The sequence below is a fragment of the Phaenicophaeus curvirostris genome, chromosome Z (assembly GCF_032191515.1).
Source record: "Phaenicophaeus curvirostris isolate KB17595 chromosome Z, BPBGC_Pcur_1.0, whole genome shotgun sequence".
In the NCBI taxonomy this organism is placed as follows: Eukaryota; Metazoa; Chordata; class Aves; order Cuculiformes; family Cuculidae; genus Phaenicophaeus; species Phaenicophaeus curvirostris.
This window is the reverse complement of record NC_091431.1, coordinates 57,403,961-57,628,021: the sequence shown is the minus strand read 5'-3', so window position 1 is coordinate 57,628,021 and position 224,061 is coordinate 57,403,961. Positions and strand designations below refer to the sequence as shown.

The 224,061-nt window shown below is 40.6% G+C and overlaps 6 protein-coding genes across 8 annotated transcripts; 1 reads left to right on the top strand and 5 right to left on the bottom strand.

Moving 5' to 3' along the window:
- Window positions 1–13,543: 13,543 nt before the first annotated feature.
- On the bottom strand, window positions 13,544–15,136 carry MCIDAS (multiciliate differentiation and DNA synthesis associated cell cycle protein). Its single transcript, XM_069880263.1, has 3 exons — window positions 14,927–15,136; window positions 14,696–14,806; window positions 13,544–13,987 (listed from the first exon to the last, which is right to left on the bottom strand). The coding sequence occupies exons 1-3, from the start codon at window positions 15,134–15,136 to the stop codon at window positions 13,544–13,546; spliced, it is 765 nt and encodes a 254-aa protein (XP_069736364.1).
- A 5,539-nt stretch (window positions 15,137–20,675) lies between these two features.
- Window positions 20,676–21,838, bottom strand: CCNO (cyclin O). Its single transcript, XM_069880591.1, has 3 exons — window positions 21,596–21,838; window positions 21,288–21,473; window positions 20,676–21,203 (listed from the first exon to the last, which is right to left on the bottom strand). Exons 1-3 carry the CDS (start codon window positions 21,836–21,838, stop codon window positions 20,715–20,717), a joined length of 918 nt encoding a protein of 305 aa, XP_069736692.1. The 3' UTR covers window positions 20,676–20,714.
- Window positions 21,839–24,428: 2,590 nt separating this feature from the next.
- On the bottom strand, window positions 24,429–49,287 carry DHX29 (DExH-box helicase 29). The gene is made up of 27 exons (XM_069879888.1): window positions 49,116–49,287; window positions 45,592–45,665; window positions 44,683–44,796; window positions 43,999–44,128; window positions 43,034–43,173; window positions 42,349–42,474; window positions 41,775–41,901; window positions 41,326–41,487; window positions 40,708–40,873; window positions 39,614–39,737; window positions 38,670–39,266; window positions 37,722–37,865; window positions 37,452–37,628; window positions 36,730–36,870; window positions 35,368–35,512; window positions 35,036–35,156; window positions 34,054–34,138; window positions 33,408–33,496; window positions 32,702–32,830; window positions 31,834–31,909; window positions 30,925–31,149; window positions 29,997–30,133; window positions 29,279–29,372; window positions 28,224–28,526; window positions 26,747–26,878; window positions 25,720–25,816; window positions 24,429–24,963 (listed from the first exon to the last, which is right to left on the bottom strand). The coding sequence occupies exons 1-27, from the start codon at window positions 49,285–49,287 to the stop codon at window positions 24,908–24,910; spliced, it is 4,083 nt and encodes a 1,360-aa protein (XP_069735989.1). The 3' UTR covers window positions 24,429–24,907.
- Window positions 49,288–49,732: 445 nt separating this feature from the next.
- MTREX (Mtr4 exosome RNA helicase) lies at window positions 49,733–91,285 on the top strand. The gene is made up of 27 exons (XM_069879780.1): window positions 49,733–49,868; window positions 50,087–50,218; window positions 51,804–51,870; window positions 53,984–54,046; window positions 54,549–54,661; window positions 55,503–55,677; window positions 55,897–55,987; window positions 56,346–56,470; window positions 57,396–57,494; window positions 58,236–58,338; window positions 58,477–58,608; window positions 59,792–59,871; window positions 61,178–61,288; window positions 62,345–62,446; window positions 63,426–63,551; window positions 74,512–74,662; window positions 76,353–76,525; window positions 76,838–76,906; window positions 81,038–81,166; window positions 81,975–82,085; window positions 82,404–82,592; window positions 84,124–84,287; window positions 85,220–85,325; window positions 86,516–86,572; window positions 86,983–87,145; window positions 90,599–90,703; window positions 91,034–91,285. Exons 1-27 carry the CDS (start codon window positions 49,759–49,761, stop codon window positions 91,084–91,086), a joined length of 3,099 nt encoding a protein of 1,032 aa, XP_069735881.1. The 5' UTR covers window positions 49,733–49,758; the 3' UTR covers window positions 91,087–91,285.
- Window positions 91,013–156,737, bottom strand: PLPP1 (phospholipid phosphatase 1). Of its 2 annotated transcripts, none has more exons than XM_069879795.1 (6): window positions 156,518–156,737; window positions 127,523–127,674; window positions 123,586–123,866; window positions 106,680–106,737; window positions 93,697–93,873; window positions 91,013–91,620 (listed from the first exon to the last, which is right to left on the bottom strand). In XM_069879795.1, exons 1-6 carry the CDS (start codon window positions 156,573–156,575, stop codon window positions 91,495–91,497), a joined length of 852 nt encoding a protein of 283 aa, XP_069735896.1. In that variant the 5' UTR covers window positions 156,576–156,737; the 3' UTR covers window positions 91,013–91,494. The 2 variants fall into 2 exon arrangements, with proteins under 2 accessions (XP_069735896.1, XP_069735895.1); XM_069879794.1 differs by lacking the exon at window positions 127,523–127,674 and adding an exon at window positions 139,989–140,143 and having other exon boundaries at window positions 156,518–156,723.
- A 24,959-nt stretch (window positions 156,738–181,696) lies between these two features.
- On the bottom strand, window positions 181,697–223,168 carry SLC38A9 (solute carrier family 38 member 9). 2 transcript variants are annotated; one of them, XM_069879787.1, is made up of 14 exons: window positions 223,017–223,168; window positions 215,087–215,219; window positions 214,379–214,500; window positions 214,170–214,233; window positions 213,962–214,055; window positions 212,990–213,160; window positions 210,554–210,613; window positions 208,114–208,311; window positions 205,170–205,277; window positions 203,648–203,754; window positions 196,190–196,303; window positions 194,775–194,923; window positions 184,619–184,708; window positions 181,697–182,751 (listed from the first exon to the last, which is right to left on the bottom strand). In XM_069879787.1, the coding sequence occupies exons 1-14, from the start codon at window positions 223,136–223,138 to the stop codon at window positions 182,586–182,588; spliced, it is 1,698 nt and encodes a 565-aa protein (XP_069735888.1). In that variant the 5' UTR covers window positions 223,139–223,168; the 3' UTR covers window positions 181,697–182,585. The 2 variants fall into 2 exon arrangements, with proteins under 2 accessions (XP_069735888.1, XP_069735889.1); XM_069879788.1 differs by lacking the exons at window positions 215,087–215,219; window positions 223,017–223,168 and having other exon boundaries at window positions 181,699–182,751; window positions 214,404–214,500.
- Between the last annotated feature and the right edge of the window lie 893 nt (window positions 223,169–224,061).

Sequence of the window (224,061 nt, the reverse complement as noted above, 5' to 3'; positions counted from 1 at the left end):
ATGCTAGCTCACATCAAGTTCTGGCAAGCAGAAAGATGACAAGAGCTGGGCATAGAAAATTGTCTTAAACGCAGTAGATCACAGGTTGTCTCCATATCAGTGAAAGACACAGGTAAACAGAACTGCTGTTTAGATGAGTCTCCAGAAAACTTTTGCTTAAATCAAAGATCTAGTTAGAGAAACCTTCCTAGATAAGGAACACAGAGACTATGACATCGAGGGCATGTTGGACTCAATACTTTTAAAGACAGCACTTACTCACTGCCTGTGATACCTAGCTGGATAATGAATTATGTTAAGAAAAAAATGACCCTTTTGGGAGTGTGAGGGATCTGAATAAGATATACGGCTTCTTTTTGTTGTTGTTGCTCTTTGAAATAGGTGGTAAAAATTTGTTGAACATTTTCTGGTGAAAAATCATTTCTGTTTTGCAGTTGTAAAGTGATGAGAAGTTTCTCGGAGTTGAGGCTTCTAACTTCCTGCTGAAGAGAAAATTACATTCCAGCTTTGTCAGATGCTCACATCTTAATCTTTCTTCCTATACTACTTCACTGTTCTTTCTATCTTTTCAGCCAATATCCCAGAAACATCCCAGTCTTGCACAGGCAGCAATTGTCTACTACTATTGCCAGTCACTTAGAGAAGCCCTATGCTTTTCCTTGTACCACTTGTGAGAACTGTTCCCCTAACCCACTCAGAAATGTTCTCACAGTGGTACAGGGAAAATTATGGGGCCTAATACAATGGTATTAGACAGTTGTTCCCATTTATAAAAGGCAACTTTGACCCACAATTATTTCTGGCTGCAATGAAAAACGGAGAAACGATGGGGAATCAGGAAAGGGGAAGGATTCAGTTCAACTGGCTGTTCTCTTCACAACTTTTCACAATGCCATGATCAATCGTTTATACTCCAGAAAGAAGTGCTGTTGACCAGGTAACTGCAATATTCTGGCAGTGAACACGCAGCTTCATTTTAGCTGTATAAAGCACAGGTTGTTAAGATGTCTTTCGGAGGATGAGGGGAAAGAAGTTCCTGCTTCTTTGCTCGGGTTTACCTTAAGGCCATGTGCTTAATATCTCTGTCTGGCAGTCTACTCATCAGGCACCTTCCATAACGTTTAGCTTGCCAACAGAGTAGAAGTGGTTGTGAGCTCTCAAAATGACCTCTGCTCCCTTTCAACTGAACCTCAGACACTAAGGAAAACTACATCTCCTATGCAAGGGCAATGAGCGAGAACACAAAATAACCCTAAACTCATTCCTAATGTTCCTAAACTCATTCCGCATTCTGCTGCCGCAAGTCTGTTGCGTTATCTGGACAGATTGACACATGGAAGATGGAGTACCATCTTTATATTCTTCTGGCTTTTGTCCATTTGTGCCATGCCTTCCCCAGTACTTGAATTATTTTATTTCCTATGTTAAATTTAGCGATAGTGATGAGCCTGCTAAGTTTCTATCTTCAGTGTATACTCCCTTTTTCTGTTGATGCTAAGAATCCACTTTGGCATGCCACTGCCACAAAGACCATCAAACTGAAGGCTTCTAACACATTGGAATCCCATGCTAGCTTTGGGGTCTGCACATAACATCTAACTACATTTTGTTTACCTAGGCTAAACTCCAGCCCAACAGCAGAACCTCTGGGTTTGATGCCAGCTGCCAACTGTGTGCCTAAACAATATTTCGTCCTGGAATCCCAAGTCCAGATTAACAAGCTGCCAAAATGCTACTCAGATGTGGTTCTTTACAAAGCTTCTCTAGCAACTTCTATTGTTAGCATGCTAGTTATTACTACATTACTAGTACCAAAGCGCTGTAAGTTAGTGTAAAATTAAGTAGTGCAAAAAGTAATTATGGCTTTGAATAACCTTGAATTGCAACCATATGCAAGGCTTCAGGCACCTCTTGTAAATGGTTACTCTCTGGTGGTCTTGGAGATGGAGCAAGATTTCTAACATTCTTTCCTGGATAAGGGCAATCAAATATACCCCTTGAAAAGCAGCTGTCACGACTCTTTGCAAAAATCAAATAATTGCTGACAGGTTCATCTCCCTCAGCTGTGAGTTTCTGAAATTCTGTTGCGTATCCATACCATTCCCCATGCAAAGGAGTCTCTTGTTTCTCTTCAAAAAACTAATATTCAGGGAATTGAGTCAGACTATATTTTCAGTATAGTTAAACCTGGAAACTAAGTTTTCATTAACTGAAATTGCATTTCATTGATTAATTGGGTGGGTTGTTTTTTTTCTGTTGGGTATGACAGTCTTTGAAAACAGGTCACTATTTACAATCAGATAATATCACTCATTGTTGAGACACTGACTTCAGCAAACTAGTGGTTTAGTAATGTCATTTCTTGATTACGTAGGTTAATTCATATCCTAAGACTGTGTCTTTGCAGTTAAGCACTTTAAAAACTTAATATGTTCAAGATTGCTCTGCATGGTCACCCCAGAACATCCTGGAGTACATGTTGACCATTGCTGTGGTCATATAAATACATATTTGATACCTCTAATTGGATTTCTAAAGAATACTTTATAGAGGTGCTGGGTACATACCTCTTTCCAGCTATGCAGCCATCCCTAGAAAACCAACCAACTGTGAAAGAAATAACAGGTAGGAGTTTTCTTCTAAGAGAAGAAAGAACCACATCTGGGTTTTTAGAAAGCTGAGCAGGGGTGCATCACAGCTTAAATAGTGACTTTGTAACACTCTACCTCTACCACAAAAAATGGTGCAAAATATCCCAAGAGTGCAAACAACTGTAGGAAGCCAAATAGAAATGTTTCAAGAAACCTCCTTTCTCTGTTTATTTCCACCTGAGATCCACCTGAGTCAGGGAATTGCAAAGCTACTTCTTCGCTGAGGAGCAGTGAAAGCCATTTCACGCTGTTGGAGCAGAACAATATAGACTGTCTTCAAGAGAAATCTCTTTTCAGTTGTGTAGTCTTTTCAGGCATTTAGCATCAGTCTATATTAATGAACAGTCCTATGAACTCTTCTCAGATTAATTTGAAATCAGAAGTTACAACACCTAAAGCAGAGAACTAATCTGCTTTTCTTGAGCAAGGGTGCATTTTTCTGTAAGTGATATAATGGCTTTTACTGTGTCCCTCATGATTGCTACTTCATACAGCAACGAAATACTGAAATGCAAAACAGGAGAGTCATGATCTCTAGAAAAGTCACTTTTAAAAAAGAAACAAACCCTTCCCTTCTCTTAAACTTCCCAATTCAAATAATTAAAAAAATAACATATTCTCAAATCCTGTGAAATCTTACCACAGGAACCACACAGGCAGAGTCATCACATCTATTGCATGATTAGGCCTAAGTAGAGCAGTTCTGCTAAAGTCACTGGGCCAATTTGAGTAATTAAGTGTATGTATCAATGTTCCTAGACCTCAGGCCTCTGAGTCCTCCCATGTGCTCCAGCAGCAGGTCAGCTGTTGTCCTTGGGAGCTGGCACAGGGTTCGGTAAAACGTTTCGATACCTAAAAATCAGAGGGGATGCAACCAAACACATTGGCAGTGGATCCAGATGCCTATGGCAAAAAGCATTAGTTAAGAAAACACCTGTGTTGAATGCAATGTTTTGGTAATGCCTTTTAACTCCGAGAAAGGAAACTAGAGCTTGGAGAGAAGAGGTGCCTTCATACACCAGCAGTTACGTGCTGTTCTACCCACGTCTGGAGCAGCACCCCTTTCACAGCCTGACCCAGGATGCTGTGAGGACCTGCCAGTCCTGCACAGCCGAACACCAACACAGCTGAACGGGTACGGACCACTTCTGCCAGCTCGGAGCAGAGGTAGAACCAGTGCTTGACTTTCTGCCCCTTGCAGAGTACATACACTATTACACATTTAGGTTACCTACACAGAGCCAGAGCAAAGAGAAGGAAGAGCATCATGGAGTCAATATAAAGCCATGAAAACCTCCACACTAAGTTGCCTAAGGGGTGCATTAAGCACAGAGAGGCTGCCCCAGCACGAAAGTATCCACATTGAAGCAGCCACCTCTAAATACACAAGATCAAGACCCTTCCCTGAGGCCTCTTACAGCTCTTCCTTGCAAAATCTGAGAAAGACTTGTTAAGTTCTGTTTTAGCAAAGCTAAAGCTGGTACTGCTTTCCACTGCCTACCTTTTAGACAGGGACCTCATAGTTAAAGCACTTCCCAGCAAAGTCGTAAGTCCAGGAGTCCTGCATCCGAAACTGAGGTATTGTGATGCCTCTGCCCCCACTGGGTGGCTACTTCCCTGCATAATATTGATGCTTGGGTACTGATTGTTGGGCATGTGCTTATGTTTTGGAGCATGAATTGCTACGATCAGATCTCTTTCCCAGTGGATTTGTGAAAGCACATGTGAGCAGTCACTGCCTCTGTTTATTGTAGTGGAAATAAATCTTTTGTACTACTGATTGCCTTCTCATTTGCTTTTAAGTTCTGCCTCCACCTTTCTTACCTTGACTGTAAATACTACTGCTATATTTCTTGCTTGCGTGTCATCTTTTTTTGCTACTTATTTTTGATTCCAAAATTATAATATTTTCTTGTTGAAAAATCTTGAATATGAGCATTAAAAGCCAGAGAATTCTTCAGTACTTTTCTCCGTATCCTGGTTTGTTTCACTCCTGTTTCTCACTGAAGAGTTTCTCCTTGCTGTCAACATCACTTGTGTATTTACTGAAATGTAAACATAATTGACCACAATCATCATCTTGAAATTGCAACTCACTTGCTAATTTGCACTGTACTGAATGCTAGTAAAACTCTCCCTTGGTTACACAGGCATATTTACTTTGTGATAAAGAATACTCGGAAGTGTTCTCTTTAAACAAAGTGATTTGATTAGGTTAAGGGGCAGTTTTCAAAAGCACCCAAACACCTAATACTTATTTGATTCACTAATTCTTTCCATACATCACTTAAGGCTTGAAAGAAGAAGCATGCTGTGATAGAACAAACCTGACTCGTTTATCTGGAAGAAGAACATAGGCAATTCCACAGATGTCAATAGTTGAACAACTTCACACCTCCTTCTATAGCAGCAGAGGGGTGAGGACATAGAACAACAAGCAGACAAAATTCAGGACTAAAACCATTTCTGGTTCCTCTCTAGATGGCTCTTATAGCTAACGGCAAAAATTCAGATCTGATATCAGTTTGATAGCCTTTGTTTATTTTGCTAAAGTTAGACCAATGTGGCTTTTTGCTTGTTGGAGGTATGCAGAAGAGAAGAAAGTTCTACATGAATGTTCACAGTGGCAAAGGTGCAGCTCAGTTTTGCAGTTCCTTGCAGCTTCATGCACTACAATGAACTATTTTCGCTCCTGAGAACATCATTTTGGCTGTTCTGATACTGCTTGATAACGTCCTGGGAGATAACATCACCAGTGCAACAGCTATGATATTGTTTTGCTGTCACTACTGCATTACTGTGACCAGTAGAAGTAACACACAACATATGAGAGTCCCTCGTCATCTACAAGATGTGCTCGAGCTTGCATTGAGTGGCTTTACCTCTGGCTGCAGTAGTAAGGAGAGTGGCATGGCATGAGTGTCTCTAGGAAATGAAACAGCTGATGCAAATATTGTTCGAAAAGTCGGATTTGTTACCTGGCATGCAAATAACCAATCTCACATAACAAGTTAAGGCATTGATTTTATTACAGACTTGCACAAGTCTTGGTGCTGGGTGAATTTTCCACAGATCTTAGCACACTTGACAGGAACGTCTGTACTCAATTTATTAAAAAAAGTTACAGAGTGTATACATGCCAAGTGCTTGCCTCTACAAATTATTGGTTAGTGATTATACAAAGTTACAGGTGATTTTATCATGCATGTTCAGTGAGTAGGGGATCTGCTTCTATTGGGGGCGTTTCTTATGTTCCTTTGCCAAGCTGGCAGATCTGATAACATGGCTTGATTAATGTCATCCTCCCCTAATGCAGATGTCCAGGATGTTCTATATCAGATCTTCTGGGCCCTTTATTCTCTAATTAGTACAAGGCCCAGATGTGCAGGACATATTTTACCAGGTTCTCTGAGTGCTTTGTTCTTTTAATTAGCACAAAGTTTGCTATACAGTTTGATTTAATATTAACAAATATTAGTCTGTTGTGTTGTTTGCTTACCATGATGTTTAGAGCAGCACCCTCTTCTGCAACACCAAAATAACAGGGTCCACTCTGTACATGCTTGAGCAGAGAGTAACAGAACAAACTCTAGCCCACATGTCTGAACCAAATGCCCACAAGCCATTGAAGTAAATTAGATTATATCCTGGAGGTCATCTTCGGTTTTATTTCATCTGAAAGGAATCCAGCTCACAAGTTTCGAGACAAGTGTTCAGTACAAAACCAAGGTGGCAAAAATTGGGATCAAGAACCAGACTTGCTTTCAAACACATATTCTTCACCTGGACTAAAGTGATGATGTTGCTGTAGCCCTGATAGAGCTGAATATGGTCGCTGAAGAGCTTTTGGAGTGTTGTTTCCTGCACAGCCACCTATCTTCCTTCCACAGAGAGGTACCCTGCAGAGTGAAACAGAGGGAGCAGCACAGCAGGCAAAACGGGCTCTAGCTTTATTCCCGATTTTTCTACTGGTGCAAATTAGACCTTCATGCAGAAAACCACTGAGCGTCAGTGTGTATGAAACCATCACTTCCTTCATATGCCAAAGTCAACAAAAAATCTCTCTCATCAAGTTTCATTTTATTCCTCTAAGTGATTTTGATACAGTCACTCCTAGAAAAAAAAATCAGAAAAAATAAGATAAAAATTACAAGAAACAAATGCCCACTGTAGCTGTCTCCAGCAACTCAAAGAAAATTGTTTCATCAGTATAACCAAGGAAAACAGCTTGATGTACTCGAAAAGTTCATGCCTTCCCATCCTGCATGGCCTGATTCAAACCCCACAGAAGAGAGCTGACATCTCTTTTAGTTGTTTTGAGGGGACTGTGGCAAATGTGAACAATACAAGAAGAATACTAGAGTACTTCCAAAGAGACTTCACTGGACTGTAGAGATTTCCAAGGTAATAACAACTAATTAGGAAATGAGCAATTGAGATATTAATTATTTCTATAATCTTCAAGCTTAACCTCAGATTCTGAATGTGTGTTAATGTTTGTTAAAGAATTTGTGTGGGATATCAGAACTTGCTCATTCACATGATAGTTGGGAAAACCAGTCCAAATATTCACATCTTTAATTCTTCCACCCCAGCTGTTTCTTAAACTCTTCTGTGAGGCTGGCTGGGGTCAGTGGACTGGCTCCTTGCACTGACATCTTAGCCACGTTGAAGGTTCTAAACATGTTCAGAGGGGTTCACCACCAAGTAATTGAAAGAAAATGAGAAGAATGCTTAAAAACTGTGAAGAGAAAAGATGCACTAGGATGGAAAATCACATTTAATACAATTAACTATATTACAGGCTTTGTTTTCATGTCTCTCAACACTTTTGAATTACCAGTGTAGTACCAGGCAACTAAACAAGCAGACTTTAAGAAGGGAGAAAGAAGAGGAAGCATATGTTACTGAGCATTTTCTTATCTGAATTTAATGTGTGCACTGACCTGTAGTAAAACTGTTCCATGTATTTTGCAACTGGGGATTTCATGAAACAAATTAAAGCTTCGCTCATAGGACTGTTTGCCTCTAATTCAATGTCAGCACATAAAACTGCATCTCTCTATCTGAACTACTGTGTAGATACCCATCACCACCATAATGTAGGGGCTCTCATAAAAAAATTACATTTACCTTCTTATCCGCTCCCTTCTCATTGAAAAGAGACAAGTTTATGGCCATTACCCTTGTCAGAGCACATCTGGGAGCAAGTCTGAATAAAGAGATGGGTTCCATGCTTAGCTCTGAAAGTCACACGGGTAGTGCTTGTGTTTTAGTACCTAAACTGTGAACTAATTTACTTCCATTATCAGTTTTGCCCTCTTAGACTTGGCAGTTTCCTTATTCCTTGGCAAAGCCACTTTCATGGGAAAATACAGTTGCAGACAGGGAAACAAGACGTTGCATAATGAAGATTTTTTTCTAATTAGGCTTTCTAAGGCAGGAAAAGACAGTGAGTGAGCTACACATTCAATGGAAATTCCGTGCAGAGACTCACTGTGCAGGGATATTCAGTGGTTGCTTTCCGGTCAAATTGAATCATTTTCAAAACTGCAGTAAATGAGGCTATAGTTAGAAACACAGGGCCAGATACCAGATGTATGCTGAGGAGCAGTTGCTTTGAGTTTTTTCAGTGTGCCCACGATCCTTCAAGGGCAGTTTGCAATCTGACTGCAACCCATTTTAAGGTGGAGAAGGGAGAACCTGTACATGGATAAGGCCGTGACTCACTCACCCATTTTCCCAACACTTTTGTTCCCTGTCAGAGACTAAGTCCATGGTTTTGAAGTTTTCATGGTTTTTGTTTTGTGAAATCTCAAGGGTACAAATCAAAACAGGACAGAGCAGTTCTAAATTTTAATCCAGTTTTTCTTTGCATTTTTTAAGTGTTTATATTTTATCCAGGAAGAAAACCTTACACAAATGAAATGAACTTTACCTATTAGATAACTCCACACATGCCAGAGGCTGCATTTTAAACTTGATAACTTTTATCAAGTGTTTGTCCTTTGTTATTTGTTCAATTGCGTTCATAAGCTCTTAGGGTCTGTGTTGTAGCCATTGACTGAAAAAGGAGTAACAATATACTGAGGTGTGTCTTTGGTACAATAAACAGGTTAATCTGGCTAAGTCTTTCCTTAACATGGGAAGAGTTTGGGGCTATAGTGTAATTTTTTATCATTTTATTTGAACAGCTGTTGAATAAATTGTAAAGAATGTTTTGTACTGAGGTTTAGTTTTAGCATGTTAAATGTATTTTCTTATAGTAAAAAAATCACCATACATAATGTTAATGATTATAAATATATGTGAACAGATCTTTGACCACATTTCAGTAGTTTTTTGCAATTACTGGAAGTGTGGTGACAGTAGTGGAAATGGTTCCCTGTGTCTGCTCCACCTGAGCTAAAAGGTGAATCACACGGACTAAATTCAAGTAATCAGATGTACAGAGGCTAGGATATGCCAGAGTACCTGCTAAACAAATATAAACGGTGATAGTCCTTCTAGTTCTGGGCATTTACAAAAATAAACAAATGCTTTCAGCCAGCCTTTTTCCTGGTGATATATTCATGTGCTCAACATTTTTTTTTCTAAACCAAGGTTGTGTAAGAGTTCATACAAAAGTAACAGGATAGTGTTTATAAATACTTTCTGCAGGTTCATAGTTCTTCTTGTAGGTGCTGATTTTGGCCTTAACCCAAAACCCCAAAGTGAGAAGTAAAAAGATTTAATTTTGACAATGCAGAATCCATTGCAGACGGGGAATTCTACTCATGGCAAATGTTTAGTGTAAAACAAATACTTAGCTACAGATGTTGATTCCACCTGCTCTGAGTTTTAATCAAGTTTAAAAGGGATTTTTCTGTGTTATGTGGAGAATTGAACATATAATTCTGTTTAATGATTTCTAAATGTAGCACTGAACTTCAGAGGCTAAGACTAACATTAAATTGTGCCCTGCCTCAGTTTTAATACCATACAATCCATACTGGAAACACCAGAAAGCTTTACAGCTCACAGATATTCACCCATTTTTTCATTTCCCTTCTTTGTCGGGTTTTGTTTGGTTTGGCTGTTTGTTTTTCTTTCTACAACAGTTGACTCTACCATCAAGCTGGCCTGGTAGGTTTTGAAGGTGGGAGGCAGGAACTGAACACTGGGTTGTAGTGTCTTGTGGGAGACTAAACCCGTGCAGGCACCCCGGGCAAGATCACAAACAATCAATATGATTGGAAATCAAGTCGTTTATTAGCAAGCAAGCAAGCCTTTTGTACTTTTCTGCTATCTTGTCTAATGTTTACATAATGCTTGGCTGAAGCCCGAAGTTTCCCGTAGTAGTTTTTGTATAAGTTATCTTGCATGTAGACTGCCTTCTTGTTCTCACACTGTAGCTGCTTCTTGACCTTGATGTATTCCAAATTTCTCCCTAACAACCTGATAAGGCCACAACATTAGACCAGCATATATTCCTGCAGTGTCTGACCTACTGCTTCTGGCCCTGGTGTGCGAACACAACACAATGAGATGACTGAGAAGTGGGCAAAACAGTCTGCCTGGGACTAACTACTAGCACAAAGGGACCGAAAGCCTAGAAATAAAGGGAAACATTTTCTTACAATGTTTCCACGATGACTGTAATTGTGAATTTTTTAGTGGTAGTATAAAGCCACCTGTCTGGTATCTTTTGTTCAGAAAGTTACTCCTTAAAATGCAATTTATTATTCACAAGGCTATGAACCCAAAGGTCACTGCTAACCAATTCGGAATATAGCTCAACAGAAATTTTAAAAAAGAACAAACAACAAACCTGTAAGAGATTCCTTTTAAATATCTTTATTTTTTACGAGAGAACTGAATGTGATCATGAACAAAAATGCCTTTTTCTGGAAGAGCTCAGCAATTTGAATTAAGGTTTTAATATGCAGAGCCTGACCAGCTACTAAATCTTCCTGAACAACAACAAAAATATTGAAGTCCACAGTTCAGCTTGCAACACGCTTCCTTTCCTTCCACACATGCCTCTCCTTACTCCCATCTCCCACATCCGCTGATTACAGCCCTCTAAGAAGCAGGATACATTCAGGGCAGAGAAGAGATAATACAGCAGGGTCGATACGAATACCAGGGCATAGGAGATCGGGACCCTGGCTCTTTTTCTAGGATTCCTTTTTAATCAAGCTGTACCTTGAGGTCTGGTGTCTTTTTTTGATTAACACCTAAATATTTTATCCAATAAAAAGCCCACATGCCCAGAGCATGGCTTATGTGGAATTGGCTTAGTTATATTCAAAACATGATTGCTAAACCCTTCCCCTAGCATCCTTCCTGAATTAAAAGGTATTTTTCTGATTCACCTCAAAGTGTCCGTGTTGTCTATGTCCACAACCACCCACCGTGTGGCCTGGCACCAGTAGAGCAGGGGAAGGCAGAGAAATCTTACTTAGGAGCAGGAACAAGGGTCGTGAAATGTCATTGCATTGCTTTATTTTATTTCTGCTGGGGGCTTGGCCGGCTGCCCTGACCCATTGCATGGGCCACCCATGGGCCACTGAGATTTTCTCAGTGAACATCGACCACAGACCAACATGTTCATCAATCTGACACACTTGCATGCCCAAGGGCTCTGCCCTGTGCCAGCGGCACAAATCCTACCCCATACACCAAGCATAAAGCCCCATCTGCTTAGACTTGAGGCTTCCTAGTGGTGGACTTGCAGCTTCCCCAGGGATCAGTTTCTGACACGGCAACCAGGGAGAATGAGCATGCATCAAGGGGTCAGGCTTGTCTCATGTAATCCCACCAGCTCCTGTCTGACGTAAGGACAAAGGGCACTGGGAGCCCTTTTAGGACATTCTTGATGAAAGCAGTCAGTGGGCTGCCTTAATCTGTGCAAGGGATTTGTCCACTTTTTTATGAAGCTCCTGTGCAGAGGTGGATGGCTAAGTGTGACTTTAAAGTACACCTTTGCTTTGTACACCTTTAAAGTACACCTTAAAGGAGATGCTTATAGTGCACCACTAGACCTACATAACTGCCTTTAGAGCACAGCACTGTGAACATACCATGCTGCATACCAAGCACATTTTCCTTTTGCAATTTATTTGTCTGTATGTCTGACGATTCTCTTCTGAGCCTCGGTGAGAAGCATCTTGGTCTGATTAGTCAATTTTCAATGTTGCAAATTAATGGGTTAAAATTAAAGAAAATTTTAAAGACATCTGTGATAACTTCCTGTTACTTTTAGATCACAATTTAAAATTATTCGAGGATACTTTTAACACAGAAACACTATGAGCAACAGTAATCAGTGGAAACTCTACAGCAGATTAACTTCAAAGTAAGTGGATAAAGATATATTTGCAATTCTGAAAAGACTTGAAGTAGAAGCAAGAACACTAATGACAATCCAACAAGGTGATTATTTATTGTTGCATGCTATGAGAAGTTTACAGTTTTCACGTGTCACTTTATTTCTGAGACATTAACACAATTATGAACATTACAGAGTTCTACGTGCTATACAGTTTGTGTTTAACTTCATAAAACGTATGGAGAGGAACTGTAGGTATCTATACAAGCTGCCTTATGTTATTGGCTTACTCCCTAATGATCTTAGTGCTGCTGGGCAGGTTTTGTCTCTCCTGGCCACTGTGGAACCAGAGCTTTCACACAGCATTTGGGTCAAGGTGGCAGTGGTCTTCTCCTGAAATATGAATTGCTCCGGAGTCATCCCGGGGCTGAGCCCTAAGCATCCCAGGCTTCAGCACCTCCCCTGCTAGAAAATGTCAGTGTCACAGACACAAAGGACCGCAAATACTGCAGGATCACTTTTGCAGTCTTCTAAAACCCTGTAACTACAGTCACGCTGGCGACAAGAACCATTCTCCTTCCTAATGTAGTCTGTTCTTGCCAAAAGCAAAGTACTACATGTAGGGTTGCAGCTCCCCTAGGAAACTTGCACTGAGATGATGGTGTGGTGCTGTCACCTTGTCACACGAGCCTGTTACTGTTGGATCACTGTTAACGCACTCAGATCCATGCAATAATACTGGAAAACACGACTAATGAAAAGCAGAAAAGCTTATAACTTCACAGACAGAAAACTTCTGTCCCGAGTGGAGTACGGTGCCTTCATTCACTTATGTGCTGCAGGAAAAGATATTTCAGGTGCTATTTCATGCACACTGTCAGTGGTTCAGCTGTCAAACCCGTGCATGCAAGTGAGATGTATCCGTTCAGAACAACTGAACGTTATTCAGTCTCCTCTTTACCTGTGATAACACCACTGAATGTTAACAGCAGAATGCTTTATTCTTAAATTTTCTTCTTGAGCACATCAAGCAAAGTAAACTTTGCGTAGACGCTCAGCTTTCTGTTACCTTTGCTCTCGTAAAAGCAAACGCACATACCTGACACAAACCACACCGTTTACATTAAATCGGTATAAGTCAACGGCAACGTTAAGCGCTATTTAATCATCACGCCGAGTGCAAACTGACACTTCCAGCTGCACACTTAAGCGCGACTTGTAAACACAATGGATGTAAAATTCCCAGGTGGTGAAGGTGCACCGTGTTCCAGCCCCTTGGAAGGGTCTCTCCATTCCCACACCAGTTCTCCGCAGTCGCTGTCCTCGAAGTTACAAATTTTTCTGCTCAGCCGAAGTAAAACCCCCGGTCTAGAGCCGGGCAGATCTCCACACAGTCCGCACACTCGTTACACTCGTTAGCGGAGCCCCGGGTGCGCGGTGCCGGCTCGGGAACCGGCGGGGCTCGGCGCGGGGGGCCCCGTCCCGCCCCGCAGCCCCCGGCGCCGCAGGGCAGCGCCAACCCCCCTGCTCCGGGAGAGCGAGGGAGGCGGCTCTGCGGGGCCCGGGCGGTGCGGGGGCCTCAGCGCGGCACCCAGCGGAACCGGTACCCGTCGCCGGTGCGCAGGGTGAAGGCGCTGCCCTGCGGGAAGGCGAGGGTGCGGATGCCGCCCGGCTCCCCCAGCGCGGCCCGCAGGACGCCGCCTCCCTCCGGCTCCGAGGGGGCCGGGTCGGCGCGGCCGCTGCGCTCCCCGCGGAAAGCGCCGTGCAGGCGCGGGGCGGCCCGCGGGCGCTTGGCCGAGGGGCTCCCCCCCGGGCTGCCCCCCGGGCCGCCCCCCAGGCTCTGCAGGGCGGCTCGGCAGCGCTCCGACACCTCCCGCAGCATCGCATCCACGCACGGCGGCTCCGGCCGCCCGACACCGCCACACGCCCCGGCCGGGACGCCCTCGGCAGCGGGAGGCTGAGGAGGAGGAAGAGGAGGAGGACGAAGGGCCTCTCTGTTGGCGTCCTGCGGGAGCATCAGCGTCTGCCGGGGGGAGAGAGCGTGACTTCCGCGCGTGTCCACGCCGCGCATCCCCGCACCGCCCTGTCCCGCACCGCTCGTCCCCACATCGCACACCCCCGCAGGGTGGATTCCCTCACCGCGCATCCCCTCACCGCGCATCCCTTTACCACCCTGCCCCGCACCTCGCATCCCTGCAGGGTGCATCCCTTCCTCGCGCATCTCCGCTCCTCGCATCCCCGCACGTCCATCCCCGCATGGCTCATTCCCACAGCGCGCATCCACGCACCATGCGTTCCCGCACCGTACACCCCCGCACCGTGCGTCCCCACATTGCACATTCCCGCAGTGTGCCTCCCTGCTCCGCGCATCCCCACACCGCACATCCCCGCATCACCCTGGTCTGCACCACACATCCCCGCACCGCGCGTCCCCACATCGCGCATCCCCACACGCGCGTCCCCGCACTATGCAACCCCGCACCGCGCGTCCCCGCACCGCACATCCCCGCAGTGTGTGTCCCCGCTCCGCGCCGCTCATCCCCCGTACCACCCCGCGCTGTCCCCCACAGCTTTCCCCCCCACCAGCCCACCCTGCCCCGCCTCACCTCACCTCGCTCAGCCGCACACGTCCCTGCCCGCCCCATCCCGCCCGACAGCCCCGCACCTCCCCGTGGCCGCATCCCCCCGCGCCCCGTCCCGCACCGCCCCCCGGCGCCCCCGGGACCCTCACTTCGAGGACGGCCGCGAGCTGCCTGGCCTGGCTTGCGAGCTCCTTCAGCTGCGCGTTGCTCTCCCGCAGCGCCACCAGCTCCTGCTGCCTCTGCGCGAGGGTCTCCTGCAGCTGCGAGGGACACGCGAGGGACCGGGTGACGGCGCAGGGCCCCGCGGCTGCCCCGTCGCGACGTGAGTGGGAGGTCAGGAACCCGGCGCGGGCCCTTAAGGAGGGTGCGGGGGCCCCTACCTGGCTGTTTGCCTTCAGAGCATCCCCCAGCGCTCTCTGGTGCGTGCCCGCCGCGTCCCACCAGCGCGGGGGGGACGGCAGGCGCTGCGGGGGCAGGTGCGGGGGCAGGTGCGGCCGCGGGCTGCGCTCCAGCTGCGGGCTGCAGGGGCCAAAACTCCCCTCCGCCCCGAGAGAGAAATCAAAGTCAGCGCAGTCCGGCGCTGTCGGCATTGAGGTGGGTGCATCTGGAGGGAAGAGCCACAAGCATTAGGGAAAAAGAGGTTTTCATGTTTGCTGTTCCCCTTGGCCCCAGCACAACATCCCCACTCTGAACATCCCTCTAGAACTTCCCGGCAGGCTTTTACTGCACCGCAGCACCTGTGCAACAGAAACCTGCTTAGATTTAATTTCTGGCTCCCATGGGACAAAGCTCGGTGCCAGCCCGGGTCACTCTAGGAGCCTGTGCAGGGATGTGCTGCCTTGCACTGTCTCAGGGCGGGATAACCATCCAGTGAGTGGGCATCCAAAAAAACCCAAAAGCAAAGCAACAAAAAAAAAAAAAAACAAACCACAAACACCTAACAAAGTGTGACAGGCATGTTTGGATCAGGTAAGGAAAAAAATCTACTTGCCAGACATAAAATCATCAACAGCATCTGTGAACTCCTGGAAATCAAACTCCTGTCCATCCTGGAAGCAGGGATCCTGGGAGGGGTGAAGAAAATGTGCCCTTAATCAGGACCTAGGGCTCAGACCCACCCGCACCCCCTGTAAAGTCAGACTATGTTTATCTCGGCCTTAAATAGGGACTACTGATTCGTTGCACCAGCTTGCCAGAGCCAGAAATAAATACTGCTTTTGATATTCACCCCGGGAGTGACCTTATTGGCCTCTGGATCACCAGACAAACAAATCCACTTCCCCTTCCCCCTCCTCGGTGTCAGGGCCAGACACGAGCGTGTGGCTCGTGGATCCAGGCTCTGACATAGCCCACTGCTGCTCTATTGCCCCAACACTGACCCCTCTGACGGGAGGAGCTCATGGAATTGTAGAATCATAGTATCATAGAATCACCAGGTTGGAAAAGAGCCACCTGATCATTGAGTCCAACCATTCCTGTAAAAAACACTAAACCATGTCCCTCAGCACCTCGTTCACCTATCCCTTAAACACCTCCAGGGAAGGTGACTAGACCACCTCCCTGGGCAGCCTGTGCCAGTGCCCAATGACCCTTTCTGTGAAAAATTTTTTCCTAATTTCCAGCCTAAATCTCCCCTGGCAGAGCTTGAGGCCATTCCCTCTTGTCCTGCCCCTGTCACCTGGGAGAAGAGGCCAGCACCCTCCTCTCCACAACCCCCTTTCAGGTAGTTGTAGAGAGCAATGAGGTCACCCCTCAGCCTCCTCTTCTCCAGGCTAAACAACCCCAGCTCTCTCAGCCGGTCCTCACATGGCCTGTCCTCCTGCCCCTTCCCAAGCTTCATTGCTCTTCTCTGGACTCGCTCCAGAGCCTCAACATCTTTCTTGTGGTGAGGGGCCCAGAACTGAACACAGGATTCGAGGAGCGGTCTCACCAGTGCCGAGTACAGAGGGAGGATAACCTCCCTGGACCTGCTGGTCACGCCGTTTCTGATCCAAGCCAAGATGCCATTGGCCTTCTTGGCCACCTGGGCACACTGCTCGCTCATGTTCAGTCGCTGTCAACCAACACCCCCAGGTCCCTCTCCTCCAGGCAGCTTTCCAGCCAGACTTCTCCTAGTCTGTAGCTCTGCACAGGGTTGTTGTGCCCCAAGTGCAGGACCCGGCACTTGGCCTTGTTAAACCTCATGCCATTGGACTCTGCCCAGGGGTCCAGCCTGTTCAGATCCCTTTGGAGCCTCCCGACCCTCCAGCAGATCGACACTTCCACCCAGCTTAGTGTCATCCGCAAACTTGCTAAGGGTGCACTCGATGCCTTCATCCAGGTCATTGATAAAGACATTGAACAGGGCTGGACCCAGCACTGAGCCCTGGGGAACCCCACTGGTAACTGGCCTCCAGCTGGATTTAACACCATTTACCACCAACTCTCTGGGCCCGGCCAGCCAACCAGTTTTCTACCCAGGAGAGCGTGCGCCTGTCCAGGCCAGAGGCTGAGAGCTCCTGTCCTCCACTGTGCCCATCCCACAGGAGGCTGAGGGGTCTCCTAATGCCCGCCCACTCGTGGATGCCCTGTGCCCGGGGCGGCCAAAGCTGTCCCAGCCAGGGTGTTACCTGCTGCGGAGCCACGGGGCCAGTGGGGGTGCTGGGAAGGACGGGGGTACAGGCTGCCAAATCCTGCCAGTCGATGGTAGTGAGCACTGGGGACAGGGAAAGGCAGCAGTGAGGAGCTCGGGCAGGGACCAGCATTGCCAGAGGGGTTTGGTGACACAAAAACCACGGGTGGCAGGAGCATCCTCAAGGGTCAGAGTCCTGGAGTGCAGGCTGGGGAGCGCAGCATGGAGAGAGGCGACACAGCAGAGGGCACAGTGGGGGCTTTCGGCCGGGGATGCAGGAATTGGGTGGCATGGGGGCATCACTGGGATGCGGGGATGGGGTCACGCGGTTGTCACCGGGATGAGGGATGCAAAGTGGGGAGCATGGGGATGATCCCGGGATGCAGAGATGGGGGACACAGGGGCGTCCGGGAGATGTGGGGATAGGGGGAACGGGGGTGTCACCAGGATGCGGGATGCGGGGATAGGGGGCACAGAGGTGTCCCTGGTATGTGGAGCTCGGGGTCGTCCCCGGGATGCAGGATGGGGAGCATGGAGGTGTCACCGGGATGCGGGGATGGGGAGTTCGGGGCTGTCCCCGGGATGTGCAATGCAGGGATGAGAGGCACGGGGGCGTCTCCGGGATGCGGGAAGAGGAGCACGGGGGTGTCACCGGGATGCGGGATGGGGACTCGGGGGTGTCACCTGGATGCGGGATGGGGACTCGGGGGTGTCACCGGGATGCGGGAAGAGGAGCACGGGGGTGTCACCGGGATGCGGGATGGGGACTCGGGGGTGTCACCTGGATGCGGGATGGGGACTCGGGGGTGTCACCGGGATGCGGGAAGAGGAGCACGGGGGTGTCACCGGGATGCGGGATGGGGACTCGGGGGTGTCACCTGGATGCGGGATGGGGACTCGGGGGTGTCACCTGGATGCGGGATGGGGACTCGGGGGTGTCACCGGGATGCGGGAAGAGGAGCACGGGGGTGTCACTGGGATGCGGGATGGGGACTCGGGGGTGTCACCTGGATGCGGGATGGGGACTCGGGGGTGCCACCGGGATGCGGGATGAGGAGCACGGGGGTGTCACCGGGGTGCGGGATGGGGACTCGGGGGTGTCACTGGGATGCGGGATGAGGAGCACGGGGGTGTCACTGGGATGCGGAGCACGGGGGTGTCACCGGGATGTGGGGATGGGGGCACAGGGGTGTCTCCGGGATGCGGAGATGGGAGACACGGGGGCGTTCCCGGGATGCAGGGATGGGAGGCTCGGGGTCATTCCCGGGATTCGGGATGGGGAACACGGGGGCGTCCCTGGGATGCGCGATGCAGGGATGGGAGGCACGGGGGCGTTCCCGGGATGCGGAACGGGGAGCGCGGGGGTGTCCCCGGGATGGGGCGCTCGGGGCCGCCCCCGGGGCGCGGGGAGGGTCTGGGGCGCCCGGCGGGACTCACCGAGGGCGCCGCGGCGCGGTCGGGGCGGCGGCTCCGGGGGTCCCGGGGGTGTCCCCGCCGCCCCCCCGCCGGGCCGCGCCGGCTTCTTGGGGCCGCGGGCGGGCGGCCCCCGCACGGTGTTGGGGCAGATGGTGCCGAAGGCCCGGCGGCCGCCCCGGTCCATGCTGCCGCCGCCCTGCCCGCCGGTTCCCGGGCCGCGCCGCGCCCTGCGCGCCCGCCGCTCGGACCGCGAGGGGGAGCGGCCGCGGGGGAGCAACGGGGGGGCGCGGGTTAAAAGGAGCCACCGGCCCCGCGGCGTCGCGGCGTTGCCGAGCCCCAGCCCGGCGGAGGAGCGCGGCCCCCGCCCGGAGAGCCGTCCCCGCCGGGGCACCGGGAGGGCTGGCGGAGGATAAACTGACCCTTAGGGACGGGAAGGGGCAGCTGAACACGGGGGAGAACTCCTATAACAGGCTGCGGATGCCCCGTCCCTGGAGATGCTCAAGGGCAGGCTGGACGAGACTTTGAGCAGCCGGATCCAGCGGGAGGTGTCCCTGCCTTCGGGAGCGGAATGGATGATCTTTAATGCCCCTTCCAACCCAAACTATTCTATGATTCTATGATTCTGTGATTCTGTCATTCTGTGAGTCACAGAGCGCTGGAACAGGCTGCCCAGAGCGCTGGTGGAACCTCCTCCTCTGGAGATCTCCAAGACCTTTCCGGACGCGCTGCCGTGCGACCCGCCGCAGGCGAGCCGGCCTGAGCAGGGGGGTTGGACCGGATGGTCTCCAGAGGTCCCTCCCAGCCCTGGCCAGTCTCCGATTCTGTGATTTTCAGCCTCCCCTGCCGGGCACGCAGGTGTTTCCCGCAGCAGCCTGGAGCAGCTTGGCTCGTTCTGCCTGAGCGACTGGGAGCACCGTCCGTGTGCCGCCCACTCCCTCCCGAGAGCAACTTTAGAGGTGTATTTGGTCTTCTAACATCTCAGGGCAATAAAATGGAGAAAATAAAATAATTTACAACATTATGGCTATTTTCTTCCCTTGCATGTTTCCTACGCTACCGTAACATCTTGCACCTTGCTTGACAGCACGCACCCGGATTACAGGCTTGCTCAAAAAATAGCCACCTGCTCTTTTATTATTTAACATTTTGTTTTCCTATGCTCAGGTCAGGGCACCTCATTTTTTCCCCCCTGAGCCGTGACCGGTCACTGCATCTATTCTTTTTTTTTTTTTTTCCTGAGCCATGACCAAGCCAGTGGGTGTCGGTTTGAAATGGGGAATGAATGGCACCATCGGGAATGACCATTTTGTATGGGCTGGAGTTCACTGTTGAGGTGAGATTGTTCTGTGCCAACGTGTTCCCTCTTCCAGCTATGTACACACACCACCAGCAAATAAACGAGCACAGCTGACAAGTAGAAAATTTATTCAACATTTATTTGGTCCTTCCACCATTATCTTTACGGACTGTTCTTCAAATAAATAACACAGTACTTGAGATCCTGTATATTATTTACACGTTGGGCCATGAAGATGACCAAAGGGCTGGAGCACCTCCTGTAAGACGACAGGCTGAGAGAGCTGGGGTGGTTCAGCCTGGAGAAGAGAAAGCTTTGGGGAGACCTTCCGTCAGCCTTCCAGTACTTAAGGGGGGCTACAGGAAAGGTGGGGAGGGGCTCTTTATCAGGGAGTGCAGGGACAGGATGGAGAGTAATGGTTATAATCTGAAAGAGAGTAGATTTAGATTAGATATTAGGAACACATTTTTTACTGTGAGGATGGTGAGGCACTGGCACACGTTGCCCAGGGAAGCTGTGTCTGCCCCATCCCTGGAGGTGGTCAAGGCCAGGCTGGATGGGGCTTTGAGCATCCTGATGCAGTGGGAGGTGTCCCTGCCCGTGGCAGCGGGTGTGGAACCGGATGGGCTTTAAGGTCTCTTCCAACCCAAACCGTTCTATGATTCTATAATTCTAAAAAAACTGCACAGGGAGAGTGCAGGTGACGTGCAGTAACGTCACGCGCAAAACGCCATCTGATTTCCGAAGCTCCGGGCTCGCCGCGGCGCGGCTGACCGCAGCCCCCACCCGCCCCGGGGGCGCCGCAGCACGGCGAGGGGCACAGGGGCCGGGGGCACCGCCGCTGTCACCCGCTGTCCCCCCGCAGCCAGGGGCACTTCTGGGCCAGCTGCGGCGGCAGGAGGAGCGGCAGGGCCCGCCCGTTCAGCGACACCAGGAGCTGCAGCCGGTCCATGCAGTCCCGCAGCAGCCCCTCGGGGTACCCGCTGACCCGCAGGTCCAGGGGCCGGCGGTGCCGCAGCAGCCGGTCCGCCAGCCCCAGGCTGCCGGCGGCCAGCAGGGACGGGGCGTACGCGTGGAAGGCGTAGTCGGCCAGGCTGAGCTCGGCGACGCCCCCCGCCAGGCCCCGGGCGTCCGCGGCCTCCCCCGCGTCGGCGCCCCGCGCCCCCAGCCGCACCTGGCTAAAGTGCTCCAGGAAGAAGCTGACGGTGGGCGCCGCCAGGTCGAATCCCAGGCGGTGCAGGACGATGCGCTCGAGGTTGCGGAGCTGCTGGCCGGTGAAGGCTCCGCCGCAGAGGGCGAGGAGCTGCTTCACGCGGGGAGCGTGCACCTCCACCTGTCGGACGGGGAGGGGGACGCTGCAGCCGGCGAGCGGGCTCCGGGGGGAGCCGCGGGTCAGCCGCGCCCGGGGCCGCCCTACCTGCTTGCAGGCGATGAGCAGCGCCGTCACCCCCAGGAGCTGGAAGCAGTCGGCGGCCACGGGGGTGGTGGAGAGGAAGCGGTCGAGGATGTTGACGGCCAGGCAGAGCGCCTCGAAGGAGAGGCCGAAGTGCCGGTGCACGGGGATGAGCCAGCTGACCAGCTTGCAGCGCGCCTCGGCTGTCACCTGCGGCACCGGGACCGGGGTCGGACGGGGCTGACGCCGGCTGCCCCCTCCCCGCCGCCCCCACCTGCGGCACCGGGGTCGGACGGGGCTGGCACCGGCTGCGCCCTCCCCGCCGCCCCCACCTGCGGCTGCCGTGCGAGCGGCTCCCGCGGCTGGAAGCGGCTCTCCATGCCCTTGCGGGAGCGGTACCAGCTTTCGCCGTAGTCGCGGAAAGCCTGCAGGTCCTGCGGGCTGTGTCCGCCCGGCCCCGCCACCGGTCGCCGCCGCCGCCGCCGCTCCGGTCGCCGCGGGCAGCGGGCGGGGGAGTCGCGGCGGCCGCTGCGGTGCGGAGTGCGGGGTCGCCGCCCGCTTGCCGCCGTCACCATCGCGGGGCCGGGGCGGCCGCGGGACCCGGCGGCGGGTTTTTGAGCGGCAGGGCGGCCCCGACGCCGCCACCGCCCCCCCCACCGCGCCCCGCCGGCCGCCGTGTCTCCAAAACAAAACCCGCAACGAAAGGCAGCGAGTGACCCCAGCGCCTGGCTCTGCTCCAAGGCTTTTCCACCGGGTAAAGCGGCCGCCGGAGCGCGACCTCCCGGGAACAGCGCCGAGCACGGCTCCCTCGCCCCTAGCACAGCGGGAGCCGCCGCCCTGCCGCTACTAAAAACGCACGTTTCCCCAGCTCCCAGTCTTAACTCGGAACCCAACGAGCTTTAACAGATGCATATAAGTAATATTCACTTGACGTCACCGGGGAATACAGCACAAACACACCGGGGGAGATGCTGGGAACGCGGGGCTCCTCTGCGCGGTTCGGGTCTCAGTTCCCCCAGCCACGGGCTCCTTGGACACGGGGGGGGCGCTGTTTTAAACAGCCGAACGGAGGGAAATGGATTCGTTCCTCCACGGCGGCTGCTAGTTTGTGTAAGTAGAGCTGAGGCCAGACATGACTGTTTTATCAGAGATAATTTGGTTACATGATGCGCTGATCAAGTCTGCTATAGGTGAGGAAAGAACGGCAGAAGGAAAAAGGAAAACTTCTCCTCCATGAAGCAGCAGCGAGACATCAACAGGAAACAGAAAGGAGCTTCAAGAAGTCTACAACCCGACTAGCAAAATAGATTCTTGGGCTTGCATGGCAGAAGCGGGAAATCTTCTCAAAGGAGAGGACAGACAACAGAGGATACACTGCCTTTATAACCACACACACCCCTTAACAGTCTGTTGTGACTATGGCAAGAAAGATCCATTGATCACAGTCTTGCGTGTGATCAATGCTTTTAGAAAAATAACACAAAGGTGTTAACAGAAGTATTTATTAAATAAATGCAGCAAAAGACAAAGTTCATCTACAGCAAAAGAAAAAAAAAGCACAGGCACAAAAGTTGCTCACATACACTGCAGAAGCAGAAAGCCACTGTAGTCTTCGTTGGTTTTGGTTGGTGTTGGTTTTTGTTTTTTTTTTTTAAGATAACTGTGCTTATCTGTACACCACAGTGCTACCTGTTTTGCAGAAAAGCATTACTCACTCAGGAGCATGTGCAATTTCTTAGTTATTACAATAAATCCCCTTAATAGTAACAAATGAAAGAAGCTATTTCTTTAAAAGATTACAAAGCAGGGCATGCTGGAGGAACACAAAGAATGCATCCACATATCAGCACAGAAATAGAACAAAATCTCTTGTATTCACCACAGTTAAATAAGGGAGAACTCAAGGACAATTAACACTTTCACCTGGATTTAGCTACTTAAAACCAATAACTGATACAATAAACTTAAATCCAAAAGGAAGAAGAGCTTGTTAGTTGCTGAAATACTGAAATGCATTTCTAATTCATGTTTCCAAAGGACACAAATAAAAGACCTCAACTAGAACAAAATCTAGAGAACTGTTCAACATGCAGATTTAATTTTTATCTTCAAGGAATGTAGTTTGCAGGTTTTTATTTCTGTCTCTGACACGAAAGATGGTTGTGTCTAGGAATACAAACCCAGAAGTGAGGTCTGAACATCATAATTTAACTCTTCAAGTGCTTCCTTGTGTAAATGGTGTATACTTTGGAATTTAAAAAAACTAAACCACTTCCTGGTTCTTAGATTAGCAGTAGTTTATCAAAATCCATAAAAGGACAACAGATGCAATCACTTTTCCCTCAGTTCTTAGCAAACTTCCAGAATTGAACGTAGGGTAAACATGCACAAGCTGGATTACACTTTCAGTTCTCCTAGCTCAGTCATACCAGTTCTGCTGCTATGGTAATACTGGATAGCTCCATGTATTTTACATTTCCTTCAGTGCCCCCTCCTGTACGCTGTTAACCCTTGCAGTAGAAAAAAGCACATATTTTTCAGACTAAAAAAAAACTTACCTCTTCACTGTAGAGAGTTCCTACTTGACTGCATTTAATGGCAAACTCTACCCTTCATTCCTGAAAGGTGAGTTGGTGTCCTAAAATTTTGCTTCATCACTGTAAATGGTGTGGATATGTGGAATGTAAGAGCACCCGTATTAAGTTATCTGGTTAAGGAGTATTCCGTACCAAAGACGTAAGAAAGAAAAACACACAGACACACAAACATGAAGGAGCCAGTTATAAGAGAATAACAAAGACCATAAGGCTTCAGCCACAGATTGATGAGCCATTTAAGGAACAACTCTGGCACGGCCTTGAAGAGGGCCAAACTGAACTTTGATCAGTAAAGGGAGAAAAACATGATCATGACTGTCACTTGAGCGGGCTTGCAGGACTGTGCAAAAAACTGAAGATATGGAAGGGACAGCAAATGTATTACAGTAGCAGGGAGAGACAAAAGTCATGGTGAACAGAGAGGAAATGGTGCGAGAAGAGGCAGAGGATGAGGAAGAGCTGCTGGTCAGTACACTTGTCTAGCTGAGCACCTGTTCATTGCAATCCATATTACCTTCCTATGAAGCATCTTCTGAATGTAAACCATACAGAAAAATAAAGACATCTATAAGATGTATTGCTTTAATACTGTAAATTTGTAGATAAAAAGAAATGCCACTTAGGAAACCCACGTAAGAAGCATCTGTCTTTTGTTTGCACACATATAATGGAATTCTACTCAGCTTTGAGATTCAGGACCCAATCTTTAATCATTTCATCGGCATCACCAGTGAGAGCATGATTAGTACAATAAACAAAAAAAATTAATTGGCCACAGCCACTCCTATATTGAAAAGAGACTGCTTCCATCCATCATTGGTATAGTCAGACAAATGGCACCAAATGTATTGTAAAGGCTAAACACATTCAATGTTCATCTTTAAAAATTATACTGAGAACAGTAAATTTTATGCAAAATCATGCAGCTTTTCCAAATCATGGCTCGTATCAACACTAATTATTATAAAACACTTTCAACACATTAGTGTTGGAGTGCATATATCCCCTGCCATTACTTAGGCTCTAATTTATTATCAATTTCTGGTTTCAGTTGCCATTCTCTGTTTTTATCAGTTCTTTGATGATGTGCAAGACCTCGTCATCTAGGAAAGAAAACAAACAGTGAGTGGAAAAGAGTGAGCTTAAAAATTTGATTCCCACACCCCAAGAAAATTAGAAAAGAAGTCTAGCTGTCAGCAACTTAAAATCTTAACATTTTGGACTGTGTCAGACTCTAAAGCAAGACAAGTGATTTCCATTTGCAAATGGGCAAACAGTATGTCCACAGTGCATCCTTTATAAAATTACTCAATGAACTGGTTGTGGCCACTTCAGTTTCTCACAAAAGGGACTGAGAAAGCGATGGTTAACTACGCTAACATATAGGAACTACCTTTCTTCTTCCCCACCTACAATATTCTTTTGACCATCTAGTGTTCAAAGTTCAAATGGTGCTCCTCTTTCCTTTACTTTGGAGGCTAACATGCAGTTCCCCATCATTAGCCTAAACTGCGAAACAACTTTCATAACACTTAAAATTCATCTGTGTCTGAAGTTCATCACACACAACTGCACTTCTACTGGAGACGCGTACTGCACCATTTCTACTGCTATCTTAAATACTGTTATCAGGTATATCTTTAAAACAGCAGTTGTGCAGATCCTTACACATCTGGGCTGAGCCACGCAACACATGTAGGATTAGTAATGTTTTTTTTTGATGGCTCTTAAGGTAATGGAATGATATGCAAGTCACACTAACCCTACTGCGTGAGGATACAGCGTACTAAAGCTTCTTCAGATTTACCACAAGATCCATTTAATAAATAGTAATGTCAGCAATGCAGTAATGAAGTTACCTTGAAGTGACATTTTAGGATTTTCAAGCTTCTTCCTCAAAACAGACTCTATGAGAACTCTCAGCTGTTTGAAAATTACTGCTATCTTTACAGGAGCCTGTAAAGAATAGAGAAGACAAATATTTGCAATGCTCACTCAGGTATTTTATACCAAAACAGATTCAAAGATTACCTTACATATAAATACATGTTCATAACAAGATCCCTGCAAATACAACACATATACACAATTTTAAGCATATGGATAGCGTACTCATGAAACGACTGGGCTTATTCTGTGCTCTCATCTTTAAAAACCCGTTTACAGCATCACAGCCTAAAGAGCCGCAGCTCAGAAGGATAACAGAGTACGTTCCCACATGTATCATGAACAACCAGTACACGGTGAAATTGTTAATTTACCAGTATCCTACTTGCTCTAATTGCTTTTTCCCAAAGTATAAAAGTACAATTTAATTTTCATACCTGAAGAAAAACACCTACACATTTCCCTCTCAGAGGGTCTGCCTGGACTCCTAAGAAAGCAAAACCCCTCCTAAGTCTTGCTAGGAATTTGGATACCTACAGCTGAACCCCCTTTCATGAATATTTCATTTTACCCCTTCCTCCCTCCCCGCTCCATTCTATTTAATTTACATGCTGCCTGTGGTACAATAAGTATCTGTTACGGAAAAAAACCCACAAGAACCAACATATTCTGCTTAGCATCTCAGTAGAATAGCACACATCTGCTTTCAGTACCAACTCTATAAAATAAGGATTAGACTGTATCTATTTCCAACATCTTTTCTGAAAGAATATTCACTTTCTTCATGAAGACAGGGGGAACTATTTGGTTGGGGTTTTTGTTTGTTTTTTTTTTTTTTTTTTACAACTGATTACAAGTTTCCCATCATTTCCTTTGTTTTTCTCCTCCTTTTGTCCCTCTTGTCTTTGTCCCACACAGTGTTCTGAATCAGACTTCCACATCAGCAGCATAACACAAAAGCCCATGGAACCGCAAAAGGCAGTTATCACTCCAGCACACCTGAAAGTGGATCCAGCTGTCAACTGTCAGGAGACGCTCCCGATGCTGGACTTCTATATCCCCACCAAAAAGCAAAATGGGAAAGGGGGATATTAAAGTAGTCTCTCTCAAGTACACTTTAGTGTACCTCACCTGCATATAAACAAACACAAGCATTAAAAACAACAAAGAAACCCCAAACCACATAATGTACAACACCAAATTTGATTGACACTTTTAAAACTAAGAAATACACTTTTTTCCTTTTATGATCCAATCGACACAGGTCATCGTACGCAGAATAATTGATGGCAGCTTGGTCTGCCCTAGACCACACAAAATACATGGCCTCTAAGTAAATTACAGGCTTATATACTACCAGGAAATTAATTAAACCAACAACTTTCTTGTTAAAAGCCAAACAGAAACCTGATGTTAGCCTAGTGCTAAAAGGCATGTAAAACTCTCCCATTACATTCTTAGCAGCAGCCGGCTTGTCACTCTATCCAGAGATGCACATGCACACAAGCATAAACGAGGGCACATGTGTAGATAAATACATAGAGTAAACTCTAAGGCTTAGCATATGCTAACTCTGGCTTTGGAGACTTTTGCCGACAAAGACTGAATGGAACGTGAAGCAGCTGTACTGCGAAGAAGGAAACTAGAGTGCATCTCCCCATATAAATGCAGGCCGACTGTTCCACTGCTCATGGAATAACTTGGCTACTTCAGCTGCTGTCTTGCCTTTTACACTACAAGGTCGTTGGGGTCAGGAAATATTTTCAGCTTTCCAAAAAATAGTGCTGCGTCATATGCATTAAGAAGTCTAATGCATGTAATTTCCTACTCCTCTACAGGAAAGTAGGCCATTGAGCAACTGCTGTCAAGGTTTTGTTGTAACAGAAGTTTAAATAACTAAACACCCAGACTTAGCAAACAGCTGATAAATTTTTCAGTTGGGAAGGGGAATTAAGTGATGAAAAGAAAAAATGGAATTCACTTCGGAAGCTCAGCAGTCAATTAGAATTGGCTACTTCATTTCAAGTTATTACTGGGGATAGGAAAGGCCTGTACCGAGTTACAAAACTTTAGAGTCTGCTTAGAATAGTAAAAAAGAATAAGTGTACTTTGAAGTGTTACCACATATTACTTCTTAAAGTGATCATATCAAAATCAACATCACCGTATTAAAAAAGTTAATGATGCTATTAAATTAAACGACATGAGAAAGGTACTTCCATTTATAGTGACCAGTTTCACCATGAACAACAGATTTATTCATGATGTTCAGCCTTGACTTCCTTTTCTTCAGCACTTAGTTAACTAATTTTTATGGGCTTTAGAACCACTAGATTCTAAAGACTCTTAACATGAACAAGACATTGACATTCAGGTATACTTTATACTTTTACACTGGTGTATGTTATTTAATATTAGAACCACAATTCCACCTTTTTTATACAAACTATCAGCTACCTTCATGGTTTTCACTTACCTTCTCCTGGTAAAGAAGCCATCCATATGTCTGCAAGTCTCGATTTACAGAGGATGGATGCACTTGTGCTTTCCCCTGAGCAGTTTCTACCATGCAAGCCAGCTTCTCTGTAATATCTACAGACTTTGTATATATTATTTTTCCTATGTTGTCATACAGCCCTGCAGTCAACACAGCTTTAAGAAGAGCTATTTCATGGAGAGAAAGGGATTGTGTGGCTCCATTTCCATCCAACCCACACTGTGTTGTAGATGCTGTGAACCCCGCTGCTCTGACCACCCTTATAAGTTCTTGCTTTACATCCTGAAATTAGAAAAGTTTTAGAAAAACTCTGATTTCAAAAAGGTACATACTCCATTAGCAGGCAATGAAAATCCATCCCAAATATTTAAGTCTTCCCTGGGAAAAGCTCTTACTAGAAAAACACTTGGAATACTGGTTGTTTCTATGAGAAAAACATTGTCTGGAACAAAGGATTAGATGTATTGTACTACGTAATCTGCAAATACAAAATCTCTGACTTGTAGTTAAAATAGAAAGGTACATTTGCATCTAATATCCACTTACACTTATGAGAGCTCAGTCACCCAAACTTATATAGGAAAGACCAATTAAAACATTTTTTCACCAAAAATGAATGGCCATTTGTGGCTCATCTTTCAAAATCACAGAATCACAGAATAACCAGGTTGGAAGAGACCCACCGGATCATCGAGTCCAACCGCTCCTATCAAAAAATAACTGTTAGCAAACCTGTTCTTTGATATTAAGAACAACATAAGTATTTTAATTCATAAGTTTTGATTCTCTGGTAGAAGGAAGGAGCAGCTTCTTCATTGGCAAAGATGTACACCAAAGCGTGCATATCAAAACTCAAATGCAGACACAGCTGCCCTGACTGAGGGTATGCATTTCATTAAGCCCCAGCATTCTGCTTGTTTTTTCCTTGTCGAAACGGTAACTGTGATATATCACCTCTTTAAAAAGGCATGACACTTTCAGAGGGAAATTTTAACAAATTCCTTTTGAGTGTAGAGCATAATTATTTGGTTTACCTCTAGAGTTAAAAGTGAAGTCCTATTAAGGAAATTTCTTCTGCAATATGTCATTTCAGCACGGTACCCCCCTTCTTGTCGTGCCCTCTTCCAGCTAAGGACAAAAATAAAACAAATTGTCTTATCACAGCAAAGAGAATCACATCAAGAGTATAACAATATAAAATTGGTAGTAAGTTAAAAGGCAATACTGTTTTGGTCAGCATTCTCCTCAAATAAGTGGCATTAATGAAGATGAATGCACTCTAGAGAATATATGCCTGTAACATAGTTTTGACAGATAGACAAAAATACAAGCTTTTTTCTCTCAAAAATTACACGCTTCTATCTGTCTTGACAGTTGGAAAAAAAATAAGGTGTGGTTTGAGATGTAGCAATAATATCCTAAAAAGTAACACACGTGTATGCCATTTGAAAACAGTTATTTGTAGTCCCTTAAATACAAAATATACAAGTCAGTATACCACCAACAGCAAACAAAATACTTTAAGCACTATGATAAACAAGACAGCACACCTCTGTGTGTGTGCAAACACAGGTATAAGGAGTTAAAGGATCAGGTACTAAGCAAGCAATCCTTTTGTGTTAGTATTTCGCAATTTGAAGAGAAAGATTTCAGGTGCAAGCAATTCAAAAGAAAATTAAGGATTCTTTATAGAACCACATCACTTAAGTGTTATCTGCATCTAGTTATAAGCACAGGAGAATTACAGTTTACCCCAGGTAAGCGTTGTAAATTGTTATATGGTCTGAAACCGCCATTGCTAGAGATGACTTTGCAAGATCTGCTTCATCTTTTCGACCAATTGGTGTAGTAAATGGAGATTTTTCTGTCATAACAGCAGCCAGAGTTGCCTGCAATAAGTAAAGTATATAGCACTTCTAAGCATTTAATTATAAGCTTATAGGTTTATCATACAAATAGTTTTTCTTTTACAGTAATATTTAATGATACTTTAATCTTCTACTAAGCCTCAAGGAAAACTTATCAGAAGAATTTCCTATGTAGAATTCAGAATTTAAAGATGTTGTTTATGTAATGCCTTATATAGACTGATAAAAAATATTAAATCTCAAAACTCACATGGAATGGTTTGTCAAGTGACAGAGCAATATGTGATACAATACAGTGAAGGTCAGATTATACTGCTTAGGTTATACCACGTTAAACAGGGATACAGAGAGAACAAAGAACTTTCAGTTTTCAGCAACTAATGTACCCATGTTTCCTCCTAATTTTTGGTAAATTAAACTGATTATGTGAAAGTGTGAACTATGCCACAGTCTTCATACAGTAAGTTAACACATCAATTAATTTGCAGTAACTTTACATCAGCATGTTCTTGGCTGATAAATTGCAGGGTAATCCAGATAGGTTTAATTCACACATAAAACAGCTCTTTTAGCAAGTGTCATACTCCCTGGGCTTGTAACAGGCAGAACTGAAGACCAAGTCTGACTATCCCCTTGTGACTAGTACCTAGGAGTTTCGAAGCATAGAAGCATTTAGGTCAGAAAAGACTTAAGGTGACCCCACCTTAAAATAAGAATTTCAACTTCTTTCATCATCCTTTAAAAATACTATGTTACAAGAAAGCAGATTAATTGTAAAGAGTTAACCATTCCTATAATTTTTTTTCACTCACCACAGGATCCAAGCAGCCAAATATAGCACCAAATATAAGCATTTTGCCAATCTTTACATTGACAGGAAGGGCTGCAAGGTGTTGGCCCAGTGGAGTCAGCTTAGGCTCATTTAACAGACAAGCCCCAATCTTCCTCAAGAGGTTCATTGCATTACCAATTACTTGCTGCTGTGGTGGGTCTAATGCTCTAGAAAGGAAATCTTCAGGAGAGCCAAGACTGCATTTCTGTGGAGTAAACAGGCATATATTTCAATATAAAGATTTATTATAACAAACTTTTATAGTAGCTACACGGGAAACTGGAACACTCTTATTGAAATCCACATTACCTCACCTCTAAACCAGCCTCTTGGTTCCCAAAACGAAGACAAAACCCATGTTAGTTTAACAAAACTTCCTATTTGGAAGGACTCTGCAAGGCATGCCCACTTGGACAAGCTTGTTACCAATGGTCACAGATGGGCAGAAGACTCTCAAACCTGACGACATGTAGTTCAACCTCACACTAATCTGCCAGGCTGCTAGTGATCTTGCGCATATCCTGCTCATTAAGGATAGGAGGAGAGGGAATGGAATTACTTCCTTAAGCAGAAATTAGTCTGAAGGCTCTTTAATGAAGTTTGAATTGTCACTCTGAGGTAAACTGGAACAGTATAGCATGCTATTCTCATTCAGCAGTACGCTCTGAATTCTCCATAGCATACGGATACTGGGTTCCCCACCCTGCTCTGGTGCGAGAAGCCCCAGTAACTACACTGGACTAGTCCTGTGCTAATAAACCTTATTTAGGTAGGAAGGTCAGTAATTATAAAGTCTAAATCTCATGACGGCATGAAGGTGTAATTCCTCCAAAGGCACATGTAATATTTTTGGCTAAGAAGGTCAGTAATTCTGACACTAAAACCATACCATAATATGAAGGCATAATTCCTCCAAAGGCACACGGAGTATTTCTGGAACAGAATATTCCATGAAACTTTCAAACCTGCAACATCATAAAAACAGAATCACAGATATTCAATTCAATCTTTGAATTCAACTTACAAAGTCAGGTTTCACACATTCATTCTTTGCAGATGTTCTTTTCAGGGGCAAGGGAGGGGTGAGGCATGTGTTTTAATAGTGCATGGGTAAGCAAAACGGTTTATCATTTGAATTAAGGCATGTACGGTAGCTTGGAAAGCAACAACTGATTTTCCGAACAAATTTTTAAAGTGTATAGCTCTCAAACTGGAAGTTTTGCATATGGCTAAAACGCACATTTTGCTGGTTATCTTAACTGCTTCTCAGCTGAAAGTTGCTTCAAACTTCCAGACAAGCTAGAAAAAGTTTATTCCACTGTAGTACCAGAAACTACTTCTGCAGTCCTGTATAATGTTATTTTCCCCATGTCTTAACCACAGAGATTCCACTTCAGAAACCTATAGGTTTGTCCAATAAAAAATTCAAGGTTCAGGAGGTGGCATGTGCGCTGGATGCAGGGCAGTAAATATAGTGGAAAACAGATCTTCTACAATTCTTTGGTGCTCCACTTTTTCTTTAATTATGATTTTTTTTCATATATTTACTTTATAGAGATGCTATGAATAAAATTAACTTTTCTAAAAATCATGAAATGAAGTATTACAACACTAGTCAGCCAATATTCAAATTATCTGTATTTTTTTTACAGTTTCATCTTTTCAGTTTGCAGTAAGTAAAGTGAAGATTTCTTGGTTTTGCATAGTAAAAAAGGACAGAGATATTTGTGACTTAAATCTTGCTAAGTTTACAGTACCTGTTTCTTGTGTACATTCGGAAGCAAAATCCATCCCTTACACGCCCAGCTCTTCCTTGTCGCTGCAGAGCACTGGCTTTACTAACAAAGGTCTCCTCCAGGGAACTCATCTGGCTACTTTCATGATACCTTAAAAATTGCAAAGCAAGTGCACATTCAGATTTCAGAAACAAAATTTTGATGTATGCTCAACTTAAATGCCAGGATACTTACAGTGTAGCCACACAGTATCTATTTGAAAAGATTGTACTTAGTTTTGATAACTAAGCATAGCTGGGGAAAACAGTACATCATAGAAACTTGGATACAACTCAGTAATTGAAGTACTAAAATTGGAAAGCAAAAGAACTATTATATTATTTCACCTCCCTGACAATTCAGATTTGTTCCAGTACATTTAGTAGGGGGTTGGTTTCAGATTTAAAATGGGCAAAAAAACCTGAGACAGTATAAAAAAAGACCTACTTTGTTTTTAAGGCAGTACTTAATCATGACTCTTCATATTGATGAACAACTCTTGCCGTTCCTTACACCAACTGAAAATCCCAAACTTGTACCTAAACTGCAAGCTGTTCAATGAGCTCAGCACTCTCTCTGTCCAAAACAGGACAAAATTCTGTTTAACAAGGATACTAAAAAATTCTTGCAGTACTAACCTCCAAATATATCCAGTAGTCACAGTATGATTGATGAAAATCAAACTCACCTATTTTCTTTTGTTCTCCCAGTATCAATTACAAAGACAACATCTGGTATTGTAATACCTGTCTCCGCTATATTGGTTGCCAAAACAATCTGAAAAGAAGTAACATAATATAAGTAGAAGAATTACAGAATGTTTAACAGTCTTCATTCTTTTAGCAAGTATTACAGAACAAGTCTAGTTAAAGTTTTTTTTTTCCTTAAGTCATCTGACAACAGCTACACAGCTTGGAAAATGGCTTAGTCTTTCTCAATTACTGAGCAATCAAAAGTTAAGTGAGAACTTTGCATTCACTTTTTGCTTTATAATTACTACTTAGTACCTGCCAAAATTGGCAGTAAGTAAAATACTATTTTCTTAGACAAAAGCTATAGTTACTGGTTACAAATAGTTAAAATATAGGAAAACAACAATTAATGAAGCTCTTAACAAAATATTAGGCTTAAAATATTGTCTGATTGCTGTCAAGTAAGCAGCAAGCTAGCTTCTACCTGCTATAGAGCACCAAATCAGAAGAAATAGGTTTTTGCAGCAAGACAATTCCAGGAACAACTGGAATGCAGGTTGTTGTGTAATTCTGTATGATTCAATTTTAAAATAATCCAGACTTGCATCCACGGAAAGTTGCTCCTTTCTAAATACAACATACCTTCCTAACACCAAGAGGAGGTATTGTGAATGCAGCTGCTTGATCTTGAGTTGAAAGGACAGAATGCAAAGCTATCAGTCTGTGCCTAGAACAAGAAATTACACTAATCAACATACGCTTATCAAATTAAGACACAGTAAAAAACTGAGACCAGAACTATGACAAAAGCTTGGAGAAAGCAACTACAATGGACACTTGATAGAATAAAACTTTGTATTATTAGGTATGAAAGCCTGCTTCAGTGTTTTATTACAATATCAAGAAAGGATAATTAGTTCATAGGGCTGTTCTCCTATTTGGCAATAACACAAAAATATCCTACTGCTGCAGAACTCTAGGTTAATTTACAACAAAAGCCTAGCAAAAACAGGGAAATGGATGTCCACAAACCTGAGTTGTTTACATTGTGCTTCCAAGACAAGGATCACTACTGAAATTTTGCACAGAACTATAAACACGTGCTACATTCAGCCTAAGTAATAAAGGCCTTCGTAGATGAGACAGTCACTGCAATTTGTACTTTTTTCCTTTCTTTTCTGGATCTTGACATCTCAGACATCTATGAATCTTTAGAATTTGACCGTAAATATTCTTTTTATGCCATTATGCTGCTAACTTGTAGTTACCCGCATAATAAATTTCAAACATATCTGTCACTAGAACTTTATGCTGTTTCTCTTGGTGGATTACTCTGAATCTCTTCTCAGGAAGCAGTCACTTCCATGTAAACAGTAAGCCACAGAAAGCTATTATCCCACTTATGACAGCTTCCATATCCTAAGAAGTGGAAAAGTAGTCAAGTGCTTTGTGATTAAGCACTGTCATATTTGCTTGTGTCATTAATAGATAATAGAAGTACGTTTGTTGCACAAACAGCTCAGAGATACAATTCTTGGTTTCCCTCTTCAAAAATGGCAGACCTGAAAACCCAACGATACTCACCAAGTTAAACTATTAACATTATAGATAGTATCTGTGTTACCTATCACGCAAGTTAAATCTTCTGTCAGTTGAAATGAGATCATACAGCTGTTGGATATGGGCAAGGCCTGGTAAAAAGATCAGCACAGCACCCTCGACGTTCTTGAATTGGGGACTTCTATCTGAAAAGTTACATTACAGGCACACAGTTAAAACAAACAGGCATTTGTGAACAGTTTAACTTGAGACAAGGAACTAATTCTGGTCCCTGCAGTAAATACTTTTTAGAACGTATCATGTAAGAATGAAGTAAAGTACTTCATTGTCAGCAGAAAGCACTGGAAAATAAAGGATATCCCCAAGTATATAAGCTTCTTAAGATGTAGACTGTACCTAAGTATGCAAGCAACTCCAAAATAAGTTCGAGGTTGATCTTGTAAGGATTCATATACAAGATAGCCTGCTGTGTACGACTGCTATACTTCGCATAGTAAGGAGCCAAATCAATACCAGATCCAGACTGGGTTGGGACGTACTCCTAAAGAGAGCAGGACAAAAAAACATATTCTCAGCGGAAGAACGTAAGACAGTAGGTCAACTTGTCATTCACTTAATTTAGGTTTCCTAAAACAGAGATTGAGATAACAGACATCTAATTGACTAACTTGACTGACTTGCCACCAGAACTGGTGAGTTAAATCACAGCCACATACATAACCTGTGCACAGTCATCTACTGCTGCTAAACAACTTGCTAGATTTTTTAAAAAGGTAAAAAGTAAAGTCTGTGCAAACAGTACTATAAAGTCCGCTTTACAAATGAAAACAGCTCCCAGGTCTATATCTGGCATCCCCATTGGTATCAATTCAAAATAGGATAACAGGGTGGCTACTCTTCTTTCAAAACTCCCTTTTTTGAGGTATAAGAAATGACTCTCCCATTTCTCCTGCCCCCATCTCACCCTTATCAGCTAATGGTTGCAATGACAGTTAGGAATGGGAACTCCTGCAGTGTTTTAGAGCAGAAGGAAAGGGGGAAGAAGGGAGAGTAAGCAGACCATACAGATGTTTAATTTGTTTATAAACATCTTACAGGTACAGGCCTAGCATAAGGCTAATCAATGCATGTTAAGCAACGCACCTACAGCATCTTGCCATCACATAGCCTTCTGTACTGAAGGTGCAACAGAAATAAACCACAAAGATGAAGAATGATTCAGGAGAGCACTTGGGCTTCACCTAAAGCATGCTGTTGTGATGGGGTAACTACCAGTTTACAGAAAGAAACATGATGAACAGCCTACGTTGCCCAAGGTCAGATGGTTTCTTATGCCCTTCAAGAATTCTTACCCAAAAGCACATACAGCCATCACTGCAGAGTACCTACAGGATTAGCCACAGCCTGTTAAACCAAAAAGCTCTATGCAACTACCTCAGGTAAATCATCTCATTTGGCATGGAAAGTTGGAAGCTCTGAGATGCTTTTCAGCTAAGAAGAATATGACCTTGCCTCTTCTGTTCTTAGGAATCTGCACAAGAGAACTTAGTATGAAATGTCAAAAAATCAAGGCAGCTATAAAGGAGCTGAAGACAAATGTTAAGGGTGCAGTGTTAGTAATACTTGGTTTCCATCTTATCAACCGAAAGAATATTTGATAGTATACAACCCAATCACATCTAATAAGAGAAACTAAAGTTACAAAATAATAGAAAAACTATTCAAGTTTCCAAGCCAAAATAGAAATGCCTGTTTTACCTGACACTTCGTAGAGCCACCTCCTTTGCTAGTAACATTTATTGTCACTTCCTCCTCCTCCTCCAAGAACTTCTGACAGTATTCTGAGTCTTTCTCCAGAACATAGCCAGTTGCCTCAATCACATCTTCAACATGGAAAATCTTTCATGGAAATTTCCAGAAGAAATACAAGGTATGTCAAAAACTAATTGGCACTTTATCATATTTTTAAAGCTTACATACAAAGCTGAACAGGGTATTCCTTTCTCTTTTGATGTTGTAATAGATCTTAATACTTCCTTTGATTTTCAAAAACCTAAACTTAGAGCTGCTACAAGTTTGTTAATGGGCCTCCCCACGTGATCACTAGCATTACCTTTACCACAGACAATACAGCATGCATGAGAAACATAAATCAGAGTAATAACAAAGTTTCATGGGAGAAGGGAGTTTTTTAATGCTTTCATTTCAACTGAGATTGAATAGAGAAAAATCAAAGCGTCACTAATGGATTTTAATCCATAATAAATCCAACACAAAAAGATAGTACAACCTTGTACTTCAAAGCACTGAAGCTATTTTGAATTTTCAAAAAGGAAAAGGGCTACAAGTCCTTGAAACACACATTTAAGGTATGTATTTTTGGTACGAAAAAAGTGGTAGATATTTTTTATAGACACTAACCAGGCAAACACTGGGTACACACACACAAAACGTCTTGCACAAAATTCACATTTACTTACCTCAACAGGGTAACTCCTCCCCGAGATCCTTAAAATGGGACAGTGGGAGAAATAGCTGGAAAACTTCTCACTGTCTACAGTGGCACTCATTAAAATCAGATGCAGGTCTGAACGCTTATGTAAAATTTCCTTCAGAATAACTAGCAAGAAATCAGACTGGACACTTCTTTCATGTACCTAGAATTAGAAAAACATATCTATAGTAAGGCTTTAGCAAAAGCCAAGGCCCAATATAGCTATAGCTTCTGCAGAATAGTAAGAGCTGATAACCTCATCTACGATGACATGAGATATACTTGAAAGAAGACCATCTTCTTGAAGTTTCCGAAGCAAGACACCTGTTGTACAGTACAGCAATCTGGTAGCTTCTCCCGTTCTTGATTCCATACGAATTTGATATCCGCACAAGGAATTCTTTAAAAAAAAGATATGAAAAATATAGGAATAACTTAAAATGGCATACAATCTACAGAAATCAAAAATTAATTGAAATTTAAGCACTATTCGATTCAGACATTGCATAAGCTGCTAATTAAATACTATGGTGAATGAATATCACACTGTTTTCTACATACATACATATTCCTTTGTCAAGAAAGGGAAAATACACTTAAATCTACAACTAAGTTTCCTTAGAGTAGCAGAGATCTAATAAACTGTCTTCTTTTCAGGGTTCTTTGCACTCCCCAAACAAAACTACTTTTGCACAGATAGACTACCAAAAACCATACGGTATACTGGGTTTTGACAAATAACAAAATAATTTATATTGGAAGGGGCCGCTCTCAAGGCCAAATTAGATTGCTCGGAGTCTTACTCACAGGAGTTTTTTCCAGCCCCAGTGACAGAAATGTCAGGGTCTAGGCAATCTGCTGAATATTTGACCACTCCTATTATGAAACACACTTGCACTTCATCACCCTCTACATACTCTAGAAATTGCATATGGATACCCAGAGGTTCACAGGTCACAATTTGGAAAGAAATAGCTGACATACCAAGAAGCCCTTCTCAAGAAAAAGTAACATCTAATTATTTGGCTGCGTAAGAAATAATTTTTCATTTTGCAGAATCATAAAATCACTAGGTTGGAAAAGACCTTTGAGATCATCGAGCCCAACTGCACCTGTCCACTACTAAATCATATCGTATATTTGTACCAACAATTCAGTCCCTCGTATTTGATGAAGATTAGAAAAAGGAATTCAGACATCTTACTTTTCCTCCTGGTCCTGATTCACAGCCTAATTCTTCACAAACTCTGGTTGCCAGACTCACTGCTGAGATTCTTCGGGGCTGTGTGCAAACAATATTACATTTCTTGGATCCTTCATCTAGCAACAAGTCTTCTAACAAGAAATGAGGCACCTGGGTACTCTTCCCACTGCCTGTTTCACCAGCCACAACAACTACTCGATGTTTTTTAAGAGTTTCTACAATTGAGTATCTATGCTTAAACACAGGTAACTCCTGTCTGTCTTTCAGAAGCTTCTGGTATCTGGAGGAACTTTGCAGCTTTTTGAACAAAATCCTGGAAGGTTCCAAATTATCCGTGTCTGAGGTCTCAAGGGAGAGACTACTAAAGTCCTCATCAGAAACTAGGTTTTCCCAGGAATCTTCAGGACCTTCAGATACTTTTGGTTGGTTTTCAGATTGTAGCTGTTGTTGTTGTTTGAGTTTGTTTAATAATCTAGCAATGAAGTTATCACGAGGTTTGTTGGTTTCCATCTTGTTTTCTTCTTCCTTCTTCTTTTCAATGTCACTCCATTCTAACCAGACGTCCCGGTAGGTAGGAGGCAGTAACTGATAAACTGACTTCAGGAGAAAAAAAACAGAAAAAAATCTTTATGTACTACTTAGTAGTATCACTAACATTTTATGTGCAAATGAACTTGAGGAGCAATAGTTAAGACAAAATATGAAATAGGGCTTGCAACCTTTACAACACTGAAAGAACAGTTTTACTATCAAAAAGCTTCCTCCCTGTGTGCTGCAACACATGCACATGATCGCACATATAAGCAAAAGAACATACAATACAAGAAAACAATTTAATGTGAAACACTTCATTAAACTGGTTTCACAATTTAACTGCAACTATTATAGCAAAAGTGCAGGGGTAGGTTCCAAGCTAAGAACTGTAACATTGGTGAAAATCTTACTTGTCCTTTGGTTAAATGGTAGAGTGCCAAAGTAGCAGCTAGATGTTGTGCTTGCATACTATCTTCTGTAACGATTGTAGGACACATGGCCATTACATCATCTGATGATTTGGTAATCCTGACCCTTAAAGATAAATTCATACAAGCATTTATCTTAATTTTTGTTGCCTATATAAATAGCACATCTGTTAATGTTGTTAAAAACATAAGAGTGAAGGTTTGCAGTGAAAATACTTTAAAAAGGTGAGGGTGAAAACTGACCATGATTAGCTCTACGAGTAAGAAAAAAAGAAAAATTTTAAACACAAGAGTATAGCAGTGAAATTAAGCTAAATAAGTTTAACATTACTCAGTAATATTTAGTAAAAAGAAACAGCCAATGAAGTCTGGTATGAATATTTGTTTGCGTGCTTGTAACTACTTAGCATAGATTTGAGATGACAGTGGTCTATGAGAGATGCAAACTTCTGTTTAACAGATGCATGCCAGACTGGGCAGCCAAATTTCTCATTCTTAAGGGGACAGCATATTAGTAGGTTCTAACTTGAGCAAGTTGTCAGCTTCTTTTACTTGGTTCCTTAAAGAAAGGTTACTTGTGTAATGCCATGTCTATTCTATTTGTCCAATACTTTATTAATGCTGCACTGTTTTAGTTACAAATTTACAGCAGTTTTCATACAAATTTAACTTCCATTTTATTTTAAACAATCCCCAAAAGGTTTTTGGTATTCATACACTTAAAACCTATAATTTAATGCATTACTTTGAATAAGAACACAATAACTTAATTGTCCAAATTTATCTCACAGGTTCACTTCAGAACCTTTCATTCAGCAGCAGTACGGAATTAAAATCGAATCCCTTCTTTATGGGACTATTCACTAGCATCTTATCTCTGTGACACTGTCCAATTTCAGCATCACTTTTGCAGAGATATCCAGAGTGGAAAATATCCGTGGTGGACTAAAAAAGAGTTCAGGTTAAGCATGCTATACTAATGTAAATCTCAAAAACCATGATGAGATAGAAGTAGCTAGTATTTTTATTCTTAAAAAAACCAAAAGGAAAATGTACAGTTTAGAGGAAATACATACCTACATTTCCAATATTTTCCAACTGGAACCTTTTCAAAAGCAGGATTTGGGCTCTTGGGAAAATTCTTCCTGCACCAGTCAATCAAAAATTGTTTTGGAGATTTACCAGTCCAACTTCGAGCACTATAGTCAAAATTTCTTACATCTAGAGGTTCTTTCTTTTTCACTATAAGAGCAGAAAGACACATTTTAAGTCTGCTAAGAACGTTTTTATCTTTTTTCAAACGCATTTTTACTAGACAGCACTATTTCCTGAAATGTTCTGCAGAAATACTAGCAATGATATACGAAAAATACCTCTTTTCCCACAAAAACACCTAGCAGGAAATGGATTACAATATTTCATTTGCCATCTTTGATCACCCAATAATTAAAAAACTTCTAGTGAAGTTTGGCTCTCAGAAAATAACATAACAATTTGAAGGTTTGCAGTGAAAATACTTCAACAAAATACAGATCATTTAAAGCCAACTCAGTCAGTGAAGTAGTCTGCCTGCCTTTACCATGATCAGAGCTTGATGACTCAGCACTGCAATGCAATACAACCTAGAAAAACAAGAACTAATACTGGAAATGTGGGGCATGTTTCAAGCTTGTACTGAACCATTCCCAACACACCTTTTTCTTCCTTTGCAGCACCATCAGGTTTTTCAAGCAAGTTCAAATTCAAAGTGGTTTCTTGAGGCTGAGGTGAGGGAGTTTTCTTCTTTTCACTTTGTTGTTGGTTTGAAATCTTTACAGATGGATTAAATACCGGATGTTCTTCAAGTACTGACATTTCTGTCAGAGAGAGAAAATAGCTTACATGCACCACTTGCTGAAAAACCATTCTTTATAAAGAAAAAGATTAATTATATTACTTCATACTACTTCTGTTTTGGGTACTAAGTGAAATGTCACTATCTTTTTAGAATTTGATCTACACAGAAAAGACAGATTCAGGAAAGCCTGCAATTCACATAGTGGTGTAAAAGATGATGAAATCAATTCAGTTTGACTCAGACACCTATTTGCCTAACAAATACACAGGCCACAAAAGGAAACACAGCTAATATGCACAGCTCTACCTTGCTGAATTCTTCTTATTTTCTCCTGTGCTACCTTCTGGCCATGTTTGTCTTTGTCTTGCTTGGAGACGCTTGCTTGTTCTTTTGCTTCTGAAAGCTTGGCAGCCAGAAGTACATACCTGTCATTCTATTTCAAACAGAAATATTAATTACAAGTTGAATATTGTATGCATTTCACTTTTAACGAACTTCATAAAAAAAATGGGGCAGTTTTGTCCCACTCACACAAAGCTCACACAAAGAAGAACAATTAGTTTCCAGGTAACTAACAGTCAAAACCTCTCAGAATTAGATAGTCACATTCCTAATCTCACCAAGATGTGCTTCAAGAATATTTTCTTTCCAGCACAACGCATTCAGTATTCTGAACCAAGTACGTAAAAATAAGAAAGAAAAAACAAAGTAGGAAAGGAGAAGTTTCAACACATTTCCCTCTTGGTAGCCTGCAAATGTAAAAATCAGTAACATAAAAAAGTCTTAAATCCCCAATTTTTAACAAATTGATCTATCACTTGCGGATGTACCAGACACAGTAGTTTTTGAAAGACCTCCATCAAGTCTTATTCTGCCTTACCGGGTCAAACTTTTCTTCATCTGTCTCTTTAACAGACTCATTCTTCTCCTCATCACTTTGTTGCTCAGCATACCGCAAAATCCATTCCTTCATACTCACTTCTTTCTCTTTCCCTCCATTTTTCTCCTAGGAAGAGCAATGAAAATTAAGAATGGTGATAACAGTAAGTGAAAATACCAATGCTTTTCTCTACCAGTACTTAGGAACTACTGCTTCAGATTTTATCTATAAAGTTATATGACATAAACAATGCATAAACCCATGGAGCAAACTTCTCCAATCTGGTTAAAACACTTCACCATATACTTACATAGATCTTAACATTTAAATTATTATAATTGCTGTAAGAAATAAAAAAACCAACCTACTTTAAGATATCTTTTCAATTTCTAGGTCAATGATCACAAATCAAAACACTGCAAGTACACAGACACATAAGTATCTCAAGAATGCCATCTGTAAACAAATAGAATGAACCCATTCCAGGAGAAAATTAAGCTATCTTTTACAACAAAAATGACCTATGAAGAGGCTTCTGGACTTCACATGAAAAAATGTTACCTTCAGTATTAAGGATATGGTATTTTCAGAGGTTTTTCACTTCAGTGTTGGAAGCCAACGCAAATTCTGTATTTTAGAAATCTTTGCCCACTCTTTCTCCCAGTAAATAAATTTCTCAGATTACCTTCTTTGCAGGGCCGTTTTCTTTCTTTTTGTTATCTGCTAAGTGTGGTGGAGGTTCACATTTCATTGGAGAACAAAATTTTGCTCTAGGTTTCTGTTGTTGTTCTTCAAACTGCTGACTAAAACCTTCAGGCAAGGCATCTTCAAAACAAAAAAAACCCCATATAATTAAAAAAACAATCAACAGTAGTTATAGAAAATCTTTTAAAGTTGTGTTTGGAGAAAGCTAGTATAAAACAAAAATAGGATGCCTGAAATAAAATTAGGTGTGAGAATGGATATTAAGGAGATTCGTGTCAGCATGACAGGAAATGGCGACAATTGTGAAGTTGTGAATATTTATCTTCAGGTTTAAGCGTTCGATGAAATTCACGGTTGAACATTTTTGCGGGGTTTAGCTGTATTGGATTGTGCAGACTGCTGTGTTGGGATGGGGTGGGGGGTCTGTGTTTGTGGAGCCTCGGGGAGCAGCTCTTGAGAGGCCCTGGGCGGTCCGGGAGGGGCCGGGTGCACAAAGGGGAAGGGACATTCTCGAAGGTGATTGTAATATTCATGAGGCTAAATGAATATCCATAAGGAAACATTCTCAAAGGTGATTGTAATATTCATGAGGCTAAATGAATACGCAGGAGAACAAATCTATAAAAAGGTGTGGCAAGCGTGGTTTAGCGTGCGTGTTGGTAGAGCAGAAGCTCCCAGCGCACCCAGTGCTCTATAACCCGGCTCCCCATCCCCAGATAATAAAATACTTCACTGCTGAATAGGCCTGGCAGTGCAGTCATTTATAACATTAGGCTTCAGCATTCAGATAAGCCAGCATGAACTGGTTGGACTTTCACAAGAGTAGGAACAAAAGGTCTACAAGACAATACATTTAACTACTACTAAAAAGCATTCCCATATCAGAGCAGGTCCTATCAATCTACAGTTTTTAACAGATGAGAATTCTCCTCTCACCATACTCACCGTCAGGAAGGTTTAAACAAAGCCAGTCAAGTGCAGTGTGAAGATCACCACCATATAAAAGTGTATTTTTCATTGCTTCTTCAATGTGCTCGGTCTTAAAAGAGAACCTTTGTAAGGCCATGTATACATCCTATAAATAAAAAAGTCAGAAAATATTAGGATTTAACCTGGCAATCTAATCTAGGCCCGCAAACTCCTATTTCACACATATCAGGAAAGGGCTTTAAATCGAGGTAAGCAGAAAAAATCAATATATCAGAAGGCTGATTAGAAAATCCTGGTGTGCATACAGACTTTATAATATTTTATTGTAAATACGTATGCATATGTATAAATCAATCTACATCCCAGCCTCTCTACAGAACATATTTTCTAGTTAGAAAGTTAAACCTACAATCTTCCAGCTACATGGAACAAAAAATGTAGGAAAAAAAATATTCAGATTAATTTCTATTCTTCTATCTTGTTTGACGACTCAAATTTTAGTTATCACACCCATAAAGATGCGTGTTACCTAATAAGCATACTTGTCAGTTCCACTAATTATTAATGTAATTACTGGAAAGCAGGTTACACTGGCTTGCACACTCCGGAAATGCAGTAAAACACAATACAAATGACAAAAAACCCGAAACTCTTTATTTTAACTAAACAATGGTTGGAGAACAACACTTTGAACTCTACCTGTAACTTCTTAGCAGTGAGTCTTTTGGAAATCATTCCTTTCTCATCATTTTGTTTCTTATGTTCATTGATTACATCAATAATCCTTTTCTCCAAATTACCATTTATCATTACCTGTACAGAGAAAATGAGTTGATATGCAGTAGAATATTACAATTTTTTGAGACATCAATGCTCTTCAAGGCTAAGGAAATAAAAACGCAGAAAACTCTGCCATTTAAGTCCCAACTTTTCCAGCTTTCCCCAGGTGTGACAAACACTTATCACAAAAGGGACACTTTTTTTTCTTTTTACTTTTGCAAGTTATGAGTTTTACTGGAAACAGAAGAATTCATTCCTTATTACAGAGAAGGCCTATTTACATCCTCAAGGAAATTTAGTATGTCAAGGGAAATACTGTAAGGAAATGGAAGAAATATTTCTGTTGTAAAGGACAAGGTCTTTCTCCTCTGCTTACAAGAACCAGTGTAAAATTACTTAAGCATCAAGACACAACCTGGGACACTCTGCTTCTTATCTGGCCTAAAAATATAATTTCAGTAAAATAATAATTTTAGTATTTTTAACACTAATAGGAAATGCTCCAAGCTTTGGTTGCTACTGAGGTGGTTGTATAAAATCTGCGTTCTTCCACTGACAGGAAGATTAATCCATAAGCACAGCAAGAAGCCCTAGCACAACTGTCCTCCATGCAATGTATCATTTTTTAAGTAAAAATATAGGCCTTCTCCTGCCCTGTTAGTGTAGACCTATTTTTTAAAGCACACTCCAATCCCAAACAAATTAAGCTCAATAAACATGCAGTTTGCCTGCATAACATAACACTGAAGAAAAGCTTAAGAAATATTTACTCAGTTAAGATAATAGTAGGAAAACCAAAGGTGTTTCTTTCCTATAAAAGATACTCACCTTAAGAACAGATTTATCTAGATTTGCAGCAGCACTGGAATCTGATGTTGAACTGAAACTGTAAGTTTTTGGACCTGCAAATTGCAAACAACCATCAACTACATAAGGAGAACACAGGGACCATTATTTAGAGTAGCTACAGCAGACCCAGCATAAAGGTTAGTGCAAATATTGCAGCAGTTTGTCAGAAATGTGCAGTTACACAACATGAATAATCAACAGTACAGAAAGGCCCTTGAACAAGGAATAGTGAAGAAGATATGACTGTTAGCAGACAAAACATAAAATCCCAAGTGTCACATGATACGAACTGAGACTGACTGTGTAAAGTCAGGCTATGTTTATCTCTTTGCCTTAAACATTTTGTCTGAGGACTACCCCTTTGTGGCACCACCTTGTCTGTGGTGCCGGGTTCAGCAAAAAGTCAGCGCAGGACCAGGCACGGCTCTCCCTTGCTTGGCTGAAATCGGGACACGGAACTGGCTTGTGGGGGGGGAGTGGATGCAGCCGCCCCACTCCCCCCACCTCCTGTCCTGGACCCGCGAGACCCAAAGGCTGGGCCCGCAAAAAAGACATGGGCAGATGGGGGTCGGATGGGCCTTATAAAAGGGCTCTCAGGGAGCCACGGGGCAGTGTCACTCTCATCTCCATGCTTGCTCTCACTCTCACACTTCGATCAGACCAGCATGGACCACATGGCCTGGAAAAAGCTGCTGCTGTCACCATGTGTTCCCAAGATCTGCTGCTGCCGTCGATGTGGTGATTTCTTCCCCTCTCTCTCTCTCTCTCTCTCTCTCTTTCTCTCTGCCTCCCACCCATTACCTTATGGTGTGCGTGTAGGATCGGATCTGGGGGACCTGGGCTGTTTTCGGGGATTTATTTCTGTAACTGTGGGTGGTTGCACCCCGCCATGTCTGTGTTGTGCACCCCAGTATACTGGTGTGTTTATGCTTGCCAGAGCCAGAAATAAATACTGCTCTTGATATTACCCTGGGAGTGACCTTATTGGCCTCCGGATCGCCACACAGACAAATGAATCCAATTCCCCCCCAGTCAGGGCCGAACACAAGCGTGTGGCTCATGGGTCCAGGTTGTGACAGACTGTTCACTCTTTCTCTCAACACTGGAACAACGAGTGCTTACCAAATAGCTATGCACTTGAAGGTTTTTATAAAGCGCATAGCTATGTAATAGAACTCTCTGCCACCAAAGCTGTGAGTATTGGACATCTACTGAAGTCCGCAGGCAGATAGGATAGCTTTATAGCAAAGAAATCAGTTTGGAATTGCATTGAAAAAACATTGCATCTGGCTCAGGAAAACCCTAAGCCATGGCTGGTGGAGGATGTAAGAGCACCCTACAGCAGGATCACTGTTTATCTGACCTATTCTTACCTAGCTACCTCATTTTCATAGAATCACTAGGTTGGAAAATACCTTTGAGATCATCAAGTCCAACTGTACCTGTCCACTGGTAAATCATATCCCTAAGGTCTTCATCTACCTGTCTTTTAAACACTTCCAGGGATGGTGATTCAATCACCTCCCTGGACAGCCTGTTCCAGTGCTTCACAACCCTTATGGCAAAGAGGTCTTTCCTAATGTCCAATCTAATCCTCCCCGGTGCAACTTGAAGGCCACTGCCTCTCACTCTATCACCTATCACTTGGAAGAAGCCAACACCAACCTCACTACAACATCCTTTCAGGTAGTTGTAGAGAACAACAAGGTCTCCCCTCAGCCTCCTTTTTTCTAGGCTAAAGAACCGCAGTTCCCTCAGCTGCTCCTTGTCAGACTTGTTCTCCAGCCCCTTCACCAGCTTCATTGCACTTCTCTGAAAACACTCCAGACCCTCAATGTCTTGTAGCGAGGGGCCCAAAACTGGACATAGCATTCGAAGTGGAGCCTCACCAGTGCTGAGTATAGGGTCAGAATCACTTCCCCGGTCCTGCTGGCCATGCCATTTCTGATACAAGCCAAGATGCCACTGGCCTTCTTGGTGACCTGGGTGCACTGCTGGCTCATGTTCAGCCACTGTCGACCAACACCCCCAGGTCTTTCTCTGCCAGGCAGCTTTCCAGCCACTCCTTCCCAAGCCTGTAGTGTCCCCATCTAAGGAGAGGGTACTGGGTGTCAAAGGCCTTTTGTCTGACCTGCTACAGTCACTCTTAAATACCTCTTAAAGCCTTACAGCTTTCTCTATTCTGTGAGGCTGTGCGCTGCCCTGGAGGAAGCAACACTTGCTCCACAAGGCTCTTCGCAGCTCCCAGTGGGCAGGCTGAGCAGCTCATCTGTGCTGTGCTACCTACAAAGAGGCTCTGGAGAAGCTCAGTTTTAGATCAGGACTGGGTGTAGGTAACTGCATGTCGGAATATAGCTGTTACCTCTGGTGAGGAGCTACAAAGATAAGTTAGCATTCACAAGCTAATCACTGACACTTACCAACAGGCTGCGTAAGTACACAGTATTAGACTATACTAACTTACTTTTTACATGCACTGACTTATTTTTCACCACAGCAGACAACCTGGGAGAGATGCAGGATAGTTTCTTAAGAACACCATGGTGTTGGAGGAGGAGAAAAGAGAAATACATTTAGCAGGCCCCTATTTGTGAAAGTAGAGTACAGGAACACATTTGGGAATTTTAAACTAATTGATTGCAAGACTTCATGTTAACAAGATGGAATCTCAAATGGTCTGGCCATTGCATGATTTGACTAAACTGTACAATCTAAGCTGTTATTGATGTTATAAAGTATCTGAGCTATTTCTGGCAAAATGGAATTATTGAAAAGTCTTGCAGAGCTGCAGAACACTGTTTTTTCAGGCTGTACCTCAAACAATCATCTCTCAGCTCATTCAACACTGCTTAAGTACCTCCAGCCCTGGAGCTCAACTGGGCTTTTTTCATGACTGAAAAAATGCCAGTACCAAATCCATATGACGCTGGCTTTGCGCGCATGCTGAACAGCTCATTACGGAAGGAGCACCACACCACCACTCGCTCCACAAGAACTGCTGACCAGCTGACCAGAGACAATTGGCAACCAACTCAACAAACGCCAGCAGGGCTCATCCGCTCAGGTGAGCGGATCTTAGAAAGAGATCTTTCCTAGTGTCCAATCTGAACCTCCTCTGGTGCAACTTGAGGCCATTCCCTCTCATCCTATCACCTGCCACTTGAAGAAGCCAACACTAGGAAAGCAGGCAGCTTGACACTGGGCCTACCCAGCGCCTGCTGCGGGGGCTCTTCAGCGGAGCTGCCAATAGATGCTCAGGGAAAAGGAAAAACAGAACCACCTCGGCAGAAGAATCCAAACTTCAGCTATTCCCAAGCCGTGGGATTTCTCAGTTATACACACTCGGTCTTTATTTCTCTTCTACCCACGAGTCCCCATCTGCACGGACACAGAGGGTCTCCCTCTTCTCCAATAAACCTCAAAGCTTGCATCCTTTCTACTCAAGCAGTAAAGACTCAAGCTCCGCCGCTCCCGCCCCGGCGGCGCCGACCGGGGCTCGGTACCTTGCTTGACACGCAGCTCCTTGGAGGCGGGTGAGGGCCGCGGTGGCGCCACTCGGCCGCCCGCCTCCGGTGCGGCTGCGGCGGCCTCGGCCCGGGCCCGCGCGGCGGCGGTAGCGGCAGAGGCGGTGTGGGCCGCGCTGCCCGCCCGCTGCTTCTTGTTGCGGCCACCCATGGCAGACCGGAACCGGCCCGCGCGCACCGCCCCCGCCGCATCCGGGCACAGAGCGCCGCGTCCCATTGGTCACTGGCTACCGCTTGGCACCGCCCTCCACCTCCCATTGGTTACTGGCTTCCGTCGGCCCCGCCCTCCACCTTCCATTGGTCACTGTCCTGTCTCGGGCCCGCCCTCCACCTCCCATTGGTCACTAGCGCCCGTCAGCACCGCCCTCTGCCTCCCATTGGTCGTCTTCTCCCATTTGGCACCGCCTTCCACTCCCTATTGGTCTCTTTCGCCCTCTCGGCACCGCCCTCCGCCTCCCATTGGCCCGCGGCCCAGGGACCGTCCCTACCTTCCGCCAGCCCCGGCGATCACGTTCCGGGTCGCGGGCGGCCGCGGGTGGTTGTGGGGCGGGTGCACGCGCGAGCGGCGGGTCGGGGCCGGGTTCCCCGTGGTCGGGGCCGGGAAAGAGCGGGGCGGGGGCAGATGGCAGACGCCTTCGGGGACGAGCTGTTCAGCGTGTTCGAGGAGGACTCGGCCGCCTCCGCAGCCAAGAAGAGCAAAGCGGGCGCCGGCGAGGGCGCCAGGAGGCCGGGGTGAGGGCGCGGTGGGGCCCGGGCCGCGGCTGCGCTGCTGGAGCCGTCCCGGGGTGGGGAGTCGCGGCGGTGGAGGCGGGCCGGGACCCTGAAGGAACAGGTTATGGGGTTCTGCCCTAGGTGCGGGGTGGGCGAGACTGCCCCTAGGACACGCGATTTCTTTCCTGAAAATAATCAGAGAGGCAGACTTCGGGGGGTTTTGTCTGTTTATGTTGCAGGAAACGATCAGAGGAAAAATCTTCCGTAGCTGCGACAGGGAAGCCCAAAAGGGAAATTGAGGTTGATAACACCAAAGATGCCGTTTTGGGAAAGAAGCCAAAACTGGAAGATGTTGTATCAGAAGATGCTAAGTAAGTGCCTAACTTGATCGCTAAGGAAATCATACCGAAAGGTATTCATTAGCTATGTGCCAGTTGGGAATAGTTGATGTAAGTAGCTTTGTGATGATTTCATTTAAAGTTGAATTTTCATGTGAAGCTTGTTTTCTATTATTTACGTAAGTGAGGAGGTGTTGGTCATACAGCTTCAGCAGTGATCAGCAGTGGATATATTTAAAATAGCACTGAGGACAGATGGACAACTGCAGGATGAGATGTTTAGGCATTTGTGGTTGCTGCATGTGGGTGAGGTGGTTCTTGCTTAAGGTCATTGTGTTGATTTCAGGTATGTAAAGCAGTGAGGCACATGAGGAGAGACAGGATTGGTGTGTACCATGCGATGGAAAGACACAATTGGCTTGGGATCTAGGAAGAAAAAATTCATCAAGGAGACAGAAACAAGGCTTTTGTTATATGTAAGATTATAAGTCCAGCAAATACTTGGAATCATAAATAACAGGCATGCTTTCAAATTTGAGCAGAATTGCCAGGTGTTTGAGATGGAGAGGGGATGATAATCAGACATGTTGATAGCTACGGAGCTTCCTGAAAGGACGACGAAATGCTCTTTCTGTGTTTTAGGATCTCTATTTCTCTCCTAAGCTTTCCAAAACTTCATGATAGATTCTGTGAAGGGCTTTCAAAACAGATTGAAGGGACCATGAGGCACTTGTTCAGCTTAGTTATCTGAAGCGATGCTTGGGAACTTAGAAGTTTAGATCGGTTCAGAAATTAATGGAATAAAAACTTTTTCGGAGTTGCCAGATGCAGGTATTTACATTCTAGTTCAAGATGTAGAAAACTACTACAGAGATAAAAATCATGTGCTTGCTCTGTTCTTATACTTTTCTCTGGGTGATGCATATGTTACAGAAAATTCTGATCTGGATTGTCATTTCGTCCTAGATAGGCTTTTTTTAAGTTGAAGGTTTTTCTCTGAGAAAGTAATAAGAAGACTTCTCTGAACGCTGTAAGCAAAGGGTACCTGTATAGAAGCAAACAAAAACTAGAGTCAACATTTTAAGTCAGTTGCTGTACTCGTGGTCTCAGTAGAACATACATGTGCCCATAGTAGCTTACTAAGTGTATTCGAACTGTCAGAAAAAAAGGTATTGTATTATGCCTTGAGACACTAGCCCCTTCTTGTGGCCATCAGAGAAGGAACTGGTACAGAAAAGAGGGGTCTCATCTTCAGGCTGCTGTTATTTGATGTCATGACTAAGAGCAGGAATACGAGTATTGAGTTTTGTTGTATATTGGAAAAAAGTCCCCGTTGAATCAGAAAACTTCATATGAACAAATGTGATCCAAATGCTGTCTTGTGGTGCAGGTGTTTAAGATATGACAAATCCCAAAGCAGTAGTTAAAGTAGATTTATGTAGTAGCAAAATTTTAACACTTACAGGTGTTCTTAATACTTGTACTAGTCTCTGCCAACTATCTATTTCAAGTGTGTGCATCTATTTTATAACACTGCAGTTAAAGTAGTGGACAAGTTGAACATTTTCATGTTTATAAAGAGAACAGGTTTTTGCAATCCTAACTCATGTGCTTTTAGTCTGGCAGACCTGATGCCTCAAGTAAAGGTGCAAGCTGTGGAAACTGTTGAAGGTTGTACCCATGAGGTGAGTGCAGTGAAAGTGCATGTGAAAAGTATAGGCTTGTTTCATAGAATTGTATGTATTACTGGTACTATAGTAATATTGCGTCCTGTGCTTGTACTTGTTTTAGAGTTGTAGAATCTTGTAGGTTCTACAAAGATCAAGTCCATCCCTATACCCAACACTTTCAAGTCCACTAAACCACGTCACTAAATGTTATGTCTGTTAAATATTTACAGGGATTGTGACTCAACCACTTCCTTGAGCAGGCTGTTCCAGTGCTTCATAACCCTTATGGTGAAGAAATTTTTTCCTGATCTCCAGTCTAAACATCCCTGGCTCAACTTAAGGCCATTTCAGCTCATCCCATCAGTTGTTACTTGGGAAAAGAAATCAATGCTCACCTCATTACAGCCTCCTTTCAGGCAGTTCTAGAGGATAGTAAGGTCTCCCCTCAGCTTCTTTTTCTCCAGATTAAACAGTCCCAGTTCCCTCAGCCACCCCTTATAGGACTTGTGCTCCATACCATTCAGCAACTTCATTTCCCATCTCTCAACATGCTCCAGCCCCTCAGTGTCTTGTAGCAAGGGGTCCAAAACTGAACACCGCATTCAAGGTGTGGCCTCACCAGCACCAAGTACAGGGGCACAATCCCTTCCCTGCTCCTGCTGGCCACACCATTTGTGATAAAACCGGCAATATGCTATTTGCCTTCTTAGCCACCTGGGCACACTACTGGATCATATTATGTTGTCTGTTGACCTATAGCTCCATGTCCTTTTCTGCAGGGCAGCTTTCCAGCCACACTTCCTCAAGACTGTAGGTTGGGATTGTTGTGACCCAAGTGTAGGACCTGACACTTGACCTTGTTGAACCCTATGCAGTTTACCTGGGCCCATCAATCCAGCCTGTCCAGATCATTTCTACAGAGCCTTCCCTCACGGGGATACTTTATTTCATAATTTATTTAACAGGCTTGTGAAGAGTTTGAGGTCTCTCATTCAGCATGCACAAAATTCACTTAAAAAATGAATAGGATATCTTGTCAGGAGCAGTATGAATGCTACTTGCAGTGAAATGGGTGATTGTAAAACACTCAGTGATAATGGTGTTAGTTTTCCTTATTTGAAAGGTACCGAGCACATTCTGAGTACAGTTAAGGAAGAAAACATACTGGTGGTGGAAATAGATCTATTATCATTGTGCAAACTAGATGTGCATCAGTGCTTTGAAATATTTTGCTATTCTGGTTCAAGAATGAAAGGCTATCCTTTAAGGCTGGTTACTGTTGAAAATTAATATTTTAAGGGAAAAAGAAAAAAGTCTTATGTAAAAGCAAACTAATGAAAAATATGAATTTCCTAAGTGTGTCAATAGACATAAAGACAACTCAAAATATGAAAAATCAGAACTATTAATGCTGACTTTTTTCGATCATGCTTTATGCAAAGATGATTTTCAGAAAGAGATTCTCTTGAGAATTAAATATGTAAATTTTAATTTCCCTGTACCTTTATTCTCATTTGCTTTTCTGTGCTGTCATCTAGAACCACCTGAGGTTGATTAGGGTCACATTAAAGGACCCTGTATAGTTAGATCTTTATATATCATATATGCAGTTGATGATAGAGGCTTTAAGCCCATGCATCTGTGCAATCCGTTATCTTGAGATGTCTGGTAGAGGTTTGGTAGAGACCTTAAATATTTAGTATAAATGCGTGTTAGATATTGGCCCTGAAGAAGAACTTTGTCTATACAAATACTTCTTGGAAAGGGTGCTTTATCAATGTGACCTGAGTGATTGCTTTCAACTTCCATTTGCCAGAAGCCATGACTTTGTCTTGGCCTAAAAAGCTGATATTCCAATATAGGTGAAGCAGAAATAATTCACAAGAGACAGTAGGGGGCAGTACTGGAAAAGTGAGAGAAAGCGTTGTTGATGCTGGAGGACAGAGTTGTTGGTTGAAAACCTCTGAGAGGAAGGAAGCCTTGACACATGAGCTCACAGAAACAACTTAACAGAAGCTCAAATTACTTCTGGTGCACTTTACATCTGCCCCAACCCTTCCTATCATGCAATGTTGCTGGAGTGGAGATAGAGAATTATGCAACTGTTATTATTTTAAATGTTTTATAGGTTGCACTTCCAGCAGATGAAGAGTTCACAGGTCTGAAGCCAAGAACTGGAAAAGCAGCAAAAGTATGTGATAGAGGGCATGTATTTTCCTTTTTGCATATACTTTAGACAGCAGATGAGGGAAAAATTATGTACTTGGAAAAGACTATATTGAAAAGATGGCCTTTCATAAGTAAGATTGGTATTTCTGTATTTTAGATTTGATAGGGTCAAATTATTTGGTTGAATGGAGTTGATGGATTGTAGTGAGTTCAATGCTGTTCTACAACGGAAATTTGGTTGTATGCTGCAGTTTCTCTTCCTAAATTAGGGAAAATTCAATTGGTGCAAGATTTTACTTCAGCATAATAACAAGAGAAAAGCAAAAATCTTAGATGTGGTATTAGATAAAATTATTTAAATACAAAGTCATTGCAAAATATTGGATTAAAGTAATTTGAAGAGTGAGAAATACCTACGGGATTTGGTTTCTGCCTGTAATTTGCACACTCGATCAGTCACAATGTTAATTAAATGTAAGTAACAGCCTGTGTTAAAAATATGGTTTTGTTTTCTTTCTGTTTAGGAATATCCATTTATTCTTGATGCCTTTCAGAGAGAAGCTATTCTTTGTGTGGATAATAACCAGTCTGTGTTAGTGTCAGCTCATACATCAGCTGGTAAAACTGTTTGTGCAGAGTAAGTAATTTTTTCACAGGTTTAATAACAGAATGGTGTGATAGTTGTGGTATCATTTTATTGAGCCATCAGTAGCTCTTGTGTTTCGGTTTCTCAGTACAAAGACCATTAGAGTTAGACCATTAGTACAAAGACCATTTCTCAGACTATTAGAGTTAGAATTGAATTGACTAATCTTCAATATAAAAACTACATTTTTTCAACTTGTTTAGTGGGCAGTGAAAGGCTTAATTTGTATTTAAGCTTACCTTCTATCTTCAAACAGTTTCTGCAGTAGATATTGCATGACTTCATAAAGAAAATGTTTGTTCTCTAGCCCCTGACTATAACTAATACGGAGTTTCTTGTGTGTTTCCATTGGTTTGTCAGAATCACTGGCTTGATTTAATTTGCAATTTGGTATTGTTCAGGAAAAAAATGTTTAAAAGATAGTGGATGTTTTTTGTTGTGGTTTGGTCTGACAGTGGAGTGGCTTTGTTCACCTGAGATAGGAAGTGAAAGGTGCGTGCAGATACAGTAGAGAATGGGTTCAAATCATAGTAGTTTGTCATGTGACAGTGACACTTAGATCTTTAACTTAACTAGATGTGTTCTCATGTCCATAAAAATGTGTTACCTTGTTGTCAATGATGTATTATTCTCCAAGGACATAGATAGTTAAGGCATACATAGTTAAGGTTGCACTGAGCTCTTACAAATTCAGATACAAATGCTTTATATCATTCTGCTGGTGTTCTAAATCTTGTGGTTTATTTTGCTTTATTAAGCAGAAGATTAGAAGTAAGGAGTGTTCTCTGAATGTCTTCCTGACAACTTTAATATGTACAATATTTTAATATAGGTATGCAATTGCCCTGGCTTTGAGGGAGAAACAGCGTGTGATATTTACGAGCCCAATTAAAGCTTTGAGTAATCAGAAGTACCGTGAGATGTATGAAGAATTTCAGGATGTTGGCTTGATGACTGGGGATGTCACCATTAATCCTACAGCTTCTTGTTTGGTAATGACAACTGAGGTATGATCGCACATCAACTCTTGATCTGTCTGTGTTGTCTTCTACTCTTTTTTGACTAGAAGGTTCTGATATTAAAATTTTTGTGCAAAGTAGTGTTTCGTATTGCCATGTAAATGTGAACGAAAAAACTCTGGCAGTTTGTTACTGACACCTCTGTAATGTGTCACTTGATGTTTCGTGTGATGGATGTTACTGCTAATTTCTTTTTTCTTTTTATAGATTTTAAGAAGTATGCTCTACAGAGGTTCTGAGGTTATGCGGGAAGTCGCATGGGTTATTTTTGATGAAATCCACTACATGAGAGATTCAGGTATCCTATATGTACAATTTTTCTTTGCAATAGAAGTTGTTTATTTTTTTCCCCCCAAGAACAATTTTTTTTAAGAATTATATCTTTATTCTCTCTTTCATAATGAATCATCTTTGTGTGCGAATCATTCAGAATTTTTCTACTGAATGTATATAAAATAGGTACTGTGCATTGCAATCTGCATTTTCTTTGTGAAGGCAAAGGCTGCTTGGAAGGCATTTGATATACCCCTTTCGTACAGGGAAGGCTTTTTTTAGTTGTTGTTTTATTTTGTCTTTGAGCATGCTGTTCTTTGGCTTCAGAACTGAAAAATAGGATTTAATGACATAAATTTCCCTTCTGCCATTTCCATTTTCAGAGCGTGGTGTGGTTTGGGAAGAGACAATTATTTTACTCCCTGACAACGTTCATTATGTCTTCCTTTCTGCAACAATTCCAAATGCCCGTCAATTTGCTGAATGGATCTGCCATCTTCACAAACAGGTTGTGTTTCTCATGTGCTGCACTTCCATCCTTGCTGTCTTGTGGCTTAATGTTGTCTCTCTGGTTGATGAGAACTGAACCTTTGAGCATTTCTTTGGTTATCTTATTACCTGTAAGCGATAGTATAGATCACTCCTGATCTTGCTGGTTTTGCCTCTGATTTTTGCAACTATACTAGCTGTTGGTTCTACACAACATTAACGTTATTTGTTTAAAGTCTGTTTTTTAAGAGATGCTTTTGCAGCAAAGAATATTGTGAAGAATTAGTGATGTTAGTGTCCACAAGAGGTCGGTCTTATTTTAAAAATGTCACAGAGATTGACTCTTGTGTTGTTTGTGGTGAAAGGAGGGTACTATAAGAGATTGCTGTTTAAGCTTGGCACAAAACCTTGGTTTTGTTATGGAGAACACCAGACTGTTTTTAAGCAGATATTCATAATATTTAATGGTTTAAAGGAAGTGTTCTACTTTTTTTTTTCTGAACAAGCTTTCTCCATGCTTTAAAACCTTAAACATTTTTAAGTCTACTGTGTGCCTTTTTTAGGTGGTATGAGAAATATTGCAGACTTTTTTAAAATGTAGAAATTAAGAATTTTTGCTTTGATTTTAAAAGGTTTTAGGATTTTGAATCTATGAGATAATATAGCAGGAAATATAACCTGTCCTTACTTTTTGTGTTCATGAGAAAGTAGGCAACTTGTGCTCTTCTAAAAGATTTGCAAACTTTAATTTTCTCAAATGTCATTAGTACAAAATCCATTTTCAGGAAAGAAAATGTATAATATTAGTTTTTGTGAGTCTATCCTTCTGGCTTTTAGAAACATATATTTTAATAGTAATGTATTGGATTTTCCATCAAATGAATGTTTTTACAGTGCAATTGGAAATGTTAAGTATTTATGCATATATTGTTCTTTCTTTATAGCCTTGCCATGTGATTTACACTGACTACAGACCCACTCCACTGCAGCATTATATATTCCCAGCAGGAGGAGATGGACTCCATCTGGTTGTTGATGAAAATGTAAGGGATATTCCATTTGTTTGAAAGATCTTTTCCTCAAACATCAGTCATGACTTGATCTCTTGCAAAATATGCATTGACTGTGCAGAGGATGTTTCTGTTAAAATGAAGTACAAGTGGTAACAGCAGTCTCTGAATTGTTGTAGATTTTTTGAGTCTTACAGAAAGATTGATTTTAGTGTCTAATGTCGCATAGTCAGCTAAGTAAGAGTTTGCTGAGACATCTTAAGTGCCCTCATCCTTGTTTTGATTTCTAAAGTGTGTGCTGCTTTCTGCAGATCTGCAAAGTAGCTGATGCTTCTTGTGCTGTTTCTCACTGAAAAGTCAATGGTTGAGGTGGCAAAATATTTTTGCATCTTTGGGTAATTTGGAAGTAATGACTTGTTTAAAATTCATCATTGGCTTGCACAGCATTAGCTAATGCCATGAAGAGTAGCATGGCACATGAAGCTAGGTCTTCATTGGGCAGTCCATCTTCACGTAGACATTAGTAAATTGTGTCATTCAGCAGGCCTTGTGTGTTTGATGGCAGAACAGTTAGCAATAATTTTGGAGACACTAAAGCAATTCTGAGCTGTGCCACTAACCAAATAAACTTACTTGCTAGATTACGCATTGTTTTTTGTCCTTCTGCCTGTATATACAGGTTAATGGTTCTGGCTATGCAAAGCAATAAGTATTTTTAAGTGGGCTATGTGAAAGTAGTTGCTAACAAACGTTGTGGGTTTTTTTTCTGTCTAGGGAGATTTCAGAGAAGATAATTTTAATACAGCAATGCAAGTGCTTAGAGATGCAGGAGACTTAGCAAAAGGGGACCAGAAGGGCAGGAAAGGAGGAACAAAAGGTGGGTTTGAATACTCTTCTAAAGTAACTTTTTGTATGATACAGCAAAGTTGTATGCAAGTTGCGCTTGTTTATCAGTTATTCCGTAAGATACTTTTTTTGCTAAAATTTCATTTAAATGAATGTAATCTCTCTGCAGGTCCTTCAAATGTTTTTAAGATTGTAAAGATGATCATGGAAAGGAATTTCCAACCTGTGATTATTTTCAGCTTCAGTAAAAAAGACTGTGAAGCCTATGCACTTCAGATGACAAAGTTAGATTTCAATACAGGTACAGATAAATAAAATATAAGTTTTAATCACAATTGCAGTTTGATACGAAATGTTACTGTAGTTGGATAGTTCCATTTCCTTTAGGACTTTTTGCGTAAAAATATGTTGCTTTTTCATTTACTGTGTCAGTACATCAGGCTGTTTTCAGTAGGAAGCTGTTGGTGCACAAAGAGTACTTGGTCATCAGAATGTTGAATTGTCCCTTTATTTTAAATTTTATTTCTTTTTCCAAAATCCTATTAACTTGCATAATAGCACAAGAGTTCCTGGAAGTTTCTGCCTATAATGGGAGAAGACTGATTTCCCAAAATTCTCATGTTCTATTTACTAGAAAAATGAGTATTGTCTCAAAGTCGAAACAATGCTATAACAAACCACTTGACTGTTCTTTATCAACTATTCAATCCAGTTTTCTTTCTTCCCCTCCTCCCTCTTCTCCTCCTAGAAAAGCTCAAAAGATAAACAAAGAAGATTTTTTAAGTTTGAATTAAGACCAAGCTTGTAAAATAAGTTTAAGTTCATCACTTCTCAGCAATGTTAAGAGTTGCAACAAAAATAAGGAATTTGTTATAAACCAACTTATCATTTCATGTTTGTGAGCTGTTTAGTGTTTTTGCTGCTTATTTGCTCCAAACGTCACGTGTTTCGGTTCAATGTTGTGAATTAATGCAACCATTTCTGTCAGAAAATGTAAAGATGGGCACAAGTACAGAAATGCATTTTTGTATGTTATCTTCAGTCATACCTTTGAAATACATATTCTTGAATTTTTCCTACTTAAGCAGAAAGGATGTAAACTTTGAGATTTAACAGAGAAGAGGAAAAGCCTCTGTGTCCATGCAGATAGGGGCTAGTAGGTAGAAGAGAAATGGGGAGAAATGAAGAGAAAGTACATATAACTGAGAAATCCCAAGTGTGGGAATAGCACCAGTTTGGATTATTCTGCCAGGGTTGTTCTGTTTTCCTTTTCTCTGAGCATCTACTTCTGGTTACTGTTAGTGTCCTTCAGGCTCACATTCACATCTTGATCATCTGACCCAATGTGGGTGGTTTGTGTAGACTTCAGTCTTCCACGCTGTTTTTATTGTAAACTTTTCTAAGTATTGGAATGTGGTAATGCTTTATTTACATATGGTATTAGCCTTCTGGATTTTGTAATAACTTCCAAATTGCCTTCTTAGATGAAGAAAAAAAGATGGTTGAAGAAGTGTTCAATAATGCAATTGATTGTCTGTCAGATGAAGACAAAAAGCTTCCTCAGGTGAGTGGAGATTGAGTAGGGGTAACTGCTGCTCTCCTGTTTTCTGCAGCTTGTGAGACTTTGGGTCTCTTGTAGTGGGTGCAGAAATAATTAACTAGTTATACCCATTCATCTCCCTGGGGTTTAGTATCTCTTGCATTGCTCCTTGGCATTGTGAACTAGGACTCAGTTATTAGGGTTCCTTCCAGTTGTGATACCAGCAAATGACACATGCCAAAATTAAACGTGAACTTCCTACTTTGTGGGGTTTTTTTCGAAGTATATTTTTAAGTAAATAAGAAGTCTCATAAGGAGATATATCCAGGTTAAAACTGTCTGTAAGTAGTTCATATGAGGGTGCAGTATTCTAGTTTTTTGTATAGTGACTGTCAAAAATGCAAGTTTCTGAATGAACAGAATAATACAGGATTCAGTACTTTTGTATCAAATACTAAATCTGTAGTTTCTTTCTACTCTCTTCTTTCCTTTGTTTGGGTCACTGTTTGTTAATGCAGTGATCTATATTGTAAGCCTGGCAGTTTCTTCTTGGAAAGAACAACCATTTAATCTTTAGCTATGCCTATTTTCTTCAGATTCCTCATACCTGTTTTGTTTGTGAATTTGAGAAAACCAGAAAATTTGAATCCAATATGTAAGGTGTTATGTGCTGGGTTTTTTTCGGTAGACTCGTAACAGTGGCATTTTATCCAAGTAATCTGTTTTGGTCTCTGTGGGCAAGAGTATCTCAAGAGTGTGTTCTCAGAATTAGGTTTGGGGTGGTAGCCAAGAGGTACAGGTTGTTAATGAGAACCTTTGTTTTAGCTGCATCTCTGTTTTTAATTTGAAGTTTGTTTTCAGTATTTAAAAGTTTAATTCAGTCATTTACAGCCTGAATTTCCTTGTGTGGCTGTCATAGGTGCTGACTTCACTGTTTTACAGCGCAAATCAAGAAGTGAAATCAAAATAAAAAATATCTTATGTATACCAGGATCACTATTTCCACAAACTATTTTAAATTGTTTTGTGGGTTTTTGTGGTTTTTTGTGGTTTTTTCTTTTTTTTTGAGAGAGGCAAATTAAAGTACTAACTGCATGTATAAATTAGGGCATAGCTTCACAGTTGGCCTAACCTGATTTAAGACTAGTCTACTGAAAAGACTGGCCTCTGGCTTTGCCCCTATATCATTCTTAGTTCTAACTGGAAAATAATACTGAAAAGGTACTTACTGCATTTAAACACTAAGAGCAGCATTGAGGTTTTCTGCAATGATTTTATTATTTAGCAACAAATACTAGAATTTGTTTACTGGTGTTCCGTTTCTTCCCAGGTTGAGCATGTACTTCCTCTTCTGAAGCGAGGAATTGGTATCCATCATGGCGGTCTGCTTCCTATCTTAAAAGAAACCGTAGAAATTCTGTTCTCTGAGGGCCTAATAAAGGTATGCATTTAACGTCCATATTCAGGTTTTTCTCTGTTGTGAATTGCAGTATGTTTTAGCACAGAATGTACGCTAGTGTCATAGCAATCTAATGCTTGACTGAGAAAGGTGAAAGACTCGGTGTGCTTGCCAAACTGACAAATGGTTTGTGTTTTGAATGTGGTTATATGCAGGGAGCATAAGGCTTAGTACGTAGCAAAAATATTTTTTGAGCATTGTGTGGACCAGTTAGTAGGCAATTTTAAAAAGAACTACCCATGTATGAAGGGAAAGGCTGCCTTCTGTGGATCTACATTCTGGACTCTACACACAAAGCACCTCTGGAAGCCAGTAGCTCTTCCCGTGGCATGAGTTAATTGGTGTATTTGGTTGCAGCTCCTTTCTTTCAAGAAATGCAAATATTTGCATAAATGCCTCCATCTTTATCTAGGAAAAAAAAAATCTTGAAGGTGTTTTGGTGTTCTTTTTAATCTCTCCAAGGAAAAATTTGTAGTCTTTAATACTTTGCCTTAGAATTCTTATGTTAGTGCACGTGTACAGCTGTAGTTTTAAGCGTTCAAGGTTTTGCTCTGAAGTATTTAAACTTACAATGTCTAACAATTTCTTCAACTGCGCTATGATATGTTTTGCTCCTATAAATGACTGTAGACACTTACCAAGCTGTTTGTTGTTGCTCTAAGGTACACACATTGGAAAAAATCTAACATTAGATGAAAGTTGTGGGGTTCTTTTGGATAGCCAACTGCTATTTTCGTCTTGCAAACTTTGAATGTGGAAATTAACTGTTATTTTTCATTATTAAAATTTACATCACCTTGTGTTTTAGTTTGGATTCTTTCACATTATCCCATCTAGCTAGTTGTCAGTTTTTTTCAGAGGAAGTAAAGGAAAGGGGAAAGAATGTTTTTGATTCAGTTTTTAAATAATGAACATGCCTATGTTGACTGTACTTAAGTAGTAAAATCTGCAGAGGTTTTGTGTAGCAATCTCTGACTGTTTGCACATTCATTTAAGAACCTTTGGTTTTGCTTGCTTAACTATGGTGTGTTTATTTAGGCCTTATTTGCAACGGAGACTTTTGCTATGGGAATTAATATGCCAGCCAGGACTGTGCTATTTACAAGTGCCAGCAAATTTGATGGAAAAGATTTCCGATGGGTAAGTGAAAACCAGGTTCTGTAGAATAAGTGAATTACATTATTTAAACCATATTAGGATTAAATTTGCTTTTGCTATATCCACTAGAGTGTAGTAGAAAATATTTTTCTTTCAAAAAATCCTTCTTTATTCACTATATATTATATTCACTATATTTTATAATTAGTGTACAAATTCCTAAAAGACAAGATTCCTCAAATTATGCATGAGGGCTTTTTTGCTAGATACAGTCAAACAATAGTTAGTGGTGGACACTGGATTACACTAAGACTTCTGCACAACTTGTCCAAAACTGTGAGGCCCAAGTATTTAGCACAGTTTAAGTAGTTTTTGACATCGTCTTAAAGTGAAGCTCAAGAAGCTGCTGGGAATGCAGGTTCCACAGATGACTGAAAAAAGTGGTTTAGAACTTACGGAGTCATAGGGGATGAGCTATAGCTGGCTTTTTATCCATGTCCTAGTTCTCTATAACCTCTTCAGTTTCACAGTTAGGCCTGGCTATGCTGCCCTTGCTAGATGTTACTAATTTAATGTTGCATTTTAATCATTTGAATGAAATGGTACATTATCTGAAGATGGTGAAGATGTATTGTCAGTATGTTGAAGATTTATCATGTTTTAATAATATACAGTATGCCCAGTCACCTTCCATCACGTAAGACAGTAGAAAGATGGTTTTTGTGCTTATTAAAATGATGCACTGTGTTATGGAAATAGCTGTAGCTATGGGAGCTTTATTTAACTTAATGCTGCTGACTTACATTATCCGTAGTCATGGGTTTGTATCTTTGTAGCGTAGTGATCAATTAAGAGTTAAGAATTCAATCTGTGAAAAGTTAATTTCTTAGATAATCTTTGCCAATTTTTATACATCATGGTCATTTACTATATAATTGGAAATAGCACTTTGTACCTTCTTGCTATTTTTCTAATATTTGTTGGGGGGTTTTTTTCTTTTTTCTTTTTTGTGTTATCCCAGATATCTTCAGGTGAATACATTCAAATGTCAGGTCGTGCAGGGCGTCGAGGTATGGATGACAGAGGGATAGTAATTCTTATGGTGGATGAAAAAATGAGTCCAACAATTGGCAAGCAGCTTTTGAAGGTAGGAGGGAAGTTAACTTTTTTTATCCTCCCCACTAAGGTTCTTCTCACTTGAATAATGTAAAATTATAGGCCTATAAAAAAAATTGTGTAGATCATGGAGGTAGGAGGTAATGATTTCTAAAAGGAGTATCGCATTTCACTGAATTCTCATTAATGTAGGAATTTCTATTGCGAAACAAAATCAGAAGACTAGTATCATCCTTCTTAGTATAAAAGAGGCAGGAGAGGTAGAATTATGTCCTGTTTTCTAGTGATACTACCCCCATGGCAGTATTGTGTTTGTTTCTTGCGGACAGCAGTCAGTTCAAGGGTAGTGCTGAACTAGAAAAGGCTTGCTGAGCTTTCACAGGAATTATTAAAGACTTGATTGTGATGTGGAATAAAGATCTGTTAATGGACTCTTCAGTGTAATTGGCAAACCGGACAAAGTCATGCGGATAATGGGGTACATATGATAAATAGGAGTGAGATGACTGTTAGGGAGCTAAAATTAACTATGGAGAAATTGATAGCACTTGTAGGAAACGTTGAAGCTTGGAGAGGCTGAATAAAACACTCTTGTGGTTGAGATGGGCATTAGATTATAAGGCTTCCCCAAACTGTAATGGAAGTTGCTACAGTTTTTTGCAGTAATACCCCTTTACTTTTTTATAATTTGATTGTGAAATACTGCACACTTTCCACTAGTATTTAAATTTCATGGCAGAAATCCCCATGAAGAAGCATAATATTCTTGTGTGTGTGTTGCCTATCTTAGGCTGTATACGTTAATTGCACACACATGTTAAAATTGAAAACTTGGAGAGTTACTCTGCACACTGTTCAAGAGCACGTAGCCTTGGTACGAATAGCAGGTCATTTGTAAAGAGCATTTACGGTTTTATTGGAATTTGTATAAATTGTGGGAATCATCTTAAGTCAGCATCAGGGTATGTTAATAAAATCACGTATTTGTTGCCAAAAAAAATCAGATGCCAATATTTCTCTACTTACTTCTGACAAATGAAGAGTAAGGGGAAAAATATGTGCAAAGCTGCTGTTATGCAGATGTGGATTATTTGTTGTGCATTCTACTCTCTTAGTGCTGCCTGTTAATTCATAATAAAAGTGTCCATTAGATCACTGTTAGGCGCAGGTGGTGTTTACCTTCTTAAAGTCAGAATTTTCATGAAGGCTACATAAGACGTTTTAAAAATATTGGAACTCATTCATGTATGGCAGTACAAGGTTTTGAATTTATTTCTTGGTCTTGATGCAGTTTGTGTTTTCTCGGTGGAGTGGACGTACGTTTATTTGTCCCCATGCATACTTAAGGCATCTCTATGTCTTAGATGTCTGAAGACTAAGTATTTAAACTGGATTTCTGAGTTTTTAAGGCTGTTTAAAGAAAACAAACATATTTTTATGGCATTATAAGCCATATATATATGTGGCTTATAATTTTATGGCACTAAAGGCTTTGTACTTCCATATCCGAAAAATTGATCAGCAAGAGGTACAAAATGAGAGAAGAAAAAACCCCACTTTTTTTTCATGCTTGTAATCTGTGGTTCATAAGGAATATCCACCAAAAGTTAATTTATATGAAAAGTTGTAAATAGCTTAAGAAAAATTGGTGCTTCATTTATTTGTCTTCTGACTTTGACATTACTCTCTTAAGCTCAACCAACGTGTTTGTTTCTAAGTTCAGTAGTTTGAGAACTATAGAACTCAATCTGCATGAAGACAAAAAAGAAAATACTAGATAATTTACATTTTGAAACTATATTTTTCCTAGGTTTGAAGGAAATAATAAAGAATATTTCCTTTATTTAAATTTGATGCCTTTTGATTTTTTTTTTTCATTTTAAATTATAAGAAAACAGAAGGGAAGAATAATGACCATTTTTGCTTTCTATGTAATCTCTTGCTTTTTCATTATCTCTAAATAAATGAATGCATTTCATTAATTTTTCACACTATTTGACATGTGAGCAATGACTGAATTTAATATTTCGTTGAAAAAGTTCAGAAGGGGCTATAATGAAGGTATTTGATGCTTTTGTAGCTTTCGTAACTATTGAGCCAATTCCTGAAAAGGCAGTATAATTAATCTTTGAGATGAGCAGTGCAACAAAAATACCTTTTAGTTTCCTCTTTAAATACAAAAAAACTTGGACAAAACAGTCCAAGAATGTATACAGACTAATATTTCTTCAGTATTCACATCTTGTGTTCATTAAATATGTCTGAATTAGGTTTTCCATACTGACTGGCAATGTTTGTAGTAAAGTCCATGGTCATGTCTTGTGGTTGTATTCTGCTGCCGCATTAAGTATTGTGAATTTGCACCAGGATAAGCTAAAGATTTGTATGGAGAACTTCTGAAGGAATACATGAGCCACGTTGAGAATGATAGCACATTTATATGAGACACTTTTATAATATCTCCTCAACCCTAATGCATGTCTAATCCAAACCATTTCCTGAATATGAGAGTAAAACACAGTGTTATCAGCTGCCTAACACAGCAGCCAGTGAAGTGAGAGCTTTGAGTGTATTTTGGTACTGGCAGTACTGCTTGGCTTTGACACTGTTCATTGTGACACTGTGTACTGCACTTCAGACTTAAATTCAAAGTTCATATCTTAGATGAAGTTCTTACCAGGGATATTTTTAAGTATTTCTTAAACTCAGTAACATACATTTGTCTTTTGCAGTGTAACTAGGGGTTTTTTTGTTTATCCTTAGTATTTGTTTGACCACTGACTATTTAGTAAACTAAGGACTTGCACAAACCTATAAAAATAAATGTTTGCAATACCCTTGGATCACTTTCTGGAGACAGTAAATTATAGGTTTATATTTACATAATATTAAGAAATTTTATGGGATTTGTTTTTGTTTGTTTCCTTAGTTAAAATTTTAGCTACATTGTGTTAGTTTAGATAGGAAGTGAAAAGTTGTTCCTTGACACTAGATGGCCTTTGAAACCAGGACAACATCTCTCTTATTGGAATTTGACCGTGTTACAAGGACATATTCTACAGAGGCGGTTGAGTTACTGAACAGTAGTAATCTGTTATGTCTCTAGAAGACAAGAATCTTAAGCTAATTACATTATGGAAATGATTGTGTAATGAAAGAAAATGTGTTAGTGCAAGTAAGTTTTTAAGCCTTGAATTTGAGTGTATCAACTCTTTGCATTTACTTCTTCACACCAGAAGTTAGATGGACTGCGACGTTGAAAGAAAACATTCATTGAGCCAGATAAAATATGCACTATTATATTTCCCTTGTCATTTGCCTATGGAATGTAAAGTGCCCCAGTGCCAAGCTGTAAGAGATGTTCCCCTAGCTATATCATGTGGCTTCTTGGCAAGGCCTTAATTTGTGGAGTTGGTAGTACGGTGCTAATTTGGCCTGCGTGCTGCTATTGGAAATCCATATGGTCTTTATAGTTTATATTGACTTGGATTGTATTATTGTATGAGGCACATGAATGGAATAATAATTCAGACAGTTTAACACTTATTTTCTTTAGCTTCCTACCTGTTTGCACAGCTCTTCCATAAGACCACTGTACAGGTATTGGAAGGTTTGTTAACTTTTGCAAGGGCAAATCACCATTCCCTTAACTGAGGCAGCTGGTAACACAGCAGTGTGTTGACTACTGCTGAGTGGGGCTCCCACAGCAGCAGGGCAGCCTCTCCGGTGTTCTCCCCTTGCCAGCAGGCTGGGGCTGGGCCAGGTCTTGGGAGGGGACACAGCCAGGACAGCTGACCCAAACTGACCAAAGCGATTTTTCGTACCATATGGTGTCTGCTCAGGGAAAAATAAAAAAACTAAGAGAAAGAAGAAGGAGGTGGGTATTGAGAATCTTCGCTAGCTTCTTAGTGCAGAAACAGAGACCATTTATTTTCTTTCCATTTCAGTTTTCTTTGCGTTTATCGAACTTAGAAGGAGCAAAATTGTTCTCTCAAATAAGTCAGTGTTAACAAGCCAGCTCGAATCCAAAAGAATCATTGCACAGTGTGGTGTTGAACACTTGTTGAATTACCTTTTCCCTTGCCATCCATTTGTGTTCTGTGCAGAGCAATTTGTGTAGCAGTGCTATGATTCTGGTTTTGGGAAGGCTGGTCTTTAAAGTTTCGTGTTAATTTGAAGTACAATATTCATGCTGTGTAGGATGCTTGTAGTCTTAGCTTCTTGCTTGGAGTTTAAATATTGCATTGTTAAATTGAGATGTTTCTTGTATATTTTTCTGTGTTCAGTCCAGAAAGAATAGAAAAGGCTTAGGGGAAGAACGGATCTTGGAGTTACTGTCTCAGAGTAAAACTAAGGATAGTTACAATCATAGGAGCTACTGTGTTAGAGGGGGTAAATGAGTGAAAAGTTCTGTTTGTTTACACAGAACTAACTTCAGTGGGTGGTAGCTGCATGCAAGAGAAATCAAGATACATTTTTTTCCTTTTAAGTCTCTTGTTGCAACTAGAGCATTTGTGGAACCCAAGTGCTAGGTATTTTCATGACCAAAGCCTGCTAAAGCAGTCTTTTGCCACTCACAGAGATTTTTATTTGTGTTGGTGTAACTGTTTTGAGGGCAAAGCAGTGAGCCAAATTAGTGCTTAAAATAGTGGCTTACCATTGTCTGTTAAAAATAACTCTGCAGAAGGAGTTCTTATCAGTTTTGCAGTCATGCTAATGTAGCTCAGGTTAATCCTGTTACCGATATAACTATGCAGTTTTTCTTGATATTTCTGAGAGAGATCTGATTATTCTTATGGTAACTGTCATTAAGGGGTGGAAAAATTTGTGCTGTTAATGTTTCACTAAAGGAATTTCTGTGGTTTACAGATGCATCAAGCGGTCACTTGCATTTTCATTTAATGAGGTTTTTCATAGAAATTTGTAATGATGAGTGTCACAGACAGTCCCTTATTCCTCCTTATAAGGAAAAAAAGTGAGAGACATTTTAAATAACATCAGTGTCTTCTGCTCTTTGCTCTTTTTGTGAAGCAGTTCTTTGTTTCCACTTTGGAATCTTATTCATTCAGGTTATTTCTGGAAACATTGATAAGCAAATGTACTGTCACTGGACCAAATACCATAAAATATGTCCTCTAGGGTATCTGATTTGTATAATTATGAAAGATGCTTTATTGTTGCTTTGCAAGTTGCCTTTTCATCTTTGTTAGATCACAATGTCCCGGTGGTTGATTTCAGGCAGTATTTGCCATCTTCTATTCCTTGTGAAAGCTTTGTAGACATTTCTGTGAGAGGTTGGAGAGCAAGAATGTTAGGTGCAAAATTTGTTTTGCATGGGAGCAGTTTTGAAAATGTCAATATTTTTCTCCCACTATAAGAGAGAACAGAGAGAGTAACCCTTAATGCAGCAATGACAGCTCTCAATTCTCTGGTTAGACCAGGCTTCCAAGTCTTAGCAGAAATAAAGAAAATGTGTAAAAAAAAAAAAACCCATGAATATCGGTTCCAGACTGTAGTCTTCCTGCACCCCAATCTTTGTATCATTCTAGTTTATGCAGGCAAGAAATGGTAGGACTTGTAAACATTGAATGCTCTGTTGGAAGTTTTGATTGTATTAGGCAGAAAGTCCATTCTAAAACTGTGGGACTTTAACACAGCACAGCATCTAGCAGCTGTAATTTTCTGATAGTCCTTGAGTAAATTTTTTCTGTAGTGAATTGTTTATGGTCATGTCCTTGATTTTTAACATTGTCAGCTAAAACCAATCATTCTTTTGCAATCTAAATCCTGGAAGACTTGAAAGCATGGTACTAGTAAGTGTGCACTTGTAACCACTTCACTTCTTGAAAATTTTAAGCCGAAAATAGGTTATTAATTTCTGAGAACTTTAGTTGATGTATTGAGGCTGTTCTCCTGCATCCAGGCAGTTCTCATGCAGAGGGATAAAAAGAGCTTGCAAAACTGTTCTGTTTTTTAAAAAATTTTCAGAAATCAATGTGTTGCTATTGTCCATTGAAGATTTGGGGTGGGGGGACTGCCCTCTTTTAAGGGGTAAGAAGGAGGATTACTTGCAGAAAGGAGGATGAAGAACTGTGATCATAGTTCACCAGCAACAAGGAAGTTATGGACACAACATATGTTTGAAAACAACTTGATGCATGTTCAAGGCAGTCTTTCTCATCAGCTTTTGTTGCAGCTCTGATTTGTTAGGCTTTTGTCTGGTCTTCTGCGTGACTGGTTGTTCTTTCCTTTTAATACGGAGCTTTTCTTCTGGAAACAAGGGAGAGGCTTCCTTGGAGACTGAGAACTTGAGGCGGGTGATGGCATACCCTAGCTTGTTGAAGAGAAGGTTGATGAGGTGTGATGGGAGGATCTATGGGGGAGGGCGAGCTGGATGTCATGCATGTGCTTCACAATATTTTTAGGAAAGTAAGAAAGAAAAATAATCTGTCTGGAAGCTGTTTGGCACAGGGCTTGAGTAGAGAAAGGTATTGCAAGGGGAGCAAACTGTCATGGAGAGGGTAAAATAAAGTGGTTTGCCTCTTATTATGCCTTAGCAGCAATCAAAATACAGGATAGTTGAATACTTCATGCTGTATAGGCTCTTGGAGAGCAAATTAGGAAAGGAAGGCCCCCCCTTATTTTGTTTTCTTGTCGGTAATAGATCCCATCTTGCCCCCTCTTCCCTTACATACTGTATGTATCTGACAGGTGTCTTTAGGTAACCACTAATTGCCTCTTCAATAATCACTCCAATCTTTATAATTTGCCCGAAAAGGCTGATTGTCACTCATGTTTGGTATGTGCTTAATATAGAAGAACAATTGTATTTTGCTACTTGGTTTCCTAAAGCAGTTACAAAATCCGTATGTTGATACTAGGTAAGTGAAGCAAGGGCATCCAGGTGACTGCTGCCTGTTATATACAAACCTGTTGGTTGCCCTTGGTAGTTAGTATACACGCTGCAGAATTCACTTGCTGTGCTAAAGGTGCAATGCGGTAAAGCTACTATAGTTACATTTCATTTGGAGAAGTAACAGTTCCAGTTTTCAGAAAAAAATAAGCTGGTCAGAACTTTTCATTTAAAGTGTAGTTTTGCCTAGAGAACAACATTCTGAACTTCTGAAACTTGGAGAACAATGTATTTATGAGATGAAGGAACAGAACAATTAATTTTTGCCAAAACAGGATTCATATTTTAACTGCTTAATCTTAATAGAACGATCTTATTTTCAAACTGTAAAATGCTGACCATGTGTTTAAAATAAAAAATGCCACATCAGCAGCTGGCTCAAGTGCTGCCTTTCTAATAAGTCTGCTTTATATAATCTTTGAAATAGCTGGATTTTTTTGTTTGTTTTTAAATCACTTCCTTCTTCACAGTTGAACTATGCTGGTTTTTTTTAAAAGTCTCTAATGTGAATCTGTAGGAATTGTTTGGTCTTTCTTGGCATGTTTGGTGCATATATTAGAGTTGTATGAAGTTCATTGTTTTCTCTTCTGATTTTATGAAAGCATTTAAGAGAAAGTGTGACACTGAGGATTTTATTCTTTCGGGTGGTTGACCATCTTGCAAGCACACAGCTAAGTTAATGCCTTAAAGCCATGTAACGTCAGGAATGGAAAGAGGGGTTCATAGTAGGATTGGAGCAATCACAGCAGTGTTTTACCAGATCTTTGCTAGTCTGTAGATATGCCAGTGGCTGTAGCCAGCTGGTTGGGTGTATTCTAGCTGCTTTAGTTGATGCATGTCTAAAGAAGTGGATGTTGCTGTAGGAAACTATCTGACACTGGCATAAATGCTGTGGCGTTTTTTAGCTGGCATTCTCTATTGTAGAGAAGCAAGCTTTTTAGGAAGTGCTAATTCCTTTTTCCTAGAACAACTGATATATTTACAAGCGCTTGGGTTTGTAATCCTTTCATCAGATCTAAGGAAAAAAACTTTACGTTGGTTAGTATCTGTGGCAGAATTTCTCTAATTGTTATTTGATGTATCAGGTGTATTATCTGTAGAAACCTGAGCTTTCCTCTGCATGCTGCAGCCTAGCTGTTGATGTCCTTATTGACACGTTTCTGGCAGCAGAAAGCCATTTGTGGTAACTGCAGAACTGACAGTCTTATTTTAAATACGCCCTTCATGATCTAATTTAAGAGGTATTTCTGTTCTGTGGTGTGTCACTTTTGAGGTGAAAACCTATGTGTGTATTTATGATATACTCACAGATGTAAGCTAGAATGAATGGGTCTCAAGTCATGGAAAGCAAAACTTGAGGCTGTATGATTTATCTCAAACTTGTTTTATATGCATTCGTGTTGGTACTTTCTTAGTATAAATGTATGCTGAAGGCTTCTCTGTAACAGCTGTTTTCTGAGATGAAAAAATCATGCAGTGGGGAGGATTCTGGTTTGTAAGGCAATCTCATAAGGCTCTGTATCTCAGATAAAGCAAATTGGATTACAGTTATTCTTAAATAGCCTACATGTGGAGAACTACATTGTGCCTACATTGTGGGTTCACAAAAGGCAGGTCTTGCCAGACTAACCTGATCGCCTTCTATGACAAAGTGACTCGGCTGCTGGATGAGGGAAAGGCTGTGGATGTGGTCTTCCTGGACTTCAGTAAAGCCTTTGACACAGTTTCTCACAACATTCTGCTTGAGAAGCTGTCAGCCTCTGGCCTGGACAGGCGCACACTCTCCTGGGTGGAAAACTGGTTGGATGGCCGGGCCCAGAGAGTGGTGGTAAATGGTGTTAAATCCAGCTGGAGGCCAGTGACAAGTGGGGTTCCCCAGGGCTCGGTGCTGGGTCCAGCCCTGTTCAATGTCTTTATCAATGACCTGGATGAAGGCATTGAGTGCACCCTTAGCAAGTTTGCGGATGACACTAAGCTGGGTGGAAGTGTCGATCTGCTGGAGGGTAGGGAGGCTCTGCAAAGGGATCTGAACAGGCTGGACCGCTGGGCAGAGTCCAATGGCATGAGGTTTAACAAGGCCAAATGCCGGGTCCTGCACTTGGGGCACAACAACCCTATGCAGTGCTACAGACTAGGAGAAGTCTGGCTAGAAAGCTGCCTGGAGGAGAGGGACCTGGAGGTGTTGGTTGACAACCGACTGAATATGAGCCAGCAGTGTGCCCAGGTGGCCAAGAAGGCCAATGGCATCTTGGCTTGTATCAGAAACGGCGTGACCAGCAGGTCCAGGGAGGTTATTCTCCCTCTGTACTCGGCACTGGTGAGACCGCTCCTCGAATCCTGTGTTCATTTCTGGGCCCCTCACCATAAGAAGGATGTTGAGGCTCTGGAACGAGTCCAGAGAAGAGCAACAAAGCTGGTGAAGGGGCTGGAGAACAGGCCTTATGAGGAGCGGCTGAGAGAGCTGGGGTTGTTTAGCCTGGAGAAGAGTAGGCTGAGGGGTGACCTCATTGCTCTCTACAACTACCTGAAAGGAGGTTGTAGAGAGGAGGGTGCTGGCCTCTTCTCCCAAGTGACAGGGGACAGGACAAGAGGGAATGGCCTCAAGCTCCGCCAGGGGAGGTTTAGGCTAGACGTTAGGAAAAAATTCTTTACAGAAAGGGTCATTGGGCACTGGCAGAGGCTGCCCAGGGAGGTGGTTGATTCACCTTCCCTGGAGGTGTTTAAGGCACGGGTGGATGAGGTGCTGAGGGATATGGTTTAGTGTTTGATGGGAACGGTTGGACTCAATGATCCGGTGGGTCTCTTCCAGCCTGGTGATTCTGTGAACTAATAGATTCAAACAGACGTCAGTGCATTGATGGATATATTATCAAATTTTTGACTATACATTTAGAATTAAAAGAAAAATTTATATATTTTGGTAATGTGTTTTAAAATCCATTAGACCTAGCGATGTAGGAGAGTACTTGATCTGAATTTCAGCATTTGCGTATGTAAACTAATCATAGAGTTGTGATTAATTATAGAATCACAGAATCATGGAATAATTCAGGTTGGAATGGACCTTAAATATCATCTAATTTCACCCCTCCTGCCATGGGTGGGGACATCTCCCACCAGACCAACCTGCTCAAGGCCCATCCAACCTAGCCTTGAACACCTCCAGGAATGGGGCATCCACAGCTTCCCTGGGCAACCTGTTTCAGAGCCTCACCACCCAATTCATCATGAATTTCTTCCTAATGTGTAGTCTAAATCTTCCCCCTTCCAATTTAAAGCCATTTCCCCTTGTCCTGTCATTACATGCCTGTGTAAAACGTAACACCCCAGCTTTCTTGTAGCCCCCTTCAGGTACTGGAGGGTTGCTATAAGGTCTCCTCACAGCCTTCTCTTCTTCAGGCTGAGCAACCCAAACTCTCAGCCTGACCTCACCACAGAGGTGTTCCAGCTTTCTGATCATCTTCATAGCCCTCCCCTGGACCTGTTCTAGCAGTTCTTATGTTGGGGATTGCAGAACTGGACACAGTACTCCAGCTGGGGCAGTACTCCAGAGGGGCAGAATCGTTTCCCTCATCTTGCTGGCCATGCTAAATTATTTTTTTAATGAGGTGTTACTAAAATTAAAGAAGTCACAGACTACCTGTGTTTGAACAGACTTCACAAAGCACCAACGTGATCAGTAAGTCTTAAGAGAAAAAGGTGTCCAAGCAAATTTTTCCAGAGTGTTAAAATAATAGATTGCTTTAAATAGTTAAATAGCTTATTTTAATGATAAAATAATCGAATCAAAACAGACAATAAGAAACACCTACGTTTTTTTTTTATCTCAAGTTTTCATTCAGATCTAATTTATAATATCGTAATATAACTGTAGATAAGATGAGACATAAATACTGTTAGATATTCAGCATAATAAAATTGCTTAGAATATGATGAGGCACTTAATCAAAATTCAAGACAAGTTATACTACCTATCAAAGCAGTTCCTTATATAAACCACTGCATCATGATTTGATATACTCTATATGCTGCAATGATTCTTCTTTTTAACTGGGCAGTGTTCTTGGATCTTTTTCAGGGTTCAGCTGATCCGTTAAACAGTGCATTCCACCTGACATACAACATGGTACTGAACTTGCTTCGAGTAGAGGAAATAAACCCTGAATACATGTTAGAAAAATCCTTCTATCAGTTCCAACATTACAGAACAATTCCTGAAATAGTAGAAAGTAAGTATTACTGTATGTTATACTCTCAGACATCGGTATAAAAGATGCTGCTGCTATGTGATTGGGTGGTTACACTTCAGTATGCTCATAAGAGTTTATGCCCGTGCAGTTCTTGTCTTCCCTGCCAACAGTTGCCACTGTGCAATTTGCTGTTATGTCATAGTTTCAGGAAGAGTAATTATCTCTTGTTCTTTGGACCTGTATTGATATGCACTGTCAATCTATGAAGAGAACTTTCCTTCCTGAGCCAGACAAGAATGTTTGCTACATTGCTAAACTGTAGAATAGGAAGAAGGAAAAACAATTTTAAAATTCCTGTGGCTCGTTAGAGGTGCAGAGAAGAAAAGTCTTACTCCTTTTTGATATGCAGAACTTGGCTAAAAGAAACATTTTAATCTCTCTGTATGATCTCTGAAAAGAACTCAGGTGTGCTGCATTCGGAGTGGTATGGGAAAAATGTTCAGTTAAAATAAAAAACAAAATTCGGAGAGGACTGGGGCATCATTTGCATTCCAATGAGTAACTAAATTTTGAGCTGTGGTCTTTAAATAGTGTGTTTTCATGAGCCAAAGTCAGTTTCCAAAGATCTCAGCCAATGTTTGGGAGTGAGGTCTCTTCCAATATTTGACCCAAAAGAGTCTGAAGAACATGATAGGCAGCTACTTCTTTGCTGCTCATGAATGAACAATTAATCTGGAAATTGAATATTAAGAGAGACTGTGTGTGAGAGACTTTTAGTTTGCAGGTGCAGTATTTAAGACAGTAGTTATACTGTAAATGAAATATTATGTATTTCCTGAGAGCCTGCCTGTTCCAGCTGACATGCCTACATCTTCGTTCTGTCATTCCAGCATTACTGTTTAAATAGAGAATTTGGAGAACACTTTTTTTATTTCTTGGACATTTTTTGTTTCAGCACCACACTGGTTGTTAGAATTTTGTAGTCACTTCAGCTGCAATTAAAAACACAGAGGAGAGAAATTTTTGTTTAGATCAAGGAGGAAGTTCTGTGATAGGTATGGAGTGCTAGGGTTTTTTTTTTTTAAAAAAGAGAGCAGCTAAAAATAGGGAGCACTTCCCTGGGCTGTCTCTGAACTCCCAGTGAAATGGGATTTCTGAGTCACTCATATTCATTCGAATATTATGCAGGAAAGTGAGTTAGTAGAAACAGTATTACCAATGTGAGAGAACAAAGGATGTTGCTTGTGTAATAAAAACTGATTTGCTTAAATAAGGTGTAAAAATGTTGGAGGAAGAAAATACGGATTTCTAACTGATGAGAACAGCCTAAAACAGGTTAGGCTGTAGAAGAACACTTTCTGACGACTTCCTCTCTTGTTGGAAGACATCTGGTAAGATGTCTTTGAGCAATCTCCTTTTCCCAGGAGGGGGTAGGAGATCTGGTAGGCGGTGAATACCTTCCAGAAATCACCGCAGGTTTTTGTTGTCTGTGCAACTTGTTTCCTCAAGCTTCTTTATTAAAAATAAAATAAGTAGTAGTATTATTTAATTTTCTGAAAATAGAATTTAATGGACACATTTATAGATTTCTAGCTTTTTAGATAGTGGGTTATTATAAATGAATGCCAAAGTGTTGACAAAATACCAGTTATGTAAATCTGAAAGTGTAGCATTGATTTCTAAATCTGTGAAATTACTAATTTCCATGAAATTTTTCTTTTTATTACAGGGGTGAATAATCTGGAAGGACAGTACAACAAAATAGCAATTCCAAATGAAGAAAATGTGGTCATATACTATAAAATCCGACAGCAGCTTGCAAAACTGGGTAAAGAGATTGAAGAATACATTCACAAACCAGAGTATTGCTTGCCTTTCCTACAGCCAGGAAGACTGGTAAAGGTAATCTGATTTTTCTTTTGTTTTGCTTTTAGTTCAAATCTCTACCTGTCCATGAGATTTGCAGAGTTCATTTTTCTCTGCCATTTTAACATCTTGAAAAATTACATGCACCACACTAAGCAAAGAATTTTGACTCCCATTATGTTTCTTTGTTGAACATTCAGTTATATAGTAAAAGAAATGCTGTTTTGACAATGTTTTGACAATGAACAGTCCATGACTGTTGTTGTATATATCAAAACTAGGGAAAGATATGCTTGCTAGAATGTGATTGTACGTGGGCTATGTTATAACATCTTGTAAATATTTCAGGTGAAAAATGAAGGTGATGACTTCGGATGGGGAGTGGTTGTTAACTTCTCGAAGAAATCTAATGTCAAGGTAAAATATGCACTCTCTTCATTAGAAAAATATATACCTTGCTGCTTTTTCTGAAAATAAGATAAAACTCTTTTTTTTTGTGGTACTCAAAGGCAAAAAAAAGTAGTTTGCCCTATATTTACAAACCCTCAAGTCCTGGAGTGAAAGTGTAAAGCAAAAAAAAAAGGGAGGTGGGAAAAGCTGTAACTGCTGGGTTGATTTTTTTTTTTTAGCTTTCAGCGTATTCATAGAGGAAATGCTTGTGTCTGGGATACGTAGTTCAAAAGTGCATTTGGCACTACAGATGTTTCAAACTGTTTAGTTTGTTTCTGAGACATCTCTAACAATGCCACTCTAAACCCTTCATGGGAAAGGTATGATGTTATCTGTGCTCAGAAGATCTATAGAAGCTTTAAGTGAGGGTTGAGAGGGTAGGGAGGCTGATGTTTGCCACTGCATAGAGAGTTATCTTGAAGTGGGGTTTGTGTCTTGAGTCCTAAGTTACTGCTTGAGGAATGAGATTGGTTGTTCTCCGAGACATTGTGGTGGAATTCAGAGTTGAGATGTGAGATTACCAAGAGAGCAAAACAATAGAAATGGATTCAGGGAAATGTGGAAGGAAATACAGAGGGCAGTGATGCAACAGGAGCCACATATGTTTTTCCTTCCAGAGGTCAATTTTTATAGTTGGTTTCTGCATAACCCCAGAGGTGATGTTTTGGTCTCCCTTTAAGAAATGTTTTGACAGGCTATTCTGCTGTCTAAATTAAAACCTAAGTTTAAAGTGTAGTTTTCTGTGGTGGTGTTTTTACTGTAATTTTGGCAGGAGAGCATTGGCATTAATTATGAGTTCTAAATGAGAAGTTGTCTTTGTGAAGTTCTGCTGGCGCCTGTCTGTTGTGGCACCTTTTGGTTCTCCTCTAATATGTGTTCATTAAAGAGGAAATAAGAAAAATGTGTGCGTATAGAACTTATTAGAAGAGGTCTTGTTTTCAGTTTTCATCTTCCTTTTGAAAGTCATATTTCTCTTTTCAAGTTGGAAAACTGGACTGCTACTGCTGCTGCTTAAGCTTTTGCTTCTAGACTGCTTTTTTCATAGAGCCACAAGAGCAGTAAAACAGGTTTCCCCCCCACCCCAGCCTTCTGTGTAAAGTTGCTTACCTCTGTGTCACTGGAGGCATTTCTTCTGTCTGTGCACGTTTTATCCATGTATGCATCCATGTATGTTATCCGTGTATGTACCTTCCTGATCTGGCCTGTCTCACAGTTGTATGTAAGTTTGAATGTTAGCTTTGAAGTTATGGTCTGTTCTGCAGGAGATGGCTCTGGCTCCAGCAGCACTTTTTTCATAAAGTCATTCTAGCAGCTGGGTTGAATTTTTCCTTCTGAGTTCTGTGGAAAGAATGACAATAGGTGCTAAAAATTATGGGACAGACTTAAAGCAGTGTAACTTTTAAAATCAGTATGGAAAGACTTGTTTGTATGAGCAGAAGCAAAATAAATTACTTAAAGAATCTGTTAGTTACCCATTTTTGTATGTTCATTAAATGCCTTTTTTCCTGGGATACAGCTGTATACTACCATATTTAATAGTAATGGAGAAATATGTAGTTAGCACTTGAAATAGGTCACTGTTAATGCTGTATCTTTAAACTTTCATTCACGTCTAAGCTGCAGCAGTTCTTTGGATTTGCTTTTAGAAATCGTGTTGAATTTGGTCTATAATACTGGTTTTTCTTTAATGGTAAACATTTTCTCTGCTGTATCATAGATTCTAATGAAGTCCCTTTTTTAGTGAGGAATATATATCATGAAGATTGACATTTAGGGTTACAGTATTTCTGTATTTCAGTAAGTAATTCTTTTTGCTGTAATGTGGCAGCAAAAGCACGAGTCGTTGGCAGTTATGTTAGTTGTTAATTATACTTAGATGTTTTTCCAGCATAATTTCATGATGCATTGTTCCGCAGAGTTGTGATTGCAAATAGCACTTCATCCTGAATTACAGTAGGCAGAAGAATTTATTTCAAGCAGCCGTGCTTGCTAAATAACATACATTAAAGTAGGCACCAAAGTAACTTATTTGCTTTGGAATTCATAACAATCCTCAGATATTTTTGAGTAAGAAGTTGTATTTCCACTAGATTGTGCCAGCAGTATGCTAGTTTTGTCATTGTGCTGTTTATAGTCCATGTTGTCATCTGACCCCTGATTCTAGACATCAAATTTTTGTTAGTGATTCTAGACATTAAATTAACAATTATTGATAATAAAATTTGAGATGCTGCAATTTGGTCTTTCTTATTTAGATGATTATAATCCTTGTTTAGTAAACTTAAATTTACATATTTCTCTGTTCATGTTTGTTTATAATGTTTACTGCATAAACAATGGTTTTAGTGCTGTGTCGTGGTCACTGAATTTTCAGTGAGTCTGATGTTATTGATCCAGCAATCTGAATTTGTTATCTGTGCCGTATGCCTTGGTTTGCAGCTCAGAGAATCGTAGAATCACTAGGTTGGAAAAGACCTTTAGGATCATCGAGTCCAACCATTCCTGTCAACCACTAAACCGTGACCCTGAGCACCTCAAATACAGCAGATATGACTGGCTGTCTTGTTTTGTTTCCACACACACGAAGTAATGGATGTTTCAGGGCAGATCTAAAATCCTTGGAATACATGTAATCATACAATATTCTGCCAAAGGAAGGCATAATTATATACTTAAACCACATGAATGTGGCATGAACCAAAGTATCATTCCAACTTGATACAACAGAGATCTGTGACTAACAAAGTTTTACAGGCTTTTCTAGTCCTCTTTTACTCTTGCATATAAAAACATAGCAGTTCCTGTTCCAGGGTTTAGTGAAACCCACTGAAGGAAACAGTACACGTTCAAAAAGCAGTTCTAGATTAAGTCATGTCTGGTCAGTGTTGTCTAAAAGATATTAGTATATGTAAACTTATGGAGACTAATATTAACAGCAAATGTAATGACAATTTTCCTCCTTTATTAATAGGTTAGCAATACAATTACTGATAGGATTTCCCCCCCGTAAGTTTCTAGACAGCTCCAGTTCTAGTAATTTCTGTAGCATATTTATGCAGCTATGAGTTTAGTCTCCTTTTCATTCAAGTCAGCATTATGATTTCCATGGCTTTGACTGGATTTGGTATATGAGGATGTTAACATTTCGATTCAGAGAACAACACCATGGATCTTGTACATTGCTATGAGTGCTTTCTGCAAATGTAGGACAGAATTCAGAGGAACAGTTTCTTCCCCAGCAAATAATGGCATTTCTTGGAGAAATTACCTACCTTGTAGAACAGAATAACCCTGGTTTTCTGTTTAGTTTACTATGTCAGTTTCTCATAGTACTTCAGAGAATCTCGAAATGCTGGCTGGCTCCACCCTGCTTTGTAGGCACTGAAAGAAAACTCTACATTGTAGATTTGTAATGAAAAATAATGCCCAGCAAAACTGAATTGAGCTAACATGGAATTTTGAAAAGAGTATTCTCTTCCCCTCTCTGTTGTATTTGGAAGCAGAGAAGCTTGCAGACAGTATTTTAAAAGATGGTGTCTGCCTTCAGTGTTAGGCCTATAACTTAGTTCTATTCAAAGTCATAAAAATACTTTCTTGTAGTAGGAGTGTATTTGAGCAACGTTAGTGCATATTTATCCCATCAAATAACTAATGTCAGTTTTTTTCAAATAAAGGTTATAGTTTTGTGAACAATAGTTTTTAACCACCACCGTTGCATGTCTGTATTCTCTGAATTAATGTCCGGTGTTAGGTGTGCAGTTAGGGGTGTATAAAGATGTGTTTGCTTACTTTGAAAAAGCTATGTTTAGAAGAAAAGACAGAAGCAACTAAAGCTGCAGCTAGAGTTTAGGCTACGTTAGTGAGGAAGGGTGGGGAGGGGATAATTTTTGCAAGTGTGTTTTTCTATGTGAGAGATCTCTCAATCAATCCTAATTCAGTAGTTTTTAGAATGTACTGCATCACCGAGCTGATACTTGGTGAAGAGCAGTAGATCATTTCATACCTATAATAGTGAATATAATCATGATTTTTTCCTTCCATTCTTTCTGGTATTATATAATAACTGGTATGGACCTGTTTTTTCTGTGCACTCAACAGCCAAATTCTGGTGAATTGGACCCATTATACGTAGTTGAAGTGCTACTGCACTGCAGCAAAGAGAGTTTGAAAAATTCTGCTACTGAGGCTGCAAAGCCTGCCAGACCTGATGAAAAAGGAGAGATGCAGGTTTGTAACACGTGTTTAATATCAATAATTTCTTATAAATGTTCTCAAAAATGTGATTTACAAAGCATTTGCAAGTTGTGGTAAAAGAGGGATTGATGGGTCAAGGGAGAGACAGTAGCTGTACACCCAACTCAGCTTTCTTAAACGGTTGCTGATTTCACTGAGGAGGAAACTTCCGAGTTTCAAAAACTTTCAGGATACTTGAGTGAATTTGTTACTGTATAAAATCTGCAGACAAACAACTGTCTAGAAGCTATTTTTTTACTCAGATACTTGTGCAGGATTTTTAGGGTAGTGTGCATTTGTTGTACTAGATTTCAGAATTTAGTTACAATTTTTATAATGGCTGAGTAATAAATGCTCTTTGGAAGATACTTTTCTTAGCAGTATCTTCTGTGTCTGGAAATAGAGTGGTTTTTTCACTCTTTTCTGGTTTTCTCACCCTTCAGCTTTGCAAGGCTATCTCATCCTAAATGAATTTTTTTTTTCCATTAAAGCATTTGCATTATTTATAGTTTTCTGTTTGAAACCCTGTGGCAAGACAGATAATAGTCATTTTCATATCAGAGGGAGTTGTTTACTTTGCACATGTAGCCTCTCTCTAGATTTTACTGCACAAACTCATTTTTCTAGTTTACTAATACTAAATCTCATTACTGGCATTTTCCTGTTCCCTGATGTGACCTTACTCAATGCTGTGTCCTTACGTACACAGGGGTTTTTTCCTTTGAAAAGTTTAGCTTTGGAATAGTAATAGTAAAAATATAATTTTTTACTGATTTGTCAGTTATTTCATTGTCATTTATAGGTTGTTCCTGTTTTGGTGCATCTTCTCTCAGCTATCAGCAGTGTCCGACTTTACATACCAAAAGACCTGAGACCTATTGACAACAGGCAAAGTGTGTTAAAATCCATACAAGTAAGTTCTGCTGGGCTGTGTATGTGCTCTGCTGTGATTGTTGATGTACTCCTGAACACAGGACAACTTGTTCTAAAGACATTTGTCTAAAGCTTGTCAATAGCCTTATTCTGAAATGGAGTTGGAAGCTATGGTGTAAGTCCGTTGTTTCTTCTTGTCAACAGTTGTTTGAAACTAATTTCAGAAACTGTTGAAACATCACGTAAGAAACTTGCATTACTGCCTTTCGGCTCCCTATAGCTGGGTGAGCTGATTTGTGAAAGCATAGTTTGTTATTGTTATTAATCTTACCAAAAAGTAAATATTTTTTCTTTTTAGGAAGTACAAAAGCGGTTTCCCGATGGAGTGCCGTTACTGGACCCCATTGATGATATGGGCATCAAAGATCAAGGACTGAAAAAAGTAATCCAGAAAGTAGAGGCATTTGAGCACAGGATGTATTCACATCCTCTTCACAATGATCCCAACTTGGAAACCGTTTACAAACTTTGTGAAAAAAAAGCACAGGTAAATTATAGTATCAGACACTGTACCTGTATTTACCTGAAGAGAGAGACAGTAATAGTTCCCATCTTGCTTGCTTTTCTTTTTGTTTGCAAAGTCCAAATGATCCTTTTTAAATGCAGTGAAATTATTGACTATTGCTAGTAAACTGGTTGAGTTGGTGGTATGCCCTTGATGGATATCAGATAGGAAGTACATCTGGAAAGAAAACTTTTCAAGAAAGGTCATCAGAGAGCAGAAGGTTACTGGAGTCTTTTTTCCCTGAGAAGGCATAGCACAGTACAGTGTAGGTAAGGTCTTCACAGATAGTTAAAACTGGTCATTTTTAATCTTCCTGTGCAGAGCTAAGTTGAATTGATAGGGCTTGGGGAGCATACTGTGTGAACCATTGTGCTGCTGCTTCTTGAGCTGACTCCCAGCTGGAAGCAGTACACTTATTATTTCGTGTAGCATTGTACCCTGCTAAACTTAAACTGGTTGTGCACAAAAACAGCTCTTGTGTTTTCATGCTGCTCCAGAAAACAGGTTCTCCAGGAGTCACTTCAAAGAAGTGAGGTAGTTCCAATATGGGCAGCAGCAAGTTGCATATGGTAAGACCTGATGGGCCAAGCAGAGTTCTGCAAGAGTGTCGGCACTGTACTGCCGGTGTGTTGACAGTGACTGTGATAAGACTCTGGATGAGCTGTAGTTGCAGGAAATAGTGCCTTTGGGCTACATTTGATTGAATAGTTGATTAGCTGAAGCATAGTACAGGTCTCAGAAGGTCATAGAATGTTTTGGACTGGAAGAGACCTTTAAAGGCCATCTAGTCCAATTCTCCTGCCATGAGGAGGGACATCTTCAACTGGATCAGGCTGCTTAGAGCCGCATCTAACCTGGCCTTGAGTGCCCCCAGGGACTGGGCTTCTGCCACCTCTCTGGGAACCTGTTCCTGTGTTTTACTACCATCATCTTAAAAATGTCTTCCTTATATATACTCTAAGTCTACCCTCTTTTAGTTTAAAACCATTACCCCATGTCCTATCACAACAGGCTGTGCTGAAAAGTTTGACTGTATCTTTCTAGTAAACCTCCTTTAATTACTGAAAGGCACAGTAAGGTCTCCCTCGAGCCTTCTCTTCTCCAGGCTGAACAAGCCCAACTTTGTCAACCTGGCTTCATAGGAAAGGTGTTCCGTCCCTTTGATCATTTTTGTGGCCCTCCTGAAAAAGATGAGTGCTCATTTCTCACCAAATATTTCTTCTGTGGTTTTTTGGTCTAGGCTGGTTGGGTTTTTTCCCCTACTATGGGTAAATAGTTTTAACTTCCCAAGCTTACCAGAGTTTCCTTTGGGTAAATGGAACTGATTTTTTTTTAAAAAAAACTTCTTTCAAACTTTCCTGTCAGTGGAGTTCAATGAGTTGGTGTTGATGAGTATGGAGTATGTGTGTATACCGATGTTCTGTGGCCTTTATTTAGCTTAAGCAATGTCTTTAAAACAGTTGCATCTTTTAAAACAGCAACATGTATTTTTTCTCTCCTTCTGACCCCTAAGATTGCTATAGATATTAAAGCAGCAAAGCGAGAACTGAAAAAAGCTAGAACTGTCTTACAAATGGATGAACTCAAATGCCGCAAGCGTGTTTTGAGAAGACTTGGGTTTGCCACATCCTCAGATGTTATTGAGATGAAAGGACGGGTTGCTTGTGAAATCAGCAGGTAATTGGTTTCTGTGCAAGGTGATTATTGTAATGAATACAGACTTTACTGTCCTTGCTGAAATTAGTATGCTGTGTTTATATTTTAAAGTTCTGAGCCAATTAAAAGAAAGATTATTCAGAGACTGCGTGATCTGTGTCATAAAGGGAATATAGTGATTGAAGTAGTAAAGATACCAACTTAAGGACAAAATACAATACATTTTAAAACTAAAATGTCAATGTGAAAGTGCCAAAACACTGGTTGTTCTCTTATAGTGCTGAGGCAGTAACGTGTATTTTCATTTAACATTGTAGATTACATGAGAGGATGGTCTCAGTTTCTATGGTTTCACTTCCCAGGACTCTCAGTACAGAGTCATTCTCAAACAAGGGTGTAACGGTGATTGTCAGCAATTACCAAGTTGCTGACAAGTTTGGAATACAGCTTAATTGCCACCATAGGGCTGTTGAAATACAATTTCTCTTATAGTCCCTTATTCAGTCTTTATTCTACAAGTAAATGGAAGCAAGTTTGTTCCTCTTTCTTCAATATCTTGGAAATATCCAGTTGAATTGTTTTTGGACAGCAGCAGTACCAATTTCAGTTTTTTTCCCTAATTGCTGCACACTGGTTCTTTTCAATCTCTTGATGTCCTGTGTGAAAAAAACTGACTAAGGCAACTGTTAATACTAAGTTTTATGAACTATCAGGAGAGATGCTTAGTAGTTCAGTAAGAGCTTTTAGTTTCCCTAAAATACTGTCTCAATCTTACTAACTGGCATCTCCCTTTAAAAGCTAATATATTAGTATTTGGTGTTCCTATAAGAAAAGCCAAGAAGCTGTTGTTTCTTATCTATATCCAGTTGCTTCACAAAAAGGATTCCCAGCATTTCATTTAAAAATTACGTTTCAGTAAGTTTTCTGCCTAAACTTCCTTGTCTGTCTTTTAGTGCTGATGAACTACTCCTGACAGAAATGATGTTCAATGGTCTCTTCAATGACTTAACTGCAGAACAGGCAACTGCACTACTGAGCTGTTTTGTATTTCAAGAGAATGTGAGTTACGTTTTGGTTAATGATTTCTAGACATCCTTGTCTACCAACAGTATAGTTTATAATTCCAGAAATTGGTCAAAACAGTCCAAGCCATTTTGCATTTTTTATCCTTTCCTAGCGTGTTTGATGTGAACTCCCACTGAACGCTAGGAAGCATTGCAGCTTCAGTGCTAAAGTATCTTTCCTCATGAGTGACGTGCTGAAGGTTGCATAGAACTGCAGTCCTTGTAATGATTCTACAGCTGTTTCCTCCTCATGCAATGAAGTAATATTAGTAGTTTCTCAGGATATGTGCTTGTATTTGTGTATACATGCACATATCCGTGTAATTTTAAATGTAGGATTTTATTTTTTTTTTTAAAAGTGGCTTAACAATATCTGCTCCACACTTCAGGTTGAGGGTATCTTTTAATGCTGCAGTACACCCATGTAATTTGGACAGTATCCTTGACCTGTTGATGAAAATTGCAATACCACATGAAATTGATATGAAAAGAGCTGTTAAATACAGCTGTTAAAAGCATGGGTATTTAACACTAATGACCTTATTCCTTCCCCCCACTATTTTAGCATCATCAAGAAAACACAGCAAAAATACACTTCTATGTGAAATATCACCATAGATAGCTAGCAAGATGTTTCACTCAGGTTCTTTCTAAATGTGGAAAGCACATCAGCAGCAGATGCTAATGAATTACTTTTTAGTAGAAAGGATGGCAAAGTTAGTTGGAATATTGCTGTTTACTCAACGATAGTACTTGAGTCTAAACAGATAGAACATAAAAACATTAATGTATTTGAATAGCCGTACTTCTATACATAACCACTGATGTTTAAGTTATTAAAAGCATTTGCTTTTTATATTTTTGAAGAAAAACTTGTATAAGTTAAAATAGTAAGTGATCAGAACTATGGAACAGCTAAATAGAGGGGATTTTGGAAGTATTCGAAAGCAGGTAGGGTTTTTTTCTTACTGTTGGCAAACTATACAGAAAGGTTTTGTTTTCTGATTTAATTTGAAGAACAAGTACTTGGAGAATTCTGCAAATTTTAGTGGTTGATAACAGGTTTGAAAAATCATTGGAATAATCTAGGATGGTACTGGCACATGTTGAACTTCTATTTTTACATTTGATCTGTAGAGTAAATGTATGGAACTGCATGAGATTATTTAATGTCATCTTTTTCAGTCCAGTGAAATGCCAAAACTGACAGAGCAGTTGGCTGGACCACTTCGGCAGATGCAGGTAATCTGTCCATTCGAACTCTGTCTGAGTTCAGAGTTAATGTTAACCTGAGTAAAGTGTGTGAGTGAAGTATAATGAGTGCATGGGGAAGACTTGATTTTGGATCATCAGTGAATTTGGCTGACACTGCATCTGGTTTTGTAGTGCCTAATAAAGGATTATCTTGTAATTGCAAGAAATCTTTATGCTAATATAGAAAATACCTTTAAAAACTTTATAAGCTTGTTTACTATGCTGTAAGTTGTTAGTGCAGACAGACTCAATGTAAGCAGTGGCTTACTTTCTGATTCTGAATGATTTCACATTTGAAACCACATCTGCGCAGTACCTAATAATATGCAAGCCTTTCTGTTGGTTAAACACTTTATCTGTTTAAGCATATTATAAATATAAAATATTTTCTTTTAAAGGAGTGTGCAAAAAGAATTGCCAAGGTGTCAGCAGAAGCAAAACTGGAAATTGATGAAGAAAATTACTTAAATTCCTTCAGACCCAACCTAATGGATGTTGTGTATACATGGACAAATGGAGCTAACTTTGCTCACATCTGCAAAATGACTGATGTCTTTGAAGGTACGTTAATCAGTTCTTTGTTAGGTGGGGTTAATCTGGTTCGTGAATTTGGAGTACTAGAAACTGCCCTTAAGGAAGCTTACTTAGTTTTCATCATTTTAAAAGTAGGATGAATCAAAGCCCAGATGCTTTGTAAAAAGACAAACTATCTATCTGAAGGTCAACCCAGAATGCAAGCCCTATTTTCATCATTTACCAGCTGCACTGAAAGCTGTGAAGAGCCGTAGGGTGGGTGTGTCAGTCTTACAGGTCTGTGTGTAATGACTGATATTTGAAAATCCTTTTTGAGGTTGCTACTGTCACCATTGTCTTGACTGTTTTAAATGCCGCTCCCTTGTTTGTATGTACACAGTTGCAAACGGGAGCCCTTAGAAAAAAGAATTAATGCACTTCTGTAATCCAGCACATAGGCCCAGGAACTTCTAAAGTAGGTTGCCTGCAAGCAACAGGAATCCTGGCAGTCTTTGATTCTGTGTTGGACAAATTCCTCCTATTGCAGTCTGTCTGTTCAGAATACACAGGACAGTAATATTTTGATTTACCACATTTGGGCTGTGGCTAGTTGGTCAGCTTTGTCCTAATCCAACAGTGCCAGCTCTCTCAAAGTTAGATCTTATGGGCCCATTTTGAGAAGCTCAGGTCATGGCAGTGATTGATGCCTGATTCTTCACATAACTTTTAATGATCTGTGTGTTGTCCAGCAGGAAGGAATGCTCTTCACATGTCCACTGTCATTTACACTTACCTTAAATGCAATGTGGGGTTGCTAAATCCCAGGGGGATTTGTCCTGATTAGCTAAGTTGTTGCAGTGATTTCAAAGAAATTAAAAGCAGAACAAAAAAGCCCCCAAAACAAACAACAAAATACAAACTAGAATTCAGCATCCTTATCTTGATCACAAGTACAAATTTTCATTGTAGTTGTCACTGCTTCCTGTCTTAATTCTGATAGAGGTTGTTAACCATGAGATATAGGAAGATGGCTTATTAAAGCTCTAAAAGGAAGTGTGTTTTCCTCTTTGCCTTTTGAACAATGTAGAATCAGCAGTAATGAGTTGCTGCTGTTACAGGGAGTCCCAACTTCACTGCTGTGCACTGGTTTAGTAAGGAGGCAGAAACTTGCCTGTCTATTAGAGAATGCATTGGAAGCCATCATTTTTTTAAACCTAGTTTTTCATCTCTCACCCTGCAACTTATTAAAAGTGCTTTTCCAAAGAAAGTGCTTTTCATGAGTGAAAGACTTACGTTCAGTTTGTGCTGTCATCAGGCTAACAGACATTGACAGAACTTTTTTAGACAGAAAACTTGAGTTGATGGAATGCTTCCGCTCTCTGAAGCCTGAATATAGATGTTCTGCTATTTTGTTAGTATTGATGGTCAAGTGTCTGAAACCTCTTTTGGGTGCAGTTAGGAGCAGCATGAAAGCTTGTAGTTGTGCTAAATAAATGGTGTCTTTTCAGGTTGTAGCATAAGCCAGAGTGCTCCAAGAACACAGTCTTGCCACAGACTGGGGCAGTGTTGATTTGCTATTGAAAATAAGTTGTCATTAAGCTGAAATTTATTTCTGTTGGGAAGAAGCAAATTAGAGAACCTTTTTAAAGCTGTAAGGAAGAAGGGTAAACTGAGCTAAGTATCCTATTAACCAACTGCATATCAACTGTTTTGTTGTGTAAGCATAGACAATAGTAATTTATTCCAAAAATGCTTTTTTTAATGCACAAAAATAGGCTGCAACAACCCCCGTGGCATTGCCTGTTTACAGTACTCCCTGGAACAGCTGTCAGGGTTGGCCTTGTAAATGGATATGTGCAAGATCTTTGAGAGCTGAGCCTGGGCTGCCCACAGTTCTCTTGCTTTGGCTTAGTGCCCTGTAGAGACTGTGTGGTGTTTTTCACCTGGTGTCATTGCAGTGGGTTTTAGATTGCTGCCCTCACACAAACCATTCTTACTGTAGAAACTGGCATGGCCTACTAGTACCATATGAATGTTTTTTAGGAGTGTTATTTTACTTTTCTTAATTAACATATAACTTCCCCAACAGCTTTGTAGAATATTCTTTTTATATGCACTGTTTTTTCAGGTATTATGCTTAGTCCAGAGCAACTATTTCATGCAATTGAGGTCATCTAGTCCAAGCCCCCTGCAGGGAGTAGGGACATCTCCAACTAGATCTGGTTGCTCAGAGTTGTGTCCAGCTGTCCTCAAATGGCTCCAGGAGTAGAGCATCCACAGCCTCTCTGGGCAACCTGTTCCCAACCTCAATCTACCCTCTTTCAAGATAAAACAATTACCCCTTGTTCTATTGCAACAGCCCCTGCTAAACCATCTGTGTGAGTCTTTCTTATAAGCCCCCTTTCAGTACTGAAGGTCTGTGATGACATCTCCTGGGGCTCTTCTGTTCTCCAGGCTGAACAACCCCAACTCTGTCAGCCTTTCTTCTGCTGAGAGGTGTTCCATCTCTCTGATCATCTTTGCTCTAACATGCCCTTGTCTTTCCTGTGCTGAGGAATATGGAGCTTGATACAGGTAGGGTCTGCAGAGGGGCAGAGTCACCTCTCTGGACCTGCTTGTCACCCTGCTTTTGATGCAGCCCATGATAAGTTGGCTTTCTGGGCTGCAAGTGCACAGTGCAAGGTTATGTTCAGCTTTTCATCCACCAGTAGCCCCAAGTCTTTCTCAGCAGGGCTCTCAATCCATTCATCCCATATCTACCCTAGGACAGTTACTGTGTATGCAGTAATTTTGATTGTAGACCTGAGAAGCTGCTGGAGAAAATGACCAAACAGCACATATACTGTTTCCGTGCTACTAGAAGAGCATAAGCACTAGGGTCATTGCGTGAAACTTGTTACATAAGTTAAATGAGATGAATGCGTAACTCCTGTGGGTATTAGGTTGCAGTGTAGGAACTATGCCAAGACTGAGCTTGTATGCATTGCTGCAAGCATGCAGGGGAGGGATAGAATGTTCCACAGACTCCTCAGTCTGAGAGAGCTAAGGTAGACTGCTCACTGTCTCTGACAACTAAAGACTAAGGGCAGTCAAAAAAAAAACCCCACACCTCCACCCCAAAAACCTCTTTGTGGTGGTTCTTGAAGCAGCAAACTTGTGAATCCCCTAAACCTGTATGGTTTTTGAGGGAAGTCTTAAGTACGTGAAGGAAAAATCCAACAGGAATTACTAAACAGCCCAGAAAGTCCTTAGAGTAGATATTAGAGGCTGTGTAAACAGAAGAAAAAAAGAAGGGAACAAGCTTTTGGAGATGGCTTCAGGAAAATTCCTGATAGAAACAATTGACTAATAAACAAAAACCAAGCTTAAGACATATGGTTGGTTTTAGCATTAGCTTCTAGATAAATGGAATAGGGCTGGAGAAGGAACTACTGCAACTGAATTATTCAGTGGCAGGATGGGCCAGGGAATACAAAGTTCTCCCTCACTCTTTTTATACAGGTAGCATAATTCGTTGCATGAGAAGGCTAGAAGAGTTACTTCGGCAGATGTACCACGCTGCAAAAGCTATTGGAAATACAGAGTTGGAAAATAAGTTTGCAGAGGGTATGTATTTCACTTCTACAGTATAAGAAGTAATTCTAGAAACCATATGAAAGGACACTTGGGAGACGGAGGGCATGGTATGGGTGAATGATTAGGTAATGTGTCTGTTGATGAGATCATGGTAAACCGCATCTCTGATCTCTTCCTACAGAATATCTCTTCTAAAGTTTGACTTAAAAGATGTAGTGTTTTGGTGCATGCTAACTATAACCATGCTTGTGGTAATGACTTTCATTTCTCTACTGCTAAGTATTAGATGCCTGTAGTTACACTTAAAAGACTGTGTCAGTTATGACTGCTAGACATTAATACAGCTTTTCTTTTTAATAGGGATTACAAAAATCAAGAGAGATATTGTGTTCGCTGCAAGCCTTTACCTGTAACAGAAGGTATCATCAAAAAAAAAAAGTATTAGATTCACATTATGGAACAAGTTCATCAGCTTCACATGCTAGTTCCATCTCATTTCATTATTTTTAATGGTGTGTTCTTAAACCACAGTTGTTTCAACAAGGCATATACAAACAGCAGTGTATGTAATATAGCCATTAACATGTTTTCAATAAAAATTTACAATTCAGATAGCCTGTTTCTTTTAAGCAAGAGCTTGAACCAACAGAAATTTAAGGTTTAGATATACAATAACTGTGGTAGATGTTACTATATACAGGTAAAGTGAGCATCCAAGAGCAGCAGCAGCAGTCCCATAAAGGCATTTATTTATATTACATAATTAGACTTGTAAAATTGTTTTCCTTTCAGAGCGCAAGACAGGTGAGGTGGGCAATTCTTCATGGCTGGTGATTGCTGCCAAAGTGATTTCCATTTGTTGGAGTCTCATGTAGGGTTGTATGGGAATCTTCTTTTGGTTGAAATGTACATACTCTCTCTTTGAAGAAGTCAGACACGTACACAACCTAAACAAACAAATTGGTGTTAGGTTTCTACACTTGTACATCTTTGAAACACCGAGTAAATGCTTTTGAAGAAGGTAAACTACACCATCAAAACTAATAAAGAACTTACTTAAACAGATTTTAACATTAGAAATGTACTAGGAAGCCTCAGAATCCTGGCATCTGTTCTAATATCTTTTTCTCTAGCTATTACGCACACAGCCCCAGTGACCACTTGCCTACTGATGGTTTAAGCCAAATTAAAGGCTTATGTGCTCACTGACAGCTCCAACTTCACTATGTGGCACTGCTTCATTATCATAGCCATAGTTTTGAACTATGAAGGGGCAAGATGTGCTTACTGAAGGCCCACATTGCATGTATGGTTATATTTATTCTGTAATTTATTTAGAACAGGACAGGAGAGCTTTTGCTTTAGCTGAGGAAGAGTTCAAAAGTTAGTGAGTGTTTTTCTCTGCATTGTCACTCTCACTTGCATTTCTTTAAAAACTGGTTAAACCAAACTTGGATTCATGTCCTTGGTAAGGTTCACAGCAGTTCTCCCTCCACAGCTCCTGCAGCTGTAAGGCCACATCCATCTATGCTGTCATTTCCTGCATTCCTTTGAACATACCACCTCACTTCCTTCACAGCTACAGCATACAAGACACATGTCTTGATCCAATTCTGCAGCTTGCTCTCTGCCTGTTTCCCCAAGACATACTAGATGATGTACTTGGTACAGCGCTGTGTGTACTGTACATGAGAAACCACCTCTCATCATCCCTTCCCTTCCTACATCCCTTCTTCCCCTCCCACTGCAAACCTCAGAACTGCTAAATGTAGTTTAGGGCAGCAGAAGAAACTGTCTTCCACACTGAGGGCTGGCTGGGACACAGCGTGCTGCTTCAGCTGCACAGCAGGGGAGTTTCAGCTTTCACCGAATGCTGGATTCGGTCAGAGTGCTCCATTTGCAGGTGCTGCCCAGCATGCTCTTACCTCAGGTTTCTGCTGAGGTGAACTCTCTAAAGACACCCTCTCAAACACCCTTCATTAATTGTTTTTTCCTAATGAAAGTGCCTTCAGCTCTTCACTCCCTGATGTTTCTAATTCCCTACACTCCTTTTCTTGGAAAATGAGATCATACAAAAATGAAGGGTATGAGTATGTTTTAGTAAGTGCAGCCGTTTAATAACAGCTAATGCAGGATGGAAGGTTCCCAGACCTGCTCCAAGATTTACTTGTTGCAATCAGTCATCAAAACAAAGCTTTGTCTTGAAATGAACCATACCCTTCTGGTTTTCAGCTGAGAGAGCATTATCTTGGAGGTGGTTCTTCAGGTGAGTCTCAGTTCTTGGTAATTGAATTCTGCAGTTATGACCTTAGTCAGCTCAAGTCTGAATGAGAACTCTCTCTGATCTGTCCCCTCCCATGGATGAATCAACCATGGCACTTCACTTGCAGCCAGCACAGCTGCTGCCACTCAGTCAGCCTGGCCTGCAGCTCCAAGTTTAGATGATTCTGTTCCTTGAAACAGCTTTTCACTCATCAGTACAGCTAAGCTCCACAGGCTGGTTGTTGTAAACACCCTTTTAGCAATCCAAATGCACACAAGAAATGGTGAAGGTTTTGGTTTCCCATCAGACTGAAAAGAAACAGGCTGTAAAACTGGCAGAGGCAGATACTTTCATGCTGTCTTTATCCTTAAAGGCCTTTTTTTGCTTTGCTGACCTTACACAGAGTTCTGTCTCTGCTATTGTACTTGAGAATTAGTATTTGGCTAGGACCAGAAGGTGTATATATGAAGCCCACACAGTTCTACAGTCAACTGTTTCTATCTCCGTTATTAGAAAAGGTCTTGGGCAGGGATAATTTCATGTGGGCTAATAGCTAAAACAGCCACTTATCTCATCATTGGCCCAGAGTCTGCCTCACTCCCTGAAGTGCTGTTGCTACGCCCACTTCCAGGGGTTGTTTCCCCTCTCCAGCAACTTTCAGAGCAGTAGGAAGACAGGTCTACTTTCCCCTGAACACAGCCTGCAATTCCAAGGTGCCACACACTGTATGTACACCCTCCTCACCCCTCAAGTTACTTACAATGAGCACAGCTACCACAGCTCCCTGAATGAGTCCTGTTAAAACATCACTCCAATGATGCTTGTAGTCAGAAACACGTGAGAGACCCACATAGATAGATGCAGCAATGAGACCAAACTGTAGAGTAGGACGTACGAGTCTTGCCCAGTCTCCTTTCATTCTGGCCTGAAGGTAAAGCTAAAAGGAAAAGAAAAATCATTATAAAAGTGCAGTAAACACAGAAGCAGCAATCATTTAAAATTGTGTTGGGTCTGTTCAAAGAGCTGACTTGAAATCCATGTTCAGGGATACAATGTCCACAAATGTTCCATGTGCTATACTCTCAGAAGATGCTAAGGGAGAGTTTGATAATCAATGTTGGTCTCCATGCAATTATATAAAACTGCACAGCCTGCACATGAAGATACTCGCTGTATTTGTACCAGTGTGACAACTGACACCTACCAGAGCCACTAAAAGGCTCAGTAAGAATCCAGTGGAAGTCAAAACAGGATTCTACTCTGGCATTAACTAAAGGTCTTATGCAAAACAAATAGCTGGCAACCACCAATATTCACAGTCCTCTGAACTGGTTGGAGCCATCTTGCTCTGGGCAGGAAGACCATTAACATTTTTACTAAAGTCTACTGTACATAGTGCTGAGAAGTTTTTAACTTTATTCTCAATTCCAGTCACTTTTTAGCGTTATAAACTTCTGGCATAATATACCAGCTGTAGTTAAGCACCAGAATAAACTTGATATAATTGCTGATAACATCTATGATCTCATCCTTCAACTGTCACTGATGTATTTTACTGAGCTTCACCTGTCCCTAAATCCTTATTAGCTGCATATTAACCATGTTACCACTCTGGTAAGCAAGTGGATATGTGCAGTTCCCATGCTTTTTTCTCCCCACACCCCCCAGCTCTCTTTCTGATGTGTATATCCATACTTCTGATTTCTTATCTCAAATACACAGTATTTAACTCTTACTTTCCCATCTAATCCAAACCCTTGCTTTTGTCTCCTCTCTCCTCTGGTCTGTCTAGGATAAACACCTCTTCAGCTGTAAGAGGATTTTCTCCAAATCCATCCTGTAAACATAATTAAATTTATTCTGGAACTTGATCCTGTCACCAAAAAAGTCTCCATACTTACAGCAAAGAACAATAGAGTAGGAAGTTAAATATAACATTTCAAGTATATCTTTTCAGTACCATCTAGGAACTTCAGGTGGAGTACAAAACCTTAATTGACAGTCTTGAAATCTTAGAAGCTAACTAAAACATAGGTTTCAGGCACTAAGACAGCACACTACACTTCTGGTAAGTCCTTCCACTGCCAACTTCAAAAGCCATGGCTACCTTTTAGAAGCACTACATTTACAATGTAAATACAGGCATAGGGCATGCACTGTAGAGGCAAAGGTGCTACTTTCCAAAGTTAAACATTGGGGGAATGTTTGGTTGGTTTTTCTGAGTAACTTGCATCATAATTATGGCATGCTGACTTTTTCAGCTATAAATGGAGCATCAGAAAGATGCTCCATAACTGGTGTTCTTTAATAGCAACATCAAGGTCAATTCCAACTCTGAAGAACCTACAACTAAGCCTAACTAGAAAATATTCCCTGCTCCCCCTCCCTCCCTCCCTTTCCCCCTGCCTCCCTTCCTCCCCTCCCCTCCCCTTCAAATGGTGGGCACTGCATATTTCTGTGGATCTTAATTCCACCACAAGGGAAAATATTGTTTAGCCACTTCAGAAATCAGCTGTCACACAGATCTTCTAACACAAGGTGTTTTAAAGGTCTTGTATTAATCTGGATTCACTGACAGTAGACCAGAACAGGACCCGAGTGCCAAATGGAGCAGAGCGGGTCCAAGGAGCACATGCTGGTAGCCCAAAAAGAGCTGGCAGGTAGTTTGATACTGGCTGTTCTTTCCTCTTTCCCTATTCCCACTGAATTCTGCTTAAGACAGCTAAAAATACTTCGCCGTAAAAAAGTTCTTTCCATGTAAGCGTATCTGGTAGTTGGCAAAGATGTAGAGTCGTCTTAGAAAGAAAAACGGTTATGCAACTGCAGATAGGTAGGAAGCCAGGTTTATTTGAACAGAGGAAGCAAATAAGGCAAGCCTAACAAAAACCAAGCTTGGAAAGATGCTGGCCCACAACACCAAAAGACCAATAACAGTAGTTGAATCTCCCTAACACAGCATGCATTCAAATACACTTTCTGCTTGACAAACAGAAGAACAAGAAACTTGGGTTTACCATCTACATGAAGACATCATTTCATACTAAAAGATCTCAAGTCATAGAGAAGATCTGGAACTGCTTTGTCACCTGCTAAGCACATGCAGGTGGCTACAGGTTTCATCAATTCTAGGTGCTTCTTCACACCACTAGCTCCAGAGTAGCTGTACAGGAAATGACCAAAGCCTCTCTTGCACATTCTAGCCACAGATAGACTTATATTATTTGAAAACCAGGTGTGAGAAATCATATCACAGTGTCTGATCACTGCTGTGTTTAATTTCAGAACTAGCAGCTGTTCTGGTTACAGCTGTTTTTTCTGTTATTTTTCTGCTCAGTTGAGAATAATTGCTTATCAGCCAGCTGCTGTAATGGCAAATTCCATGTTATTTTTAAGCAGGTAACTTCAAACTGACACTGTTTTTAATAGCTCAAGCAGTAATGCTCCCCCACAAAGATTTTTTCCTACTACCATGACTCACTTTTAGAAAGACAAGAGCAACATGTCTGGCTTGAAACAGGCCAGCAGGACTGTGTAGCAAAATAAAGACACTAAAGACAGGAAGAAGCTTTTGCCTTAAAATTCCATTAAATACAAACAAAGGCTGATGCCAAAAGTAAGCCCAAGAGTCCTTTATATAGTATTAGTCCTTATACAGCATTATAGAGAGATGTCCTGGTGTTCGACTGCATTAACACTTCCTACTGTTTTGACCCTGTTGACTAATAGAGGGCAATAGCTTGAGACTGTTTGCAGAACCCCTCCCGATATGCACAGTATGCCTCAGGTTCTTTGCTCCTCTTTGAAGTAATTTACAGCACAGACTTAAAGAAAGAAAACAGAGGCAAATCCCTGCCTGTCTGCCCACTCAAGTTTCTTCGCTAGAGAGAAAAAAGCTTTACAACTAAAACTTGTATTCCACAGAAGCAGCAGGAACTTCCAGAAACACTATCTGGTTAATACTACTATAATGCCCCTTACCAGCATTTCAGTTGTTTCTGAGTTTACCAACACAGCAGGAGCATCCAGAGCTGTTCTGGTAGTGTGTTCCCATCAGTGACAGCTATTTCACCATGCCAGCTTCCCCCGATATCCTGTTTCTGGGCATTTGCCTCATCATTCAGTACTAACGTTCAGCTATGATCTGTTTCTCTTCACTCCTCAGTCCTGCTGTTTCTCATGATTGTGCTTTTGAAAGCACACAAATAGATTTCATAGAAATGTCCTTGTAATGAGATTAAATAATCTCCAACTTTCTTCCCTACTAGCTAAGTCTTACTTTATAATGAAAATATGTTCCCTACATCATACACATACTGAACACAAGCTTCTCCTTAATCTATGGTCTAATACTTCATTTCTAAAAATACACACAGGAATGAAGAGAAACTTACAGCCACTTTGTGGCTTTTTACAAGAAGCCACAGACATGAATGGAAGGGTCTCTGCAACTGAAGAATTATTTGCTACTTGTAATCTTTCTAGCATAGCCTTCAAGTATTTGCTCTTCCATCAAAGCAGTATTAACACACATGCCTGCCCACCTAATTTTCAAGTACAGTGACTTACTTCCTAGATGGACTTTTGGGGGTGTAACCACGCAGCTTCAAATGAAAATTTCCTAACAGATAATACAGCACATCCCTACCTTAAGGGCACAAAATTTTTATATCTGCCAAAATCTACTCACGCCACTAACCAAGGTCATATTTCAGATGTTTATTTTCAATACATAAAACTCCTCAGCATTTTTCATTCAATACATTCTCAGCTTTTTTCCAAAATCCTATTACACAAATTCTGCACTGCAAGATGTTTTGCCTAATAAGGTATCAGAAATTCCCCTGCACTTCCATCTTCCTTCAAGAAAGGAAGTCAAAAGGGTACCTATGGTACCTATTTTTCCCTCTTATTTATGCCTCCTCAATCCTAATATACTCATAACATCGTGAACTAATAGCAAAACAGAGAATGTCATTGTTCTAGAAAGAAAACTCCTCTGTGACATGAGGAAGAACACCTCTGAGTGTGTCTAAGTGCAGGTAGCAACAGTTCTGAAGGAGAAAAAGAGATGCAGAAATTAAGTTTTCTGCTTATGAAATAAGCCCTACTTTGAGAGACCATAGTAGTCAATACAAGTTTGAAGACAAAGCAAGTAAATGGCATTTACTTTATTTTGCTTAGCATTTACCACCAGTCATGCCTACTTTTAGTTTCATGATACCTGCCTGCATGTTAAGAAAAAGCCCTAGTGCATTACTGCTTTGGTCTGAACAGACAAAGATGCAGTAACAGGATGGGGGTAATAGTTTTAAACTGAAAGAAGGAAGATTTAGATTAGATACCAGGAAGACATTTTTTACTCTAAGGGTGGTGAGGCACTAGAACAGGTTGTCCAGAGAAGTTGTGGATGCCTCATCCCTGGAGATGTTCAAGGCCAGGTCAGATGGGTCTTTGAGCAACCTGACCTAGAAGGAAGTGTCCCTGACCATGGCAGGAGGGCTGGTATTAGGTGATCTTTAAGGTCCCTTCCAACTCCAACTAGTATTTGGATCCATTATTGACTACGGTTAGAAAAGCTTATACTTCAAAGTACATCTGCTAAACCAAAAAGTCTCAGGATCCACAAATAGTAATCAATGCTGTGGAACTCTACCATATGAATTTTCTCCCAGCTAAGAAGCTCCGAAACAGCAATGCATAAGACATTTCAAGCCTGCACACACGTGTATGTGGTTGGCTTTGGGATTTCTGGGGTGGAGGGATGGGATATGGAGGTACTATGTTTTGATTGTTTTCTTAATGAGGCAGGGGTGGAAGGAAGAAGAGAAAGCACAGGAAGCACCGGCATTTGAGTGTCTTCTGGAAAAACAGCTTCAGTGTAAACAGTATGATAAAAGATGGGGCAAAATTTTCCAGGAGACCTGGGGTTAGAAATAAAGGCTAAGAATTCATGCGAACTTATAAGATACAAGAATTCCATTTATATGGACATCCTAAGAACAACTCTACAGGACACAATCCACCAGACCCTAAGACTCAAGTCGTCCACTAGGAAGCCGAGTAGATGTGCAGAGCACCAAAGTAACTATCCTCCCTTCAACTCCATCCGTAAATAAGCATCATTGCCTTTCTGTGATGAGAGAAGACTCCAGTAACCACAGCATTACACAACTCTACAAGACACAGTTTGCACCTGAGTATCTTCTACAGAAGCAGTTATTCAAACAAGATCCTCTAAGAGAATGAAAGAATGGAAACATTCATCCTGGATTCTTGCATAATGCTATGAAGTAAGAGAATATGAACAGATAGATGGATGATCTGCCATCTCCCTGTTTCAGTGCCAGCATTACAGTCCAAGATACCTCTATCCTGCTCACACTAGGAAACAGGGGAGAAAAAAAAAATCCTCTATCAGAGATCTTCCAAGCTTTCTACTTCTGTGAAGGTTTGCAAAATAGCTCTTCCCTTTCTGCATGTTACTGGAAGCTTCAGACATTCCTTTGTATAAAAGCTATTATTCAAATAGCATAAAAGCTAGTAATCTTATTTCAGCTTGCACAAACTCTGGATTTCAAGGAAGTGTAACAAATCTAAAAATTGCAATTCTGAGCACAAAACAATAGCCAAGAACCAGAAGGTGTGCTTAGAAATAATTCGTCATATAAAATCTTGTGTTTAAACATTATATGCAAATGCAGCAGCTTGTTTGATACATGTAAGCATTGTATCAATGAATAAACAGACATCTAGGCATCAAACAAGACACTGCCTGCAAACCAGAAATCAACATTTTGTTTCATATGAAGTTTGATGTTTCTATTGATAATGGTTATCCCATAGAATTTTAAACACAACAGAAAACTGTACTACATAATAAAAGCACTACAGAGATGAAGCAGCGTTCATGAGCTGAAGTTCTTAAAAGGAAGGAAAAGAGCAACTTAAATTTCAAAATTTATTCTGCCTTTTTAATGGTAGCTTCTCCTTTTCTTAAGAAATACGTATTTATGATTCTTGGTATATCTGCAATATAATCTGTTCTTTATTTTTATTTTAGTTGGGCAGAAAAAGGGAAAAGTTAATTTTTCCTCCGCAAATGAAGACAAAGGATGTAGGCCTGCATCTGTGTCAAGGTGGAGGTATATCAAGGCTGTTGTTCAAGACAGCCTTTTACTCTAACCGTGTATTCCTCCTGACTCCCCTGTGCCAGCTCTGATGTTGGAACAGCCCTGTGGTGAGCTGGTACAGGGAATTCATCACTGGACAGCTGAATTAAGGGGGGGGCAGGAAGACTAACCAGATTAGGGAGAAAAGGCAGAATATGCACAAGTTTGACCTCTTTAAGAGAGCTGCCTACTTTGCAATGGGAAAAAAATCCCGTCTGTCACTAGTAATAGCCCAACTTTCAATTCAACATCAAAAATACAATCAATCTATTCTGCACAGACATTTCCCACTGGATAAGTAATTTTTTTTCTGTTTTTTTTTTATGCCTGTAGCCTCAACTTGGCTGTACACTGCAGAAATAATTGCTTATTGACATCATTTTACCATAAAGCAGGATAAACAATAACATTTTATCCCATTGCCAATGCTAACATTTGGCTCTTTTCTGATGAGAAAAAACTAAATGTGTTCCTTCTACTTGGAGTAAGCATTTTTGTTTTGTCTACAAAGTTATAGAACCCTTTGCTAGCACTACAAGCGATATCTTTCAGCTCAGTGCTGCAGGTGCGAGTTCACAATAATCTCATCACTACTGAGAGCCATAACTCCCAAGCAAACTATGGAGAATTCGGTTTGCTTACTATTAAAATGTCTAAATACTGATATTAAGAGAACACTAGGAATACATAACAAGTGCCTCCATATTGAGCCTCACAGCACAACCAGTTACCCTTTATTTTTTGTCTGCTTCAAGTACGATGCTTGGTACTGCCCACAGCTACAGCCAGAAACAAATTTCAGTAACAATTGTCTTTTCATTAGTTTTTGAAAACTATGCAGTCCTAACTTTCAAGTGGGCAGGAAAGCATTAGGGACTGTTCTGTAGCTCTAGTCAGTAGCACCAGGGAGAGTAAAGAAATACTGCCACACAAAAAGACGTACCTAAAATACTGTAATAAAGGCTTCCAGGCTCTTACTCGCAAATTCACTCAACCTCCAATCCCACCATAAACAATTAAAGCTTGATTGACACATTTAGGAGCATGAGTACAAAAAGCAACTTAAACCCTGCTTTCACTTGGTTTTAGCCTATGATCTCCCTGTAAAAGAGGTCACTGAAATACCAGCTGCCCTCCCATTCTCATCTGTAATTCCCCATGTCCTTGGACACACAAGATGTTCTTTCCCAATGACTGTGGGAGAGCTTGAGAGCCACTCATGTTACATTGTGCTAAGATTCATCATCCCCTTTCGTCCCAGGTCTAAGCAACACAAACATGATACCCTGCCCAGAATAGCAAGTCAGTTTGGCTGTGTTTCCACATGTCTGTTCTTCATCCTGGGTTAGGCACAGGCAGAGAAGTGCCCAGGCCAGCTTTAGCCAAGACCAAATCCATTACAGGAACCTGATCCTCAGGGCCACACTCACTTCTGCCAACTGCAACAGATGCAGTGGGGTCGTTCTCGCTACTGAAGACAGCATGCATTTAACATTTAATTTACAGTAGGTTTCAGACATGGATTTAAAAAAAAATGTTTAAGAAACTTATGATTAACTGCAGCATCTCTCAAGGGGAGGAGCGCTACTTTGGTCACATGGACATTGCTGGAGGGGGTGTTTGACTACACTTGACATCCCATTCTCCATGCCAAGATAAAATGGATTTCTTGATACAGGAGAGATTGTGCCAGCTGTTTAACTATGAAAAGAAAGGAGCTGCAGCAGAAGGGGGTGATGGAGGCAATTTGGGATCCAACACCTGTTATTAGGTCACTGGGTTCCCACATACTGCTATTGCTCAAACTTCCTCAAGTTTCCACATAAGGCAGTTGTTAGCAAAAGCATCTGAGAGATAACAGCTCTGTTTGGATCCAAACTGACCCACTAGCTCTGTCAAAAGAATCTCAAAATACATTCTCCACCACAACTTCATGGCTTGACAGTCTGAAAGCAGATTTTTTTTTTTTTTTGTCATTTCATTCATGCCATATACTGACGAGTTAGAAACTAGAAGAAATCATAAGTCTAACCTGGAAGTGGGCTGAAAAAAAACAGGCTTTAAACTGGTCCAGCTAGACAAAAGGGCTTTGTTACAAGTTCATGGCAACACAACAGCCAGTTAAAAATGCATCAGTGATCTCTACACTACAGCACAGAATGACAAGTGATACACAGTACTGCTAATTTAAACAGGTAATTTACATAAACTATTTAACATTGTCTAAAGTTATTCAAAACCCACACATTTCTATCATATTATCATTCTTCTAGAACTCGTTAGATAAGTGTATTATGAAACCAAACTAATGCATTCTCTTTCCTCCGCAGAAGAGCGAGCCTCCTTTCTCAGTGGCAGCTGCCACCGTTTGCAGTAGATTCTGCCCTTGCTTTTGTTTCAATACCAAACAGCCATAAAGAGTAGGCTGCACGAGACCAGTTCAAGTAGAGATTTCACACATGAGCACACTGACAATTCAAACACAGTAACAAAATGTAGGTCCACTGGAGTTTGCCATAAAAGACTTCAAGCAAGGAGTAGCTTAATGAAGCCCCTGTCAATTATGGAAGTAAGTTTACTCATTCAGTTTACTTAGATAACCTATAAACGCCTGACTGCCACAAGCATGGAAGGTGAATGCTGCTCCTGCAAGGAACCTAAGATGTCTGTCTTAGGTAACATGTAGTTACTAACCACTGGGGAGCAAAGGTTACTGTGTCTTTCCATAAAAAGAGGAGTCCAAATTACATACCAATATTTCCATTACCGAAGTTAAAATGAAGCTCTGCTCTCCAATGCTGTCCCACAAAGCAAAAGGCAAACTAAAGAGAAACACTCCAAATTCCTAGATAAGTCCTTGCTTAAACTATTCTATTTTGAACAGCTCATGTTGCGTGATATTCTTTCACATTTCTTTATCTCTTTTGAAATTCAAGTTATGTATTTTTAATTGGGAATCTTAAATTTTTCAGCTTCTATCCCTCCTGAAATAAATCACGTATTTTATTTTTGCTTCTCCTGAAGCAGGAAAATGAGACCATCTAGAAAAAAATCCCTGCTTCCAGGGTAACGAAGCCCCCAGAATACAAAGACATTAAAGTTACAACATCCCTAACACACGAACTTTTTAAAAAAACAGCAGCATCTACAGTTTACAGTTTGTCAATAAATTTCTTCACTTTAAGTACAAATCCTGAGCCATCAGGTGTTTCCATGTACTGCCCTTACTAGAAGGTGGGACATGCGGCACAGGATTATGCTAAAAACTGCTTTTTTTCTCCCAATACCAGTGAAGCTGCACAGCCAGCACTCATTCCCACTGAGACTTGTGGAATTTCTCATGTCACCAAGGGCTTAAACCATCTAAAACATTTGAAAATGCTGATTAATCACCTAATATTTGTTTTTAATCTATCATGTGCAAGTGCACAGAATAGAAATAAACTATAGCTTAATTTTTGCAACATTTAACATTTGTAGTTCTTTAAATAACTTTAAATAACTGAAACTGCAGACGTATTTCACTATTTTGCCTAGTATTTTGCTTTATTTAAGCTACACATTAAGGATCTCTTATTTCACTCTTGCAGTGTTTGTGCTGTCTGTGGCAGAGTATTCATTCCCCCAAAATATTCCCTCATTTTTGAAACGTGTAACCTGACATAGTACACGTGTTCAGCAAGTAACATTTAAGAGTACATTTTCTGCAGTATGCACACATATGAGACTCCTCCAGTCTCTCCAGAAACCAGCATCCTAGTGTCTGGTTATGATTAATACTGCCTATGAGTAATGCCACATGTTAACAATTCTGTCCTGCTCATGACTCAGTCCACACTGGAGTAAAGCGTTTAAAGAACAGATGAAGCCACCAGAGTTCAGTTTACGATCAGGTTATCAAGTGCCACAGCACTCTGCCTTGCCACGTGGGCAAGGGGAGGGTTAGAAAGCTGTTTTCTTCACCTTCCTGCAGTCACTTCTTTTTCTTTAAAATAAAAAGCCCACATTCAATACAAAGGTTGGTAAGCAGTGATGCCGTGTTAAACAACAAGGTAAAAACATCTTGCAGAGGAGCCATTAACCTTCTTCAGAAGGTACTATGAAGTCCTTTCAATGGTTTCTGGATGAATAATCTTATTACAGGGAAGAAGAAATTAAAAGTCTCATCTCCAGAAAGCCTCTTTGGTGCACCGGGTTATAGCTTAGCCAGGGACAAGACAAGAAAATAAGGTGTAGGAATAGATGAAAAATGCCTTCTCCTCCAGTCTGAGTTCTCACTACTCACTTAAAAGTTTAATGACTAATAAACTAAAAAATCTCCAATAAAACACTTATATTCAACTCTTAACATGACATTTGTAGCCTTCTAGTTTAAGGGAGCTAAGTAAAGCCATGTCATCTTGCAGTTACTACAAGATAGAGTGTATACAGGGACAATTTCTGCAGCAGCATGCTGAGCCACACCAAGTTTTATTTTATTGCTGTACCAGAACTGACATAAGCTCTGGCTTTAGAGCATTTCAGTGTGGCATACAGAGGATGGATTTTACCTCCACTGTCCCACTTCACCCCCATGCAGAAGGTTGCTCAGAGTGAAGCTCAGGCACACACAAAGCCAAAAGACAGGAAAGGTTTGTAGCTGACTACTCAGGAACTCTCCACACAACCGCCTTTTCATGGATTCAAAGGACACACCACAGGCAACTACAGAAAGCATTATTCAACACACACAAAGTTAGTATCCTTAAAATGAAGAATGCCTCTACCTTCTTGTCAAAGGCTGCCTTTTTTTCAAGTCCTAGTATGCTAAACAACCAAGGTCTTTGGTCCAAGCTGTTCATCACATCTTCTATCACATTGTATTCAAATACAGATTGCCTTGGCATTACAGCAAAGGCTGGTGGTGCAGGCAGCTGAGGTGCACACAAGTTTTTAACTAACATATGCAACTTTTGAAAATAGCAACTTCCTTTCCCTCAGTCTGTACCAGCTGAGAAGGCCTCCTGACCAACACCACTACCCCTGGCTGCAGCAAGCAGGACTCTCCTTACACATACATGTGACAGGAAAAGGTTCAGGCAGATCCAGATCCCTGCCAAATGACTGCAATCCAGTCAGAATAGGTTACAAATGACACACTGCTGCAGAACTAGCAAATTTTCTCTTGTGTCTAAGTTTGTGCTCCTGAGAGGTGACAGCACCTTCTCACACTGCTCAACAAAACCACGTACACAAGTTGGATGAGAAGTGCATGGTTGAGCACAACGGAGCAAAGCTGTGTTAGGTTGCTGTATTGTAGTAACTGCACTACTGTACTATGGAAATAGTGGTTTTGTTTTGGACTCATATCACAAGTGGCTCTATATAATTTTGGAGACTGACTCATAATGACCAAGTAAAGACACTGATTTTTTTAAGAAAACAGTTGGCAGAAAGGAAGCTGCACTATATTCTTGTCAAGCCCAGGACACAATACTTTCACGAGCTCTTTGTAGTTACATTAGATAAACACAGGTAAGAGGGGAGAGGAACCAAAACAATTTAGACAAACTGCAATGATAGATATAAACTGAACACTGAGCTTCTTTGAAAGTTTTAGGCCTATGTCATACCAAAGAGCCACACCTTTCTCTGTGTGGCTGCGGGGTTTAGTTTATTTTAGATAATCTGTCCTTTCACTGTGGATGTTATAATACTGCCAAAAGACAGCAAAAAAGCTAAAAATGCAATCAAGATGAGAAGGCAAATCAAACTTGAGCTCTGTGAAGATCCTGGCACATCTGTATTATGGTAGTAACTTATGCCCAGGACTAGAGCTTAATTTTAGAACTACATTAACAGCTAAACTGCACAAAGTTGTTTAATACCTTGTGCTACAAACTAACAGAGAGTAAACACCCAAATAACTCTGTGTTGCAAAGCTCATCCTAGCAGGGAAGATTATTTGCCCTAGCTGACTTGAGCAATTTGAACTGAAATATAATTAGGATCCAACTGAAGTGTTAGTGAATTGATTTCATCACTAGTATTCACTTCCATATCTGTCCCCTTGCTTCCTCATTCTCCTTTCCCTGCCCCTAAAAATACAGGGGAAAATTAAAAGGAATACAAAAATTCAAGTAAAACTGCTGTTTTGTGCTTATGGGCTTACCTGTGTCTGATCAGGGTTTAAAGTTTAGGTTGTCTGCATTTTTTTTTGTTTTTGTAATAGGCTTTCAGGGTTTCATTAAGTCAGACATCTTGCTACACATTTTCATATGGCTTATAATACTTACAATAAAGCTACATTTAAGTAACAGCACTTTTTGCAAGCCCACTGTCATCAGGTTCATTTTAGACAAGAAACACCAGTCAACTACCATATTAAATGGTTTCAGGCATATTGAACATAGTTCTATTTCTTGTCCCTGTATCAGTGGTGTACCCTTAACTACTGAGAAATCTTCAGTTACCTCAGACAAGCATCATAGAAAAGCAGCATCCCCTGGGCAAAGCAGTCATTTAAGTATTTCAATTTTGTACTAGGTAACTAACAGGCTTTTTGTTGTCATTTAGATGGAAGGAGCATACTTACTGCTAGGAAGAGCATGCAGTACATGGAGAACGAAGAATGGCCAGAGTAAAATGATAGTCTGAAAGAGAAGAGAGCAGACATCTTGTTACTTTTCTTTTGCAACACTCAGTCTACAGTGATATTAATTTATATTACACAGGCAAAGTGGTAAAATGCAAGCACCTCCATGCTTTTTCTTCAAGAAAGCTATCTAGTCACAACAGTCACCACTCATGTCTGTGCCGTTTGTCCAAAGCTGTTGTCAGACTTCACTACACAGCAGCTATCCTATTCCAGTAATAAGCTGATCTCCACATCAGATAGTGAATACTAACCCTTTGACTGAAGTTTGAACAGCAAGTGAACACATCCTCAAAGCAAGAAATGGTGTCCTTTAAGCAGTATGTGTCTCAGTCTTTATAAATACCAGAATATCGTAAATATTATCATTTTTTTAAATTACTTATCTTACATTCACAGTATGCGTGTGAGAAGAAAGGAGACATTCATCACCCCAAACCAATCAGCTGCATTCAGTCATAATCAAGAGGTAGTAGTCAACAAGTCATATTTATGTTCATACCACGTATTCATTTGTTAAATGTACCAATTCATACAGGCTATGATTATCTATCATTGTAGTGTAGAGAGAAAGGCAGGAAGGCATTTCATTAGCCAGCCAACTGCAAAAGATGACACTTCATCTTACATTCACAGAAACTGTTTTATACTTTCCTATCTCATTTAAAAAATGTCAACATTGCCTTTAACTTCTAAAGGCTTCTGGCAGGTCCAGACCGAAGGAATTTACCAGGTCATGCAGACAGTCTTGCCTTTAGCAAGGTCCTCCCTTGCACAGGTGACTTCTGCAAGGAGCAGAGTATCAAAAGCATAAAAAAAAGAAAAATTGCACCACCTCTTCATCAAGAAGAGAGGACAAAAATTCAAAGATATTGCTAATTAAGTCTTAAGGGGAGAGACAAAAGTACCTGTACTTAAACTATTTTTTCTGTTCTATGTGCGGAGCTGTGCAACAGGCTATCAGCCTGGTCTCAGCCAGGCTTCTGCAGAATTTAGCTGTTTAATATACCACTCCTTGCTCAGGAGTTTGAAACACACAAACAAGGCCAAGCGAATAAGAAGTTTTCTAGGTTTCCAGACTGCAACTCCACCATATCTAGCAGGTTTCTGTTTTGGTGCCTCAGCCAGGCAGAAAGCCTGAGGCCAGGGAAATTCCTGGTCAAGAGAAACATTTCTGTTCTTCAGATACTTTGACATGCAGTAAGATAATTGGGTTAAACATTCACTACTCAAATACCACAAAGAAAGCAATAAAACAACCTTGCACACAAGTGAAACTGCAGAACTTCCTCAACCAATTTGTATGCATTAACATTAAGAAACTGCATTGAGCATCAGAAAAAAACCCACATAAGTTTCCTCCATACACTTTAGATTTCTTGGTTTAGTCAAAACACTACCAATAACTTTTAGTTTCAGAAATACTGAATAAGCAGTCTTGACAAGAGTAAAGTGACTTGTGTCACATTTTTCAATTCAGTTCTTAAACAGAAAATTGTATTGACAATGTGTTACCTTCAGAGGTTTAAAATTCAAAAATATTTCAGTTAGACACCCCCCTTTCCACTTTTATACTCTTCACCAGTTAAAACCTCTGGGCAAAAGTCCACTATGAAATCCAACACAATAACTGTTTTGAAAAGCTCTATTTTTCAGACAGAAGTTCCATCTGAGCCACAAAAGCAAAGTATGCTGTTCTACAATACAGAAGATACAGAATAATGAATTACTGACTCCTACACTAATATTTCATCCACTGACTTTGGGGCTATTCTTGTTGTCTATAAGGTGATGTTTCCTGCAGTTCCTGAAGGCAACTTATTTCCAGCTGAAGTAATTCAGAAAGCTAATAAGTGAGAGAAGGAATAAACACAATTTTCTAAGTTTATATTGGAATTCCTTTGCCATTTTAAAGGTCTTGTTGACTTTTGGCATTCTTGGGTTTAGGAATCTATTAACTCAGCGTAACACTAAGAAAGCCTTGTTCCAAGATGAAGATTACAAAATTTGAATGCATTTTCATCAGGACTAGATAAGTATGTTGTACATGATTGAAAACGTACATAGCACATGAAGTATTGCCAGAAACACAACTGGGACAAAGCATTGATCCAACTTGTACATTCTGCAATCCCAGTGAAATTTCTTTGGCAATACTGATGCCTCTAGACATCTTTTAAAAAAGAAAATCTGACAACAGAAAAGTTTCCCAATGATTCCTCAGCATGCAAACAATGTCTTCCCAAAGCCAGGAGAATATTCAGGAGAATATCCTGTCTATCAAACCAGCCAAATGGCTGCACAACCCCTGTATTTGTGATCATTCCTCAAGTGCTGGCTTGCCAGAAGCCAGCATTTCAAAAATAAATTTTTAATTTAAAAAAAAAAAAAAAAAAAAAATCAGTGTTTACTGGTCCCAAGAATGCAGAAGTATTAGAAGAAAATACACTTATAAATTAAAAAAAAAACCCAACTCTCAAAGCCTTTCACTAGTGAAGGAAAGGCTAAACTATCCCAGTAGGAATTTGCACATTTCAGATTTCAGAATATCTTTTACAAATAAATATTAGAACAGTATTCAGTGAAACTGTAGTGTCATGGAACAAAGCTGGTAAATAAATTCTCGTTTTGATTCTTTCCAAAGCGGCAGAGTCTGACATCAAAAGAAAGCTTTGTCAAGAACCATGCTTTTTACTTCCTCAACAACTACCTCACAGAGCCCTTCTGATGTATGGAACAAGGCTTCATTTTAACAAGAAAAAGCAGACATTTTATTCCTACTTAGGCTATGTATTATTATCAAATGAGAACAACTCTTTAAGTGGTAACATGAAACCAGTTGCAGGTCTTTCAGGTCTCAGCTGAGGTCTTAAACATACTCTTAGTTGCCAATGTGCACAGTACAGGTGGATATCTCAAAAAGATTACGTTGTTTTAAGACCGAAGGGCAGTTTAGCCTTCTTGAAATTCAGCTTTGCCACAAATTTCACATGGTTTATGGTACAGACAAAAGCAAAGACACTATTTTAACAAGCCTGCCATATGGTTGATTTAAATTAATGACTACAGTTTGTTATTTTAAGTCAGTGTTTTTAAGGTTACCTGGAAAAATAATCAAAGTACAGACAACGCCTACAAGAAATAGAGCTGAACCACTGAGTTCTTCAAGACAGGATTTCTAATCCCAGATAAACATGTCTAAGACAGATTGCCTCACAGGACTTGACATTGACAACCATTCTGTTCTATTCCTTTCCACGCACAAAGGAAACTTAGCCTAGGGAGCAGTGTCTGCCTGACAGAAGGTATCTTTTCTTCAATTTGTAGAAAAATGCAATATAACACAGCAAGAAAAAGGATCATTTGTCTTACACTGTCACTTGCAAGAAGGAGCATGTTTTAAGGATCAATTTCTGCTTGGCAGTATTTTGTAAAGTGCAGTATCTCATAAGTGAATTACCGAACACTGGAGCTCAGTAGATAAGCTTGATGCTGATGTCTATGTCTTTTAAGGACACCTGAATGGACAGAAACATTTAAGCAAAATGCAGGAGTCTGACACCGACACAAACAGCCTTAGTCCAACACAAGACTAAGAAGTAGCCAACTACATATGGTACAGCAGAGCACTACATGGTGAGAAATTAAAGTGTTAAGAGTGACAGTAAAAATGGATAAACCAGAAAAGTGTATCTTGTGGTGCCACAAAAAACCTAACAGAGGCTGAATGGTAAAGGAGTCTCCCCAATATAACTATTAAATTACAGAATGATCCCTTAGAGAAAAACAGGAGGCTCAGCATAACATTATACACACTTACACATCAAAGCAAATAAAACTACCCACTGGATTAGCCAGCAAGTCCTTTCTACTCTCAAGTTCACTGGATTCTCCAAGTCTGACTCAAAGCTTCCACTAACATTAGTGTTACCCATTCCATTGATCTGGATTAAAATATGTGCCAGACAGAGCTGCAGCTCAGCGCGTCTGTGTCAAGTAAACCAGAACACTCCACACGTTTGTCAGGGAAATATTCCTAGAATCTCAGTGCCACGAGGACACGGTTGAATAAAGTGCTAGCCTTATGTTTAAGCTGAATCCCTGTATTCTTTGAAGTAAATTTTCTCTGCATTCAGAAGTTAATGTTTTCACAGCACCTGCTCTTTTCTCAAGTGCTAAACATGCACGAGTACAGCTTTCAAGATCAGTGGGGGCTGAAAGGTCTGGGGAATGGCCTCAAGCTCTGCCAGGGGAGGCTCAGGCTGGACACCAGGAAAATAATTTTCACCAGAAGGGTCACTGGGCACTGGCAGAGACTGCCTGGGGAGGTGGTTGAGTCACCATCCCTGGAGGCATTCAACAGATGGGTGGATGAGGTGCTCAGAGACATGGTTTAGTGGTTGATAGGAATGGTTGGACTCGATCCTAGAGGTCTTTTCCAACCCAGTGATTCAACGATTCTGAAGATAAGTGCTTTTGTGATTATTGCAAAGAAATATTTAAGTAAACACACAGGCAGTTGATCTATCCAACAATATCAACAACTACTCAGAAACCCATTTTCAAAAGACAGTATTCTCAATTCCTCCACTTCTTTCTCTGTCAGTAGCGAACCCCATGGTTAAGTACAAAGCCTGATACTTACAAAAAGGAAAAAGCTGCCAGAACCTTTCCAAGTCAGTAGTTCTCAAGAGGACAATTTTATTGACAGAGGTGTTTTGACATGTGATTTGCTAGTAATAAGTGTCTCGTGCAACTCCCTAATCATATTTGGGGTAAGAGGTAGGTCTACTCAGCTCTACTTCAAGTAGTAGCAGATAGAAAGCGAGCTTTGCCAATGCTGACCCTTGATATGCAAAAGGCTATGCCCATTTTTTTTCAGTCACACATTTTTCCTTTTACAGGCTATCTTACCTTATTCTTATCTTACACAAATGAAAGTTCCCTGCTTATCCTAATGACATAGAACAGATCTAGCACATTTGAAGAAGAAATCGGCAGTCTTCTAATTTCTAACCTTCCTGCCCACTACTACCCTTCTGAAACAAGCTCTGCAGACACTGCAAGCTCAGGATCCACATGAAGTGGTCTAACTTGTATGACTACTGTAAGGGTTGTCTTTGCTGCTAGGTTGACCAGATATTGAAGTTTTTAACAAACTCGGGCTGGCATAATTTGTTGGAGTTCTTTTCCCCCTCTCTAGTAATTGAATTATCTCACAATACTTCAAAGAATGCAGATACCATGTACATTTTATTTATTTAAATAGAAGTATTACACACTGATGGAACAATTTCATTGGACAATGACTAGTTAGCCAGCTATTCTGCATCTGCCAGCAGCAGTTCGTACCAGCATCTACTAAAGCAATAAACTTCACCATAAGACAACTAGGAAGAAAAAATCTCAGCCCACTACTATGTTTCTCTTTCAAATGTGCAGTCAATCCATATCTAACTTCAAACTTTTCCACAGTTTTATCTAGGGAGCAAGAAGATACCAACTCCTGGCATTTGTACCACACAAACATATATACTCTGAGGTCTCAACACTACAAAGTCCAACCAGCCAACATGTTGCAATGGCATTCCACACACACATTGAGAAATCACCACAAATCAAGTTCTCTTCTCAATTTTGACTTTGCCACTCAATTTAACTCAACACACTACATTTCTAGTTACCCTCCTCTAATAGAGAACAAAAAATAAAATCAGGACTCTGTTTACTTCTCATTCTTAGTAATCCCTGCTCAGGAAAGAGTAAAGTGAAAATAGCAGCAACAGGGACTCAAATAAACATTTCTAAAAATTAATAGTTTGTTCTTACACACATCAGATTACAGGCTTCTGTTCTATTTATCGTGTCTGCATAAGTTATCCTCATAGTATTGTTCTGACTCACAGGAGTATTATTTTCTTTTTGTATAAAGGGAATGAAAACGAAAGAGAAACTCTGTTAAATCAAGAATTTGATTGTTATTCCCTCTTTAAGAAACTGATTTGGATCTGAAGTGCTTGGCAAGTGTGCAGAACCCTTCCCCCAACAGATTTTCGTAATCTTAAGGGGAGGGAGGCAGCAGGAGAACCATCAGCATTAAGGGTATTTCATCTCCTACAGTACTGTTTGAGCAATACACAAGTTATACATATGTCCAGAGTTTTATCTTAAGAGATTCTTCTCTTCTGTTAATTTGGACTGAAGCTTTGCAAATCAGTGAAATTCTGGCAAGAATGAGAAAATGCATCTACTTGATTGATTTAACTACAGCTAGCTTCCAAACAATTTTCAGGGTATGATGAACAGAGTTGGAAAATTTTGATTTCCAATTAACTTCAGCATGACAAGCTACTGAAAGAGCAGACAGACTGCAAGCACACCTTTTTCTGAAAACTGTTAACTGGTGAAGAGGTTTATTTTCATTAATTTTCAGCTATGAAAATTAATGCTATCCATCACCATTGAGAAGGTGCAATTCACATTAAGGCAAAGGAGACAGAAGTTCAGAAACAGCATGTTCACTATTCAGATTTGGGTTTCCCTACTGCCAGTTAATTTCTATTGCAAAGGCAGTTTCTTTTTGCTTCTGGATCAAGTACAGCCTGATTTCATCATCCTCCAGAGCCCAGAAGCTTCTAAAGTTTGAATATTTAAAGACTCTTAATTCACTGTTATATTTCAGCTTTTCCCTTCCATTAAAATCAACTGTAGGTGCCCTGGCTAAGCCCCAGTTCTATGAAGTGGCGAATAATTCCATTAGGACTGGAAGGTTCCCAAATCAGCTATGTCACATCTTGAATAACAGCAATAACAGAAGGGTGAGAAGTGTTTAAGGAAAAAGTTGCACCATCTAAATTATAGTACATATATGTGATCTTCCATTCATCCCTCTCAGCTGCTTCAGTACCATAGCTCCTTGCAATTCTTTTGCATGTATCTTTTCTGAAGGAAAAATTACTAAATCAGACTCTGATGAAAACTCCTAAACCTATACATGGGGCTCTTTGCAGGTTAAAAGCTCTGTAACAGAAATAATCAGAAGGCTATACATAACACACCAGTATGCCCCTAGCAAACACACAGTTAGTAAATCTGTATCAGCTTTATAAATATTTATGATTCTTGCTGCTGTTAGAAACACAGTTAGAAACTGCCAGATTAGGTAAGTAATCTATTTAGTTATGCTTGAATGATTAACGCAGTTTGATTTTTGCAAAGCTTTAGGAAATTTCAAAACAAAATACTGGAACATTTCATACAAAGTTATTTTAATGTAAAATAATGTTTTATCACAGAAATATTCCCAGTGCTGAGACATAGGCAGTGGGGTGGGGAGAAGGGGAAAGCCAGCGGGAGACAAGAGCAGTTGTTTAATAGACATGGGTGAATTTGAAGAAAATGATCAGTCTCTTGGCTTAGTTTTAAAAAAATCCAAACCAAACCAACTGCAAAGGCAGTGAAACAGAGGAAAACGGACGTATTCATTAAAATGGAAGTAATGAATGAAGTCTGGTGGGTTTTTGCTTTTAACACAGTCGCTGTTTTTAAAGTGTACATAGAAGTGACAACAGAAGAGTTTCAACAGCTTGGTTGAACTTCAAAACCAAGTTAAACAGGTTAGTCCCAAACCAGCTATCTGGCACAGGTGCCTGGCTATTGGGAACTGCTCCAAGTAGTTTAACTGCGCTCACCAGCATGCACAAACATAACCTGCAAAAGAGCTCTAAATACAGTTGAAATAAAATTCCTGGCAAATGATTGGTAAAGGGCACCATTTCAGCAATTGTGTTGAAATAAATTATCAGAATCACAACAGACAGCTCTAATTTCCTAAAGACTTCTTCAAAGAAGATTACGTTTTGATTTTACAATGACAGACTACATACAGCTTGTTTTCAGCACAGTCAGCATGGAAGCAATGCATCAACCAAAGTAGGGAACTGTTATTTCCTCCAGACATCTGAGTTGTAATTTGACTCTGTGCACTTATAATACAGTTATGATTAGAGTCATAGAATCACTGGGTTGGAAAAGACCTCTTAGATCATCGAGTCCAACCATTCCTATCTGCCACTAAAACCTTATGAACCTTAACAGCTGCGTTATGTGTTACCACAAACAGATCAAAGTGACATGCTGAAACTGGAGAGCTTCAACTGTACAAGGTTAAACTCAACTTCAGACAAAGTGTTTCACACGCATGTATACACATCCCTGCTACCAGCACAACTCTGCTTTGGATCCTAATAAGAGTTCAGACTTCAGATGGGTAGACATGTACAACGTGGCTTAGTATTTACCATTGCAGGTTCAAAGGTTCCACTTTTGCTTATGTGCTTAGTTTGCTGACGAATAAACCAGAAAGGACAAATACGTGGATCTCCCAAATCACTGGGTTTTTAGTGTTCCTCCGCACCCAGAACTCTGAACATTCAGGCGCCACCCCAATAGCCACACAGTCAAAAAGCTAAAAGGTGACACTTAAAAATATTTAGATTGCATTATCGTGAAAAACCTGCACTGCTCAGCCTAAAAGCAATAAATATTTCATCCAAGAAAAAGTTGTAGTAAACTCAGGAAGCCTGAGCAGGTAGATTAAGAACGCATCAGCACACACCCATATTACATATGGAAAAACAATAACACTGCACATGGTACAAGAATGAAAATTAGTTAACCAGTGTTAAAGCAATAGCATATATCAGTAAACTGTAATGCACACTACAAACAAATTTAGCATGACTACAAGAAGAGGCTCCTAACAGCCTAAATGAGCAAGCTGGCATCCAGTTCGTCTTTTGAACATCAATAGCACTGCTCTGTTCCTCCTCCTTTATATTCAACTGTCCTGTAAGAGAGAAATTGGATCTTGAGAACAATTAATAAAAAGTATTTTACTTTAAAGCTCTGAAAAATGAAAGCATGTCCTCAGAACTGATTTACAATGTGACTCACGCTTCAGCTACAAAAAGTTTTAACAGCAAATTCCTTTTAATATATACTATAGGGGAGAATTAAGGCAACCACTTTAAGTACATCCACTGCCAATACTCATTTGCAAATCACCTGTACCACCTCCTAGTTGCTCAGAAACAAGAGCTTACGCAAGACATTGTATGTATGCATACTCATACATACACGCACTCTTAATTGGTTATTTAGAAACCTGTTACTGTAGCTGAAATTGTAGGCTTAAAGGTTAATCTGCCAAAAGACTGTTCTTACATCCTTCTCTGGAAAAGATCCAAACCCCTGTTTTCTACTCCCAGCTTTGCAGTGGGTTAGTCAAGGAAGTACAAGTTAATCTTACATCTTCCTACCTGCAACTTCTGTGTCTCATAGCAGCAGCATGATAATCTAGCACTTTACATCCCTGGAATGAAAAAAGCTATTTGTTTTACCTGAAGACTATAGAACAATTCTACCTTTGTGCAATAGCTCTGCTATCGCTTTTAAAAAGAATGAAAAAAGTGGGGTATGAGATGTTTGGTCTGTGTATTTTTTGACTCTAATGAATACTTCAGTTTAGAAAAATGTGAAGTGCATTCATGGAGACTTCTAAATTTTTATTTTTTTTTAAAAAGACAAAAGCTGGACCCAGCAATCACCCATATTTGAAATTCAGTCCAGATTTTTCAGTTGCAGTCCAAAGGACAATAAAATTCCATCACAAAGGGACACATTTGGCATTTATGAAATCCAGTTTGGAGTAGATCTCGCATACGGACAAGAAAAAAGCCTTGATATATATGTCTCAAAAGAAGAATAGAAACAAGCCAACAATACCTCAAGTGGCAGACATTTTAAGAGACAGGAAGACTGGAACAACTTCAAATTTGCACCTTGAATGAGAGCTCAATGAATAAGCTCAAGTTAAGAGAAGTAAAGGGTTCAAGAAATTAAACCATATGTTGACCCTTCCCCTTTTAACTCACCATGAGGAACAGCTGGAGTTGCGTAACAGAGAAATGCAAAGTCAGAGAAGTTTGGCAAGGAGAAAACTCACGTAGCTGTTTAGAGGCCAGAGTTAAAGTCTTGCCCAGTGCTGAAGAATATGAAGAACTGCTAAGTCTTCCTTTCAGGCTTAGTAAGCATTTGTTGTAGACAAGAGATGGAGGGCAACTCCATGATATTTTAGAACCTACTAGTTAAAATTGGCACCTCTAACACTGAAGTACAGATTAAAACTTCTGGAAACTGGAGGTATGGGAACTTAGGCATTTCACATTCAGAAAGGCTTCTCCTGAAGGAAATTCAGATACCTCAAAATCTGCTAGAAGAGTGCAAGCAATTCCATGGCTTTCTTTTTTTGACACTGCTGTTGGACCAGCCTAACAGGAAAAAAGCTTTCTGCTAATGTGTTACTCAGGAGCAAAGATAAACTAGCTGGACATTACAGCAACAGCCTTGGTTGCAGTAACAATGGGATGGTAGGATTTCAGGGACAACCTCCTCTGAAAACAAAAACATTCCATCCCCTTGTGGAAGAAACAGGCAGGAATAACAAAAGGCTATGTTAATTCAGTGAGCAACATCTGATTGAGTTTATATGCAAAGAAATAATGAGATATAGAAAAAGACTGTCTACCAAGGACAAGTACTGAAGCAACATCCAAGCACGCAGAGAAGGAATTAGGAAGGTCAATGCTGGAGCTAGTGAGAGATACAAAGGACAATGGGAAGGTACTGACCTGGTAGATCAGCAGCAAAACAAAGACAAGGATAATACAGGCCCACCATTAAACAGGGTGAGCTATGCTGTGGCAGAGGGATTAGAAAAGCTAGAAGGTACCCGATACCTTCTTTGCCTCAGATTTTGACATCTTTTCCAATAAGATCCCTTCAGCCTCCCGGGTCTTCATGCCTAGCAGTAAAATTCAGAGGGGAAAGGTACTTTCTAGTCAAGGAAGATCTAACCATGCTTACTTAAACCTGAACTCGCATCCAGTGGTACTGAAGAAGGCAGATTATGCCATGATAAGGTTGTTTATATACTGCTAAGAAGCCATGATAAGGAGGCAGGGGTCCTCCTGATGGTTAGAAAAAGAGCCTGAAGGACTGAAGTAATAGAATTTCCCAACAGGCTGTGAAATCTCCACCTCCAGAGCTTTTGAACAAATCCAGATATGCAGTGCTTTGTCAAAACTTTAGTTATCTCCACTTTAAACTGGAGGTTGACTAGATGACCTAGAGAGGTTGTGTGTATACAGTCTGTATCTATACACAAAGGCTTCCTAAGCATCCAGCCACATACCAGAAGTAGTTAATCCATTCCTGCCTGACAGGAAAGATGGAGAGAGGTTCTTTATCAGGGAATGCAGTGATAGTATGAAGGGTAATGGTTTTAAGATGAAAAAGGGGAGATTTAGATTAGATGTAAGGAAGAAATTTTTTACTGTGAGGGCAGTGAGGCACTGGCACAGGTTGTCCAGAGAAGCTATGGATGCCCCATCCCTGGGGGTGTTCAAGGGCAGGTTGGGCTGGGCCTTTCAGCAACCTGATCTAGTGGAAGGTGTCCCTGCCCATGGCAGGGAGGCTGGAACTGGATGCTCTTTAAGGTCCCTTCCGACTCAAACAATTCTAGGATTCTATGATTGTAACAAGGTCTCCAGAATCTTCCAGATGATGTGGACATTAACAATACTGCTCTAGGGGGGAGAAATCAATTCAATACTAAGAAAGGGTTCAATGAAAATTTTAGAATACAGAGTTCAGAACTTTATAAAGTATACTCTAAGGTACACTCAAAAGGGTAGAAAACATTAGATTTTAAGAGAAGCCAGTGTATTTTATTTTATAAAATGTTTTCATGCCTTTTCCAGTGATATTTAGAAAGGTTTTTTAAAAAAAATAGTTTTTACCATCCTCTGCAGGTAACAATCATCCCAAAATGCAGTATTAAAAATACAGATTTATGTTAATCCAAAACTACAAAGAGTAACTTTATAAACCAATTGCCAGGTATCTGAATTGATTCTTCACCTTGGTCTGCTAAATTGATTGGTCCTAATTAGTTTCTGTTCCAGAGAATTTTGTGACCTCTGTGGCACAGCAAACAAACGTGGTACACTGAACATGTGACAAGAGGAACACACTCATTAAGTGTGTTGCTTTCAAAGGTTTTAAGTTCAATACATCATTAGCAACAGTTGTGTTTCACGCTCCTAATTTAGTATTTGTATTGCAAACTCAGTTTTTCATACATTATTACTGCAGGAAGTGATTCCCAAAACCAGATAATTTAAGGCAGTATGCTTTAAAGTTTAGGGAAGCATCATTTGTACCAGCAGTAACTAGAACTTATTTATTTCCACCCTCATATATTATTGTCCCTGTGAACTTATTCAGCAGACAGAGCAATAATACTACATACTTCACGCTATGTTTATTCTTACCATTTTTTGGATAAAATGTAGGTTTAAATAGTACCCGATTCAATATAATTGACCTTTACAAAAGACTTTAATGTGCTGTTTGTGCTGCCAAGTTTATAACGTGATATACAAAAATATACACACACACGAAAGTGACAGCACAATCCTAAATTAAGTTCTAAAAATACTGTAAGCTGTGTGTAGCACCTACTACATTGTTCAAAATGCAAAAAATACTCTCATTCATATGTTCTTTCAATTATGCACTACTCTTCAACACCAGAGGCTTGATTTGTGAGGGTTTTAATGTTGCTTTGGAGGAAATTTTGTTCCATTTGGAGTACTGGAGGTGGGGGCTTGGTTTTTGTTAACAATACAGTTAGAAAGCACCCCATCACCATACTGAAGTCCTGAAGTAAAATACTTTTAAACATAACTAAACAAATAGCTTTTAAAGTTGCCTTTTTGCCCCCTACCAGAAATCTAAAAAATTTTTCCAATCCAATCAAGTGGTAGGATACATTAAGGTTTTTTTTTAGAGTGTTGAAGACTTGTTCCACAATTCATATACAAGAAAAGTGAAGCTCTTGATGTTCTACTTTACTGGACATTCGAGGTTCACTGTTTACAAACTCATTTCAGATAGACGACCAGCAAATACAGAGAAGTACAGCAACCAATGTAAATTAAAATACAGAACATTACAAAACCAGAAAATTAAAATACTCATTCATTCACAGCTCCTGCTGCTGGACATCTGTGGCTTCTATTAACTCTTTCAGATGCAAGAAAGCTAACAAACGGGATGCACAAGTAATCTGCCATGGACTGGCTAGAGCGGACAGGTTTGGGAAGTATGCCCTAGCTACCAATAAGGAATGGAGAAGTCATCATCTGTTGTTTCAGTGTCCTTTCTGTCTAGTCCTCTTTAAGGAATGTGGATAGCTTGCCAAACAAGCAAAATCAGGCAAAGGTAAGCAGTAGCAAGCCAAAAGAGAGGGAAGAATTGAAAAAGAATGGGAGCTGCAAAAGCCAAAGAGATGAGAGATTAGTGGACTGCTCACTCACATCATCAGTTATTTTTGTAGCCCAGCACACCTACCTATTTTACTGAGTTCTAAAAAGGAAACAGCCACTTGGCAAACTGTTATCTTTATAGGCGCTAAAGAAAATACCTTAAAGGCAATCCAGTAGCATTAAAGCATACACTGCTGTATTAAGTGACATGCTAATTGCTAGCACCAGTGACGGGAGGACCTCTTGGCTTTGATCTCTGTGAATGAAGGCACTAAAACTTCTGCTTGTATATCAAACTTACTTTTATTTACAAGATACTAAAACAAGACACTGCCTCACAGCAAAGAAAATGCATAACATGAGGTTCTGTACCTTTCTGCCCAGTGCAACTACATTTAAAAAATATGTATCTTGCTCAACTCTTATGTGCTTTAAGGAAAACTTTGCTATTTTTGATAGGTCAAGGACATTTGAGTTACTACTCTTGATGCTTATTTAAACGGAATATTATAAAGCTCCACACAATTAGTTTGCATCAAACCTAGCAACACCTTCATAAAAGCTTCAGAATGCAGTTCTGTATAAACCATTCACCTCATGCCAAGCTTAAATCACCAAAACCACCTGACAAAATGGTTGTTTTCTAAAATACACAGAAAACTACAGTTTCTAATGCTTGTCTTTTTGACAGCATAATCTCTAAAATTATTCAAGAATAACTTTGAGTTCTGCTACCAAACAGGAAAAATAGGTTCAATCATAATATATGGCTCTGTATGCAACAGATTGTCCTGTCTTCATTCTTTCTTAGTATTTCTACCTGCATATTTATTTTATGGAAATAAGGGTAAATGGTAATAAGTTTGCTGCTAGTACTTGCCCAGCTGATCTAGAAATTCACCTCTGGGTTACAGTTAGAGAGCTTACTGACCTTCTCCAACTTGCTGCAAAATTCACTGCAATCAAACTCCCTCCTTTTCGTGGCTTATTAATTGTAAGTTATGTAGGCAAATGACCCAAGATCATTGAAACCACCCTTTCAGATGCAGGACGCAATTTGCATAAGAAACCCAGAATTATTTACTGGGTCACTGCTCCGTGGCATCCACCTGTACAGGACAATGTCACACTTTAATCTACCTTACTTCGACCATTCACTAGCTTCCTTTTTGCTTACAGCTCCCTGTTTACGGAAAAGTCTCAGCTGAGAGCACAAGTACCACAAGTGAATTCATTCTGAAGTTATCACTTCAAGTCAAGTTTTGACCAAACAGGAGAGCCCTCTTACATAATTTTCTTGAGAGCAACAGGGACAACAAAAAGGGAACAAAATATTAGCTGAGAATACAAACCTAACAACTCATCAATTAAGAGGTAACAGAAAAACCTTGCTTCCAATGTGGAAGCCAGATTTCAAAGCACCAGTTGCACAAGGAAGAACAAGAGCCAGGTGATTACCATGCTCTTGTTCCCATACAACAAAAAGCTTTCCTCAAACAAGGAAATGGATAACTATTTTTCATCACCTTGAAACCCCAGAAAATTCTATTTCAGGGCCATTTTAGTCATTAATGTCAACTCAAATTTTCTCCTTTTCCCTCTTTACATTTGAGAGGCATTTTAGACTCATACAGAAGTTCAAATGAAGAGTCAGATTTATGCCAAATTGAATTTTGACCCTACAGATTCATCCTGAAAGCAATGGAGTTCAGTTTCACAAAGCACCTCAATGTGCAATTTTAAGACTCCATTCCATATGAAATATAGACAAGTATCTTTTCATGCAGTTGCAGAGTAATAAAACTAAATAGCACTTAATGAAGCAAAAAAGTAAAAACATTTTACCCCAACACAACATAGCATACAACAAAATCTGTATTTCCCCTCTCTTGTGTTATAAGTTACCATGTTATCTTCTTTAAAACACTAAAAGAGTTGCCTTCTGGTAATTACTTATGCTAATTCACCACACTTAAATTTGAAAAGCTGACAAGATATCAATACAAGCTGTTATCCTGGGGGAGAGGGCATCTCCTTTATTTCATATAAGGTTGTTCTACTGCAAGTCAGATGTTTGAAAAGTCAGTAACAAAGGTCTGACAGACATTGTTTAGAAAATATTTTATTTCTACATTTAATGAAAACCCTCCTTCTACTCTGCTTTTCTCCAAACTGAAGTTGACAGTCATACAGAAAATGACCTTTAAAAGTCTTCAGCAGTACATCATGTATTTTCTAGAACAGAGATAAAAATTATACCTTACTAGTGGATATCACGACTCTACAGGCTACTCACAGGCAAGGAAAGTCAACCCAGTAATTGATGTATAGAATAGCTTAGAAAAAAGCAAATAAATCTTCTAAGTATGATTATGGGCATTAGCAATACAAAAAAGCTACACATGAAGCATGCTCCTCTACTTTCATCTCTCAAAGAACAAACTCCAGTTTGTTGATTTATGGCCTACATGAAGTTCTTCTCATTTTAGGATTATCTGCTATCCCACTTATCTATCATCATACACTTGCTCCTCTACAACTGACAGCCATTCAAAATACAAACTGCTCCTGGCACCTTTGAACAGCTGCTGTGTGTGAATTGGAGCTAGACCCGCTCCCCTACCAAGCCAGTAGGCAACACTTTCCTGTGGCTGGTAAGGAAAAACATGCATGCCACTGGAAGATCCACGCTAGAAAAGCAAATGAGTACAGAGCACAGACACAGATTTATTTAAAACACACACAGAGAAAAGTTCTAACTAAGAGGGTATACAGATCTCCTAGAAAAAGAATGGCAAGAAGTTTCTCTAAATCTAAACTTCCAGGGAACTCAAGCAACTCAAACACCAGAAATTATTCTGAACATATTTTCATATTTCCACTAGCATTCAAACACTATCACTTATACAGTGACCAAATTCCAATGTGCCAGATACTTCATTTTTGTTTCCCTGTTATCTTGTGTCAATTAAAGTGGCAGGTAAGTATTTAAGGTAATGAAATATGTAATAATGAGAAAACTGATTCTCTTAACAATCCTCCATATTTTTACATGTATACATCCAGTTTCTATTTGCTTTCACTCTAGACATGAAGTGTTTCCCTTGCTATTCCACATTCAATTTTGAAGGCAGACTTCAAATTCTTCTCTTCATTGGAAGGCACACACATTTTAGTAACATAAATAGAAGTCAATCAATCTGAACATCACCCACAGTTTATAAAAAAGAAGAAATTAATACACCATAATTCATGCATTCTTCTGTCCATTAATAAAACAGGTTTCCACAAATTAGAAAAAAATCCCAGTGTCTAGACAGGGCTCAGCATTTAAAATTCATTACAAGACATTTATTCTAGGAGAAGTACAAAAAAAACCTCAGTACGATACCAAGCTCCTCATCCCAAGTTAAAAAACAGTTCTTAAACAAATATACAAGGTTAGTCAGACTCACCTTCCCTCGTTGATTTTTGCTTTATCCCCTTGACAAGAGAAGTTCTCAATGTAACCTAGACTGCAGTTGATTCGTGTCCAGTCAGGCTGGCACACAGCAAGGAAGTGAGGACGCAGTCTACCTATGGAGTACTTGGCAATGTCCGTCAATGACTGGCTAGCAGTTGCTCCAAAAATGAAGGTCCCAATGGCTTTGTAAATAGTGGCTATGTAGTTATTTCTGACAAATGAATTTGAGTGCAAATTATTATAAAAGACAGAGAGAGTCTCTCCTAGGATTATCTGAAAGAGAAATAAGAAGAACAGTTAAATTTAGTGACTTGAAAAGAAACATACTACCTCATTGTTGTTAACATTCAGACATGTAGTTTCAGAAATTAGGGTTTTTATTAACATTAAGCTGCAAATTTAGATTTTCCAAGAGTCAGCAGTAACCATGCCTAAACTTTAACAACTTATGTAGAAGAAACAAAACCTTTTACCTTACCCTGCTTCATGTTGAACTTATTATTGATTTTCAGAATATTTTATTAAACCAAACCATTCTGAGAGTAACTTCTATCCATTATACTTGGCATGGCCCTAGGTGGAAACACTTTATTCAGTATCACATTTTATTCTATACTGAGTCTTCTTCACCAAAGCTTCCACTGAGCAGGATTTCTGTATTTCACCACAAAGTTATGATTTTTGTGAAGCCAAGATTATTCTGAAGGGTCTAGACTTCAAACCCAGATGTGAAAGGAGAGGTATTTAAAAAAGAAATTCCCTGCTCCTCAGCAAAATTAAATCTTTAGGGACAAAAAGAAACCAACAAAAATAGGGAGAAGACAGGCATTAGTGAGGTCTTCCCAAGGATTTTTTTTCCACTGTGCACTGTGTGTTGACAGGAAATCAGATTTAATTTTGTTTTCCTGCAATTCTGTCTTGCACTAAGTAAGTTTTTCCTTAAATCATGTACAAAACTTCAACCCAGATAAGCTGGATACTGAATCAGATGGCCCCATTTTGGACAGGAAGGCTCAACTGATACAGCTTATCAGATGGGTGGGTGACTGTATGCATATGTGTAAAGTGATCTTTAAAAATCCTGTAAAGATTAAACGATGGCCCCATCTTTCACATGAGTGACTTGTCCAGGATCCCAGCAAAGCAGAGTTTTGGTGAATGAAGCTGTTATTAGACTTTCTGACACTTGGGCAACTTTGCACATTAAGGGAAACAAACAATCCCATAAGACGTGTGACAATGAAGTTTTTACACTCTGCACCATACCAAAACACGGAGTGAAGCAGAGAAACATCAGAACATGGACTAAAGCTGAGAAAGTTTTCAGTAAAGTATATATTGGCAAGCTCCTATACAGAATTCCACCTATACCAGAGAGTAACCTCTTGATAGGGACAGTTGAGCAGAAGTATCACAGCCATAACTGGTAAATAATGAATCCCTTTTAAAGAACCCTCCTGTGAAACCTGAAAAAAGGTTGAGGTGACAAAAAAATTAGGTGATGTCAATGTCTGCATCCAATGAAATAGAGAAGAGTATTAATCTTCAACAGTCTGAGTGAGCATTGAGTAAGTGACACCAACATTTGCTCTTGAAAAGCCTAATTTAACAAATAAAATACTATCCCTGATGTTGCAAAGGTAAATTTGTTAGCTAAATTCATACAGGCTCACATGGAGACTGGATAAATTCAAAGCAAATACATCCATTAAAAATTATTATATTAATGGCTGGTAAAAAAGTAGTGAGAGTAAAAATCACTCTTTGCTTGCTCCATAGAATCATAGAATAATAGAATAGTTTGGGTTGGAAGTGACCTTAAAGATCATCCAGTTCCAAGCCCCCCTGCCATGGGCAGGGACACCTCCCACTAGATGAGGCTGCCCAAGGCCCCATCAAACATGTCCTTGAACACCTCCAGGGAGGGGGCAGTCACAGCTTCCCTGGGCAACCTGTGCCAGTGCCTCATCACCCTCATTGTGAAGAGATTCTTCCTTATGTCTAGCTTAAACCTGCCCCTCTCCAGTTTACACCCGTTGCCCCTAGTCTTATTTTCTGTTCTTCCTCACTCATCCATTTTAACTGCAGCTAGAAATGAGGTAACAAGCTAGATGGACTTCAGTTGTGACTAGGTACTGATGCTTAAGTAATACTGACTACCAACAGTAGTGGCAGGGTAAAAAAAAAAAACTAGTCCCATCTTAAAAAGCAGGATCTTCTAGAATAAATCATTTGCAGTTAATAGAACAAACACCAAAAAAGTTTCATCTGCTCCAGATGTATGTAAGTTTTGAGGTAGATATTCCAAATAAAAGGAAAACTAGGCAAGTCCCTGTTTTGATTCCCAGCCCCATATTTCTGCAGCTGTTCAAAAAAAATTCTACTGAAGAGCAAACAAGGTGTAAGTTGATCTTTATGCTGGAACCTAGATAAAAATCTGTGCAGTCCTTATGTAAGATTTAATTGCAACAACATCCCTCCTAATTTTAACCCATTAGCCCAGAGAAACCACTCGCCAATAGTGAAGTATACGTTTAGCTGCTCTTTTTCCAGCTTTGATTTCTAGGATATAGTTTGATAAATATTTATACACCTCAAAGTTTTATTTGGCATAAAAGAGCTTTAACTCTGCTCAAAGTGTAGTTCTGATGAGCTTTGATGTCACCCAACACAGAGCCATGAGTGGAGTTGGAAGCTTTTTAGTTCATCTGGACAGGGATCTTCAAGCCCTGTTGAAGGGCCATCGTTGTAACATACGTGTAGCCCCCATAAGACTCAGGACAGGAAATAAGGGATTGCTGAGGGATATGGTTTAGTGTTTGATAGGAATGGTTGGACTCGATGATCCGGTGGGTCTCTTCCAACCTGGTTATTCCATGATTCTGTGATAATTAACTCATGAGTTCCAGCTCGCCCCTCTACCCATGACCAAGGACATGTCCCACCACCCCTTTTTGCCCCAGCACTGATACTGTATTCTTCAAAGAGTCATTTCACTTCACCTAGCTCAAAGCTGTTGTTTTCTGCCAAGCTAAGGAATTTCACTAGCTTATCCTGGTTCAGATAAGCCACCAGAGGTGGCAAAAGGCAGGGTAAGAGTGGGGCCTCACTTTTTACCCACAGTAAGCTATTAGGTTAGCTCAGGTGACAGCATATAATTAAACCTAAAGCAGACAGTCACTATGTACTTAAGGCTGAGCTAGGAGTAGTTGTCAAAGAGGGAGATCCCAAACTGGCAGTTGTAGAGGCAGCCTGTCCAGCTCACTGATCCAATGTGAAGAGAAGGCAAGGAGAACAGTACCCTGTTTTCAGCCAGGTTAGGTGCAGCATGAAAGTGAGCTCTAGCATTAAATCAAACACAAATGAGCCCTGTATTTTATCCTAACTTTGGGGGAAATATCCAGGGAAAGACTCCTTTGGTACTTATTCTTCTAATTCTAGTTATGTTTTGGTTAACTTTTGAATGGAAGCTATAATGTATTTCTGCTAAAGAATTTGGTATCTGTTGTTACACTTCCACACACAGAAGTGCTCCCAGTGACTGTGTGGCAGATAAAAATGCTGCCGTAACAGCAAACTCATGCTCTGAAAGTGGAAGCTCACCAAACAGAAAAGCTTGAGACAGGCATTTAAAACATATTGATGTTGTTCTGAGCTGATATGGTAATGAAATAATTTTTTTCTCAGATTATAGAATTAATTAATTAAAGTATTATTTTTTCTGTTTAAAAACAACAAAAAAAAAACCCTAAAAACCTTTTAGTTATTCTTGTCAGAACACCATTTCTACTGCTTTAGCACCTGGTCTAATTGTGAAGTCAAGAAATCCTACAGACTACAGTTTTTGAAGTCTGCATTAACAGATCACCCCTCCTCCCTCTTCCCCACCTCCACTGAAATTAAAAGCAATGAAGAAAAGTTTAACTTACAACAATTATACTGAAAGGAATAATTATTCCTGCTAACAACTTATAAGAAATGGTGTCCTCTTTGTATGGATACCGGATGGATTCATCACTACAGAAAACTCCTCTCTGGAAGGGGATACGTCTTGAATTGAGAATTGCAAAAGGCAAGCCAGCTAGCAAAAAGGAATAAAAAATACATTACAAAAGCAACACAGACTCTGGTGATGATCATACCCCCGCATTTCCAAAAAGAAGTGCATAAAGAGGAACAGGCATGCAGCTGGTTAAAAGGTTAAGGGCTTCCTTTGGCCCATGACTACTGTCTTGTCTTTACAGCTCCCAGGAAGGGTTGTTGAATAAAGGAGAGCAGGACTGGACTCCTCTCACCTTTGCATTTGTGACACATCAAGTATAGAAGCATGCCGAAACCGTGTTTAAGTAAACAGTTCAGTGGCAACTACTGAGTTGCTCAGTCTGAGCGCCACAATTGTCAGCTATTCCTTTACATTCCAGGAAGCAACAGTTGCCCCTTTATACCTTCTCTGGATACCTTTACAAGTCAGAAGAGCATAAACTGCATTTCATGAAAGCGTAAGAGGCGTGCTTTTCAGGGAGAGCAAGTGCAGAGGGAATTTTCAGGAAGAGATACGGAGAAAAGAAGTACACACGAGATTCTCACTTCCGCAGACAGTGAATAGTTCCCTAGAACAATATGGTCACTGCATAAGCCCTACAACCTTAGGGCATGGAGACTTTATTTCCCTCTCTTCTGCAGAAGAGAAACCCTTGGGGTCATTCTAAACTCAGCAGAATACAAGATTAAAGCACACAACCCTTTGCGCTATTGCACCTCAAATGACCTGCAATACCGACCAAAACAAGCCCTATGAAGAGCAAAGTTTTAAAAAAGCTTAAATAGGATATAAGTTACTACAAACTAATCAAAACACTTCTTTAAACCCTGATCCTTGGTACACATACAGTGTCTGAACAATCTAAGAACACAGATGAATAACCCCTGAAAGAAATAGCTATACAGAAAAAAAGTGGGGAAAAACCAGGAACGTTTAAACAAAAACTATCATTTGGGGAGAAACACTCCTAATCTACCAATAAGTAACCAGAATAACAAAAAACAGCCTCCTTCCAGACAGAGAAAGATGTCGCTTCAGTCTCAGTTTTCTCCTCAGCAACTCTGTGTCAAGGCACTGCACACCTCCTCCTTTCCATACACCTGGCCGTCCCCAAATAAATATATACAAACAAAAATCAACAAAGAAAGAACAGGAGAAAAAGAAAGGATTAAAAAAAAATTGGTACCAAGCAAACATTAAGAGAACTGTTAGGGAAAAGAGAAATGCTAAGTTACACAGTCAGGATTGCAAAAAGAAAAGAAAAAAGAAAAAAGACCTAGGATCCTCTTGAACCCTCTTCCCCCTTTGGAGGACCTGTGAAGTCCCCCAAACCAAGCTGGACTCCTTGGCCCACCACAGATAAGCCATAACATAGCTTTACCAATGATTTGCTATTAATTTTACTCTTCATACCATGAAGTGACAACTTAAAAGAATACATTGGCTTGAAAACAGACACAGAACAACAACTAACAGACTAATGGCTTGTAAGGCCATTAAAAATATCCTTGAAGCAACCTCTGATGACACACGGCTTTGTTATATGAACAAGCAGCTACAGGCTGACCATAGAACCCATGTATTTCAGCTAAGCTCGTTGCAAAGTCAAGTACCTTCTGTACTGTTAAAATCAATAGCATTGAAAACCTCACCAATTAAATTGGCAGAAAAAAAATGACGTCAGTGTGAAGAGCAGTTGTTTCCAGTTCTAAATCAGAGAGACTACAACTGTCCGAGTTCGGGAAGCTGTCCAAGCACACCAACAAAAGAGGACAGCAGGATGGGCTAAGAGCCAAACCAAAGCCCCACCATAACACTAAACCATTCGAACACCAGGCACCACAGAACTCTAGGGCTTTTGACTTTGCAGTATAGTGCAAAACCAGACTTTTCTACCAGGGAAAAAAAAAATCCTTCTCTCTTCCTCCTAACAGGAAGAAGAGCAGCGTTTCTAAAAACGCTGCAGACTAGACCTTATTCCTACCCTTCCCTTGTGCTGGTATTGTGACAGCGCTGTGACAACAGTCACAACATATCTGTTGTTTAGAATTCAGTTCACTTGTGCAATTGAGGAGGCAGAAGTGTGTTGTCATGATGAGGGAAGATGACTTATCAACACAATGCCATGGTGTTCCCAATGCCATTTATTCTGTAAAATATTCTCCAGAAAGTGAAAACTTCATCCTTTGCCCTGCACACATACTAAAACCAAGATTTGAAATTGTATTTGACAAAAGTGTATTTTTCAGGTCTCCAGAATTGGAGAATGAGCCATACACAAATAAGTCTCTTGATTATTTACCTGTTTACTTCTCTAGAGCAGGTAGTCTTAATCCTCATGATAAAGCAGTTGCTCACAAAATTAAGTTCCGCCAAGAAACACCTGATCAACACACTGCCACAAATACTTGTGATTATAGTTAGGTGATGTCACTGACATCACATCACCAGCTCTGCATCATCCTTTTGAAAGACCTCTTCTGTGAACAATGGTGTCCATGGCTTACCCCTCATTTCCTCCCACCCACACATGGATGTTGTAGTTTCTTAAGGTAAAAGATAAATTTTGTGGAGTGCTGGGGTTATTCAAGTGTTTTTGGGAGGCTTTTTTTTTTCCAGAATTGTCTGCTGCTAAGTCAGAAATAGAAATCCATGGTATGTGGATCATGGGAATGAAGTCCTTCACGCAGTAAGGCCATGTGCATTTCCTTGCAAAGAAGCTGCTTGTAATATGTGATCACTCTTCAGCAATATAGAGGTTATGATGTAATTAGTCTGTAATTGCTTGCAGCACCTTCCTGTATCAAGATCATGCAAACAAAATAACAAACTCAAAGTTTGTTTTTGTTTTGCTGCTTAAGCAAGTAAGAACTGGCTAAATTAAGTAACTATAATGCCTTTTTCATAGATTGAAAGAGGTTGAAAGAATTTATCTGAAAACAATCTCACTTTGCTAATTAAAAAAGTTTCCCCCTAACTGTATAACAGATTTAAAAGGTAATTTCACCAGTCATTTGTCTTACTGTTGTTCTCAGCATATTTCAGTGCTGAAAGATGTGCTACGCGAAAGTTTGAGATAAAAGTTTTTGTTTCTGAAAACCAGATTACAGTAAAATTGATGAGATTGACTTAATGTTGTTCAAATGAAAACTAAAGTTACAGAAATACAACCTTTGTGATTTACCTTTTGCTCAATCCAAGGCAGTTATTAGCCTGAAAACATGCCGGTATTGGATTCTGATGTGTTTTTGGTTAAAGTACTCCCTAACGTCAATATCAACTACCTCAGCACACACTCCATACAACAGTTTTAACCTACTTCTAAGCACACATGGATTCATTTCCCTATTAGTTAATGGGAAGGAGTAGAAAAGTAGAAGTCAAACCACAGGGGCAGTAACTCCTACTGTTTCTGGCAAAGGAATCCATTAAGAAAATCTTCCCTCAATAATTAAGGGTTTTGTTCCATTTCAAACAAATTGGGAAAGTCTGGTTTTGTAGGATTTTAAGGTTGGGGCTTTTTTTTAAAAAAATTAAAACTTAATATCTCTAAAATCATATCAAATCAAAGTTATTTCAAATGTATAGCTTTAGTACTTTCTGCAGTGCAAAAGCCTCTCCCCTGAAGACTATGCCATGCAGAGACAGGGGAAAAACACCATTTGGCTCATTCATTAGTACAAACAGGACAAACAAGCACAAGAACTGGTGTAAGTGATGAGACAAAGGCTGTTACTGTAGCAAGTACAACAGCAGAATTCCCCTATAGCTGTGATAGACGCGCTACTTTTGAACCTGAGAAATATCATAATTTTAGATAACAGGAATAAGTTTTGGCATTAGTGACAATTTTCTAAGTATGAAACCTCCTGACACAGGATGATGGGATATGACTGGAGATATCAAATAGCATTTATGTTCATAACAGTTTATCTTTCATTAGTGTCAAGGTCTCAACTTCCCAGATAAAATCATTCTTCAGTTGCAGTAGTACTACAGAAGGTGGGGTACTTCCTTGCCAGAAGACACATAAAAGTCTACAGTAGTTTCTCAGTAAAAGGTAGCAAACATTCAACAGTGGATCACAAGGAAAATAAACCTTGCTCATCTGTCATAGTCACATGCTGTTACAGTAAGTTAAAAGAAAGGCCCTGCTTTTTCTACAAATACCCCTTCCTCCCCCAAAAACAACCAACAATTTCCAAGGGCAGAGTGTGGCAAATTAAAGAGAAGAATTAGTAAAAATTAGTTGGGCCCTCTTTTACTTGAAAGCAGAAGAAATTGAGAAGTTTAAATACTACTTTTAAGTAATGAATGATAATGGCAGAGTATCATTAAAGGCTCTCTACTGAATACTTCCCATATGACACTAACAAAAAGCATCCCTGTCATATGCTTTATTTTCCAAGTCAATTGTAACACAGTGAAGAAATTGCCTAAAGGGAAAATGATGACAGGTATGTAAAGAGGAATTATAATGTTGAGAAGAGGTTACCAGTAGGGTAATCTCAAGGATAAAGCCAATAAGCTCGTGTTACACAGTGAGTATGCTGGCATCATTAATGAATAACTAGTAGACGTACTGCTGACAGAGCTGGCAATTCTCTGATACAGTGGGAGATCAAGGTCAGCCAGTTCTGCCTGCAAAACAACCCCTGAAGACTGAAGCAAGAGAACAGATGGAGATTTGTGCAGTAATGAGTTCAGAGTCATGCACCTGGAGGTTAAACAACTCCAATAAGCCAGAAGCTTGCCAGTTCAAAATATCAGGGGAAAATAATGTCTGTTTCCTATGACTTTTGTACATCGATAAAACAGTGCAACCACTAGACAAGTTCTTCCACAGGTATTAACACTTTCAGTCACCCAACAAAAACTTCTTCTCAAATAGCATTCAATCAGAATTTGCAAACATGTCTTAAATGCAGAGAAGGACTGCTAAGGTCCTCATTATCTCAAAAACTAGAAAAGCTGGGATTTGCACAATTGAGCTGGATGTAAAGGCTGTAAAAATCACCTAATTGCATAGAAGGTATATATCAGAAAAAAAGAGCAGCACTGATCTAACAACAACAATAACTGAAGAGCTACAAACACAGTTTGCAATAAAGATATTCATAGGGAGGGAGAAACATAGGCCTTAATCAGTCTTTCAGTCAGAATACAAGAGGTAGAAACACAATTTGCTTGACTGATATAACTAAATATTTTAAACAATTATAGTACTTTTGTCCAATAGTCCAACTTGTATGGTATAATGCATTAGATCTCCTCATAAGTCAAAGAGATTTCTGACTGATTATGCTGTGTTATTTTCCATAAATACCTCATGTAACACAGGTCTATTTCTCTCCAAGTTTCCAGTCTTGTTTAGGTTTCTTCACTGTTCCTGGTCATGAAGTTGATCTCTTCACAGAACTAAAAGTTGACCATCACAACTCAGGTGGAGAAAGAATATCGGATCATACACAACCCTTAAGTTGTCCTTTCAACTCTCCTCAGGAAGGACATCATTTTTTCATTTATCCGCACTGGTGAGCCAGCCATGATATTGCCATCTTTTGTATTTACTGCTCTGAGAACTCTGCTTTGCTGCATCACTGCACACATTCTCCTCCAGGGCTTTTTATGATGACACAGAACACAGCAGACTCCTGGAGAGCTCTACATGGTACCTTCCTCTCTTGTGAAAGCCAGGGAGCACTTACTCCTCATATTTCAATGAATTATTTATATACTTAAGGAATCATCTAATCTCATAACTATTTAGTTTAAGATTTTGGTGAAGTAATCATTTGAATGTACAGATCTAAGTGATATCTTTTATAAAATGCTGCCTTCAGCCCTGCTACACCACCCTTCTGGTGTATTAAGGGGATTAGGAAGAGAATAGACATGACTGACACCAGGAAACAGTGGATATGTTTCAGACAAAATAGCTTTAAACACCTGTGCTTAAGCAGTGGGTAGCAATAATCTTTCTCCAGAGTTCATAAACAAAGCAAGTTTAAAAGATTTTGCTGTCTTTTCTCCCAGCGCTTCAAGAAAAGCCACCACCACTCCCACATTACTAACTAATGCCAACTTCATTAGTTTAGCTGTAAACCAGAAGTGTCACCACAGAAGCATTAGTAGTATTTTTAGGTTTAAGTGTCCTTACATGAGAAAGTAGATAGAAAACAAATTAACATTTCCACTGAGTATGCTGTTGTGATTTTATTACTGACTGCAAACATCCACACGACACCAGAAATCCTGCCTGGGAAACGTGCATTCTGTGAAAAGTTGGTTAAAACTGGTTGGTTTACTATTACTCTGTATAACTGCTCACATTCTCTGGTGGTTGGTTATGGTATTATACAGCTCTTTGCTGATTAAAACAAGACTTTGGCTTCTCAGTACCACAGCTAGGTTACTTTTCATTTATTAAAGGAGCTTTAAAGCTCATGAGGGCACCTGGCAAGAAATATGCTTACACCACCACTCACAGTTCACCAAGATCAACTGCTGCATTTTGTCATTCATGGTTCTCCAGAAGAGGTGGGTAAAAAAACATCTCTCTCCACCAGCATTTTAGTGCCTTGGCCAGAACAGAAACAGGTACATTTGGGTGAGCAAGAGGAAGGGAAACGTAAGAAAGACGCAGCACAGAAAGGAACTTTCCTTCTCTTATTTTCTCTATTGCTCATATCTTGTTTCTGGTGCAGTCCCTTCCTTTTTTCATCACCCCCTTGTATCTCTGGTCTAAGTCCTGCTGGTTAACAGCAAGTTCTTAGTAACGTAGGTATGAGACTTGAGACAAGGACAAATCTATGCCACAGACTTTTTCCTTAAATGACAAGATTTAAATATTTAAGTTGCAACTCCCTCCCCCTACATTTCTCCTTATTCCATTTTACCCTTTTGTATACTCTACTAAATAATACCTTCAAAAAACAATTCCAAACCACTGACTGCTTGGCTTTCTCATAGTTATAACCAAGCTTCACTCAGCATTTTAAAAGCTTTTGTCTGGAGCTGTTTCCACTGTCAGGCTGCCAACTGTTTTACTCAGTTTCACGCACTGCGTGTGTTCATCACTGTATTAACAACTATGCCTGAAGGACTGAGTGAAGTACAATATCAAGTCCACAGACATAATGAGCAAGTCACTGCAACTTATTTATTAAAAAGAAACAGCATCTGGTGATAGTTATTTGTATTAGTACTAAACTTCAAGAGCTGCTTGCCAGATCTTTCCTCACCTGATTTTATACTGAGCCCATCAGAACACCCTCACCTCAGATGGAGCAGAAGCAGGGCCAAAGCTGGAAGCAGCAACTGCCATTTCTCAGCCTGCCCCCGTGGCGCTGATCTCACCCAGGAATTACTCCACAATTCAGCAGAAGTGCATCACTCTATATATTAACACTTCACATACTATAGACATGGGTCGTTGTTATTATTTCATCTTTAAACAGAGTTTGAATAAACACGACTTAGCAATTAGTTCCTCAGAATAAGCTTGGGTTCAGAGAAAATACTCATCTGTAGTAGTACACAATGGACAGCTAGTATCAACCCATGCCACATTATGAAGTTCAACAGCATTAAACAAAAAAATTTCCAGAGCCATGAATGTACCAAAAAAAACCCCAAAGATAAAACATTACTCTCATTCTTAAAAAGTTTCCTAGATAAGAGGCAAAGTCTCGTTCAGAATATAATATGACTAATATGTAACCAGAAACCTGAAAGTTAAACAATGCAATGTTACTCTTTAGTGTCAAACAGCAAGTTTAATTTCAATTAGTTGCAAAACCACCAACAGCAGGCATAAAGCTTTGACACTGCTGCAAGAAATGAAGCACACATCTACCAATCTAAGTCTTCAATATGTTTTATTGTAGCCTGCTGCTTTATCAGTCTCTACCACAGCAGCAGCTACATTCATTCCTTAAGAAACCTATGATTTAGACCAGTAAGTGCTCACACAATCATAGAATCACTAAGTCGGAAAGGACCTACTGGATCACCGAGTCCAACCATTCCTATCATGTTGTTAATCAAATAGATGCTTTCCATAAAATTGCTTTTCACAAACAGAGCATAAGAGATTAGTTTCTTTTGTCAGAAAAGAAATCAGTAGATTGACTTCAAAGTATGATTGTGCTCATCTGTAAGAAAAGTTACAGTCAAAACATCAATACACATAGTAGAAGGAGACATTTCTGAAAACATTAAGCCTAATACCTAACAGGTTAAAGCTGGCACAGTACCAGCTACTCTTGGGAAGACACCCTTACACCGGAGGCGTGAGCCTTTGCCAAACCAAACTAAGAATGTTTTGGTTTTGAAGTAGAAGACAACATGACCTGATCACCTAAATATCTTCTGGACATATCAGAGGTGGAGAAATTGAGTCCTACAAGGCCATAACATTCCTTTATCTCTAAGGAGTCACAAATAGCATAGCTCGTTCCAGAGCACTGACTTATTCAGAAGTGTTCATGGCTGAACACTTCCCTTGTCAGTAGCATCAGCATTTGCACTACCTGCTTTACTAGCAACAGTTGTAGCTAACCACTTTGTTTCCCAGAAACTCAGTGTGGCACTTCAGCAGAGATAGAAGAACTGAACTCTTGTCCTCTCACAAATCAGTCCATTATACGGAAACTCAGCAAGTTCTTGCCCTTCTGCTCCTGAATAGAGCACCAAGGCAAAGCTTTAGCAAGTGAACTACACAAACCCTGCACTGACCCTAGCATGGGAAACAGATGAAACTCAGCAACTCTCTTCTGTCCTGTTTCTTTGGTCAGAAGGATGTTTCAGAGATGCCTCCTTTGCTCTGTCTCCTTCCCCCAATCACACCTACCCTTCGATGTAAGAGAAGCTGTATGACTGTCAGTGAAGACAGTTTCAAGAAGCAAAATGACGGGAGGAAGAGAAAATTGGTTTGGAGGTGAAGTCACCAAAAAGAACAACCAAAGAGGACACTTAAGAACAGGCATAGCTGGACCTCACTGCAAGAGGAAGAAAAATATTAATTTGTCGTTTAAAATTGGAAGAGCTAATCTCATACAAACAGCAAAAGACCAAAGATGCTGAACCAAGTATAATCTTAGAGATTAATTCTAAAATATTCCTGGAGTTGCATCTATAAACAATACCCAATAACTATTTTTGTTCTATTGAGAATTACTCTCTAAACAACTCTAAACATACCTGGGAAGGTAGAATTATCAAAAAGATCACTTTCTTGAAATGTCAGTCATTATGGATGTGCACTGCTCCACACACCAGCCTATGAGATTAATTTTGACACTACCAAGGCTTGGTTTGACCCTAAGGCTCCAAAACATCTAATACAAAAATTGTGCTTCACATCCAGACACAGAAAACAACTTGAAGTGGCACTTGGACAAGAATAAACATGAGTTTCTTCCCTAAGTGTTATATTTCCTTCTAAAGGGAGGCAATGAGAATAGAAAACTCAGAACTCTATATGGAATTGTGAATGATAAAATAAAAATCAGAATGTTGTTAACACATCTTGTAAATCTTCATAAAATGTTCTGAATACCAATCAACATTCAGACAGCCTAGTTTCTTTCAGTCACAGAGAGAACTCTTAATAACAATATATCTATGCCATGCTCATTAATTGTGGTTTTGGTTTTGTTTTTTTCTTTGAACTTGTTTTACGTCCCTACCCCCATAACTGAACCAGACAAGACCTTTTATTATGATACTGCAAGGCTTCAGGCTCTTTCCTACTGCACTCTCAAGTCAAGCACACTGTTACTGCAATAAGGGACACATGCATAATAATATTTTGAGTATTTCTGCTTAGATTTCATGAGGCTTTAGGGAGTAAGAACTAAATAACTGGATCAGCAATACCTGTACATGGTTGAATGCAAAGGGAAAGGGCTATAACCACTCTACTACTCAATTAACCTTTTTTTTTTTTGCCTCTGTAGCAGATATGATTCCTTTTGCTTCCCTTAGCTTCCTAGAAGTTCTTCTGTTTTGTGATATGACAAAGTTAAAGTGCAAGTACTACTTAGGAACAACTATCCTGTTTCAGGCAGCCTTTGATGAGGGAAGAAAAGTTTGCACAGAACTGCCATGTATCAACTCTTCCTTTTGTAGAATTAGACAGACTTTTTACTCTCAATTCCTTCACCAAGAAGCCTGTTACTTTCCTGAAGGTCTCATGTAAAGATAACTTTTTCTACTAGATGTGGGATAAACACCATTACTGCCCAATAAGCTTTCATGAGCCAGCAGTGCCTGTGCTGAGGATATTGATTCTGGAACATAATGCTTGGAAAAAATTTAGGCTGCCTTGAATGGAGTGAGTCTCAAACCTCCACTGAGTCAGTCCAAACCAAAAACCAGTCTGAACGTCAGAGTCCCCTATTTCCAGACTGCTTTCCCCATCCATTTTGAACAAAGGCAAGCTTTAAGCTTGAATGCATTCAACTGGAACCCACTTCCAACTCAGTAAGTTGTAATAACCTAGAGCACATACTCCCTGGCTCTAAGTAGCCGTAAATGATTTTTCACCTTGCATGAGACTAAAGAACTCCTTAAACCTAAAACTGAGACAAAGAAAGACAGCTTAACACATTAGCCACACAGCACAGTCATATACATACTACAGTGACTACTTTCTCACTAGATTACAGAAATCCCGTATTTCTTTTAGCTTTGTAAAATGTTCAGATTGAAGAAAACTGATCTGGATAGCCTGTATTGTTGTTACAGAACTAGAATTGCTTTAGACTCTTATTTTTTTAAACCTCTATCAGCATGGAGGCCAGAAGTGATTGCTCCAATTACATACTCCAGTCCTCTGCACAAATACTGGCAATAAAAACTCACTGTCTGAATCCTACAATAGTACCACAGAACAAAATTATCAGAATAGACTCGAATCACTGACAAGTCTAATTCCAAGTTATGATTTTAGCTACCTTTGCAGTAGTTACAGAGGCTGTCCATAACACTTATTAGATGTTAACATCTAATTTACTTAAAAGCGCAAGTCAAATGTTTCTCCACTGCTTTAGACCCAGGCGGAGAAAAAACCCAAAAACACTATCAATTGACTTTCTATTACAGGAACAATATCTTCAAATTTAAAAATGGATGATAAAAACCCAAACAATTACAGGCTACGTAACTCCAACTGAAATTCCTCTTTAGAAGTCAAAAATTGCACAAAGGTGCAATTGTGTTCACCTGTGCACGTATCAATCAGAATACACATGAACCCTACTGGAAAAGAAATTTCCCTTAAGTTTACCTTAAGACATAAATCAGTACATATCAAAATTGCAAACTTCAGACCATTTGCCTCAAAAGTGAAACTTAACTAACGATAACAACTGTTGTGTCTGTCTTCTATTTGCTGCATAGGACTACCACAAGTTTTAATAAATAAGCACTTAAGGGAATACTAGAGTAATGCATGTAGAGGTTCTGCACATTTCTGTTTACTTATTTTAGATAACTGCTTCCGTCCTTATATCAGTTTAATATGTACTTCTTTCTGATTAATTTAGCATATACATTTCTTAGAAAATCAAGTATTATGACCCTCTCTAATATGGTTTTACCAATCACTGCAGGTAGAAACAACAAGATGTTGTTTCAGGTTCAAGGTTATTCTGAATAGTGGAATTTTTTTTCTCTAAACCAGTTCAAATCTTACTAAACTTGAAAGGAATCAAGCTTAAAATATTTCCAGAAAAAACTACTGAAACGTTAAAATTGTTCTTTGTAAAAACCATGTGGTCTTAAAAATACTGAACCTCTTTTCTAGAAGCAATGAGATTTTCCAGCTCTGTATCAGGTTTTGAAGGGTTTAAAGAGTCATCATGTTTTTATTTAAATCTAAGCCTAGTTCAGACTCGGAGGGTTTTTTTTATTTCTGTAGAAAGTATATGGAAGCAACAGTCACCAGTTATTTTGTGCACTCCACTACAGTGCAGTTTTTAACATCATAGGTATTTAAATTTATTAATAAGAATAAGAGATTTGTTAATTCCATAGTATTTTGGGAGCCTGGAGTATTTTTCTCCTCAATGATAAAAGCCTAAACTAATTAACACAGTTTAAATCCTCAACTCTGTTTCTTTCTTCTCAAAAAACAAAGGAGATTAGCAATACTGGCAGATAGAGATTAGTTCCAGATTTTCTATGCAAACAGAAAGTAGCAATGGCACCTTTCACATGCATATGACTATACACATACGGTATTTTTCCTATATAGGCTGTCGTCAACTCACAGTCACAATGCTGAACTCTTGGAAGGCATACAATTTATACCCATCACCAAAGCTCCCTATATATTAGCTACTTACAGAGAAAATGGGCAGGGTGAACCCCACTGTGTAGAGGACAGTGGATGTGATGGTACTGTCATGGAACGGATACTTGATGCTGTCATCATTACAGAAAAAGCCTCTCTGATACGGTTTTATTTTGGCCAAGTTTAGAACACCAAGGGGTAAGCCAGCTGTTGGGGGAAGGAAAAAAACAAAAACAAGAAATACATGTAGTTAAACCAAACAAAAAAAAAATCACTTTTAAACATGCATGGAGGAGGCTACCAAACATGCAGAACTAATTTCCTCAGCACCATGCAACGCAAACACTTACCAAATACTGTTTTTAGAAATTTATCTCTTCTAAAACTCTCCTTTAGAAGGACTCTGAGGCTGCCCACAAGATACAGAAGTTAAAGTATAGAGTTCAAAGTCCTTTCATCAGTAAGGCGAGTTGCCACACACTAAATCAAGATTAAGATGAAGGAAAGCCTTTGCCACTCACATGACTGCAAAGTTATTTAGGGCAGCCTGCCTTTTATGCCCCCTCCTTTGCCACCACCCCAAAATACTGACTTGTATCTGAGTTACCAGCCTTGTTCTATGCAGTATAATCTGGTCAATGCTTACTGAGAACAAGACAAAAAATACATACAGATTTTGTCATAGTTAGGGAGTTAACAATTTCATGCAATTAGTTTTCATGCAGGTAAGGGGAACTAGAGAATTACAGAGACACCAACAGGAAATATGGACATTCTGAATGCACTGCATCTCAAGGTAATGAGCTTTATACTTTTAAGAATTGCATTTGCATAGCTATTATACACTTCAGAAGATTTCTGCATGACAATAAGTTATTAACAGACTGAGACTCAGATCCAAATGACAACTCCCTGAAATTACACTGAGTAACATACTACTTACTACCTCTTAAAAGCTGCTTTCCACTGTACTGGCAGTCAAGCCAAAGAAGCCATCAAGAGCTCTTACAAATACATTCAGGCCTAGCTTATTTCTGACAAGAAGAATCAGCTAGGGAATACACATTGGCAGAAGCAATGACATCGGGAAACCCAAGTTTGTCATTTTACTCAACATTCTCATCCTCCTCCCTTTCTTTTTTTTCCCTCTGAGCAAGTAATAAGGTTAACAATGGATATTTTGGGCAATATCACAAGAATTACAAAATCCCCAAACAAAAAAATTATGAAAAAGTTAGCTTCCGGTTTAAAACAAGTTAAAAAAGGGTAAACCCAATTTTGTATTTTCACCAACATCCATGTAATATGCAATTCTGCATATAGACATTTTCTATATGTAATTTACATGGTAAGTTCAATTATTGAAGCACAAAAGACTACTCATGATATAAACAAACTGCTGTATTGAGAACAAAAAAAAACACATTCAAAGGATTTCAGGTGATGAGAGATTGCTTTGATTTCTGGTGACACTTGTTAAGATAACTACCTGACAAGTTATTTAAATGCGTTTTAAATAAGTTTATTGCTATGTACTTTGTTAAAAGACAAGACATCAAGAGTGAAACAGCAGGAACAGAGTGATAAACCCTGGCTCCTTCTTAATGCTGCTAAATCACAAAGCAAAAGCTCATGAAGTACATACTAAAAATGCGGAATGGAACTGGGGTATTACTAAGCACAATCTCCTCCTCTAAGAAAACTACTATGGTCACAGAAGGCAGCTTGGCAGGAATTTAAAGCCTCCTACAGAGCAGAAAGGATTTGTTTTCACAAAACATCTGAAATCCTAAGGACTGTCCACACTAAGCCTAATCAATTGGGGATGGTGATGCAGCAAAGCATTTCAGCAGATGTTTACCATCCTGTATAACAAAACTTAATGGAAATGCAAATGGCACTACCCTTGTTCAACTCCAAGCACAAAGTTTTTCTTGAAGTACGATGATATACCTTTTAATCAACTGCATCTCAAAAGTCTAGCTCCTTCCTCTGCTTTAAAGATAAAGAAAAGCACTAGACCTTGACAGAAGTAGCCAAAACAAATTCACAGCCCTTCAAATACAAAGCTGGGGGGGCACACTGAAGAATTCAAAAGTTCAGTCAGATCAAAATAGCTTGCTGTACGTTCACATGTCTGGAGCCAATTTTCAACTCCACTCAAGGCCATGGCAAGATTCCACTAACGTAAGTCAGAGTCCATGTTTCCTGTCTTTATCTCTTTTGTTGCATACTCAGCGTCAGGATGATGGAGTGCCAAAGCCATAACCTGTTTGATACAATCCTATCTTCTCAAACAGGTCACTAGATTTTCCCATGTGGAAATATCACATCCTCATAGTTAATTCAAGCATCAGCGTGTGCTTTGCAGAAGTTGACTTCTTAACAGACAAACACCCCAGTTTTCCAAGAAAAACTGTTACAACTCAATGCCAAGAATTTTTTAGTTTCATTTAATTACATTTTCAGCCTCCCAGCTGAAACTTTAAGCCAATATTGCTCAGTTTTTACGTACAGTTTTGAGGTGTTTTGCTTTGGTTTTGTTTCTGAGTTTAACTGCATTACAACAGGCTATTTCATTTTTACCAGCTGCTGAAATATGTTCTTTAGGTGCTCCAGTTCAAAAACCAGAAGATACTCCAGCAATTCACTCTTAAAGACCAGAGCTCTTAACTCAAAAATTCCAGATTACTTGCCACAAAAGTTCACAGGTTTACAGTAATGGGTCTTGCTACTTTTTCAAGGCAGATTTCTTTAGGAACTGGAGGAGAGCCATTACATTAATGCACATGAAAAAGAGTAAGTACCCCAAGTTTGACAAGCACAGTTTTAAGCCTACCAGCAAAACAAACAACCAGCTTGAATGTGAAGGAGGTTGTGGGGTTTTTTTGTTATGTAACTGCAGCAGGAGTTTATTACTCACTCTGGAATCTAGTTAAGACAGAACCTTGAGGGATTTATTTTTTTTTTAATTGTGGAGAATTCCTGACAATAAGTGTTATATGTTCAGCTTTCATTTAAGAAAGAGGAAAGGAACTCAAGACTTAATTTCAGCTTTGTTTTTTTTCCATTAAACAGTCTTCATTACGTAAATTTTGCTTATAAAAACTAGTTTGGGAGAACTTTCACATAAGCAGCAGTTATGCAAATTTTTCTGGTGCCTACACTTTTAAATATTTCTTTGCAATTTTTTTTTTACTTTCTACATCTGTTTTATTGAAAGAAAAGGATGCAGCTTTTTTAAGTCAGAATGATTTGACTACATTATACGGTACTTAAGGTACTTTAGAAGTGCATAATCTATAGTCGACATTAAAAAACATGGTTCTGCTTTCAACCATGAGATTCTGGGAAGCAGGGTTAAGGAAAACTAGTAAACAAAAGCATCAGATGAAGTCAGTTTCCAGTTGACTGCAAAATTCATTTCTGTAGACTACAGTAAGAGAATATAAGAAACTGGAAGTTGGTTACACATCTTAGACTAATGGCCCAATTCCATTTTTTACATTACTGTTAAAATTCCTGCAATCTAAGTGATACATTGCTTTCCAGCAGTGGGGTATAAGACTTAGTGAAATGGTGTTTATTTGAACATTAACCTACCTCAAACAAGCAGCAGCATTTTTACTATTGCTTATTTTACAGGGAGAGAAAATAATACATGTAAGCAAATGATCCTTGAGTTTTCAATATAAGAGGAAAATACCCCACTAATGTACGTAACAGGCCAATATTGCCATCATAGGCGCCAAGCATCTCCATGATCTTTAAGCACACTGACTGTACACAGAACTTCTGAGGAATGCATTTATGTTCAGTTTCATTAGCTTCTACAAACTGGAGGAAAGGGTGACCAAGATCTACTGAATGATTACTAGGCTAAGAGGCAATCTCGTAGATCAACTTTCATGCCCTGGCCTCTTCACAATGTACCTCCTCTTCCTTTTTACCTAGCAAGTGCCAGCAGTAACCTCCGAGGTGCTCTTCTGATATTAGTAACTTTATACCTTAAGGGATCATAATGGCTCCGTTGTTATTTATCTCCTCTAAAGCATGACCTTTAGCTGAGAAAAAGACTGCTCCTTGAATCTTCCCCATGCTTCAGACTCACAATTGGAGTTTCTCTATTATCAGTTAAAATTTGTCTTGTCAAGGACCATCAGGCAGCTGGTGTGAAGGCAGGTTCTGGGCACTTTTGCAAGGTTAGCAAGAAGCTGACAGCAGTTTTCCAGTCTGACTTTTCTCCCCTTAAGTTATAAAGGGAGAACAACCTGATCACTCCAGTAGTCTGGAATTGGCCCATCCAAGACTTCAGAAAAGACTGGGACTTCTCTGGTAACACTGACAGACAGGCTCTGGCTTAGCCTGAAAGATACAGGACAAGTAACAACATTGAACAGGAAGAGATTGCAGAGATTTAAAGCCTTTACCTAATGAAAGAAAGATGAAAAAAAGCTTCACAGGCTGAGAATAAAAGCACACAAGATGGCAAGAGAGAGGACAAAGACAAGACTGATATTGGAATTACTAATTGAGGTTACAGGGAAGAAACAGCTTGAAGGTTTTGGCTAGAACTGCAAGAACAGGGCAATGCACATTTGTACAGAGTGAAGCTAAGATAGCTGAAAGAGTTACACAGGGCTATACTGAGTTCACTAGGAGTTTCCAATCCTAATTTGCCGGTTCAGGCCAACTGAAATGTAGTTTCCATTGAAAACCTATGGATAATTCACAGTAATACCAACAGCCTTCAGGGAACTCATATTGAATCAAACCTGGCTGGACAATATGGTATAACACAAAAGGCTGTAAGGAAGGAAGTGAAGTCCAGGGTGGGAGACTGGGGAGGATATCACTGTTGAGACTGGTTCTCCACCCACAGAAAAGGAGTGCCAAGAAAAAACAATACCCAAGGGAAGGGGGAAGGGAAGCCTTCCTTTGTTGGGAAAATTTAAAAAGACTGTTTAAAGAAAAAAGTTGTTTATGTATTTTAATTTTTTTAAGATAAAAAAAGTAATTGAAGTTCCACAATTTATTCAACAAATGGAAATGCTGGATACCGAACTATGACCTTTTTACTATGTGTATAACTGCACTACTTATCTGATTTGTAGCATTTCTCACAACTGTAACTTCCAAGTCAGGTGCTAAAGCTTAGAGGCATAAGGAGCAGGATTTTGACATTCATGTGTCCATTTGGCTTTGCCAGCAAGCTGCATGAGATATTTTTCCCTAGGAAAAAATAGCATTGATCACTGAATTAGTCTCTTTTGGAGCTAGCAGTCGACATAAGCATCCAAGATCAGCAGAGAATATTGTTCCAAAAGGAGGTAGCTTCAAGGTCTGAAAATACTGTGTTCTCCCTAAAAGGTTCCTAGTTAAGTCTACGGACACAGGTTTAGGCAGGTCTTCCATTTAAGGCTATTTAAGCTTTATATCTGAAAGGAAAGACTTGAAATTTCTAAACATTTAACTTGCGCTGTCCTATCTAGCTCAGTACGAACTGCAGTGCTTACAAAACCTGACTACACCTTCAAAAGCAACACAGGACTATCTAGACTGTCTCACCCTACTCCTGCCTCTGGCCATCCACTACTATCCCCTTCTTTGCCACAGTGCTAGCTTTTTACACCAACATGTCTGAAAAAAAAAAAAAAGAAAAAAAAACAAGAAAAAAAGAACCCATACCCACAGTTTTTTATGAGGAGCATTTGCTCATCTGGCCAAGTGTGTGACTATTGGAGCTGCTGTAAAGGACAAAACAGGAAAATGTAGCCAAGGGTGTGGAAGAAAGGAGAACAGGGACAGACTGGCTTTAGTCTCAGATCAGCTTAAACACCCCATGAAAGTGTTTCACTTATCAGTGGGGCTTCCTCCTCCACAATTTCAAGTAGTTCAAAGGAATGCACTGTATTTTTTGTAAACATCCTTTAATTAACCCAATTGGTCGTCTTATCTATGGAAAGATCAATAGCTGTGCCGAATTAGTGTTTCTAGTTCTCCAAGACACAAGGCTCCTACCTGGTCCTCAATCAGGAAGTTCTTAAAGAAATTAATATCTAGAAACTGGAAAGAAGGCAGTTGCCCTTAAGGGACACTACGTCAAATGAGAATATTCTAGCTGGATTACTAACCGAAGTCTTTTTCCTTATGTCATACCGAACTTGCAAGTTAAGTGGTAATTAAGATAAACCGTACTAGGCTAACTTGAGACTGAGAAGAATTTTTAAGTTTCTATACACTTACCCTAAAATTAGGACCAATATATTCTGCATTTGATGTGTTGACAGAAGGTCAGCTTTGGCTTTTGTAAAGAAATGCACATTTTACAGTTAAGTTGGGGGGTATCAAACAGGAATTCTGGCTATATTGGAAAAATAATCACCATGAAACACAAACAGCCTCAAAACAGATCAGTTGTTGAGCATTTAAAAAAAGATACTTTTCATAGCTACATTTTTATTGAAAAGATGATGCAGGCAACCCCACAGATAGATAAATGTCATCATTCTGAGCTCCACCTACAAGCTGGTAATTACTACTGAAGACATGGGAGAATTTAAGTTCTCCCACTCTTACACATGTATTATTGCTTTTATTTTTGGCCAGGAAACCCATGATGGTTTTGCTGCTCATTTTGCAACGTACGGTCTGGGGAAACAAAGTATGCAAGAGATTTAAAGCAACTGAGATAGGTCAACCTCATGCTGCTGGAGAGAGTTTGGGAATATCAATAGAAGAGACTGTCTTTGCAGAAAAGCAGATGTGCTTAGAATCTACCATAACCAATCAAAAGAAAAAACTCAATGCCTCTTAGGGGGTTCTGGGAACACAAACTACTAAGAGGAAGAAGAGATTAAAACAGTAAGAAACCACAGACTTTTGACATCTAAAGGTGAAGGATGTAAAAGATAAATCAATATATTATTTATTTTCAGCAGCTGAGATGGGTGGGTAGCCCACAACTTGCCTCCTAACCACTTTAAAGGACTTGATCTTACTTTTCTACCCAAAGGAATGCAAAATATTTCTAATACCAGCACACCAATTGCGCTGATAGCACCAGAAGCTGTGCTAGGCTTCAGTAAACAGGATATAAAAGCAGGAACTACACTCCAATCTCTGCTACTCTTCTACCTGCCACTATAGGCTACTTACATTTTAATTTATTTTCTGATCTAAGATTTGGCTAGCAGAGAAGTCAAATCAGCAACCTGGGCCAGCTAACGTCAGCTTCACTGAACAACTCCCTACTCTTTTGGTTAAATCAAGGCAAGGGTGATGGAGGCATGAAGCAAAGTAAACCCTCCTCACAGCTGGGCCAGCCTCAACACAGAAGAGTGCAGCTTCTAGCCCAGTCAATTACTAACAGGTCTACATCATACTCTAGTTTCTCCACATTCAGCAGTTGAGTACCACATGGGAGCACTAGCTCTGTTATCTACATTACCAATCTGTTAGAACAAGTCACAACACTTGTTTAAAATATTCACATAGACAATTGTACTCCCCCTTTTATCTGCATTTCAATCAAAAAAAAAAAAAAAGGACTTTGAGAAGCATGAAGTACCTGGTTAGTCTGAAATCCATACAGTTGTCTTGCCTGTGAGCATTTACAGAATTACAAATACAAATAAAAAATGCTGAGACAAGACAGTAATATATTCTAGCCTGCTCTATTACTTAACACAGAAAAACATGTGGCTCACACCTTAGGCTCAACTCTGTTCACGGGGCACAGAAGGCTGAAGCTGGACCAGCCGATTGACAGCCACCTGGAACTCATCAGTAGTTCACCCAGCCAGGAAGAGGCCAATTGCCCTGATTACCAACAGACCTGACAAAGATTTAAGACTCTCAGTCTAATAGCTAAAAGGCACTAGCAGTGGGGAGTGGGATGGAAGGGGAGAGGTCAGCATCTCATGTGCTTCAGTGCTGCTCGTGCGGTAAGGAAGAATCCAGCAGGCTTAGCCAGAGCAAGCAAGAGTGACCTGTCCCTCTGTAAACCTTCAGGAATACAGGAAATTAAATACTTAATCACTGCTTGCATTATCTGCTCAGTATTACATTAACTGTGAAAGGCTTCGACTGTATTGTCTAGAGAATTAAAAAGCCCACAGGTACAAAACCATACACATGCTCCCAAAGATCAAGATCATCTACAACTTACTGAAAGCACTGGGCCTCAGACCATGAAAAACAATACAGCAAAAGAAACCAAACCACCAAGGTCAACTCTTGGCAAGGCATGCTGGGATTTTTTTTTACCACATATGACACCTACTCTGAATCTTTAAAAGTGCTCTTTTAAACTCTAAAAGTTATAACTATTTTTTCATTTTAATTTCTGTTTTGTGGGAGTGCACAGTAAGACACTTTCAAAGTATTTCACACATTGCCACACACCCTAACCTGAAATACCATTCAGTCTCTAGAAATATAATAGGTAATTAGTTGTTCAGAGAGTAAATACCTTTTCCAATGAGTCTTGCAAGTATAACAATATTTTATTTTAACAGCTTTTAACAAAGTCAGGCCTTACAATGGCAGTTCTACAGAGGGACTCATAATTTCCATAGAACTGTCTACCTTGTGATCCATCAGCATGCTGTTTCATACCGTACGCGCCACAGCATGCCACTATGCTTCAGAGGAGTATGTTTAGTTATTAGACCCACATTTTTTCATGGTACACTGAAGTCTGTAGCTTCTAACAGTACATTCTGAGAACATAAGCTTTGTACTAAGCTATAGCTAAACGGAATTTTAAAAGGAAAAACAAGAATACTCTATATATTTTAAGGCTATAAAAGCAATTGTTTTGTACTGATTCAGAATAATCCCCAATTAGCTCATCGTAAAAGATATTTATACAGCATTGCTCTTGATACTCAAGAGTAATGAATAACGCCACAGCATAGAAAGCGTTCCAGTATTCACATAACAGAGCAGGTATCACTTTCCAGCCTCAGTAGAAATCATCAGCACTAGATTAGTGATCTTAGTTTCCATATATTAATTAATATGAGATTTCATTTTCTAGTGTTGATGGCTGGAGTCTTAAGATTAAAATAGTGATGGGAAGAGTTACAAGAGACTGAGTCTGCAAGCAGAAATAATGACCTTACTTCCATTCCAAGGATCTCCACTAACAGCAGATCCAGCCACCACACTGTTTAGGAATATTTTAACTGGATACTCGTACTACAGTATAGGTGCGCCTAAGAAAACAAAGTCCAAGCCTTAATTTCCCAAAGTCAGCAAAATCTATAGAACTCACTCAAGAAACACTAAGAAAAGGAGACACTGTCTGAGAGATTAGGCGAATTTATTGGGCAACAGTTCCTGGCTGGAGCTATGTGCTGGGCTCCTCTTGACGGCTGCCCCCTTTCTGTATCTCAGCATTAATGGATCTCTTGACCCCTCCAAGGGCCATATATGCTCTCCATTAGCTTGCTGCACATCAGAAGGCTCCCTGGTTATAACTAGGAGTTTATTCTCTCAGGCCTCTCCACCACTAGCTTCCAATGTAGCCCCTGCAGCTTAAGGCAAGCACAGTCCATTGCCCTTTGAATAACTTAAAATAAGGTAGATAAGCTGATACATCTCGGTTCCTTATCATCCCAGCACTCCCGTTTCAGAGTATAGTGCACCATTTGGTTTCAGTGACTCAGTTGTCTAAGAGTCAGGCAGAATAGGCTTACACTAATCTTCAGATCTGAAATAACACAACAAAGTCCAAAGGATAAAAATGCACTAGGATTAATTTGAGGGAAAAATTCCACCTTATTTGAGAGGCAGAAGCTACAGTACAAATAAAACTGAAGTACAACATACTTTTGAGTTAGACTGCTTCTTGGTCACAGTTTTGTAAAGATGAATCACTGAAGTCTGTCCAGAGTGAGACCAGACTATTAATGCTTCTGTACTGGTTTTAAATCCTGTAACTCAATGTTACAACAGAAGAAGTGTTTGGTAAGTCTACCAGACAATTTAAACGTCTTACTCTATCACTCTGATGAAGCAACTTACTTGGCTCTATTTTTGGCTTCTATATGAAGAAGTCTTGACTTTAATAGTTGGACATGACTGGGCTAGAAGGATTCATGTACCAGAGAAGTTTGAAAGACAACGGAGATTTGTCAATAGACAGTTTTTAGTTTTGTGCCTCTCAGGTGCCTCTAAAATTAATCTCACAAATTGGAAACAAAAACTGCTGCCAGAAAGTGGGTCAACTCATTAGCAGTTGATTGTTACACAAGAAGACATGAGCATAAGACCATTAATATAAGCAGCACCATTTTCCTCCAGTTTATAAACTGCAGAACCACATCAATCTGGCTGCAAAAGTACTTGTAGGTTTACTCAACAGATGGGACCAAGAGGGCTATTGCTGCAGCTGAACTGATTAGTATTTCCTGATGTAGTAGCTACTATATTGTTCTAACAAAACAGTTTAAGAAACTGTATATTACAGAAATTTTGCTTCTTCAGGATAGTTTTAAATCATCTTAATTTTTGTCATAAGTTGACTAAAACTAATCACTTGCTAGTTATCCATTATCTGAATTCCTAGTGTTTGTGGATTTTTCAGTTGTCTTCAGCCAAATATTTCACTCAAATTAACAATGAGGAGTTTCCTTTGCAGGACAGGGAAAAGAACCAATCCCTGGCATCACCACCCTGAACTAATACAGCAATAACCAACCCCATATGAACAAATCTGACTTCTTTAAAGCCATGGTTCTGTGTGTGGTACATATTGCAAACGAGGTTTCATGTAAATGTGTTTCCTCCCCATCACTGAAAGGAAGTTTATTTTAATTCTCCTGAACTAATTCTGGAAAGAGCATTAGCAGTTCTTGGGGTTAAATCCAAGTCACTTCTCTCATCAACAGGTACCTTCTAGTGTCAGGTCACTCCTTCATGCTACCTGCTTCTGCGTCTCCAACAGTCACAGACAGAGAACTGTCACAGTTTTATCCTGTCATCAGCACCTGTTAGTGCTACATAAAACCACGCAGCACTAGGCAATAAGTTCAACTCACCACTTCCCCTCCCACCAGGGCTATGATTGTGTGGGTTTCAAAGCAAGTGCTTTTAGTCAGTATGAGTTCATTATCTGATTCTTTAAAACTAGATCAATATATTGAATCAGCTCAGCACAGACTCAAGAAGCATCTAGAAAGGCGAGGCAGGACCTCTTCAACCACAAGAGGTGAACCATTTTATCACTGCGCTAGTGTGGTACTTTATTCTCAATAGAAAAAGAAGCACCTTCCCTCCCTGAAGCAAAATTCACCACTTCCACAAATAAGCATGCTGCAAGAACCCTGTCTGTTTAAGGTTAAAACGTCACCAAGACTCAAGCACCTGACAAGGAACCCCCCTGCCACCAAGCACCTTCCTGTATTGTATCAGGAGGAAAGAGTATAGCACAGAGTTCTGCATTTGGCTATTGAGAAGACACTGGAAGGTAAGTTAGGAGCTACCCACTGCTGTAAAAAGCAAGTACAAGAACAACTTCTTGAGACAAGGGTTAGTCAGAGTACAAAAAACACTAACAGCAATACCAGGCAGAGCAAGAGCCATATTGCTGACTTTGCATAGTGTTCACTGACTTCCAGCCTCTGAGTTCCAAGACTATTTTCTGTAGGCTTCCTAGCAAGACAGTCTCTGGACAGAGCATCTTTCTTTGGGGGAGGAGTAGGAGGAATAAACAGTGACTGTTGCCAAGAACAGTAACAAGAGACAGAGTCATATGTTTGAGAAAGCACAGCGGGGAAGGTTTTCCCTGTTTTGGTTAAACCACATTTCCAATTAACTGAGGAAACAAGTATCATCTCACGGTACCTGGTGGTCAGCATCATTTGAAGATGAGCTGCTCTTTCACATGAGCCTGTTACAGCTTAACAACATATTCATGCCCTACCAGAAAGGTTTACTGTCTACATGAAGTGGAAAATAAGGATGGCAACATGTCAGTGACATGCAAGAGTAAACACTCCCAAAAGGGCAGACAGCACCTAAAGCAAAAAAACATAGTGTGTGCAGAGTGGTCCAGCCATCCCAATCTCCCAGGTCACTTACTGCAAAAGCGAACTCACCTGTCCTATTCATGCACCTCCTGTTTAGCGTGCTGCCCTGTGCCAGATGACAAACATTCCAGAAGTCTTTAGAATAGTAAGCTTAAAAAATGAGATGTAAGCATTTAGTATTTCTGGGTTTAGTTACAAAGTTTTTCTGTTTGGAAGACTAGAAATTCTCCTCCCTGTACTCAGAAGTAGTTTCATGGCAAAAATATTGCCGCAGTCTTACCATTCCCACCAGCAGCCACCTGCCAACCTCCTCTTTTTGCACCAGTAATGCTCGCAGTTCAGGTTGTCTCAACAACCATCTAGCAGACAGCCTGCTAGAGAATGGGTGGACAGTAGGAAAGCTTGCGGTTGGCCTCTTGAACCAGCACAGGGTAGGACATGGCAAGGAGAAGAACAAAACGAATCCCTGCACACACACCGAATATAACTAGATCCTACCATAGTTTTAAATTTAACTAAGTAATTCTTTAGTATTTCCAACACATTGTGGAAGAGTGGATCAGAATGGTGAAGGGCCAAATTCTTTATAAGACATGGCTTTTTCTAATCACAGGCTGTACATATTCTCACATTACAGCAGAAATCATATATTGACAAGTACACTCCCTAATTACTTACAATAGCTTGTCAGTGATTATATAGTCAGGCAAGGGACTGAAGAAACAGTTCTGTTGTATTGCATCCCTGCACTCAAGTTAGGCATGAATTACAATCACAGACCAGATGCAAGTTGTCCTGGAGTCTAGCATCACAGGGAACTTTTCCTTATTGAACCTGTCAGCTCTGCACAACTTATTAAATCTCACTTGATCTTAGTGAATTTGGTCTAAAGCCAAATGTATTTAGTATTTCTTCCACTGATTACAGCAGTATCACCATGGGTTACCCAACTTTGTTATTTAAGTGTTGGTTACCTGCCTGGAACCTGATTTGTAGTCAGAAAACAGACCCTAAGAGTGGCATAAACTGTATGCATAGTACCTAATAAAAAAATCAGTCACAAGCTAGCCAAGTTATTCTAATAAGCTGTTATTTTTTGCATGACAATTGGAAGTGTAATGAACCATAAAAAACAAGTCTCAGTATGAGCGAAAAATGGTTTTACTGTTGCCTAGAAATGTCATTCCACTTACGCATCTGTGCCATGCTATACAAAATGTCTCTCCATCAGAAAAAACAGGAGGGACAAGTACCAAAAGTATGCAGGAAAAGGAAACACTGCAGTCCAGACCAAGCACATTCATGCTTTCCAGCGACGGAGGAAGCAGACTGCTGCGTACCGGACTGCACATAGTAAGGGAGCTGTTGCCTGCAGCACTGCATACGGAGATGCAGCATGCACACACCCTTCACTGCAGATCACCACGCACTCGCAGAACACAGACACAGCCTCCCTGCCCTATTTAAGGACAGGTACTGCAGAAATCAGAATAGTTCGGGTTGGAAGGGACCTTAAAGATCATATAGTTCCAACCCCCAAATCTGCAGCATTTTTTTTTTTAAAAAAAGATCACAGAATACAATATTAGCTTACTGCTGAAACACTAGTATCATCAGGATGGCAATTCTCTTCTAAATAAGAAAGAAAGAGTTTTTATTTTCTCAGAGAACCAAAGACTGCTTTCCCCAAATTCTCTCTCCCTTACTAGGCAGGAAGGTGGATGAGAGTTCCCTTAAGGCCAATTAAGCACAACCCTAGACTTAAGCTTCAGGCAACCAAACTGATTAATAACTTGATACCACACACAAATGGGAAGATGTTGCTCCCTCCTGTGCTGCCTGCTATTTCTTGATCTCTTTATTAATCTCTTACCTCTGCTCCATCTTGGTCAGTTGTCAGACCTTTCAATAAACACATTTAAAACACCAAAAATCACAGGAAAGCTTTTTCCCTTCCTTCCCACTTGGAAAATTCATGCTGGGAGAATTGAACCTGCACAAAGATTGGCTCAACTAAAATAGGAGTAAGTCATCTATTTCCACTGCAGCGAACTTACAGTTAAGTCAGGTCACCGTAACTTGAAATTATATCTTTTTCTTTTTTCTGTCCAACATCGTTGAGACAATGGAATTAACTTTTCTATCCCAATCGCACTTGCTATGGAGTAGGTGCAGACAGGAGAGGGAGGAGATTAAAGGGAAGCTTTGTATCAAGTGACAGTAACAGATACCTTGGGGACTGTGCTATGTGACCAGTAGCACTTTCTGTAGCAGAATGGCCTGCCACACCACCACTGGAGTTCGGTTCCCAACTGAAGCTGGCCTACATAGCCTTGAACTTTCAGTACCACACAGTTAAAGCTTTCCCTTACAGGCCTCTGAAGTGGAGTTACTGTGTTTCAGGTTACGAATACCTGCAGGTGATGATCTGGGGAGCTACTTCTGTCATTTGAGCAGATATCAAAGTGGGTTGGGGGAAAAGTGAGTTAAAGTCCCCAGTCAACAAAAGCTATTTTTCTTGCAGTAAAAAAAAAAAAAAATCTAAAACCAATTCCCCCTTCAGACACACAGGCTAAAGATGAATGATCTTCTCAGAGCCTCAGTCACATGGGAGCCAGGGAGAAGAGGAAGATAAATTGGTCCTGTATCCAGTATCTGTTTTAGCTACAATTTCACCAAAATCTACACTTCAATGTGCTTAAAGCTGCAGGTGTCAAGAGACTTCATGTTATGCACTGCCTGCATTTTCCTCCCCCATCCCGGCTAGAAGGAGGAAAACAAGCCCAGGGGAAAACAAAGCCAGTCAAGCCTCCAGCACACTCGGGTATTAGATTAGGGCATCCGTGATCCAAATGATACATGGGGCCAGAGGAAGGTGTGTTAACAGATACTACACTGCAAGGCAATGTCAAGAATCTACCCCCCGGGTAGTAACGTGGGGCAGGAGCAGAGGGGAACATCAGTGCTTTTACAGGGATAGCCATCAAGTCACACGCCTCTTCAACTCAAACGCCTCCTATAGTGTTAATTTGAATATATATTTTCCTTGATCAGTCAAGATGACTTAGGATGTGCACATACATTTTAAACATACAAAAGTATATACATCATGCAAACTTCTGCCTGACTATAAATATCTTGTAATGACAATTATCAAGACAGACAAAGCTGCCTTATAGGCCATAAAGACAGCATGAAAGTTTAAGCCTTGCTATGACACAGCTTTGTACAACTTCTGATCCAAATAAAGATTGCTGCTACTGGACTACATGGCTTTCCTCTCATTTTCCAAAAATTCTCCCTCATATAACGTTTTTTAAGAGTAATGCATCATTCACCGTAATCTTGTTCTTCAATGCCATTTAGCTACAGGTATTCCTACTATTGGAAGCACCTAACAAGATAAAACGTTGCTTATTAAGTTCACACTGATGCTAGAGAAATCTTCAGCCAAGAGGGGCTTCATAAGCCAGACCTGTTTTATGGAACACCACCCACTGAACACGAGCAGAAAGCACATATACAGATGCCAAGTTGCATTAATGAACCAAGGGGGTTCTCTTGATAGATGTCATGAAAAAGAAAGGGAATAAGTTAGCTTCATTCATTACAGCTTGATTATTAGCCTTTTTAACACAGTCCTGGTTTTTACGTTTTGCACATAAACTTCCTTGAAAAAAAGCATTTTTTATAAATGATCCTATTACTTTAACAGTCTCCACTTACAATCTGATTTTTCATTGTGTCAGTTTCCCAATCCCAGTTAAATAGTGAGATTTGTGGGCCTCATGGCTACTTTAACGTGACGCCTTTCTTGCCGCAATTGAGATGAGTCTCCAATGAATAAAATAAACGCTTTCAGAGCAATGTCAAGCCCTCAACAGGCACCAGCTAAAACCTTAAGATTCTCCAAGCACTGGTCTCTTCTGATAAAGAAGCAAATATCCAAAACTAACGCTTCCTAAGAGATACATCTGCAGATACCGAAGGCAACAGCCAGAGGTGCAGAGTCCGAGCTCTATGCAGAGCCGAGCCTCTCCTTCGCTGATCAATAACTAGCGTCATGATCTTTACACCGGGTCATTACTCAGAGGGAGCAAGTTCACGCCAGCAGTCAGGCCGTCTGGAGAGACCTCAAGAGCGAGACCCAGACGAGAGAATCGCGAGGGAGGTGCGGCCCCTGGGGCCCAGACCGACACGAGCCCCGGCCCCGGTCCCACCGGGACCCCGCACAGCTCCGACGCTAACGGGAGCCGCTTCCCCGGCTCCGGGACCCACCGCGAGTAGCGCCCGCGCCGACCTCCCGCCCCCGGTGTGGAGCCCAGAGAAGAGGTTAAGGAAAGGAAAGCGTGAGGACACCAGAAAGGAAGAGCAGCTGCAGGCGTCAGCGGGTAAGCGGCAGCATCTCCCCCCGCCCCGCCCGGATCGCCCCGCGGGCGGGCTCGGCGGCAGCCCCGGCGGGGAGCGGGGAGCGAGCATGCGGTTACAGCGCGGGGCCGTGCGGGGAGGGAGCGCGGCGGCCGCCGCCCGCCCGCCCACCTACCCAGCACCACGCAGACCACGTCCAGCGCCACGAAGGGCAGCCGCGTCCTGTCAAACATGCCGGCGGCGCGGTGACAGCCTCGGCGCCGAGGGGAGGCGGCAGGGACGGGGCTCAGCCGCGGCCAACAGCACCCGCCCCCCGCGGTGCCGGCACCGCCGCGGCCCGCACTGCGCGACTGCGGCCGCCGCGCCACCCGCCGGGGCTTTAACGCGGGCGGGAGCGGCGGAAGGCGGGGGGGGAGGCCGGGCCGCGCGGTCCCGCCCGCCGCCCGCGCCGGCCAATCGCGCCGCGCCGCGCCCCACGCGGCCCCGCCCCCTACGAGCCCCGCCCCCAAAAGCACCGCCCCGATCACGGCGATGACCAATCGCCGTGCGCGACGCCACTCTGGCCCCGCCCCCACGCTTTGCCCCGCCCCCGGCGCGGCCCCGCGCCGCCGCAGCGCGGGCCCCGCCGCAGACACGGGCGCGGGCCCGGCGGGGCCGCTGGTTCGGGTGTGTGAAACGAGGAAAATGCTGCTTCCACGGCTGGAAGAGCGCCGGAAAATTGCGAAAGAGCCGGTTGTTTGAGTCTCGTCCCAACGCAATCTTTTTTTCCTTAATAAAAGCTTCCATTCGAACAGAAAACAGTCGCCAACGGGACAAACCCCCGCGTTTTCACTTTAACGGCGTTTACCGTGAGCCTGACACGTTTATTCACCGGTGTTCGTGCTGTCGGGCACAAAATTGACGCCGAGGTCACTCAGCACGTCCCTGCTTTGTCCCGGGGGCTGCAGGTGGGATGAGCCGCTTCCCACACTCAAACCACCGGGCATAAACTTCCCTGCGATTTCTCATGGATTCCACCCTCTTAATTCTGTAAACAGCTTCACTTCGTGTTATATTCTAGAGGCCGAATAACAGGTTTGGCAGATCAACGAGGGAAACAAGTTTTTGAGGTGGAAATGCCTTGCTAAAACGCTGTAACTTCAATTCAACCGTGCTGCTTAAAAAGGTACATAAAGCAGTTCCAGGCAGAATATATATAGAAAAGCTCTACAGGACAGCCTTTAAGAGGTTTCTGGATTTAATCTCAATGCCTAAGAAGCATCCTGGCTACAAATTAATATGGGGTCTTCTAGGGATCAAAAGTAGCCTTGATTTCTGTAAACCTAGTGCAATGGACGGAGTGCAATTCCCTGTGCAAGTATTCTGGGATGGTCTTGTGGAGGCAGAAACTCTAGTGTTGTCTTAAAAAGCAGAAATGAGCGGAACAAATTGGAGCACAACCTGGCAACAACGGAAACTGGGCTTATCTTTGCAAGAACTGTTGCTGAAAGAGGAGCATGCAATCTGCTCTGCTCCTCACAAAGCAGGGGATTGTTCACAACGTCTTAAACCAGGAGCAGATAACATCCCCAAAATTGCAAGGTGGTTAGAAAACCCAGAAGACAAGCAATGCAAACATTCCATGCACAATTGCCGTAATTGCCTTCTCCGGCCCAAAAGCATCGTGCTAATCTAGTTCGGGCTGAGCAGCTAACAGCTTTCCCGACCCACACCCCTGCGCAGTAAATTAGAGACCAAAGAGATTGCGCTAATTTGAATGGATCTCTTCCCAGAAGAATGTAAGCAAGATAGTGATTACACTCAAAACCACCTGGAAATCGGGCTGCAGAAGCACAGCATTCACCAAGAAGAAAAATTAATCACACATTATTGCAGTTTCTACATCTCTGTTTCTCCCTTGAGACACCGTGTGCCTGAGGGAAGAGGCATCTTTGCAATCTTCTGCCAGAATCTGGGAAAGAAAGCAGTCACCCGGTTCCTCTCCCAACTTTCCATTGCACAAGGGATGTGAGCCTCCTCACTGTTGCAACCCTGTTCCCACCACTGGGCTTGCTATGTCTTGGAAACCCCCAGCTGGGCAGTTTGAGGGATTAGGTTAGCACTGCATTGTCCTAGGCTCTCCCAAGGCTTTTCCAGGCCTTCATATGCATATAAATATTAGCCACGAAAGAATGCCAACCCTGGCACTTTCAGCCTGAATTACTAAATTAGCAAAACCTGACATTACTTGAGGGTTGTGTTAGTACAAGTTCTGCGTCTTCAGAAATGTTACTTCACACACATGAAAAAGGATGTTTTGGTGTAAATCTGAGAGAGAGAAAAAAAGAAAGCACCCAAACCTCTACGTCCTTAAGCACTTTTAACAAATAGTACAGCATCTCCAGCAGCAGCAGTGCCCAGGGTAGTGGGATGGCAAACTGATGGTGCTTGATCAGAGAGCATCTGGACCAGCACATTCCGAGGGGCTGGATTGTATTTGATGATGAATACACACAGAGATCACATTCAGCATCACTTGGAGGTATGGGGTTTTTTTAAGTACAGAATACAAATATCAGGTCGCCTAAATTTCCTTTTCTCCTGGCACTGTAAGAGTTTTGTATTACCTTCTTGCTTTGTGGTGCTTCTCCCAGCTAGGCTTTGCTTGGTATCTGTGCCTCACCACAGGGCAGTTTGATGTCCACCACGCTTCACCACCACAGTGACCCAGTGGTGTCAAGGCTGATCCATTCCTGTGCTTAGCTGGGTCTGTGCCAAAGAACATTTGTGAACCAGGACCCAAGTAACATGAAGGCAATACAAAAAGCTCCCGAGTTGTATTTTATCCTTTTATTGAATTTGCATTTTAAAGTAATCTGAGATTACTAGAATTCAAACTCTCCTGAATCTCTTCCCCTCTCATCCATTCTCTTGTCTAGTATGGCTATTTAGTTTTTTTCTTTTTTTTTTTATTGGTGTCTTTTTGTTTGCTTAATTGGGAGCAGTGAGAAGCAGAGAACATCAACAACAAGTAAAAGCCCTCCTCACCTCTTTGTTCTCTTCTGGTTCCTCTAGAAATCATGATCTTCAGCCTATCCTCCTTAAAAGTTTTGTGTGTACTGGGATTGAACTCGCAGGAAGTTTGTGATTACTCTGTAATGGTACTTGTATGATAATTAATTAGTACTAACCCAACAGGACTCTTAACTGCAATTAACATTCATATAGATCAGCAGCTTTAGTAAATCATGGGACTTTCCCAGGCTTGTTCCTCTGAAGCCTGATATGGGCTAGGGAGTCAATAGCTCTGAACAAGCTGTTACCATGCAGGGAAGGGATGAGAGGGTCAGGGTGGATGGTTCTCGGAAACCATCCTCTGGGTGCTCAGTGGAGACAACACCAAGCCAGAACGCTGGGAATGCTGTTGGGAAAGACATCAGGAGCAACCCGTCAGATATCAGCATGACACATTCGTGAATGCCGCCAATCCCACAACAAAATGGATGAGTAGAAGCAGAGAAAGCTCAACGGAAGGCAAAAAGGATCTTTAGGACTTGTATACAACAGCTTCAATCCAAGAGAAACAAAAGGAGAATTGGATTTTTACTCGTGGAAAGGGAATGGTGGGAGGGGAAATGGTGTTATAAAATACAGATCTATAAAATTGTTGAAAGTGAGAAAGTTGAATGTCTAACAAGCGTTCACTACTTTGTACCAGATAAAAACAGGGAAAACCTAAATAAGATGTCAGACAACAGGACTCCTATATGTGAGAATGTTGTGGAATTCACTGCCTCAGGCTCCTGTGGAACACAAAATTACAAAGGAGCCAAAAGTCACTAGGTAAATTCATAGAGAATGGATCCCCTGTTGAACAGAGAATCCTGGTAGCTGAAGACGTGTCAGAACTACTGATTTCTCATATTTAGACAGGTCTGCTGGGGAAGAGTCATTATGCTGGGGCTGTTTCTTAAGCGCCCCCAAACATCTGCTGCTGGGCGCTGCTGTGCAGTATTGGACTGGATGGACTTGATCTGAATCAAGTCTTTGTATGTTCAAAGCCAGACAAGGGCTATAATGTAACACTGCAGAAATACATTAATAACAACAGAGATGAAATAGTTCAGACCTGTTTGTAATCTTCTGCCAGATTCAGACTCTGCAATACCTTTGTGTGGTTAATTAGAATTTATCTGCCAGATCCCACTCATGAAGAAAGACCTACAGAGAGGACAGAGGAGGAAATTCTGCCAAGATGGCCCTCCTGAATTTCTTTTATAACTTTTGGCCAGAGCAGAGTGTTTGCCCCTTACAAAGCCATACACGCTGCTCCAGGTAGTGTTGAGTCCTGGACCTCTGAGGCCAGTTGACACCCTGGGCACAGTACGTTTAAGGAAGTAGAGTTTAGATGACAACAAAATATCTTAGCCCCGTATCTATTCTTTTGTTTGGTCTGGCAATTTGGTTGTTTTCTTTCTTTTGCTCCTATGTCTCGTGTTTGTCTCGTTTTTAATTAGGGAGCTGTAAGCAATAAAGAACATTTATATTTCTAATAAACAAAGCATGAGGAGTTTCCTGTCTTCTCTCTTCTAATTTTTTTCCCTTTAAATGCAGTTATTACTTGTTTGTGTACTTCACTCCCACATTTCTTCTGAACTGTGTTGTCTGTTCACCAGAAACCTCCTGCTGTCAGGTTAGTGACTGGAGTTTGTCACCGACGGCACTCCATTCCTCTGCTCCTGGGCAAGTTCAGATCCGATCCATGAAGGGTTCTGCTCACCCACTTATAGGTCAGAGTTATGAAAGAATTTCTGCAAGAGCAATGAGACATGTTCTAGCAGGTAAAACCCACAAGTTATTTCTAAAGATTAGCCACAGAAATAAAGAATTAAGAAGACATCACCAGACAGCATAATAGCATAGATGTAATATTTATGTTCATGAATGAAAATGCATTAAACCGCAAGTATATGGTTCTGTTTATATCCATTTAATAGCATGTATCATAGAGCCTCAGAAGATCATTTAATATATTCTAGAAAAAGCAATTCAGGCCACATCTACACAAGCTAATTAAGTGGAGCCTGCACACAGTCAACAGGTACTGGCACGTGATTGTCCTTACTATTCATCTGTTTGCTCACAAATCGTGGTGTGTCAGTTCTAACTGGCACAGAACAGGAACCATTCCCCATGGCAATTTTGTATACTCCCATACTATTTGTTGCAGGAAGAAAATGCAGCTGTGTGGACATGAGCTATGCTCTACAAGTTGGCTGGAAGGCTAAGATGTCCCTGTTTGCTCTTTATTGGATTTTATTATTTGTTTCAATTACAGATGCTGCTCTGAAACAGTAATAGAATCTGAAAGAAAGAATGTCTCAAGGGCACTCACAAAATGTTCATGGCTGAGAGAAAATGTCATAGACTCGTAGAATCACAGAATCATAGAATCTTAGAATGGTTTGGGTTGGAAGAGACCTTAGAGATCATCCAGTTCCACCCCTCTGGCATGGGCAGGGACACCTCTCACTAAACCAGGCTGCCCAAGGCCTGATCCAACCTTGCCTTGAACACCTCCAGGGATGGGGCAGCCACACCTTCCCTGGGCAACCTGGGCCAGTGCTTCACCACTCTCATCGCAAAGAATTTCTTCCTTATGTCTAGTCTAAAACTTTCCCCCTCCAATTTAAAGCCATTCCACCTCATCCTATCACTCCTTTGTAAAAAGTCCCTCCCCGGCTTTTTTGTAGCCCCTTCAGGTACTGGAAGGTCGCTATAAGGTCTCCTCAGAGCCTTTTCTTCTCCAGGCTGAACAACAGCAACACTCTCAGCCTGTCCTCGTATGGGAGGTGCTCCAGCCCTCTGATCATCCTTGTAGCCCTCCTCTGGACCAGTTCCAACAGTTCCATATCCTTCTTATGTTGAGGACTGGACACAGTAGATGAAGTCTCACAAGAAAGGAATAGAGGGGCAGAACCACCTCCCTTGACCTGCTGGCCACACTGCTTTTGGTGCAGCCCAGGATACGGTTGGCCTTCTGGGCTGTGGGCACACACTGCTGGCTCATGTGGAGCTTCTCATCAACCAGAATCTCGAAGTCCTTCTCTGCAGGGCTGCTCCTAATCACATCATCCCCCATCCTGCGCTGAAATTGGGGATTGCCCCTACCCAGCTGCAGGACCTTGCACTTGGCCTCATTGAACCTCATGAGGTTCGCACAGCCCCACTTCTCTAGCCTGTCCTCTAGATGACATCCCGTCCTCCCGATGTGGCAACTGCACCACTCAGCTTGGTGTCATCTGCAAACCTGCTGAGGGTGCACTCAGTCTCACTGCTATATCATCAATGAAGATATTAAACAGCACCAGTCCCAGTACGGATCCCTGAAGGACACCCACGACCTGTCATGGGTCTCCATCTGGACATTGAGCTGCTGACCGTTACTCTCTGAATATGACCATCCAACCAATTCCTAATCCACTAAACAGTCCACCCATCAAATCCATATCTCTGCAATTTAGAGAGAAGGATGTTGTCAGGGACCATGTCAAAGGCTTTACAGAAGTCCAGATAGATCATATTCTTTGGTTTACCCATGTCCACTGCTGTGGTTACCCCATCACAGAAAGCCACTAGGTCAGTCATACAGGACTTGCCCTTGGTGAAGCCGTGCCGGCTGCCATTAATCACCTCCCTGTCCTCCATGTGCTTTAGCAGAGCTTCTAGGAGGATCTGTTCCATGATCTTCCCAGGCACAGAGGTGAGGCTGACAGATCAGTAATTCCCAAGGTCATCTTTTCTACCCTTTTTAAAAATGAGCACTATTCCCTTCTTCCAGTGACCAGGGACTTCTCCTGATTGCCATGACTTTTCAAATATCATGGAGAGTGTCTTGGCAACCATACCAGCCAATTCCCACAGGACTCTGTGATACATCTCATCAGGTCCCACAGGCTTATATATGTTCAGATTCCTCAGGTGGTCATGAACCTGACCCTTCTCTACAGTGGGAGGGGTTTTACCCCCCCGGTCACCATCTTGTTGTCCCATGACCCAGGAGGCAAAAAAAGTTGTTTAGTACCTCAGCCTTCTCCTTGTCTGTTGGTACAAGGTCACCATTTTCATTCATCAGTGAGGGAATGTTCTCCTTAACCTTCCTCTTTTGATTGACACACCTGCATAAGCCCTTCTTTTTGGTCTTCACTTCCCTTGCCAAGTTCAGCTCTAGCTGTGCATTGGCCTTCCTGACCTCATCCCTACACATCTGGGCAGTGTCCCTATACTCGTCCCAGGTTCCCTGTCACTGCTTGCACTGCCTGTACAGTTCCCTCTTGGTCTTCTGTTTGTCCAGCAGGTTTTGACTCAGACACACTGATTTCTTCCCTTCCCTGCCTGACTTCCTGCATCTAGGGCCTGAGCACTGTTGCGCTTTATGGAAAGAATCATTTGCCAGCTCTGTTCTTTGACCCTGACAACTGTATCCCAGGATGTCCTACTGAGGAACTGCTTGAAAAACTGGAAGCTTTCTGTCCTGTAATTTAGGGTCCTGACTATACTCCACCAGTGTGTGATCACTGCAGCCCAGGCTGCCTCCAGGCTTTATGTCACTGATGAGCTCACTTGCATTGGTGACAATCAGGTCCAGTATTGCATCCACTTGGGCAGGGGTATCTATTACCTGGGTTAGGAAATGATCTTCAATGCACTCCAGGAGTCTCCTGGATTGCCTACAGCTTGCTATTCTACTTTTCCAGCATATGTCAGGGTTGTTGAAGTTCCCAAGTAGGATGAGAGCTTATGAGTGTGAAGCCTCCTGTAGCTGAAGGAAGAAGGCTTCATCGTTTGGCTCTCCTTGATCAGATGGCCTGTAGTATACACCAGCCACAAGGTTCCCGTAGGTTCCTTGGTCTTTTATTCTGATCCATAAGCTTTAAACCCATTCACAGCTACTCCTCAATGACACCTCTTCACGTTCTACCCCTTTCCTGACATAGAGGGCAACATATCCACCCCTTCTGAACAGCTTATAGCCATCAACAGCCACACTCCAGTCACGGGATTGAGCCCACTAGGTTTCAGTGATAGCAACCATCACTGTTTTCTAGTAGCACAGTAGCTTCCAGCTCCTCCTGCTTGTTACCCAAGCTTGGTGTGTTTGTATAAAGGCACTTCAGCTGGGCTGCTGGCCACATTGCCTTCTTAGTGGAACACTCCTTATTTCCCTTAAGGTGTTCAGCAGAAGTTTCCTTGCTAGCTCCTACTATCTCAGGAGCCTCCTGCGTATCTCTGCAACACTTCCACTCTGCCGTGGCATCCCCAGCACACCCTGGGGCAGGAGGTGGAGGGCCCATACCAGCACCCCATCCCTCCAGCCTCTGTGTGTCCTCCTGCAGCTTATCATAGGCTACCCTGATATTATCCCCCTCCCCCTTCGCATCTAGTTGAAACTTTCATTTTAAAAGTCTTAAAATTATTGCAAGTTGGAGAGATTTAGAGGGTGCAGGATTTGTGACTTCTGGCTTCTTATTTCTTCTCTCTTCTTCCCTCCTTGGTCATGCTTGCCAGTCAAACCAGCTAGGAAAACAGAGGTAACTCTGGCAGCAGTAGGAATCTCACAAGATGAACTTCAGTAGGGTAAACCAGTTGTGCAGTGAAGAATTTGCTGATGATGTTATTTATGGCACACAGTTTTGACGCATTGCACACAGGAAGCCGTAACTCAGCCTCCTACACCTGATTCCACGTATGTTTGGATATCCACATATCCACTTCAAGAAGTGGAAGAAGATAAGCTTGAAGGAAAATGTGTGCCATTGCACCTCCTCCAGGTGCATCTCCATGTGCTTCACTGCCTGACCAAAGCTGTGCATCCAGAGTACAGCAGCTAAGGTATCTTCTCCTGCAGTTTGTCCCTGCTTGGCAGCAGCAGCCCCATTCCTAACACCCTGTGATTTCAACAGGCAGCAATCTACACTGAAATTGTTGTGAGGCAGCAGCTCCCTGTCCGGTACTGCTCCAAGATGGCTTGTATGCCAGTAGCAGTACCAGGATAAATTCAGCCTGCAGACAAAAGCAGGGAGATCCAGCAAGAAATAGATTTAAGTTTTTTTTCCATGGCCCAATTGTTATGCTCCTGTTAAGTGGATAATCCCCTGACTGCTGCCCCTTCAGTTCCACACATCCTGCTCATTTATGTTGAAAAGCCTCCAGAATAGCAATGGTCCCTTATTATGCACATTTCCTAACACAGGGAGATGAGCCTCCAGATGTTGCTCTGATACTGATCAGTCATATTAATCAAAAACTACACTCTTAAGCTAAGGCCAAGCTAGTATAATCAGAATGGTTATGGAAATATGTTGGTCGGGAGCCTTTTGCAACATTTTTAGTAATGGTATTATGTTGTTACATTTGTCAATGTTGCTTTTATTTGAGCTCTACAAACTTGCAATTTTTTTTCCATTGCCACAGATCTGAAGGAATTTATTCACAATTTTGTAGCACTTTGTTGTTGTTGTTTTCTTAAGACGTTATAAATATATTGGAAAAAATTCAACCGTGGACACATCTGCTTGCACTGATACAATGCAGTCACAATAGCCTAGCACATAAATAATGGCAACTACAAAATTTCTGAGGGGGCTTTAGAAATAAAATAACAATGGGTAAAATGTCATCAAACCCCTCAAGCTGGCAGAATCAAGCAAGGCAAAAAGAAACGCACTTCAGTGTTGACTGTGGAGCATGTTTATTTCTTGAATGTCCTAATTATTCTTCACAGAGCGTGATCAGGGTCAGTTCCTGCTCAAAACAAGATTAACATTGGAGGAAAATAAATCAACAGATAATTGCAACATTAATTATTTAGAATTCCTTTTGAAAGAATTATGGGAGGATCTTCAAAAAGTTGTGGGAGGATCTTCAAAGAATCATGGGTCTTAATGCAATCCTTATCTAATGAAAGCTTTTGCCTCTCCATCTTCCATAAAATAGTTCTTGCCTTCTTGAGATAGTCATCAGAGTTGAACACAGAAAGCCACAGATGGAGCTGCTTCAACATACAGAGGATTCAATTACTGAAATAATTTCCTCTTCATTTGCATCCTGCACGCTGAGCAGGAAACGTGGAATTTCACTTTTCTGTCTTGTCCCTTTACCTGGATTCACCCTTGTGCCAGCGGTAGATTCAGTGCCTTGATGTACAAGTCAGTGGCTCCTATAATCTATTGCAAGAGCACAAAATGTCCAGATTATAATAAAGTCCTGACCACTCAGTATTTACTTTTATTACACCAATACTGAGAGGCTCCTGTAAGATCACAGCCAATTGTGCTATGTGCTGTACACACAGCCATTGCGTCAAAGACCTCACAAAGCATAGTGAAAGAAAGAAAGTATTATTTTCCACAGAAGAAAAAAAGCCTCAATTTTGCTGCTTTTCTCCTTGAGGCATTAATTGAGGAATAAACCTGTCCCATATGAGTCATCTGTGCAGATGAAAGCAAAAAAATATCCTCTGTCTTCTGTTTTATCTCTCCCTTCCTTCGACATTGCTGTTTCTTTCCCAATTAGAATAATAACAATCAAAATAAAAGTGAAGTCAGTACTGGGCAGGAATGTTGTAGCGTCTGGAGCACCAGAAGCAGTGGAAGCAGGCAGGAGTCTCGCTTGATGTGCTCTGGCTCCTGTAGTCAGAGCAAGCACTTGGCAAAGAAAAGGAGAAGGATTATATCTGTCAGAATAATTTTTATGGGACCCAACTCTTCCAGGGATTGTTTCAAATCCACATAATGCTCTTGAGTGTTAATGATTGCACAGGGATGTTTGCATTAACAGATAAATGTGCAAGAACACGTTTCCAGACATCTGCCTAGCGACTGCACATCTGAGCAGTTTGCTGCAAATTGGTCTAAGGTCCATGAGGTCCTTGGGCTCCTAAAATGACTTCCAAGGTTTGTAATAAATTGTGCTGCTGGAGTGTACCGCAGTTAAGCAATTCTCACATGATAGAAACAACGTGTGGTGCACTGCACTAAAACCACTCTATGTTATTTTAACTTTCCAGCCTTTGAAAGCATTCAGAAGGGAACACAAACATACTGAAGAAATCCATACCTGTAGATGCTGTGAAAAAAGAAAAGAAAACTTGGGGTGATGCCCCCAAATTATCACCCTCCCAGTACAAGATGAGGGAGTAACTGTGGTGGTCTTAACTGTGCTTTGTATGAGGCAGAAGAAGAGTGTAGTTGTTAAGGTATGAGTGCTGCTTCAGAATTCCAGGGAGCCTTGGGTGAACTTCTTATGTCCATCCAACTAGGTCCATATTTTTTTAGCCATCTTGGAAGACTTCACTGTGCAAGGCTATAGGGTTAAGCGGTGGTGTCTGGGAGCGAGGGGTTTTTGAGCACCAAAGGCTCTGTAGTGCTGTGGAGTTTCCCTTCCTGCTGCTCACAAAGGCATGTGTCACAGTGTAAGGTAGAAAACAGTTGGTGTGGGCTTCCAAGGAGCTTGGGCTTGAATGGGAATGCAAGCCATGAGCTATTGTACACCCTGTGTCCTGTTCCTTCCCTTCTGCCAGGTGGAGAAGATAGTGCTGCTGTACTGCAGGTAAATACTGTAGAGATAAAAGCCACAGAAATGGCAAGGGACTCATACTACTGTCATGGTACCTGAGGGTATAGACTTAGAGTACAGTTTTAGATAGTTCTTTTCTCCAATGCTATCATATCATCATCATCATCATCATCATCATCATCATCATCATCATCATCATCATCATCATCATCATCATCATCGTCAATAATAATCTATTACCAGGCCTCAACAGGAGTTTTCATTTCAGCCATACTTAGGTTGAGTACAGCTTCTAGCTTTCAGATGCAAACCCAAATTATTTCAGGTAAGATCCACTAATGGACCAGTGCATTGGTCCATATGATGTCAGCAATGAATGGCTACGATTTTTCCTCCTATAAGCAGCATCTTATGGAACACACACAAATGATGCAGATTCACATGATATAAAAAAGCCATTTTGACAGCTACCTCATGCAGTATCACTTTTCTGGAAACAAATACAAGAGCAGAGCAGCCTCATCGTAGAATCCTTGCACAAATCGAAAGGGCCAAATCTGCTCAGTGTGTCTGTACTTTGTATGACTAAAGCAATTAAGAAGCATATAAAGACGATGCAGTTGCTAAAAATAGGCAACTGGAGAGTATCCCATCTCAGGCTCAGCAGTTGGCAGAGAGTAAGTGCAGCAGTCGTTTATCATGAAGCTGATCTTTGTTTTGCTTACGAGTCTGCAAAGTATGTGATAAATTAACTTACATTGGAGCAGCCATGGCAGATTGACACTGGTACTCCAGACTGAACATGTTTTTTACTGTGTAGCTACCTGCCATCTTAAACAAATTTTGTGACTGTGAATAGGTGATACATAAATTCTGAGTGGAGTTTCACCAGTGTGTTTCTCTGCTTCTACAATAAAAAATAAGAGGAAAGGTATAAGCAGAAACGGGAGGGGACAGGCAGATAAAGGCAGGTCTATAAAACCTGTTAGAGTCTTTTACATAGGAGTGGTGCAATGGAAGTTTAACATGGTATCTGCTATGTATGTCCATAGTATGCTTTGTTTTCTATCAAGTTAATTGTACTATCCTTGTTAAAAAAAAGAACTGACTGTTTTATAAAGTGAAAAAAATCCACACACCAACTTTGTGTGATAAAGAACCCACTTCACATAGCACATTTAAAGACAAGAGAGAAATGATTCTGTAAGGCTGATGATGGACAACTTCTCTGAGAGACTGCAGATTTTGCTGTTAAGTCTGCTCTACGTGTGTCATGAAAAATAAGGGGGAAATCATCTTCCCAAATCTCCCATTCTATCTCCCAGCTAAGTGCTTTTACTGCCGGATGTGAGCTGGATATAACCTGTTGGAGCTTCCTGGCTCCATTTCAAGGGACAGTCAGGCCAGCTCTGGCTATTCCTGCTTAACTAGGACCAGCAAGTGACAAAGACTGGAGAATCCCATTTTTTTGCATCTCCCTTGCTCCCATTGGTGAGGAGGACTCTGAGCATTTGTGTGACTCCAGAAATGACTGTAGATGCCTGCAGGGTTGGGTCACAGACATTGCAAATATGCCTAAGTGCCGATACCTAAAAAGCCTGTCAGGCATCAAAGACTTTGTGAATCTGACTCAGGATGGACACTGTGACAGAGCTCCAAGTCTTCAGCCTTGACTCCTAAGTGCACTTCTTTAATCTTACTCATCTTTGCCGAGAATTCTTCACTCAAATGCTCAATCCCACACATGTGATTGTTTGCAAGATGGAAAGTCTCCCTCTCCTTTGTAGTTGGCTTTGACCATATTGTTGATTTTTCTTGCACTTTAATACAAGCACAGATACGTGCTTGTATCAGATTTTAAAAAAACTATTTTAATTGTAAATTGCCAGTTTAGTGTTAGATTTTAGTGTAAGAAGTAGAAAAAAGCCAAGGTGTTATAAACAAATTATGACATTTGTTAGAAGGAGGGACCTGTTGCCACCAGTGCAGTTCAGAGTGGTACCTGGACCCTATGCCCACAGAGACAGAAGTCTGGAGACAGAGACAAGTGTCAGCAGAAGAAGAGAAAGGAAACAAAGGAAACGCAGGGTCACCCCCTGGCATGTTCATTTACTGCAGAATGCAGATGTGGTTTTGTCGGTGTTGGTGTTTAATCTTGAAAGAAACATTTTGAAATAGAACAGTGAAGGAATACTGTATACATGGTGGTGCAAAGGAGTAAGAGGTGGGGGAGCCTCATTTGAAAGCATCATGGAAGTTAGTGAATCCAAAACCTAAGGTGAAAGACTCGGCAACTTGCTCTAATAAAGGAGATTAGCATCGATTACAAAAGTGTTTTAAATTATCTTTCAGAGTGGAAGAAACTAGTGGATTGCATTCTCATGTTTTTTTGAAAACAGGAAGAAAGATGACAGAGATGGATTGGAGTATTCCAATATGAAGATGCTGGATAAACTAACTCAGCACTGGTCCTTCAGGCTTTCTCAAACAACATGACAGAGTATTTAGCACTAAGACATGCTGAGAAAGGTTCATATTCCAGAAACACAGTGACTCATGCATTTCCAAAACAGTTTTCTAACAAGTTGCTGTCCAAATTTCCTGCTGTATTATATGTAACGCACATTCAGTGGTGCTGCTGGCACACTTCCCTCTGAGTCAGTATTGAAACCATTGCCCCAGTTCAGAGTTAGGAGACCACTGTGCTGCTGGAGCTTCTGTCATTTCAAACAAATGTAAAATAAATGCCTCAATTTCTTGTAGCCCTCAGGATCCTCTTACAGATGGTAGAGTCTAGTTAATCTCTGGCCCAATGACCATGTGTAAAGATGAGCGCTTACCTTCCACATTTCTGTGCCCATACAGGTGGTTACAACAATTTTCAGTGGCATTAACATTTAGCTCTGGTGAACTGGACTCTGAGTTAAGGATAAAGAACAGGAAGATGGAAGGGAGCATTGATCTATACATTTTCTCTTTCTTTCAGTACCTAATGCAATGGCATTACGTCTTAATGTCACATGGCCTTTCTTGTGCATCCTCCTTGTATTGTGTGTTTCACAAGGTCTTAGAGGCATGAGAAGCCACGGGGAGAGGTAAGGAGAAGGGTAAAGTGGAGAGAACAAGTACCAGCTTAACCTTCCAGACATGAAGGGACTTAGTGATGCCAGGGAGTAAGATAACTTGCATACTCCACAAACCCTGAAGTAATCCTCCATGGGGATTTCTCTTAGTTCCCCTCTTCTTCCTGTCCTGCGTCTCACTGCTAAAGAGAGGCATTTCAGCCTTTGGGAAATCTGACCTGTCTGTGAGACATTCACTGGAGCTTGTAAATGAACCAGAGGGAAAGGGAATAATAAAAAATTAGCAGCATTGAGCTTTGACTGAAATGATCATATTCCAATCCGTTGAAATTGCAAGAAGTAAGAAACCAGACTGCAATAAAAAACGTTGGTCCTCCTCCAATCATTAGGTGCAATCACAAAATACAAAGACTAGAAAAAGCCTCTTTTTTTTGTTTTGTTTATTTGTTTTATTTACTTTTCTTTTAATGTACTAGTGGTTCTCCTGAAGGCCTCATGAGGCTCTACATGCCTTCCTGGTAAAAATTTTGCCCTCTGTAATTGTGGCTGTTTCATACCATGTGGAAAACTGGAAATAAGAAATTATATCCTAAAGGCAATTTAATTGAATTGATAGTCTGGCTTAAAGGAGTGAAGTTTGAATTTTTCCCAGAGCGTATTACTTGTCTGCTGATTCAAAGGTTAGGTGTTGCCTAATGTGTGCTGGAAAACCACCTTTGTAGATTTGCACTGAGGCAAGATGGTATTTGAGTCTGCTGGAATGCTTTACATATTCGTATTGCCTGAAGGCTGGAAACTTTTTATCTACCAGAGTACCACAGATGACAGTAAAGATACAGTTCAGGCAATGGAAAATTAGATGAAAACAGTTGTTGAGGCTCAGATTTTCTTCAAAACACTTCTTTTGAATGCAGAAGTCCAGATGTCTTTTGTGGAGATGTACTGATTTGCTGAGTGTGTTGTAGTGGATCCCAGAGACAGCTTGGCTAAGTACAGCTTGATCCCTCAATGGACTTCAGACATAAATATGGAAAAAGCAACAGCTTTCCTTGGCTGTAATGAGAGGAGTGACATCCTCTGTCCCTACAGCACTTCCTACAGCATTTCCTTCTCTACAGCATTTGTTCATATAACTCACCCTCCATGAACCTGTCCTGAATGACAGGGCAGGAAAAATTAAACACAGTAATGAAGAGCAACTTCAATCTGGTATCTTTTTTAACCTTGTGCTAAAAAGTGCAGGAGAAACAGATTATAACCTGGTTTAGTCCTGTCTGAAATACTCCAGACACTTCTTGCAATTGTCTGTTTTTTTAATAATCTTTCTGCAATGCCACTCTTAAAAATTCAGTTGCAAAATCAGACAAGGCGAAGTCGAGAACAGACCTACCGTGGCTTTTATACTAATACTCAGTTTCTGGTTATGCAGTGAACAGGATCCATAAGCTTTACTGATGTCTGGAGATCTCTGGGTGTGTGCAACCACATTCTTGTGCACACAATAGCTGGAAAAACTGCTGTTGCAGCCTTGGAAAACAAGGATTTTCTTCACATTTACAATTCATTTATATAACTGCAAGATGTAAATTAAGACCACAGTTGGCTACACAGCAAATATTTAGGGATGCTCTACCTTGTGGGACATATTGAGTAGTACTGAAGTGTTATGCACTCATGTCAAATTAGAACAGTCATGTACTCCATTACATATGAAAAAAAAACAAACCAAGGAACCAACAAAATGGAGAACAATGCAACATGCACACACCCAGAAAAGGAAAAGAAAGAAAACGTGTTGAATACTGGAGCTATAAAAAGCAGTAGAACTTTTGCCAGAGACCTTGTAGTCTCTTGCCCAGATTTACAAATGTGCTTGACCCTCCTTCTTCAGTTTCTCATGGGACCTTCGTCTAGCTTTGTCATTCTTTATTATGAGACTGACATCAGTCAGCTGGTTAGTAGCCAGTTGCACTAATAATAAACTGGCAAAGAGATCAGAAATTACTGGAACTATTTGGTCATCTTAAAACTGAAAAAGGAGGTTTACTCCAACACTCTTGAAGGAAAAAACCCCCACACTTTTAAATGCCATTTCTATAATAGTTGTTTTACAGCAGAAGAATTCTACAAAGTTCAAGTTTTTTCACTTTATTTAATGATATGCTGGCCTTAAGAGTTGTGGGGCCAGGGGGAGAGCAGGCAACAGAATCTATCTTTTCCAAGAGGCATTAATCGAATACCAGCAAACAAAAATATATATTGTCAAGGACCCAAAACTTTAAAAGCACAGAAATTATTTATTAAAGAGAATGACCTGTCATATCATATTGTCTACAGCTTTATAAATAACATACTCTGTTTGTCTCATAAGGTTTACAGTACAATATGGAATATTAAGAGACTCCATAAGCTTTTGCATCAGCTACAAAAGTGCGGTGTGTGATGGATTCACGTGTTTGCTCCACTTGCAGACTTTTTTTTCAAGAATTTCATCTCTCCTGTGCTGAGGTCATTCACTTACAGCTTTATAGTTCTAATCTGGCTCCTTGGGAGTATGTACTGGTTTGGGATATCTGGCTGAGGGAGAGCCTGGAGAAGCTCAGGAGTATCTTACTAATGCTCTTGTAAGCAGTAAGAAGATGGAAACAATGACACAATATTTTCCCCTGTCTCTGCACCTCTAGGTTTCTGGGTGGAACTGCACATGTCCTGAGGTGGCTTTTGCCACTTGCATACCATTTTTATATTCACTTCGTGCTACTTCTTCTACAGCTCTGGTGTGCACAGTAAGGCATCATTTCATTCCCTTTGAAAGCTGCTCAAGTAAGAACAGCAAAGCAGTCCACAGGGCTATACCAAGTTTAGCAGCAAAGATGTACTTGCCAGCTGGAGAGCATTCCCCTCAGGTGTGAATGGCTGAAAATTTGATGTAGCCTGGAGCAGCTGTGGCTGTGCCTACCTATATTGTACCAGCCCATCTGTGACTGCTCCTTCACCTTCGCTGCAAGCAGGAAACATACTTCTTGAACTCACTCACACGATTATGGTTAATAGATAACATGAGATCAAAATCCTTAGAGCATTTATGATGATTTATTGCTCCTGAGAGCCAAACTGTCAAGTTGACTCTCATCACAGACTCATCCTCTTGGTGGCTTAGGTATCACAGTGGCTGCAGGACGCAACTGATCTCAGCCCAGCACGAATCAACAGCTCAAGCAACAGCAGACAGATGCACTTCATTTGTCTGTCAGGCATACCCAGAAGTGCCCTCTCTAAGCAGTGGTTGCTCTGCAGCCGGTCACCGAAGGATAATTTAACACATACCTGATGGGCTATGCAACTATTTATTCATCTGCTGAAGAAATGTCATGGGGATTGTCACAACAGGGACAGTTGGTAGCTAGGTTAAGCAGAACTGGATGAGTTATTCTAAAAAGCAGTGTGATACAATGTATAAGTGGTGGGGCACAGTGCAGAGAACAGAGTTCCAAGTTTTCCGTGGTATTATCTATACCTTGGCTCAATATTTTCTAAATAAATGTGGACAAAGAAGTTCACAGCTCTTTTCCAGCTGTTTACTGGCTTGAGGTTTGTGGCTGCGATCAGTAATGAAGGTAGTGAACTGCATGGAAATTCACACAGCACTTAGAAAAGGGAGGATCTTCCAAACCTCTGGGACCATTCCTTACAAGTGCTTTTGAAGAGGACAGAGTGCCCTTAGTGCTTTTTCCTTCCCCAGAAATACATGACAGCATCTGCGCACAATGGATTATTCACCAAATTTAGCAGGTTCAGCTTGGTGCATACTTTCCGCATGGTTCAAGTGCTATAAAATACTCAACAGAGAAATGCTGCTGACGAATAAATAACAGGCAAAAAACATGTACGTAGGGGAGCAACAATGCAAATACACACAAATATTGGAGTGCTCGTCAATTTTTGCCCAAGTAGTCAAGGAAAAGCAAGTTACACCCTGGAATATAATAGCCACCTGAGGGTACTTCAAAGGTATTCTCTTTCTTCCTGTATGAGTTATCACTGCACAAAAACCCATTAAAACCCTGTAACTATGCATCCCATTTATATTCTGTTTTACTTTGGTATGGACCTTTTCAGTGTTTTGCTTTGAAAAAAAGGTAAAATCATACTTTAGAATATAGCGCATGGACTGTGATGCAGGTCCAACTGCACTTGAGTAACAGCTGTTCAAGTATACCCAGCTTCTTGAGTAAAAAGCTGAGTATCGCTGTTTCTGATGGAATCTTCCTCTAACTGCCAAGTCTTTTCAAGAGCAACTTCTCCAAGGCCTGAATCAGTGCCTGTTGAAAGCAAAGGGAGAGATTCCTGTTGATGGCAGCCAGCCCAAGTAAACCAGAGGTCCAGGCTGCCTTTGCCAGAAAATTTTGTTTATGTGCATTTTGATGGTTTTTAAAGCTTCTTTTTTGGTAGTTGTCTTTCTTATGGGTCTTACTTTTTCAGTAAACTCTTTCTAGACACTTCACATACTGGATAAAGTAGGGTTCATGTATTTCTATCTCTGATTCACCACAGAAGACCATTTTATCTTGTTAATTATTAAGAGATGTACTTTAATCATGGCGCCCTGGGAAACATATGCAACATCAAAACATTTTGCCTGAGTTGGCCTGATTTTACCTGTAACATGGGATGAAGGTAAAAGAGACTCAGTCATGTGCTAAAGGAAATGATGTCGTACCCTCACAATAAAACCACAGAAGCCAGGTTTTTAACAAGCTTACCCAATGACTGAAGTTTACTCACAGTTTGGCCTCAAAGTTAAGGACAGACATTCCAGTGCAGACGGCAACTGAGAGGGGATTGCACCGTGGAAAGAACTGGGACAGTCTCATAAGCTCTCGGGGAAGGCACGGGAGCCTGTGGTCACGTACATACTCCTTTGATGCCACTAAATGGCAATTTATTACCAAGGTGCAAATCAGGTGAACAAATGTGTCTGAAAGGGGCTCATTGGACACCTGAGTCATCTATGAAAACAGACAGGATAGGAATGAAAAATCATGCACCTTCAGGTAAGAGCTTATTTCTGGAGGATCTCTAGTTCAACATTCATTGCAACTGCTATGATGGGATAGCTGGCTGCCTGCAGAAATGAAGTGTGTGGCATAAACACGAGCACTCTGAGTGCAAACACTGTCTATTCCGTTTTTCTTTAACTAAATCTGTTTTCTTCTACTGGAATAAGAACAGTATTTGGAGTCACAACTCACTTTTCACAGAACAATGCTGGTTTACACCAGATTTCAGTTAGTTTAGAAAATACTCACCATCCCCTTCCTGGCATTAAGAACTGAAAATTTTGTTACCACTTTGAACCTTTGATATCCCAACTAATTACTCAGAGAAATCTCAGATATCTGGAGTTTGGCTATTAGAAATGCACAATATATGAAGAGGAGAGACAAGATAACATTTAAACCTGAACTACCACTGTAAAAATAGCTAGGGAGTTTGTGGCACCATAAAGAAATGCGATTTCAAGGGCTTGAAAAAATATAGTTTTGGGAAGAAGACAGCAGTTTTCCAGGCAAGAGTAAACTGCTCATGGTCTTTCAGAGGCAGGATATGATCCTTTGCCCACTGCTGTCAGTGCACCCTGAATTGCTGCTGCACCTTAAATTGCAGCTGTATTTCCATAAGAGAGGGCTTTAGACATGCAAATCTTCTCTCTCAAGCCGAAGGACTGCAGACCCAACAGGTGAGATTAAGGTTTCCCTTGGTAAAGTGTTGCACTTCTGTAGGAGAGGTGCCAAGTGAACAACAGCTCTCCCAAACCCACAAGGTCGGCACAACGTGTCAGCCAGAACCATCTTCATTGCCTCTGCCACCCTGTAACAGCCCAGACCCTTTGGACGCATGCTGGAAGGTGAAGGGATGCCTCTCAGTTTGCTTACTAACTTAAAATCCCGACCTGGGGTCTTATTACACATCTATATGCAAATAAATATTCACAGAGGAGATAAGTAGAAAACCCAGCTTCAATGCAAAACAGACTCCCCCTCCCTCGTAACTGCTCTGTCATTTTAATGCCCTGTGGTAATCTTGTAATACAATCTCCTTTTGCTCTAAGACTGAAGCCAGCTGGGCAGTCGGGATAATGTCTCTGTTTGGTGTGGCATTTAGTATCTAGCCTGGAAGTCAACGTGTAGGCATTTCTCCTCCCCTCATATTGCAGCTGAATGACTTTGCTGTGTTGATTTGAAATGACCTGACTAATCTCAACTTCCTCTAACAGTTTAATGAAATGTCAGAAGTGAACAAGGCCAACAGAATTGAAAAAAGACCATTCAGACAACGATGAAAAGAAACACATGGACAGCAGTTTTTAAACAGTCTTTGAGCAATTGGAAATAATTCAATGAGCTTTAGCCAAGCTGCAATATAAACATACTAAGAAGAGATCAAAAATGTTTTACATAAGTTTTTACCTGAACTGTTTAATCTTCTTCAGGATTACAAGAAGGGGGTGTATAGAAAAAGCCAGAAGTAGGTAAATTTGAAAAAAGAGAGTCCTGCCTTGCTCAAATCAGTTAGTGTGTTTGGACATACAAACCACAGAGCAACAGTTATGTAGCACTGGTTCCACCATCTGAAATTACAGGAGAGGTAGAGAGGATTTGGCAAGTTGAGTCCTGTTCCTTTCCAAGAAAAGTTTAATGGTGTTCTCAGCTGCAGAAGAAATTAAATGCCCTGATCATGACTCACACCTCACAGAATACCAACTCGGAGAGAAAAGCTTACACTGTGCTCCCCCATCAAGCACGGTACAATGAGCTAAAACAAATATATCAGTGTTTTGCGTATCATTAATATTTTACTTCCTATTAGCAGCTTACCAACAGCTCTGCTAAAATAGCATTTTCATTACTGAAGACAGCTCCCAAATTCCATGAACTGCCCATGGAAATGAATTTCTGCTTCCAACTGAAGGTAAGAGAGACACTTTCACTGGCAGTTAGTACCAGCTGTTCCAAACACTAATATTTTCCCATTATTATTTTTCCTCAGATGCCTTCATATCTATTTTAATTGTGACAGATGTTAATGAAGTTTTCCTCTAGTGCAAAATACCTTGAAAGGCAAAAGTATGGTGTCCAGAGGCTACCGTATCTCTCACCTCCCTGACCACTGTTTCGCTGCAGAACATGGCCATTGCAGCCACCCAGTGTGGTGGGTACATAGGAGTCTCTGGGACTTCCCAGAATACAGGTTGTGTATCAAGGATTTGACTGCCTCAAGTTACTTTGGGAAGTATCGCCTCCTTTCCATAGCAGCTCCAGCATTCAGTTATACTGCTGCTGCCTCGCAGCTTTCCACTATTACGCCATCCTGGATGGACGTTGAACGACATTGGCCACAAAGAAATTTCAAGCAACCTTAGGGCTGACTGCACATTCTCACATACTAAAGAACACAAGCACTCAAAGTCCAGCACTCAAAGTTAGGAGATGCCAGGTCTGAGAAACGATCAGGAACATCCTGCTCTTGCAACCCTCACACTCTCATGCTGACGCCCTATGGAAAAGAAGTTACCCTGTCATGCAATGAAAAGCATCTGTTGTGCAGAAATGTTGAGGGGGAGGAGTCAGTCTGAAGGCTCAGTGGGCACACTGTCAGCCCAACAAAGCACTTGGCATTGCACCTAAATGCCATTGTCTTTACAAATTTTTTGAACAAGGTGTTTGAAAGGCTGGACTAATAAAAAAAAAAAAGAGAAATGTTACATGAAATGTCTTCCTTGAGTCCCTCCATTTAAATGATCTAACTTTTGAATCCTGAATGCTCATTTTTGCTCTGCAGATAATTTGAGCTACAGGATTTAATACATTACCTTATTAATCCCGTCGGAAAATCCAGGGGAAAATTGATTTGTAGGAACAGATGCAGCCATGAGGAAGAGCAAGAGTAAACAGAGCTAGTAAGCACAGGAGAGATTTTCAAGCCTACTAGAAGCTGAAAGGAAGAATCTGGGCCACAGTAAAATTAAGAAATGGAGCAGATAATGCCAGGCCATTGCAGGGAAGGCAATGAGGTTTGTACAAGCACAGATATGGAAAAGGTAATTGTTTTTCTCCTCGTGGCAGAAGGCAGACATAAAGCCCTATCATCTGTCCTTGTCCTTAGAAAGCACAAATAATTCTCTTCAACACAAAGCTCCCCCTGAAAAACTAATCCCTTGGTCCTGGTGCTCAGACTGTGTGTAATCACCCACAAACACTTCCACAACTTCCCCACACAGGGATATCCACAACTGCTCTTGAAGCTACTGGTAATGTCTAAAGGTCATGCCAGGTTAGTGCCTTATATACCCCAAGATCTGGATTTCAGCTTGACAGTATCAGCAGAAATGATTACAGTTCCTTGAGCCTCACACAATGAAAACTTCGGTTTGCATCACAGAGTTACCACATAATATGGAGGGCTGGATTTTCAGATAGCAATGTGGTAGGGACAGTGCCGAACAAAGAGCCTGGTACTGCCATAAAGAAAATCTTAACACTCTTACTCAACACCTAGATTTGACAGTATTTCACCTCATAGCTTACTCCACCAAAGCTCAAACGTAAAGACAGAATTAAGTATTTCCAACAGGAATTAGTTTTTTTCTATGAGAAGGTAATAAAAGACATTTCCCAATAGATCATCAGCTCTATATATTACTTTTTATGCCCCGCTAAATCACGTGATGATTTGCTGAACAGAGAACATAAGGAATTGGAATTAGCTGGCCAGTACTGCAGGTCACATGAGCAAGCAAGATGGAAGTGTCCATTTATAGAGAACTACATTCTGTGCTTGCATGAAAGGAACCATTGCCATCTACTTTGGATCTTTCAGAACATTTAAGTTGCTATTAAATTTTAAATATTACTTAACTTAGGATGCTGACTGCTGAAAAAGAAAAAAAAAAATCCAGAAAATGCCTCTGTAAGTACACACCCATAACTTGCTTCTGGCACTTGTGAATACCTCAACCATAGGTAGTAAAACAAAAAAAATACTTTCTTATTAAAAAATGTGCTTCAGGTTATGACAGTGTACTGAAATACTTGTTATAATGTTAATATTTATCAATTTGTAATGCCATTCAAAGCTGTTAAAGGACTGTATAAATTAACAGTGCAGCAAGAACCTTTCTGTTACCCAGAGCAAACCCAGGCTTTTACTTTCCTCCTAAATATTAATTCTGACCACTGCGTGCTGACAAATGGAATAGAGACACCAGACAGAAGATGGAATTAAGCATTTCACTGCTAACTCTGTCTTCTTTGGGAATTTCTTTTGAACTACTGGGTCCTGAAATAATATAATTCTGCTAAAATCATTGGACATTTTACTACCTGCTTCAGTGGCAAGGATTTAACTCCTGGAATTGTGCCCAGATGGAACATGGAAGGACACAATCAAAGTGAAGTACCTGCACTTATCAGGGCTTGTACTAAAATTAAGCACTGAATCTATAAAAAAATAAGCACAAGAGCTTTATGTGAAGAAGCCAAATCTTCTTTCAAGCCAAAACTTGAAATCCTGCATCTTTCATCCTTCCTTTTGATGTCCAAGTACTTATCTTCTGCATAAAGTAACTGTGGAGGACCTAGCAACATGCTACAGTTGCAGTACTGTAAATTTGTATAATTTGTTAAAAACAAAAGGAAGTTTGTTGCAAAGTAAAAAAAGAAGTACAAGTTTAATTCGCGAAATACACTGTTGAGAACATTGAGGGAATGCAGACACCAAGTTACATGCAGTGATGACTACCTAGACATCCAGGGAAGCGTTTTATGGAAGAAGTCAGACCCAGTCCCTAAAAAGCAGATGTGTTGGCCAGTGCTACCAGTGCCAGCACTGCAAAATGCACTCCACCATCAAGCAGTGATAAAGGGTGCACAGATACGCCCTAGAGAATAAGGAAACGAAGCAGTGGCAGGTATAGGTATACAAAGGGAGAATTACCAGGATGGGGCATACACTTCTCTCTAATACAGAAGAGGTGATTAATGAATACTCCTGTTACGATTTAAAGGCACAAAAAGTTTCACAAGAAACAAAGAGAATTTGAAATAATTACTCTATTCTGCAGATAATATTCCAAACTCATATGATCTTGTATTTCACACATATAAAAGGATATTTATGCAAGTCAGTTAAGTCAAAAGAATGGATTTCCACCATCACTACAAAAATTCATTGTTTCCCAGAGAGGCATGGTAATTATCTAGGTTATGCTTTTAATCGTCTTTCTTATGAAAATATGAACTCTTACCCTGCAATGTAATTATCTTTCCCAACTCAGCTCCTGCTTCACAAATACTGAATCATTCCCACTTCTTTCTTCTTTCTTTGGAATTTAGCATTGCTCAGAGTTCTCTTTCAGTCATTCTCCATCTATTGATTATTTTAATACACTGAAATTCTGTACAAAGAGTTTTTACTCTCTGCAACCACAAAAGATGAAATTCCACTAGCGTCTGGTAACTTAATTATTGCATGTTTTGTGTTAAGACTCCGGCTCACAGATGGCAGGTGAAGGAAGTTGTCTCTGTGCATGTACACCCTCTCAGTAAACAACAAGTTAAAAAAACCCAAAACAACACAACAAAACTCTGCCCAGATTCTTCCAGCTTCTGCTAGGAATTATCTGAAATTTAAATTATTTTATTTAGTCCACAGTTCTGAAGACTGCCAAGTTTATTTCTCTGCTCACATCCAACACGTCTGGAGCAAGGCAGTGGAAAAGCACAGTGTGAGACCACTACAGGAAGACCATAGAAGGGAAGAATCAAGCCTATGATGAACATTGTGTCCATAAAACCACATGCAGCTCCTGGAGAGACAACTTCACAGCATTTAATAGCCCACTTAACAGAGTTGAAGTGAGGTCAGGCCAGAAATTCTAATTTTAATTGTCTTGTTCTAATTTTTTTTTCCTCCTGACTTTTTTCACTGTAAGATCACAAATAACTTGTGTACATATTAGTCCTGAATAAAAAACTAAGACATGAGTTTATTGTTCCTCTTAGTTGGAATTTCCTAGAGGAAAAATACTGCCGAAAATTTAATAGCATATTCAAAATTAAGAGTGCATTTTAGCCCAAATCACTAACAAAATCACAAAACAGGAAAACAACTGAAACAAAAGAGCATTTCAGTCACTGAACAATTCTCTGAACGCATATTTATCAATAAAGGTAAGGACCGTTCCTTTGGATGAAAAGAGGGGAGTTCTACAGCCTGCGGCTGAGAGCTGTGTGTTTTGAGAAGTGTGGTGTAAAAAACTAAAATGTTTGAATTTCATTAATCTTTGATGTATGTTCAACAAAACCAGGAGAACTACCTCGCTCTAATCTAACCATTTCAGTTCTCACAAAACTGCATTTTAGAGGAGCAAGACAAGTTTCCTGTCAAGCACCCAAAACATGCGTTTTGTATTTGTTTCAAAGGTGCCACTTCTCTCAAGATCATACTGAGGGTTGTTTATTCTCACGTGTGACAGTGTTGCTCAAGGCCGTTGCCAAATGTCACAGTACCACTTGTGACAGCCACAGGGAGACGGGGGCGTTTTCACAATAGGAATTGTGCAATCAGATTAGCCAGTCCAAGGAGGATTATAAAGATGTGAATGATCAATGTTGGCCACGTCAGCTGCCCAGCACGATGCAGGGAGATCACATAGATGAGGGATGGATACACGAATACAAAGGCCAGACCACATGTTGCTCCAGAGTATCTGAGGAAAGGGGGAGAGAGGGAAAGAAGAAAAGAAAAAAAAAAAAAAAGAAAAAAAAAGGAATGCTTTGTGTTAACTCTTACTTCTTGCTGTCATTTACCCTCCTCAAACCAATGAACAGCCTGGCTGACCAATGACTATCTGCAGTCACTAAATACCAGTTTCTGTTCCTTGCTGTCCTTCACCTCCTTTATTGGCATTTAATTATTCCCTTCTGTGTAGCTCAGCACCTGCTCCTCTCTACAAGCAGTCTGACATTTCAGTTACACCCACAGGTGCTTCTGGGGGCTGACAACTCCCCATCTTTGACATGATGTTTCTACTCCTTTTGGAGAAATTTATCAATGTGCAACATACAGAGACCAGACATTGCCTTGTTTTTTTGGCATCCTTTACTGTCAGAACTGCAAATCTTATTGCATCCCAGCCACCTGAGGACACATGTTAAAGCATGAAAGCACAGAAATGCTCCTGAATCTGCAACTTTTATTTTAATATATTTAATGAGCTCCTAGCAAACCATTCTCCAGACCTGAAAAGATCGACATGCCTTCTTGGAAACACGATCAACCACAGCAAGTAAAGCATTTAGCTGTTCTTTTTCTAACCACTCCCTTGCTTCCCAAAACCTTCTCATGTTCCCCTACTGTGAATTTCCACCTACTAAGCTGTACTGCAGCCAAATGCATATTATTAACTAACAGCATACTTTATTTCAAGTATTTGAACATTCCCTTAGAAGAAAAATCATAATGGAGAGTAACCATCTGCAACACAAAACCAGCAAATACCAAATTTAGACTGTATATACACAATCCATCAGCTGGAAATTCACTGTTCAAAGGTTTGACTACTATGCACAGTATGAATAGCGCAGGACTCAGGATCAGTTTGCAAAGAGAGGAATGTATTGCATGATATCTATTTGGAATTAATAACTAGGACATCTCTGTTACTGGAATACAAAAATTTTCACTAAAAGGAGAGGCATTAAAAATGGAAATGGAAAAAACCTCAGAGATCAGCCACTGAGCAAAAGTAAGTTATTTTGCTACTCAGGTCACATCTGAGCCTGTTGTTCTGGTTTCATAATTGCAGATTTCTATATTTTTCATAGAATCATAGAATAACCAGGTTGGAAGAGACCCACCGGATCATCGAGTCCAACCATTCCTATCAAACACTAAACCATGCCCCTTAGCACCTCGTCCACCCGTGCATTAAACACCTCCAGGGAAAGTGACTCAACCACCTCCCTGGGCAGCCTGTTTAAACATGTCCCTTTCCTAACTGGTGTAGGAGAGATGCAAACTAGGAATGAATGACAATGATCATAAATATGGTGTCAAATGTAGAAAATAAAACTGGTCAGATTATTTCCTCTAATCTTTCTCAATTATAGAAATCCTAGGTGTTTATTAACATTGCAAACTTAAGATATCATTTAGAAATACAGCTCTTCCCTTTGAAATTACCTGCTTTCTTGGATTTTTATTATGGACTTTCAAAACAGCTTCAAACGGTCTTAACACAAAGCAAAACCTTGAGAGAAGCCACACAAAACCCAAGCAACTTTTCTATTGACATCATATTCTTTTATATGTATAGTTACAAGGTCCTCAGACACAGCTTCAATGAAACCTGAGGAAATCACCTCAGACACAGAGGCACAATTACAGATCGCTGCTTAACAAAACTGTAAAAGAACTGATTGTTTATCCTTCTACATCATTATTTACAAATTTAAATGTATAAACATCACAAAATATAAAGACAGAATTACCTGCAGTCATACTGTTCCTTTTCAACATCAACAGACAAACACACATAACACAACAAGCAAGTTTTCTGTCCAAGCAATACTCACCTTATGATACTTCCTATATTTGGATAAAATCTTGCCATTGCTACTCCAGCTCCTACAATTGCTATGTTCAGGACAAGCACATGGAAGACACTACAGGAAAGTGAGGAAAGAGTGTTAAAATCTACACTGTGTTTATTACAAAATACCGCTATTTTCCTTCATTTACGCTAACATTTAACAAGTACACAGATGATGTTTCCATTTGCTTGACTTACTCTACTAAACATAATTAATTTCACAGCAAACATGACACCTACTGAATATTCAGACTGCCAGATTCTGAATATCTAGTGTTTTGACTCAAAATATTCTTGAGGAGTAAGTATGTGTAATTTGGCAGTCCCTCTGAAAAACATCACACAGTACTCAGCACTCAAGTATTTCAGATGGATACTGAAATACCAAAGAAACAATACCGTGTCACTTAATTCCCACATGACTGAATTAGCTTGTTCAGAGAATGATATGAATTGCTCATAGTGAACTAATGGAAAATAGAAGAAAGGAAAAGATGCATTGAGTGGAAATCATTACACAGAATGTGAGGGAGGAAATAACACCTTAAACTTGAACTTTAATGCATTTTGAAATGAGGACAAACATTTAGAATGTTGGGCGTAAATTAATATTTGACCTGTGTACTATTTATGCTGGAATTCTTTGTTGGATTTGTTTTTACAAATAATTTCCTGTTGCTTTCCTCTTTGCATTAACGATAAAAGACTGGAGATCTGTTCTGCGAAAGCAGCTTTTCATGCATCAGTCAAACTCAATGTAGTTATTTATGCACAGGGCTGAAACTCAGGAAAGAATCGCTTTTCTTTAGAGAATATGAAATGTTGGTGTATTTTAATGTCAGGTAAAATCAGGAAATATAATAAAATACTGTGATATTTTGGTCATACAGCTGCTTCTATGAAGGGAAGAAAACATTTCACACAGAGGAAACATATATACACTTACAGATTTTATTTATCTTTCTGGAGGATTTGATTTCTTAAAATAAACAAAATCTGCAGGCCAATGCTGTTTCTTAACTGTAGAAACTATCTGTATTAAGGAGGACGTCACTAACTAGCAAACTTTTAAAAGTGACCACTTCAATGGCTGAAAGGCTGCCATCCAGTTCCCAAGATAAGAAGAAAGATTAGAGACACAGAGCAGCCTCATTACAGATTAGGGGAATGGAGGTAATTTAAACTCAGAAAAATAATTTAAAATATGGATGTTCACTCTTAAAAAAATATTTCAGGAAGACAGATATCGCATCTTTAATTTTGTAGCTGACATTTTAACAGTGGTACAAGAGATGTAGCCTGTAGATAGAAGCTGTAACTTTAATAAACAAAACCATAACTGGATGTAAACCTGTTAAAACCCCAAGAATAAAAATCAGACTCATTAGGGAAAGAAAGATCAAATATTTACTGCTTCTCTAATACTGCTAAGGAAAGCCAATTAACTGAATTGTTCATAAAAAAGTGTTTGCCCTTAAGAATTACTTCCTCTCTTCCCACACATTCAGCAGATTGCAAATCTTCCTGCCAGATAGCACAACTGAGGCCAAAACTTCATGAACAGAGAAAATTACAGCATTTCTTCCATTCTTTATTTGCTGAGATTAATTTTTTGGCAAGAGAGATTTGTTTGGCAAATTTGGGTCAGTTAAGAAAATTCTAGCAGAAAACCTCAAAAAGTCTGAAGTATTTGATTCAGACATGATTTAAAACAGAAATGATTTTGCAGTTCAAAATTGTTGCTTTTTAAAACATTAATTCTAGATTCTTATAACTTCAAAAGCAAAGCGATACTTGTGTGTGTCTGGTGTGAAATGAAACATTTTTCAAATTCTTGATCTGGGAAAAAATAACCAGTTTGAGGGGAAGAATGTGTTTTGGCTCAATTGAAAACAATGGTCTCAAAATGCTGGATCCCCCAGAACAATTCAGTACTTGTTGGGTACTGCTTTGCATTTTAAAATGTTGCAATAAATAAAGCAGGATCTTCAAGAACAATACAAAAAGTCTAAAAAGGATTTAAATCCATCTGTTTCAGGGCAAAAGGTTGCACTGTATTCCTGCCCTAGAACATCCTCACTCCTTTTTCCACCTTTTTGAAACAGCCCAAGTTGTGATCAAGTTATCGAATCACAGATATTTAACCAGCTCATTGCAGCTCCAAGACAGCAAAAGGCCTTATTCTTAACTGAGACAGAAAGGTGTTAGCATTTGGGAAAATACCCTTCCGAATACAGAAAACAGGGCTACTAGTAGCTGTATTATTTGAGACAGTGTTTTTCATAAGACTAAGTTTCATGCAGGTGTGGCCCAGAAGAGACATAGCCCATGACGTTTTACTAAGTTTTAAACTGCTCAGTTTTAGCCTCACATTGGCTAACGGTACAATTAACAGTCACCACACATTGCAAAACGGCAGTCAGAAAAACGGGGGGGGGGGGCATAACCCTACCACCTGTGCTTATTATTAAGTGTTTAAATGATGTTAGAGATCAGACAGGATTTGACCCCTTTTTACCTAACCACCCTGCTGGCACACAGCTGTTTTCTAAGCAGCAGAATTTTTCTCCTGGTAGTCACTGGCAGCAGAGCCCTGTGGCCTCTGCCAAGGCTGGGTGGTGTGCCCGATTAGGGTTGCTGCTTTAAGGCACAGGTTGGACTGCTCCAAAGAAGCTATTATGGAGAAAAGCAGCACACCCATGGCAATCCAAGTGGGGCACATGGCACACTGTCTTCTATGTTTTGTCCTCAGTCTCAGTGTTCTTGATTGGGCAGATGAAGGTTCTAGCTCTTTTCTATAACGGAAATCACTGCTCACCTGCAAAAATCCTGCAATTCCACAAAAAAGCTAGCAGAGAGGAAGAAAAAAAATAAAGAAAAAATAAAACTAAAAAACTATCTTTCCCCTATGTCGTGCTATTCTTCCCCATTACAAGGTTAACCTTTCAGACTGACAATCTGGTGTGCCAGATTATCATTAACAGTTCTCTCCTGCAGAACTGGTAGTTAGGCCACTGAACAACAGTGGCCATATACTTCTAATTAACTTGAGCATACTCAAGATGATAATCACATTGAAAACTGTGAAGCGAATCCCTAGGGCACAGGACACTTACAGAAACAAACTGATTTTAATCCCCCACAGGTCAGATACAAGGAAACCAGAAGTGCTGGACTCAGCGCAGAGTCACAGGATGAACACACACAATAAGGGCAACAGGGAAACAAGGAAAAAAGCAAAACCAGATTGTTTAAAATAAGAATTTCTGAAAGGATAGTATATCTAAAAATGCATTTTCTTCCTGGAAAACTGTCTCAAGTGACATTGGTCAGAAGACTGTGAGTCACAGCAGTGAAGAAGCAAGACAGCAGCTAGGTGAAGATAATTAGACATGCACTCAAAACAGCAGAAGTTTATTCCATTGTATCAGGAGACACACATCTGTGGAGGAACTGGCAGGTCTGCTGGGCTACCATGGAGTAGAGGGAGGACAATCTTTAAAAAAAGCCAAGTGATTTCTGTCCATCAGCTCATTTAATCTCTCAAAACAGGGAAGATGTCAAGAAGTTTGAAAAACTGACCAGATGATTGAACAAAGCATTTTATGCACAGTATATAATTAATCAAGGGAATTCTCTGTCACAAATATCACTGTAGCTAAGAGCCAGTAATATTAATAAAAAACTTAGCCTTCTGTACAGCTCAGAAAATCCAGAGTCATGTAAGAAAACAGCAGATAAACCACATGACTTTGGCCCTAAGTCACCCATTAAATGATACTATTGCAAACATATCTCACTTTAGAGAAGAAAGTAATTTCCCAATACATGACATTTTGGCCTTCCTTTACAACACCAGGGAAAGAAGAAGAGAATGAACAGTTCCTTGGGTTTCGACCCAGACACCACTTTCTATGTACTAGTTTGTTCGCTAGCACACATGCTGCAAAATGAAAGAAGAGATTAGGACACCTTCTCTTGTCTTTAATTTTTCATAGGAAGCACAGAAAGGCTGCAGGCTTTGTGATGATGTCTGTCAGCAGATCACTGTGCACGGATCGTCTACGCACTTATTTGTTTTAAGAAGCACAGAATCACAGAATAACCAGGTTGGAAGAGACCCACCGGATCATCGAGTCCAACCGTTCCCATCAAACACTAAACCATATCCCTCAGCACCTCATCCACCCGTGCCTTAAACACCTCCAGGGAAGGGGACTCAACCACCTCCCTGGGCAGCCTCTGCCAGTGCCCAATGACCCTTTCTGTAAAGAATTTTTTCCTAACGTCTAGCCTAAACCTCCCCTGGCGGAGCTTGAGGCCATTCCCTCTTGTCCTGTCCCCTGTCACTTGGGAGAAGAGGCCAGCACCCTCCTCTCTACAACCTCCTTTCAGGTAGTTGTAGAGAGCAATGAGGTCTCCCCTCAGCCTCCTCTTCTCCAGGCTAAACAACCCCAGCTCTCTCAGCCGCTCCTCATAAGACTTGTTCTCCAGCCCCTTCACCTGCTTCGCTGCTCTTCTCTGGACTCGTTCCAGAGCCTCAACATCCTTCTTATGGTGAGGGGCCCAGAAATGAACACAGGATTCGAGGAGCGGTCTCACCAGTGCCGAGTACAGAGGGAGAATAACCTCCCTGGACCTGCTGGCCACACGGTTTCTGATACAAGCCAAGATGCCATTGGCCTTCTTGGCCACCTGGGCACACTGCTGGCTCATATTCAGTCGGTTGTCAACCAACACCCCCAGGTCCCTCTCCTCCAGGCAGCTTTCTAGACAGACTTCTCCCAGTCTGTAGCACTGCATAGGGTTGTTGTGCCCCAAGTGCAGGACCCGGCATTTGGCCTTGTTAAACCTCATGCCATTGGACTCTGCTCAGCGGTCCAGCCTGTTCAGATCCCTTTGCAGAGCCTCCCTACCCTCCAGCTGATCCACACTTCCACCCAGCTTAGTGTCGTCCGCAAACTTGCTAAGGGTGCACTCGATGCCTTCATCCAGATCATTGATGAAGACATTGAACAGGGCTGGACCCAGCACCAAGCCCTGGGGAACCCTACTTGTCACTGGCCTCCAGCTGGATTTCACACCATTTCCCACCACTCTCTGGGCCCGGCCAGCCAACCAGTTTTCCACCCAGGAGAGTGTGCGCCTGTCCAGGCCAGAGGCTGACAGTTTCTCAAGCAGAATGCTGTGAGAAACTGTGTCAAAGGCTTTGCTGAAGTCCAGGAAGACCACATCCACAGCCTTTCCCTCATCCAGCAACCGAGTCACTTTGTCATAGAAGGCGATCAGGTTAGTTTGGCAAGACCTGCCTTTTGTGAACCCGTGTTGACTGGGCCTGATCACCCGGTTCTCTTGCATGTGCTTCATGATAGCACTCAAGATCACCTGCTCCATGACTTTCCCTGGCACTGAGGTCAGACTGACAGGCCTGTAGTTTCCTGGGTCCTCCCTGCGGCCCTTTTTGTAGATGGGCACAACATCAGCCAGCCTCCAGTCCAGTGGGACTTCCCCAGTCTTCCAGGACTGTTGGAAGATGATGGAAAGGGGTTTGGCCAGCACATCCTCCAGCTCCTTCAGTACCCTAGGGTGAATCCCGTCCGGCCCCATAGACTTGTGGCTGTCCAGTCGGGCTAGCAAGGCTCTGACCACCTCCTTTTGGATCACGGGAGCCTCATTATGCTCCTCTAGCTCCTGGGTTAGTACACAGACGGAACGAGCCTCCTTACAACTAAAGACTGAGGCAAAGAAGGCATTAAGTACCTCAGCCTTTTCCTCATCCCCTGTTACTGTTGTTCCTTCTGTGTCCAATAGGGACTGTATGGTCTCCCTAGTCCGCCTTTTATTATTTATATATTTGTAGAAAGATTTTTTGTTATCTTTCACTGACTTGGCCCATCCAATTTCTAGCTGAGTCTTAGCCCTTCTGATTTTTTCCCTACACAATCTCACTTCCCTCCTGTAGTCCACCCAAGAGGCCTGTCCCTTCTTCCAGAGCCCATAAACATTTCTCCTCTTCTTGATATCCCTCAAGATCTCTCTATTCAACCAAGCTGGCTTTCTCCCCTGCCGGCTTTTTTTCTGGACCACGGGGATGGCTTTCTCCTGAGCTGCTAGGACCACCCTTTTGAAGAGCTCCCAGCCCTCCTGGGCTCCCTTGCCCTTGAGTACTGTCTCCCATGAGACTTCACCAACCAGCCTGCTGAAGAGATCAAAGTCTGCCCTCTGGAAATTTAATGCTACCGTCTTGCTAACCACCCTCTTCACTTCACCTAGAACAGAAAATTTTATCATCTCATGGTCGCTTAGTCCTAGGCGTCCACCTACCGCCACATCCCCCACAAGGCCTTCTCTGTTCACCAACAGCAGGTCCAGGAGGGCACCCTCCCTTGTTGGTTCATTCACCAGTTGTGCGAGGAAGTTGTCTCCCACGCACTCCAGGAACCTCCTAGACTGCTTCCTTTCTGCTGTGTTGTACACCCAGCAGATATCAGGCAGATTGAAGTCTCCCACAAGAACGAGAGGCATCGATCTAGAGATTGACCGCAGCTGTTTATAGAAGAGCTCATCAGCTGCTTCTCCTTGGTTAGGTGGTCTGTAACAGACTCCCATCACAAAATCTACCTTCTGGTGGGCTCCTCTGATTTTGACCCAGAGGCACTCAACCTCCTGATAATTGCACAAATGAGCACAATATGAGCACAAATGCTCATATGAAGAAGCCTGGCTTTTAGAATCATAGAACAGTCTGGGTTAGAAAGAATCCAGTTCCAACCCACTTGCCATGGGCAGGGACACTTTCCACTGGATCAGGTAGGTTGCTGAAAGCCTTATCCAACCTGGTCTTGAACACCCCCCCCCATGGATGAGGCAGCCATGACTTCTCTGGGCAACATGTTCCAGTGTCTCACAACTCTCACAGTAAAAGATTTCTTCCTAATATCTAATCTAAACCTCCCCTCTTTCAGCTTAAAACTGTTCCCTCTCCTCCTATCGCTAGTTGCCCTTGTAAAAAGTCCCTCTCCACCTTTCCTGTAGGCCTCCTTTAAGTACTGGAAGGCTGCTGTAAGGTCCCCTCAGAGCCTTCCCTTCTTCAGGCTGAACAACCCAAACTCTCTCTTTTAATATAACAGAGCTTCCAGTTCATGCAAATCTGCAACACATTCATACAGAGCAACCCAGGGCTTAAAAATCCAGACAGGAAAGTTTTTTAATGGGGACTTCGACCAAAGAAGGACATGTTTTGTTTTGTTTTAAAAAAAGAAATAATTGCACAATTATAGCCAGAAATTAAATTTATAACATTCTCTCAGCTGCAAAGAAACTCAATATAGGAAGGATGCACCTACAGAAATATATGTGATCTAGCACATTGAATCACGGGGTTAAATGAGGCTAGGTTGCCAACATAGATCTTCAAACACACAATCAATATGAATACAGCACACTGCTCAATGTGCTATGTGAAGAGATGAGTGGATACACCATCTGTGTACACTACTAACCCCTGCTTCCATAACCGAAAGTAAAATCCAGAAAAGTTAGAACAATTATGTAAATGTACAAATTAAGTCATGACAATATAAGATTTTTTAACGATAGGGTTTGGGGTATTTTTTTTCATATTCTTAGAATCATAGAATAGTTTGGATTGCCAGGGACCTTTAAAGGCCATTTAGTTCCAACCCCTCCGGCAATGAGCAGAGACACCTTCAATGAGATCAGGTTGCTCAGAGCTCTGTCCAATGTGAATTTGAATTTTTCCAGGGATGGGGGTTTCTGCCATCTCTCTGGGCAGCCTGTTCCAGTGTTTCACCATCCTCTGCAAAAAAAAATCTCTTTCTTGTATCCAGCCTGAACCTACCCTCTTTCAGTTTAAAACCACTGTCCCTTGTCCTATCACAACATCTCCTGCTAAAAAGTCTGACCCAATATTTCTAATAACCCCCTTTCAATTACTGAAAGGCACAATAATGTCTCTCCAGAGCCTCCTCCAGGCTGAACAATCCCAACTCTCTCAGCCTTTCTTCACAGCACAGAACCCCAGATTCTGCTCTGTTCTTTTTTCCCCCCTTTTCCAAGCTTTTGGACTGTCGTTTACACAAGTGATTGGGAATATTCCCCTCCACATACACATCTTACACACACAGACAGGGACTAGAGCTTGAGCCTTGGCAGTTCAGTCTTCCTATCACCTGTGAACCATTATTCCAGGACATTCAAGATTTATTTAGAAGAAGCTAAGTATAGACAACTACTAGCAGAGTGCTCATTTTGCTACACAACAGCTATGGAACTTAGTATTTCCAAGTAGCTTTTTAAGGGTGGATCAACAGGCTCCCCAACAAGACATCAGTTTATGTCAGTAAAAACTACACCTTTATATTAGCAAAATATTTGCCCACAAAAGCTACTTAGGGAAAAAACTGGAATATCGAAATTCTTCCTAAAAAAGTTGATAGAGACACAATGCTACTGAAAAACCTTTGTCAGCTTTAGCTACTGGTAAGAACCCATTATGAAAAGACATATTTCACAACCAGATGGTAAATCTTTTACTTTCGTCCCAGAGAAAGATTCTGTGCTAGCTACAAGTCTTCAGTTAGTCCCCATTGCATAGAAAACCCAAAGACTCATCTTGCTGGCTGTAAATGCACAGAAGCCAGAACCTGAAGGTTAGTGAAGTGACTTTTGTACTGTATTTGAGATACCTGGGATACTAGAGAGGGAGACACAGCTAGCCAGCCAGAACGTACTACCTTATCACTATTGGTTGGAGTGATTTAAGTGGCTTCCTAGAAACCATTTTTGACTTCTGAGAAACTTCAAATACTTCCCTAAAGGGAGTCTTAAGAGGGGAAAAAAAGAAAAAAGAGTGAGTGAAGCTACCCACAGGACATCCTGGAGACAAGAACCACGCAAGTATTTGCATCATCACATTCATCATACCACGAAGACTTAAAACAGCAAGCTGGAATTAACCTGAGAAGAGACTAGTATGAAGCTGTAGGCTCTAGGACAGGGCATGAGGGAAATGAAAACCATTCTGGTTAAGGAGTAACTAGAGGGAGGAGATAGAAAGAGGCACTTCCATGTAATACGAAGGACATGGCTATTTCCTTCATGGCTGTGAAAGCCATGTTTAGCACTTAAATCAACAGCCTTGTTTCCAACAGTAACTTGTAGCAGTTCCTAAAAATCTCCCCAGCGTTGAGCTGCATACAATTCAGTATCAAAAAAAGTAGGCACTTATTTCACTGTCTAATTTTAGGCATCCAATTTCTAGACCTTCTCATACCTAATTTAGTACCCAGAAGAAACCTGAAACCTGGAACAACATCTTCCCAGACCTGTATGCTACTGCTGATGCCACAGAGGAAACACATTTCTTCCTGGGATATTTTTTAACTTTCCTCCATCAACAGTAATTCACAATATAAAATAAGAAACTTTAAGAAAAATGCCAGATTTGCAGCTGTGACAAATTCACACAGTACTCCAAATATAAGTGTCCTAGGTTTTATATAAAATAACCCAACTAAAATTGACGTCTGGATCAACTCTCCCTAGGAGTTTAGTATATAAATGCAGGGGTGTGGCTCATCTCCAAAATTAGCATGTGAAAAGCTATTTTTTTACATAGCAGCACTCTAGATAACACAGCTAACAACTCATTTAGCTACTGGCTCTGTTTAAAAACAGAAGGATGATTACTATTTATTCACAAAACACACAGAGCACACTGGAAGGTTAATATGCAGAGTGTACGTCCTTTACAGCTTAAGGATTACTTCATTAAACACTTCTGGACTGAATATTTTTCTTTCCAGTAGAACTTTTCTTTTGCTGTATAAATGCATAACATAAAGGAACTGTGTTCACAAAACTCCCCGATTTATTGACAAAATGAAGAGGTAAAACAAAAGAGCTCCCTCATTCTGCTCTGCCAAGCTGCAGCATTCCTGATCTGAAGACAAGAGTTTATTTTGCACGCCTGTTCCACCCCCGACCCTACAAACACTGTGAAATTAACTTTTAAAACATATCTAATGCAGCAAAGTAAATACCTGAAGCCCCAGTCAGATTTCTGACAACAGTTAAGCAAAGTGTGCCAAGCTCTTGTCAAGCAGTAGACTTCCTACCTTGGGTAAGCATTTCCAAAAAACTGCCTTAACAGCTGAACTCGTGCGAGATAGCCCAGCAGCGGGTATACAGTCATCATCTGGAACAGCAGGAATATTCTTGCAACAAATGACATGATGTCATCGCTGGGAAAGTTATCTAGAAAATTCTAAACATAGGAATAATGTTACACTTATAAATGGTGGCTTGATTACATGTATCTGCTGATTTTTAAGAGCTGTGTAGAAGAAAGAAAGGAAAAGCCAAGTAACTACAATTGCTAAATGAACTCCATAACATGAAATACCCTCTCCCTCTTTTACAATTGCCTTGCCACCAAATACCAAGTCATTATTTTATATTACAGGGCTGATGTCAACTTTCATGTTAGCATTAAAGATGGAATTATTTTCTAATCTTCTGAAGATCTTCAAATAATAAAGGCTGTGGAAGGGCCACCTAATTTTTAACAGATGGAATTGTATGCTCCTATTAACTGTCACATCATATCTAGAAATTAAAAAGAGATAGTTAATCAGTAAAAGTTGACCATATGCAAATGAGGAAGAGATCATATACTACCAATGGGAACATCTGATAAAGTTGTGTAAGACTTATGTTTCATGCAAACATATGCAAGGCTTTCTAAGTACATACAATAACTATCGAAAATAAATGGGAAGAATATAACTTGTCATCTATTATTTAACTGTGAATTTCACTCTGTGACATTATTTCAAACGGTTCAAAAAATAATTTCATGATTAAACAGTGGTACCAGTTCTAACTAACCTTAAATGTTGCCCTACTGCTAAATATTATGCAAGAGACATGGAATACCTGGCAAAAAAATGGATCATCAATTGATAACTCCTCTCTTTGAAGTAATTCAGGCTGTGGGAATCAACCTCGCCTATAAGCAGATAAGTTTACTAGCTTTCAAAGGGTGTTTCATGTGGTTCTACTATCTGAAGAACTCTGCTGGCAAGGCTCTCCATAGTGTTGAGATTCCAAAGCTATCCATAGCCAGGACTCCTATCTAAATGAGCTTGCATTCACATTATATTTCTTTTTGTGCAGTATTTGAAACCAGTCCATAAAAATAACACTTTTCAGGATTAAAGCACCTGAAGAAATTAAAGCCTCAACTGTTCATTTGTTCATTTTGCTCCTTCTTCACCAATACCGGAGTTTTTATTAAATGCTTGTCTTTTTACAAAAACACTGGCAGACAGACATGAATATAAATGAGATAACACAAGCATTACTCATCTGCCTGTGGTAGTGCCCACGAGTCATTAGCCAACTGACCAGAATGAAGGACAGACGTGTGTGCCAGGGTGAGTCATGAAGCAAGAAGCAGCAGCAGATCTTTTTATAACACGTATTTTTTAAAAGATCACAGATGAATATATGCTGCAGTAAAATATCTCACCTGTTCAACACATTCTTTGGACAGTGGTGGAGAAGGAAAAGATGCAAAAATTATCACTCCAACATAGAGATATGTTAATCCCACCAGGAAGTATGCAATAGAGAGGTCTCTCACCTAAGGAAAAATAAATCTTATTTTGGCCAGGACTGACACACCAAAACAGAAAAAATAAAAACTTCATGAGATTATTTCTACAGCTCATTTATTACTGTTACTTTTACATTTATTACTGTCTTATATTTATTACTATTGCTCATTTATTACTGTTACTTTTACATTTATTACTGTTTTATATTTACTACTATTGCTCATTTATTACCATTACTTTCACATTTATTACCGGTTTATATTTATTACTAATACTTCAATTTTTTCAGTTTTATTTTCTATTACTTGAATGAAGACCTCAAATCTGGCTCTGGATCAGATCTGAAAGCTGCAAGAAGACACCCCAAAGTGGAGTCAGACAAGCATTATGTATATATCTACATAAAGAAAAGGCACCATGAAACAGATATGCCAATAAATGTAGTATGTTATTGCTGGACACACAAACACACACTAGTTATTAAAACAAAAAAAACAAGAAACCCTCTTGAATTTCTCACATTCACATGTTCTACTAAGAGCCTTGGGATACAGAGACAGCCCATCAATGCCATCTGTTAAATCTCCTGTCAGGACCAAAACCTTACAATTGAAGACATCAGCCTACCTAAGTGTGGATATAATGTAAAGGACATTTTTAAAGTAGCTGCTCTGAAACCTAAGAGAACACACACTGGCTCCAAACAAGAAACTAATACATCAGTCTTCTGTAATAATAGTGTGATAATGGAAGCTAATACACTGTTAAATAAAAAATACAAAACCACAAATTAAACAGAAAGTCAGAAACAAGAACAGAGATATTAGCTTTAGTGTTGTATTTTATAACGACTCTTTCATTTAACATTGCTTATCCAATTTGAAGCTGAATTTATATAAGTAGCCCAGGTAAGTGCACTAAATACTCAGAGATGTTTAGGAGAGAGTGCTGATGCTATGAGTAGTAAATCCATATTTAAATAGATTACATACACCTAAATATAGATTTAAACCTTAACTTCAATGTTCACTTCGGATAATTTTGACTATCATTATGAAGCAACTAATACACAAAAAGATTCACAACTACAAAAAATAATTAAAAGTTTTTTAACAACATTTAGTATTGGCAAAGAAGCAGCAAATCTACTCGGGCCCCTTATGAAATGGCAGAGCTCACATAAACATCAGAATGACCTCACAGCAATGTACTTATGGGTTATTCTTCTACAACATTTCTTTTCTAATTGAAGTGGGAGACCATTTGTTTCTAGTTATTAACAATATTCTGTATAAGCTTATACTACACCACAAAACTCTCATTACCTTATAGCAAACTATTTGTTCAACTGCTAATCATAATCAGCTTCTTAAAGGATTACTCAGTATTGCTTTATTACATGACCCTATTTTCCTGCGACTGAGAAGCAAGTCTTAGTGGCACAGGCACAGCACCAAATTATTAGGATCAATAGCACTATTATTAGGCTTCCAGACCAGGACCATGATCATGGCCCCCAGCCAGTTCATCATGCACGTGCAAAGCTTGCTCACATCTGTGCACAGAAATGTTTCCCTAGCTGTTTCTTCACACCATCTCCTTGACAAAAGCAGCATATCCTATACCTTTCTAGGGTCTTCTAAGCACAAGGGGGTCCCTGAGGAAAGTATAAAATATGAAATCACAAGTTTCAAGAAAAGTTCTGAAGGAGTCCCGTTTTTAGTGAGGGAACTGGAACCTCCTGCTCACTTTGTAAGTGCTTTTGGGGTAGAAGATTAATGCCTTTTTCCAATCAGTCAATGATATTTTACATCAGACAACAGCACTATGTTTATGTGTACCCCAAGGTGGCCCTCATGCCCCTGGCAGCCGCACACTTCCAGCAGTAACCTCTTCTTCCTACTGATCAGTTGCATGCAGCTGGAAGATGCTTCTTCAGTTGACACTCTCCTTGCACTGGTCACTCAGCAAGGACTATCCACCTCCATCAGAGGCTGAGCAATAGCAGTGCCTTTAAATTATTTCCAGAATTTCTCATGGGATTTAACAACTACTTCTTCAAAAGCATCAGTGCCCCTCCTAAAAACATATTTTTGGAATACTAAATTTAAAAATCTAGATTTCTTACAAGTATGTGAACCTCATGAGGTTCAACAAGGCCAAGCACAATGACCTACAACTGGGTCAGGGTAGTCCACAGTTTCAATACAGGCTGATGGATATCATCAAGAGTGGCCCTGAGGAAAAGGACTTGGGGGTGCTCATTGATAAGAAGCTCAACATGAGCTGGCAATGTGTGCTCACAGCCCAGAAGGCCAATCGTATCCTGGGCTGCACCAAAAGAAGCGTGGCCAGGAGGTCAAGGGAGGTGATTCTCCCCTCTAGACTGGTCTTGTGAGACCCCAACTGTACTACTGTGTCCAGTTCTGGAATCCTCAACATAAGAAGGATATGGAGCTGTTGGAACGGGTCCAAAGATGAACAGAGAGCTGGAGCACCTCTGCTGTGAGGACAGGCTGAGAGTTGGGGTTGTTCAGCCTGGAGAAGAGAAGGCTCCAAGGAGACCTTATAGCGACCTTCCAGTACCTGAAGGGGGCCTACAAGAAAGCTGTGGAGGGACTTTTTTTCAAAGGCGTGTAGTAGCAGGACAACAATTGGCTTTATATTGGAAGGGGGAAGATTTAGATTGGACTTTAGGAAGAAATTCTTCATGATGAGGGTGGTGAGGCAGTGGCACAAGTTGCCCAGGGAAGCTGTGGCTGCTCCATCCCTGGAGGTGTTCAAGGCCAGGCGGGATGGGGCCTTGGGAAGCCTGGTCTGGTGGTATGTGCCCTTGCCCATGGCAGGGGTGTGGAACGGGATGATCTTGAAGGTCCCTTCTAGCCCAAACCATTCGATGATTCTATTTATGAGTAAATTCCATTAACTGCAGGAGTCAGAGACTAATCAGAGCAAGGTGGTTTTGCAAAGAGACATGGCCTCTCATCTCTTGAAGATAGGACTTAAGACACTTTCTCAAAATGCACCCCAAGATCTTCCCAAGGCACATCATTTGGCCTGTTTTCACTTTCTTTAAAATTTGGCATTTTTAGCGTATTCTAAAGACATAAAGACATACTCTGCATAAAGACAACAGAGTAACTTGCAGCTGATATCTGTACTCAGACTACATACAAGCTCTAGAACCAACTGTAAAAATAACTTTTCTGTGTCAAGTACTTGCAGTTATGACTGCAAATAATCCAAACTAAAATTCTAACAGTTTCCTTTTGAGTACACTTAAGTGGAGATAGCTAGTGTGCTATTACATTTGATTATACTAACTACTTCATTTTTTTACTTTACATGTATTTACTTTTTCTCAAACATCTGTCAGCTTCCTTGAAAACATTTGCTTCTGCATGTAACTCAGTTATCTTTGTCCAAAAATGTGTTTTTGTGTATGCAACAGGAACAGCTTTTGATCACTGCTCTCTACTCTTCAAGAGACCCAGGTCCACTCCCTGAAGGCCTTGACTACAAATACTGTTTAGACTGCATAATTCCAGATAAATACAAAGGACGCATGGAGAGGGATAAAAGGATTAATTTTAGATCACAGAGCCATAATCGCATTTGTCTATTTTAAAACTTATATTAGGACATTTATATGCAGGACAGATATCATTGTGGTGGAAGCAGCCTAAACATACAGAATATGGCAGTACTCCACACCTAGAATTTATATTTTAAGATTCAAATATAGAAAATACGATTGAAAGGAGGAAGTATTTGGGGGATGAGAGTGGAAAGGATATATCAAAAACAACATGCAAGTCACACTCCATAAGGATTACAGTCTGCCACCTGTCAAGCCCTTGTCAAGTATACCTGAACTAACATGCATATTTTGGGGTGGAATCTGGAGAACCTACCCTAGCTGCAGTTACTGCTGACAAGGAGCTTCTCTGGTCAGATGCACAGAACAAAGTTTTACAAGCGCTTCTGGAAGAACAGAAAAATGGGTGACAGGCTGGCAACAGAACGAAGACAGAAAGAAGCCTCCTAACAAAAGGATAGGTCTGATAAATCAGGTGGAGCTAACAAAGAAAACTCTGAAAGCGCAAGGTATTTTATCACACTGAGACTAGTACTCAGGCACAGCATGGACCTAAGGCACAGGACTGGATGTAGCACAGTGAAGGCTCTATGGCTCTACAGGTATTTCCTATGTGAGACTGAAAAGAGCAGGCAACTTTCAGCCTTGTTTGCCCTGTTGCATGCAATGGTGAAAATAGTGCATTTTTTCCTTATTTCCCTCAGTACCACAGTGAAAGCTTGTTTGTGGAATTGTCTCGTGCATGGAGAAGCCTATATCAGTGCTCAGTAATTAGTACCATATTAAAGAAGTACCTTGTGATCATCTGATTTCAGCTTGTCTAGAGATGCTACCTTTTTAACAACTCAACAGGACTCTGATCTATATTATAAACAGATTTCACCTCTTCAGGCATTAAGAGCAAGTGATAACATTTAACAGGATGACAAAAAGGTACTTCACCAACATGCAGAATGCTGTGCATAATTTTAGCTGGAAAGAAACCAGTGGTAGGACTGTATCAACAGAATTTTACTCTTGTTTCCAGGAAATTAAGCATTTCAATACTGCAGACAATAAGCCACATCCACACCTCCATGCCAGTTACCACCTGGACAAAAAAAAACCCCAAAACATATCCCCACTCCCAGCCTTTCCCCCAGACAAGTCCACAAGCAATTGCTAGGAGACAGCACTAGCATATTCATGCCTGTAGATCATGCTCTGGGGGCTTGTGCAGCATCAGTACAATTGCTGTGGGAATCAGATCAGATCATAGATGTGAATTAGAAAAAAAAACCAAAAACCAAAACAAAAACAAAACACCAAAACCAACACAACAAATCACGTTTTTTGTGACAGGGCTAGTCTTCAATGCAATCAGTTTCCAAACCAGTTGATTCTGCAGGGTATTTACCCTACACTGATAAATACAAGGAGGCGGCAGTGGGAGAGGGGAACAGTGAGCTCAACTTTGAGCTGCAGACTAAGAACCCTGTTCATAGGGCTATTCCAGGCTGTGCTGCTGACGCTTGGCTTACTCCAGTGGACTGCTCTTCTCACACCCACACCACAGTACTGGAATAGCCGCCAGAGGCATCCTCCCCGCCATGTGTGTTTTAGCTTTGGGCAGAGATACACGCCTGTGACCAGAATGGAAGCTGGTATTGTTTTGGATTTTTGACTCCATAAAAGGAATGTTATTGTTTCTCTTACTTTCTTTCCACCTCCCCAAAGAGTTGTTTTTATGACCACTAATTTCTGCAAGTTTTGTTCAAAACTAAAACAGTACTTTTCAAGCTTGCCAAGTTCTGTGCCTTTTCACAGAGCTCTGATGGAAGTGACATTGTTACAGGTCAATCTATGAAACAGCAGTCTCCATTCACCTCCCCATGAAACACTGATGTAAAAAAGTTCTGGTTGATACAAATACTTAGGAAAAAATACCCTCAACATTATGACTTAAGACAGACCTTTAAAGAGACCCCTATACATATGTAAACCTCTCACTTAGTCTAGCAGCTTAGTGAACTAATCACAAAACAGTTAGTTCTTCAAGAGCTGCATTAACATGTCCAAAGCATTTTGAGTCCTTGGTGAAAGGCTCAGTACAGCTACAAGCAGGGAAGGTAACCTCTAGCCAAAAAAAAAAAACTCCTGGAAGGATTATGCAGAGATTTGGGTTCCCACTACAAACCTTTCCTATCACTCTTAAAGATGCTCTTTCTTTGCAATTTGAACGCTCTTCTGCAATTCCATGGTCTTGCAGAGGGGCTGGGATCCATGCTAGGGTTGACTTGGAAATTCAACGTAAGCTCCATGGAGGGTACTCAGAATAGCCGATTCAAATGCAGGCAGAAGTTTCTTCCTCCTTAACACAGGAAAAGCAAGCTGGAGAAGATTCCAGGTGCTGCTCTTTGGAGGTGATTGTTTGCTCTGACTCACATGAAGGGGAAAAAGCCACAGGAAAAGTATTGAAGGTGGTATGGAGGTATTAGGCCTCCTCTGCATACAAAGTTGATTGCTGGAGTGACCATGCCTTTAAAATGTGAAAGACACATCTAAACAGAAAGAGAAATCTTGCCCTTTTCCACACTGTAAAATCTTCTTTATCCAGAACTCCACTAACACCCTCCTTTCAGAAATGCCCATAATCCCAAGAAGCCTTCCCGGAGGGGAATTCACAGCTCCTTTTCAGACACTGTCACTCACAAGCTGGCCTGGGACAAAAAGTAACCATGCAGACTACTAAAGCAAAACATCGCCTCACTGCATTGGCACACCTTCTGCACTTCACCTCTGAATAATCAAATCAGTTACATTTTATTTGATGTATTGTGTAGGCAACCTGCTCTAGGTGGCCCTGCCTGAGCAAGGGAGTTAGACAAGATAACACCCAGAGGTCGCTTTCAACCTTAATCATTCTGGTTTTCTGTGATTCTCTACCAGTTTTTCAGACAAAGATTTGTAAATATTAGCTGTATGTCGTTGTAGTTATAGCTAAGATTTTAATAAAAATGTAAAGGAATCCTGGAAAGTAGGGAGGAAAAAAATAATCAAAATAATTACAGTAAACGTGTACTCTAGGACTCTTAACTCTTTATACTGTTTACTGCATTTTATATTCTGTAATGGGAAGATATTAAGGAAGAATACAGTTCCATCTTGATGAGCAGTACACAATTTTTTCAAGGGCAAAGGGCAAGTCCAAAAGGCACATATCAAAGGTTCTCAATTCAGTGTTCAACTTTGAGGATTTCCTAAATAGGGTCAGGTTTCCCTACCAACCTTGACTTGGACTATGACACGAAACAACTGAAGGAATTCTGAGAAAAGGTTTTTATCGAGACCTGTTCAGGACTCTGCTAAAATCAGTCCTGTGGCCAATATTCCCCAGCATTTTCCGTTCTAAAATGAGTCAGTTTTTCTAGAGTCTTATAACATTGTCAAGCTATCTGCCTCTTGGGTGTGATTGGGCCATTTAATATCAGCATGACCACAGATAAGTCGAGGGCACTCCTCAAGGCTTTCATTTGAATACATTTGTACGGCATCTGTAATTCCTTGGTAGCCAGTAAAAAGTATGTACTTTCTTATCAGAAAGAAAGTTTCTTATCAGATCACAAGAGTAAGAAAGTTTCTTATCAGATCACAAGAGTAAGTTACATTTTGTGAAGCTATTAAAAGTCCCTGGACTGATTTCAAGAGAAGCAGACAGGAAAAAATTAGTGTCGAAATTAGTGTCGCCTGGCAATCTAGACACAAATCAGCACAGTCTTGTGTAATTACTTACATTGTTTTCTTGATTCTTGTTGTTTTGAAGAAGTGTGATGACACAATTGTGGATGAAGAAGGCAAGTGTCAGAATCCCTGTGAGTTGAGGGAACAGGATTCTAAACTCTAAGGGAGAAAAAAAAAAACAATGTCAAAATGCAGAGAGGATAGTGCTCTGGAATCTACCAGCAGAAACGTGAAACTCCATGTTGAAATGCAACAATTTATGTCATTTTTGATCATAACAAAAGCAAACACTTAAAAACGCATGAAGACAGTGCTTACTACGTAACACTCCCCAGTAAAGCTTCTTGACAGAACCCAATGATCAAAGATCATTAATTAATCCAGGATTTACACATAATAAGCTTTTCTGCTTCTCAACAGTTTAACTGGAAAGCATTTTTGAGGCAGGAACTGATCGCAGTGAGGACCCCAGAAAGGGAGATGGGAGGGAGAAATTATTTGCTCTGTGGGCAAATTGTCAAGAAATCACTTATGCTGTGAGAGGAAAAATGACATCTGTAGAGGTTTAAAAGGTTCTGCTTATAAACCAGGGCATAAAGTCAGAGCAACTTCCTGTCTTATCACACACCCTACAGCATCTATGAAAAATTTATATTTTTTTGTGTCTCCATGGGAATAGCATCGCTTTGCTTCCTTTAATACTCAAAGGATTATGTTCATGAGATTGTGTCTCTGGAAGCGCCACAACTGGTCTAGGAGATCACCAATATCCAACATTAAGCACCATCTTTGTTGGTATATAAGAACATATGTACTCTTTAGAGTACTAACACCAATAAGATCACTGAGCTAGCTCAGAGTAGGGAAAGCATCCAACAATATAGCAAAACACGCAGAGGCTCATAAACCTTTACAGATCAAACCACAGGGAGCTCCATACAAACATATTTAAACACGATTCCTCTAAACTGCTATGAAGTCAGCAAGGTAAACACACCCCAGGCAGTTAACTAAGGGCTCATCTAGTGTGAGAGAATATGCTTTCCCTAGAGCTGGATTCACATTATCTTCAATGCTTAACTAGCATCATGTGCTACTGACAGAACTCGTAAATTATGGTAAATGAGCTACTTCACTTAAAGACGACAGTGTGTGGAGAATTAAAGGACCTTTACCAGTCAGTCTGTATACAGTTTGTAATTTATAACTGATATAGACATGATCTGAAAATGGTGCAACCAAAACTTAATTATAATATAGGCAAAACAGCACTACAGCAAGTTCTCTGTCACGTCATCTATGCTAGAGACACCTCTGGCGGGACTCCTCCTCTTCTCCACAGTGTTCCTATTGTCTGTTAATTAAAGACCATCACTGAAAAAAGGATTCTTTGTCACTTTCTCACAAGGGATCCTTCCTGAGCCTCTACATGCAACATCAGACAGCATTTCCTCACTTCATTTACGTCACAGAGATATAAAAAGGTAAATGAGAATGTCATTCACTCATTGCTTCTAAAAACAATCTTAAACCCATCATATACATGCCTCATTACTGCATTTTAATGATCTTACCTGGTACAAAAAATTCAGTCTCTGTAAACCAGTTGTATTCTAAATGGATCCCCAGCCGAGCAGCCTTCACAGTAACCAGAAAAACTAAGTAGACAACTGAAACTGTACCTAGAAAAGACAAGAGCCAAACAAACACCATAAGGCAGTATGAAGTATTTCTGCTGTGTTTTATTCTTTCCCATTCTACTAGCTACTAGTAGCCCAAAGAATTAGGGCTGGTATTCATTCTTAAAAGTACAGATTAGGCCTAGATTTTCTTTTTCTTCATTTCTTTCATAGGGTCAGAGACAAAGATTAATGCACTTTTACCCAATGCAAGCTTTCAGCATGTTTAATGTTCTCCAGATGCTGCACTACTGACAGTGGAAGAAGTACCCTGCGATCCCTGCTGCTGGGCAGTTAAGGAGATCTCTAGGCAGCAACAGATCAGTTCCAGCTTCAGCTGTCAGGACTTGAATCTAACATGAAACAAAACTGGACACAGTACTGCAGCTACTACAACGCCTGTTCACTTACTGATTTTTTTTAATCAAATGGCCCAATGAGAATTTTCAGTGCAGACGTGAACTTTACAGTGAGAGCTAGAAGCCGATACTGACATTTGACTGCTACTCATGTAAAACTTGTCTTCATCTTAACCTTGGATAACTTTGTTCGTAACACTAGATTTGCATTCCACCTCCGCGGTTCAAAGGCATCCAGCAGTACACTGCACAGCTAGCAGACCACACGTGAGTATAAATGCCTTGCTGTGTTTGCACTTGGGATGGAAAGCATATGATCTTGGCTCCTGCTATCTGAATTAGGTAAGAGCAGAAAAATAACGACCTAAAAAATTGAAGGAAACTGTAATAGTAATTAAGGCTATTGTGATGCAAATTCCCAGGCAATAATACTCAGTCACCAGACAACAGGCTATAATGAAGACAGAGCAGCACCATTTTTACAGTTTAGAATTCAGATTCAAACATCAATTCATTCCGGCAATATCATCAAGGTTAAAAAAATAAATTGAAGAAATTACAATTTGATTACACAGAGCATAGTCAACTAATTGTGGTCCTCTACTTGAAGATCACTTTTAAAGATAAAACATTTTATAGTTTTCTAGTGATTAGGGTTTCTGTAAGTGTAAAGATAAGTAAAAGTGCTATATTAGGATTAATTTCAGCATCTCAAAAGTTGCCTTCCTTTTCTTGTCCTATAAACTTCAAGGTTCACAAAAATTAAGGTAACTTTGAACAGCTTCTGAATCGCACAATTACCTAGCAAAATTATGAAAAAATTCATATTTTAATATTCAGGTTATCAAATTAAAAATAGTTGCCCATGATAATGTGCTTATCTTAAAACTAGACACAGTTATGGCTAGATCTCACTTGATAAAGTATTTCCTTATCCCTAATACTATATCTAGTCCACATAAACCCCCTACTTTTTACACAGAAACACTATGACTTACCCAAGTTCCTGTGTTTTATTTTCATTTACTGGTTCCACCAACAGCAGATCCAGACTCTAACTAAACGTCACATTGGAACAGAGGGCAAACTAGACTCTTAATTCCCTGTCTTCTTTCTCCTTTCCATCCCCATATCCTTACCCCTTTCTCTTCACCATGAGCTTCAATGCCATGCCCTTAGACCTCTCTCACTCCATGAACTGGATGGTAGGTGGGCTTGGTTACATGTGCTTTATCCACCTTAACAATTCTACCTGCCTTGGTTTTCTCAACGCATGAAAGCAAGAAAACACAATTTTTCTTCTTGTAGCACAGATTAGGCCAGGGTACTGGGAGCCAGGGCAAAGCACAGCAGCAGGTTATACTGACTGACTGACATTGTGATTAATTAACCAACTGATTGAAGGTCAAAAGCAATGAATCTTCGGAAGTAGCTGCCTGTATTGAAATGTTTACTAGATAAAAGTAGGGTATGCCTGGCTGTGTCAAGGTAGTATGCACATAAGTGTAGCACTGTTTGGGAAAATCTGTTTTAAATATAGTGGAAGTTGTTTTACCAGATTATCAAGGGAACAAAGGGAAAAAACTCCACAGCAACTCTAAGACTCAAGTAAAACAGGGGAGAAAGCCCATGGGTGATTAACAAACAAACCATTCTGAAGCACAACACTGGCTGCCAGCAGATTAGGAAGAATGGCTGAAAAGCTACTGGCAGAAAAGGACCCAAGGTTGTTGGTCAGCAGCTGGGTGAATACAAGCCATCAACGTACCCAGGTGGCCAAGGCACCCAACAGTATCCTGTCTCGTGTCAGAAATTATGTGGCCAGCAGGACAAATGAAGTGGTTGTCCCCCAGTACTCAAACCTAGTGAGTGATATCTGAATCCTTTGTTCAGTTTTGGGACCCTCACTACAACAAAGACATGTTGCTGCTGGAGTGCATCCAGAGAAGTGCAATGGAGGTGGTGAAGAAGGGTGTGGAACAAAACCCTTATGAGGAGCAGCTGAGGGTACTATGGCTGCTTAGTGGGGACATAAGGAGGCTGAGGGGAGACCTTATTGCTCTCTATAACTACCTGAAAGTAGGCTTAAGTGACCTGGGTGTCAGTCTCTTCTACCAGGTAATCAGTGACAGGACAAGAGCAAATGGCCTCAAGTTGCCCCATCAGAGGTTTAGATTGGGTATTACAAAAAAATTCTTTACAAAAAGGGATGTCCATTGGAACTGGCTGCCCAGGGAAGTGGTGGAATCACCATCCCTAGAAATATTTAAAAGGCATGCAGATGTGGTGCTTGGGGACATGGCTTAGTGGTGACCTTGCCAGTGTTAGGTTAACTGTTGCACTTGAGGAACTTCCAAGATTTTTTCCAACCTAAATGATTCTGATTCTGTTCTATGATCCTACTCATTGGAACAGCTTTCACTGCTTTCTACAGATTTTAGCCACAGAGAACCAATGCTTCAGTGGTATTCGTTACCTACCTAGGACATTAAACTTTGCAAAGAAGGAGGGAGACTTCAGATTTAGCAGGGGTAGAAGAACGGCAATCAAGTAAAATGGTACTGTTTGAGATTTGTTCCACCACTCCTGAAAGAGTTCAAAACCTGTATCGTTTCCAGAAGAGAACATCACGCTCCGGTTCTGTGGTGGGTGACCACTAGCAGCACTTGGACAAATGACTGGAAAAAAAGACAAGAAAAATAGCCCCAAATGAAAAGAGGTTTACTTGCACAAAATCTTCACAGCAAAGATTCCATAATTTCTGGAGAGTATTCTACCTATAGGGAACAAGTGGACTTGAAATCAGTGTTTGACAAGTCAGTTCCTAACTGACTATTTGGGTTTTGGTTTTGTTTTGTTTTTTCATCAGGAGTTCAGCATTAAGGTTTCACTGCTAGGCACCCAGCACTCTAGGTTGGCAAGTGCTATTGTTGCACTCAGCTAAATGAACCAAGACGTTAATTTGTCTTAAGCTTGAGCTACGGCACAGGATCAGCCTTCAAGGTCATGTACGTACAACCAGGTGTGTTCAATACCTACGTGCACCTGCTGGAATAAAGTCACAGCAACACACCTTTGCACTTGGCTGTGTATTTAGCATTGTAATCTGCCTCTGCATGCTCCAGTAAGATCATGTGAACCAAGATGGAAGTGCATATGTGTACAGAAGAGCCTGTATTTTGTGTTCCCAGAGCAGCACACAGCACACTAAGGATGACAAGAAAGTTACTGTAATAATTGGCAGATCTAAAACTCATGCACTGAACCAAAACATCCTGTCATCTTGGTGCTGTGCCAGGTCCGAGTATACCACTGACAGAAAACACAACCAAACCAATTTAAGATGCACCCAAAATGCCGCCAAAAGGGAATATCACACTTTTGTTACATGGTGGTTGATTGATGGCAGCACCTGAACAAGGGACTGGAACAAACCAAACCAAATAAAAAGATAAAAAAAAAGTGTTTATTTGATTTCTGTTACCATCAGTGTTCCCTTCTAACACTTGTCTACATAGTAATGTGTTAAAATATGAATCTGTCTTACTGTTCTCATAATGCCTTATTTTAAAATTTGGCATCCTACAATATTTGATTGCCTCCCTCCACAATGGCTGCATACCTGTCTGTTACAAAGGCAACTGCATAAAAAGTGTTCTATTAAATTTCTTTAGAGACCATTATATTACTTTACTTTAAGTTTTCTCATTTGCCTTCTCTCTACTGCTTAGAAGAGGACCGTTTCACAGACCCTGAAAAATGCTTTTGTTCCTGCTGATCTCCCTCGTAGCCCTGAAAGCCCTTCTGAGTCATCTAACCATGTGGTAGCCCTTAATTTTGTGAAACAGCTGCTTTAAATCTTCCAGTTGCTAGAGGATGCTTCAGAATTTTGTTGTCTATTTTGTTTCCAAGTTACACCCCCCTGCTGCATAAGAATGGGACAGAACAGCAAAGCACAAGAGAAAGAGCACTGAGCAGATATTGGTGCTTTGCTGGCAAGGACCGTAGGAGAAACAATATTCAACACTGGCTCAAATCAAAAAATCAATGGGTTTTCAGAATTATTTCTCTACTGCTTTGCCCAACTCCTAACAGCTGCTCTCCAGAAATGCATCTGCAGCCCATGTGACACACAACTGTCTGCCTGGTACTGAAACATTTCTCTATTCCTGTAAGCACCCAGGAGAGAGAAAATTTTCTGCTTCATAGCAAAAAGCTACATGTTCAGTTACTATACAAAGGCAGGAAGATCAGACGCCAACAATACCTAGCTCCTGCCTTCATTCTATATTACTCTGCCCAATTAAGAACTCCAAACAAACCTACCTTCCCACTTGACTGAAGTTTCTTCCCTTCGATGTGGAAACGTCACTCTCCACAAAACACAAGTGAACACTCACGTACCCTGCATTTCTTTTTCTGCACTCAGCAACACTACAGTAGTTCTTCGAGCATTTTTTTAAATAAGAATGTTGTTGCAGAGGTGCTGATGAGCTAAGATGCCTCAGCCAAGATTTTAAACAGTAAACAGAACTGATGCGCCTCAGTTTCAGGGTGTGAAAAATTAAAATTTCTTAAGGCGATTCCTCATTGTGTAACTGCTGTTAAGGGGTCTAATATTCATGGTTTTAAGGAGGATCTATGTGGGTATACACAATCTTGTAATTTGCTTTCTAACCCTTATCCCCATGCCTACCTTCTTCCCCCCGCATTAAGTGTTCCAAGTGTGCGGTTATTTGTGCAAGTACAAATCTCACACAGAAAATTAGGGTTTTTTTTAAAAAACAAACAAACAAATAAAACCAAACAGGTAGTTAGAATATACGCTTTATAACTGGAATGTGGTTAGGCATGACAACATGATGATTTGCCTTTAAATCTTCCTGCAGACCTGGAGACACAATGCTAAGTGCTTTTTACCTTTGTTACTTCCATTTGTGCCAGGAACAATATCTGTTACATTAATGTCATGAACAAAGTCTGAAAAGAAGACAAAAGATGGTATTAAACTTTTACGTGTTGACTTGATTACAATAAAGTAAGTACTTAAGAAAACCCCACCCAACTACTTTCTTCTCAGCAGCCCCATGCATTTATAAAGTTCCAAGCCTCCCACCCCAGCTGCTCATTGGTGTTCCCCCAACACAACTCCACTCATCCCAGCTTCTCTGCCTTAAGAGATGCATCTTAAAACCAGCCTCTTTTGGGACAGAAAAAAAATGTGCGTGCAACCACACCCTTAGTCCAGATGGTATTACAAGGAAAAAACTTCCCCTATGCATTTTTCTGATCTTTTTTTCAAAAGAGTCTGTATGGGATGCTTTTTCTATGTTGTATCTTCAAGAAGGAACTCTCTGGAAAAAGGTCTAAGTCTTACAGTCTACAGTTATCTTTACTAGCATATTGTTTCCAATGCACTCCTCTGCTTCTTCACTGCTCTGCCACGAGACACCTTTGAGTTTCTGCAGCTTGACCAGTATAACAGCACTGGACATCAGTTTCCTTATTGACATTTAAACATACACATAGAAATTACCCATCAGTTTGGAAATTTAATTAGCATGTCTCTGGCTAAAATTTGCTTCTGTTTCATGTGGGATTATTATGCACTCAGAAAATCTACTGGGCAGTAAGCCTCAAATGCAATTAACAGCAGCTCTTTTCTCATAAAGAAAGCAACACGTCTTCTGGGAAGAAAACAATTTTTTTGTTTCTTCATTTTGATTTATGACATCCTGAATCACAATTGAATTTATCATAATTACTGATACCAGTTTAGGGTATGCAACAATCGGAAGACTTAATTAAAATCAGTCATCACCTTCTCACTTCACCAGTGGGGTTTTTTTGACATTACTTAAAAATGTAGCTAGTGCGAACACATCAGAAGAATTGGTAACGTTTACAGAATTAGAGCTTTTGAATTAATTATTACAGTTAAGATTATAGGATAGCCAATTTGTATTTCCTCTCTACTTAAAACGCATTTTTATACTAGCAATTGCATTTGTGGATTCTTTTCTGTTTCATAAAACAAACCAGCACAAAACAGGGAACACAACATTAAAAAAAAAACAAAGAAAGACAGGATGTCATAGTTGACTTGACAGTTCTTGCATTCCTTGAGTGGTACTAACTTCTAGATCATCTTCCCTTAGGAAATCAATTTGTTCTCACCTAAACTGTGTGCACATATTTTTTAAAAAGTCATCTGAAGATACTAGAGTTAAAAACAGCAGTCTGCTTAAAATAACTTAGAAACACATGGCTGGAAGAAGCCAAACCTAAATCACATTAATTGCTTCATAACTTAGTAATTAAGTAGCCACAGTGAAAGTCAGGACAAAAATCCAATGACTAAAGCTATCACAGAGCAAAAAAATAATAACCCTTAACAAATATAGGTGAGTGATAAAATAACATGCCAGTCTCAGAGAAATGCAGGACTTTTTTCCTAGAAAAGGAACTGTTTTGATCATTCTGAAGTTTGCTTATTGCAATCAAAATTACTTGGTTCAGAATAGTTTAGGATTAAAGTGCTAACCTTATTGAAATAAAAAACCCAACAAAGTCTGAAATGAAACACCCTTAACAAATGAATTAGGTTAGCTGTAAAATACACCCTAGTCGTTAACCAATAAAGTAAGGCATGTCCTTCAGGGATGGTGGGAACTCTTAATTAAACATTGTTTAAGAGGTATAAATGTCTGTGCTATTACTTGCTTCAGAGATTTGTTAATTGCCTTCAAAAACAGAAACTCTTAGATCTTAGTTGTGCTATTCAAGTCAGATTTTCAAATTTCTCAATTCCATCATTTATTCCCACAACTCAACACACCTAATCAATTGTATCCACAAAAGCTTGTGTGTCTGTGCACATACAACAGTGTGAATAACCAATATATTTCTTTTGTAGCAATGCCAGCATAAGAATGATCCTTCCACAGTTCATCGCTCCCTCAGAGATTCTTGCAGCAACTTTCTATATGGCAGCACTCTAACTGAGTTTGCTGAAATTTAGAATGAAACTAGATATTTTTTTTTTTTAAATACATAGTGGAAACAAGCAACCAGCTTTGGGTTGTATAAGCTACATCAAGTAACGCTAATGAGATAATTGGTGTTTTTTTCTTTCATTAAAAACACACTTCAAGTGAGAGACTGAGAAACCGGCTTTGAAAACATAGATGACTATGCCCATAACTCCATACACAGTTACTTATTCTGACTTGACCTTTCACACAAAGTATCAGAAGAATCAAAATTAAGTAAAAGGGACAATCCTTTTTGGTATAAAGCAAAGTCTTGATTTTCCCAGAAGGCAGCTGTACAAGTTAACCAAAACCATATACTTACTGTATATAAACTTTCCTGTGTTGAACAGAAAGTTGGACATAAGCACCCAATAAACAACCATGGCTCCAACAAGTGATATCATAGAAAATAAGAGGCTCGACCATTGACCAAAGGCTCCAAAGTAATATTTGCAAACATCTGGGAATTCCCAGTTTGAAGTATCTATTAAAGCTGAAGAATATAAAAAAAAAAAAAAAGAAACATATCCAAATAAAACCGTATATTAGAGTCAGCAGAACTCTTCATGACAGTATGTGTTATTGTTGCAGATTACTCCGACAAAAATTCCCAGGGTTTCCAAGGGCTAAGAAGACTGCTGCTAACTTTAAAGTCTAACACTGTTTAGGTGTTTGACTGAAGCAGCCTGAAGCATTAAAAGCTTTTATAGTGGCCATACTACTACTTTGAGTACCTCCAGAAGCACTGGAGTAAGACATGGTGACAAAAATGCAGCCAGGCATTTGAAGATAAAGATTTTTACAGGAGTTATGGCAAAGCAGGCCAGACCATGAACTAGTTCTCAACAATGTCCAAAATGAGTTGACACATACAAATATAAGCATAATACAGGTATATAACACAACCTGATGCAGCCACAGCCCACACTGTTCCACTTTAGAACATGTTTAAAAATACAATGCGGATAACTGGACAGAGCTTATGGAGGAGGAAGGAAGCCTCTCTCTCCATAAGTCCCCAAACACTTAGTAATTGAACACTCGAAACCTTGGTTGCTGAAGAGTTTAGGTTTGGGTACAACCTTAGGACCTAAAGAACTGAAGGGAAAACAGGTATTCAGCTTGCAGAGCTCAGATCCAGACTACAAAAGCAGGGAGACATTAAAAACAACTGCCTTTATTTGCAGGTCAGGTCTAACATGTGGTAAAGATACAGACAAACCAAGAATCTATACGATCTCTGTATTTCACATTCAATTGAACTACTTTCATTATGAAGCTCTGTGTTTCTTACGTATCATTTTCCGTGATTTCACAACTCTGTAGCAGCAATAAAGAGTCAAAATGCCCATCAGTAAGATGAGAACGATTCCAGAAGTAAAGCCTGCCTGTTAAGAAGGAGAAATAGTTTACATCCTTTACCAGTACCGCTATAGAAAAACATAAGAGCAAGTCATGTTGCCAAAAATATTTTCATATGCACATATTTTTCAGAGTTTTACCTGTTTTATTCCCCATGGGATACTTAATATAGAAGTACCCATCATTGTATTCCATATCATAAATCTAGGAAGAAAAGTAAAAAAAAAGTGAATAATTCAAGAAGCAAACTTACTTCATATGTTCTCTTAACCACAAAAGTTATGAATACAAACACAGAACATTCAATAACACATTTTCTGGCTAATATACGGCGAGGTGCTTAACATACATTGTCACTATACTGGAGTTTTTACCATAGCCATCTGTGCAACTGTCAATTTTAAAAGCAGTTCCTAATGGACTGTACACATAGATTTCATCAGGAGCTGGAAGGACATGATCAGGAGCAATCTAAAAAACAGATGAAAACCAAGACTTATTAGTAACACCAAAAAAACTGTTGTCCCAAATACAGCAAATCAACTATTGAAAACAACAAAATCTTTCCAAGAAAAGTGCATTTAAAAAAATTTTTTTAAAAAAAGTAAGTTTATTTCCTTCTCATGAAAAAAAAAAAAGTTGATAGGATTTTTAGCTAGATAGCTGAAAAACAGATTTCTTGTCTGCAAAATGCCTATAATGTACTACATTCAGATCATGCAAGTTCAATTACTGCAGATGACCACTGCTTAAACCCTCTCAAAGATTGAGGAAATTAATAAAATTAATACACACATCCGCGCAGCCTGGACCACTCTTGCAAAATTCAAGCTGTTTGTATGTTTCCTTTGGATGACGAAGGCATTGCACTAGAAGTCAATCATGACTTGTGACACCATAAGACCTTGTTAAGGCACTCAGCTACTAGGCATTTATTTCAAAGGAAACCGCAGTGATTCTTCACCATCTTCATTTGTGCCTCTTTTACAAACCATGGCTGTGGAAGTCCCAACATGCCAAGGACAACTCAGTTAATCTGGCCCTGCTCTTGACTTACCAATGCCCTGTCTGCAGGAGATGTAAGCCTGCTATAGTAATGAATCCGCTTATTCATTGCTGAAGCTTCATCAGTGACTCTCTGCACGTCATCATTCACATTGACTATGTTTGTAGGCTCCACGTGAAAAGGTCTAAAGGAGGGGAGAAAAAAAAAAGAAAACCCCTTAAAATTCCAGGATAGAAGTGTAAATATATAACTCTGAGAACAGCTTAGCACATAAAGCAAACAAAAATATAATTGCCATGAGAGAATTTGCCATCCATGAAAGAACTATGTGTTTATAACACCCATATTAAAATGGCCTCTTGCCCAGATTCTGCAAGGCAACCTAACATCAAAATTCAGACCTAATATCCAGTTTATTAGTGCTAAACAATGAGTCACATCAGAACAATATGTTAATAAGCTTGGTCAAGCTTATTAGTGCTTGTAAGCGGTGTTGCCAGAACTAGTGGTGAGGAACAGCGGCAGGAACAGAACGTGTGAGAATGTAGAAACCGAGAGGAGAAAAAAAGGAATGAGCAGTGGTTATAAGGACTACCTATGAAAAGGCTAGGAACTACTAGTTTAGCTAAAAACACTCTGTGAAGTTGTGTTTAATGGGAAAGGAATCAAGTCCATGTGCTCATACTATTTCTAAGCAAATGCAACCAGGTATGGAATTTGTCACAGAACATGGAATGCCAGATGTTCATTTGCAGTTCTGAACCACTTTCACTACTCTCTTCAGATTTAATTAATTAATCACAGACAATCAATGACAGAAGTCCCACATCTCATACAGAGACAGAGAGTGCAGGTGGTTTCTCTTCCCCCTCCCAAGCTGACTGAGACTGCTGGCACAGCCACAACCGCATGCCCCATGTTTTCTCTGCACACAGAGGTATAGGGCAAGCAGAATGAAAGTTGCTGCTAGTTTTAATATAAATATAGCTTCATGCAAGAGATGCTACCAGATATGACCTAACCAAGATACTGCAGGTTTTTTTGTTTTTTAATCAAGTACAATTTAAATTTACTTCTATATAGGCATACTATACTAATGCCTTAATGTGCCATTCAGGCTTCGCACTCGCAGGCTAATTTATCAAATAAGAGAGGGGATACTGGTGACCTGTATGTATTGACAAACTGTTTGAGGTTTTTTTCACCTTTTCACCACTGCTTACCATTTCTAAAACAATACCAACAGTTCTCTGATCATTTTCTTCCAGGCTGATGTTTAAATCCCTCAGAAACAAGAACCACTCCAAAACCAGAAGCCACAAAACTACATATCACAAGTATCAGGCTACCAAGAGCAGAAATTAGGTGAGCAATAAATCCCTGCCATTTTTGCTGTAATACAAGCAAAGCCTATTTGAATTGACTGTTTTTCAATACCCACCACTGGCTCAGACTACAAAGCGATTTGGTCAACCTCTCCAGCCCTAGCTCTCCATCCCATGACAGAGACAAAAGTCCCATTCTCTTTCCCAGTGAATCATTAAACATTTGCACCAAGGCACCACCCTTTATCTAGAAGGAAAAAAGAAAGAATACCAGCTCTGAAGCTGGTGGTTATATCTTTGGAAGAGATTCAAGTAGGTCCTTATTCCTGTGTGCTTGAGGGGACACAGCAGGTTAGAGTATTTATGCGACTAATAAAAACTGACTGACAAAAGTGAAAAAAAAAGAATAACTTTCTTCTCCACAAATTCATTTTTTCCTTCATCTCAGACTGAATTAATCCTTACACTTTCCTTTTTCATGGAAAAAATTGCTTAGATTAGCTAAGCCATTTCCCACTTAATGAAATGAAAGTGAACACACTTGCAACATTTAGAACATTTTCAACTGACACCTTTTTTTCCATGACTGTGACATGAAGGGGGAAGCCCTTGTGTTGTGTGTAGACATCTGTGGTGTTCTTATAAACAAGGTACTGCAATTAAACAGGCATAAATTTTAAGCAATAGCTTTACTGCTCAAGTCAGAGGCACACAGGGCTATCTAATTCCATAGGTACACAATGTACAAAAATACTCATGGATTGTCAGCTCTAAAGGACTTAACTTATTTTAGCTCTAATTTATTGGGCTGATCCAATCATGGACACTGTTAAAGAAATCTTTCACTAGATGATCCATAAAATAAAAACTGTAGTTATGAAAACAGGAAATGTAATATGTTTAAATACCTCCTCACTCCTAGTCAGCTCTCTGCTGTTTTCTGTTTGGATTACTGACCCACATTATATTTAGAACATGAGAAGTATGTGTCTTGCTAATTATACAGTAGCTGCGGTGTGAAGAACTTCATGAGGACTACCTCTTTCCCCACCTCCAGTTAATATTATTAGTACACCCCCACAGTCTACAATTGCCACTGCAGAAAAATTACACAAAGTTTATGTTTTGTTTCAAAGCGAGCAGACCTGTGGCAAAGGTTTCCTTCAAAATGGTGATCAACAACTGCTGACATGGGTGTCACAGAAAATTCTTCCAGACTGGACGATGATGGGAAATTTTTCTTTAAAAGCAATTGAAGTTAAAGCTATGGATGATTTTAAAATTAAGGTAACAGAAAACATTAATACAATACCGTATTTTATGTGGAAAGCAGTCTTATTAGTCAATGATAAAAAACATCAAGAAAAAATTTTATATGCAGCAAAACCGTAACTACCTGAAGGTAAAAAAATCTTCAGTGGAAGATACTTCGTTTTCTTCAGTGTTATGAACAGTCTGGATTGAACAAGCAATTCATGGCCCAGCACAAAACAGAAGGGTTTTAACCATAATCTCATCTACGAGTAAGGAAAAATTAAACCACCCCACAGAAATTATATATATCTGCTACTGCTGCTTCCTGCCTAGAGGACTGCACGTTTTAATGCTGCTAGTAACTGGGCTACTTCCCCTCTTGATCCCTTCTGTTGTGCATTTGTTGAGAAAAAAAATTATGTAAAGCAGCTATTAATTTTCTTTTTCTCAGTGCACCACTGCACCTCTAGTATTACTGAAACAGTTAAGCTGCCAAAACAGACTGACCACCTATCAATGTCACGGTTAATATGTTTTTGAAAGCATCAGTGATCTCATGCTGCAGGCTGGGGTGTAACCTTCCTCCTTGACCTCTGTGAGGAGAAGGCAGCACTCTGCTGAGGATCGAGGTAATTTCCCAGACCCCAGCTACACCCAGGTCAAAGACTGACTGCAGTGCACAGTCAGACAGATGGTTGAGAAGCTCTCAAAGACTGAGATTTTCAAAGTCCAAAGCAGGTAGGGCATAGTCCAGGAGACATTTTTGGAAAACTCTCTTTAGGGAACTCTAGACTAGCAGGCAAGCACTTTGCATGTACAAGTGTCAGCAGCTGCAACAGATTCCTAGAAAAATTTCTGATGTATACAGGCAATCGTGTTATATCTCTCACATGGCATAATGATTATGAAACAGGTATGGGTCAATGTGATCTGCGGAAAGGGGAAAGGTTACAGGACCAGAGGGTATGATTATTAACGCAAAATAGTGCAGACAGTTTCCATGCATTAAGACTGGTTACGGTGTCCAATGAATTTATTACACCCATACACAATTACAATTTGTACTTCAATAGCTAGCCTGAAAAACAATGCTCTTTTCACCAGGGCAAACACACCAGTTAAACACAGCTGTTTTCCACAGCACAATGAGCACAGACAAGATGCAGGATATCATGCAGGACATCCACACCTCCCATATACAACACCCTGCATGCGTACTTCAGAAACGATTCCCAGAAAAACTGCAGCTGCACTCATATGCTAGTTATTTCTCACCCACAAAAAGGAACACGTAAGACTACTACTAATGCTGGTCCAGGAAAAGAGGAAAGAGTGCTTCTGTCCAAACTCCCTCACATTATAAACTTGGGTATAGCATTCTTTGCAAGCAAAGTAAACAAAGAGATGCTCATGACCAAAGTTGTTTTCAAATACTGTGCTAGATAAAATTCACATGTTGGACTTCCAGGGTTAAGGGGAACAGTGGGATAGGAAAACTTGTTTGCCAAATACCACACAATCTTGCAACTGCTAAGGATGCTACGTAAGGATGCTACATCTTCTTTCTGGATATTTTCAGCAATGTACTACATCTTCCAGAGGAACGAAGTAGCATGGCAAACACCTATCTCAAGAAGTACTAAGATAACACTGTTTTCTGAGTACATTTGTTGAAATATTTTTAAACAACAAGCGACTGCTTTTGAACATCTAATCAAAAGTAGTGTTGAGTACTGAGCTGTTACAACGTCAGCAACGTTGACACAACGTTTTTGTGTCAGTGTGTGTTCTGGCTCTACATGGTGGCATTACTAACCACATCAGACCAACTTTTCATATTTAAGTAAATATGAAAAAAAAGAAAACTTTTACAGGATGCTTAACAATTTCTTTCCTCTCCTCCATAAAGACCACAAGAAGCCACTTCAGCTTACTGCACATATTTCCCTGATGCCCCACATCAACCAGTTAGTTTTCAGGGATTATTACACAGAAGTAAAGGCAGCAAATTCCTATGGCTTTATCTTTTTACTATGTCACCGAATTATTATAGGAATGCTGTATGTAGTACATGCGAAACTAGGGAGTAAAACTGACTCCCTATCATGGAAATTAAACTAAGGAGAAAAAGTAATAATAGTAAGACTATATTCATAGGTTGCTATTCTTCAATTGGGAACTGCTTACCTGAATAGGAGCCTTATGGATACCAGTGCACTTCTCTTAAGGAAAGCTGTTGCAAAGCATTCCATAACTGCCTTGATTTTTACTTTCTAAGCTGTCTGAATTTACACAAACATTGTAAACAGCATACTAGCAGATTACGAGTTCTTTATTCCCTTGATAATACATCTGACAATAGTATCTTACAACGCTGGACGAAGAACCAAAATAACCTTTCAGGGTACAATACCAAGTAACCTCTGCTGCTGACAGGATACACATCCTTAACACAAAGAATCACAAGTTTTACCATACCACATTTCAAATGCTGTCCCCTCTCCTGTGTGAAAGAACGCTATTCCACTCCTCTCTTTCAAAGACATAAGAATGTTCTTAATTAAGATGGTTCTTAATTAAGAAGGCTCAAATTCTTCCCAGTTACAAGTAATACTATTAGGAACTAGTAAAGATGTTAGCAACACAGGCAAATGAAAAGCAGGCAACAGAGTAATACATGGGTATGGGGCAGTAAAGCATCGCAAACCAGAAGAGATAATTTTGCACAGGTAAGACCAACCATTGTTTACATTTTTGTAAGTTAAAAAACTTTGAAAATTAAAGAGAACCAACCACTTTTGCATGAAAAAGGATTCTCTGACTGCCATCTACAGACACTGTTTAATTTATAACTGTTTAATTTCACCTACTGATCTCTCCAACACTGTGTGAGAACACTACAGGACGTCAAAGAGAACAGAAAAGGGAAGAAGGCTTGATCTCCCCTCAGTAGGGAGCAGTGTCAAGTATTTTACATGCAAAACAACTAACAAAACATTTGTTTCTTTGAAGTTCAGGTATTCTTGAAGGTGACTGCAGTAACAATAGTTTCAAGGAGCAGTCAGAAGAAAAAAAAAAGAAACTCCATTTCTTGCATACAATGAGCACCAATAAGCCATTGCAGCAATGACAATCTAGTTTTTAAAGGGAACTACAAAATGGGCAAAACACACCCAATATGCTGTGAGTAATTCAGGTCATTGTGAAGAACAATAACATCCTCTTGAAGAGGATTAAAAGTGGCTTTATATTTCCCCCAAATTAGCAAAGGAATACTACACAAAAAAAAATTACAACTCTAAAAAACAATTAACTTATTGTTCTTATGTAAACACTGAAAAGCCTGCCTTTCAAAACACCCAATTCCTCCAAGCTGTTAAAAAATAACCCAAACAAACTATGTAAATACTGTCAAATCTCAAACAACCCAAACAAAAGAACAGAAGAGCACTAAGAAAGACAAACAGTGATTATATGCAAATCACACAAAACATTTCAAGAGCCATCTCAGCCACAGCAAAATGACCATCCACCAACAGCTGATTAGGTTTCTGAACAGCAAGTTAAAACAGGAGCAAACTAAGCTGTGCAAATCATGTACTACTACACTTGCACAGTTCAATACCTCGAGAAATTGCTCTCCTGGCAGCTGCTGTGCCCTGAAAAACTAATGTAAAAGCCTGACAGCAGACCTTCTCCTGAAGTCTGAACCGTCTCCTAATAAAAGATGGAGTTCCTTGTTTGGCTCCACTATGATTTCCAGGCCTTCCTGATACCCCAGAGCTCATGCCCTTCATCTTTGTGCTGCTGCATGCCTGGAAGGCAAAAGACTACATTGTAGAAAATAGGCGAATGAACTCAAGGGAGGAGAAATAAGGACAAAATGGACAGATCTACAAAGCTGGAAGTTGTGGAGGTGGGAACACAATCCAAGTACCTGCTTCTGCTTTTGGGAAGGAAACCAAATGCTGTGTGTTATGACCTTTCATGAGGCTGAGTATCCAAACTTAAGAAAGGACAAGAACAAAAACACACATTGAGGAAACGATACATAACCTCGCTTTCAAAAAGCAGATCTTGGCATTTCAATATACCACAAAGGTGTAAACTTCTCTCATTATTCCTGCGTGACCACACCACCTGAAACTCACTGCTCCTCAAACACAAAACATACTTCCTGTGACGCAGGGAGCCATAAGCCTAGCAGTGGTCTTATGCCAGAAGGGCCTCAGGCGCACCTCAGAAAGAAGATAAAGCAAGAAATCATTTTGCACGTTTCTTTTTCCCACCTGCAAGAAACCCACTCCTCCCTAATGCACACAGTTCTATATGGACCTACACCTGTGCCCCTTGCTTCCCTGGGGTCCCTCTTGACGCTAATTCTCCTTTCTTTGCTCGCAGAGAAAAGGAAGACACTGTTTAGCCCCTGGCTAAGGCGTAGGCAGGCTCGTACAGCACCAAAACAGAATAATCAAGAACTCTTCGCCCAGGTGGTCCCCAGCAAGAGGCTTTTGTATACAACAGTGCCATCTTCAGTTAATTCGGGAAAACTGCTCCATTGAAATAGGCTGAGTGAAGAGTGGGGAAAAAAAAAACAAACCAGCCATAACAGAGGCGAAGAGGTAGCGTGGGGCTAATCCTTTGCCTAAAAAGCAGTGTTGGTGCCTGCAGCTGGCATAAGTAGGTTAGTTTCTACTCCCGTACTAGTTTTGGTTCCAGGACCAGCTCGCAGAAATCTTAGCTGCAACAGCAGAATAAGTCTCCCACTCTGATCTCCTCCAGGGAAAAAAGCTATTAAACTCTAAGATAAACATGGAAAATAACCACTTCGCTAGATATGTGTTATTTTTGTAGCCGTGACAAAAAGGCTGGGTTGACGAATTTTACTCTCAACAAACATTACATTTTTTCCTTAAAGGCTGTAAAGCTTGTTCCCTTCCCTCTACTAGCAAATAATGTTCTTCTCCAGCATCACCTGAAGAATGCATATAGGCCTATTTACACTTAAATGACACCCATTCATCTATACCACCTGACAAACATTTTTGCACAGTCTCAACATTTCAATTAGCTGTGCTAAGTAAACACTATCATGCTTGAGCATACTCAGTGTCTGAAAAGTACTTAAAAAAGTCATATGCCAAGTTCTTAATTGGAGTGCTCTCTCTGAAGTCACATCAGTAAGAAATCTCATCCTTATAAACAAAACAATACCAATCATCTGTTCGCCTGGTGCTTGGAAATAATATCATATAGACACAAAGCAGGAACCACGTGTACTCAGATCCTGGTTTCCTGCAAATGTTAATCTCCTGTCTTTGCAGGATTCTGTCACTAAAAGCAAAGATTAAACAACTCATTGCTATAAACAACTCATTCTGTAGGATCAGCCTTTGTCGTACCTTTTGCATTTAAGGTCTTCTGGATTAAACTGTATATTCATACCATGACTGCTTTCATCGCCTTCTACAGGAACTAAGAGAGGTTTGGTGTCCTCTTCCATATTTGGTGAATATGCCTTCATCTAGATTCTCTGTTATTCTGACCTGAAAAAAAAGGAAATGAGACGACTGCAGTTAAGTAAAACTGGGTCCCTGCTACAAATTTAAGACTGGCAGAGTCCCACAGCTACAGAAACTCCTGGGGTGAAAAGCACCTGAAAACTCTCTTCCTGCTTTCAAAATATGAGACTCCTTTTACTGCTTCACTGTAAGACCAGTGTGATTTTAAAAGGAGTTGTATTTCCAATTTGTAACAGTACAGCTGAGAAAAATTTGTCACAGTTATCAGTTACTACTGTTTTGCTGAACTACTCCAAACTTTGCAGCAGACACATGCCATTTTCCAGATTACTGCACTCTACTGTGTCCAGGCTCTTTGAGTTAAAGGCAATTAATGGTTTAATAACAAATTAACCATAAAGTATTACATGTATTCAGAGCTCTCTTGGCCAAACAATGGAGAGAAGATCACTTGTAAGCTAATGGAATTCTACTTAGACTGAATTACAGTCCTTGCATGGGACTTGCTGCAGTCTCATGAGCAGATAAACAAAGGTAATGGCTTTAATAGTTCTCATCCCTGCTACCTCCTGAAGAGTTCCTCAGCCAGGACAATTTCTTCAAACAAAAAATAGCAGAAGCACCTGCCCTTTCAGGTGGACTTGTCTCTTGATGCTTTAGAACGACAGGGTGATGGAAAGGCAGATGTAAGAACCAAAGCTGGCACAAGAAAAGGCAAGACAGCACTGGATGTTTGAAACCAGGGGGGTGATGAAGGAAGATAAAATAGTAAGAATGAAGTGTGTATCATCCTTCTATCCTCACAGAAATAAACTGTAAAGGTCCAAGCCCAGAAATTACATCAACCTAAGTTAAAGTACTGACATGATTCTATCTGTTCCTGGCTGCATGCTGCTAATCTTCTTGCATTAGCTCATCTTGCAAA

Bases quoted from the DNA above. Each gene is read 5' to 3' on its own strand.
- MCIDAS (XM_069880263.1), bottom strand. From the start codon at position 15,136: ATGCCGACAGCGCCGGACTGCGCTGACTTTGATTTCTCTCTCGGGGCG. The intron at 14,807-14,926 runs GTAGGGGCCCCC...TGTCCCTCGCAG, and splicing joins CTCTGAAGGCAAACAGCCAG to CTGCAGGAGACCCTCGCGCA. The intron at 13,988-14,695 runs GTGAGGGTCCCG...TCCCCCCGGCAG, and splicing joins AGCTCGCGGCCGTCCTCGAA to ACGCTGATGCTCCCGCAGGA.
- CCNO (XM_069880591.1), bottom strand. From the start codon at position 21,838: ATGGTGACGGCGGCAAGCGGGCGGCGACCCCGCACTCCGCACCGCAGC. The intron at 21,474-21,595 runs GTGGGGGCGGCG...CCGGTGCCGCAG, and splicing joins CGCTCGCACGGCAGCCGCAG to GTGACAGCCGAGGCGCGCTG. The intron at 21,204-21,287 runs GTAGGGCGGCCC...CCCGTCCGACAG, and splicing joins TGCTCATCGCCTGCAAGCAG to GTGGAGGTGCACGCTCCCCG.
- PLPP1 (XM_069879794.1), bottom strand. From the start codon at position 156,575: ATGTTTGACAGGACGCGGCTGCCCTTCGTGGCGCTGGACGTGGTCTGC. The intron at 106,738-123,585 runs GTGAGTCTGACT...CTTCTCTTTCAG, and splicing joins GCAAAAATCAACGAGGGAAG to ACTATCATTTTACTCTGGCC. The intron at 93,874-106,679 runs GTAAGTATGCTC...TTTTCCTTTTAG, and splicing joins ACTGCATGCTCTTCCTAGCA to CTTTACCTTCAGGCCAGAAT.
- SLC38A9 (XM_069879787.1), bottom strand. From the start codon at position 223,138: ATGAAGGCATATTCACCAAATATGGAAGAGGACACCAAACCTCTCTTA. The intron at 214,501-215,086 runs GTAAGTCAAGAG...TCTGTTTTTTAG, and splicing joins CTCCTGCAGACAGGGCATTG to ATTGCTCCTGATCATGTCCT. The intron at 213,161-213,961 runs GTAAGAAACACA...TATATTCTTCAG, and splicing joins GAAATCACGGAAAATGATAC to CTTTAATAGATACTTCAAAC.
- MTREX (XM_069879780.1), top strand. From the start codon at position 49,759: ATGGCAGACGCCTTCGGGGACGAGCTGTTCAGCGTGTTCGAGGAGGAC. The intron at 51,871-53,983 runs GTGAGTGCAGTG...AATGTTTTATAG, and splicing joins TTGAAGGTTGTACCCATGAG to GTTGCACTTCCAGCAGATGA. The intron at 55,678-55,896 runs GTATGATCGCAC...TTCTTTTTATAG, and splicing joins GTTTGGTAATGACAACTGAG to ATTTTAAGAAGTATGCTCTA.
- DHX29 (XM_069879888.1), bottom strand. From the start codon at position 49,287: ATGGGTGGCCGCAACAAGAAGCAGCGGGCGGGCAGCGCGGCCCACACC. The intron at 29,373-29,996 runs GTAAACTGTAAT...TTTTGTCCTTAG, and splicing joins ATTTACAACGCTTACCTGGG to CTGGAAGAGGGCACGACAAG. The intron at 25,817-26,746 runs GTGTGCTGGAGT...TATTCTTTACAG, and splicing joins ACAGCTGGATCCACTTTCAG to GCTCCTGTAAAGATAGCAGT.